The sequence below is a fragment of the Poecilia mexicana genome, unplaced genomic scaffold, assembly GCF_051168715.1.
Source record: "Poecilia mexicana isolate PSO_F unplaced genomic scaffold, ASM5116871v1 scaffold_12, whole genome shotgun sequence".
NCBI lineage: Eukaryota > Metazoa > Chordata > Actinopteri > Cyprinodontiformes > Poeciliidae > Poecilia > Poecilia mexicana.
Window position 1 is genome coordinate 7,309,914 of NW_028263381.1, and position 288,358 is coordinate 7,598,271.

General features: G+C 38.4%; 1 protein-coding gene and 1 pseudogene across 3 annotated transcripts; both read right to left on the reverse strand.

Annotated features, from left to right (window-relative positions):
• Positions 1-34,909: 34,909 nt before the first annotated feature.
• Positions 34,910-36,100, reverse strand: LOC148155966 (uncharacterized; annotated as a pseudogene).
• A 17,715-nt stretch (positions 36,101-53,815) lies between these two features.
• Positions 53,816-201,054, reverse strand: fibcd1b (fibrinogen C domain containing 1b). 3 transcript variants are annotated; one of them, XM_014972847.2, is made up of 10 exons: positions 200,668-201,054; positions 200,143-200,319; positions 199,925-200,012; positions 154,179-154,262; positions 146,284-146,763; positions 132,272-132,431; positions 120,622-120,758; positions 99,199-99,295; positions 61,884-62,063; positions 53,816-58,630 (listed from the first exon to the last, which is right to left on the reverse strand). In XM_014972847.2, exons 3-10 carry the CDS (start codon positions 199,952-199,954, stop codon positions 58,365-58,367), a joined length of 1,434 nt encoding a protein of 477 aa, XP_014828333.1. In that variant the 5' UTR covers positions 199,955-200,012; positions 200,143-200,319; positions 200,668-201,054; the 3' UTR covers positions 53,816-58,364. The 3 variants fall into 3 exon arrangements, with proteins under 3 accessions (XP_014828333.1, XP_014828347.1, XP_014828342.1); XM_014972861.2 differs by lacking the exon at positions 154,179-154,262; XM_014972856.2 differs by lacking the exons at positions 154,179-154,262; positions 199,925-200,012; positions 200,143-200,319; positions 200,668-201,054 and adding an exon at positions 198,153-199,381.
• Between the last annotated feature and the right edge of the window lie 87,304 nt (positions 201,055-288,358).

The window sequence follows — 288,358 nt, forward strand, 5'->3', positions numbered from 1 at the left end:
TGGTAATTGGGAAGTTTGACTGCTGCAAACACCTCAGACAACTTTGTGACCAGTCTGCAAAAAAATGTTTGAAACCTTACAATTTGATCACATTCGTCCTGCCAGTAGTGATAATTGCATCGTGCTACACACTTCACACACTGAGCCGACGTAATTTGAGTAATGAGAGCTCATGCCCCCCATTCACACTTTCTGTTCTGAATTACCTCGGCAGCCAGTCGTAATTATCGTGACGTTAGCTTGCAACAACAGTTTAAATGCTATCGGAAAAAAAAAAAAAAAAAAAAAACCCAGCAGATCATGTTCAGTAATTAAAAGAAAATAACAGAGCTTTCAGAAAAGTCGTGATTTGTACACTTCTGCTCCAATTTGGCAATAAATGCACTCAAATTAAAGCCAGCGCTCATTATGTAACTAAAACTTCAACATGTTTTTGTAGGAGCTTAATAAAGCAAACATTTAATAATGCCTGCAAGCTTGTACAGAAAAATCACATGAAATTGTGCTTCTGCTTCTTCCTACACAAAACGCTTCACACTCCACCTCATGTTTCAACCATAATTTATAAATCTGAGGTCTCTATTTGTGCTGAAAGAAAAAAAAAATCTTCCCTGTTTTTTGTTTTTTTGTTTTTTTGCCTCTCCCTCCTCCTGGTATCCACCTGCAGCCGCCCAAGGGCTGAAATACTTTCATTACACTGTGCCATGTTGAGAAATATGTGCAAGAAGTGATAGAAAGAGCTTTGACACCATAACCAACCTATATTCTGCAAAACAATGTGCTCAGACAGCTGAGCATGAGATTTCTCCAACTCAAAACAGACGTGGGTCTGTCAAAGGAAAAGGATATTCCACTTTTTTTCTTCCGAAATCATTGCTTGAGAAACAGTGCGTGCAAGATCAAAAGGCTTTAGCAAAATATTCCCTGGAACTAAAAAAAAAAAAAAAAAAAAAAATATATATATATATATATATATATATATATATATAGTCCTTTTACTGTTTTGAAGTGAGTCAAGGAAAGCAAAAGCAATACTTAAAGCAAATATTGTGTGCTTCCATGATGTGGAAAGAAATTCCATCATCAAAATAGTGACAAAGCAGACGCAGTTTATATGCAAGATCACAAAATATACTGTTAAATAATTGCCAGATAAAAAAAAAAGAATATAATTGGGCTTTTTTTAAATAGCAAATTAAATATTGCTACAAAAACATATATTGGACAATGCCCCCCCCCCCAAGAAAACAACTATGAATTCCAAGATTTATATTTATGCTTTAGCTTATTTTTTCTGTTATTCAGCAATTTAAAAAAAATAGCCATCCCCATTTTTTTCAGAATCTGAAAAGAAGCTGGAACTAAAAATATTTGTGAAACGTCATATAGAGCTTACAGGACGTTATCTAAGCCTGTGTCTTACTTTGGTAACATCTGTATCTCATGTGTGTCATTTTATTCAGCTCAGTTCGGCATATTTACGTTCCATTTAAATCAATTTAGTTCATTTCCATTCAATAAAATTATGTTTAATAGCGACGATAATACATCACAAGCACATTCGGTTGCTCATACACAATGTTGAAAGGTTCCACAAGAAAGCCAAGGAGAAATGACACATTTCCTTTGAATTGATCACAAAATTCATAGTCGTATCAAAAAATATGTATGCATGCAAACTCTCAATGATGACAAATTAAGAAAATAAAACATTTAAGATTACTTCTAAAAATGCCACCTGACAGGGGGCCGAATTAGAGAATTCACACAAGTCCCTCGTAGCAAATCATCATCTCTCCACTCGCTGCTAATGTTTTGGTTCCATGGCAAGCAATTTCACCGTTTTTGGACCACACTCCTCAACCAATCTGATGAAGCTCTTCTCCCAGAGACAGTGCAGCAGATGTGTGTATTGACACAGCTTTGATAACATGCTGGCTGCGAGCTTGAGGACATAATGGAGCAGCTTAGACAGACCAAAACCAGAGATAGGAAAAGGTTGCCAGGAGTTGTGTCCTCTCCAAATGACGAACGATCATATGGCACATCTTCCTGACGTGTTTACCAACACCATGAGGCGAAGGTGAAGCACAGTGACGCTTTTTCTGTGATGTGTTTGTGCAGCTCGACTGGAACGTGACTCCAAACCAAATGTGTCTCAAGACCCGACGATAAAGGTGACGCTTTTAAATCTTTCTGTCTGAATTGTCATAATTCGCCAATATTTCTCTCGGAGCTACACATGTTGTATAGTCCTATATTTAAACGTATACACAGATTTAACCATCATATTGACTTTGTACCTCAAATAGAAACAAGCTTAACTTCTGACTTGTTCTGCCTTCATTACATGAGCAATCAGCCATCGGAACAATGGTATTGAAAATGTACATACCTCTGATAAAACGACACGTCTTAGTGTGATAAATATTTTCTGAACTTTTTCCTTACACGTTTTTCATGTTTTTAATAAACGTTCCAAGGAGGCTCATCTGTCACATCAAAAGAAACTTTTGATAATAGCAGGAATTAAGCGGGCCTTTCATTACGCTCACATTTCTGTATTAAACTGGTTTCTTTTTATTGGTTTGATTAAATATTCTGTTAAATGTCTTGTTTCATCAGGTATAAGAAGAAAATCTTCACAATGAGCAGAAACGAGGCCTTGAAAACATGAATCTGTGTGCAATTAATATGCATTATGAGTCACAAAAATAAAAGTTTTCAATAATATTCTATGCCATTTCTAATACGGACTGCTGGAATAGCTTTCCTTTTTCTACAATAACTCTTTGAGGAGTTTTGAATTAATATGTTACAACAGTTACAACATTTAATTTCCCTTTTTTTTAATCAAATTTTATTGAATATGACTTTATCTTATGTCGTACTCGGTTTACATGGAGCATTTTTAAGCTTCTGACCTGCACAGCTAACATCCTGATCTCACCCACAAAGACGTCTAAAAGATCCAAGTCAATTCAGCCCAGTTGGGTTTAACTATGCAAATCGCAAAATGTCTGCAATGCCAAACTACAACAACTGTCATTTAAAGGCACTTGACAAGACAATCAGGTTGAATGCATCCCTTCATCCTCAACCACTAACTGTGGAAAGCCCCGTATTGTTACAGAAACCCCCTGAACAAGGCTGAGAGGTCGCGGTGGGTTCATTACGAATTCAAGGCTCAGTCTCAGAGAGACTTCTGCAATAGTTCTGCAACCAGGTAAAAGATAAAATGACTGAAGGATGTTTGCCATTTTAATGGTTTGGCTGATGGAATTGATGTTTACGGCGTTAAGCATGGTAATCCATTCCAGCGTTCTTGGCATTTTTGTGGTTCTTAGAGATTTTGGATCTTTTGCTGTGTTGCTCATTTTCTAATGATGACCTGAAGTGTTTGACATATTTCACAGTAACATCGCTGCTTCCCCTAATGTGCTCTGCCGAGGTTGCACTGTTATAGCATGAAACACTTAACGAGTCGCAATCCTTCACAGGTAGAAATTAACACATGCTGGAGACTGAGATCCTCTGAAGGTATGTTTCTCCACCATTGCTTATTTTATCACCGTCCTAGTTGGGTTACTAAGTTTCTCCAGAGTTTGAATTTTGGATAACTTTCTTATTTGTGCTCAGCCTTTGTTATTCTTTGTTTATTGCTTTTATTTTGAACAGTTTTTTTCTTGGCTGTTTATTTACTTATGTTAGATTTGTCAGAAGACTGGGTGTGTTCGGCCTGTTGACCGCTGGAGATAACATATTTTTGTGAGTTGGTTCAGGCTTCAGTTTATTCTCTTCTTCTACATGCATGTTCTGCCTGTTGGTGTTTTGTGTCCTCTGCTCATCTTATGCCATTAGTTTCTCTCCCTCAGTCTGCCTGCCTGGTCTCTCCTCACAGCTGCACCCTGTTTCCAGTCAGCTATCTGTTCTTTGTCCAGTAACCAGGCTCTCCAGGATTTTAGTCACGATCCTATTCTTTACTTGCTCAGAGCTTCCTTGTGACGGTTTTGTGTATTTTTGTAAGCCTCCATTTACTTTTTCTTTAAACACTTAAACAGTTTAAAAGATCCCTGAACCTTGGTTTTTTGACAACCAAAACTGAACAAACTGAAATCAGGGCGTTGTGATGGCCACTCCAGGACATAAACTATACTGTCCACTTGGCACTATGCCATTCTCCATTTCTAAGAGGCATTTGTACCCGAGATTTAACTTCCTGGCTGATGTCTTGATAATCTTCTTTTTCTCGTGATGCCACCTATTTTGTAAAGTAAACCAGTCAGTCCTGCAGCAAAACACTCACACTACTTCATAGTTAGGATGATATTCTCAGGCTTGCAAGCGTTCCCTGTTTTTATTGCCAAATCTAGCAATTGTCATTATGGCCAAATGCTTAAATTTTGGATTCCTCAGATAAGAAAACATACTAACAGAATCCTCATCTAAAGAGTTTTGACTACAGTATACAATATTTGATAATCTTAGTTCTTCTATGATATTGCTGAAGGAAGAAATATGCTTGAGATGTTGCCTTAAAATACATAGAAGTCAAACTCAGACTGTTTGAATTAACCTGTCAGAAACTTGCAATGTGATAGCATTATCATTTGGGGGGGAAAAAAAACAATTAAAAAAATATATACATTAAGCAAACAAATAGTAATCATAACTGACAGAAATCTTAAAATTTTCGAAAGTTTAGTTTGATTTATTCAGAATGAGAACAAAATGTACATCTTTTCATCCAGTGAATGTAAATATCTGGTGGAAAATGTAAAATGGATCAACTTCTGGCGCGTATTGTTTATCTCCTATTCCTCCTCCTGACATCTGACACACAGTGCATCCAAATAGAACCTCTATTCACAGGAAAACATTTTCTTTATCAACAGAAAATAGACACCGTTCTGTTCTAAAAACATGATACACCCTGCAGCGTTGGAACTATTACTGTTGGACCAAAAATCATGCAGCGCCTGATAAATAATTCCTGGGGGGCTGGGGGGGGCGGGGGGGGGGTTCTGAGCGGGTTCTTCTGGAGCTGCTGACTTTCTCAGATGAAGCGCTGGCTTTGTGTTTGCGAGGACAGAAGCAAGCTGCCAAACACCAGCTGCCAATGTCCCAACTCTGTTGTGACACTGTGGGGGAATTAGAGAGTGCCAAAACGAGCTCTGCTAAAAATTAACTCTGCGTCTAATTTCATGGGGTAGCATCATATAAGACATGCAAAAAAAAAAAGAAAAAAAGAAAAAAGAAGGGCGCCGCTCGCCTGCTTGTTGTTAGACCGACTGGAGCTCCTCAGAAGACGTGAACTATGGCAGAAACACGAGAGAGGAAATGAGACTGTAGAGCCTCCAATGGCTTTCAGAAGTGTTTGGCCTCGGGGGTCGAGCCAATGCACGATATAATGAAGACGCGTTGCAAGGTTGCCTACGTAGTCACAATCCATTTTAGCTCTATTCTCTCCAGGTCACTAAAAAAAAAAATATTTCGTAGGGCGGCCAATGTAGTAAAAAGCAAAACATTTTTATACACAAGTGGATAGTTTGTTTTCCTCTAGATGCTTTTTTTTTGTGTGTGGATACATGATGGAGTTCCTCTTTAACGGATAACTCTTTTTCTTTTCTTTTTGTAGATTAATTTAGAAATCTGGAAAATTCTGGAATAATTCAGATTATTTCTAATTGTAAATGTGGGTTCTTCATTATGCCGCACCCTCAAATGTGAATGTTGCGTGTTATTTAGTGAAGCGATTAAAAAGTGTGCTTTACATCACAGGCCAATTGCTGCATTTATAAGTTATTGTTTATGGTGCTGCGTTGTTTTTGTTCCAAATGACGCGCCAACAGTTTAAACTTTGGCTTCATCAGACCATAAGTCATTTTTCAGAAGACGTTTTCATCATGTCATCTTCCAATGTTGGTCTTTATTCGAGAATTATGGAGAATTATTGTCACAAAACAATTGTTTTGCTTCTGTGTAATCTGTTATGCAAAGTATGGCTTTAGCTTAAGGATGCAAATGAATGCAAATGTCTAGGAAATCTTAATCCTGAATTTCATCTTTGATTAATCCCTGTACTGTAACAGCTGGCAGCTGTACTCTGAAGGCTGAAACTGAATTAAAAGAGCATTAGTTTGAAGAGTGTTAGGTTTACGTAGCTTTTTACATTTATTTGAAAAAGTTTTGATTGAATTTTACAGGACCTGTTACATACACAAATACACAGTAATTTACCAGTAGCTCATGTTTTTCCCCATAAAAACTAGCATTTAGACACTTTTCTTTCTCTTGGCCATTGTTTAACCAGACTATGCCGAAATTTGATCGGTAAAAAAATGAAACCCGATTGTAGTGCTCTTAGCAACGCCAAGAGTCCTAGCGGCTCTCACACTGAACGGGCTTAAGTGTGAGAACCCATTCTGTCATGTGTATATATATATATATATATATATATATTTAAAAAAAAATCCCATGACAGTTCCTTTAGTGACTTTGATGGCATGACATCTCTTCACAGGAATGACTTTCTGGCATCAAAGGATCATCCCAGGATCATGTCTCTTCATTTGGGTTGCTGTCTATCAAGGGCAGAGTGCACACACTCAGAGGAATGGGAGAAAAAAACAGAGAGGAGAGACAAAGTCCTTAATGTCTTTGCGGCTGTTAGAGGAGATTTATATTGCAGCTGGAGAAGATGGATGTTACGCAGGACTCAAAGACATGTTGTACATGAGAGAACAGGAGACCGACTTCAAAGGCACAAAGGATGTGCACCGATTCGACAATCGACAACTTACGTCTGTGTTCATATTTACGGTTTCTCTCAGGATATATTCAGATATATAAAACCATTCTAGCTATATGCATAATGCGAATTTTGCCCTTGAAAAATCTGCAAGCAACGAGAAAGGGACTCTTGAAGGTCTGGCTTGCAGATATTTTTCTATCAGTTCTAAGTTTCCTCAAAGGGATTTTTTATTTTTATTTTACAGCAGCTTCCAAAATAAAAACTGAAGTAGCACTGGTTAAAAAAAAAAGATGTAAAATATATTAATTATTTTTAATTACATGTCTAAAGTTTCAAAACACCCAAATATAAAGTCTAAAGAAAGAGAGTGCAAAGCAATTGAGCTCACAACCAAAAGTTGCACTCGAGTAATTAATCAGTGAATGACAAGTGGCAGGAAAGTCCGAGCCATCAATTAACAACATAAAAATATTTGGAGGTCTGACAGACTGGCACAACGAAGTTCAAAATGTGGTCGGAGTGATGTACTTTTAATTGAATAAGATATGCTTTTAATAAGACATCGTTTTATTATTTTCAGATTCCCTACATAGACACCCTGTCAAACCCAAAATTAGTCATTCTCCTTACAGATTGTTGTAGATGAATGTAAATAATTTTCCTTCCACCAAGAAATGTGTTTTGGGTAGGATACGAGGATTAAATTGTCAAAATGATTTACACCCTTCTCGACAATCAGTGGAGAAAAAAAAAAAAAGGTTTATTACTTTACAATGATTAAACCAGTAATTCTAACATTTTCTTGTAACAGTTGACCATCAATTTGCAGGTTTCTGCTGGCATGAGCTCCAAACCTTTGAAGTGGGGAGGACTGCTGCCATCACCCTAATCTTTAATTCTCTAGACGGATTTGAATAACTCCGACTAGGCCAACCTAAAATGCTAATATCACTTCTAGTCAAATCCCTCCACCCCCACCATGTTGTTAAAATTAAAACATCATTTTAACCTTAAATCTGCCAGGATGATTTTGGGCTTTACCGCAGCTGCCAAAATGTTATTTCGAGGACACCATCTGTCACATCATTCAAAATCTGAGTCAGTTTCCAGTTTTTTTCCTTTTATTTATTTATTTATTTTTTTTGCACAGTAACATGTTTGGGCCTAACAAATCAGTTGGAGCAGAAAAATAAAAGCATCCAGGAGGAATGTTTGAAGATAGGAAGTAATTTACCGAAGCAACGTGTGGATGTGAGCAGACACTGGCAACTCGCATGCAAAAAAAATATATAAAAAAAATAAAACGTAAGTAAAATATCATTTCTTACCTGAGAAACACTCTGCTCACAAACACATGAAACTGCCCCAAATGTCTGTGGCTTAATTTGTCATCACTTGTCAACCTTGTATTGTTACTTCCTGGGGTTGCAAGTACATTTGATAGTGGCTATAATTAGATAAGTTAAATCAAATGAAGTAGTTACTAAATGGAGGCCGACCTTGTTGTTTTGCTGACTTTGTGCTGACGATTCAAAAAGGAGTGGCTAACTTGTGCAGACTTTAATGTCTGATAAACACATCCCCTGATTCCACTTTTCACAAAATGCCTTCAGAAACGTCACGATTAAATATTAAAACGTTCAATGATTAACTTTCCTCTAGTTCATTAAAACATGCGATTCACAGGATTAATGCAATTCCTTGAAACCTTTGTAATATTCTATTTCGCCTCTAAGGGCTGAACACATAGACATGCCATCACATTTTTGCTTGGGTAAGGAAAGGCATGTTTCCTTCTCCAGGCTTGTAAAACCTTCACATGTTAGAAGCAAATAAAGGTTATTTATGGGGGCCATTTGTGAAAAGTGACATTTTTACCTTGCCAGATATGATTTAACCAGGCAAGATGTATTTGAATTGTGTATAAATTGCCAGAGGAACATGAAATGCCGCTTTATTGGCACATAGTACGAAAACTCGGACGCACATTTCAGACAACGCTTGACATGCTGTCAATCTCGGGCGAGTGGGAAATGATATGGGGCGCGTTGGTTTTCTCCATCGCCTTCATGTGCAGGGGAGAGTGAAGGTATGAAAAAGAATAACTCAAATTAGCTTGAGTGCTCTCACTTCAAAACTGATGAAACCAGCATGGTGTCACGAAGGATCCTGGAGCAGCGCAACAGTAAAGAAACAGTGACAGACTGTTGAAATTTGAGACGTTAGTCAGACAGAAGCCTGGCTCTGACATACTGCGCCATTACTTTTACTGGAAAAGGCAGTTTGCTAGTTACTTGTTTGCTTTATGTACAGAATATGAAACTAAGTCAGTTTATGTTGGCCATGAAAGATACCATTAAAATCACATTTTATAAAATGACACATAATGACATAAAATCATTATTTCAGGATTACTGAAATTATTTCTATTTGTAGAATGCCATAATAATAATTATATATATATATATATATATATATATATATATATATATATATATATATATATATATATATATATATATGTATAAAAGATGGAAATGGGCGAGAGATGAAAACATGGATCTGTTGGAATGCTACTACTCAAGTAACCCTAGTCAGAGGGGCTACATGCAAAGACTGTGGGTGGAATGGTTACTTCGACATCCCCAGTCGACACTAACTGCCAAACAACTAGTAGCTCAGTGTTCCAACATCCGCAGACAGCAACTGCTATCACAACTTGAGATTGACGAGGTACAACACAAAGGGGAGGAGCCAGGACGCCAGGTCAGAAGGGAGTTAACTACAACTACCCCAGAGACTGGGTATGTAGCCCCAGTAATGAACGAACCATCTGAGCTGAACGAGGCAGCAACTGACCTGAGAGAGAGAATCATGGCCCAAATGAACACCAGACAACCCCGATGCCAATTACAACGGCTGAGTGCAGAATATGGACTGGAAGCCCCGAGGTCAAAGTGGGGGACACCCCCAAAGGTGGTGGAGAATGACCGAGCTAAGATCCTGTGGGACTTCCAGATCCAGACAGACAAGATGGTAATGGCGAACCAACCGGACATTGTGGTGGTGGATAAAGAACAGAGGAAAGCCGTTGTGGTGGATGTAGCAATACCAAGTGACCACAACATCAGGAAAAAGGAGCATGAGAAACTGGAGAAATACCAGGGCCTCAGAGAGGAACTGGAGAAGGCCTGGAAGGTGAAGACCACAGTGGTGCCTGTGGTCATAGGGGCCCTCGGGGCAGTCACCCCCAAACTGGAGCAGTGGCTCAAACAGATCCCAGGAACAACATCAGACATCTCAGTCCAGAAATGTGCAGTTCTAGGCACAGCCAAGATACTGCGCAGAACCCTCAAGCTCCCAGGCCTCTGGTAGAGGACCCGAGCTCAGAGGATGAAAGAGACCACCCGCGGAGGGTGAGAAGGGAATTTTTTATATATATATATATAGGCCACTCCTTCTATTGCTGTTAAACGTCATGAGCAGAAGATGTGTTGGATCCACTGGAATTTCATTCATCGTTTTTGAAATCAGCTCATTGTACGGCTGGGCTGCAGATACCTGATCGATTCCAGCCAATTTAATTTAATTGCATTTAATTTTAATTTAACGCAGTGCAAATCTCTGCATGCATATGTCGAGCAAATAAGCCAAGATGCTGAGATTCTCAAGAGCTCAAGGTGCACAAGCGCTTTGTAAAACAATCAGGTAATGCTGCTTTCTGCTCTAAAAAGTCAGTTTCTTGTCAAGGATCATTTTCTGCTACAGGTTTCTGCATTTATTTTGTGCACAACGATTAAAACACAGTTTATCAACTTTTTCAACTTCTAAATTATTTGTAAGCCGAGACTCGCAAAATTAAGACATAGCATTAAAATGTTCAACATTTACAATTATGGTTAATTAAGAATTATCTCAAAACTTTCTGAATATCCAAAACAACAGAGTTATCAGTCCCAGTGAGTGTTAAAGACTCACTTAGGTACTATAAGGTCATCCGGAATGGCCTGCAAAAAGAGCAATTTGACAAACATAATCCTTTGACAAATAAAAAAACATTTATTTTCATTTATTTACACACCTGCCAAGAGTATTTGAATAGCTTTGCTACTTGGCTTTCTCATTCCTTTAACATGATCCAAAACCTAAATTTGTTAACTTGTCTTTCGGTTCCCTAAGGGCATAATCAAAGTTCCTTTCTTAGACTCGACACTCTCCCTCTAGCAGCACAGCGTGCTTTTAAGAACCCCTTAAACTAATTTCACTTTTTCCACTCCTTCGGCCAAACTGTTGCTGAGGAATTAAACATCTTTGCAGTTGCTTGACATAAACCCAGACTTTTTGAGTTTTATACATGCTACCGCTCCCTGAATCCCAAGAGTTTTATCTGCCAATCAGCCCTGATATTTGGATTAATACCAGGGAGCAATTTAGCTGTGAGAGCTGGACAGATTAGATCGTGTTCACAATCTTTTTTCGGAGTCCGTGAGCAAAACACTATTGATTTCTCCACTGCAGGTGGATTAAGAAACACATTTGCCTTCCTCTGGAGAGCAGTCTCGGGATCGCTTCGGTGTAAATATGAAATACCCGTGTGTGTGTGTGTGTGTGTGTGTGTGTGTGTGTGTGTGTGCGGTATGTGTATATATATATAACCATACATACATGGGTGTGTGCATGAGGACAGACCGATTGAGTGAAAGATTTCTGGATAGAGGTCTGACATTTGGCAGTGATTTTTTATTTTATTTTTTTGTGACATTTCAGACGTCAAACAAACAAGGTCCAATCTGTCAGGAGCAACAGTGCAGCCGACTGAAGTGTCCGACTAGATGAAACCAACAAAAACAAGTATAAGGTTTAAAAGGTAATACTTACTCTGATTAAGTAATGGATGATAATTTGCTGCTTCTTGAGTCCTTGTATTATTAGAAACGACACCAAGAGTGACTAAACAAGTGCTGATGGTAATAAACACTTAAATTATTGTGATTTCTATTTAAAGTTACTAATCTGGCAACTTTAGCACAACCAATATTCCCATACACATTTGAAATTACTGAAACTTTCTGAATACAAAGAAAGCATTACACTTTTTTTTTCTCAAGACCTAATGCTGCTGTTATGTAAAATCAACGTTTTATTTATTTATTTATTATGATTTATGTTATGTTATGTTATGATTTGATGTTTTCCCTCATCAAAACATACCTGGAGAGCGTTTTATTCTTACGTGCATGTTTGAGGAATTCTTTACTATAACAACTGAAGGTAATATTATTAAGTTATTGTGCTAGAAAATGGCTATATGTGTCTGGAAAAAGCATAATATCGAACCCTTAAAATGAGGTAAAAGAAAAACTAAATGATTGGTCAACCATAGCAAATTAATTTCTTATTACTCATAAAAAAAAGCCATGTGTCCTAAGAAACCATTAATCAATAGGTTATGTCAAAAACAGATTATGTTCTAATATAGCACGTAAAAGGGTTAATTTTTTTCAAATTGCCATCTTAGAAAATGTTTTTATCTAGAACTTTTACTGAAAAGTCCTGGAAATATTGTATTAATTTTTAAAAACATGGTTTAAGTTCGAATAACAGTGAATATAAATGCTATTTTGACAATTTCAAAGTGACAATAAATTAAATGCAGTCTAATGCATTTCAGATCAGCAGTGAATATGATGACGCTGGTGTTGCTGTTTGTTTGGTGCACATTTAAATTTGCTCTCAGTAAGACACTGCAGCACATCTAAATGACTGGTAAATCCTCAATGTTATGTGATAAAACTGCCTCAAACTGGCGTTTGATTGGAACGAAAATGATTCTCTGGCATTCTTAGTTCAACTAATATATTTAAGGAAATAAGGCTTACACTAGTCGGCTTTGAAAATAGAACGGTTCAATGAAGTCAGACAAATTGGTTTTGCCTTTGTTGCAAACAAAGTAAAGTCAAGTGACTCTTGCAGCATTGCTAAGAGAGCTTTCACATGGCTTTGACTGTTTTGTTTCTGGTTTTTTTCATCATAAGTAGCACCAATTTAAGGCAATTCAACTGTGGATGTATGTAGAGCACGTGCTTCATCAGATGCCTGAATTCTGAATAAACAGACATTGAATGAACAAATCTTTTTTTCAGTAATCATTGAAGTTCAGCTACCTGGAGCTCAGTTTTAAAAAAAATTATTTTAAAGATGAAAGATGTTTATTCAGTGTATTACTTACGTTGTAAACAATATGCTTTAATGTTCTTTTTTTGTTTTCCGTTGTGAGTAGCATGCTGACATACTGCAAATAGCCATGAAGATGCACAGAACGTGGAGCGTTTGGACATGAAGGTTTAGCAGCAGAGCCATTAGCCAAGCAGGGCTTGGAGTTCTGCAGAAAACAGCTGCAATTCATCTTTTTTTTTTACATATTTTTCATTTAATCTTTGTGGGAATCCACATGGTTCAATTGCCTGTCAGTTTGCTGAATTTCCTCACTGAGGGACAATAAAGGTATTTTTATTCTTTTCTTATGTTCATCCACTGGATAACTGGGATGGTCTATTTGCAGCCACAAGAGGCTACGTTATTTTAAAATTTTGACCGTCCTCATAGCAGTGCGCAATCTGCACTGACAGCAACATCCTCGTGTCAAGAGGACGGCGACGGTTTTGCTGTGAAATACATACCCTGACGTTGTTCTGACTATCGGAGTCAAAATATTAAGTCGCAACGAACAGCAGGGAGAGACAACCTGTTGATGAACGTAGGGGTTGGTTACCGTGGAGAACGAATGTTGCTACTGAACAGATGGTGCTGACAGAAGCATCCATACTTCCTGTAAGATACTCCCAATGCTGCCTGGGTGTCATGGTGCTGTTTGGTCTCCCAACATCCAGCAGAACACTCCACTTCACTGATATCCTCTGGAGAGGAAGAATAGTTGGTGTAAATGAAACTTCCATGCATACCTTAGGACATTTTTGCTGAGCATGACATTTTGAGTTACAATTAGGGGACAATGACACATGCAACTAACTGAACGTAAATTATTTTGCTATTAGATTATGCAAGCGTATACCTCACCAGACACTCTATTGGGAACACCTGGTTACTGTTGGGTTGGCGCTCCTTTTGCCTTCAGAATTGCTTTAATTCTTTGTGCCAGAAATATTCCTCATGGACCTTTGCTTGTATTATGATATAATCATTCAGTAGCTGCAGGTTTGATTTGGTGGTATATTCATGATACGAATCTGGATTCAGATCTGGTGAATGGGGAGGCCACTGAATGCATCGTTAAGGAATGCGCATCATGGTCACTGATACTTTACAACATTAAGGGGCCCAAAGTGCATCAGGAAATACACAATATTATTATGTCTCCACCACCTGGCAGAGTCATCGGTACGAACTCTGACCTCGCCGTCCGTACGTTAAACTGGGACTCGATGAATTAGGCCCCATTTTCAATTTTGGCTCAGGCAACTAACTGCAGGGAGATGGTCGTGCTTGAAAATCCTAGCTGATTAATAGTTTCTCAGAACCATCCGCCCGGCACCAAAAAAAATCATTTTTCCCATTTGTTATCATCTGTGCTTGGTTAGCACCTCAGCAAGTCATGTTCCCCACATCCAGCCTGCCTAAATACACCGAGTCGCTGCCAATTATTTTTTTCAAGCTGTCCTTCGCCATCTGATCTTGTATGTTTTACTTCTCAGCTTTTTCCTTTTCTTTCCACTTAAACTGCCTACAGGCGGTGTTTGTGGGCACAGAAATTACATTCATACTTTTTAAATCTGTTGTAATGGTGGCACTAGATCTATGCTCACAGGGAAGTTTTTTGACAGCATAAGAACAATGGGTTATGAGTGCAAGTTATGTAAAGTGACACAGTTAGGGTGGATAAGTAGGTTAGATTTTTATTTTTTTTTATTTTTCCTACTTATAACTGGCAATAGAAATGTACTTTTGCTATAAAACATCCCTCTTTTATGGGAGCTACTGACAGCAAAGATACGTTGTAGTCTGCCAGGATCTTCCTGCCTCTCTAACTGTCTTATTACCTGTTCCCACCCCAGAGGAAAAGACCCTTTCTACCTGTGATCCTCCAAGCCCTGACACTATCTGCGCACCGTTTCTGCTGATACCATGCAAAATGACAGCCCAGGGTCCTCTGTTCTGCCTCAAGATAACAGAGCAAAGGGCCCCGTAAAGCAGAAAATACCAAATCAAATTCAGCTTCCACCACCGCGGGTGACAGCGTCTCCGTCTTAGTTCGCTTGAAATTCGCTCCAGCAGAATTACCGAGAGCCGTTTTTCTCCCGTCGTGCTGAAAGTTGGTTAGCGCTGAGCCGATAAAAAAAAGTGCCAAAACGTGCACAGGTGTAGACGGAAAGGATGGTGTAAAAATTGACGAAATGTTTTTGTTTTTTAAAGACCCCGAATGAGATTCTTTGATCCCATTCGAAAGTGACATATTGTGGACAAAAATGAGAGATCGAGTCTTTCAGCAGATTCAAAACATTAGAAATGGGTTTTATGTATTCATTTGTCATCAAAGTGGTTGCTGAAAGCAGTGGACGTTCTTGCTTTGGCTCACCACTGGTTGCAACCACACAAATGACTAATTATTATAACCCAAATTATTAATTTGGGTAATAATCTGCACATGGAATCATGCTGATATCCTTGCACCTGTCATTCTAAAATCTACCGATGGCTTTATTGCTTCATATTGTTGCTAATATATTTACATATATTTTTTGCATGCCAACATGCTTGGAGCAAAGGGAAGATTACCATGACTCTCATGTGACTGGTTGAAACGACAGGATGTGGAAGGGGAGCCACCACCTGGAGCTAAACCGTTATCAAAGCTGCATCAGCTGGATGCTGCAGAGTGGCCTGGTCATTTTTTTTACTCATGTACAAACAGCTTGATTGCTCTTGTGCATAGGATGGATGCAAAAGCAAATTCATTTATTAACACTAACAGCCTTTGATATGTTTTTTTTTTTTTTTTTGCCAGCAAAAATTTCAAATTACAGTAAAAGTGTCCCTGCTGTCTTTGTAGTAGCATGTTAAACATGTTGTGGCTGGGAGGCATCAGCAAGACGATCAGCAGGACACTGGGAGGTGGGATTGTGTGTAAAAGGGATTATACTTTCCATTCTTGGACTTTGGTCAGTGTCTCCATTGTCTGCTCTGCTGGTGGCAGAGAAAAATATATTCCTGACTAACTTCAGCTGTGTCCAATTGTCCATTCCGGTTCAAGCTTTGAAGGCACTTAAGAGACAACTCAGCATGACGCATTTGATGTACCGTATTTTCCGCACTATAAGGCGCACCTAAAAACCTTCAATTTCCTCAAAAGCCGACAGTGCGCCTTATAATCCGGTGCACCTTATATATGGACCAATATTGAGCCACAACAGGTCTAGCAACTACGGTAAGCAACCGCCGGCTTCATTTTCGCCCGTAAAAGAAGAAGCGCGCGGTGCATGCTGGGACCAGGGACCAAGGGACCAGCCCCTATACATTTAAAGCCGGAGGGTTCGGTTGGTTTGTTACCCAGAAAGCAGTTGGGCACAACATCGCAACACCAACACCGTGACCATTTTATTATTACACATCCACATTTGTAGAGTACGGAACAATTCGCGTCCCTAACTCTAGTGTCTTTTCTGTGCGCCTTATATATGAAAAAAGTTTTAAAATAGGCCATAATCTATATATAAGCATTATAGTGCGGAAAATACGGTATATGAAAAATCTACTTGCTGTGTGCTTTACAATCTTCATGCCTCTCATTTGATGTCTCTCCTTTTAAAATTAGAAATACTTTGATTGAAATAATGTTATTTTGCTCCCATTACATCTTGTGTGTCGACCAAAGACGATGCAGCGCAGCATTATCCGCTTCCTCACAAAACATGACGGCTTGGACGAGCAGAGAGCAATGCATTTAGAGATCTCAATGAAAAATTCACAAGCTTCCAACTTTTGTAGATTATTTGTTGGTTCTTATAATCACCGCTGCCTTCATGTACGTGCAGTGAATATGGATTGCTGCTGTTGAAGTCATGCTTTCTGAATTCAACTACGAGCCACAGAGACTGCTGAAGCGGCATATCAGCCTTGGTTGTGGAAAAACAAATCAATGAGTGATTGACTAACTTTCATTACGTCAATACGTGTGACTAATTGAGATACCCCATACCAGGGGTCTCGGTGCTCTAGAGCTGGTGTCCGGGAACTTTTGGACGTGTCCCTGGTTCAACACACCTGAATCAAATGGTTGAATTACCTCCTCAGGCTGCAGTCAAGATTTCCAGAGACCTGCTAATGACCTCATTATTTGACTCTGGTGTGCTGAAGCAGAAACAAAAAGGTTGCAGGACTCCGGCCATCCAGAACTGGAGTTGAAGACTCCTGGCTTATACCTTCTGAATACACAGTAATTGGTCTTTACTTTGTATTTGAATGTTACCATTCCCAGCCAACCAGCCAAGATTTCGGTGTAGCCCTTTTTGTTTTGCTGTAAATTCCCATGGCTAGTTTAGAAACATTTAAATAATAAGCAGATTAGCTCTAGTCTGACATCGATCCAAGATAAAAGAAAGAAGAAAAACATAAATTGTGATTTTTAAATTAACCACTTGTACCTTTCACATATCTCAGTATTGACTTTGTCTGGGTCAAGATCTCTTATCATGTGAAATAAAATAAATAAATATTCTTGTTTCTGGGTCCATGCAGGGCTGAATACATTACCGATGATATGGAAAATAAATGATTGACAGATAAATATGGTTTAGTTTGTAAATGCAATACTTCAAACTCAACTATCCCACCTCTGTGCTGCAGATCACTCCCTGAACATTGCTGCATCAGCAGAAAAAATAAGATAAAAATCATATCCCTCACACTCCCAGGCGTTGCCTTGTTTCTGCCCAGGCTTAAGTGGAAAAACAGAATCCTGAATGCACCAACATCCACACAAGAAACAGGGTAAAGGAATCAGATTGTCCAACTCAAGAAGTGGGTCAAGCTAATAAACATTAAGGCAGACATGGAGAGATTTGCAAAGAACAATTCATAAACTGGATAACTAAGCAGGTAATTGCTCAGTTTATATCTGTAATAAAATATAATGAAAAATACAACTTTCATAATGTTTAAAAATGGTTTTACTTACTATTGAATTCAGAGTAACATTAATATTTCAATCTAACGTACTTCCTGTCTGTATTTACTTTATGACCAGGCATTTGGTCAAACTGTGGATGTAGAACAAAGCTAGCTCATGCTAACTACTTAAGAAACAAGGCTAAAAGTCACATAAATGAAAGAAGGTCACCAACACAGTTCACTGACATTACCTATATTATAAAGAATGAATTTTTGATTTCTTATTTGATCTCGTGGGAAAGGTTTAGTAAATGCTGATCGGGTCATTATTCGGGTCAAAAATTGAGTCCTTTGAAGAATGACGAAAGATTTGTTCAGCAAGCTGCTGCTCAACTTTAGAGCAGTGCAGACATGTTCTCTGGAGTGATGAATCATCCCTCCCTCTCTCTCTGAAAATCTAATGGACATGTCTGGGTTTAGCTACCAGGAGAGTAGCTCTTTCCTGACTGCACTGTGTGACAAGCATAAGGTTTGGTGCTGAGGGGATTAGTTCCTTGGTTCCAGCAACAGGAATCCTTTATAATTCGGCACACTAAGACATTTTGGTCAAATTTAGGCTTCTATTTTTGTGTGTGAATAAGTTTGGTGTGGAAATATTTATCTAACTTGGACATAGTCTTGACACGAACCCGAAGAGAAAAAAACCAAAACAAAACAACACTTCTGGGATAAATTAGAGCGAGTCTGTGACCTTAGCTCAGCCTGTTTGTCCAACATCAGGGTCTGACTTCACAAATATGCCTTTGGAAGAGCTTTGAAGATATAGTTGAAGTTATTCAAGAAATCAATATTTTTCTCTTCTTTGAAAATATGGCCATTTTAAACAAAAGCATATATTTTCCATTTTCTCCATGCTGTAGAAAGCAAGTACAGATACAGGAAATCCATATGAAAAAAAAAAAAAAAGTTTATTCTGGGTCACCATGACCACTCTACCAGTCTTATCTATTTTACTTCACTTCATTCCATTTAGTTCTCAGACTCTGCAGTAAATGTTTGGATTTAATAAGTGACCTTCAAGCTTTTCATGGATTTTTTTTTCTCCCCCCCCCCCTACTTTTGTTTTCATGTCTGGTTTTACCGATGACAAATAATTGAAAACGTATGAAAAGCTGCTTGGAACAGAATGACTCAGTTAAATGAGGCATTGTAGGCACGCTCTTAACTGAATACGTGCAATCTGGATGTCAAAACACACAAAGGCACCAACAAAACAATAATCGCATGACAAAACCAAAAGTATATGCACAGATAGAAAAACAAACACCCCAGTAATTTCTTTCATCTCGTGCAGCAACAGATTCCTCCGGCTGCTCGGTATTTCTGGGGCATACCTCTCAACACTTGAATTAGTAAAACGTTAACTCGTGTTGGAATGCGCCGCAGTAGGAATACTCTGCCAGTTAAAATTTCACACATCAAAGAAACACACACACACACACATATGTATGCAGAAATAACAGATTTAGCAAACACTTGACTTGTGGAAAGTTGCATTTTTGCTGCTCTGTATTCAGTGACTGGCTATCGTTTGGATATAACTCATTCCTGAGAGCAAAGGCCTGACACCCCACTGTGTCTCCCATTGGTTTACTTTTGTTTTTGTTTTTCCTGTGCTGTAAAATTGAATTCCCCGGCTTGCTCACTTGGGAGCTATCTGCCTGAATTTACTGCAGCTATAATACCATTTTCCTCGGAAAGGTGACCTCCACTCCAGGTGTGGAAGATCCATCATAGATTCTCTGTCACCTCCATTTCTGCCGATAATGATGACATTCCATCGCAGCGTACTGTCATGCTTGTTGATGGCTTTGTGCCGAAAACAATCCGAGGGTTAGGCACTTAAGTAAGTGTATCAGGGTGAATTGAAGCATGTTTAAAATGTCAAAACTGATACCTGTGTTAGAAAACGCACACTTTAATAAAAAGAAAGAAGTCATAGAAAGAGTTGGATGAACGTTCATCTATTGCCTTCTGCATCAGAACTCAGGTGTCCATTTCCCCGCATTCTGGGATGTCCTGAGGCCACATGAGATTTAAATTAAGTGTGCTTTGACCAGGTCTTTCCTCTCAATCAGCCTCCTCTGTTAAACAGCTCCTAAATTTATACCTAAAGTAGGTATGCGAAAATGTATTTCAGTAATCTATATTAACTCATGCTTTTAACAGCAATAGTCTTACAAGTTACAGTTTTGTTTTTAAACTAAAGCAATCAGATCCGGTTCAGCATTTTTACATTTTGTTTTCGTAATAGTCAGTATCATCATACCATTAAAATCTCCCACTGTCAAATGTCTAAAATGTTTTGGTCACCACATGCTGGAAAGCGTACATTGACCGTAAGAGTGAAGTTTTTATTTAATTTGCAAGACAATCACAAATACCAAGTTGCTTTATGTACAAAAGGTTAGAAAATTAGTTAAAAAAAAACAAGTTCAGTAAACAGGGTTCTGAGCAGATGAAACTAAAGTTTAACCTGAATCAGAAAATGTCAGAGAAGAACCTTCACACATGATCCGAAACATACGACGTGATCTAAAACAAATCAAAACAATGAGATTGCATGGATAGACATGGCTACCAGTGGATTTCTGCCCTCATACTGATCATAAGATTATATGAATGTATTTCATACATAGAGATTTACAGCCGTCTCCAGTTCAGGCAGATGTAGCTGAACAGTCAGTGGATCGCAATATGATGCCAAGACAGAGCAAAGCTCCTGAAAGGAAAGTGGCAAATTATTTGGCAATGGCTGAATCAAAACATTTCATAAGCTAAATTGTACTTGATTAAAACAAATCTGGATGTAGATAAAGCGAAGTGCAAAAATGATTGAAAACAGGTGCAGTAAGAGTTTGGAGAATCTTGTTGGGGGGGAAAAAATATGGCTTTAGCACAATTGCTGACAAAGAAAGTCTTTACTTCTCCTTCAATGAACTTCTGAAACATGAAAGCATTTCGTGATGCCAAACGTAAAGTCTCCAAGTTTTGGCTTTCCACATGTTTTTTCAAACTTCAAACTTTTTTTCACATTTTGTCACAACCATAAAATTGTTATTCTCTTAAATTTTGTGAGAGACCAACACATAGAGATACGCAATTGTGAACTGGAAGGAAAATGACGCACGATGTGAATACATATGGCATCCATATGTATACACCTCCTCTAAGTTAATATTAAATCTATTAGGGCACATTTTCACAAACCCAAAAAGACAAAGAACCCAAAAATGCAGGCAGACACAGAGCATGTTTAGAAAGGTTTATTCTCAACATGCAACTGGTGGGAGTCGGAAAATCTCTGTAGAGAAAGAGTACAGTTTAGGAGTCGTAGAGAAGTCAGAATTTGCAAACATTAAAGAGAAAGCCACTAACCTTTTGCTGGACCAGGATACAGGCTTTGATCGGAGATGGATGTCCCTACATGCTTTTTATCCTTTGTGAGCATCCAAAAGAAGGTGACCGTCTCTGTATCCAAACACTTCCTTTCCTGCCTGCAAGCTGTGTTGTTGCTTACACCTCTCTTGAGAGGAACTAGGAAGCAGAGAGCGTACAGGATGATGTCACAACAGGTAATGGGAATAAAAAACAACAACAAAAAAAAAACAGAGCAGGCTTGGTTCAGCACACAGAAGTCAGAAGACACAGCAGTGACAAATTCAGGATCCAGAGGGATAACAGTGAGATGGGCAAGAGTCACGGACAAAGACGGAGGGATAAGACTGTTTATCCTAGGGCTTGGTAAGGCTTGGTGGTCAGGGCACAGAAACAGAGTCGATGCCCAGAGATCAGATGCTTGGCAGAAGTCGGATGAAGGCAAAAGAGAAGAATCCAGGGCACAAAGTTCTAATGAGGAGGTCAGACAAGGGCATGGAAGAAATGCTGGACATCTAGTAGGGGGAGGTTTCAACAATCAGGCACCGGCAAGGAGGCAGGAGAGCGCTTAAACAGAACAGATCACATGTAGGTGAAATCATGCTGATTGCAGCAGAGGAGGTGTGTGTGTGACCAGGAAGGAGAAAAGGGTGACATGTACGCATCGATGGCGATTTTTAAGCTTTACCACAAATTTGTAGCATACATGTTAAACATATGCAGTGATGTGGCCTATCGGAAGCCAAGGTTTTGGCTTGAAAAAGGAAAGGTAAATAACAGTCACATAATTCATATTTAATGTTGGTACCATATATTAAAGTGACTTGAAAAAAAACTAAATAAATAAAAACAATACTCCCCATATTTACAATCTGCAGACAAGTTTGGCTAATCTATGATAAAGTGCACTTAGGATGTTCAGCTGGTTTAGTCGATCGCGATACAAAAAGGAATAGAACCCAAAAAATGGAAAACATTTGTAGAGGAACTAGATTGAAGGACGGTTCACATCATACACACAAGTATCATTTTTGTCCATATAATAATGCAAGCCTTGCCAGAAAAAAAAAAAAAAGTTCAAATACTTTGATAAACATCTCACATTGACCATCTCAGAGAATATTGGCTGCACTCAAAGACTGACGATTTGAAGTCATCAGTACTACACCCTTAGGTCTGACCCCCATTAGAGACTACACTCACCATCCAACTGAGTTGAAATTGGCACTATAGGAGTAAGAGTAGACTTTCATGAGTGTACAGTTTCCACAGCTTTGAGGAAGCAGGGCCTAAAGTTTTCAGGCTTGAATAGGTCTGGTAATCCATTCCTAATGGAGCCATTTTTCTCAAGATCACATTTAGTTGCACTAATCCTGACTGGAGAGGAATAGTGGCAGTGTCTTCTCGAGACTACGGCGCTGACATTTCAAAGTTATGATGTGAATTGTGTCACCAATGGCACAAAAACAAAAACAGTTAATGAGATTTTAATTTCAAACCTAATAGATTTTTATTTCCTGGAGCTGGCGGTGAAACACATTTCCATGTTCATTTACAGAGGCTTGGGATTCCTCTGGACTCCGAGACATTCGCCGATGTCTTGAGAAGTAACATGTAGAAGAGTATGTGGATTTTAGGAGGATGGAAAATAACAAATTAAGTTTTGACTTTCGACTGGCCTCGGTCAGATACTATAAACGATTTAGTCGTGAAATGTGCAACTGCATTAATCTGAATAAGCATAAACAAACAGCGTCAAAGGCTTTGAGATTCCAGCGAATCCTAATGACAGTTCTCATCCACAAATGGACAAAACATATGACAGTGATGAATCTTTCCAGAATATGCTGGTATACCAAAATTTCTTCTTTTATTTTTTTGATTTTAAGCTTCTCCATTTCTCATTTTTGCAAGGTACGTTTTCGAAATAATATTAAGGAGACACAAAATTAACACAAACAGTCAAACATGGCAGTGTGAAGGTCTTGGACTGCTTTGCTTCCTCGGGACATAAAATACTTGTCATAATTGATAAAATTGCTCTCTACCAGAACCTCTAGATGCAGAACGTCCAGCCAATGTTCACTTTGTGACCTTAAGCTCAAAATCATTTGGACAAAGCAGCAGCACAATGATCCGGCGCACACCACCAATCCACCTATAAATGTCTGAGTGGCATTAAGTCTGAACCTAAATCTTACTGAGATTCTGTGGTATAACCTCAGACCGATTACGATTACAATTCCTGATTGAAAACCCTCCATTGTGGCTGATTTAAAACTATTCTGCTAATAGAAATGGTAAAAAAAAAAAAAAAAAAATCTGATTGCCAACACTTATTATTGCAAACACTTAAAATACCTTCTCACCTCGGGTCAGGTTGGTTTGGATTGCTTTTTTGCTTAACGAATGAAATAATTATTTGAAAGCTGCTTTCAATTACTATTCAACATATTTTTAAATCCAGGGTAATGATCGGAATCATCCAAGTGAGATAAAAATGAAAAACAGAATTAATTTGGGTAAAATATGTTGCTCTTAGAAGAAAGTAAACACCACTGTTAGACCTGTTCAGTTCTTGTTACAGAGCAACATTGTTGGAATGAGCTTTGATGAATATTTAAATAATCACCAAAATATATGAATTCGACTACTGCAGGATTATCATTTGTAGGAGAAGCCATTTTATCACCAATAATTGCTGGTGATGCAAAAACTGCTGATTCATTGACTTTATTTATTTACCGGTATGTTAATTTTTAGTGATTTCTCCAATTTATTAATTTATGTTTTAGCAAATGTCATTTTGAAAAGCAAGAGTGGGATTCTGCTTTATTTTTTAAATTACCATCTGCCAGTTGACTTTCAGATTATCTGTTTTATAATCTGAGAATTTCACACAACATGCAGAGCTCCGTCTAAACAGGGCAACACAAAGTCCTTAAAGAAATTAAAGACATGTTTATCTCAAAAGGTTATAAAACAATAAAAACACATTTTAGATTTAGAAAAAAAAAATGCACCCCTTTTCAATTAAGACTTCTTTTTTGAATGTTTCTTCTGGCAATGATTTAAGGTCCAACTCATCGAAGCAGAAAAAGGTCCACATTTGTGATGTTCACTGATGAAACTTAGCTATAATTTGCATTTGGATGCACCAGGTCAGCATTATCATACAGTGAGTTTAGAGCAGAAATTCTGAAGAGCGACTCCTGGACCTTTCTGACCCTCACTAATGCCCTGCCTGAGGTAACATATAGCAATGAAAATATGCAAAACCTGCAACCTGGAGGTGTGTAATGACCACTGGTTATCATATGTCTCATGTAAAAAGGGCTACAGGCCACTCAGTATAAAATGATCCAGTTCATTAATATCACAATAGCTGTAAAGCTGCCAGTGCCACTCTGTCCTTATCCCACATAAAACTGATTTGTGGTAGCTTCAATCTGCCAGCCCTTGGTCTTCTTAATGATCATGAGATCCATCACACTCATTTAATCAGAGCTGTAAGGAAAGCAGAGAAGATCTATGAGGCTATTGTTTGGTTCAATGGGTTCTTTTGTGAAGGTACTCTCACAGTTTTTCTCCTCTCCTTAAATCTAGATTATACAGTCTAATTTGTAATTTAGAGCATGCAAAGTGTCAATTGTTCCAGGAATGTTGACGGTGGTGGTGAACGGAGTACCTTTTATCTCTCAGTACGGGTTAGGGGAAGAATAAATGCAATAGTCTGTGTTCTTAAAGTTAGTGCTGATGTAAAAAAAAAAAGTTTTCAGGTTTATAATACTTAATAAAACAGTTCATACCCAATTAACTTTTCCGTTTAGTCACATTAGCACCACAAACATCAATCATTTTTACTGGGTTTTTATGTGACGGGCCAACACATGGAATAGGTGATTGCAAGATTGATGGAACAACGTGTGGGTTTGAAAATATTTGAAGATCTAAAAAACAAAGTAATCTGAAAACCCAAATTAAGACACACATTTTTTCTTCACTTTGTTCCTTTGTGAAAAAACTCAAGCCTATATGGAAAACAACAGTCATCAATTTTTTAAATTTGCAACAGATTTTCAACACAATGGACTTTGACTGGTTCATTGTGAAGCTCTCTGGCAATATGTTAAATGACTGTCGTACCATTGGAAGTTAAATCTATCCTCCATTGAAGTCTTTTCCAGTCTTAACATAACATATTCCTCCAGATTTGTCCTGCAGCTCCAATCAGCTCTCCAGAATCATCTCCACAGCATGTTAGTGCCACGGCAAAATGTCGAAGCGGAGGGAGATTGTGCGTTTAGGTAGAGGTACACCCTTCCATGTTGGCCAAAAAGTATTTTCATCTCATCTGACCAGAGAACCCTCCTCCACCTGCAGGTAGCCACTACATGGCTTTTTTTTTGGGAAAATGCAAATTGAGACTTTTTGTGGCTTTCTTTTAACAATGCCAGATTTCTCACAGTGAATGTTCTTGAATGTTGTAAATTGAATGGCAAACAGTGCACAGCGCACTGATGTATTGTTGCGTTTAAATTCATGTAGGACAAACATCGGCTAGTGAGTGGATCCTCTCCAAAGACAAAGACAGCTGGCAAGATCAGGACTCATGAGTTTGATTGGTTGACGATGTGTGGAAATTCAAGTAATGACAGGTGGTGCAAAATGACTTAGAAATTGTGTATGTGACATGTTCGCTTTATATTTTACCACTGATCATTGACGTAGTTGTGATTATGCGAAACCTAACTCGTTTTTTATTTTTCTTTACTTTTTTCCTCTCTGGTGATTTGACCACGTGAGAAGGCAGTATCTAAACCAGGTAGAGTGCTGAATATGGCAGAGACAGATGGATGCATTGCCATTTTTGAAGCTGCTGCTTTGTGTAATGACTTGAAGAAAATAAACAGACTTTATGTGCTGTGCTGTTCAGTCAAGTCGGAGAGATGTCTCCAATTTTCCACACTACACCTCTCTGTGTAACAACCTAAGAAGAAGACAAAAATGCTTCATTTGTATTCCTGTGCCTCACACATGTATTTTTTTTTTTTTGATACGTTTGCAAGCAAATTGGCAGGAACGACTGAATTCATTGTCGATGTTGTCGTAGGTATGTCCAGCCTGTGTGCTGCGCACCTGGGTGTAGAAGGGGCATTTGCAGCATTGGTGGACTCAAGTCCCAAGGGAAACGTGGAGTTCATCGTGCAGTCAGCTGTGCATAATGAAGAAGCAAGTGGAGAGAGTGGGAGTGGCATGAAGAAAAATGGAAATGTCCATAATTCCTCCATTTGCATGCCACGAAAGTCTGTCTCATGAGAACATGTGAATATTCTGCAGGAAGATTCCTTCTGTTCAGAGAAGCTGGAGTGGAAAAAAAACAACAAACAAAAAAACCCAGGAATATCACAAGATATTTTGGCAGATATGAAACAAAATACAGATCTTAAAACCAAAGGCAAATGACATGACAGTAGAAACTATTTTCAAACCAAAGACAGGTGGGCACGTGGTTTGTTTGCTGCTTTTATTTCTCAGTGAAATACATGAAAATGTCACTTTATCTCCTGCATTGTGTTATAATAGAAAACTGCAATTAATTTCAAAATATCAGGTTCGATTCAGCTCAGCAGAGTGTCGCCCACAGGATGCTCGGATTTCACTGCTACCAAACAAAGGAGATTATTTATTTATTTAAAAATATTTATTATTACTATTACTGTTGTTTTTTTCTCATGTGGACCTAGTTGTGTCTTTAATAAAGCTATGATTGATTGATTGAATTATCAGAGCGAGACAGTAACGGGAATTTTCTGAACTACCAGAACCAGCAGATTTGAATGATAATGAACGATTATTGCCTCATGAACACATGAAGCTGATCACAGGAAGGTAAAGGCGAATCTTCATCATAACCAAGGACTAAATTATTCTTGAATTCTTTCTTGGCTGGAGGACAGAACAAATGCTTCTTTTTTTTTTTTTTTTTAAGTTTTATCTAATTAGTTGCAAAAGAAAAACTCATTACCATTTTGTTGTGCTCGATCACGCTAATGCGAAATTGTAATGTTTAATTAAACTGACTCAAAAGATTCTACAATACTTTACATTGATAATGGAGTGCATGCATATCTATGCTGATCACAATGCACAAAAGGATTTTTAATCGAATTTTGGTGAAGAAATATCAACTTTTGAATGTTACTTTTAACAGCTCACATGCATATATGTCTGTAGAGTATTAAGTCAGTAGTTGACCTGTCTGATGAAGCTAACCATTGTTAAACAAAAACTGTAGCATTTCTACTACACATTGTTTTATACAGCCAAAGCCACACAGTTTGTAGTTAGGACAATAACTTAAAGCAGGCATTAATTAAACATTCATTTCATTAAGCCTGCGTTTCTGTATTTGAAATGTGGGTGTAATGTTTTCTAAAATAAACATTTTGTTATGTTACGTTATGTTTTCATTAGCTGCAAGTGGAAAATCTGCCATGATGCCCAAACACAGAGCCAGGTAATGCAGGAGAACAGACAAAGGGATCATTTCAATAAACTGAGTGGACAGGAGAGCAGCATACAGGAGGATCTGACACTGAGACACTGAAACTGGCGGAGTGTTTACACCGGGGGACTGGATTGCTGGATGCAACACAGAGTGGATGGAAAACACAAGTGTACAAAACAAGAAAATACGAGACTCTGAGTTAGAATAACGATTGATGTTGACATAATTAGGGCTTTTGACACATTTTAATTTCCATTGGCTTATGTGACCACAGAGCAAGTTGTGAGAAAACAACTCGAATGGAAAATTTGTTAAAAACAAAACATTTGACAATCCTGGTAAACCAGGAATATCACAAGACAAAAGCGTTGATGTTGTTTACCTCAAGGCAAAATGAGGTTAGTTTTTCAGCAACACTGCCCAGTAAAAGTCTGCAACAAGGTTATGGTTACCATCCATACTCAGCTAATCACCTTACGTAGGTGTTATGATGTCTCTGTGCAGGCATGCGCTTGATAAAATGGAGAAGTAAAAGACAGAAGCAAAAGGTGAGAGTGGCGAGAATATGGAAGACGAAATGAAAAAAAAAAAAAAAAAGACTTCCCACTCCAAGTTAAACGCCTACCTTTGCCGTTTGAAACGCTTGGTCCGTTGGGACAGCTCCTGCCACCATATTAGATTTTCAGGCTTATTGCCTGAGCCAAACTCTCTCGCCTCGGGTCACTTTTCCTGCCTGAGGAAGCCGTGGATTTCTCCCATCTCCCGGAAGCCTCCCAGATATGTTGATCTAAGGCCAAAGCTTTAATATCACCCAGCTCACCTCTTAAGCTTTCATCCGAGTTAATTCAATTCAGACAACTTGAACAGCCAACGTGTCAATATTGGAGATATTAACTTTGAGAATACATTTGGGCACGACTCATTTGAACAGTCTCCCCCTTCTCCACCTTGTCTGAGCCCCCCTGTCTCACACCACAACTTATCTTAATCGAGGATGGCATGCTCGTCCGCATCCGGACTAATTTAGTTCATACGAAACGGAGCACGATGCGGCCAGACTGGTCTCTGTCGCTGTTTTCCTGGGTCAGGAAATGGGCAGAGGTTGCGCAAAGGATGGAGAGAGGATGTTGGAATACAGATTAGCTGGGACTAGTATACAAAGCAGGATGAAAGAAGAAAGCGCAGATATAAATATTAATTTACATCGCTCTATTTCTGTTCTGTCATTTTGCAGTTCATATGTTATTCATCAGCACACATGCGTTCACAAATATAAACTTGGTGGAGTTTATATTTGTGAAGAAATAAGTTCTTCTGGTGTTCTACTGTTTGGTAAATGGTAGAATTTTTTTTTTCTAGAATGGTGAACAGAAACAAGCGTGGGATTAGGGTCAAACAGTCGAGTCATCGATAATCAGCATTTGGATTGAATAAATGTGTGCAGGAAGGTCCATATGTTGTGCTATTTGAATCAAAAACAAAAGAAAAGCATTGGTTCTATTGATTTGACTGTTTTCTGAAATAATAATTTTAAAATACACACAAAAAGTCATTTGGAACCACATCTCTCTAAAAAAACGAAGGCACTACAATGTAAAGATAACAGAACAGCCCATGAGTGTGAAAAATATTTTGCTAGCACAAAAGACAAATCAATTGGGAATACAACAGAGATGTTTTGCTGGTTACTGGCAACACATAATTGAGTGAGCACTCTTTATTTTCCCAAAAGATCCTCTTATGCAAAAAGTATGCAAAAAGTTTGACATTTGTAAAAGTAAAAAAAAAAAAAAAAAAGGGTCATGAGGGCAAATTTCTACCAAACCACCAAAAATCTTGTTATTTTTCTGTTTGAAACACTTTTTGCTTCTGGGTAATAAAACAACAGGCTAAAACTGAAGGACAGTGAAAATACACAGTTTTCAAATAGATGGCAGGAAACCATGTGTTTTTTCAAAAATGCACAATTTTCCCTGAGCTTGTATGTTATGTGTCAGGAGAAAGCTGTTGCTTTTTCAGGGAGCCTGTTTTTAAGATGATTAAGGAGTGACAGACATTCACCATTGAGGTGAATTAGAACTAGATGAGGCTCAACATTGAGCTCCTGTAAATCCCTAAGTGGGATTCTAGTTTGCTAAGTTTCCAAGCTGCTAACCCCAGTATTACACCTGGTTTTCTCTTTCTCGCTGTCATAAAAATCATCACCTTACTCTAAACTCACATTTGAGACAAAGACTCAGTGTTCTATGTGTGACACCATTACAACTTTTATTTGACATTTTTGTGCTTGATTTCTTTGTTTCACACAGTTTTCTGTATTTCTTGCAGACATACTATTATTGTTTGATTTATTTGGTGAATTGTGAATGGTCTGTACTTGTATGCTGCACACCTGAACACAATTGAAAGGGAAAATTTGTGAAACTTGTGATGGAAGTTTTAACCGTAAAGAAAATGAAAGAGACATATTTCGGCTGGTCACAGCAAACTGTAAATAAAAAAGTGTAGAATGTATAAGGAAACTGTCCCTTTCTGTCCTGTAAATCAAACTATGATTTGAGATGAGCAGGGACGGAAACAGAAAAATACTTATGGGGTGGAAAGAGGGGGGCAGGGATTTTTTTCAAGGGTGGCAGTATATATATATATATATATATATATATATATATATATATATATATATATATATATATATATAAATAAACATCTCATTCACGTTTAGCTTACATAGACCTAACATTAGACTTAATTTACTTGATTTACTTGTTGCAAAATACTGTTTTTAACTTGCATTGTTTCAAAATGAGCTTCATGTAGCACTGAGGCTTAAATATAATTTCTTAATGTAGTATAGTTAATTATTTTTAAGTCTTTCATACTGCTGCTAATTGATATGGACTGGACAGCGCCTATTAGTCGCTATGTGATTCGTTGTATCCAGAAAACCTTTCTATTCCAATACAGGACGAGCAGAAATCTGTCACGAGAATATTAGTAGTGCCATCATTTGTTATCAGATATACTATTAAATACGTCTTAAAATAAAGATTAGAAATTAGATTCTCCATGATACAAATCTATAAACAGTTTAGTTTCTGTTAGTTCTGTCAAGATGCAAGAATGGGTGAATTTATATTCATATTGGTCAATCGTTTTATTTTAACCCTTGTGTTTAGAAATAGGGGCCAACCGCACCACACCCATAAAACTTGTATCATTTGCCTCAGTCCTCACATGCACAAGGGTTAAATATGCAGTAGGAGCCGTTTGATGACTGTTATAAATATCTCCACGTTTTACGAACAGAGGGGACTAGCTCGGTTTTTGTCACTTGTTTAACTTTTAGGAATTGCAGCGGCTGCAGTGCGCCGCAATAAAGCTACAATAAAGCTGATAAACAGGGGAAAGACCAAACTAGACAAAACCACTTCTGATTGTTTGCCAAGCCAAACATCCAATAAAAGTTCCATCAAGTCACTACTAAGGGTGCGTTCACACTGCAGCCTGAAGTGACCCAATTCCGATTTTTTTGCCGGGGCCGTTCACACTGCCAGTAAATGCGACCTGTATGCGTTCTGCAGTGTGAACGGGCAAACGACCTGAAAGTGGCCCGCATGCGCAGTAGAGGGCGCAATAGCGTCAGCGTTCTCAGTGTTCTGCCAACCGCCATAAAAAGAAGTGCTCAGTGTTGGCAGAAGTAAACATGGAGGCTAACGGAGGAGCTTAGCTTACATATTTGAAGTTGTTGTCAACTTAATCCTCATATAGTCCGTCATGGTTGTTGTTTTTCTTCCTGCTTGCATGTATCAGGATGCAGAATAGTGAGATTTGTTGAGAAACAGTGACGTTCAGTTCGGATGAATGTGACCTGGACGTTAGGTCGCATTTGAATCGGATATGTATCAGATATGGGTCACATTCGAAAAAGAATCCGACCTGGGCTGTTCACACTGCCATGAAAAGATCGGATACAGGTCGCATTACGTCAAAAAAAATCGGAATTGGGTCACTTCAGGGTGCAGTGTGAACGCACCCTAAGGCACTGGGGTCAAGTTTCTCGACACTGGCAAAAGAAGGTTCAATGTCCAAACTTATTGATTGTTCTTGATGATGTATTTTCCTCTTTCACCAAACAATTACAGAGTTCAAACTTTCCTTTGTTCTCATGCTACCTCTCTTACTCTGGTAAAAACCATCGGCCCCAAACCCAAATGCCTGCTGGTCCTTCACCAGGCCCCTACACTTATAGAAAGTGGACTGACCCACATTACTTCCTGTCTAAATTTAGAAAATGCATAAGAAAAGTAATAAAACAAAAAAAAAGAAATCAACAATTATCAACCTACAAATAATCTGTAAATAATACAAAAAATAGGCATTTAAGAGTAACAAAATTCAAATGGATAAAGAAATAAAGAAAAAAATTGCTCCAACCACTTCTATTCCACCTTCTCTCGCTCTGCATGTCGGCATTACACAAGGACCCGTTGCCATGGCAACCGACAAACAACCGCTCAACGAGCAGATATAGCAGAGATTACCGATCAGGGGAATCAACATCAAAAACAAACATTTCCCACACAAAAAAGTAGTAAAAACACTAAAACAGAACATCCAGTCTGTTACATTATGCTGTCAGGCTTGATGTCTATATTGTGATTATTAATAAGTTTTCGCCTGACCACCGCGGTGGTTGATTGGCTGATTTAAACAGCTTCTAAACTGATGACTTGGTGGGCGGGTTGTTTAGTGCTAACGGAACCAAAACACACCGAACTGCGCAGCACATGTTAAGGCTATCAAAGTCAATAGCAAGCCAGCAACAGTTAGGCTAGTATAACTGACCCAAATATTTTCTTTAAATTAAAACTTTTTCCTCACCTGTGAAATCTGAAGCCCTTTTTATCTATGGTTGTCATAGGGTTGAATTAACTACTAAACATTGCGTCCTTTTTTCTGATTCTTTGCGTGGTTGTAGTACTTTCCTGACCACCGATATTCCTGACTCAATGGACAGCAATGGCGCGTGTGTGGCACACAAGTCATGTAATGTCCAGTCCAATAATATACTGTATATCCATCAATGCTGCTGTCTCGCGCTCTGTCTCTAACACTTCCCGCTACTCAGCAGTAGGTGTCAGGTTACATTGTGTTGCATCCAATGTTGTCGGAAAAAAGAGTTTCATGCGCTTGATGTCCGATTTGCCATAACTATTTATTGAATTCGTTGTCGCTAGCTGGGGTGGCAACAGGGGTGGCAAGGCTCTCGTTTGAGGTGGCAACTGCCACCCCAGTAGATCCGCCCCTGGCAGTGAAGCTATTCAGTTGAGTGTAACGGTTTGTTAGAGGCGCGAGCTGCAGCCTCAGGAATAGCAGCTCGCTCTTATTTCTAGTAAACGCTATTTGCGGTACAACGTCTGCGGTGTGTTTGCGTCATTACAGTGTTTACTTACAGTAAACCACTTTAAAAGGTAATTACAGGATGGATAAGGTACATTTCCAGTAAAATACTGGTATCTACACACGCCAGCTTTCCCGCCCCCCTCGCCCCCTTTTTTTAACCGTTTTTCTGAAGAAAAAAAAAAAACCGAAAAAAAAACTGGCGTCTGTAGCTACTAGTATTTTTTTTTTAACCGTTCTTTCACAGTATCTATACCATACTTGCATTGACGGTAATCTACTGTCAGGATTAATTACGGTAATTAATTAATTAATTACAGTAAATGTAAATTTACTGTGCATTTACATTAAACTTCTGGCGTCTATAGCTGCCAGTATTTGACTGTAAATTTACAGGATTATTTCGAAAGCCGTTTTCGCACTGCAAGGAACGGAACGGCACGCTTCGGTCCGGTTCCACCCGTACTGCAGCCCTGTTGGGTTTGCATATAACTGAGGGCGGCATCGAAGCTGTACCTGACGTCATTATTTTTGAAAGTAAACAATGGTTTCGATGTAGCGGCCGAAGCCTTTTCCTCAGAGATGCGGCGGAAAACTTTCTCATTCCTCGTTGACCGATCGAGCTCATTCTGTACTCGTTCAATCAGCGAGTAAGCAGAGGAAAAAAAATTACCTCATCATGGGACCAGGTAACAGCAGAATATTGAGAGGAATTCATCGCAAATTAATAACAATAACAAAAATATTAAAAAGAGCACTCTTTACAAAATACAGTAAGAACAGTTTAGTGAGAGCCAGCGAGACCCGATCAACGGCTGACTGCAAAACCACCAACGGCTGACGCTAAACCAATCAGCTGCTGAATTCTAAGCAGCCCCGCTTAGACGGTCCGATTGGAACCACACAGCTCTTGTGGTTCTTAGGAGCCGGGTCGGAAGTTCTAATGCAAACACGGTCGGCCTTACTTTGAAACCCGTTCCGTTCCGTTCCTTGCAGTGCGAAAACGGCTTTAGAGTGTGGTAGTATTCATCATAAAGGATCTTTGGGCTGCACTCACCTAGGACTCGTCTGCATCGGCTGGCCATACCAGAGGCATGAAGCCCCTACAGCATAACTCCTAGGATCAGTGGGACACTGGTTTAGAAAAATAACTGAATTATCTCAGTTATTTTTTTTCCTCTCTTTTTTTTTTTTTTACAAGCAGACAGCACAAAAGCTCAACAACACAAAATATTCATCTAAGAATCGATTTCTTCCTGTAATGGAAATGATTTCTGATTAAGTTCTCTGTTTTCGTATGGATTGTTCTTCTTTTTTCCCTTTTCTACACGGTTTTAATGTTAAATTGCTCCCTGGACCTTCTGGTCACAAGACGACCACTCTACCCTCAGAGCCACAGCCGCCCTAAAAAACACACTGCTTGATCCTTTCTGCTAAAGTTTTTTAAAATGCAGATTTAAACAGTATAACAAGCTACAATTCAGTGCAATTTAATATGAAAAGTGAGTAGAAAAGGTAAACTAAAGGGCAAACCATAAAAGCACAAGTATAGTGAAAACAAACAGAAATCATTACTATTAAAAGAAACTCTAATTCTTAAATCAATACGTTGCTATAAACATTGAGCCGCGTGTTGTGCCGTCTTCCACTGAAACAACGAAGGGAAAAGGGCGAACAAACAGCGAATTCAACTAATTTTACAAGTTTAACAATAATATGTGTGGAGTTTCTTAAACTCTTTTGGGGCAATTTACAGTGACCAACTAACGTGACTGACATCTTTTGGGAGATGTGGCGGGGAAACCGGAGCACCCGGAGAAAACCCACGCAAACACAGGGAGAACATGCAAACTCCACACAGACCGCCTCTGTGAAGGCACAGCGCTAACCGCTGCGACACCGTGCTGCGCATGTTTTTTCCAATTGGATTGGGTAGGGATCTTTTTTCTAGTTTGTCAGTGGGGGGGAAGGAAACATTTTAAATTTCCTCTTGACGGAGGGTCGCGGGGCGCCCTTGTACACAGGCAACAACCTCCATGCGTTTGATTGCAGTCCTCCGTTCCTCTCTCGCATTTTTATCCTCTCCTTAACTATATGTCAAATTAAATCAAGAACATTATACCTGTTCTTGATTCTCTTCACCCTTTTGTTTCTTTTTTTACTTCTTGAACCCCAGAGTGTTACGTATTTTTTTCCAAATTGAAATTTTTGATTTTTTCTTTTTACCGTCCTCTGTAGTTTTGCTGTCTGCATTGTCTAAATCTTCCGGTACGGTTTCTCCTGCAGTCTCTGTCTCCTCTGTGGGTTCTAGATCCATTGAACGACCTGGTAAAGAGTCTGCTAAGAGTTCCTTCTCTGAAGAAACCTCTTTACTTGATCCTTTAACTAGGTCGACTGGGCTCTGTGAAACTTCCTCCTTCTGGAAAACGGTGGTCTGTTTTTGATCTGTCTGAGCTCTCAGAGTGTTTTGTAGATCCTCTTTTGTTTTTTCCAACTCCTCTTTCACACAGCTTATTTCCAGCTGGTATTTTTCGGCTTGATGTTTGAGCGCAGTCACATCGGTTTCGTGCCGACGGTTTAGCTCCTGGTACAAACCTAGAACTTTCTCAAACTCAGCCTGGGCACGACTTCCCTTCTCCTGCAGGAATTTGATTTGTGCTTTCTTGAAGGAGGGCATTCGTTGCTCTCAGATTATCCAGAATCGCCATGTCTTCCTCTGATTTCTGCAGATGAGCGTTTCTTTCTTGAATCATCTGCTGCTGGAGTTTTTCAGTTTGTTCCAGTGCAGACTGCTGTCTTTCCTGGACAAGTTTATCTTCCTTTTCTCTTTTTGAAAGAGCAGTTTCCCCCTGCTTCATCTTCTGCTCATACATTTCCACCTGCTGCTGCAATTCTATAATATCAGTTTCGTACCTACTCCTTAGCTACTCATATGAAAAGTGGACCTGATCAAGTTCATTTAGTATGTATTTCTCCCTCTTTTTCAGAATTACAATCTCTCCTGACATTTTCTGGAAGAGCTCCTCCTTCTCAGCTCTCAGGTCATTGATGAGCTGCTGACTCTCCTTCACTCTCTCTAAATTGGCATCTTTCTCCTGTCTCACCTCCTGCTTATATCGTTCTACATCTCGATTTAGACCACTAGTATCGCTTTCATACTTCCCGATGAATTCATGGAATGAATGTTTCATTTGATAAAATTTTTTCTGCCAACGTCTCTTATCGCGTTGCAGGAATTTTATTTCTTTGGTTGCGTTGTCAATAAGCGCCATGTCCTCCTCTGATTTCTTAAGATGAACTTGTCTCTCTTGAATAATCTGCTGTTGAAGCTTTTCAATTTCTTGTTGCAGTTCACAATGGTTTCTGTCATGGCCACATGTCGCTTTCTTTTCTCTTTTTATCTTTTGCTGGTATGTTTCACCCTGCTGCTGTAACACCATAATATCTATTTCATACCTACTCATTATCCCCTCTGTTTTACGAACAGAGGGGATTAGCTCAGTTTTTGTCATTTGTTTAACTTGACAAAGCTTTATTGCAGTGCGCCGCAATAAAGCTACTGTAGAAGCCTAAATTCAATTTTAGTTCATTCAGACCTTTAGGATAAATTATGTCTATATTTCTTATGGTAATTTGTTTATTTAGATAAAAATGATTAAAAGTTAAATCTCTATTGCATACTAATTTGTTATACTGGACTATACTAAGGTCTTCTTGTAAATTTGCATATGTAATTGCAGTTAAGGATTTTAGGGTGTGGCCAGGCAGAATCAGTTGGGCAGTTGGAGTGGAGCCACACAGTTTTTTGATCTCTCTCTTTCTTTCTCTCGCTTAAGACTCTCTATTATTTTTGTGGAAAAGTAACATTTGCACCGTTTTTATTTTTGAAGTAAACTGTTAACCTTTATCAAGAGGACCCAGTCTGTTTTTTTGGGGGGGTTTTTTTGACGTTTTTCGTCATCAAGTGGACGGAGAGCGTCAAGCTTATGGCTTCATTATTTAGGAATTTTAAGATTTAAACAGCTTCTCAACTGATGACTTGGTGGGCGGGTTGTTTAGTGCTAACGGAACCAAAACACACTGAACTGCGCAGCACATGTTAAGGCTATCAAAGTCAATAGCAAGCCAGCAACAGTTAGGCTAGTATAACTGACCCAAATTTTTTCTTTAAATTAAAACTTTTTCCTCACCTGTGAAATCTGAAGCCCTTTTTATCTATGGCTGTCATAGGGTTGAATTAACTACTAAACATTGTGTCCTTTTTTCTGATTCTTTGCGTGGTTGTAGTACTTTCCTGACCACCGATATTCCTGACTCAAGGGACAGCAATGGCGCGTGTGTGGCGCACAAGTCACGTAATGTCCAGTCCAATAATATACTGTATATCCATCAATGCTGCTGTCTCGCGCTCTGTCTCTCGCACTTCCCGCTACTCAGCAGTAGGTGTCAGGTTACATTGTGTTGCATCCAATGTTGTCGGAAAAAAGAGTTTCATGCGCTTAGGTATTTTAAGCTTAATGATACACTGTTAGCTTGATTTTCCTTTTGTACTGTCAGGCCACTTAGTTGTTGACTTGCTCATTTGTCCTTTTGAGCAGTAAAGAAGTGTAAAACCAAAATTAGTCAGTATAAAACATATTTAAACACAGCTTCTGATTTTTAGTTACATGGTATTTTTCAACCTCTGTTTAAATTCTTTTCTCCACACTAAAAGCAAAGATAAATAAATAAAATCATCTCTTGTGTCTCTTAGCTAATCTAGGTTTTGCTTTGGTGAAAGTGAGGCATTTTTATTCTGGTTGGAATAAATAATCTACACTAGGTCTTCTGGGCTTATTCCCAGCCAGACATGCCCAGAATACCCCTAGAGGGGAGGCTTCAGGGAGACATAATAATCAGATACCCTCACCTCCGCTGCTGTTGCAAGAAGATATTAGGAGCTTAGAGAGGGTAGCCGAAAATCTTTGTTCCCAAGCCTATCCTTGCAAAGAAAGAAAAGAAAACTTATTTCAATGTCTCGTATCTGCAGTTTCATCATTTCGGTCACGAACCAAAGCTGCGTGAGTAAAAAAAAAAGGTGTAGATCGGCTGGTAAATCCTGAGCTTCAACTTCAGGCCCAAGCAAGGTCTGAATGTGGAAACAGGCAAGAATCTAAACAGAATAAAGCAAGAAAGACGACGTGAAAATAGGCAAAGTAATTTAAAGCATGTGGCGCAAGGAGAAAACAAAACCTTACAAAATAAATTTTAAAAAAAAATCTCAAATTCTTTATTTTTTTTGAAGAAGTGAAAGTTTTACAACCGTGAGCAATAATAATAATAATAATAATAATGAAAAGTTACAAATTAGAAAAAAAACATGACCTTATAATTACAAAATGAATCTGTGGAGGAACAATATTAAACTTCTAAATCTGTCTCCAGCTTTGGTAAATGCCAAGAAAAAGGAGGATTTATTCATAACGGGGGTAAAAAAAAATAATAATTGAGTCACTCAGATATCAACATACATATTTATTTTTACATTTTCATTTTGAGCTTTTTCAGAAACTGAAAAAAATGATTCAGCTACAGGTCAAGAGTAGTTTTCAAGAATTCATAAAAGAGCAAATAATAGAGGCTTTTGAGGACTATTGTTGAAACTGTAAAAGATCGATTTATCAAAATACAGCATATTTCTATCCATTTAAGAGCAGAATTAGAGGTGTAAAAAATATGTGATGAAATAGCTGGAAAGTACAAAGATAACAAAAACCGGCTTTGGCAGAGAGCCTTGAGAGAACCGAACAAGTGCAGTCGTTCGGTTCTGCATTTGTTTTGATTTTAAATCTGTTTGGTTTTAAACAGATTTAAAACCAAGACTGGTTTTAAATCCGTTTCCTTTTTTTTTTTCTTTTTTTTTTTAATTGTCACTAGATTTTTATTTTTGGGCTTAAAAATTTCCCTTCAGATGAAAAGTTTTTTTCCCCTTTTTTCAAAGAATGTTAGGGTTGGGGTTATGTCGGTATAGTCTGACTTTATTTCACTGTCATCCTCACTGATGAATACGAGTACATTTTGTTTTTAGTATTGTTCATTTTTTAAAATCACAGCTGTACTTTCATCTTTCTTTTTTTTCTGCTTATCTTGAGTAAGGTAAAGACATGTGTTGCACATCTGCTGGAATGAAGTCAGGGAAGAATAACACTGGGAATGAATGTTTTGCAAGAAACTGTGATCGTCCAACAAATTAAAAACACGGACCGGTAACCAATTTTTTTTTTAACAAAACTTGAAGCTTAAGATCAGAATGACAGACACATTTTTGATGATTGCGTTTCTATGTGCTGGAGCCAAGTGTGCACTTTTGCGACATTCTAACAGTGCAAATCAAAGACAATAGCAGTGCCAGAAAGAAGGAAAGAAGTGATCACCAATATCAATCCAATAAGTAACATCATGTTCCCTTCTGATGTACCTCAGAGAATAAATCAAGTGAGCCATATGGATCAGCGGTACTTCAAAACTCAGCTGCTGCTTTTCTACGCCGAACTGATTTGCAGCTGAAATAGAAAAGAAAACTGAAACTGCATTTTCCACTCATTTCCATACTCTAATGACTTACATTTACTTGCACACACAGAACCAGTGACACTCAATCATCTATAAAAACATCTGTTTAAGAGCAAGAGCTGTGCTGTGAGCCAATTAGCTCATCAGCTCTGTGATGTTTTTTTTTCTCTTTCCTTTTAATGTTAAATATAGAAACTGCCATTTGCTTTTTATAACAGCAGGAAACATCAAATGCAGGCAAAATCCCTCCGTATTAGTTAGGAAAAACAAACTTATTCTTCCTTCAAATGTAAATCTTTTCGGTTTTTGGACACAGTGTAATATTTTTATAGCAATTGCCAGTTAAACAGTTAATCATGGTCAGGAACAAGAGTAAGATGTGAAGTGGTGTTTATTTGTGTCCATGTTTTCTTCAAAAACACATGGAGACGGTTAACGATGAAATTCCCAGCTGGATCAATAACTTCTGGTAGCACATTATTCATCCTCATGTCATCATGTACAGTGTGTGCATGAGGACAGTAGACTGATTTCCTTCCTTAACATTTTCCTTCAACAAACACAAAAAACTTTTATGTTTTTGCCACAGATTTCGGGCAGTTCACTGTTATTCTCATGTCGGGTCCTACGTCAATTTGTGCCCATCTTTGCATGTGTTGTCACTGCAGGTTTTTGTTTGCCTTTCCGTACAGAATGAGGTCGTGTCTTAAATAAAAATGGAAAGTGAGAGCCCTTTGTGCAATTTGAATAAAAGCCTGTTGACTGAAACCTCGCGTTCTTCCCACCAGCATCCTTCCGTCAGAGGCTCTCATGAGGTCTGTTTGGCTATTAGCCGGTGCTCCATATTTGTGAGATGTCACCAGTAATAAGCAAGTCACTAGCTTTTCTTTCCTGTGTCTGTCAGACAGAAAATTGGATCCTCAGCTCCCACTAGTCCCCCAACGGGACCTTCCACCTGCCAGCACCATCAATTAGTCCGATGCACAATAACGTCACATGCCACAGAGTGGAAGGGGGCTTGGAGGAAACCTAGAGACACTATCATGTGTCCTGTGATGCTTTCACATCTACTGTACCCTAAGTCAAGACACGGAGACGCATCTCTTCATGAACATGCAGTGTATGGATGGAGCATGGTTCCCTGTTACAGAACGGACAGAAATATGGAGCATACTCAACTACTGTGGACCAAATTACTCTCTGCAAATGAGTCAGGAACATAAGTCATGTAATGGAATGCAAAACCTTTATAGGAGCTGTGCAAATTGTGAAACAATTAGCAGCGCTGCATCTCGAGTAATGATTTTAATTAGATCTAAAATCTGATTAGCCGCTAATGCAGTCCTTAAGCAGTGGAAGGAGTTCACCACCGGCGTTAGAGGCTCACAAGGTTTATTATCAACTCTTAACAGTGTTTAAATTCTACTGAAACATCAGGTGAAGAACGAATTCAGAACCAATGTGAGAAACCGTGGGAACTTGTTCTGATGTGATTAAAAGTGGTAGAATATATTTAAAAAATATTTTAATGTACCTTTTGGTGGTGCAGTGTTGTGTCATGTTGCTTATTAGTAATGTTTCCAAGCCTGGTCTGACATGTTCATATGAGTTTACATACAACACCCATATTGGCGAGTAGTTTTACGTCAATGTAGTGATCAGTGTAGCTGTTTTTATTTGGTTCCATGTGCAGCAGTGAAATTAAATTCCAGGACAGCAAGTGACATGGAGATTTTATAAAATAATTAGAAGGGGTATGGGAACTCAGCCCTGAGGAACCCCTGAGTTGGGATTTGAGTTGTTTTATCAGCACATACGAATGATGTAGGCAGTCAAAAATAATTCAATTGCCAACATGGAATAATGCACACAAACCAAGCATGGTAAGAAGAAAAGCGTCCAGAGGTCATTTGTTGAACTTCACCAGCAGAGTTTCTGTGCTGTGATCTATTTGAATTTGTTACCATGACAGAGTTTGAAGCAAGCTAATTTCACAAAATATAAGTAGTAGGAGAGATTATTTTAGTTGCACCAATTTAAATAAACGTCAGGGATTGTTTAGCTTGGCGTTTGGTTACCATCTTTAAGTTTACAACGATGGCGTTGGTCTTAAGAAGTGATTGCACTTTAACTGTTTTCAGTCCTTTTTTTTTTTTTTGCTACAGATTTCTGTTGGAAATCCCAGTATCCATTTTCACTGATATGCTGTGACATCGTTTTTTTTTTTTTTTTTTTTATTATTTATTTTTTGCCTGCAGTAAACCGAACTCTGCTCAAGATTGCGCCCTCCTTTAAAAATGCTCAGCTCTTTCTTCCTGCGTCCGTCTGCTCTCCTCAGTCACTTTTCAAGTCTGAACTCTCCTTTTAAATGAACGACTATGATTCCCCCCCTCTGTCTCGCAGTGTTACCCTTGGTGCGAGCGCGAGGGATCGTCACGGCGGCTGCCAAAGCTGGACCGTCACAAAAGGTTTCCAGCTCCGGCTGCATGCCTGATTGTCAGGGACACGCTGTCTCAACCTCTTCTATTGAAAAGGTTCAGCTGGATGTTCAGCAACTGGGTCAGGGATGGTTTGCTCCTTTCAGCTGCAAGGACACACAAGGCAAACATTTTTGCAAAAAAAAAGAAAAAAAAAGAGAGAAGAAAAAAAAACACTTAAAATGAAAACATACTTTTGAAATTAAAGGTGGAGGTTATGCTTTAGTGTGCAGTGACTAATGGAAAAGTATAGATAGTTTTTTTTTTACTTTGTAAAGTTCAATAATACCATTTGCATTATGGCAAAGAGATTGTCCACTGGTGTAAAAGAAACCCTACAATTATATTTTTAGTTGGAATACACATTTTTAATGAATAAAATTAAATACATTTTTACTTCACCTGTAAGTAAATTTATTTCTTTTCAAGAAAATAAAACTAAAGACTACACATCAGCATGTGACCTTTCTTGTTGTTGTAAGAATTGAATATTTAATGGATTGTCTTTTTTAGAGCTAGTTTAGTTCTACAATTACAGATTGGGAAACTTTTCTCATCTCTCTGGACTTTGAACTAAACTGGTTCTTAAAATTTGAAAAGCATAAAAGTCAGCTACCTTAATCTGTTTTCTAAAATAATAAAAAAAAAACTGATTAAATCTTCTGAAATAAGTCGACATGTGAGATAATTAACCCGAAACATGCTTTTTACAATGCACTGCTGTTTTACCCTTTGTGATAAAATATGCTGGTGAGTCAGTATAGAACCACAACGATGTTTTTTTTTTAAATTAACAGGGGCTCCAATCCCTTCTCTTCAAAACTGACGGTGCTGCTAAAAAGCTGTCAAAAATTGAAAAATAGCCAGTCAGATCGAAAACGGGACGGTCATGCTTTTCTGATTCTGAATTTTAAAGAAAGACTTTTTGTCAGGTAACACCGCTCTAAACCAGCCAGACACACTGTTGCTTCACTATTTCGTCAACTTACTCATGTTTTCTCATCGTATTATCATTCTAATTATGGTCTTGACATGTCGGGCGGGCTTCGCCAAACTACTGCAGAGAATAAAGAAACTTCTGATCTCGAGTACATTTACAAACGTGAGCACTTGAAAGCTGATCACAACCGACTGCAGAATATCAAGGGTGTGAAGAGAGGCAGGGAGCGTCTGCTGCTGCTGAGCCACTGCTTGGTCACGCACGTTGAAATAATTCCTCTCACTCTGAAAGGTTGTGGCACGAAGAAGATCATGTATTGCTAGTTCATCAGATAAGGAAATGTGCCTAAAATACGTGGCTCATGCAAGATAAAAAGTGACCGACCATTTTTGTTTTGACATTATCAGGAATCTTCACAAATGTGCCTGCAACTTTCAGATTAAAACAAAGTTTTGCCTGATTAAAAAAAAAGATTAAAGCCGTTATGTGAGGAACCTTTTTTTTTTTTTTTTTAGAGTGGCAATAATGAACTGTGTTGTTTCTACAAGTTGTCAAGACATAATAGCATTAGCCTAGGACAAGCTTACAAAAAGAAAAACAGAGTGCATAGCGCTAATGGAAGCTGCAGCTCCATTTATGACTTTTCCTGAGATTCAGACATAGTTAAAAAAACAGAATGACTACAGGAAGAGAGACAGAAAAAAAAACTGAAGACAAAGTTAAGTTGATTATTGCTCTTATAGTTAGAGACATCTTGCATATATTGACAGACTTTTTTCAAAATTGGCTTATTTCTTTGTGGCATACATCCAACAAGTTGTCAAAAACAGTCCTCAGATGTATTAGTCCAGACATTATCACACAAAAATGCTGATTTGTCAGTTACTCCTCTTTTTTTTTTTAGCTGTGCTTTGAATCTCCTTTTTGTTTTTCTGAAAATCCAAACAAAGAGAAAAATCTGAACATTTACCACCTCTAACTTACGAATGCAACAACTAACCACTAACAATTTTCTGGCAAGTGCACAGATTGGTGGAGGGAGCACGGTTTACTGCTCGTCATGCTGCGTTCAAGGGACAGCAAATAAATGAAAATGCAGCCGGATTCAGAGCGACGTCCTCTCTTAGTTAATAAATGCACTCTTCAGGGTTTTTGGCTAAAGCTTTTGGGTTTCATGTACAAATATTTGAAACTGTTTTTAGACTCTAGAGAAAACATACACACACACGCACACACACACACACACACACACACACACACACACACAAAAGGACACACAGTGCCCCTTCTGAAATTTTTATTTGCTTCATGGCTAAAAAGTGAATTTTGTTTTTCAGAAAATACAGACCCAGCATGTTCTGTTTAAAAGGCACAGCAGCTACTGAACGGTCATTATAAACTGTGTTGGCAATCAGTTACAGATCACACATGAAGAAAATGAGAAGAACTACAATTATCTTTCAGCGGTTATTCAAGGCTAAAAGTGCTCTGCAGTAAACGGATGCACCCTGCTGCTAGGAAAATAAAACTTTTACCCTCACAACAGCGGTAATAGCGTTTGAGAAAGCTGAAGGAGTCGTTCTTTAAAGACAATCACGGAAAACATCCAGAAGGAAATATGAGAACTAAGATGCGTTTAGACGTAACGAGTTTTTTCAAGTTTTCTTCGCCATGTTTCTCTTTTGTATACATTGTCGGAGGTCAAGACTATTCAGAGGATTTTGTAACAAACAAAAAATAAACAAGCAGCACTAGAGATACGTAGTGTTTTGACTATTGTACTCAAATTAAAAATATCAGTTTCTGAAGAAAAATTCTGACTTGATTTTAGTATAGACTACCTCTACATTTTGAAAACAAAACTATTCAGTTTGCTTTGATATGTTTTAACCTCCAAAACGCCTTAAAAAAGGGGAAGAAGTAGTTGCAGAGCTAAACGTTCTCCATTTATATGCATTACATGATTGGTTTAAGAATGTATTTTGAATTTTATTTAAATAGTAAGAACTTCCAAGAGTTGGAAGAATGAAGGGAAATGTCCATAGAGGTCAGAAACTTGATAGAGAAAAATCAGAGGCTTCTCATCAAATCCAATCTCAAAATCCAAAATGGCTACAATGGTGTATAAAAGTTAGTGCTTGCAAAAGCATAAACAACAATGTATTTAAATCACTCAGGCTTTTACACATAAATTACTACAGCAGGGAGTTTGCTGATTGTGTTTGTGTCAAATCTAGGTTAAACATTGTTCTTTGCTTGCATTGCTAAAAGTAGTTAGCCTGATTATTTTGCATCATACTTAGCAAAATACACTGGACTCTGAACTGAAACACAGTTAAAGTGCTTTATGTCTTCTCTACTTCAAAGTTTAAATTTCAGATGGAGACAAAATTTATCTGAAGCAACCGCCTTTTCTGTCATCCACTCCTTCACACTTAAAAGAAAATGTATTTACCCAGCAAATTATTACAATCAAAACTTAGCACTTGTGTCAAAGTAATCAACTAAAAAAAATAAAATAAGTTGTTATAAATTGTAATCAAGTATGAATTTCTATGCAAATTGTTTCCATTATTTGGCTCTGTAGAAAATTATGCAAAGCTCAGTTATCAAAAAAATGTATAACATTTTTGAAAAGAATGGAGGAATGAGGAGTGGCAAACCTTGTGAAGATGCATAAAAGGCCCCACAATAAATTAGCATTTTTTCATTAACTGGGCAGGACAAATAACCTTAAGAAATAATTGCTTTCTACTGCCACAACTATCTCGCACCTTTAAATAATTCCTGTAAAATAAATGTGACAGAAACTTTTCTTTTAAATGAATACATTTTTAATTTGATCAGTGTCTTGCAAAGTTTCTACTACCGAAACACAAACATCCTGTTTGTGTTTCCTGAGGTATAAATTGAGTGTGAATTACACAGCGATGTGTTTGTGTCATTTTTCAGCTGGGAAAAGGTGGGAACACGTGCTAATCATATTATGCAAATATATGTTGATCTTTAGGAAATGGCAGGAAGGAAGACAACTCAAATAAACAAAAATTAAAACAACTGAAACTGTGACAAACTGGATGAGGCCCCACACTTATCTCACATTTATCATGCAAAGATGAATTTATTTTTAGACTTTTTACAGGTGCTCACCAGGGCTGACAGTAAACATGTAGAGCGGCATATTTCACATTCAATATTGCCGTGTGATCAACAGAATGATTAGTTTTGGTTGTGAACATTTACAGTGTGGGTTTCATGCCACTGACTAAAGACCGCACACGACATTATGTATTAAATTCACCCGGAAACAAATTAAAGATAACGCCCATCACAGCAACAGATCCTCATAGTTTTCCATTAGACATTCATGGCTTTGCAGTAAGAGACGTGAAGATGTAAGCAGGCCGTAACATAAATCCCCCCCATGGGCGTTCATCAAGTGAAGCCAGGGCAGCAGTAGCGCTGCATTATCTACGTCACAGCCAGTGGATGGTCCTTATCAGATTAAAGGTCGGAGGTGTGAAGGTAAAGCTTTGCCTTGCATCAGAATAAGTGCAGCGGGAACCGCCAGAGCACAGACGACCGTTAGCCGTGTCTCCTTTTAATAACGAGAGATGGAGACGGGTTTCTGTTGTCATTAGCACTCAGATGAGCAAAAAACCATAACGTGTGTGCTCTACCGGAGCTAATACAATTTTAGTCAGGTGAGCAGGTATTTATTTGGTTTTCATGGTTCTGCAGTAATCTGGCCGGTTACTCGGCTGACGTGTTAAAAAGGGCGTGCATGGTAGGAATGCTAATGCCTCTTAAACAATGTAGCAAATAGGAAAACCAGCAACAGACAAATAAGCAACAATGTGAAGCAACCTACGTACAGATACCTCTATATGCAGTCACCTTTATTATCTTGATGTTGATATGTAGAAATGTACATGTTTTAATCAATTTAACCCAATAACACTGTTCATAGCAATACAATTTAGACTACAGTAAATATTCTATGTGCAGCTATGGTAAAAAAAAAATAACACCACTGCTACTCAGATGTTGCAGCAATGAGCCTTTAAATATTCCTAAATATGGCACAATGCTATCCATATGCTTTACTCACCTCGACTTGCTGGAAGCTTGAAACCGAAAGCAAAACTTCAAAGAAAAACTAAATTTATAGGATTATTTGATCATTCTGAGGCACTCCTGGAGCAAAAAATTGCCTTTCCCAGAAATTCAGTTGAAAATACCACAAAAAAAAAAAAAAAAAGATAAATACAAGACAGCGATGCAAAAGTAATTATCATAAGCAACGCAAACGTCAAAGATGTGAGGAAACTACTTCCATTCCTAATGCAACCAAAGTGGCATTTGCATCCTGCTAATGGTGGTCGCCGTGTAGCCCAGTAAAACGCTTAAGTATCCCAGTGTCATACAAATGTGACCTTTTGAGTCAAGTGAGTCAGAGATCAGACTAATCACTAGAGGGGCTACAGCAATCTCCACTTAGCATTAGTTGGATTTATAATGGAGCTTCATGAAATAATAAGACCATTTTTCTCCAAAGGTGGACAGAAGGAAAATTTTGCACAAAACTAATTTAATGTTACACACATGGAACACGTATTTTATTTAAAGTGTACATCAACATCTAGTGTTTCTCTTTTAGATCTTCACAGATGTGCTTATGCTCCAGCGCACTGGCAATACTTGAGTTTGTAAGCTTTCCATGATATTGCAAGAGAAACTGATTTGTAATGATCATTGGTTGCTTGGGGATTTCTGGGGGTTTCTTCCAAATAACATCCTAAGTATGTATCTATTTATTTATTTTTGATTCTGCTTAGAGTTTCCTTTAGTTTATTCATTGTGTTTAACTCTTAGTTTATTCTTGTATTTCCTATGCACATTTCTTTTAGATTGTGTTAAACATTCATCCCTTTGGTTTATTCATCTCCTCTTCCTCAGCCTGTTTACCATCATCTTGTCAGAAATCTACTCCCCACTACTTAAGCCTCTTATTTCCAGTCATCCCTCACTGGATTCTACTCTTGTTGACCCTTTTTGTTTATATATATAAAATCATTCACTTTCCAAGAACAGCTCTGTCTCTTCAGCCATCACAGATGAAGTGCTGCTAGTCTCGTTCTTCATTTCTTTTGCCTAAATAATGTGAAAAGCATTGGTGTTACCAGCAGATGACTACTGCATTGGAATAAAATGCTACTCACACCACTTCGCACCTACTCTCCAGGACGGCTCTGTGACTACGCTGCGGTGTTATTGTCTCGTTGACACTAACAAGGATATTTGGCAAAGGAAAGTTATTTCTGTTGTATTTGGACACACACACTTATATTTAAAAAAAGAAAAAAGAAAAAACCTTTTCCAAAATAGAGATAAAGCAAAAACAGTGCACATGTTCATGTAGAATTTATTAGAAATGATGATGCAAAGATCTGGTTCCCACAGTACATATTCGCTGTTTTTTTTTTTTTTTTTGTGTGCTATAAACATTATAGGGGGCCTTGATTTATGTTCTTTTTGCACATCATTTCTGTTTTTTTTCTGTCTCGGTTTAGTAAAAATTAGAAGTTACAGTACTGAGCACAAAAAGATATAAAAACATTTTATTTCAAATGATCTGGGGTAGCGCAAATCTGGACGGAAAGTGACTAAACATTTTCACGTCTGTAAATCTGGGGCAGGTGAAAATTTAATTATATATTCCATAGAGCATTAACTAGAACAAGGCATTCATTTTCCGAAGCCACTGAAGTTCGAGGCAGATTTACAATACAAGCGTTTCGGGGCTAGAAGTCTGAATTTTAACGATGTGAGGTCAGCTTCAACTCCCCGTGGAGCCCTAGTGGATAAAAAAAAAAAAAAAAAGATTTGTTATCTTCCTATCATTTTAACAGAAACAATATTCTTCCAATGCTTTGTTGTACATATTCAGTGTGTCAGTGCACGTATGTGTGTGTTTGTATTGACGTTTGATGCTTTCAAGTGTAAAAAATTTATGGGATCTTTCACAGCAGTAAAAATCGTACTTCAGCTCATTTCACTGTTGCAAACCAGCTGGCACGTTGCAAGATTTATCACCTGTCTTGACCTCTTCCTGGGTGACTTTTGGATGCACCATATTTCGTGCATTCAAAAAAAAAAAAAAAAAAAAAAAAAAAATTATATATATATATATATATATATATATATATATATATATATATATATATATATATATATATATATATATATTTGACAAAATAGTGTTGTAGTTGCACCTAGAATATTTCAGCATCCACCCATAGGACATCTCAAACTCTGAAGTGGGTAGCAGATTTACTTCACTAACTTCTTGGACAAAATTTACCTTAAGGGTAGTTTTTCCCTGAGTCTTTTTTTGTTTTTCTTTACTTTTATTTGAGTAATAATACAATGATGCATTGCTACTTGGACCCAAGTGCTGAGATGAGGAACCTGGGGCGATGATGAAAAGTATGATTTAATAACAGAAGAAATGAGTTAAATCAGATTCAGGACAAAAGGAGGAAATGCATTCAAGTGACTGAATCTTATAGTGTTTATAGTGGGGATTTGATTACAGGATGTTGCACAGGTGAGTAAATGAGCCGATGGAAAACAGGTGTGCAAGAGCAGGAAGTAGAGGAAATGAGGTAAAAGTGACATGAGTAGCCGATAAATAAATAAATAAAATAAAATCCAACATAATCAAACTAAACCCAAGTTCAACAGATTGTGAAAGCTATTCTCTCCTGAATACAATGTTTGTCTACTCTTATCCACCTCTCCTTGAACTCCTGCACTGTTAACAGCATCTTTTCATATTAGAAATAAGGTGAAGCGGTAAGTATAGAGATGAGATCAAAGCTTGTTCAATAAGAAAAATGACATCAAGATGTTTACTAGGTACAGAAGTGTCCACACTGTCTGGCAATGGCAGGGAGACAAAATCAACAACTGGGGCTTTGCATTTTTTCCTGCCAACCCACTTTGCAGTGGGGGATTTTACCTGCCATTTTCTTTTGGGGTTTGAGGTTTTACTTCAATAAGAGTACATTTTAACATGAGGAATACCTATAAGGAAAACTGGGGTAAGTTGAGCCATTCCTTGTTGCTAAGAAAAGGTAAAAATCATTGATCGTGTGTCCAAACGGTTACAAGGGAGAGGCATCGTTTTGAAGTCTATGAATGTAGGAACCGCATTGGTGAAGTTGTTAGAATTTTATTTCTAACACAAAACAAAAAACAAAACAAATAAAACAAAACAAAACAAAACATGTTTTTGTACTCCTGAAAGTGAGTTTAGTCTAATGTAAGTTCCATAAGGATTGAGTGTTTCAAATAAATACCTAAAACTGTGTTTCATGTATCGGTGGTGTAAGTTGTTAGAACATGAGGCCATGAAACAAAGAAAAAAGTGTCAAATTGTAGCTGTGGGCACAAATAAAGTTGAAATGGAAGCTTTGGGGTAAGTTGAGCCGCTGGCATGATGTGGAATCTCAACTTGCCAAGGATTCGGTTTTAGCACTTTCTTTCCAAACGTTAATGTTTGCTTTCCAAGCCCACTAAAAAGCATTCTTTCCATTTTTTTTAACTAAACACCTGTTTATCAGTAATTTGAAACAACAATAACAATTTTATTGTATCCGATGAATAGTGTATAACCAATAAAATGAGCTGGATGGGGGGAAAAAAGTGACGTTTGTTTCAGGCATAGGAGGAGATGAGTTGAGTTGGATGGATTGGGTATGTTAAGGGAGAAAGGGAAGATTTAGGAATATATATATGGCTCAACTTACCCCATACAAGTTGAATAAGTTGATACATTAGACAACTTTTTCTGGACATGCTAAAAAAACCCAGTTACACTTGTTCTGATTGCACAACATCCTGAAATACATGCAGATATGTGAGTTAGTGACCAAACTAAAGCGTAGCTATCTTAAATACGAAAAATGGCTCATCATCTTACTCCTCTCTCCCCAATGTACGTTTGGGAGTGAGGAGTTTAATACAATTTCAAACAACTTAGCATAGCTCTGAAAATAACTAAACGCAGTTTTGGCTGCCAATTCTGAACACTTGGAAAGAATGAATAGACGGCACTGGCAGAAAGCAGAGTGTCAAGGTTTGACTGGAACGCCTTGAGCGTCTAGTGGCTCTCAAGAGATACGGATTCAGTCATTACCATCATTTGCCATCTTTTGAACTCTGAATTAAGAGCTAGATCACATGGCTGGCGTGACTCCTGCGACACACTCGCACTCCTTCAAGACAATTAGTGGATGCAGCTTAGCAGGTTTGCTTTCAACCCCCAGCAGACTTCAAAATGTTACCCATGACGGGTCACATTGTGGCGGAGGATTTTCAAGACAGCAGGGGCTATCGGCTGAGGGGATGCCAAACATTGGTGGCGGTGATCTGATGTTCACCGCCACATTAATCATATTTCTCGTATTTTACTTTTAGAGAGATAATTACAGGAACGCTTGAAGTTTTACTCCGAATAGCCCTCCGAAGCCGCTATATAATGCATCAGTGAAGAAAGGGTGAAGGATTGAAAAACAAAACACACAAAAAGCAATAAATAGAGTTAACTGAGGCAGTAAAAGTAATAAAATCAGTCAAGCTGGAACTGAAAACTAAACAGCTGTGGAATTATGGCATTTCGTTTATGTCATTCATTGCCAACGCCGTAGCCACAGGTGCAAAAGAGAAAAAGGGGAGGAAAAAAACATACATATAAAAATTCCTTCTTGAACAGAAAACTAATGCATATTTATTACACATGTGCCTATACTTTCACAGCAAAAATATATTGATTTAGGACACAAACATATGTTTATGTAGGACACGCTTCAAAGTATGTCTATGTGGAAGCTAATTTGGTTTGGAAAATATTCTGCTTGTTTCAGTGAGAAATGAGTTAAATTTGTATAAATGAGGTTCTACGTGTCACTAGATGCATTTTCTTATATTTCTATGTGTGATGCATTTAATAAAAGCTGTTTTATTTGACCTAACACAATACCAACTGAGTCACACAGTTAAGTTTGCCTCCAAGACTGCGAGCGTATGTTTTCTACGTTGACGTTCCTTCCTTCGGGGGGTGGGGGGCGGGGGGGGGGGGGGCGATTTATGTCTTCGCATCCACCTGAATAATGTGCAGTTGCGCCACTGGTACCAATAACTTCATCAGTCCGTCCGTCTCACATGCTGAGCACACTGTCATGCATAAAAATAGTAAAATAGAGAATCTGTATTTTACTCTTATGCATATGACCAGAAGTCTTGTGGTTCTGATAGTCGATGTCCAGACCGTTTCCTTCCACTACTCCAAACTTTTTTTTACTGTGACTAACAAGATGCCCATATCCTTTGTCTATGAACCCAACACATGCAATATCATCAGCCTCTCAGCACCATTCTAGACAGCTGGTATGCTGTGTTTAATCCTCAACGATCCATAATTTACGCATTTTGTTTTCCAATTGTCCGACTTGATGTTAAAGATACTAAATCGGGTCTATAGGATAAGAGCCAGAACTCTTTGTTTGCAGTTTTGATGCTTTGCAACGGGTGATTTTATGGTTTTCACTGTTATAAAGATAAAAGCTTCCATTAAATGTTTTCATCTGGTTAATCTTCCTCATGGCAGTATGACAAACTCAAAATTATTTGTAAGCTTTATGCTTTAAAGTCCTAACGCCGATGGACGACCATATTCTTTAAAAATGCTATGAATTAGATATTGTGCATATTGTGTTAAAAACAAAACTTTTTTTTCTCTAGTCCAGCATTTTGCCGTAGCTCCTGACTAAATGGAGATCCTCAAGGTTGAAAATAATCAAATTATCAGCAGAATTTGGTTTGGTTAGGAGGACCCGACTATCTACTTTATCAGCAAGTAGCAAAAGTGAACTTTGTTTTGTCAAACACAGCTTCTCCATTTCTGCTGTGATCTATTTAAATAAACATGGACATTTTGGCCTCAGTTATGCATTTTTGTACACTTAAAGTAAGATTTACATAACTTTAGAACCCACAGATCACATAATTTGTTATTTTGTGCTATACTCATACATCGTAGAAATGAAAAAGGATTACCTTTTTTTAAATTACAATGACTTTATGATAAAATCCTTAGATCTTGCTTAGAAAAAAGTAGAAAAACGCTGCTACACACCAGCTGGGAGAAATTAGATTTATAGAGCTATTACGGTGGCACATGATTTAAGAGATAACTAAATGGAAGTTAATCATTTCTCCTGAATAACTACAGATTAATCTTGATAACGGTCTCACACAGGTAGATCAACAAAACAAAAACACGTTCTAAGCACATTATTGGAAAGTTTTAATGGTTCAGATGAACAATTAAGGGTTACAGAGATATTCTTCTTAAGTTTTGACAAGGTTAATTAACCCCAGTTGAAGTTAATTATGTCAAAATTTCCCATCAAGATTTTTTTATTTGAAAAATATTTTTATTTAGATGTGCTAGCTAGCTTAGTTTAAAAAAACAAACAAAATAAACCCCAAATGCATTCAAATAGGCACAGACATGAAGAGAGACTGAAAAGAAAACACATGCTGTTCCCCAATTATAAAATGTGAATGTTTATTAAATGTCGACAAGAACATTAAAACACAGTATCAAGATTCAGCAAAAACAATCTGTTTTACGTCACCAAAAAGATAACAGAAAGAGAAAACATAGTTAGTTCTGCGCTGGGAATGAAGGAAACGGAGGATGGAGGGAAAGGGGCCTGGACAACGGAACGGGGAGAAAAACACAGCAGTGGAGGGTGGGAGGAAAAAACCCCAGAAAATTTAGGAGGGTGGGGCTGGCAGCAGAGGCTAAGGCAATTAAGTAGGAACACACTAAGAAATATAGAAGATTTGGGCACCAGTGGGAGGGCATTGATGCTCTGCACTGAGCAGGATAACTTGGATTGATTGGAGCTTCTGATTTCACCCTTTCATCTCCTCTTCCATTGGAGACTCAGCAAGCTGCAGCAGCAGCAGCAGCTGCAGCAGCAGCAGCAGCAGCAGCAGCAGCAGCAGCTGCAGCAGCTGCAGCAGCAGCAGCAGCCAGCGGAGAGGGAAAGTGACTGTGTGAAGGCATTCGCACAACAAAAACAGATCAGGGCGTGGCAAATAATAGCTGTCTGCACATGTAAATAAGGGGGAACATAGTAACATATACACAACGTGTCGGGGGCGCGGGTTCACGGGGTGGGGGGCGGGTCAGAGGTACAGGCGCAGTTCAGCACAGCAACCAGTAGGTGGTGTTCACAATCACAATAACTAATAGGTCAATATAATAATGTAAATCTCTCTGTTATCGACACAAACAGCAGAGGGAGGCTAGTCGGACAGAAGCGTCACGTTGCTCCACGCCGGGACGCACACTCCGCCTCCCGTTCTCCTCTCTGGTCCGGCTCACGCGCGTCGGCATGTGTAAACCACAGCATGTGCCTTACAGGTGCAACGCGGTGAATTGGAATGATAATTGAAAAGTTGATTTGTTTCAGAGATTCAATTTGGAAAGCGAAACTCTCGTATAGATTCATTACACAGAGGGACACATTTCAATGATTCGATGAAATGTCAGACATTTCTGTTAATTTTGGCAATTGGAATGGAATATTACACAGGACTAATAACTTTTTAATTTCTTTTGTTTAAATGATGTATAATGTTATTGCCTACCCAATAACGGTAAAGGCTGTTGAGCAGACATGGACATCCTCCACAGGGAGCATAAGACATAAAAGGTCATTTTTTATTTTTATTTTTAAACAGGCCGTTATTAGAGTTGTATTCAGTCGTGTTAACAGAAAGTTGTGAGGAAGGAAAAAGTGCACCAATTTGTTCTGAGCATACCACTAATAATCTTCAAATAGAGAAGAAAGAAGTAAACAAACCCTCTCCTTTCTTTAAATTGGCTGCTGGCCTTTGGTTGGTAATAATTTCACATAATCATTTTCTAATCCTTTTCGCGTTCGGTTACCAACACCCGATTAACCCGCCTGCTAAAACTGTCAAACGGACCGACAGCTCCTTTAATTACAATGGCATCACTGTGCAAACTCATCTGAATTCATGGAGTGTCGCCAAGAGGAAGATAAGACGCACTAAGCCAACAATGCAGACAAGTTAAAGGCTGAGATCAAAGGAAGCTTGGCTTGCTTAAAACCTCAACAGGATGATCAGTAGCATGACCTGCTGCACTGACGCAGTAATTCATGCAAAAAGAGGCCTGAGTGGAGATGCAATCATATTTAGTAATAATATGCATTCTGATAAGATTTGTCAAATTAAAAGTTAAGAACCTTTTGAAAAATATTTTTTAAGGATGCATTTATTGATCTAATGTAATATTGTGGTCTCAAATGTGTTTTCATTGCCTGTCAAATAAAAAAGGAAAAAAAAATGCATAACTGACTGAAACAGACATGAAAACATTTAAGTGTTAATTAATCTATATAATGTCTTCGAATTAGTGGGTCGAGTTACAGAAATATACTTTTCCAATAATATTTTGACTTATTGACTAGGCATACTTTTAAGTAGGGCCAAATTTTTTTCAAAAATGAATATTCTTATTAGTCTTATGTAATATTGTAGTTTTCATTTGCCTTCAGCCATTTTTATCAAAATTTACACAAACACCATTTTCTCACTCTGTGGCTATTAAATCTATGAAATAAGAGTTTTTTTTTCTTTCAAAATTGTACAACTGAAAGAAAATTTACTTTCCAAGGATATTCAAATTCATTTAGATGCTCTTGTTCATGTGTACACAGACACACACAACAGATGCACACAAACACACATGCTGTCAAGCAGAGAAACAAACATCCACACACACACACACACACACACGCAAATATTTGTATACATTCACACTCGCAGTCCAGTTCCCTCTCTTTATATGCCTTATTTTACAAACTTAAAGTCAGTCCTCAAACTCTGTGCCATAATAACAGTTTTTTTTTCTTTTCAGTATATTTCTTTTTTTTTTTATAACATGAGTGTCTGTGCTTTTGATGAAGAAGAAATGGGCCAGCTGTCCACTGAGTCGTGACTGGGCAGCATTTTACGTGCCGATGTTGCCACAGAAAGCACGGGGGCGCGGCGTGACGGCGACGTCCGGAGACACTCACAGCTGGTCCAGCGTCAGAGGTATTCAAACGCAACATTGCTTGGTGCTACACATGAAACTCGGCGCACATTCAAAGACGCAATCCAGTCTTGCTGTCCAAAGGAAGAGAATCCAGAAAAGTAGAAGGTCGCAGGTGTCCTGCGAGGCCGCTAATGTTCCCAAATATTGAAACGTGCCTTTGCATTGTTCTTTCACAAAAGAAGAAGAAGAAGAAGAAGAAGGAGGGAAAAAAATAGCATGTGCTTGAGGGATAATCACAACCCTCATCTTTCCTTGTGCTCAACCTTCAGATCAGTAGTCCCCACCGCCGACCACAGGGACGAGTAGGAAAAGTTTTTTCTTCGTTACAGGTGGATTTTCTTAAGTCCGTGTGCTCTCTCGTGTTTTCGCATAGTAAGAAATGTTTCACATGCTCTGAAAGTCATACACGCTGTACAGTAGAATCTACAGATATCTTAAAGCTTTTCTTACATCATCCAAAAAAAAAAAAAAAAAGGATCGACAGTGCTTAAAATAATAAAAAAAAAAAATACAGGGCAGCGATTGCACAATTTTTTCACCAATGTGATGGCTTTGTAATTTTTTTTTCCCCATCTCTTGTTTTTCATTCTAGCTTGAGGCAATTTTGAGTTTTGCCACTAGAAACTGCAGAACTTGAACTCAGGAAAAAAACAACAAAAAAGCAAAAAATAAACAGACAATATTAAGAGATTTTTCTCCCCTTTGATAATCTATTTCTTTTCTACATTTGCATGACGGCAGAAAACGAGCTACGTGCGCAAAATACATTTGGAAAAAAAAAATCTCATACTGAACACCTGAAAACGAGAGGGCAGTCTGATGAGTTGGGAAAGTGGGAATCGTTCCATTTCTTTATAAACCCGATCTGACGCGACCTTTCCTCTCTTAATTCGGACACGTATGTGGACGGAGCGAAGGTGCGCCAGCCATGCATGTGCTTTACAATGTGCTCAGTCAAGTCACTCTTCTGACTTCCTGACAGGAAACGGAGTCTTAGAGAGAGCTTTGTCTGTTTGTCTTTCAGCCAGAGATGTGCACACACACACACGATCACCCGCGCAAACACACGTACGCACACAAAAAGTGCTGTGTTTCCATCTGCGATGTTGCCTCGGTTGGCCGGTACTCAGCTGGCAGGCAGATCAGACAAAGTGCCCAATATGCTCCCTAATGGCCCACGTCAGACGAACGAGATCCTCCGTCGTCTCTTTTCTTTGTCTGTGCTCGTTTTTCATTCCTTTTGCGCCTCCTCGTGCTCCTCTCGCTTGCCTTTCGTCCCCTTTGATGCACTCCGTCCCCCTTTTCCTTCAGCCAATTTAACTCCTGTGAGCTCGTTTCCTCCTCTTCTCTGTCTTTTCCCCCCCTCTCCTCATTATTTGAGGAAGCGCTCTCATTGCCACCACCCTGCTGGGCCTCATTCACACAGATAAGGGATGTAAATGTATCAAAGTGCACCGGTGAGCTTTCCCTTCACGCAGATGAAACCCAAGAATGTGCATCTTCCGCCTCGCCTGGCGTTTTGGGAAGGGGCTGGTCTTGTTCCGCTCTATGTGATTGAACTCTCTCCAACCGTAGCTCCTAAAGTTTTGGGCTGGGGGTCAAAGTCAAGAGAGTATGATGATGCTGCAGAGGGGTTGGACCACATCTCTAGACTGAGGAAAGAGCAAAGTAGATTGTGGGCTCAGGGCTCGGTTTTGCCGTTTTATAAGGTAAAGTATCAAAACTACGGGCATCATGGTTAGAATCTTCCGTAAAGAAAACTTCATGGCAGTAACAGACATGAGGAGGAAGCTATGGAGCCAACTGCAGTCAACTAAACTTAAATAATAATGTGAAGACACGTAATTCAATCTGTCAAAAACCATGTTTTTTTTATTTTATTTTATTTTTTTTTAATATATATATTTCTTCTGAATGATCCAGAAAGCATCTCGTCTTCTCCTCTTCCTCTTGTATGAGTTTTATTTATTGTCGGGGTCACGGGTGGGACGGATCTTCATCTCCGAGAACTTGAGGGAGTACTGCCAGCCGGTCCAGGAGGACCACTCGATGCCGTCGGCGTAGGAGGTGTGCTGGCCGCGCAGGTACTGGCCGTTGAGGTTGGAGGTATGGCAGTTTCGGTACCACCAGGCGCCGTGGTAGAACGAGGCGCAGTTGTTCTCAGAGTGGTCGTTGTCCTTGTCTTTGGTGGTGAACTTCATGCCGTTGTGCTTCAGAAGAGAGTCGCCTGAAAACAAGCAGAAGGTTTTGATTGTTGGTGTTTTGTCACGTTAGTTAGAGCCACAAACGTCAAGTTGTTCAGATGTTGTTTGGTGTGCAAATGCAAAGTGGCCTTATTAAGGAAAGTGGAAGGAATAGGATGAAGGTTTTTACGCAAAAAAAAAAAAAAAAAAAGTAGCTTGGTCAAGCTATAAAAAGCAACTTGTAAGTGTTTCCAGAGATTGCTGTTAAAATTCAGGTCTGGGCTTTGACTGGGCCGTTTTAAACTGGCCTAAACTCTTCCATTTTTGAAGTGGCTGTATGCAGTGCTGGAAGAGTGACCTCCATCCCAGTTTCAAATCCATAGGATGCCTCAAAAACACTCTTATTTTTATTTGCGTCATCCTGTATATAACAGATATCCACTACCTACCACCTCTGACTGGCTTTCCAAAGCAAAGAAGCATTTTGCATGTAGGGTAAAATGCTACATTTTGGTCTCATTAACTGATTTTACTTTTGTCAATTTCAATAATACAAGGTGTTGTCACACCTGCTTATTCCGGAGGACTTGGTTCCAATTTTTGGGCAATTTGGGGATTTGTTTTGTAAATGAGACCAAAGTAAGAGGCCAGTTTCCTTTCTTTGGTTCCCTAAATAACCCATTTGACTTGAACTGTATAGTGATTTAACAAAAACCCACCCCAACCCTAACCTTAACTCTTTTTCACTTTACAATCATACATAGCTTTGAGTTGGTGCATCACATAAAGTTTAGGGCTGTGATGTGACTAAATGTGGGGAAGTTAGCGAGGAGCTGCGCTCATGCCTACTTAGGAAACACGATGTGTATTTTCTTTGATCTTATTCTGATTGCATATATTCACAGTTATTTTAAAGAGGCAAAAATAATAAATTGCCCATTAGGGTAAACAGAATGAAAGAAATAAAAATAGAGCTCCACTGTTCTGAAGAATATTTTCTTCTCATTATCTGAAGCGGGAGGTCAGGCCACTTGGCAGCCAATTCATCAAACTTTCTTATGTGACCTTTATGGCTTTTAATAACACACGCTTGATGGATTCGTCTGGATATGTGGCACTCGGAGAGGCTTTAATGTTTATTTTTCGATGTAAATGTTTTAACAGAGGCATAATGTCATATCTTGATTTCATTCTTCAGGGCATCTTTCATTTTTCCCCCCCTTCTGCTGGTACAAAAAGCTTTAAAAGCATAATCAATGAGAGGGCCCGCTTTTCTCCAGCCCACGATTGTGAATATGACAGTGATGTAAGACCACTGCAGGGATGCGGCACAGCCAAGTGCCCTTAATCATGGTCTGGATGCTAAGTCTGATCCCCACAATCAAATTGCTGAGCTGGAAACATCGTCCCACCACATAAAGATTTCTCGCTGGCAATTTCTCAACGCCGATAACCGCCTCCGAAAAGCCCCTGCTTTTAAAGACTTACAAGTAAAATGAGAGGAACGTCCTCAGAGATGCAGCAGTAAGCCCGAATTTTCTTGATTTCTTTTCGCAAATGGATGTTCAAAGAGCTCATAATGTGCAATGAACTCCCCCCACGCTGCTCCGTTCATCTCTTTTCTTCCCTTTATTTCCAAAGCTGACTTCACATCGGGGGCCAGAGAGTGAAAAGAAGGACAAAGCTGTGAGCCGAAGGAAAGGCTGCTCTTACCAGCCGTCGGGTGATCACTAACAGCAGCCAGAGAGGGCATCAAACGGCACTTAATTGCTCGGATTGGGGCTGTGAAGCTCCTCCACCCTCTCTCTTGCTCTGCCCCGCTCACACTCCCCATTTGGCATTACTATGGTAACCCTCTCAGACGGAAAAATAACCTCACGGCACGCCTCGTATTCGCGTCTTCCCATCCGATTTGCCGTTAGCAGGAAAATATTTAGTGAACGGAGCAAAGGGGAGATGGGAAGGCCCCCAGTGGTGTCAACAACAGGTTGATGTCCAGAGGGCGTAGGGAGGAGGAGGAAAAAAAACAACAGTGGCACTTAAAGGCTCATTTACAAGGCACCGGGTGTCACCTTGGTGGTTTGAGGGGGCCGGCAGCCTCCTCTGATGCCCATTACGATCCAGCTGCTCACGGTGCAAATGAACACCTGTCGGCTGATCGGAGAGAAGGACAGCAGCAGCAAATGGTGCTAATAAGAATAGCAGCAAAACCTGGAGGGAAGCCAACATGGTGTCTGGGGAGCTTGAAATCGCATAGATGGACTGCATTCACACGGGACTTTTTGCGAATACTGAAGCAAGCAAGCAAACGTTTATGTCGTAACGGCTCAGGTTTAGCGAAAAGTCTTATTTTAGAAGTGAGAATGTCTCTAGTTGCTATTTGAAAGTCTGAACTCTGCAGGAAGGATTGGGCATTGCATTCCACGGTCGCGAGTTTGGAAGACCACTGAAATGTTTTGATTTGATGATCTCAGACGGAGAGGTATATATATATTTGAATCAAATCCGAGATATTGGATGAATCATACAGGTAATCAGTAAAGTTTATGAATGTTATGCTAAGTTCAGCATGAAGTTGGACGGAACAAAAATGCTGGTCAAACTTTTCAGAGTTTTATTTGGAAAGAATAAAAAAAAAACAAAAAAAAACAAGGCATCGTTTTCTTCCACTTCACAGCTATCCATTAGATAAAATCCCAATAAAACGTGTTCTGTTAACAGTCTTGCAAGGCACTGTCGACAGAACTATCCGGGTTTTTATTTAGCCCAGCTCATCTCTCGGTACACCTGCTTCCTCTGGCTTTTCCTTCCAACCCGACTCCTCCCTTCTGCGTCTCTCATATTTGTCCCCGTTCTCTCAGTGTTCTCGAAGCGGTGCTCCCCACAGGACCCTTAAATTGCTTCTTCATTTCAGTGGCAGGTTTTTGTTTACGCTGCAGGTCAAGCTGTGCAATTAATTGCCAGTAATTTAATCAAGGTGACAGGTAGCTGGCTTGGATCTGATGGTTAGGGAGCAGAGACAACACCACTTTCTGTACCTCTCCCTCCCTCTCTTTCTGTGTGTGTGTGTGTGTGTGTGTGTGGAACAAACTGCACTCCTTAAGCAGTGGACACGCCTCCTGCGCTGTAAAAATACTGCACTGCTATCACAGTTGAAGGGAGAATGGAGGAGGAGCCGGTTGTAGGTGTCCCCTGCTTCTGTTTTTAGCAGTAGCTAGATTTCAGTCTGAAGAGTCTTGTCATAGCAAAAGCACGGCACATCTCGCAAGAAAACGAGAGCCTACGTAAGACGCATACCTGCGTTGCCAGAATAGTCTCCAACCGTCAAAGGGTATCCATCATCATCAGGGTCCACAGAGAAGAGACCCACACCGAAGGTGCCGTAATGGGCGTACGCTGTGCTATTTTCAAAGTCCTCCAAGTCGATGCGCAGCTCATAGTTCCCCTGGATGGACAGGGCATGGATCTGCTTCAGCCCTGCAGGGGAGACAAGAAAAAAATAAATAAATAACAAAAAAAGGAGCGACACCCAGACAAAAACAATCCATTACAAAGTATCCTGCTTGTGCTCAACAGACAATCTGAAGCTATTTCAGTCCCCCTGTCTCACCGCCATACATTTTCTGGAAATAAGATAAATATATATTTTTGCCCATTTAGAGCCTTCCTCTGCATGTGTTGGGTTTCTTTCGGAAATGAGATTAGGGAGTTCTTTTAAAAGTGATGCACTCACACGGCTGTTTGGAGTGAAGCTGGAGACTTTTTTTTTTTTTAAGCAAAATCCATCATTTAGTGGGATGCATGGGCTCTGAGTTTAAAGTTTAACTCCTTCAGTACATGTTCTGTCAGAGAAATCTGTAGTTTATACAAATGTCTTCAAGGTTCAACCATTTCAATTGCAATTTTAACCCATTTTGGTGTTTGCTTGTTTTAGTATGTACAAATAATAATAATAAAAAAGCCCCCCATTATACTCAGTTGCTAATTTCTGTATACCTTTTAATTTTTTTCCCCCAACATAAGCACTGATCTCACCTCACAGAGTTGAAATAAATATTCTATCTGTTTAAGAATAGCCGGTGTGTTCACGTTCGTGCAACTTTGCGATCCAACACAATGCAGCAAGATGATCGATCTTCCTGACTTCAGTATTTTATTAGCGGCCATGTATCTTCAGTAGCGATCCTCCCAATGTGAAAGTAGAATTATTCTCACTAAAATATTCATCCATTCATCCACTTGTCTGCGCAGGTCAGAAGGGAAGCTGGTGGCTATCTCCAGCGGTCACTGGGTCTTAGGGAGGTCACACAGACACACAGGTAAAGGTAATTTTATTTCTATAGCACAAGGCAACAAGGCAATACAAAGTGCTCCTGTGCACGGTTGTCATGGGAGAAAATGGTGCACGCACACCAAAGGGCAATTTAGAGAGACAAATTGACCTAACAATCAAGTTTGTGGACTGTGGGAGGAAGCTGGAGTACCCAGAGAGACCCGACACACACAGAGAGAGAATATGTGAAGTCCATTCAGCAAGGAGGCCAGGAGTCAAACTCACGATCTACTTGCAACAAGGCAACAGTGCTGCCATCTCTTCAAAAACAAGCTCAGTCAATCCAGAATGCGATACTTAAATAATATATTAATTTAACAGAAAAAAAAGGCAATCAAAGGCTTGTGCTATTTGTCATAACTTTGCAGGATTATTTGACTTCAGTCACTTTTAAGGCTATTTTAGGATGAACTGAAGTCCAGACTTTGACTTGGCAATACCAAAATCATCATAGTATCATTTTTCTTCTTTTTTTGCTTTCAGAGGAGAACTTGCTAACATGCTTCAGATTATTGTCCTTGTTCATAACCCGAGAGCTCTCGAGCATAAGATCATAGAAACTGATTGCCGGACATTCAGTGTTTTCTAGTAATTTATATAAAAATCTGGAAATCTCTCAGTTCTTGAAACAACATTTCGACCCCAGACCATCACTCTATCACCACTGTGTTTTGCTTTCAGCATGATGATCTGATATTGAAATGCTGTGTTAACTTTAAACCAAGTGTAACAAAACACAAGACTTCACTTTTGTCCCATCAGCCCTGAGAAGTTATGTTTTTCAAAAATCTTTGGGATCAAGATGTTTAGAAACATTTACTGGTACCAGAGTCGAACGTTGCAAAGGCCAAACATCTTTTCGCAGCACCTGTACACCGATACTTTACCCATGGTAAAATAGTTGTTTACACCCATCACTTTCACGTGAATTATTTTGAGTCCAGAATTACTCTTTCAATTACTCTTGCAAGACAGACTGTGCCAGAGGGGAAGAAAACAGGAATTTCCATCCCTTCTTCCGCGCTCCCTCCTGCTCAAGGTGTCCCCCTGCTGTGCTGGAGTGATGGTGCTTCTCAAGGCAACTTTTCCCCTCCTGGGTTGATCAAAGGTATCAAAGAGGAAGAGCATGTCAAGCAGAGAGAGGCAGGAAGAACTCCTGGGTGTCTCGAAGACAAAAATTCAAAGCAGGAAGACTAACAATGAATCAGGTTTCCAGGATGTGCTAAAGAGTCTGGCTGTACTGTACTTTTGAAATGCTCAATATAAGCGTTTGATCAGGAGAAAATGACTTGACAGCACACACGTAATCTTGGAAAGCTTCAACTTTAGACATAGATCGCTGTAGAGCAGCTGGAACGCGGGACGGAAAGTGCTGCAATGAACCCGAACGCTGTGATTTTTTTTTTACCTCCTACTGCGTACATCACCTCTGCAAATTAAACTCATTCTCTCTCTCTCTCTTTTTTTGTTTCAAGCTTAAAACGCTCAAACGGACTCGGCCTAATTTGAATTCCATCACTGTCGAGAACTGCTCTCTGAGAGCACCTTGTCTGAAGTGGAGGGCTAATTTGATGACAAACACATCTGAAAGAGCCCATTATTATTCCGAGGCAGAAGCCTGCAGTCTGGGCCGAGGCACTTAGTTTGGATTTTATCCAGCCCAATGGGAGGCGAATCTCATGCTCTTGGTTTTCAAAGCAAATCAGACAATTGGAGTAGGAGGATCAGGCGTTAAACACATCCACGGGCAGGTGAGTTTATGCGTGACGCTTCTGAGTTCCTTTATTTGTAAAAGTATATCGACGCGCGAGAAAGCAGAGACGCAGGGGTGCAAACAAATTTTTTTTTTTTACACATTTTCACACAGCTTTAGAGAAACAAAACAAAACAAAAAAAAACAAAAATAAAAGTCTCATTTACAGAAATAGCTTTTTGTGTCGCAGACGACGTTGGAGAGAAAAATAACGGTATCAATCTGCGGGATCACCTCGGGGAGAAGAAGCCCGCAGCGATTTGACAAACTTCAAAAGACTCTGAATGTTTTCTCTTCCAGAAAAAAAGGGAAGCTGAAATTGCAGATGCAACACGGCTCTATTTAAAGACTCTCCAGCGTTCCAACTGTATTTACACAACTTTAATTCAGTTCCTAATTAAAGCCCCAGAGAATCGCAGCAAGACGCCAATTCAGAATAATTAAAAAGGAAGACGAGAGAAATAACAACAGAGACTTTGCTGCTTAAAGTCTTAATGCTCAGGTGTAAGTGTGCGCTAATTAAATGCTATTGTTAGCGTATCTGAAATGAGCTCCAATGCAAGGGAGGATTTTAAGGTGTTTTGCTGCAGTATTAACATGCTGATTGCTCCATAGGGGACGCCCTGTTGCTCTCTTTCTGCACTGATTTAACATTAACTAAAAGCGCAGTAAAATTAATATACATTTTTTTTTAGCTGAGTAGTCATGTTTCACTTATATATATATATTTTTCCTGACAAGTTTCATGTTGTTTATGTTGATTTATTGTTCGCAGCCTACAGTGCATTATTAATGGTAAACAAAAATCTGACAGCAATAATTAATTTCCAGAAACTTGACTCTAATTTAAATTATACATAGCAATGATTCCTGCAGTTTGAAAATAAACAAACCAAAGAGGTAAATAATTGGTCGTCGTCTTCCCGAAGGAGGGAAAAACTGTTTAAAATGTTTATTTTTACTTTAATGATTCTTATTTATACTTGGAGGGAATAAAATAAAGGACTTAATGATGATGATAGTAATAATAATAATAAAAAAAGATTTTCAGCTATTATGCAGTTCCATGAATCATATCACATTTGGGATGACAGCACTGTACAATAAACAGAAACAAAATTGTGCAGGCAATTTCAGTTTTATATGTTTTTTTTAAAAATCTTTATAATTCATGAAAGTGCTGAACCACCAAGAGAAAATGTACATAAAAATCTTTTGTACATGCGAATATAAAAGCTTGTGTATGGAGTTTGGTGGGGATAATATATATAAAAAGCATCTGTCAGTAGTAAAATGTGAGTATAAATTGAGAAAGATCCAAACTGACCCAGTCAAAAGTTAAACACTGGAAAAAATGTGTTGTTTCAAATACTAAAATCAAAACATCCCATGAGATATAAAACATCTTTTAGAAAACTAAATTTGATGGCATATTTAATGAAGAAATAAAGCAGGGACAATACTTTGATTACTTTGGCACGACTTTGCAAATCTATTGAGTCATTCTTACATTTTTTGGACTTTAATTCAGGCTTATTTAATCAGTTTAACTCAGTATTTCAATGGTCACTAAGGCTGGGATCTTCAACACATCTGAGGTCACAAATGAACACCTATATGATCTTGACCATTTTGACAAAAAAAAAAGTCAAAATGAATTTACAAAATCAGAATTGTTACATTTCTCAAAGTGTGTATTTTTAAAAAAAATCTGTTTAGTTTGCTCCTTTTGTTATTTTATGTTTTATTAAAGATCAAACCAATGCATAAAATGAACACCATTAAAATGGAATATGACGAGTTAATTTGGTATTTCAATACTTCACTGCTTTTAAATTATGATAAGACAGAAGTTTGAACAAGAGTCTTTGAAAAAATAAACTCCTTTGTTAATCACTTGACCTGGATGGTATTAAAGTGGTAATAAAGAACCTCTGTTATTTTTGACTTTGCATGGTAGCTCTGTCTGTACAGAAAAAAAGCCATTACCTAAACAAAAAAAAAAAAAAAAAAAGCCTTCAGGAAGTCAGAAGAAACGTTGACCACCATCATTTCCTGAAAAGTGTGAAGAAGTTGCTAATGTGAGGATGCGTACTGTAGTACTTATTCACATTATTCATTGTTGCCTTGATGTGTACTGAAACAGTAATCAAGCACCATCTACATTTTTCAGCTTTTCTGAGTGCTTGGCAGCATAATGGGTCCGACTATGTACATCATTAAGGTCCCGACCTTTGTGTTGTAAAGATGAATGTCTGCCTTTTGCCAACATACAATGCAGGCGTAATTAACGTCGTCTGAAAGGAAGATAAACAACACAACCAGCAGTCGTTTTAAAGAATCAATGCATTTACAGATAAGGAATCTCATTAACCTGGTTGCAACGTGATGAGCAAAAATGTTGTTGTATTCCTTCTTATAGCTACCTTCTTTTATAGTTCTTTATGAGTTTCATCAGCCTTACATTTTTCAGATCTAACCGACAAAGAAAAGATCAGTGAATACAAAATACAGTTCTCAAAGAAATTTAAATGTTAATTAAGAGAAAAAGTCATCCAAACAAACCTGGCCCAATGCGCAAAAATAGATTCCCAACTGGTTTTGCCACCTTGGTGGTGATGGTGGCCATCTTCCTATGGAAGAATGTCTGCTCACTCCTCTTTGCAGAATAATTTTAATCCAGTTTTCAGGATTAAACGGAGGGAAGGTTCAAGTCTGCACCCATTTCAAGCCAATGAGAGGTGAGCCTTGGATAATCGTCCAGCTGCGATGTCCGAGTGTTTCTGAACCATGCATGAAAACTTGAAGGTTTTCTGCACAATTTGTGATTTCAGGTCCTAAAGAAACAATGCAGCCCACATCATCACACTGCCACCACCATGTCTGGCTGCTAATATGTTCCTGGATCCGGTTGGTCACGACAGATGTAAATGGAAGAACGACATTAAAAAAAAAGCTCAGTTTTTGCCTCGTTAGCCCACAGAATTGTTTGTCCAAAAGCAACGGGGATCATCAAAATGTTTGGGTTTTTGTTTGGCAAATGTGGATCTTAGAAAACCTCAGTTTCTTTTGTGTCACAGGTAAACATCCCCCCAGAAGTTTCACATGGTGAAGTAAGGCCTGTATCACTTTAGATGTTGTTCAGAGATGAGTCACTGATGCACTGTTGATGTAATTTTAGAGGCCGCTCCTAAGAAGGTTCACCTCTCTTCCACATTTTCTCCATTTGGGAATAATGGCCCTTACTGCGCATATTATGATTTAAAAGCTTTTTTTTTCTTTTTCTTTCTACTTTACTAAATTTATCTTTAATAAGATCGATCTGATGAACAGGAACACTCAATGGAAACAGAGGAGATCTTTCAGGAGGTGAATGCCTTTTCTTAGCACTTTGAAGGATCTCATTTTTATAATTTCATTTGTACTTGCAACAGCGAGTAGCTAAAGGCTACTGTGTCTTCACTGCTGTTAAAAATAGCACTTCATCTGAAATCCTACAATTATCCTCATCATAATCATTATTATGAATATCGGATGGACAGAGGACGCAGTGCGTCCTCTCTGCTGCGTGTGAAAAGCAGACCGACACCAAAACCAGAGCACCGTTACACACGGGAGCCGAGATATTGGTCTCTTCGGATATAGATTTAGAAAAAAAAAAAATTAAAAATTGCAAAACAAATGATATATATACGCAATTAGCTCCTTAAACTAGGTCACAGCAATCCATAACTCATTTTCGCAGCTCTGAGGTTGAGAGGAAAGAGGACAAACTTGGCCTGTTTAGAACTTGAAGAGAGTAATTTGTTATTTTGATCTTTTATTCGTTCCGAGGGGGCACGCTTGCTTCGAGACGGAGAGGGGAAACACAGTGCAAGCCTTCCTGACATTGATTAAACCATTACCAACAGGGATTCCTGCACTTTAAATGCAGTTTTCCAGCTAATGAGACTGGCATCAATGACTTCATAAAGAAAAAGAAAGAAAGGAAAAAAAAAAAAACACATCTTCGTGGGATGCCTATGCTTTAGTGCTAAAAGGTCCAAATATTAATGTTTTATTTGCTTTTATTTAAAAAGTGTGTGAGTGGGGGGTGACGTATCGGATGCTTTTACTGGACGGTTCCGAGGTCTGAGCTCACAGCCTCGACAAAACTCCAGGGCATGAAGAGAAAGAATGAGAGAGAAAAAAAGGAAAAACAGATCTCTAAACCCAACAGAGGAAATATTACACTCCTCTTTGCCATTTGTGACATTTCTCAAAGTTAATTATTCATCATGCTTTTCTCCCTCTGTTGCTGGGGGGCAGCTCCAGAGACTGTTCCAGCATTAGAGGAGAAAAGGAGCAGAGCTCTTCCATCTCCTCCTCCTCGCCATCCCTTACTACTGTAACCCAACCCCTCCCTCGTTTGTCATGCCCCCCCCCACTCCTGCTTAATCTTCCTGTCAAGCTGTTTTTACTCCACAGAGATTGTCGATAAAGGGGGAGTTAGGAGACGAGGGGGCTGCTCCCATGCAGCCACAAGGACAGCTGCAGTGGCCCTCACCAACTGGGGGGGAGAGGACGGAGGGTGTCCTCCACGTCCTGATTGAGGGGGTCTGCTGAAGAGCTTCCTCTTGGGGAATACAAAAGACTTGCAATCGCCGGCTCTCCTCACCGAAAGATAAGAATGCGGGGAGAAAAACACAGGCAGGTGTGTGCTGAACTCTGAGCCAAATGTGACATTTGGTTGGGACAAAGGCGAAAAGGCATCTGTTGTGATCGACAGTCACACACCCGACACAGGCACGTCTGTTTGCAACTGTGACACGTTTCACTTCGAGTTCACATGAGGTTTTAATGATAAATCTGGGTAAAATGTTCCAGTATCCTGAACTTTTTCGTAATCCTGTCACTTTAAAACCATTATTTTCAGTATTTTTGCAAGAACTGTGATCGATATATCAACAAAAGTGCATAATTGTGAAGTGGAAGAGAAAGGAGACATTGTTTTTCAACTGGAAAATGTCTGAAAATTGTCAACGTGGAACTTCAGTTTGATTATATTTTCTGCAGTGTGTCGATCCATCACATATGCACGTCTTGAGCCTTGGTTCGCGCAGCTGCGCCGCTCTCTTTCCATTTTTAGATCATGAATAATGCTCTGTGAGATATTTAAGCTTGGGATAATATTTTATAACCATACTCTGCTTTAAATCTGGCCAAACTTTATTACTACTCAGTTTGTTCTTTTCATTTTTTTTATTTTTTTAGTTTGTTTTATAGTGTTGCATTTTTGTCCTGCGGTTATAGTTTCCTGATAAAACTATGAATACAGATGTGAACATATTTGTAACTTTGATCACCTTTAAAAACACTAGGAGCTTGAAGTTATAATCCATCAAGCCCTGGTTTATTAACGCATTTCTCTTCATTTTGCTTTATTCTCAATGTTTCAGACCATCAAACAAAGATAACCTGAGTTCATATATTTGTAAAAAAAATATATACAGTTGGTGAAAAATGAGGAAAGTTTGCATCTTGTAATATTTGCTGTAAAACTAGCAGGATTAAAGACAAAGGAACAATATGCTGACAAGTAAATCCTGCTGATAGTAATGTGATGGTGTGAAGCTACTATATAGCAGAAAACTTAGAAGAAAGTTTAGCTTTTGAGCTTGTTGACCTAAAGCTCAAAAGCACTTGGGGTACTCGGTAAGATATTGAACCAACACATCCTGCTAAGGCCTTATCGAAGCTAGCACACACATTTTGCTCAACTGTGATTTTATGCTCTCCTTACAACTCTTATCCACGGAAAAAAAATAAATTGGCACAAAGAAGTATTTTTAAGGTATTTTTTATTAAAGTGGGGATATATATATATATATATATATATATATATATATATATATATATATATATATATATATAATGTTTCTCATATGTTGGATATCTATTGATCATTTAAAACGTTGACAGAAACCGATGATTTGCACATTTGCTTGGAATTGAGCATTTCGTGTGGTTTTTAATTGCTTTCCACATCTCCGTGTGAAATAAAATCAGAATGTAAGCTGAAGTTAACGATGCAGAGGAAATCCTAAACTTTGTTAAAGAAGAAACAAGTTACAATTGTTCTGGGAGTGTATTTAGCTTATACGTTGTCGCCGTGCTCAGGATCTCCCTTTAAAATGTCAACATCACCACTTGCTGGCCCATCAAAGGCATATAGGAAAATGTCTTTTCATGCAAAACATGCTGAACACAAAAGGAAGAACTGAGCAGATTTTGTGTATTCATTGTGATATTTTGACACATTCTGTTTAAGGTTACCGAGACAGAATGACAGATGTGTTTGAATAACACGTTCCTCCCACCTCACAGTCTCCAGTGGCCAACATTGGTATTTACAACACACAGTTTACAGCACATTGCCACTGCTGCCTTCTTATCCAAAAGGGGGTTGCCACTATGCGAGGGAAGGATAATATGTGACCATTTCTTGTTATAAAAGCTTGATGCAGCTTTTAATATATGGAAAAAAATATTTATATACATTTGTGTGTGTGCTTTTTCTCCCTCAGCAGGGATAAGGTTGGGAACTGGTCTAGGACTATAAGAGTTTTAATTTTTAAACATAAAATTACCTTGTTTGTAATTTAGGACCATGTCGTCTAAATTCAAAACGTGTTGCAGCAATTACAGACGCCCCCAATTGTAATGCTTTCACAGACCACATTTCTATAAAAGCATTATGTTTTTTTTATGAAACTCCACGACTGATCAGAAGCACTTGAAAGTTGAATGGGTAAAATAGCACTTTCCACCAGTTTGATGGTTCAATAACCTAAACAGCAGATTAAAAACAAATGTTTGTTGTTGAGTTCATATATCTACTTACTCAATAACTCTGCGGCAAAAAGGGTTTTTGAATTGAAAAAGATGCTTTGTTTGTTGATACTTGGTTTTTGATTAAAACATGATTAACTCTATACAGACTCTGCAATTAACGTGATTAAAACATTTTAATTGATTTCCGCCACCATTGTAATTTCCATCACACAGATTGTGCAGATGAGGTAGAAAAAAAAAATGTTTAAAATTATATACTGTTGCTGGGCTGTGAGAACAAGGTACATTCAGAAAAAAACCAAAAAGAACAATAAAAAAAGATTGTGTGCATACACACTTCCTGTTTGCAAACTTTACTCCTGCAGGTCTAATTTCAGTTTCGAGAGAATTTTCCTAGAAATACGCTTCATTTAGACAGACAGGTAGAGAAACCCCTGAGCGGGACTTTGCTTTGGTCTGATTTTTAGAAACGGAAAGAAAGAAACAGACTGGTTAACACATTTCACTGAAAGGCTTCGAGGAGGAGGGCTCACGAGGATCCTTTTGCAAACACACAGAGCTGGGAAAAGTGCAAATCCTGGATCCCTTCTTCCTTTTTTGCCCCCGAACGGCAAATCCTAAGACTGTAGATAAAATAATACGTGGCCTCTAATAGGGCCTGCTACGGTCCCAGTCCTGTTGTGCGTTTCAAGAAGCACAAAAGGGATGACAGGCCTGCGCGCGCTCTCTCTCCTTTAGTTGCACTCATGCACATTATCCTCCTTCCAACAGATAGAAGACATGCACAACTGGCTGATTTCACAATATTCAAAAGTACTTCAAGTCTGAATACTCTCAGCGCTGTAAGTTTAGCTGTGAACACAGGGCGCCGTCCCCCAGGCCGACTCCAGCTTTTGGTGAGATGACCTCCTGGATGTTCATGTTGCCAGCGCCCTCACTATTGCTTCCAGGAATCACTTGCCTCATCTTTGAAGGCAGACACTTTTTTTTTTTTTTTTGCAATATATTATTAATACATATTGTTGCCTCCGAATCTTTCGGGTTTATGGATAGCTCGCCGAGCTGCATATTTTAGACCTCCAGCATTTTTTTTTCTTTTTTTCCCCCCTAAATTAAATCTAGTGGCTTTAATGATCGCCGCCTCACACTGAGACAGGCGGTGGAGGTTTGACACGAGTTCTGCAGAGGTAGGGATGCAGCCCTGTAGATCTGATGAATGGTGTTTAGGCCGACAGTGTGAAAAGAGAAAGATAATTATTCTCTTTGACTCCTAACAGAGAAATGACAGCACTAAAACCCCGGGAGAAACGGGACGCAGCTCAGCAGAGTTTGGGCATTCTTTCAAAATTATTTCAGTGTCATGGGTCGTATTTAATTGGAGCCCGCAAACGTACAAAGCTATGGTAAAAAGGACCACAAAAGCACTCAGCAGTTGAAAGCATTGCTGCTTTTGTGGCAGCCCAATGGAGCTATTAAGTGATAGAGTGAGATGGAAGAGAGAAAGTTATTATGGTAGAGCTCTCATGCAAGGTATAATTAAATGTTAATCCACCACAAAATACATGTATTTTGTGCCCTGAATTTTTTATTATTTTTTTCCCTTCCTGAATTAGGGGCAGTTCAAGCCGCGCTAAAATAGTTTTAAGTGGAAAGAAATAATCTGTTGCGTTTTTTTAATTTTTTATCTGGATTGTTGTCGGCATTATTTAATAAAAATGGCTGCCATATTAGTTCATTTTCATTAATAGTCAAAATAAGATCACAAATTCTGATTCCCAGCAGTGTTTTTTTAAAAACTTTGTCATGATGTATTGTGTTTCAAATATTTTTTTAGGATTCACACACAGATTTTAATGTCCACTCCTGATCCCCGTTGTTGGTGCACTAAGCGTGTTTTTGCCTCCCAACACCATTTAGGTACCAAGCGAAGCCCCAAATCATACACAGCGTTGGCTGCTCCTTGATTTCCTTGAGTTAAACATTTCTCCACAACTTCCTGACCCATGCTGTATTAAATGTGACAAACCACGACCTTGTCCGTAGCTACCAGAAACTGTGAATTTAACGACGTGAAAGCGTTCACTTTTACGTGTTTACAAATGCATCCACTGCGAGACCGCGGGAATGCGCCTGTGACTGCCCCACATGTCTTCTTTTTTTTTTTTTTTTTTTTCCCCCCGCCGTCAGCCGAGTTGCTGCAATCTCTACACCAGCTGTCACTTCCTTCTCCGTAGCAGCAGATACATCCCAGCACTCATTTCAAATGAATGAGTACCGGTCGCTTTTGTCTCTTGCTGCCTCTCCGGCAGCGCTCGAGCTCACAGCGCGCCGTGAGAGAGAGGCGACACGTTTGCTCGTGTTGCTTCTAATGTAGCTCGAAGATTTTTAATTAAATGTTTGTTTATCTCAACGAGTGCAACTGAGCTTGATTTAAAGCTCTCTTCAAAGGCTGTTTTGAGGTCCTCCTTGCCCGCCCCGTTGCTTATTTCCATCATGACTATTATTAATGAGCGGATGTATAATTTTAATGGATGAGGACAGGCAGGGGCTGGTGGAACATGGAAGACGTAAAGCTAATTGTCAGGTCACAATGACGCATGGAGATGTAGCGGCAATTAAAACAAATGCCATTTTCTCTTAAACAGTTTTCCAGCTCAGATCAAACAAGTAGTGGCAACCACCCGAGCATCAACACGGAACAGAAAGACATTATGTATTACAGATATGCCTTATGCTTTCTCTATTTTAGTCAGTAACATACACAAATAAACTGTTTCCATCAAATTATGTCACTAAAGTGATTCATTTGCAGTGCCTTAAAAGGATCCATACCCCTCAAACTTGTTCACATCTCATGTTACAAAGCTCAGGCCGCAATGTTTTTGATTCAGATTACATAGACCGATCAAGGAACTGCATCATTTTTGAACATGATTTAAGTAATGCATTGAAAAGTGTGCTGTGCATTGGCATTTGTCTGTACTCTACTGATGTCTCGGTAGTGGTCGTAAGCTAACTTGCATACCTACGTATTTTGTGTTGTTCATGTATTTCTGCATTACTCATTTTCCTTATTCATTTCGGTATTAAATCTTGTTCAAGTAAAACACTCGTCTGTTCTTTGGAGGACGCAACTCAAGAGAAAGTTGTGAAGCTCAACGTAGAATAGGAGCCACAATGGGTGCAACAGTGAAAATACAGTTTGAATTCACTTTACAATTTCATAAGCAGCTATATGTTGTACATTCAACATTGCGCTTGCTTCAGAAATGATTCTGGCAGACATAACTGCAGACCGAAGATTGTCAAAATGTGTGCTATGACTCACATTTGACTGTTGCTGACTCTAATCGTGTTGCACGCAGAGTTTGGATCATCTGTTCAGCAAATACATGGCTGAATGAATGGTGTCGTTCATGCCGCGAGTGTACAGCCACAGGAAGTAGCTGCACAGTGTCTTGTTTCCTTTTGTTACTGTGCTTCTTTGGTTTTTGCCTCAGTTTGTCTGTTTAATCACCGTGTTCAGCTTTGATTTCCTAAGCCGCTCCAGTTGCACATCTCACCATTAGTATTCTTTCAAGAGCATTTCAAGGGCAGAGCGTGTCTAAGTAGGCTGAATTTGATCATGCTGGCACATTTTAAATGTTCAAAAAACAGCAAACAGAAATCCTGCTGTTCGGGTCCCTGCCTCGGCTGCGTCAGCAGGCTTGTTTATCCCACTCAGACTAGATCCATTCCAGCGATAAGAAGGGGAGAGTCGTGGGGAAATTTAAAACTCCAAAGTCATGCTGATTTCAGGCTGTCGCGAAAGAGCCATTTATCTGATGGCAGATAGCTCAGTTAGATGTCAATGCTACATTTCAGCTCTGCTTTTAACCCCATCGCCTTTGTGAAAGCTAAACGTTCCCCGACGCCTTGCGCTGGGCAAAAGAAAAAGAGGGGGATTTTGCTCAAGAGGCGGGATTTGGCTTGTGAAATCTTGAGAGAGAAGAATGAGATCCACGTCTGATATAATCAGAAATTAACCTTCGGGATGGAGACTGAGCCTGGAGTGGCAAAGTGAGAGGTGGCAGGGAGGAGGAACAGAGGCGGGGGCAGGTAGACAAATGCTGCCAGACCTGCCAGGCCTTCAAGGCTGTAATTCAGAGAGAGGACCACATTAATATTTAGAGGCGCTCTCAGGTAAAAACAAAATGAGCTGGGGAGCCTCGGCTAGCAGGCAGAGCTGCGACGTGCCGGAATAAAGATCCGTTTGAGCGCGCAGCATTTACATGGATACTACGCTTCCAGGTGTGCGCACCAAAAACACAATCATCTTAGAAGGCAGCAATAAATTAAACATATTTGTCAAGTCGCTTCTATAGACGCAGTACTACACGGGGTAATAATCCATCAAAAATGAGGTTTGTGAGCCGAGACGGACCTGTAGGAAAATCCTCCAAAAACTTAACCTGTGAGAATAATTGTCAGAAACAACAAAAAAAACAGAACAACACGTACTGAGAATGCGACGTGATCAAAACTGTCATCTAAAGCAGCTAAAATGGAAAACAAAATTCATGGTTCAATTAGCAAACCAGTGATTAGATGGTTTAACCATGACAGGATATATTTGGATGGATTATCATATAATTACAGACATTAATGCTTCCTAAAGGAAGAACCTTCTGGCTTTGTCAAGCGTTTGAAACAACTTTATAGGCTGAAGGGCAGCATATGGCAATCTCTAAATGTGCATATGGCTCATATGTTTTATAAAGAAAAAAAAAACAAAACAAAGAAAGTTAACTGAAAGCCAAGAAAGTGATGAATCAGATATAGAAATAGACTTCTGATGCAAAAACACAAAGTAGACGTCTAATGATCAAAGTTCTCTTTGTCTTTTTATTCAAATCTCTTAAATAAAACTTAGTCAAAGTGACCTTTAGTTTGTGTTCACTTTACCTTTAAGACTACTGTAAAATGTCAAGGCTATACATTAAATGCATTTCAAAATGCACATGTTGGGAGCAAAAAAAAAAAAAAAGAAAGAAAGAAAAAGCACAAGGAAATGGTTCATAAAGATCACTGAAGTAGAATAAAAAGGGTAGATCATAATAGCTCTGCCATGATCACTTAGAGACAGGAACATGGCCCTTTGAAAGATTATTTTCAAGTTCCAACAATATTACAATATACTACTGAAAATGTTTAACATGGATCTTTTTTTTTTTTAGCTCAGTCTTTTCAGAAAGCCCCAAAACAAATACGCTCATAATTAAAAGGTACTCACTTTCTTACAACTCACAAAGGGATTATGTCCATTTTTATACAACTTTTCAACCCGGTTGTTGCCTTCCTACACAGTTCCGCTAGATTATCATCTCCCTTCACGGCTCTGCATGTTTTTCTCCCATTGACCTCAATTTCACTAGTTAATTTCCAGCCAACAGGAGGAGGAGTTGGGAATGATTATACAGAAGTAATCTAAGAAGAAAATTGCACTGAATGTCAAACACACAAAGCAAAAATGGAAATATAAAGATTATTTAAGTTGTGAAGATCATTAGTTGTTATCATGGTTAGTTAACATGTTACAGGGTCTAAACATGAGGAAATGAAAGGACGTTCCTGAGATCTTTCATAGCACCGTTGTTGCCCTCCTGTTTTGACAGTCCAGGTGAAGTCACTGTCCTGATTTAGATATACATATTTTTTCATATTTTGTTCATCTTAACTACTAATTTTAATGCTCTGAGTGCCAAAAAGTGGTCTGATAATTAATGGCCAATGTGAGGCTCCTCACATTGGAGCCTCACAATGTGAGGCTCCAATGTGCATCCAGATGTCAAATTTTGTAAGTTTCAGCATTTAACTTATGTAGAAATGAGATGTGGGAGTGACATTTTTCTATGGCATGTCTTTCATTTCAAACTTGTTGAGATGAAAGACTAATCTCCAATAAAGGGCATGAGATTCAAACTTTGACTCAGAGAAGCAAGGCCGTGTCCCCCTGCAACTCAAACTCTTTGCTCTGATCATCGTTGTTTTCTTCTTCAACTGTGCTGTATTCCTCAGAAAAAAAAAGTTTGGTTGTATGAAAGTTCTTCATTATTTTTTCTTGTAATTTTATCAAAATTTCCCCTGCTTGTACTCTTGCATGTCATCGACCCAAATGCGGGGAGGAAGTGAAATTTATGCAGTGAGGAACAGACAGAAAACAGAAACGTTAATAATGCCATTGCTAGCACACAAAAGAGTCATTTAACTGAACTCTGCTGACATTATATAATGTATTTTTTAACCCTATTAAGCTGTCGGACTAATACCAGTATAGCTCAGTAACATGTTAGCACAAAGCACAACATTGTTAGCATGCTAGATTTTATTAATAAGGCACTAAAACAACAGATTTCTTTTTGCCTTTGCAATAAAAATAAATCATATTTGTTTTCAGAAATACACAGAAAACAAATCGGTTGCAGAAAAAATGGAGCTATAGGAGCAAACGCAACACCATTAATCTTTCTGTGTAAAATATTTGGTGGAAATAGAAGGTAATATGTGATCTTCTTTGAGCAACATCGAGTGGAGAGGAAATACAGTGTTAAAATCACCAGCTAGGCTACAACTACACAAGACCTCTCCCTTGAATCCACCTTTTTTGTTTTTTCTTACTGGAATTGCTTGTTCTGCTTTCAGCACATTTAACATAAAAGTATTATTAATGGTGGACTTGTCCTTGTCGGTTTTTTCTGTGTAAATTATCTTTGGTTCTGTACAAAGAGCCGTGCAAACAAGAGGGGAGCTCAGTTTCATAAGATAGCGTACACTTTAACAGCTGCAATGCATATATGACTAAAACTGGTTAAAAAATATGAAAGAAGTCAACTGCAGCTTCAGGCATCAGGCCCAACTGGATTTATATTAAATGAACATTATAGGATTTAACATACAGAACCTTAGAGAAAAAAAGTTTCTTTAAAAAATTGCGACCAATTCTATTATTATTATTCCCTTTTGTAACAAAACAGGATTATATGTGAATTGTTTTGTTCTTAAAATAAACCAACTTCTGGGTGTCCCATGAGATTGTGTGAATGATGGAAGAAGATTCAGTCAAAGTAACAAATCCCCCAAAACGCTGCCATTGAGTCATAAAGAGGAATGCATTAAATATCTGACACTTCTTCAGTTGATCTTATGGAGTAAGGCATTAGGCAGGGAAAAGTATGAAATGTACTAAAACAGTTGGAGAGAAGTAAAACTATTACAGCGAAAGCACATTAGGGGAATATAAAAGACGCTGGCAATGCAGGAAGTGGGAGTTGACACGGGGGCAAAGCATAATGAGCATGGAGTTGGACACCGAAATGCCACGAAGTCTTTGATTATAAAAGCAAAGCACCATTATGAGTTGGCCTGAGCCGAGTGGTGGCCCTGCTGGGGCCCCGTCTCATTCCTGGGTCAAACTAATACAGGGTCCAAGAGGGAGGGTGTCCAACAAGGCCGCACATCTTCAGCCTTTTTTTTTTTGCTCTTAATGAGGTTACTAAACCTCCACTGCTAATTATACACGCAGTGCATGATTCAAATTCTCTGTTGTTTTTTTTTTTTTTGTAAAAAAAAGCTGCAACAGTTTCCTTCAAATACTGACGCAAAGGTTTTAGCGAAGAGAAATCATAATGGCGTAACTAATTAGAAAAGCTGAAAATGTCATCCTTTAGAAAGATGAGAAAACTGTTCTTTAATAGCTTTAAATGACTCATGTATGTGCATGCCATTGCCAAGTCTGAACTCATGAGTTAATAATGAGATAAAGTCAATGACAACTTTTTCAAAGGGTTGTAAACATCTAGCGAAAAGTTGCACTTAGATGTCAGGCGTAAGAAGACATGCTTCTCACAACTATTGTAGCCTCGGTCCTTATACAAGATGGAGAAATCAACGCTTAGCCCTATAAGGCTAAACTTGAGCTTTATGCTCATGTTTGACGTCTGGCCAGGCATGAAGGAAAAAAATAAATAAAAACATATATATATATGTGTGCTGAAAAGGTGTCTTTACGGGCTCTTAAGAAAAACAGGACAAACTTTGAAATAAATTATTACATGAAACAAAATAGGAGAGTTTAAAGCAGAGGCAGGGTGCCTGGCGCCCGGGTGTAATGACTTTTCTGCCACTGTTACATGTAGATCTATTCCATCATTCCTCAATGAAATTTTCAATCATCCCATCTGTGCTCATTCAACATTCCTTTATGAGCAGATTCCGCTCATAAAGTTTTTACATCTCCTGGAAGATGAAATCCCTTCTCCCTTTTAAAGAGCCTCGTGTGCAGCAGACAAGGCTCTGCAGCCGGCACGAGAAGACGGGTGGAGAAACAGACCTGCAGGGCAGCCAAGTAACTCGGAGCACGTGTCGCACGCATCGTCACACGTCGAAATTACAGAGAGAATCGTTACAAATCACAACTATATTCACCTCATGCAGAAACTCGGTGCAGATTCAGTGAACATTAGGGTACGTCTGCATATGTTGGAGGACAACACGGCCTCCTAAAGGACAAGAAGAGTGATTGGTTTTCCCAAAAGTGGGATGGATAAGTGTATCCCAGGAGAGTCAACAGGTCGTGGTCTTAAATAAAGAGTCACACGACTCACCACTCGGGGTGCCAGGTTTCTAAGAGGCGGTGAAACGGATTAGCAAATATCTCCCTGCTTTTGTTTTGAGCACAGTTTGCATGCGGTTAGCGTTACTAAACTTCTGGTTTGCAAATGACGAAAGTGGTTTTGAGCCGTTTACTGTATGTAAACGGCTCAAAAATGAAAATCTAGGACATCTAGTCTGCTCCAAAACCACAGATATAGATTCTTTTAAATTTTATTTTCTTTGTGAAGACTCGTAGAGGGTTGTTTTTCTACCACAGAGAGGCCGTAGAACCTTAAAACTATACTTCATGACTGGATCAAAACTGGACTGATTTATTTATTTTTTGTCAAACATGATTTATTTATTTTTTTTGTCATTCTTTAAAACACAGGAGGGCTGGAGAAGAGGATATTTGCGGCTTGACCAGCGCACTATTTATATCAGAACCGTCCCTGTAACCAACGTCAGTGTGTCAGACACACCGAGAAGGAATCACACTCATGAATAATTGAATGAATACGAATGGAGTATTGGAAAAGCTTAAACTGAAAACACTTGCACACGCTTTCAATAATAGATTACAGGGGATTGTAGTTTAAATCTCTCTTTGTCATGTGGGATATGGTATTAGATAGTATATTCCTGTGTTCTAAGACAGCTTGGGACACCGCTAATAAAAGCTGGTTCCTCTTGCACAATGTGCAATTAATTAACCTATAATGAGCAACTAATGCAAATGTGCAACGTCACACCTGAAATACCAGGTCCTAAAGTGGATCAAATCTCCTAATCCAGTAAGGAAAATTTTAAATTGAATTATGGTAAAGGGGGGGGGGGTGGGTAGAGCATAGTGGCTTGCAAATTAAATGTGAATCATCAAATATTCATATTCAGTAAATTTGTGTTTGTCACATGGAATCTCAATAAAATACATTAAAGTTTGTTGCTTCCAATGTATAAAAAAATTGAATAAAGTTCAATGGGTGTGCATCCCAGGGTGGCAAATGTATCCTTTATAAGTGTCTTTATGTAAAGAGTGTGAATGTCGTATTATCAGTAAAGGACGAAGTTTCTTAGAGAGTGAGAGCAACAAAACAGATTTGTAAAGGGACATCTTGTCTGAAAGATACAAATGCGAGTCCATTCAGAGGTAACACAGAAGGCTACATAGGGAACAATATGTAGCACCCACACACCCCCATTAGTCAGTGACCTCAAACAGACATCATTTATCTAATGCAGAAAATGCATATCGAATGCACAGTGGCTCCCGTTTTTTTACAAATGTTACCTTTTTTACCTCCTAATGTTTTTCAGAAAACAGAGGAGGACCCGTGTAATGCTGGCTCAGTGTAGCCCCTTTCATCTGCAGCTTAATATTAGGGAAGCTTTTGTGTGAAGGATAGTCGCTAAACATTCTTAAAATTGTGCCACGTGTCGTGGAAAGGAATTAAATACGGCGTTTGAGAATGGCCTGAATTGTACTGACTCATGAAGAAATTCTCCTGGATTGTAATTATGTTTGGGGTGTGTAGGCTAGAAAGGAAGGAGGAGGAGAGGGTGAGGGTGTGTGTGTGTGTGTGATGAGCACCCAAGGAGTGCATGCATTACTAAGAAAGGCCTAATAAAAGTAAGGTACTCGACGTCCTGAAGAAAAAGTAATGAAAGGACTTTGCCCGTCTTTGGTTTTACAGCTTACATCTAAAACTCACTATATTAGAACAAATACAGTCTAGCAGTTTTATCTGTCTATTAATCATTCTGTTAACATGTTCAATGTGAACCATTTTCTTTCTGGACTTTACTACACAAAATCTATATATCCAGATATGCTGTAAGCATAAAACAAGCAGTGGCAACGTCACAGGAAGTACGGCACACATTTCATTTGCTACTTCGCATCAGGGGTGAGGGGCTGCTGAGACATTTGGTGTCCCTCTGGGATGAATTAAATATCTCTAAATTTGAAGTAAATTGATGTCCTGGCTGTTTTAATGTTTTTGTTTTTTTTTCGCCCCCATTTTAGCACTTGGGATTTTGAATTAAGCATAAATGATAGCGTAAGATATAAAAGCAAAGGTAACAGAATATATAAGATTAACCTTCCATATTATTGTGGGTTATTACACATCATGCTATGCAAGCTCCATTATGCTCTATAAAGCTTTAAGCCACTCACAATTTGCCTAACGCAGAGTTTTTATGCATAATTTCCAAAAATAAATAACCCTTAGCAGAGCAATGGGTTCTGTGAATACACTCGGGGATTGGGGTGTATTCATCCCAATTGGGGGAGACGGATCAAAATAGGCAAATGTGGATAATTATAATAATTGTGAGCTAAGCATAAAATGCTTTTGTGGAGACAGTGGACAAAGAATCCCTGAGGGTGTGTAAAGTTATGAAGTTTTGGTCGTGATGCTAGATAATTGTTATACTTGCAAGATGTTATATATAATAAATTTGACTTTGTAATTTGATGCCTTGAAAGTGGCTTCCGTCTCTTTGGGAAGTTTCTACTCTTTCCGACATTTTGCCGTCAGCACGTTGACACCGCTTCTCATTATGACATTTATAATAAATCTTAGGAGTGTTGGACTGAGAAGTAGTTCGTAGGAGAAGCTCAGGTAACTCACAGTTCTGCCAGGTGTTTGTATTTTGCTGCTACCGCTAGTCTGGAGGAGCTCTGTGGGGAAAGGGCGGGGGGTGCTTCGTGAGGTTAAGGCTTCACTGGAGACTGAAGAGTGTGATGCCGATGCTGGGACGGGACTTTGTTTTTTGGAAATTTTGAGGGAAAATGCAAGTCTGACTTAGGATAGGAAGGTGACTCAGGTGTGGATTAGAGTTGGAAAGAAAACCAAAACATCTGCAGTACATGAAGAAAAACAATGGAAAAAAGAATGAAATAATACATAAGGTCCAAGGCCTAACCCTAAGAGATTGAAAACAAATACACAAAGCATGAAAGCAACTCAGAAACAACATAATGCATCAAATCTTAAGACAATGCCAAGAACAGAAAGAAACAAAAACAGTGAAGATATTGACAACCTTAAGATTCAAACAAGTAGGAAGAGGTTACTACCTGAACACCTAACACCTGCCTTATTGGATCACATTGAACACAGTATATATATATATATAAAAACAAAAAAACTAATGATTTGTCTCTCACAGGTAGCAGGAGAACTGAATAACAATTTCTATATGAGTTTGAGTTTAATATTTGCCTCTGCAGGCAGAAAAGATGATCTGTCTAAATGGACAAATGGCAGTTTATATAAGACAGGAAAAATAAATATATGTCGAGTCGTTTTCACAGGAGTGAACTGCAGAGGAAGTCTTTTCACAGCAATGTGATAGGCGTTTTTTTCTTTTTTTGTTTTTTTTAGAAACAATGCAGGCGACACATGTGGATGGATGGTGAAAGCCCGCCTGGTGGAATAATGAGGCTATTTATTACCTCTAACAGGGTTCAGAGGTAGACTGAGCAGATCGTTCTGTAAATATTCCACTGTCCTGCAGGGTAGCAACCTGCACAGACTTGACACCGTTATGCATGCATATTATGCGTCTTTATTTCTGTGAGATTGGGAGACAGGACATAAACAGAGTTTGGGCTTTCAAGAGAAATGAAGGGTTTTTCTTTACAGAATGCATCCATGATGTTTAACCTCAGGATTTTATTTTCATTCTTTCATCATGAATAAAGGGATAGTATTCCTTAAACTCAAATGAATTGCTATTCATTTCAGATTTCCACTTGTAGAGATGGACATTGGACCAGTCCAGGGTGTACAATGCGTCTCTACGCTGCACATCACCCTAAGCAGACCATTCTATAGGGAAGACGAATGGAGCTAAATTCAAGGTCACTGGGAAAGAAACCCTGTGAGGAGGCTCCATAGGACTTCCAGCAGACAACGGCCTAAATAAAACCAGCCAGTGCCACGATGTTTGTATCAAGGAATATTTGTGTTAGATCTTAAGCTACTTCGCAACAAAATGGGAGCAAAACTTCATTCCTCACAAGTGCTGAGCTGCAGAGGAAAAACCTCAAAGACGGCTCCAATTCCCACAAACTGACTGGACACAAACACGCCACACTTTTCAGTTTGCTGAAAAAAAAAAAAAAAAAAAAAAAAAAGAACAAACATCTTCCTTGTGAAAAATATGTTAAAGTGAATTGTTTTTACACTTTACAACATATTATACAAATCCCAATAAAATACACACACATTTAAAAATACAGAAGCACGTAGGGGTATGAGTGCATCTGTTTCTCACTCGCAGCTTCTAACATTTTCCTCTGTGAACACAAGCCCTCACCATATCAGTCAGCTTTTTCTTTTTCCATGCAACTCATCAATTTTCCTGTCCTCATTAGCGCTTCCTTCCTTTAAACATTTTTTGTTCCTCGACTAACACTCCTAATGTTTCAGTCTATAATATCCCTTCACAAACTGTACGAGTGTGGAAATTGGCAAGCTCTGCAGTCGAACGCCTCGCCTCTAAATGAGGCAGAGGCCTCACCTATCTATTGAATAGGGGAGTAATGAATCTCCCAGAGTGCAGTCGATCAGCAATCCATCCTCTTCTGTCCGCTAACCTGTGAGTGATAAGAGGCAGCGACCTTTAACCTCGCCGCTATCAGAAATACTCACTCTCCCTACAGCGGAGAGGAGACGCTGCGGCGGGAGATGTAGGGTCAAGTCACATCTGCTGCAATTATTTTACATGCATTTTTCACTCCTCTTTTCAAAGCAAACTTACACACAGAGGCGAGAAAAGGGCTGCAGCTTGTGGCTTTCCTTTTCCATTTTGGTCTTTTGCTTCCCACGAAGTAGAGGTGGAGAAAAGGTTTAGCCTTGTGAATAGTTTCAATGTGTTTGATCAAATGTTTATTTAAACTCTGGGCCTTTTCATTCCCTGCTGTGTGGCAGCTTCGCTTTGGCTTTCTTCACTCGTATGAAAATGAAATGCACGTAGACAAACAAAATGGGGGAAAAAAACATCAAGAAAGACAGGCAAAATGAGCCATCATCCTCGTAGAAATTGTGATGTTCTTTGGTTTGTGCTCGCTTTGTAGACATAGGCCTCTTTAGATTGCCCGGTGGGTGACAGGAATATAAATACGGGATTCAGAATGCCGCTCCGTGATGGAGCCAGGCTGTGGAGGATAAATGTGTGCAAGGATGTCTTTATGTATGGATGTGTGAGGGAAAGAAAGGAGTAAAAAAAAAAGGGTGGAATAATGCATACGGTAAAGATGTGGACAGGGCTGCATTTTATGGCTGCATTGCACATTTTTTTATTTTTCAAAAAACCTTCCAACCAAAAAACATCCTCTCGTGTAATATGTTGATGCAGCGAATATAAATGGTTTCATCTCAGGAATATGCAGCCTCTAGTAATGATTAGATGAACTCCATGTGACTTGTGATTATGGCGAACATTAATGAAATCCCAATGTTGGCCATAGAAGTGATGCGTTTAGATGTGATTTCTGAAGATAATGAGCTCTCTTATTTTGATCTTGTGTGTTGAACAAGTCGCGCCGCTACCATGGGATGGATCCACGGATTTCAAAGTCTTGCGACAGATTCTCAGCTGGGAGTCTGGAAATTGATTCGGCCTTTCTAACAAATATGAATACTCTCAAAGCTATTCTATTATAGTACTTCCTGTATGGTGTGCTGTCTGTTGGATGGGTGAACCAGCCTCAATCAGTTTTTTTTTTCTTCTCCTTTTCCCAAGGACTGCCCTATATTTAGCTCCATCCATCTGTCCATGAACTCTGACTGGCTTCCCCTGTCTCTGCTGAAAAATGGCAGTCACACAATATGATGCTGGCACCACTCCATGGTAATGAGGTAGCCTCTTTTTTTCTGATAGAAGAAAAAGGCAATAAGGTTACTAAAAAACAAAAACAAAAAATAAAAACAATCATCACTATTCTAAATAAACAGATATTTTACTTAGTAGTTTCATTGCCTAAGATAAATCAGAAAGCAATAATCTTTTGTTCAAGACTTGCAACGAGCGATAGAAAATGCTGCTGGATTTGTGGCCGAAGTTGGAGCTTGGAGATGGTGTCATAACACAAAAGAGACAAATCTTTCATAGTGCTGTGTGTACCAGTGGTTTCATGGGTTTTCAACCATCAGACGGCCAAATTAGTAGTTTGTGTTGGCCTTCTTCTGCCGTATTGGATGATATGATAAGTTCAGGGTGGCTTTGTGAGCTACAATTTCCCCATTCAGTGGGCGTACATGTTGTATTTCAACATCGGAACTGAAAAAGTCAAACTTCTGAGCGTCAGAGGGATGCTCTACTGCTATCCTTTGCAAGCGTGAGGTGACTGGGATCATAAGAGGGGTTTTGCATTAGTTTGTCTTTACTTTCAACCCTTAAAACTACCGTCGCATTTGAGGCGTTGCTGTTGCGAAACGTTTACACAGAAACTGGAGCAAAATGGGGTGGAGTTGGCTGTGTCATGATGACCATGCTTCTTAGGAGATCACCATCTCATTTTATTACTTTTCATATAATTCAAGGCCCAACTCATCACCTAGGAACCGAGATAACCATTAGCTGAATTAGTGAGACAGCAAGGGTCACAGATGTGCTATTGGAGTCGTCATAGTTGAAGTGTTTCAGTAGAAGTGGTAAGCAGTTGTTTGAAGGATGTTGCACTACTTTTTATTAACTTTTTCAACATGTCCAAAAGTAAAAAAAAAAATTAAAAAAAATCTAAAGCAGGCTAGTTTAACTGGTGATCACGTTAAATTTACAGGATGTCAATGTGGGAAGCATTATTTTTCTACGGCATCAGTATTTAAAAAAAAAAGCCTTACATCATAGACATTTCTGAATCAGTCCAGCATAGCAGAGAAGCAGCTGTTATCAATGCTGGTTACTAAAAGTGCTGCACAGCGAACAAGGGCAAGCACTCTCTTTAAAGCCTTTCTGGATCCATTGCATCTATAGCCTCAGTCCCATGGTATAGCTGTTTTTGGTGTGTGTTTGTGGGCAACCTGTTCTCGCCAAACTGAAGATGAATGGGCTCCCCTGCTGTGTGTGGCGCCTCTGCTTCCCTGAGCGCCGAGCAGCTCCACCGCCTGGGAGCTAATTGCCACAGACCCTGTGCTTTTTCACAGAACCAGGAAAGAAAAAAAATCTGACCTCAGAAAAAAAAGAAAAAGGTTTAAGAGGAAAATTACAAAGAGAAAAACATAAGGGGGAGGAAAAAAAAAACTGTAGGCTAATAGCGTTCTTGGTAATTGCATAGTGTTTGCTAATCACCAAGTGAATGTGTGAGTCAGATTGTTGGTCTGGTTTTCAGTTGCTTTGTGCAGTTCCAGTATCTTTTAGTAAACACGTCTACCTGCTTCACGTCCTCATTCTTTCCAGTCTGACCTCTTGAAGCGAGGCGGCCGTCACTTCTTTAGCGCTGACGCAAACAACCGAGCGTCTAAATTATAAGCATCCAACTGGCTGTTTTCCGTCTTCCCTCGCTAACTCTCTCATCCACGCACATCTCTATACAATCACTGAAAATGGCCTGTTCTTTTGTGGCTCATCTCCCTGTAATCACACAAGCTTAGAAATCTCAGGGTGAGCTGAGAGTTCAATTACAGCACTCGCGTTGCTAAAGGTGAGAGGATGCAAAGTGGTTAATGCTGTAATGCCGAGCAAAATTCGGTGCAATTTTGGTGACAGACAGGCGATAAGAAGAAGAAAAGGTCGCATATTTCTGTGTTCTCTCTAAGTGACGGCTGTGTTTCTTTTATGAGACGCTTGGCTGAGGAATATTAGAACGCAATAAGGTACTTGACGGATACACAAGCACTTCCAGGCGGCGCGGTGAAGCCTTGCTGCACTACTCTCTCATGTGCACTGCAGGGAATCATCCCAGAAGAATATTAATCATAAGGGAACAGTTAAGGCGTGATTTTTATTTTTGCGGTGCTGAAAGGTCAGACAGGATGCCAGCTGTTTACAACTAGACAAGATGTTGGATGTTTCAAAATTATTGAGAGTATATTGTCATCTCTTCGGTCGTTTTGCAGGTGGATTTTATGCATTTCAGTCTGAGACGGAGCTACTGAAAAAAAATCTGTTCAAAAAGTCAAGTTACCTAGGATTATTTATTTTTCTTTTACAATAGTATACCTTACATTGCAAGTCTTTAATTTGAGTAATTATATTTAGAGCTAATTATTTTTTAAAATCCCCAGATGGCCCAAATGTTCTCATCCCTGATAATTCCCTTAAAATAAACATATTTTATATGTATTTGCTTTTTTTTTAAACTTGTATCTATGCACTTCTAAGGACTACATTAGCATCCTTGGCAGATTTAGATTTAAAATATGGTTCATGCCAGCAAGAGATGCATACATTTCTCAAAATCTTAAAACTGAATAAAATACTTTTCATTTCAATAACCGCATTCAAAAAATGATGTGCAATTCTCAAGAATTATTGGGAAAAAAATGTTTGTGGGAATCAATTAACCCTTCTTATTTTGAAGATGTATTTATGGTGATGAGCTCCAGGACTTTGAGGTTGAAAAGTCTCCTTGCCGTCATCCTAATCTGTAGATTCATCCATAGATTCTGTCTCGAATTCAAGTTAAACCATTTCAAAATGTTACTTCTAGTTAAAATAAACATGTTAAACTATATATTACTTTATACTTAAACCTGCACTTGGAAATGATTTATTTTTGCCTTATGACAGAACAAAAAAGGTCAGTAAGGCAGATGAGGCCCTCTGTTTATCTCTATCGCCATGTATGAGCATAAAAAATGGAAATGAAAAAAGGTCAGTAGATCAGAGCAGGAGAGCTAAAGCCAAGAGTGGCATCTTGGTGTCATCAGGCCTCCAGTCATCTGCAGTCCATCAGGTTCTTCAGGTGACATCATTGAAGAGCCTTTTCTGTCCTACCACAACAAATGTAAACATGGGATTCACTATGCCGTAAGTGAATCACAAATCTACCAGGAATATCCCACATGCACGTGAGTTTTCAAAGATCACAACAAGGCTGCAGAACCAAAGGAGTTGAGGCTCATGAGTGAAACCAACTCTACACTGAAAAAAATTCAAATAAAAACAGATATGTAAAGCTGCAATTTCTAAGTTTCTGGCATGTCAGTGTAACACTCAACAATCACTTCTGCTCTGGGGAAAATCTTTTCTGTGTCTGATTTGGAACTCTTGCTATAGAAAATGACAAAAACTGGGGAAAAAAAGAAAAAAAAAGAAAGGGGGATGAAGCCCACAGCAGTTTACTTCACTTTTTGCTCCAGCCGCCTCAGGCTGCACCTGTTTTTTTTTTTTTGTTTTATTTCTTTTAAAGTGAATTTAATGCTCATTTTCAGCTCATGTCTCCTACAGCTGGCCTATTAAACAGCTGAGTAACTATATTAGCAGCGTTTTCTCAGATTAAAACACTCCATATGGCCACGTGTCGTCGTTTTGCCCTGTGAGATCTTGCAGTGAGCTTTCCAGGGAAAGCATTACTGAGATGTGGGAAAAGGGATTAGATTATTCTCAGAAAAAAAGGGAACCACTATGTGGCGTATATTTCACCAGTGGAGATAAGATCTTGCAAAAAGGACAGAGTGGGAGTGTTATATCGGTCCCCTTCCGTCAGTTAATCTGAATTATTTGCCAGAAGGTATCATTTAGGACACGTCTTACTAAGATGAAATATGTGTTTCCTGTAACAGCTCACTGGTGTGAATGAACAGCTGTTTTATTCATCTATTGGAAAATTTGCAATGGAAACAAACTTTATTCCTCACAGTCCAAGTTAAATGTATCTTTTCCATTTACTTCTGGCACAGGTTTATGTTTTCCCTCAAGTTCTAGATAATTATATTTAGTTAATAATGGACTCTCATTTATTTCTCATCCCTGACAGCAGTGTTAGGTGTCCGAGTTTGACTTTGTTGTAGATTTGCTCTCGCCCTCGTGTCAAATTAAAAGTACAGGCAGGAATGATGTCATGCACTCAACCCACGCTACTTTTTGAGAAAATGTCCTTAGACAAGTTGTGCCTAAAAAATCCAGGCTTATTCCTGGATTTTTTTATTAATCACTCTTCTTGACAGAATTAGTAGAGTGGAGTTAGCTCGATTCTGACACAAACATTTTCAACACAGTCCTTCCATTATAAATAGCTTAATATTTAGGTCATTCCAGAAACTTAATGTTAACCTGTTTAACATTAAGTTTATTGCAAAATGTGTCCATGTTACAATAATCCAGCTGTGGATTTGAGTAAGTTGAAGAATTTGGAGGTATTCCTCCTCCTCTATCGTCCCATCCACAAACTGAATATTAGAGAAAGCAATATAGAAAAATACAACGAAGTGAAACGGCTCCTCACTACAGTGCTGGCAAAGTTGGTACAATGTTCTCAGCATTTACATTCTGGGGAAATCAGGAGAACCTGGACACTTACAATTGTCTTAAAACCGCTTGAGAAAAATGCCAGCGCAGTCAACTGGAAGAGAAGGTCACTGAGGAAAGGCTATACGTCTGAGCAAGTGAAGAGCAAGTCCTGCTGTCCTACTTAAGCACACAGGAATCACCACAGCCTGAAAAAGTGAAAATCTACACTGATAATTAAGGATGACCTTCCAGAAGCGGCACAAAAAAAAAAAAAGCACCCTCTGCTCGTCCTCTTTCCAAAGCTTTAAGTGATTACACTTTATTTTTATTCTGTGCTGTGCATAGACCTGTGTCCCCATATCTGGGATCATTTAGAAAAAAGGTAGAAGAGTTCATGGAAGTTCCTGATCCAAAGCAGAAGTCTTACGTGTGAGCTGAGGAAGATGATGGATTCTCTGTATGCAGCCTCGCTGTTGATGTCGATCATTTCTAAAACACCGAATTATAAATACCGCAGCTTCCAATTTGTGCATTGTAGATCTCCATTATGCATAAGGAACAAGAAACTGACATGACAAGGAAATACTTGGCTCACTTTAAAATGAAGCAAAACAAAACATACAAATTCACCTGCTGAGATGAAACCGTAATCTGCAATTCTCCTTTTTATCGTCAAGCCGAAGACATGACAGGCTCTGCAGGTTCCATCTTCAGCTCTCTTCTCTGTGTTGTCTGGTTTTGCTTTGATTCTGTATTTAATGACCGTAAGTGTTTCTAACAACATCAGTGCGTGACTCATTGTTATCAGAGGGGGCCGGTGTGCAAATCTAAAAGCTGCATTTGAACCGGTTCACAAATCACAATGGATGCAGGTCCAGGCTCCTTTATTCATTCTTCTTGGATTTTTTCCACATATTCAGATCCTTTGATTTTTGTTTTTTTTTTAATGTTAAATTACAACCACAAACCTTAATGTATCTCATTGGGAATCTGTATCTGATTGACCACTACAAAGTAGTGCACTCTTGTAAAGTGGAAATTAAATTATGTTTGGCTTTAAACACATTTGTAGTCGCCTCCCCTCAGGCAACAGTTTGCAGAACCACATTTCTACCAGATTTGGCAGCAGTAGAGTAAGTGTTATTTATTTATTTATTTTTTGTTTACAAAGCAGCTAAAGCAAGTCAGATTGGATATAAAACACAAACGGCAATTTTCAAGCCTCGTGACTGATTCTGAACTTAATTTTCTTCTACACTTTTACTTGACTAATTGTAATACAGGGATAGGCTGGTTGCAGTCTTTGGGTGTATTTTGCTAGAAGTTGATCCTCCGCCCCAGTTTGACCAGATTCTCTGTCTCTGTTGAAGGAAATTCCCCGTACCATGATGCTACCACCACCATGTTTCACTTTAAGGAGAGCATGTCGCACATCTTGCATACAAACCAAAAACACAGAACTGCAATGACACCTCTAGCGTTTTTGTCTCCCTCTTGATCAAATCCAAACTCTCCACATGAATCCACTACATTAAATCATCACAGAATTTAAATCAGTATCCCAAAAAAATTTAAAAAAAAAAAAAGGCTCCTCGCCACTTCTTTTTCTCCTCAGACTTTCATTTCAGGGCTATCAAGGACAATTTGAAGCAAAACAGAATTTCACTCAACTGAAGATCTGTGTGAAGTCAGCAGCCACTTTGTCACTGCAGGCCTCGGGCTTTTTGTGCTGAAGAGTCAGGGGAAGGCAGCTGAAATTGGAGGCTGCACAGGGAGTGGCTGGGGGCCAGCGATAGGTATGATTTCTGTTTTTCTTTTTGAGCTATTTCCCTTCCAGTGTGGCTGGATTTATTGTTATTCATCTCCATCTTTGGATATTAAGGATACGCCTGATGAAGTTCTCTCTCTTTTTTGACTATAAAGCAACCTTATTCCTCAAATAGTCTTGGGGCTGAAAGAGTAGGGCTGATGAGGAGCTGAATGGAAGACAAAGCGCCAAGCACCCTTCAATACTTTGACAAAGCAGTGCATTGTGGGATACTTAGAATACAGTGAGGATTGGTGCAGACACTGGCAGAGGTTTATTCTGCTGAGCAAATAATGAGAGCATGGTTTGTGTTTTCTGATTCCATCCTCTGTGTCTGGGCAGCCAAGCACCCCAAAGCTGCCCAGGCATATAAACACAACCAGATTAAAGGTGAACATCTCCTTCAGTAAACACAAAGGCTAAAGGAAACAGCTTGAAACTGAGAGCAACAGCTTTTATATCGTATCATAACATCAACACGCTCCTGCTTTCGGTGTCAGAAAGGCGCATCCGTCTCCTATAATGTAAAATATATTAAAATATAAAGCCGAGGAGGCATAATAGAGTAAACACACTTTGGGAGATAAGTGTATCTACCGAGTAGAGTCAACCTTAATCAGGTGTGTTCGTTCGCTGATGGAGCTTTAGATGTAAAAGCATATCTGCTCTGTTTGTTGTAATAACTAACTCTGTTGGGCCTGAGCAGCAAAAATCAATGCACTTATGACACGTATGACTAGAAATGTCCACAGTTCACTCCACAACCCAAACATCTGCAAACATTTCAGTTTTAGCGCACGTAGGATTAGTTTAGGTGTTCTCTTTCAGGAATCAGAGATTGTTCTCGTAACAGTGGAAATGAAACCATCAGAAATCAGGAACGCAAAATGGAAATTTAAAGGAATTAAAGTGGTAGATAAAATTTACAATTTGCATGAAAGTAAATTGCAGGACTTTGAAAAGAATTAGTGGGCAGACAGCTTCATGGAGACAAAGAAACAGCAGACAGGTCAGGGAAAAAGTTGTGGACAAGACTAAAGTGGGGTTACGTTCTGAAACAATATGTTAAATTTTGAACATCTCACAGACCACTGTTCAGCTTAAATAATTGAGCACGACTGCAAATTTACCAAGACATGGCTCACTACCTAAGGTACTTGGCAAGGACAGCATTACACACACACACGCACACACACACACACAGACATGGATAGAGTTAAATACAAGACAAAACAAGAATCAGATGTGACCCTGAACACATCGCTGGGCTACACTGGAAACCTTTAGGTCAAATGTTGGCCACTCAAAGAACATTTAGAATCAGCATCAAGGATTAAAAAATAAACACTGTTCAGAGACTAAAGAAGCGCAGAAGAAAATGCTAACATTTTAGGTTTATTGTGTGAAAATTTGATAGAGACTTCCCCAAAGAATTTCAGCTGCAGCAGTGACAGAGTTGTCCTCCACCTCACAATTATATGCTAATGTATATTGATTTATTAAATAACATCCCAGTTTTTCACTGTATAATGCCAAAATACTTTTACAATGGGCTTTTTCTGGGAGATACAAAAAATAAAAAATAAAAATAGAAGCACAGTACAAGAACAAAGAAAAACAGTGAGGGATAATGAATCTGATTCTTGAGCTCATAAAACTGAATATGGTTCAAAGAAGTTAAAAAATAGTAATTTATGGCAGAATTCCTCAAACAATTAGGTAAAAATGCAATTAACCTCAGTTAAGTAGGGATGTAATATAAAGTTTTACCCTTTAAATTTAGTAGAAATACAAAGTTTGATTCACCTTTAGCACAATTAATGAGTCTCGACAAAAAGCAAGACTTTGTTTTTCTTTTTGTTCAAAAAGTGGTGAACAAGACATCTGATAAAGAATGTTCATGCAAAGGATGCAACACCAGTAAAAAAAAAAAATGAATGCATGCATGCACATAGAAAGAGAAAGATTTGAAGAAAAGAAAAACGTACAACTCGCAAAGAAAATGTCTGTTTACGGCAATAGGTGCAGCTCCCACCACAAACCAATTCTGCTGCTCTAGCAGGACACCTGGAAATCTAGGTTACCCTCCCTGGGATTAAATCAGACTAATTTAAACCCATATTACACATCGTGAAGCCAACGGCAGCCTTGGAAAAATGGCTGTTTAACAGCTTTTAAAGTGACAATAGAAATGCTGTGTCCCACTTCAGAGTGTCAGGTGTTTTCTGCAGACAGGAGCATGCATTCAGTTTTTGTATTCATCTATGCAGCATGCATACATCATATTCTTCCTTCTGTTTTAGCTTCAACAGTATTGCAACACTAATTATTTTGAAAAAAATTTTAAGGTGGAAAAAATGCATTTAAACAAACGTGTTTTTGCATGAATACAAACATAAAAGTAAAATGTAAAAAATTCAAAACAAAATTATTACACATTTGCAGCAGGAAAATGGCAAGTTCCTGATGAAGCTATAGGAAAACTCAGACGATGATGTGATCAGTATGTACTTTCCTTCTAGGGGTTTCGGTTTATATTCTTTTCCGAGGTTTAGGAACAGATTTTTAGCTGAGTTTCAAAACACACTACGTCTTTCGATTCCTCCAGCGTGTTCGAGTTTGACAGTTTTTCCACCGCTCATGTGGGAGGCAGAAAAAAGAAAAGCGTCACCCGTGGCTCTCTTCAGCATTCTTTGAGAGGGCAGGGGTCTCGACCAGAAAAGCAGAGTATGACACCGTCTGAGTAACAACCATGCTGTAATAAGAATTGATTTCCATTTAATGGACTAATAACAGTTTAATCCAGTGCTTCTTTGGCCTCCTCGCCTCTACCTTGGAACTGCTGCGAAAACAGAAATGACTTTCACATTTGAGCAAAAAACTAGGGAATCTTTTCTGATCTTGGAGGAGGGGAAATTCTTCCTTTTCAATTAAACACTACATGCATAAAGTAGTTGACCGCTCTGACGTTATCAGCTGAAGAGGACAGGCGTATTGTTGTTTCTCTTTTTTCTTTTGCGTTTTGGTTTTAATGTTTCTCCCATCACGAATGGTAATACGTATCTGCATGTTAGTAATTCACTAGATCCAATGAGAATCGGAGTAAACAGGATAATAAGGTCATGAGAAATGTGCTGTCCTTCAGAAACGGGTGATGACAAAAGTGGCCAATCTTGGTCAGGAGGAAGTTAACCAGCAATGAATTTCTGCCTGGGCTACAGGCAAGCATAAATCCATTTTTCATTTTTGCCCAAAGGGTAATCGATGATGGGGGTGACGAGACAACAGCACAACCTGAATGAGCAAGGGTACTCTCACAGGTTCAAAGTGGCCTGCTGGCTCATTTAAATTCAGTCCGCTAAACCCAGAGCCTTCCGCATTGCTACCGAGTTTCTACAGCGTACCACAGGGACAACTAGCTGGCACTTTAAACATGTTTTTTTATTATGGACTGCATAGTGTAATAGTCCTCAGGTCAGCAAAGAGTCCTAGATCTCCATTAATTCATATAAACTCTGCAAACGCTATAAGCTATACAAGCAGTCCACCAAGGACGCGATTTGCAGGTGCTGTGGGTATCGCTTTGCAGAATGAGATTACAGTAAGAATCTGGAGTTTGTTTTAGTTACATAGCAAGAACAAAACCATTTCTGAGAATCAGGTCGAAATTTCACCGAGGTCTACAGGTGTGACACGAATGAAGCATGTTTTTTTTTTTAAAGGCACGAATATTATTTAAATTGTTGATTACTAAATGTGAAAACCAGTATTCGCTGATTGCTTTCTTAAGAGTGTCATTTATAGAGGATTTCACTACATCTAAAGACTTCTACACCAAAGAGTGTTGTACTAACTCACTGAGAAGAACAGAAATCGGATTTTATTTCCGTACGGCTGATCCCACCCTGGTCCAGTGCAAAATAGGCTGATTAGGTCACAAGAAAATATCAGTGCATGTCTGGTTTTGTAATTTGTGACCTTTTGAATCACCCATTGGGTTGATTTGCTGACGAGGAGTGATTAAGGTAGCACTTTAATTGGTCAGCTACTTTGGCAGAAAAGCAGTCACTGTACTTTGGAGGCCCGTCCAAACGAAAAAAGAAAACTGAATGCCCTTTGTTATATAAAAGTGTGTTTAAAACAAACAGGAGTATATTAGGGGTTTAGTTGTCTTTGCTGATTTAGTTTTTATTATTGTATTATCACCCATCTATTAACATGTCAAAATTAGGCTCTTAGAGTTCATTGATGTCATATTTACCAATTTATCTCTAAAAGTAACATTTCAATTTCAAACCCATCCGCATTTTATGAATTCCAATTTTTCTTCTTTTCTCAAGTGACAAGCAAATGATACATACGTTACAAAAAAAAAACATGACAGCCTGCCAAAGCTGCCAATTGACACTTATTAAGATCCATGGATTTATGCTAAAATTATATTTTGCATGTATGAAGGAGGGCTTTAATCTACAGAGCTAATGGGAGAGAACCATAGCGATGCTGTGGTACGTCCGTGACCTTGACCATGACCAGCTGTGTGTTCGTCCTGAAATAGGCTTTTTCAAGCTCTAATTATTCTGCCAGTGTGAACTTGAGCGAACTACAAAGATGAAGACGGAAGGAAGTTGGTGATAAAGTAGCTCATTACTGCTCCACTGAAGCATCAACGCTGATCTGTGGCTACTTTTTAGATTGGCAGTTACGTGTCAAAAGATATGAAATTGTCTCTGAATGGAGCTGCGGATTACTGACACTTTTATTTTTTTCTTCTTTTCCTGTGAATGCTCCTTGAATATTTATCTTGTATAGTAGGAAGCTTTCTATATCCCATGAGATAAATTGCTTTTCTGGAAGTTTGTTTAAAGTGAGTCATGACAGGAAGGCACTTCATCAGCTTCAACTTGCTATCGCCATATAGCAGCTTCACTGTGTCAGCTAGCCATGAATTACACAGCAGTCACAGTATGTGTGGCATGTGGTGAGTGGGCAGCCCACAGATTCTGGGATCAGGACCGCAAGAGTTGGTGCTTGACTATCTATCGTCGTGTGATTAACATCCAAGAGATTCTCGTCTGAAATCAGTAAGATTGTTTCAGTACTTTTTGTTAACTGCATGGGACAGTTAACCAATGCATTAGTAAAGTGATAATTAGTTGTGATGAGATGCAGCGAGTTTGATTGGTCTCTGACATGGGAACTTCTGATGTTTACTAATATTGCACAATAAATACTATATTTTTATGTAACTACTATATATTTTTTTATATTAAAATAGAAACAACCCCAATCCAAATTTTAAAATGCATCAGAAGATCTAACTACTCTCACTGCAAAATAAACATTACAACAAGAAATGTTACATTTCCTACAAATAAGTCATTGTTTCAATGATTTGTACGTATACTTGGACTCACTGTGATGCTGAAGAACGAAATCCCTCTTCATTTTCTGTTTTCTTGCAGACAAGTAAAGGCATTCCTAATTATTTATAACTTCATCCACTTTGACAGACGCTTCAGCAAGATCTTACAAGAGCAACCCCAAAGCACGGTGCTGCAACCACCTTATTTATCTAAAATAAGGTGGTTCATTTTAAAAATGTTCATTTTACCAGGGATGTGCATTTCTGAATGCCGCTGTGTCTGCATTGATGACGCAATCTAACTGAAGTATTTTGAGTGAATCCATAAATCCATAAAAACTTCCAAAAAATGTTTAAAATGTCCAGTAGTGCATTAAAGGTATCTTCATTTGTTTGTATGTATTGTTGCTTTTGTTGAGTATGGCAAAAAAAAGGTAGTTATAGATTTTGAAAACAAAAACTGGTGCAAGCCTAGTTAGCTTTTCCTTTCATTTCCATCCCCATAATCATTTAAATGACATTTAAATTAAATTCTGATCTTTATAATTTCATCTCAGACTGCAGTCTTGAGCTACATGAATTGTTTTAAAGACATTCCATGTCTTTAAAGATATTATACCTCTTATGCCCTTCTCAGATATTGTGCATATGTTTGATGATGAGAATAAGCACAGCGCATGTAATTTGTAATATGAAAATCTGATTCAATTCACATGTCCAGAAGATGCAGCTAACGTTGAACTGTCTTGAACTAAGGTCCAGTAGCTACTCTTATGAAACATCTACAAGTGCTGCGTTACATAACGCCTCTGAGTACAAACCTGAATCTGATCCAAAAAATAAGGACAATGATGGACACAAGTCCCGTCTATGGAAAAACAAATAAATACACCATTTAATGAGAAGTGAGAAGCTGAAGAATTTGGCTTTGGAAAAGCCAAATTCTTCATCTGAAGGCATTCGTCTGTTGGCAGTTTCTCCTTGTCAAATTTCAGGACAAATGTAATGTGGTGCCAGCAAAATTATTAATCACTGACATGTTTGTAACTCTAAAATAGGAAATCATTCTGAGGTGCTTTTGGCTTATGGAAAAAAAACAAAGAAAAAAAAAAAGGCATGAATTTGTTGTTGTACAGACATCTTGTATTTAATAGGCGTCATGTTTATTAAAGCTGTTTCTAAAGTGGTTTTCTTTATTGATACTGCCTTAAAGGCACAATGAAATTATTTAAGAGATATTCTATATCAACTATTTGTTTTATGTTGGCTATTATTCTGTCTTGTTCCACTAACTTACTTTCTTCTCTCTCTCAGGCAGACTGCTGCACTTCTGCTGCCCGTCACTATAACGTCGTAGCTAAAGGTGCAGTGCATCCAACCTAATCCGACTTTTGGTGATTTCGCTTCACTTGAATTTGCAAGCCCCATTGCACATATGCGTTTACTCGCACGGTGCCAAAAACCACTAAATGATTCACTTACCTAGCCAGTGTTCTCCGGTGATTTTGCCAAATCCTTCACGGTATGACTCCCATCCCCTGAAGAAGTTAACCGAGCCGTCCTCCCTGCGCTGAATCACCTAAACGATCGAGACAGCAAGACGAGAGACAAAGAGGTCAGATGGTTTTTCATCTCACACAGAGCGCTTCATCATCCTTTATGATGAGTCATTCTCTGTCCCACTGATCGTCGCTAAGCTCAAGTAGAACTAAACTAAATGAACTCATAAATGCTTGCTCTTTCGCTAATGAATAATGCAAACGCTCTCTCCGCTAAAAAGGCAATTTGTTGGAAGCTAATAAAGAGAATCCATTAAATCTTGACTGACTTTGAAACAAATTGCCATAGAATCTGCATACTTTGTTGAGATCCCAGAACAGAGATTATATTCATAAAAACAATGATTCTGAACACGCAGACACAAATACTTCAGTAGGAGGAAAGAAAGAATGCAATTATAAGCAAATAGCAGATTTTGCACATGCATCACACGCATTGGCGTCTCCTGTTAAAATATCAACCAAACCCGCTGATGTGACAAGCCGATGAAAGGAAATTAGAAACGTGTTCCTCAAGAGGAAAATGTGTGAATATAACTGGGGAGCTACGATTAGAGGGGTGTGCAAATGTTTTAAAAGCAAACGAAATTTCTTGAGACGGCGCATCTTCGCCATGCATAATCCCCCAACATTCCCAAAGACTACCAGATGGCACAGACGGCCATTTTTCCTTTCAACATCTGCACCGACAAAGAAATCCAGCTGAGCAACAGCAATTATCCCCATTACCCCCTTATCCCACGTAACAGTCTTTTTCTCAAATATGTTAATCATCATTTATCCACATCATCTTCATACGTGCAGCTTTCTTTTTTGTTGTCAACATAAAGGGAACGTGAATTTTGTATTCTTTTTATCACATCAAAAACTATCGTCTTCTAACCTTTATTTTTACAATGTCATTACAAATCGTGGAATTGGAACAAATGGGGACATACAGGCGACGTCCCAGCATGTCGCCTTACTTCAATTTGCTGGGCTTCTGAGGGAGACGTGTCCTGTGTTTCTGGAAGTAGTGTGGTTAACTAAAAAAAATAATAAAAAAAAATACTGTGATTGAAGTGACGAAATATCTGAGTTCAACTATTTTGGATGGGTGTTTAAATACATTTGGTAATATAGTCGACACACAATAAAATGGTCTAGCAGTAACTTAAGAAAGTTTTGAGGAAGTGCATTCACCTCGTTCACAGAACTAATGGTAGCAAAACCGAACTGTGTTGTGCTTTCTAACCATTCTTCTTGTGATTGAGACAAAATAATTTACTCCTCCCCTCATCCTGAGTCTGTATTTTTAATTTTATCAAGTTCTGCTGGAAAAAGATTTGCAGTAAATCTGCTCATGTGCACTCAGTCTTGTTTCTGTGGTTCCATCTTGTAGGAGGCCACCCAGAGAAGAGAACAGCTCATATGTATAATTGAAAGCCCGAAATTAATATTACATTTGTGCTTATGATACGTTTGTCTAAATCTCTGATGGAAACTGCAAGCAGGCTCTGGCTTAATCTTGTCCAACATAAAAAAAAGAAATTAAAAGGACGTGAAAAACAGAGCTATCTGGCAGCGGACTTCAAATAACGTGGTGAATTTAAAGTGCAATAATGTTACCGTCCAGTCCAACTGTCAGGATTCTTTTTTTCCAGTTTGGTCTTGGTGTGTTATATTGCTGCAGTAGAAGCTTAAGATTATAGACAACAAAGGAAACCTTGTGCAACCCTCAAAGATGCCACAGGGCTTTGTTAAAATAGCAGTGGTTCATGCATGGGGGGTAAAACAGAGTTTTATTGACCTGTAAAGAACAGTCACTTGGCTTACAAAATTCATGTACCACCAATAAAACAACAAACAAAACCTTCTTCACATGCGCCTCACTGTAGCACACCGACTGCCCAGTCGCATTTCTCATTACGGCGAGAGTATAACCTGAAGGACATTGCTCTTCCTGTCCGATTGAATTTTATTGAGCATTTACCGTTTGCTGCAAAACAGTAAAGGCTCATTTTAGCATAGTTATCCTCACTTAAATAAGGTGCAACAGAGATTTTAATCTGAAAGAGGAGGTGAAGTCAAAAGTTAAAAGGCTTACAAAACAGGCTGTTTACATCCACTGGCGTTTTGTTCTTGAAATTGCAATCAAATGCCATTATTCAGCCCCCACTAATGAGGTTTGCAGTGGAATACCTGCAGTGATGTCAATCCGCCGTTTCCTTTGTTGTGGAAATCTCATGAGGGTGCTGAAGGTTAGCAAGCAGACATGAGGTCTAGCCCACCTGTTCCTTTTCACTGATTTATTGTGTCAAGTTTTTTTTATTATTCTACACATAATTATCTAAGCAGAAAGCAGGACTTTCCCAAAGAAGATGAGGCAACTTTTCTGCCTTCAAGCAACAGCCCTTCCTATCACCTGCCTCCATTTCACCCTCCTGCAGTCGAATGAGCTGACAGAGAAGAAAACTATTTTATAGCTAAAATGACATTTTCTTTCAACACATCTGTAACTGTTAATGTCTCCACCTCTGGTTCTCAAAGTATCAAGTTTAAGAGGCAAAAATCATATAATGTGTCAGTGAACACATAAAAGGAAATAATGTCACACAACGCTTTCGGAAGATGATCCTGGATTATATTGTAAGAGGAAAATACCCAGATACAACAGTGTGCATTGCACAAAAATGAGAACCTGCAGATGAGGAGTCAAATCTGCAAATCAGACTTAAAATAAAAGTCCTTACATTGGACTTAGACTGGATGCTCAGCCTAGAAATGAGCTCTGGGATTTGAGCGTCATAAATAATCTTTATCTCAGCAAGCAAGTGAGGATCATTTGAGAAAATGATTAACATTTTTCCCTCTGAATTACCCAAGTGTGTACAAATGACTGGTTGTCATGGTAATGTTAGGCACAGTACATATGAATGCCTTGAAATGATTTCAACAGTATATGCCAGAAAATGGAGTAAAATTAGCTTTCAAGTTCAATTTTATTTTTTTTTTTAGTTATTGATGCCATCAAGAGACTGCATGAAACAGAATTCTGCTATTTTGTCCTGCTTCTAGTGTAAGTATCTTAATTAGTGTTGATTATAGATCAAGTATTTGTTCCACTGGCAGATTTATTCTCCCTCCAAATATAAAAATAAAATCCTTGTAAGTTAAAAAAAAAAATCAAATCTCTAAGAATTATTGACTAAAAACAAGCTCTTGCATCTAGCTCAAAAGTAACTTTTTAGTTTTGCCTTATTTCAGATGTACTAAAATATTTGAAACCTTTTTTTTGTAAAAAGATGCATATGATTTAATACTCATGGACGTTTATGGAACATGTTCTATTAAAGTTTATAAACACTGTTCATGTTAGCTCTAGCTTGATAATGACCATATGGATGTCTCTCAAACTGAGCTCCATATGACTTGAGCACATTTCAGAACTAAACATCAACATCTTATCTGTCTTGCTTTTAAGCTAACGTTGCTAAAAACAAACTTTTGGTTTGTGAAAAGAAGCAGCAATCCTAGTTAAATTCATTAAAGACTTGATTTTAATTGGTGTCGACCCATTTCTACTCTTCATCTTGGGTTATAAATGCATATTTATGTTTCTGGCGGGGTAAATATAATACCTTATTAATTTTAATAATCCGTGGTGGTTACAAACAGATTTTTTATGTTGAACATTCTGTACAAGATAAAGATATTTAATATCCAGGCCGTCGGGCGGTGCGAGCGTAGCACAGACAAACCCGTATACATGACCATCACTGGTTTAAGTCCCGGCCCAGTGACCTTTGCCGCATGTCTTCCCTCGCTCGCACAACCCACTTTCCTGTCTGACCACTCTCAAGGCCACTAGAGCCAATAAAACCTAAAAAAAAAAAAAAAAAAAAGAAAGAAAGATATTTAATATCCATCCATCTCTATGCCTGCTTATACTTGCAGGATTACAGAGAGGACCGGTACACATCTCCAGAAATCAATCCGTGAGAGGTGGGGTACACCCTCTACCCATTCATCACAGGGCAATGGAGAGAGAACAAACCACGCTGCTTGCAAAGATTTACTACTAAAGTCAATTTTCAGTAACAAATTAACCTCGCATGAACATTTTGGACAATGCGAATACCCACAGCTGAATTACTCATGCATTTACAGGGTTGGGGAACTTTCTGCAAATTCATATTGGAGACTTCAAACTGGACTTAGAAAAATGACTTTTTTAGCGCATCTGTTCGATAGGCACGCCTGTAATCAAAGGTGAATCATTTACAATAACCTTAGTTTGTAATGCTCCAACATGCACAATTAATAACATAAATTAACTCCTGGATAAAGATGCCATACCGATCAGCACCTGCCCATGTTCGGAGAAACCCCCCCCCAAAAAAATCGTCAAACTGAACTGTGTGCAGCTTTTTGGACCACAGTGACAGAAGTTCACAGCAATGTTCCACTGCCACCAAAGTACAGGGCATTATGTTTTTTTGTTGTTGTTCTTTTTGTTCAGCAAGTTAGACTTCTGTCCAGCTGTCTTTAGTGTGCATTTTTAGGATGATGGAGGTAATAAAGCTACTATACGTTTCCTCCCATGTTTCTATGAAGTCACAGTGACTAGTTGACATAGATTATGAAGTCATGCAACCCCTGATACAATCTCAAGGTCTGTAGATATCTTTGAATGCCATAGGTGTGCTTTAGCAAACATTTCTGACCAGCACTTTCACTTGAAGATTGTCTGCTGCAGCAACAACTCTTGTATGAACCAGACACTGCTGGTGCACACCAGTTCTAAACATCTTCATCCATCCACAAGAGTGGCTACATGGAACCATGGTTCCCAGTAGCAGTGAGAAACTGCCTGTAATTATACAAAGCTGGACTCAACCTCAGTAGTTCAGTTCATATTAGGGTCAGCACTCTTGCCTTGCTGGCGAAGCTCCCCATACGTCAAGACTTTCTGCAAGATGCGAGAGAAAATCTAAGGTTTAATTGCATGTTGACCCTTAAGGTTGGATTCTGTGAGGTCTTGACACACCAAGCAATGTCTCTCAGGTTTTAAGAGTTAAACTGGAACAGGGGAGACGGGGGACATGTTGAAGTGTCAGATTGAGCAACTCAGTAATATGCATAGTGAGACCAATATACGGGGAAGTAGTGTTGTGTGGGCTTGTATCAGATTATCAAAAAATGTGACAGTATTACAGCTTGTGCACATAGTTAAAATTGTCTAGTCACTTTTATGTGTACAGAGGTTGTTCACTGTAGAAACAGTCTTACTATTTATTTTTTTCCAACTGACTGAGAGGGACTGAAAGCACCACAGCTGACTTAAGGTACATAGAGAAATCGGCCATGTTAATAAAAAAACAACGACTCTATATCATACATCAGAAACAGAATACAAACATATGAAGAACAGCATTAGTACATCAGATATGGTATTAGTTCTTCTGATGATAATTTCAAAAATAGCCTGATCAGGTACTTTATCTGGTAATGTATTTCTTCAGCTTGCAGAAACATTGACAAAAATAAACTATTTCTTTGGTTTTCAAAATGTCTACTTCTGTGTGTTGTGATTCCAGAAATCTGCTCGAGGTCAAAAAGTGTGTGTGTGTGTGTATATATATATATATATATATATATATATATATATATATATATATATATATATATATATATATATATATATATATATTTATTTTTTTTCTGCAACTCAACAATAAAGCAGGCAGCACTGAGCCGTATGGAGCAAAGCGTATATTCAAGACAATATACAACTGTGACCAACTACTCACTCTGTGGAGATATTGCTAGTATATAGAGGATATTGCATTGTGTGCAGCTTCTCTTCTGTTTACCTCATTTTTCTTTATAACGTATTTGTTTAGAATGACTCCCTGGCTGTGTACAGTCTTTGTGCATGACTTAAGCAATTACAGTTTCATGTTGTTTTTTGGGGGACTGGGGGGTGGGGTGGGGCTTCAAATGATCCTTTAAAGGCATTCAATATATTTTATGTCTTTTAAAAGAATGAACCTGGCTTCATGCTGTTTTGATCCACTTGTAGGGACTCGTACCCCCTAAATCAAACTAAAATCAGACTTTGGAGAACCTCCCAAACTAAAAACCTGTTTCACTAAAAGACATTTGGACATTACTGCTGAAGTCTCTTTTACTTTACATTGTGTATGGGTAGGTGTGTGATAAAGCATTCGTGCTCCATGCAGTGGTTTGTGTTTTTAAGTTAGAGTTGATAAGTACTGCACAGAGGGTAGACATAAGCAGTTAGGGTGCATATAGATAGTTAAGGGGGTTGTTTTTCTTGTGCACACAGCTATGCTTTTTCTTTCTGCTGAATGCAGTGTAGGCAGAAATGTTAGTTGGGGAATGCCAGGTTCTGTGCTATAAATCCCTATACATCCAAATGTCTTATCACGTACAGTCCATCTCTCCTATTCATCTTCCTTTTGATTTATGCTATCCAACATCATATGCAGCACCTCACAGTTCACCCAGCGCAGAAACTTTAACCTCTGGCCGAAACTGACTCCTCTACCCATCACTCGTTTATATTGCTTTGCATTTTCCTTTTTATTGTCAGCCTTCAGAGATGCATTTGAACACCGGCTATGCTCTCTTTTGGGTCACAATTGTTTGTTGAGAACTTGCTTCAAAATCTGATCCACACAGTTGCGCAGAGAGTTGTCAGCACCACCAGATTGTCAAGTTTCACCATTAAGGGAACACAAAGTCTGTCATGCAGTTCAAGTGTTTGTCTGAAAATTTGCATGCTTGCACTTTTACGGCTGCTGTGCTTGCAGTGGCTAAGATTGCCTTTGTTTTATTGAGCCTTGGCTGCCGTGGCATCTCACCAGACCTCTTATACATGGATACAGGAATGTCGTTGCCACGGAGAAGCGACTTAACATCCCGACTGACAATTCCTTACACACAATGTCTGGCTAGGGAGCGGGGGGCTCTACTTCACATCAAAGGAGTTTTAGAGAAGGTCACAAGCTATTTCTGCAGGGCAGGCGTCGTTTCAGGCATGCACATATAGCCCAGTCAGATCTGCTGCTGTGACAGAGTGGCCGTTTTAGTTAAGCGCCGAGCAAGGACTTGCATACACTGCCTACTGGAACCACGACTAAATATATATTTGTTCTCCTGGGACAGATAAACATGTGACGCTTAAAGAATACTCATTCCAGTTCATTTATCTGTTTTTATTGTGATGTTTCTCCTTGTGTTTGACTTTAGTACAGTCAATATTAGGAAGAACTCAGGGATGGCGGTTATTTGCTCTCATTTTGAAGCTCTTAAACCCTTCATCTGTTACCCACATATTACACTTTTGACTTAATCCCTTTCTTTCCCACAGTTCCTCGGGTACCCAAATCGTTTTACAAGCAGCTCCAACTTAATCCAAAAGTACAAATAGCCCATCTTGCCACGGCAACCTTTTCAGAAATTAGCTTGGCACAGCCTTACATGTTTCCAGTGACGACACGTCAGTGTGAGGAAAATTAAATTTCTGAAGCCCACAATATTGTGAGATTTCATTGTTATTGCATAAATGCACCCTTTTGTATCAACAGCAGAGCCTTCTTTATGTTGTAGCAATATAATAATGTGTGTAGCCAAGTCCTCTGCATCACTTTTAAACTGTTCACAAATGGTTTCTGTTGATTAGGAGAAACGCTGCAGTGGAATATCTTATGAAGTTGCTAACATGTTTACTTGTTATGCAAGTTGAAAATTGTTCCTCTAATGCCCGTCCTTTTTGTAGATTTTCTGAGTACTGAAGATGTTTAGAATTTCAGCTTTGCTCTTTTGTGCTGAACAAAACAAAATCACAGTCATTTGAAACTTGTTAAGAGATGCTTTGTGCATAATATGATAAAACCTGTGCACAGAAGTTCAGCAAATGTAGCAGAAAAGAGAGAAGGATTCTGAAGAAAATGTTTATGAAAGAGCTGCAAATTGCGATCGAACGGTGACTAGAATAGACTGGACTGAGTTTGACTGAATATCTAAGAGTTGATAACTAAAAGTCCAATCTTTGTCTTATGAATATACTTTATTATATTTATGCTGAATGCACCATACACTGGCACCAACAGATGACAGTGACAGCACACTATTCAATGTGAAGTTGTTACTGTGGGAAGAAGAGGAGGTTGAGTAAGATTTAAGACACCTCTAAAAATAAAACTATTTTCTACAGAGGCCTGCAAACTCTTTATTCAAGGCCCAACTCAAACAGAATGTGAAACTTTAAGAGATAAGAAAAATGTGAAGACATTACATAAGTTGTGTCCTGGTTTATCCTTTAAATGTGTCTAATCTCTGTCAAAGAACATGTTGGGCTAGGAAATCCTGACAGTCCTTTAGAAAGTCGGTCTGTACTCACCGAGCAAGGCACGCGCACACACACACGCACACACACACGCACACGCACACACAATCTGCTGTCAGTGATTTTTCCCATGCTAGTTATGATCACCAATATAAGATGTTAAGCATAAATAGAGAGCTATCAGGTTCCCGACAGATTGTGCTTGTGGGTCTCATAATGAACTAATTTTGCCATGAAATAAACCTGAATCTGCACAAATTCCTATTTTCACTTGACTTCATTATGAAAGTAAAATATATCAAAGCCAACATGGTCTTGCGTGAAAAGGTCCCGAAGCAGCAAACCAACCTCAAACCAACATACTTCCACCAGTTTGGACTATAGGTGAAATGTTTCTTTTTTTCTTAATGCCATATTAGTTTTATACCAGATGCAACAGGTCAAACACTCTTCAAAGAGTTTCATTTTCTGTCTCGTCATTCCACATAATACTTCGGTGAAGGTTTTGGTGAGTCTACATGCCTTAGAAAAGGATTTGAAAACTTTTCAAATCCTTTGACAATATATGTCATATATATTTCAATATGACAATAATTGAAATAGAGTTCAATTATTTCTTTCATCTTTTTTTTATTTGTACAGATTTGGGTATGGAGTGTTTCTGTTTTAAATATTTTAGCCTTCTTTATGTTAAGAAAAAGATTCTGTTATACTGATTTACTGAATGTGCAGGTTAGGCAGCAATGAGTGGAATTAAACTCAGCTTTCCAAAAAAAAAAAGGTGAATCACAGTTATTTCATGGTTAGAAAAGGGAAGCAATTACCTTATCAGATAAGACCAGTTTGGTTTGGATGCCCCCTTTTTCGCTCTACAAATGAAATGGTTTTTAAAAGCAGCATTTTACCATATTACAATTTGACAATTTGCTTGATGATCTGAAAACAAGAAGAAAAAAACTGAAAATCTGGGGAAATGCTGAACCACAGCGCTGAGTGCTCAGAAAGGCAAAGAGAGGAAGGTCTTTCTTCTATTAACATGCTAAAATGACTCAAATTTCAAATGATCCCAAAAGTAGAAAAAACAAAAAAACATTTTGTTTACACAAAACCAGTACTGACTAGTATAGAACATGTTAGAAAGTCAGATATTGAAAATCAGACAAAATCTGAGAACCAGTTTTCCATCTCTTGAGTTTCGAGCACATCTGCAGCAGCACCATCCAGATGACTTTAAGTAATTATATTTCCGAGGCACAGCAGTTGCCTCACAAGTATAAAGTAATGGACAGTAAAAAAAAAAATCTCTTGTATGATTCCTCCTCAGTCAAGTAAACTCTGATTGTTGAGCCCCCATTTGAATCACTACCACCTCTCAATTCTCGACACGTATGAACAAAGGTAAAAGCTTTACAGAAAGAAGTCTGTAGAACGATTTAAACGTTCTACAGACTTATGCGCGCAGAAATAATTACAACACACATGCGGAGCATTGTGTTTTGCTACATGGTCAGACTGAGTTTCAAGCAGAAACGGTAATGACCAGCAGGCGTTAACAAGCCAATCCGCAATCCTTAACGACCATCTCGCCCAACGCTTTCTCAAGGGGCGCTTGCACTGGCATGATCACATTAAGCTGCCTGTAATCTCTGCAGTAGATGAAGGCTACTTAACAAGCAGCTTTAAGCTCTTCAGCAGGCTTTCTGTCAACTACGGGGAGCCTGCAGCCTGCACAGACGGACACCCGAACCGACAGAGAAGTACACAGGAAAGAATCAACACCGGCACTCCAAAGCTGATTCTGGGAGATTTACAATCTGGCACGTCACCGCGTGGAAAACAGGAAGCGTGCCAATAGCTTGTTAGCTCCTGGCATTTATGCACAGTGAGCACACTATGTTCGTATGTTTGGCGCATTGGCAACAGATGTCACTTGATGATAGTCTGTGGCGGCTACAATAAAATCTTCATATGAGTACAAACCTCCACCCATAAAGAAATGAGGAAAATGTAAGTACCAGGGGACTTGCTTTAACGCAGCAAGTCCCGTGAAATATTCATACAAATGTGACAAAACTAAATAAAAAAATGATGTGATGAACATTTTCCATGCAACACATATTTGAAATAAATCAATATTCTATTTTATTCACCATGATTAACAAAATAGGCTAGCAGATATGAAAAACTGTAGTAAATAGGCAAATGGCCTTGATTTTTCTTGCATTCATTACTCCGCTTTTCATTCCACTGCTAGCTAATTACTTGTGAGTTTTAGGTTGTGTTATGCCTCCTAAAACTGTTTACACCCTCGCAACAATTTTACATCACAACTCAAAAGTCTACATGGATTTGAAATGATAGACAAACGTATCAAGTTGATGATTGTTGAAGAAAAACGATTAAAAAAAAGGTACATGGTTTTTACAATGTTTTTATTTTCATCCTTCTTTGCTCTGATACACTTTAGTGAGTCATAACCAAGTTTGCCTCTAAAAATCACATTATTTGATTATATTAAGTAGAAAATGGGTCCAAAATTGCTAAATTTAAACTCATCATGACCACAGCTGTTCTGTGAAGACCTAAGATGTTTGTTAGAGAACAGACAGGTCTGGGATAAATGTGGGAGAGGTTTAGTGCAGGGGCAGGTTATAAAACTTTCAAACTTTCACTCTTTGTATGCAAAACGATTTGTGAAGTGGAAAAGGAATACTGTAGATTGCCTCGAACAATCCAAGGCCAATAATTCTTGTTCTTGGCCGCATCACTGTCTCTAGATGCAGGAAACTATATCAAGGGCAATCCTGAAAAAAAACATGTAAAAGGCAAAGATTCACCTGAAAATTTATTGGAATGTCTCAGTCAAAATCCAACAGATTAAACGGATCCAAAAGAGAATCTGTGGCAAGATTCAAAAAATGTCACTAACATAACTAAGCTGAGATTTAGCTACGCTACAAAGAATGGGGAAAAACTTCAACTACTAAATGTGGCAACAACTAGTAACACCGTCAGTTTTGGGCTTTAAAATGACCAATTTAACTTTTTTAAACACTGGATCGAACATTTCTGAACGACTGAGATTCTTAAGGAAAATTTAGATATTCTGCATACAAAAACCATTAAATATGATCCACACAGATGGAAGGAAAAAAATAATTCAGTACAATAAAAACAGCTTAAAAATGAAGCATGCTTTTTGGCAGCTAAAACTGGACTGAACAAGAAGATGGATCAATCAGGACGGCAGAGCAACTGCGAGCAATTTGATAATGTTGTTGAAGGTATTGATGATATGGTAACAAATGCCGCAGCAGGTGATGAAGGCACTCATAAATTCAGAGCACCAGGCACAAACACTATCTTCAAACAAGACTGTGAACATCTGTCAGGGAGCACTTTAATAATCCAATCACCAAAACAGATGTGGTCCAAACACAGCAGCAGCAGCAGCGAACGAGAACAGAGAGAGAAACGCAATACAAAACTATTTTTCTCTTTAGTGTCTCGCACACACGTACACCGCAACGTGCGTTCTGCATTTATTTACCTTTTTCATTTTCACTGGCTTTCAGCAACGGATCTGATTACTAAAATAAAAACCAAACTGGTTGCCTCGTAAGGTTCGTGGAATAAAAGACAATTGGATTAGCTCACGTAGATTTCAGCTGAGGCACAGAAACGGTAAGTAAAAGATGTGCCCAGCACACCAACGGCCAATGAGTGGACACGTCCTCATGCCGATTTCCTGTTCAATTTAAATTAAACGATGTGTAGCATCCTGCATATTTACTAACATTCTTGCAACACAGACTTAGAATTAGATATTGAAGAAGACACACTGAGTAGGTTTATTCAGTGGGGAAGAAGAAAAAAATAAATAAATGTTGCGACATGCAGCGGCACCCCACAGTGATCCAAATAAAGTTAATTAATTTAAAGTGTTTTGAGCAACTTGTTCCAAGCTGTTCAACTTGTTCACCTTAAGTTGATAAGTAATATATAAAAAAGGGATGGATGGTGTAGCCTTGGATGTGTGGAGGTTTGGCATATGGAGAGATGCACACTGTGCATTCCCAGAAATAGTTAAAAGAGCAACAACAACAACACACAAAAAAAAAAAAACATATCCACTGATCCACTGGACTGTGGTAAATGTGTCTTTTTAAGGGTTCTCCAATCTATGTTCCATCTGCTTTTGGCACCAAGCAGAATCCCTGAAACTTGCAGGTCTATTTGTGAGTCTGGTCATACAACAGATGGGAAAAAACCATAAAATAGCCGCATGTTGCCGCAGCAGGCCTTTTACAGATCTCTAACCTTTTCTCACATAACCTGCACACGGCTCTAATGGCACTAATACCCAAAAGGACACGCCTGACACTAGGAGTGATAATGCAGCAGAAAGCTCCTGCTCTCCTCCCACCCCTCTATCCTCTCTCTTTACGCCAGTTCTGGAGTGTAAAACAAAACAAAAAATAAAATAAAAAATGTGTGCATCCTTAGAAAAAAAAAATGTATGGATATAATAAGCACCTGAATATCAGAGTAAACGCCTGTGATGAATGTGATCATGGTGAATGGTAATATGCTTTGAACTGAGCCGATATTCTACTCTGAAATTAACCACTTTATCTTTGAAAAATAACACGCAGACATAGGACTAGTCTGCACAAACATGTACCCTGGATTTGCTTTATTTTCAATCGAATAAACTAGCAGATAAAATATTGAAAACCTATGAAGCGTAAGAGATGGAGGAAAGCCTATGAAACACTCAAAGGCACTCCGAGCCTCCACAGGAGGAACAGAACATGCACACAATCGTACATTCAATCTAAAACTTTTACATTTCAGTTCTTAGCTGAATGGGATTTTTTTTTTTTTTTTGTGAGTGATTGCTGTGCTTCTGATAAAAGCACCATTTGATAATGCAGACCCGCGCTGCACTCCGACATATCTGCACTCATTTATTATTAATAACGCCACGGTCATTTTTAGTCCCTTCCTTTTAACAAATAAAATAGTAATAATAGAAGATACTGCTCTGACCCAAGAGGCTTTATTCAAATGGCTTCTGAGAATCTCTTCACTAAAACATGACAGGACAGTCACCCCAAAGCACTAGATGGTAAGAGGTTGAATGTGTACAGCTTTTAGGATTAACTGTCCGACTGGATTAACTGTAAACACAAACGAACACATTTTATTGTCTGTGTGTACACATGACGGTTTCATTTGTATTCAAGTGCTCTGCTGAAATATGCTTTTAAACTTTGACTAATGCCAACGCCTGCGGGCGGATTGCGCGGCGTGTGCTCTCGTGAGCCGAGGGGTGTGAGGCGCAGTAATGACATCTCTTTTCCTTTATGTCCCATCTGCCATCCTTGATTCTACCTCGATGGACCGACCGGGTCTCCAGAGCCTGAGTTACTGCGTCGGAGAAATATCGAGCAATTTCCTCCGACAACCATTCCCACCAATCCATAATGACGGTTTTTTTCTTTCCCTTTTTTTTTTTTTCCTTCTTTCTCACTTGCTTAAAAATTGTTGTCTTCTAATAAGTGGATTGGTGCTAGGATTCTTCTAGTGAGGAATTTGCTCCTGGAAAACTGTTTCAGTTATCATAGCTCACTTTTTTATAGGACCTGATGAAGTATTTATAAGGTACTGAGTACCACAATGGTTCAAAACTGTACTTAGAATAAGTGATATTGTCTTCTAGTAGTGTGACAGAACATCCAGCTAGAAAAACTAGCTGGATGTTCAATTTAACTTATTTGCATTGTGTTTTGTAATAATAATAATAATAATAATAATAATAATAATAATATTTTTTTTAAAATCTTGCCACTGCAGATTTGGTAGAGGGATGTGACCTATTTGTTGAAAAAAAAAAATCTAACCACAAAAAAAAAAGAAATGAAGTTTACTACTGCATGTGGGAATCAATTTCTTACTGACTGAAACAACTTCAAATTTAATATAAACACTTTGTTTACATACTTGTATTTGATGACTAAACAAAAACAGCTAAAACACACTTTACATCTAAAATGTAACATAATAATTTGTTGCATTACTGTGAAAACATTATGTTATTGGCTAACACAGGAGCTGCTTGCTCACTGACACCAGCACCTCTGTGACCCATGGATGGACGGCTACAGAAAAACTTATTACAATATTGGTTTTAAAATGGCCAAATTTCAATGACTTTATATGGTCGGTTGCTCTAAAGGTTGCTATAGTTCCAAGATTTAGGTTATAACATCAAAGGTAAATGGAGCACATCATCAGTAGCCACTGGCACCTTTTTACTGGTTCGCTGCTCGTTCTTTTGCTTAAACTGGGGATTCTTGAAAATCCTTTAGTGCACTTCTCTTATCAGCAGTACTTCTTCAAGGCAAAGCCTAATCTGCTGAATTAGCATCAAAGCTAATTAGCTTCATACTTAACAGTTTAGATAAGAAAAAAAAAATACATATATATTTCTCAGAACCACAAAAGGCAAGCCAAGCACCACTAACGGGACCTGCACTATGAGTTAAGAAGTTTTGTTATAATTTATTGTTCTAATTATTTCTTTTTGACTAAATACAGTGGATTTCAAAATATGAGAATTTTACATTTCTTAACTTCAATTCAGGTATGAAAAAAAAAAGGTTTTACTTATGGGTGAAGAAAATAGAAAGAACTGCAAAAACCTCAACATTTCTTGATACCCTTAAACATTGAATTGATTCAGCTAAACCTACTTTGACATTATTTATTTATATTAGCTTGTCACTAAGGCAACAAAAGATCAAAATACAGTGATGGCAAAGGCAAAGCAGAACCATCGCAATACCACGGTCTTACGTTCAGATAAAAATGAGAGAAATACTTGCAGAAATAAAACATTTTATTTTTATTTTTTTAGCAATTCTTTGCTCAAAAGTAAAATCAGAAACAATTTGCACTTTGATTTTTTTTTTTGATTTTTTTTTTTTTTTTGAGACACACCGATGGTACTGGGATTTGAAGTTGAGGGACCTGGATGAAGACAAGGAGGCTGTGTGTCTTCTAGTCTGAGCTGCAAAAGTGACATTATATCCTTTGAAAATCTGTATCACTTACTGGATTTTTTTTTTCTTTTTTTTTTGTTTTAACCATGGGAGCCTGGGTATAAAGTAACAATGTGCTGTTCTTGTTAAAAGATCTGAAGTTTCCATTGAAATTAGTTACTCAAAGATTTACTGCAAGCATAGAAAATGTTAGAAAAATGTCACTGTATGTTCCATTTTGCTGGATAATGAAGAGTGAACTATAAGGTCACATGAACTGGATTACTTGCTATTGTGATGGTGTGCTTTGGAGCATTGTAATGCTAAAATATTCTTCTCCTGCTAAGCTTCTGGAGACAAGTCACTTTGTCCGTCTATATTTTTTATTATTCACAGGCATTCAGAATCCCATTGAATGTGCAAAAAGTTGTGAGTCACCCAGTATTTCTTTATATTCCCTTCCAAGGGCCCAAACTCTGTAATTTTCAGAGGAACGATTCAGATTTTCTCCTCTATGACTCGGACATGAAGGCTCTCTGGCAAAACTGGTAATTTGTTGTTAACGTATACAAGGCAACAGCAGCAGGAGAGCCGTTTGAAAATGAAATGCATCCACGAGTACGATACATACAGGTGCAGCACCAAGCCCAGCAGGGAATGAAAACCCAAAATTCAGCATCCTGGAAGATTTGAATAATGCGAAAGAGGTCGTTACTGTAAAAATGACACAATCACGGGAAAGACTACATTATTATACGTCCAGAAAACTTGAATCGACATCCTTCACTAGAGGTCAGAAATTTACATACTTTTTGGAAGCCTAGCCTGTCCTTCCATTTTTGACTCATCTCATGTGATATTCTGATTTTCTGAGAAACAAAATCTGGGCCTGTAAGCCACAATCTTTAAAATACAAATAAAAAATATGCGAAAATATTTTTGCTCTATGTGTAATAAATCTCTATATAATAACCATTTCAGTTTCTTGCCAGTCATTTCAAGAAACTGAAATGACTGGCAATATTTCTTGGAAGAAATATTACTTTTCCGCACAATATGCAAATGTTTTGATATGTACCTCTGATTTTTATACATATTTTGACTCAACAGTTTTTACTTTTTAACATAATATAGCTTTTAGGACAAACAAACTGAAACTTGCATCACGTAGAGCGTGGCTAACCCGATTTAAACAGGCGATGTTTTACCTCGTCTGAACAGAGACTATGCTCCGAATGTTTTTTTTTTTTTAAACAAACACAAAACTTACTTTTGACTCTCACCATATAAAGTATAACACAAACTCCAGAGAGACACCAGCAAGTTCAGCAAAGAGCATCCAAATCCAAAAGTACAGCAAGAAGCATCACTTAATGGATATGGCCTCTGGCTGGTTCAGTTCCCTGCTCCGTCTCTTCAGATTACTGCTTCAGATGTGTTTTGAGTGATTTCCCTTCTGCGTTAATACTCACAATCAGTGGGTTTTTTTTCTCTCGAGGTCCCTTTTTGACCCGGAGAGATTCAGCCCACATGTTCAGCTCAAGTATTCCTCAGTTGTTCTTTAGATCTGCTCAAGCCCAAAAATACTACGTTCGTTTACGATGTCTTTTTTCTTCCTCTCTTCTTCTCTTAATCTTTGAATAAATCAGATAAGTGCAGCGAACAGTTATCTGCTCTTTTCTGATCCCTGTGGGAAGCGCTTCACTTTTTTTTTTCAATTATTTGAAGCATTTTATTAAAAACTGATGAGGCAACTCTGTAAAGAAATCTGGTAATGAGTAATTTATCGTACGAATGGCTGGGGCGACAAATATACCCCCAAGGCTTCATTATTCACTGAATAGTTTTATGCTTACATGAATCCGGAGGATAATCCTTCACTCCGGAAGTTTGAAGCAGTGACTGTCTGTGGGTGGCTGTCCTAGGCTAGTTTTACCAGCTTGATTTTGAATCTAACGTGGCATTATGGAAAACAGCGCCTTTGATCATTTTGCCTTTTTTTTTTCATGACTGCTTTCGGTACAACTTTTTTTGGGGGATTTTAATTTTTTTTTTCCACTGAGCCTCTCACAACGAAGGATACATCTTTCATGTGAAAAAGAAACCAGACCTGCTTGGCGCGATGCATTCGGGTGCCGTCAGAGCTGCCACGCATTAAAAAAAAAAAAAAAAAAAGAAGAAACCTATTTTGAAAGGTCATAATTGACTGATGGTGTAATTGTACTGATTGGTATCAAAATCTAGTGCCACTTGAGATAACTCCATTATCTTCAAGGCTCCCCGAGAGGCCCCCGTCTTTACTGCCAATACAGCAGAAAAGAAAGATTTTATTACAGGCCATTTTTGAAGTATGCCTTTACGGGGAGTAAGAAAAATGACATTCATGCTCCTCCGTTGTGTCTTTTATGTCCTGCTCGCACTTCCTCCCTCCTCAAACGGCTCATCTGTCCCCTCCCCCTTTTTCTTCTGAGTAACCTGCTCATCTTTCAGTCTGTCTGCAACAGTATGTCAAACCATGCTAATGAGGTGGCAGCATATGGCTCATTCCTTATTTAAGCTCAGCAGACAGTAAGCCACTCAGCTCCCTGAGAATCCTGCTACCTGCTCCTGTTGGACTACACAATGCTGATCTCCTAATGAGGCTCAGAGATTATCACAAGCAGCTCAACACTGCAGGCAGGATCAGTAGCTGCTTGTTATCGCCTCAATCTGAGCGGCTGTGAATATCCCTTTTTTTTTTTTTTTTTCTTTTTTATTGGACAGCACCTCGCTAACCGAGAACAGCTCGGGGTTTTTTGGCGTGCGGGGCCGCCTTCGCTTTGATGCAAGCGGTAATTCACGCATAGATGGACGCGCGCAAACACGTCCAGCCCCTGACGGGCCCGTACGTCGCTCCGCTCCATCATGCGCCGCTTAGAACTCCGTCACTCTGACAGATTTACTTCATTTGATGAGGAAAGGGGGGAGCGGAGGGAAGGGGTTTGACCTTGCCTCGCACACAAACTCGGTGACAGATTCACAAGCATGCACGGGTATCAGCACGCAGCTCGCCGTCATCAGGATTAGGAAGAGAAGCGCGCGGTGAATTACTTTTAGAAGAAATTGTGTTATTTTTTTTTCACGTCTCAGCCTTGACTTGGCAAATACTGTGAAAATTATAACGGTTTAACTCCTAATGCTTATAATAAATTGAGATTTTTCCAATTAAAAGGTAAACATCACTTCTTAAAGGTTTGGAAACGTCCTTGGATAAAATAAGCAGGAATTATAGACTTGAATACCTTAAAATAACCTTACTGGGGAAATCTTTTACTTTAGTTCCAAAGTCTTGCTTTGGAAAATTTTGAAAAGTCCAGCCATTGAAATCAGGAAATTAATGCAGGTCATGTTATGGAGGAGATGTTTTCGGTGAAACAATTAGCAGTACCTTAGCTGTCAGTACTTTTTAACATCAACTTCAGCCAATAGGACAGTTCTTCTACTATAACAATTCAAATGTTTGGAGTGTGCAGAGAGAGGGATCTCTACCCAATAATAATTTGGGTAGATCATTTTTTGACTTGTTGAACTCTAATCCATTCTGGTGCTACACCATCACATGTCCTCTGTTGTACTTGCTTTCTTTATTTTTTTATTGTTTATTTTCACGGGGACAAGTGTTAAGTACTAACAAAACAGAACACCATTGCATTTTTTAGCCTTAGCTTATTTGCGGTGCTAACCTCCAGCTGGGGCTTTAAAAACATAAAACAGTTTCAAAGTCAACAAAACGACATAGCAAGATAAAATGTCACACATTGATAAATCCTTTACGGTGTGCATCCGATATATCTCAATCTGGATCATCTAAACTCAGTTAAAGTTCCAGTACAATCTATTCTTACTCACTTTTGTGATGGTAAGAAATAAGTTGCTTCATCTTTGCTGATGCTTTCTGACATTAATGTCCGTACTGCTCAAGAGTTATGGAGACAGGGTGTCTTTAAGGTCACACTCTTTCCAACAGGTTTGAGATAAACATTCAATCTTGTCTAGTGGATAATGGCTAAAATAAATAGTCATCATGTTCTGTCTACATCCCAGGAAAAGAAGAACATAATAAATTGCTAATTAGAAGTTAAAAGAAACTTGAATTAGTGTAAAGAGTAAAGTACAATTTTTTTCCTATACTGAATAAATGCTCTCAAATTAAAGGTTGGTTTTTTCCCCCTAAAAGGTTCAGTGTGAGTTGAAGCTACTGGAATAAAAATGTGAACTTATTTGTAGTTTTCTTCTTTAAAAAAAAAAAAGCTTACCGAGATTGTGAAAATATGTACCTGGTACTGTATTATGCAGAAGCAAAAAACAAAAATAAATAAATAAAAATGGACCACAGAAACAGCTGTCAAAATGTCACCCCATTGAGTTTAAAGCTAAATTCTGAAAAGTGTTTATTCCCCTGGAGCATGTGAAACACCTTTCAAAAAACTTGCATCACTTTGCTCAGCACATACAGAAATGAAAATTACATTGTAAAAAAAGTTTGGAATGGATTTCAAAGTTCGCCTCTTTATGCATTTTTAAAAGTTGCATCACAGCCTGTGAAAGGGTAAAATGAAAGGTTGTGATGGATTTACGTCGCTGAAATAAAAAAAAAGATATATATATATATATATATATATATATATATATATATATATATATATATATATATATATATAAATTCCCCCTTCTCCAATAGGAACATCTGCGCTTCCTAAAGGCAGCTTTGGTACACCTCAGAACCAAAAAAAGAAATAAACGTCTCTAACTGGAAAGAGCTCGTGTGTACTGAGAAAAATACATCTGAACTACAATTCCCAATATAGCTTCAAGCAGCTGGGTGTCAGTGTTTGTTCACATCGCTGTCTCTCTCTTCCTCTCGCTCTCTCCCAGAAGATGCAGCACTTCCAGGAGACGGTCCAAATCAAACGGGATTGTTAACTTGAGAAGGTCCAGTCAACTGAGAGACGTTGGAGTGAGGAAAATAACTACTTATGCTTGGAAGCGCTCTAAATTTCTATGTCTACCTTTAAGGATTACAAAGCTTTATCAGACATACTTGGGAAAGAAAGGTGCAGAAAGCAGGAGCAAGTCGGAAATCTGTCACCCATAATGGAAACAGTTTATTTTTGTGCCTTTGAAGCAGAATGATAAATTGTTTTACACAGAAGCTTTATTCAAATGTGCCGGCTGTGCATGTCGTTCCTAAACTGCACTACGTTTGTATCTGAAGAGGCATCTCGGCGTCAGCAGGCAATTTAGATTAAAGCTGATCTTTAAATCTCCCCTTCCGCTATGACGGCACCTTTTTCATTTTTTATTTACCTCCGATGGCTGAACATGTCATGTCCATCTGTGCTTTTCTAATAGCTTTCTTCGTCCAGCAACTCCTGTTTCAGATTTCTTTTGGAAATAAAAAAAAAGTAAAAAATCTACCTTCTATATGACAAAAACATACAAAAAAAAAATCTCCTATAAATATTTTAAAAAGGTGCACTTGAAGCTTGGTGCTGATATCTCCTTGTTATTCTGTTACATGAACTTTGATGAAATGTTTAATACATGAGAATCCCGAGGCAGTACATCTGTAATTACAGTAGGTGCTCAAAATAAAAAAAAATGTATACAACATTAAGTGCTGGATGAGTGAATGGAGTTGATGTGTGCAGGTGGGTTCAGCTTTGGTGAATCCATGTTTTTCCTACTTTGGATGCTTAATACATTCTGTATATCTTATGAGAGTAGATGGGTTCAAAAGGCCTGCGGGGCATATTCCATTTTTCTGTTTTCATCTTGATTATTACCATAGAGGAAACTTATCGACTGAGCAGAAATGCACGCACAAAAAAAAAAAAAAAAAAAGCTTAAGAGCTTTGTGTTTTTTTTTGTTTTTTTTTTTTTCTCCGGATCAGGTCTGACTCACCGTCCAGCCTCCTCCGTCCGTGGTCATGTCGCAGTAGACCTGGAAGCCCGTAGGGTGGTGAACGGGAAACACGGAGTAGATGCCGTCCTCTCTCTGACCACTGGCGTACAGATCGCCGCAGTCGCGGGGGCGAGAGCCTTGGAAGGGGTGAGAGGAAGGACGCATTAAATAAATCAAACCATGTATGGATTTTTAAGGAGAAAGGAGGACACTTGTCTCACTCCGACTTCTATTTAAAGACAGACATTGTGCCATTTTCAGTTCATGTTGGATTAATCGAAAAGCAACAATTGCACAGGAATCTGCATTGCACCAAAACATTATAATGCCCGAGTTGTTCCCACGTTTTTTCCACATCAAAATCATAAAACTTAACATATTTCAAGGGGAGTTTCTGTCAGAGACCAAAACAAAACATGGCATCATTGTAAAGATAATAAATGGAAAGACAAGTGTGGTATTCGTTTCGATTCAGATCCATGGGACAAGTTTTCATAAAACCATCTCTTTAATGTCATATTGCCAAATATTCTCTAGTTTCTAGAGAATAGGTCTGAATTGTGGGTCATTTTAACACGTCATCATGCTTTGATCAAAACCATTACACTGTAGTTCCTGTTGTATGTTTAGGTTGTTTATTCTGGTCAGGTTTCAAGTCTTTTGCAGCATTTATTGTTTTCTCTTCACCCCCCCCGCCCCCCGCAAGTTGCTCTGATTTAACTCCATCACAGTTATAACCAACTCTCACCAGCCACCTTTTTCCTTCTGAATAAAAGAGTCCCCACAGTGGGATGCTGCAGCTAAAATGATTCCCTGTTAGCATAATCTATTAATTATGCTATTCAGTATTTGTTTCTTCCATTGTGTCCCGCTTGGAGTAGCTTTATTTGTACTGATAATACGATACACACAGTTGGACATACTTAGAAGACATCCGAAGGCAGCAGATTTGATTTATTTGGAGATAGTTTAAAGGGGGTTAAATAGAAAATGCACACCACAGGTTTTTAGATTTTTTTGTTTAAGAAAAACTACTTTTTTTACTTCATTTTTAGCTGCTCTGTTACACAGAATCCTAATAAAATTCATCAAAGTTTTTCACTGCAATGCATCAAGTAAAAAAAGGCGAACTAATGCTTTTAACAAGCACTGCATAAGCTAATTTTCAGCCCATCACACATTGTTTTGATTTCTAAAAGCTTTAAAAGCTTATGAACATCCATCCAGATATTGTTCAGTTAAAATTATCTGTTTGCAAGAGACGCTGTCCACAACAACTACTGGTACCACAGCAAGGAGCTAAGAAATACGCAAACGTGTTGGTTCAATGGCACAAAAGTGGAACAGGTATGCAGAAAGCAGCAGAATAGGTGAAACTGGAGATAATATAGGTTGTAAGAAACAGAAAAAAAAAGTAGAAAAAAAAAGAAAATCCATACATTTGAGTGACAGAAGAGAGTCTGAAGGTTTGAAGAAACTTTATAAGCTGCAGAATTTAAGACGAGAATCCTGGAGAGAAGATGTGACAGAGACAGACGGAGCTCCTATGCCGGAGATGAGAGAAACAGAGGCATCCTTGTTTGTGGCTAAAAAACCCCTGTAACCCGGGGAATACTGAGTCTATTCCCAAGGAAGCAAAAAAAAAAAAAAAAAGGAACCCTGTGATGGGAGCAGTGGTATAGATTATGCATGCAGACTTCACAGGGTCAAAATCTTGAATTTAAAACAGCTAGGAGAGTTCTTAAAAAGGCCGTACAAGCTCCCTCTTACATGGTATGAAATGTTTGTCTCCCATGAAGCTTTTCTGCTTCTCAGTGTCAGCCTTTGCTAATAAGTTCCAGCTTTCATCATCGTCACACATAAATGGTAACATCTCCCACTCCTCGTTTTTCATCCCAGGAAGCTGAAACCAGATACCACAGGGCATTAAAAAAAAAAAAAAAAAAAAAAAAAATCACTCTTACTTGAGGATGTGAAAATTCAAACATGGACTTTTAACTTTAATTATCCTCAGAGCAGAAAGAACATTCTTATCAGTACAACCATGATCAGATTAATACCACAGGTTGAATGTGGGTTGGAAAATTTAACCTTGACTATAAAGCGAGTGCTATTTGAAGGAAGAAGGCTGGAATCAAACGGGTTGGAGTGTGAATGCACAAACATGCCCGGACTTGTCATTGCAGTTTCTAATTAACTGAATTAACATAAGTAAATGTAATCTAAAGGGTTCAGAGAGCACAAGAGCTCAGTGACAATGGTGAATATCCACTCCTTCACAGATGCAGCCAATTAAGATAATTAACACACCGCCACCCTTGCATCACAATCAGCAGGATACTGTAGCACAATCAGAAGGATTAAAATGGGCAAAATACTTTTACCTTCTAACTTAGAGGATTGAAAAAAAAAAGTCAATGAATTAATTGTTGAACACATTTGGTTTCATTTACTACGTTTGTGTAGTCAAAAATAATAAAAAGGTGTTTCTTCGCCGGTTTTTTTGGATTTAGCACACAACGCCACTTGGTTGTTTAGGCTGAATGCTGAACAATTTTGAAAACTTGCTTTCGGTTTATCCACACAGACTTGCAGTGCTATGAAGATTTCCTCTTTTACTCACTTAAATGCTTCATTACCCACATTTCTTTCTGTTCAATTTATGCAGCCATGCCCGTGCCTGATTACTGCCAGACCTGCAGAATTGAGAAACCAACCGACTGTGACGTGTGACGGCGTGGAGTTAAAAATCTCAGAAATCAACACATTCTGCCCCAATTAAAAAAGATAATACAATAACAGATGTGAAGAAAAGTAATTGACATTTATTATATTCAACCCCTTCGATGGGTTTCCGACTTCAGTGGACCTCAGAGAGAGCCGTTGTCCACAAGTAGAGAAAACACAGACCGGTGGTGAACCTGCTGACGTGTGGCCTGGCCTCCCAAAATTTTTCTAAAAGTACAACAACTCATCCAGGACGTCATAAAAGAACCTAGAACAAAAAGCCGAAGCACTGCATGCCTCACTTGCTTCGTTTAAGGTCAGTGTTCACGATTCAACAATAAAAGAAAGAGACTGGGGGGGAAAAAATGACATCCGTGGGAGAGATTCAAGGTACAACCTCTGCTTGTTAAAAAGAACACAGAGGCCCCTTTTCACATTTGCCAGAAAACATCTTGACCTCCATCTACTAATAAGAAAAAAAAAAAGGGTATTTCAGGGTTTTCCTTTGAAGGTTCGCTTCTTATCTGGACTGAAATATGTTTCCAAAGTGAAAATGATTAACACACTAATGAGGCATATTCTTATAACCTCATGGCCAAATGGACAGTATGTTAGCCCTGAATGTGTTGCCAAAACATCCACAAGACATCAGAAGGTGCGCATGGCAAACAAGAAGGTTGGTTCAACGCTGGAGCTGGGAAGTAAAGCCTCACTTGTTTGGACTCTTTGCAATCGAGTACATTCTTCAGACGCTTGATTGATTTGAGAAGCAAAGATCTACGACTCATTGATTTGATGCAAAAACTATTCCCATGCTGATTTTTGCTTTTTGGCACATATCACTACAAAGAGATGTTTCCTATGGTGCACCCTGGTGCCACGTGTTACTCAGGTGTGCACTTTCTTCCACAACTCGCATGCCAAATGTTGGTCTACAGTATAAATTAATCTGGGCCAAAGCAGCAAATACAACAAACTGTGATTAACCATCAGGACCAGTATTTACTTCTACAGCAATCAGAGTTGTAGTTACGTGCCAGTTTGATCTCAGGACTGAGGGGCAGGGTTGGCCCCCACAGGCAACAGTGAGCTATAGTCTTCTTGCAGGTTAAGCAGTGTTCCTTCCTTGAACCCCAGCAGATGAGGAACCCCCTCATGAGCTCCCGTTTTGATACGACTCTGACCCAGTGGTCTAGCCATCTCAATTTGGCTCTGGTGAAACTCACTCAAATCTCTACTGCTCCCCATTTCTCCTGCTTGTAACACATCAACTCTGGGGACAAAACGTTATTTTGCCACCTCATCAACCCCAACCTCTAACAATTGTCGTTAAGAAGAGGCTATTAGTATTATTTAACACACTTGTCAGGGGTCAAATGCTATGACTGACAAGTGTGTTTTTAGAAAGGTACTTTGGGCTTCAGGCTTGTGATAGTCCTTGTTCTCCAACATAAACAAATAATACAAATGACTGAAAATCCAATCTGTGATATTTAGAACATTCACTTTACTGAAATCTATTTTCTAAAGAGGCTGGAAAGCCTCTTAAGTCAACTGGACCTTGCTTTCAACATGAACATCAATTCAATAGATTTTAGGACTATTTTCAGCCGTAAATCTGTACGCAGTGCTGGCTTTCGCTGCAATATGTCCTGCATTTCATGATACTTGCTTTGGTTAATGTAGGGGGTATTGAGAAAAAAAACAGCTTTTCTGAGCTTTTTTTCTTGCTATAAGGTTATTCTCCCATCAAAAACATGGCTGGAGTGTTGCTTTGATTATTTCACGCATGTTTGAGAAATCCTTGAATCTCCCCTGGCAGCCATTCAGCAGGACTGGGCGTATTGATCTAGATATCAATACTGTCCATACTGAGGTGAGTAATGGTTTTGGATCAATACCATGATGAGATCAATGCTTTTGTTTGCAGTTTTTCCTCTACATGTCCAGGAAGTTGCTGGAATTTGCTCACAGATTTAATGGCAGTGTATATGCAGGAATCAAAATCCCAAATATTAAGAGCTTACACTTAAATAGATGAGTCTGATTTCTTACCTTTTTTAATGTTTGCACTCAACATGTCTGCTTTCTTTTCAAAATACATTCTGTTTAATTCCCCCATAAGCACTTCAACTTAATATTAATAGCAGAAAGTAAAAGGGGATTATTTTTATTTTCCGCAACATTGTGTATATTATTGTTTGATAATTGAACACAAATTTTACAAATAACTTTGTCCTGTAATTTATCGTAACATTGGGTTACAAAAAAATATCTTTTGGAAGTCGTCTGCTTTTTCATCTGAATTAGGACGACTTTGCAATGCTGAAGAATGACATCCATTTTTCTCAATCAGGTCAGGTTTTTGATTTAGAGAAAGCCGATCTTCCGACTAAATTGATTACATTTTTGTGACATTATCAGCTCATTTCTGTTAACATTTCTCATCCGAAAAAGGTTTTGGGGAGAAAAAAAAGGTTTTCTAATAGACTGTATTAAACAAATGTTACAAACTTGGATTTCTCTGAGTTGAATAATAAACACTGATAAGGGTAAGTACATGTAAATAGAACATTACGTCCTCATTGTGCAAAATTCTCCATAGCGTCTCTGCTTCTGCTGATCACTCATAAACCCCAGATTCTCAGGAAACCGTTTCATATGTGAGAACAAGTGGTTGCATCCATAGTTCAAAAGGTTGACCTGATTGAGCAAAACCAATGTGATTTTTTGGATTCAGCACATCAAAAAGACCCTAAAACACTTGAAGCAACTTTTTGGCTGTTGACCTGTGTAATCAACTAACTGATGTCAAATCACCAACTTATTCAATGACAAAGACATTTCATGAAAAAAATAAAATAAAATATTGGTATCAGAATTGGTATTGCCTGTATTTACTTGCGATCGATTGGATCAATATCAAATGTCCCAGTTCCCAATGCACTGTTGTGATTACTTGCAGAAGGTGGAGTGTCAGAAAGAGTAAGACCTGAAAAAATGAGGTGAATTTCAAGGCATCAAATTGCAAAGTTACATTTCTTTTAGGTTGTTTTTGAGATATACAACATGTTTTGGAACAATTGAAGGTAACAGTTGATTGTGCTATAAAATGTATCTGGAAATTATGCAATCCCTCTTTTCCCTCCTAATCTAATAATAATACTTAACATAATCTAACACAGTCATAGTCCCTCTGCAGCAGCACTCCATCATCAACCTATACAACAGCTGGGAAGCAGGACTCCTGTTGCAGGTTTATCCTGCAGCACGGCCGGGTCTCACTGCCGCCAGGTCTGAATTCACACAGCTTTGAAAAACCGATATGCTCTGAAGAGAATCTAACAGAAACAGTGACAAGAGGGACACGCTGAAAAGGCTCAGATGAAGATGAAGATAGACAAAAATATTTGTTGGTGTGTCCACCGAGGGCAAGTAAGTTCCTCAAATTTGTTGCACGCACACAGTACGCTCGCAGTCAGAAATAAAAATGTGCTGTCTGGTGAGCGTTATCTTCAACAGAGAAAAATAAAAAACAGGAATATGCTGCTTATCTAATAAGCATTGAAAGTCAGAGGGGAAATAAATGCTGTTCGTCATTCACGATGGGTTTGTGAGCAGAACAATGTTTTGTAGTTTTCTTACAGCTTAGAATATTTTGTTTTTAGCCTAGTGTTGAAATCTGTTAAATGTCAGGGATATGCTCCAGAACAACTACTTTGTTTCTGGTGGCTGCTTAGCTTTAGATTGTCTCATCAGAAGCTCTGAGGAGCAAAAGATAAGAAAACTTGCACAGTGCTCAGGATCAACGCATACACAGCCCTGCAAAAAAAAAAAAAAGTTCCCTTACTCCTTGAATTGTGTGACACTTTTTAAGGTAGAACATTGCATTAGTGTATCTCATTGGGACTTATTTTGTAGTGCATTATTTTGATTTGGTGGGAACTTAAAGCCCTTTATGAAACCCTAGATAAAATTCAGGATAACAAAATTCTTTCAGAAGTAACCTAGTTGAAATGTGGCAGAATCGTGGAATGGGGATGCTTCTTTTCGGCAGAGACAGGAAAGCAGATCAGATTTGCAAGGGACAAAAATATACTGTGTTGACAGGAGACTAAATTTGTAATTTTAGGCCTCTGTGAAAGTAAAAACCTGCACATCATGCCTTCAGTGAAACAAAGGCGTGGCAGCGTGATGTTGCAAATATACATCTGAAAAAAAATCTTTCCAGCTAAATACTTTAAGATACAACCACAATGAAACTTAGCAGTGGCAAGACAACTGTTTGGAGAGGCTTTTCTTCAGAAGGGCTAAGGAAGCTAGTCAGAATATCTATGTGGACCTAGATACCACAAAACAATATTTTAAGAAACTTGTTATTTGAGAATAGGATGAAGGTTCAGCTTCTGTGAGGACAAAAACTCCTAAATCTACAACCAGTTACAGTTTAATTGTTTACATCAAAGTATATCAACAATAGGAACGTTGAAGGTCAATTGAGAATCTATCGAGTTATGAGAGTTGCTATTCACAAACGCTCTCCATCCAGTCTCAATGAACCTGAAACATTTTGGAAAAAACAAACTTTTTTGTCTCCAGATGTGCAAAGTTGGAAAACGCATAGCAGAAATCTGCAGCTGTAATTGCAGCAAAATTGGGTTAAAACACATTCTTAAAAACCTTGAAAGCCATCATTTTCTTCCCACGTTACAATTATGCAATACTCTGTGTTGGCCTTTGTAGAAATTTGGAAGAAAGGCCGTGCTATAAATTTTTTTTTTTGCAAGCCACTGTAAATATATTTCAACCTAATTCTAAGCTGCTTTGTGTCAACAGTTACAACATTTGCAGCTTGACAGAGGTTGAATAAATTATTAGCACGAAGACGACAGAACAGCAGATGGAGTCAGGGAACGCTTCACTAATGATGAATCGCACGCGTGTCCCAACTCCCCTTCAACTCCAGTAGGAGGTCAAATCAGTTTAAGCAGTCAGAGTTCCACAATGAGCATAAACATCTGCAAAATTACAGCCTTAATTTTTCCTACCAGAGAGTGGACAGTAGTGAAACCACAAGGGTTACCACCTGTGTATATATTACTGGGAATATAAAAATACCCCGATATTGTAGCTCTTTTCCTTCCCTCTGTTATCAAAGTGGGTCAGTTCGTAGCTTACGTCTGCAATTTGGGTCTGGAGTTTATTTGGAAACAGCTGGCTACAGGTTTTCCCACATCTGTTCAAAAGGAAGTGAAACAGCATTAAATGAGATGTTTTTGACACAGTAAGGCTTTAACCTAGTCCTGATTTTACCATGCTGAGATCAAGAAACGTATTTGGGTTAAGAGTGGCTTCGGGTCTTGGTGGAAACAGATTCTGAACAAACCATGGTGATAGCAATATTCCAGAAGAAAACTATTTTGCCTTTAGAGATTTGATAGAAAATTTCTACAATGCCATCATATTGAGGTGTCCACGAATAAATGGTGGAATTTAAATTAAAGAAAAGAGAACAAATGTGACATATACGAGGCCTTTCTCGCATCTTTTTAAGAGTCATATGAATAGGAAGATAAATTAGCAATAATAAATGGTTGTGTCATAAAATAAGATCAGACTGGTGTTAAAGAAAGTTGACATTTGTTGTCAAACTGCAAAATTGTAGTTTCTCTACATGTTTCTGGCCTCAGATGCTCTGTCCATGGTGCTGAAATCTTGAGGAAAGTTTATACTGGCTGTCAGAGTTTTACTGTTTAGTTTTTTACTCCCAGAATGAAATAAGTTTGTTTATTCCCAACACAAACAGCAAAAATATCTCTAGATATTTAGCAAAATAGATAGTTATACCAAACTCCCATTTCTTTAGACATCATAGTGTTTGTATTGTTACTTTTTTTTAAGTTTCTCTATTGCTACACCAACGGTAATTAGAAAAAACAGATATGCTTGTATTTTGAGCCTGTAAAGTGTAGGTCTAACATCTGTTACCCGAATGCTGTTATGTATGAAAGAAAATGTTTCATGGGCAAAGGAAAAAATGAGAATATTTACTGTTCTAAAACATTTTTGATGCAATGCGTAATGGATCCATTTTAGAGTCCCTTTACATTTTAAGGTAGATGCAAATAAAAATGGATATATTCATTTGGATTTGCAAAACTAATAACAGGAGTAAAAAAAACAAAACAAAAAAAACACACTAATTCAGCTCTGAGTGCTATCTGTATTTTCTGAAGAATCCAGAACACCAGAATTAGATAAAATTATAATAAAAAAGTTGCTTTCAGTTTCGTCTGTAGCACTTTTCAGGAAATTAATAATAAGCCCGACTGTCATTTGGCTGAACTCTAAGAATCTCTGTGGGAAATAATTAGAAGTGGAGCAGCCTTTGAGCCACTCTGCAGCAGCCACAGCAGGACTGATGTAATAGTCACCACACTCTTACACTATGGACTGACTTGATGTTATGTAACAATCCTACACTATGTCCAGATATAAACATTTTAGTGGCAACATGTGTTCAGTTCAATGCCAGTGAATCATTTTTTTCCCTCATATTCCTGATGATGCAACTTTACAGTCAGAGCAGAAAACCTACAAATAGATTAATTGTTTTATTGGTGTTTGGAGAGAAAAAAAAAAAAATTATATATATATCTATATATATATAGATATATATATCTATATATATATATGTATTTATTGGATCTGTGTTGCTGATATTTTTCATTTACAGCCACAAGACAATGCACTAATAAGGCAGCTTGAATAAATTATTCCACTGTAAAGAACTCTGGTTAGTTCAGATGAATAATTTCTTCAACTGGTTTATAATTCATAGCTAGTTTAAATTATGCTTTGTTTCAACTAATTGTTTACCGATTGCCTCAGAAAATGGTGTTAGGAGATCAGAAGTTCTCACTGAGATCAAAAAACAAGAACTATGCAACAAATGTTGCCCTGAGTGTACCAAATTTCAGTACCAGAGTTTCAAATGGTGTTGAACATCAACTCTGTGTTAGGTTTTGATATAAAGATTTGCGCCTGATCAAAAATTAAGCATTTAAACTTATGAATGGTATTTTTCTTTCAATTCAGGATCAAACATATCTCTGCTACTAGATTTATTTCTTTTTATCGTTTGACTTAAATTTATTTGACTTTTTGTTGCCAAGTTTTTTCGTCTTCCAAAAGGTTTTATAAGAATAGGTGTTGTTAATTAAGATTCAGCCGATGCTTGAACTGCAAAGGTATCTTTCATCTTTTCAAGGATTAATTCATTCAAAATGCAAAACTGTTTGTGATGTACTTTTATTTTGCTTGCTTTTGTGTGTGTGCAGCTCTTCTATTTAAATGTCTAGCTGTTTGCACCAATACGCAGAGTATTTGCACAATTTTGTTTCATCTGTGTCATTCTGTCAGGCGTGTTGCCACTAAACTTCAAAAAATGAAGAAAAAGCTAAGACTTAGGGCAAACTGTAATATAATTAGAAATTAATTGCTATTATAAAATGGACTGAAATCAATAAAATCATAGTAAGCATGTTACTAGGATTTCATAACTGTATAAAATACAAGGGAAAACTTTATTTTTTTCTGACAGTACATGTTTTGTCTTCTGCACCAGTTCAGGTTTTTGTGACCTTGGATTTCTGCTAATTGTGCATACTGTGAATAAATGCAGCTCTGAGTAACAGGGTGGCACCGAAAGCAGCATATGAAGAAATGTCAGATAACGACCAGAAAAAAAAAAGAATGATTGTAAGCAGAAAAACAAATTATGTTCTGGGAAGAAGTTACTTTTCTTTCCATTCAATTCTGTCATTTCAATAGAAATCTGCATTTCAACCAAAAATGCTGTGAATATGGGTGCTTGTGTTGCTACAAGGCCCAAGGAGGGCGTGTTCACATCCACAAAGTAAAGCCAGGGAAGGCAACTTTATCTATGTAGCCAAAAAAAAAAAAAGCCAATTACAAGCAAATTAAAAGGTTTTTAATCTTGTTTTACAGTGAACAGGCAGCTTAATCCAGAATATCGGTGCACAGAAACTTAAAGGTGCTTTGGCATGTTTCGTTCAAACTTTTGGAACGATGAGCAGGTTTGACTCAGATGATCTTAAAGGTGGTTTATAGCTTTGGAGAAAATCAGAAATGTACACAGGGCTTTTATTACAAAGTGCTTAATGAATCAATAACATTTTAAATTCTATTCTTTGAGCAACAAGTAGCACTGATATGCTGATCTCTTTATTTAATTACAGTAACATGTAAGGTGCTTAGGGAAACATCAGATAACAGACTGAGAAGTATTATAGCACACAGAAAGCAAGCCTTTGCGTTCCATGTTTATTAAATGTCTACTTCATCCTTAAATCCTCCCTCTGATAAGAAAACCAGTTGAAAAGTGTCGCCTGTGATTGTATGTTGTACTCTCTGCAGGAGCTCAGCTGTGCTACTTGGCTATCAGTGACAGACAAATTCAGCAGGGGGATGCCACCGGGTATGCCTGGTTAAAAGGCTTCCGATGGGACGGTGCCTCGGGGCGTTCTCTGCGGACACATAAGTCATCTCTCATGTAAAGTGAAAAATTCCACAGTCTTACCGCCACTGAATAATGTGCAAGAGATACGGCCCACAGAAAGGAGCCCACACCTTGCCCGGAGAGGCTCCACTGAATGAATATGCCGCATGATGGATAACAAACAGATCGCACTGGAAAAGAACTCCAAAGAATAACGGGTCAAGGGAAAATCGTGACGAGGAGCAGGAAACGAAGGTGAAATGTCAATTTCTAGGTTGCCTGTGATGCATAATTTACGGAAATATGGAAGGACAATGGAACAGCATACAAATCTGCACAGCATGAACTCCGATCCTGCAAGAAAGATATGCATAAAGGTAAACACCGACTGGTTTTTCTTACCATTGGAACAGCCCTTGAGTCGAGCCCCTCGAACCGGCGCTCTTTGTAGATCCGCCTTGACCCGAGCCTTCAGTCCCACGTTTTCCTTCTGCATGGCATTGAGCGCATCGCTGACGGAGTTCACCACCTTCACCATGTTGATCTGGCTGTCCGACAGCAGCTGCAGCACAATGAAAGTGGGACGGGAGAGAACACACTTACTAATGATGAAATAACACCAAGTTCCCTTCGCAGCAGATGGGACAACAGTTTCATTACCTTCAAGATGGATAACATTTGCTGCTTATTTTATTATGCAGCACACAAACAGCTAGATTTGAACAGCTGAGTCCAATGAAATGGTATCTTGTTGCATTTTCACTTTTGGCAATGCTTGCGACAAGCATTTATTTTCCTCTTAAGATAGAGGAGCTGTTCAATAAGAGCATTGTTATAAGCTAAAAATCACTGCTTTCTTTAAACAAAAAATGTAGCAAAATAGCTTTCATCTGGTTGTTTTGGAAATTATGCAGTCTCCCCGGCAGTTTTCAATGTCAATGCTTCCCGAGCAAGATTCCTAGCTCTGTTCCACAGTAAACAAAAAGCAATTAAGAAAAAAAAGCAAATACAGACTGAATTTAGCCTAACCTATTCATCTGTTGCCAAAATGAAATGAAATTGTTCCAACCAGTTGTCGTCAGCTCTTTGAAGAGAGAGAGGATAAGAAAGAGCAAAGGGACAGAAATGCAAAGACATTAAGTTACTAAATATCCCAAATGGGTGTTGAAATATGGCACAATATAAATTATTTTCAATATGACAAAAACAAGCCCTTCTTGAACATGAACAAATTAATTCGAAATGACACAGAATCTTTTAGAGTGCAGACTGATACTGCTGTTTAAAATTATTCAGTTTAATTTTATGCAAAGTGTAACACAATCAACCTAAACACACGTACTGTACTAAAGACAGTTTTTAAATTGGCTTAATATAGATTAAGCCAATGTATATTGGCTTAATCTATATTAAGCCAATATACATTAAGATTAATATACACTGAGATTCATCTCAAAGATTAAAAAAATAATTATGACTGAAAGATACTGGAATGGATCTTCTAGTATCAGCTAAGAGCATCATATCTTTTTAATATGCAGAGATGCTAGCAGAAATGTTAGCTGTGGCATTATTGTAGAGGGGTTCATAAAATAAACCCCTCTGGGAAATAAAATTGTACTTGCTCCCATTCCATAGCATTAGGTAGTTGTTGGAGATGGTAACACAGAACAACTATATTTTTCTTCTTTTCTTGTGGCAATCATTAAGGCAGAAAGTATTATAGCGAATGTCTTAACTTACAGAATTACGCCTGATTTATATTCAGCCATTATAATAAAAAGTCATTCAGTAATGAACTATATGCTGTTAGTAGGAGTGGGGGTGAAGGTAGGGGGGTGACCTGTACAATAAACGCAGGCAAATGCTGCCATAATTCCAGTTATGTGGACAAAACTGTTTTACATGCGTTACATCCACACACCTAATTTAAACCGATAGGTGATTAACAGGTTTCCCACTGACCTTGGAGGCATCCTGACAGGATAATTAGGTGATTTGAATCAGGTGTGTTAAAGCCAAGGGTTTGAAGTCAGCCGTTAATTTTAAAGCCCCCTCTACACTAACAGCGGTATATTGAAAAACATAAATCTCCTGTCATGTTTGCACATCCTCAGTTTAATGAGGGATATTTCCACATACGTCTGCTTTTGACTCTATCAAGCTTAAACTTTAAGCCCAAATAGCTTAAATAGCCTTGCTTAGCTTAGCCTTGCTCAGGGTCTTCTTCTTTTGTATGTTTTGATGGCATTTATGACATTATTGCCTCCTAGTGGAGCGGCATATTTACTGCAGAATGTTGCAGCTGAGAGGGTTCCCCCCCCCACCCCCTTTCTTTTCAAAAACAGAGGAAAACGTATTCAAAGCTGGGATTCTAAATTTACCTCAGTCCCGCTGGAAAAGTTGTCATCCTGTGCACCTGACTATACCAATGTGTTAGGACAAGCAACATAATTCTTTCAGGACTTTCACAGGCACACAGACGCGATGGCTGCGGTGTGTGGCAACGACACGTGGAACCTTATCCCATAACACAATCTGGTGACTATAGTGAAGCACTAAAAGCCCTGTGGGAAGGTTGTTGATGAATGTGTGTGCTAAGGCTAGCAAAGAGCACGGTAACCTCTCTAATGTACCCTGGTCACTGCTTTTCTCTCAGCTAGTCATTAAAGTTAAGGTTATTTTTTATTTTTTTTTACATTTCATTCCTGTTAGAGTCTACGGACAGCCAGGTTCTCTCTAAAACTCTGTATATATCAGAGTAGAGAAATATTTTTTTTGCCATTCATCTCACTCACAGACTCAGTACAAACAACCCCCTTCAAAAAAAATAAAAAACTTTCGTCATCCTTCTTTTTCTCTGTCTCATGCAAACATACCCCCCTTCAAAAACACACAAACAAAAACCTGCGCTGTTCAAAGTCATACGCCCCATTGGCGCAGCTATACTCAGGTGTTAAAACTGCATTAGATGTAAACCCCTGTGGCCATTCCTTGGCCTCAATATCTATGCAACACAAAGCCGAGGCACAGCGAACTACGCCGAGAGAATATCACACTGGAATAGTGCGAGTTAAACCCACACACAGCTTCAAACAAGGCACGTTTGTGTACATGCCCCGATGCAGGTGCAAAGAAAGCTACAGGCACATGCGTGCATATATTACAGAACCGAAACTGTTCTGCTCGGCAACAAGGCGGGATTCATGGGCGAGACGCTTTTGAATGTGCCTTTCTCACACTATTTCTCCAGTTGTTATTTGTTAAGCATGTATCGACGTTCTGCTTGCGTGTCTCCTTTCAAAGCAGGAGACGTGTCTCCAGCCTCGATTGCTTAGCCTTGACAGACACATCAATTAGGATCATTATGTAATTAGATCTCATTAGACAGCCTTTGCACTGGCTTAGAAAATCAGTTACGCCACAGTACTTAACACATGGAGCCTTGTTTTGTGTCAGGGTTTAAATGGGGGCCAATTTAGGTGCCTTTCTGCGCAGCTGTTGCATAAAAGGATGATTTGAAAATCTTGAACATGATCTGATCGCATGCTCAGCTTGAAGACGACAAAATTACAATCTTTTCATGTTGAATGGTGTATATTTATGTTTTATTTAGCCAGGAACGACTTAGAACTTTAAGAGGGTGTTGCTGCTGAGACAACAGCAGCTGAAAACCCCACGGAAATACTTATAAGGCGCATATAATAAAAAAATCATAGATCAAAGGGGTCCATAGCCCCCAACCAGCCTTCTACCCTGCACCAAAAAAATAAACTGTCTCTCTAAATGTACCACAGTTGGTCATAAACGCAGTGTGAAACACGTTCCATCTTTGAACCTTCTTTGAACAATCAACATAATTTGGCACCCGAAGAGCCGCGTGAAAAATGTGTTTTTATGCTCCCACACACAAATACATACATCTTCCCTCATGACCACTACTTGTTTTTTTCTATTATTCTTATTTGCAAATGAAATGGAATGATTTTTTTTTCTTTTTCCCTGCAAAGCACTGAAAAGATTTTGCTGATGTTTCCATTTACTTTCGGTTTCTCACTGACAAATCGCAGAACAGTAGAGGCCATAAATTACCTAGTTTGTGTGACATTCATCCAGTCCATAACAGTTACAAGAACAATACAAGTTGAGCCAAGGTTATCTGAAACCAAACTGCAAACAGACGGCAATAAATTGCAACTAAATCTCGTTTCACTGCAGCAGGTGTAGCAGACGATTACTATGTGTGTGCGTGCGTGTGCGTGTGTGTGTGTGTGTGTGTGTGTGTGTGTTATGTCCATAAATGCCTTAATCAGAATTTGCAGTGTATTTCACTATTCTAAGTATGTCATATACATACCTATAGGTAAGACTTGCAAGTTCGAATAATGTCCGGTACATTTGCACTCGCAAAAAGCTGTGTTGTCAGATTATCAGCCTTTTCGTCAGCGTAAGAATGTTGTTTTAATTCTTTAAAAAAATATACAAATAAAAAGTCTGTACTGACTGCCGGCCACAAAGAGAGGAGCTCAAACACTTTTCATTACATTTCATGATGTTTCTTTAAGGTTCTAAGTTTATAAGGCAGGTTTTCTCTGCATATAACTGGGACATACTGAAAAGTCATGAGAAGTCAGAGAACGAACATGCTAAGCTAACATTTCATGCTATGTTAGCTTAGCGTGAAAACATTAGCAGTAACAAGACTTTCAAGATAAACAATAGATCCATGTTATTGCGGGTGAGTGACTTTCTGAAATTAAGAGCAGCAAAGTCCTTGATAAACATAATTTGAATGAAATTTAATGAAAGCGTAATTTTACTGAACACGGCATTGAGTTGATTCACTTTCTGAGTTTTTATCAGGCACAGAAAATTCCCGACAAGGATAAGCCAGGCAAATAAATAAATAAATGCTTGAGAATATTATACAAATGTCTCTCTGATTTAATCTAATCTTCAGAATAATCAGACTGAGTAAGGGAAGCTCCAGACATATGGTAATTTTTCAGTGCGCCCAAACACCAAGTATGCACAATGCCCCCAGTAGATAAAGGGCAGGTTAATAAATCAAACTAATGAGTGATTTGCTGATAAACATGTTTTTTTTTTTGTTCGTTTGTTTTTTTAATGGAGTCATCAGGAGAAAGTAAAAAAAAAAAACTAAACAAAAAGCAGGGCATTTTAGATATACAGGGTCATCTGGAGAGCAGGGCAGAGAGTCTCAGTAGGTTTGTTCTTTTATCAGTCTAATGGACTATGGAGCCCTTTTCACATTTAGAGTTTAAAAAAAAACATAAAAGACATTAGTTGTGCTGTTATGCCGAGCAGTCTGTCATTGCGAGACTAGAAAATGCTTTAATGCCTGATAAAATCAAAGTCAGAGATATATCCTGGGACAGTAAATAGGAGAAACGGGGACTCTGCGGTTAAGGATAACTCAGCTGACATTCAGCTCACAACATGCATGACACGACCCAAGACCATCAAGCAATGGAAAAAAAAAAAAGAACAGAAAGAAATCCCTTGGGAACAAAACTCATCCCTGGAGCAGCAGCAGACTGCATTTGGAGGTGCATCCAAGAGTCACAAAATATTCACATTATGTGCTATTATTACATACAATGCATTTTATATGAGGCCAAATCCGACCGGAGCCTTGTTGAACCAGTGGAAAACCACAAGGCAAGAATCCTGGAATAGTGCAATTTGTGAAACAATTATTGTCCAAGAAATATTGTAATATCCAGCAAACACAGGAGTAAGCTAACTCTAGAGCCACATGTTCTTCTAGTGGGTGTCTGTTAATTATGGTACTACTTAATAACAAACCCTCTCCAACATATTCGAAATGTCTTTATCAGGCATTTTGAATTGCCATGGAGAGTACTTTCAGTGATTAATTTTGTTATTCCGTTGGCTCAATGAGAAGAGAAACCAACAGAACTGGCAAAAACACAAATAAATAAATAAATAAATAAAAAAGAACCCTTAAAATGTTGTAAATATTAATCTCAGCAAGTCACCCAGGTCCTGAAGCAGCAAAATCAGCCTCAGGCAATCACACCACCATGTATGATGTTCTATTTATGACGTGCTATGTTAGATTTATGGGAGATGCACATCTTCCTGAAAGTTTCACTTTTGTTTTGTCAATCCACAGAATATTTTCCCCAAAAACCTTAAGAATCAAAGTGCTTTTTTTTTTCTGGAAAATGTGAAGCAGAACATTGTGTTAAGTTTTGGCCAGTGCTTATTTTCATCTTAAAACTCTCAGTATGCCATTTCTGCTTTGTTGTTTTCTTTCAGTCCCTTATTACTGAATTATGAACATTGTCATAACTGAGGCAAGTGATCTCTGCAATGTGTTAGAAGTTTTTATTGGTTCCTTTGTGACCCCTTGTTGAGTTGTTAATGTCTTTTCCAGCCACTCTCTGGAAGGTTCCATGTCTGTTCCAGTTTTTCCTCAACATATTAATTTATTAGTAAAACAGCTATTGCTATTAAAATTCAGTTCATGATCTAAAACATTAAAGTGCAAGACATATTTAAGGTGGCACTATTTGTTGAATGAACAATGTATCCTGAGATTTCTTTTTCTCACATTTGACCCATTATCTGTTTGATTTATGCTCTTTGTGAGATAACGCTGAGAAATCTGCATCACAAAAGTTCTCCGCAGTCAGGCAGCCTGTTGCTTTGAGATAGGAGTCAAAACCCTGCCTCACCATGCTGCTTTGTAAAACCTCCATTATTCGCTGATGTTGGGTTAGCAGAACAAAGAGCGTGCTTGTTCTCAATCGGCGTAACTGCATGCTAAGTAACAGCAATTCAGCCATCAATAAGCACCTGGCGAATTAAAGTGGCCCACAAATGTTAGGTCAAACTCTACTGAGTTTGCTCTGGCCATTAGATTCAACAGTCTTGTACTGTACATGAAGGTCTCTGAAGCAAAGAAACAATGAATAAAAGATGACCCTTGATGATGAACATAAGCTTCATACATAATGTGAATGTTTTTAATCGTGAATTGGATTCATATCACACTGAGTGCCTGATCTTTGAACAGACATTTGATTAGTCTGTCCGTGCGTAGATTTGAGTTTGGCAGAATTGCAGAGTCCAGGAGTTGTAGTAAAGCAATAATAATGAAATAAAGCTGACTTGAGTTGATCCGTCTCGCATAAATCAGACAGAGCCAATGTTCTGCACTCCTATTTAGGACAGTACAGCTGTCAGAAAGGTTTCAATACAACGGAAAAATAAACTTTTTTTTTATGGAAATCCACCAATACAAATGTTTTATTTGTGACAAAATGTAGACAAGTTGAAGGTGTGTTTATACTTTTTCAAGAACATCTATTTATAATAGTTATGTTATGTAACCTTGATTCTGATATTTTGAAATGTGGATATTGCAGAAGCTCCTTGAGCGTAGAGCATCTTTAGATGTTTTAAGAAAGGACCAAAGAGCTTTTTTCATTGTAGCTGTATGACTTTGTAATATAGGTCTTAGAAAACATTGTGCAATATGGTAAACACAATGACAAGCATTACAGATATTCTCTACACTGTCAGGATTCAGTGTGCTTTGATGTTTTCAGGCCGGTCCATATAACATATGAAGCTAAAATGTAAGCTAAACTCAGACATTTTTGTTTTGCTCCCCATCACAGAAAAGCAGCACCTGACATGACTCTGATGATTTTCCTTCAGTGGACCAAATTTCTAAAGCTGCCTGAAGGTAAATTTACTGGAACACCATATCTAGTTTCTCTGCTAATCTTGTATCTTTTATGTTTTTCTTTGACAAGCTCAGAAATTATTTTGAAGAACTTCCAAACATTTCTCTTAGAGTTTTGTCTGTATTACTGAAGTTGCCTTTGTAAAAATCAATTTGGCAATTAGTCTGATGAGCGTTTGAGCAGCGACTTAACAGTGTTAGGTCTCTAGATCTCTAGATGTCTTCACTAAGGCGATTGTCGTAGCTACTGGGTGATGCAGTCTGTCACTTTGGTTTGAAATATCCGACAACCAGTCGGATATTTCAAACCAACCAGTTAAACAATACCAGTAAAATGTTGCACTCACATTGGGCATGAGTTTAGTATTGATTTTGGGCTCATAATTACTTATTTGAACAATTCTTCACCAATCCATCCATCTTCTTCCGCTTATCTGGAGTCAGGTCACGGGGGTAGCAGCCTAAGTAAGGAGGCCCAGACTTCCCTCTCCCCAGCCTCTTGTTCCAGCTCCTCCAGGAAAGTCCCAAGGCGTTCCCCAGCCAGCCGAGAAACATAGTCCCTCCAGCTTGTCCTGGGTCTCCGCCTGGCGGGTCATACCAGGGAGGCGTCCAGGAGGCATCCTGACCAGATGCCTGAGCCACCTCAATTGGCTCCTCTCGACGTGGAGGAGCAGCGGCTCTACTCTGAGTCCCTCCCAGCTGACTGAGCTTCTCACCCCATCTCTAAGGGAGAGCCTAGCCACCCTGCGGAGAAAATCCATTTTGGCTGCTTGTATCCATGATCTCGTTCTTTCGGTCATGACCCAAAGCTCATGACCATAGATGAGGGTAGGAACTTAGCTCGACCGGTAAGTCGAGAGCTTGGCTGTTCGACTCAGCTCTCTCTTCACCACGACGGACCGGTACACCGCCCGCTTCACGGCAGACGCTGCCCCAATCCATCTGTTGACCTCCTGCTCCATTTTTCCCTGATTCGATCCCGAGATACTTAAACTCCTCCACTTGGAGAAGGCACTCTACTCTTTTCTGACTCAAGACTATGGCCTCTGATTTGGAGGCAATGATCCTCATCCCGGCCACTTCACACTTTACTTCATTGTAAAATGCAGCAAAGCATGGCTTCCTTTCAGAGTACGTGGAACAATGAATATATTTAGGTATTTAGCAATAAAGGATTTATGAGAAACTCAGAATTGTAAGGCATGCTTTTACCAGAGAGGCCAAGGAAGACATCTGCCCATAAAAGCGTAAACTGTGCTTCCATGTTGTTGTGGATAAAGTCACATAGATTTTAGCAAAAACCATTAACAAAAGGACAGTAGCAAAACAAATGGAGAACAGTTTAAAGATACGAGTCGCAAAACAATTTACATCAAATTCTTTCTTGAATATAGAATTAATATACACCTTATTAAGATAGTTGTTACGAAATATTTTATACAATACTTTAATCTTCCTGCATCACTGAACCACTATTACTCCTTTTCCACTCAAATGGACCTGGCTCCACTGTACTCAACTTGCATTATGAGCGTTTCCAGTTTTCCTTTTTTTTTTTTCTAGCCGCTTCCTGCTTTTTCGGTCCTGTAGTAGGACCAGCAGGGCCAGCTAAACCTGCATGGGTGATGCAAGCTTAGTTCCTGTTCTCTGATTGGCTGTGGGCGTGGTCAGACGTAAGAGCAAAGATAGTAGAAAAACACAGCGCTAAATTTCAAACACGTGACAGCATGGAAGCAGATTAAAAAGGGCTTTAGAGAGAAAGAAGAGAAAGAAATTACTCTATACATTAATCCCCTTCATTAGAATGCTCCACGCATGCTGCCTTCAATTTTGACATTTAAATTCGACTCTGAAATTTTTACACTGCAATTTGCACTTTTAATTTGCTCCTCCCATAATTGGACATAGTTGCTTTGTGTTCGACTCGGTTTGTATGTGGACCCTCACATAAGCACACAGCTGGACTATCCGACAGTACATGTCGGGTCTGAGATCAGACCTTGAATGATTGAAATTGTTCTGCCATCACTTTAAGATGCTGATCAAGAAATCTTAAAGTATGTTCTTTAATTCAGTGGAAAACAAATGTCCCAGCCTCTGCCTGTACGCACAAGACTCCATTTTTTTCCCAAGACTCACACAAAACTTTGCCTGCAGCTTATTACCCAGAGCTGTGGTTCCCATTAACAGTGATACATCCTCTGCACTTTTACACCCATCTTTCAGGCTGTGAGCTGAACACCATCTGAAGGAAAGGATATATTTTCAGTCTGGGGATTTACAATCCTACTAATCTGATTTGTAAGTGTCCACGTCATGTGTAAGGCTTCTTGCTTTGATTAAAAAGGTCACAGTGTAATATTGGGCATATTCAAAAGCACATAATATCTATTCATCCATCCAACAAACAGCCACGCATGGACACTTTCACTGATGAGGACAACTTAGAGGGGCCAGTTATTTATGTTTTTGGACTGTGGAAGAAAGTCAGAGTACCCAGAGGACCTTGGGGACAAAATGCATAGATCCCAAGCAGATGAAACAAGCAATGCATTGGCTATCAAGAAACCTATAAGTCATCATATTTCATACTGGGAAATAAAGGCAATGCCTGATCTGAACTGTAAATAAAAAGAAAAAAGTAAAACAGAACAAAATGAAATAAATTTGACAATACAATTAGAAACAATAAAAAAAAAAGAAAAGAAAATAACCTAAAATTTAAACTGAGCAAAGAATAGTGGTGAGAATATTAAGATTTGTAGTTCCTGTTATATTATTTCGTAATAGATTGTTACTCTATATATGTACACTTTCACTATGTCTTGATATATATATATTTTTTCCTTCGGACCAGAGCTACTGAATCTTTGAAGTCACCCATTCATGTTTACAAATTTGAGCTTTCTTATTACCCCTTTTTTTTTTCCACTGAGCTTTTGAAGTTGTTTGTATCATATCCTTGGCCGAGACCTTGCAACATTCACAATTTTACTTTCGCAAGCGCACAGAGGACTTGTGCCTGGAAGAATGAGTGTCTTGAGGCAATATGGTTTTCTCGCATACCAGCAGTTTGCCCCCAGATCCTTAGCAGGGGTTGCAAGTGCCACTTGTTTAAAACATTAATAATCCTCAGGCACATTATTCAGTTTAAACTGTGACCTGCAGTTCAAGGAAATCAGTAAGTCATGCTCCTCCTTGCAGCCTTTGCCTCTGTGGAGTGATTTTGCAGTCAGACTGTGTGCATCGCTTCACATCATGAAAGAATGAAGAAAGAAGTTGGTTCTCGGCGAGTTTAGACCTCAGTTTCCTCCCCTTTTTAAAATGAATTTAGTGTTGCTTGGGCACAGGACATGATTGCTTATTGGCAGAGCCATCAGAAAAGAAAACTTACCTTAGAAAACTAAGTGGTACTTTGACGGATACCAAAACTCTTTCCACAATGTTTCCTATTTTGCCTGTTTGTGTCAAAAATGCGTTTTACACTTTTGGAACAAATCCCATCATGACTTTCAAGTATGGATTTTGATGCATCCCAATTTTGATGCATCCCAATTTTGCAGAGTGTGTGTATGTGTACTGGAAAGAAGGATGTACGATTCAATGCTAGGCACCATTAGGAGGGTTATTTTTAATGAGCAGATTTTGTGTTAACTTCGGCATCCGGAGAGGAAAAATCTTTATCAGTGCATACAGAGTGCTGCAAAATATATGGGCTGAAATTGAGTAACAATATTATTTGGTCATCATTGCAGCAAAAGTTGAGAAGCAAAGAACTGAGATTAGAGCACAGATAACTGGTCAGTTTCACATGTATGCCTGTTTAGATGATAAAATTTGAGTGAATAAATGGATAATGTTGCTCTATTAAGGTGCGTTTAGCTCAATAGCTTAACTTGCAAGTTTACAGTATCATTACTCTAATTTTAGATGTTACATGAGTCCTAACAATAGTGAACCACACATTCACTTGGGTATTGTTTTTACTCTTCACAAAAAAATAAACCAAATTTGTAACATGAATGACAATACTTACTAAGGTAAACTGCTGCCTATGGCTATTTTAAATTAATAAAAATATTTCTGAGCTAACATTATAAGTCAGTCTGATCATAACTAGTTACTAGCAATGATTTTGCTGCCAAGTTTTAAAATGTAATTGGATTAGCCAAGATATATGTTTGTATCAGACTGAAAAGGAGCTTTTAAGTGAGTTTATAAATGACACAAAGAAATAACCATATTTAAAGAAAAATGTATGGATTTATTTATTCGCTATTTGAAGAGATTTAGGTCATGTCTCTTGCAATCTACTGTTTAGCAAAGCTTTCAATGGATGTAAATGTCATTAGAGTTCAATTCAGAATAATCAACAAAGAGTTTCTGTCTAACAGACACACATACCACCTTAAGTGCTGCATTCACAGTCAAGGCTGTTAGTTCTTTATCTGTATTCAACACAATGGCACACGTTTGGGTGACGAACTTAACACACACCACAAATAGAACAATTAACAGCTTGAACTTTGATTTTATAGTAACTCATTTAAAAAATAAGTTCAAACAGTCTTCACCAAGAAAAGCTCAAATTTATGGATCGAAATTTCGCAATTGCAATTTGGTAGGTTAAGGTGTAAAGCAGCAATGGAGTATTAAAAAAATGTAAACACAAAACAAAAGGAAGAGGTATTTTACATGTTTCAGTCAATTAGCACCGTTATGGTTTAACTTTATGAAGTAAACAAAATTACCAACTGGTCTTAAAAAAAACATGGCTGTCCTTGTGTATCACTCTGAGATCCAAGCCTCAGCTGGAATATTTTTTTTATCAGAGTGATTTATCCATTCGCAAATATGTCAGCACACTTCTCTTGCTATGAAAGATGAATATGTCTGTTTATAAATAATAAAAACACATTTTCCTCCAAACCTACTGCAATCAGATTCTCCTACACACCTCAGGGGAATGTGGACGGGCTTATCCCTACAAGGCAGGGTGAGGGTTTTTTTTTTTTTGTTTTGTTTTTCGTTTTTGTAAGAAAGAGGGCTGCAGTGCGTAGCACATTCAGCAGTGTGTCATCCTATAAATCAGAACTCTTGGCCACAGGTATCCCATAGATCACACAGTCACACCATGGTGTCAAGCTGAAACAGCGGATGTGCGCACCACATGCCTCGCTTCCGCAGAGCAAATCAATCACCTGGAGCATCTAAGCTGCTGCCGGTGCCACCTCAACACACCCTGCCCACTGCCCCGTGCCACCTGCACCATTCCACAAATTAAAAGTCGCTCACTGCTTTTACCGCTCGGTCTACAAACACTCGTTTGCCAACAAACCAGGCTTTAAGCTTTTCTACATGAATTGATTAAAAAGCTCTGGCTTTAAGAAACGACTGGCAAATGAATTCAATTGCTTCAGATGCACGGCTGGCAGCAAGGTGCCACCTACACCATTCTATCTATTTATGACAGAGCGCAGGCCTTAGCTGACATGACAGGATTAAAGGAGCATGTAGCATGAAAAAAATCACCACAGACATTCAGGATATGTGTCATCAATAAATCAGTCTGGACAGTGCAAAACTAAAGGGGCTTTAATTACGACTGCATCCATCTCGGGAAGCATTATGTTATCTTACCTAATTAGTGCGCGAGTTGTAGGGTTTTCTTCAAACATGATGGACATTTCTTCCCCAGTGACTTTCCCCCTTCGACTGCAAGGCCGGGAGAGTTACATTAAGAGGAACACGAGCCCGGAGAAACATGAGCTCTATTTGTGCTTTAATTTCGTTGCAGCCGGTCAATCACGGTGTGAAACGGAACGGACAGGCTCGACTTGGCATTGACTCAGGGAACGATCACGTTTTGAGTTTGCAGGGAGGAGAAAGGAAGGCAAATAAACCCACAGAAAATGCTCCAGAGCAATAGGCTGTCACACATCTTAAGGTGGCCTCACAATCAATATGCATCAATAAGCATTTCACATCCCGCAAGTCAGAGCACCTCTGTATAGTACTTAAAGAATTGAATTGAGCTGAGAATGGTTAGTGGTAACTTCAGTTTTTTTTTTTTTTATCAGCAGTCACTACAAAGGACAAGGGCAGCAGCAGCAAAATAAATATAAAAATAACTCTTATTTCTAAAAAAAAAAAAACCCAAAAAAAACATTTTTCTCAAATAATCTATGAAGTGTCCGTCTGTGACTTATCCTCAAAAATAAAATGTAAGTATCCATGAAGTAAATAGGCACTATTTTTCCTGCAGCGTGTAGGAAGATAAAGCAAAAAATAAATATGGATTGAAGGACTTAACATTTTCCGTCCAATCTCACACATCCTAGCAGGGTCAGTGGGGGAGCTGGTGCCCATCTCCAGTGGTCACTGGTCAGATCACAGAGACACACCAGACCAGCAACAATGCACACACACACTTATACTGAAGGGAAACTTAGAAAGATCAATTTACCTAACAAGTCATGTTTTTGGACTGTGGGAGGAACCCAGAGTTCCCACAGCAGGGGAATCATGCAAACTCTATTCAAGCTGGGATTTGAACCAGGACCTTCTTGCTGCAAGGCAACATGAATACACTTATTTTTATTTTTTTTCTTTAGTGCATAGATCTAAGTTGAATCTACAGAGTGTTTCCTTCTCTGGTGTACAGGTGTCCTACCTGTATGAGGCGTCCTTGTTCTGTCTGTAGCGTATTCAGGTCCTGACCAAGGCTGCTCTGCCCCCGGCGCAGAGACTCGTAGTCCATCTTCAGCTGTCCCGCATGGGCTGACAGCTTGGCCACCTCCTCGGCCAGACTGACCAGCAGGGCCCTGTCCTGACCTTTGACCGACTTCAGGTCAGAGTCGTGGTCAGTCAGCGAGTGGAGCAGTGAGGTCTGCACACCCTCCAGCCGCATGAAGTTGCTGTTATAGTCGGGACAGTTGGGGTCGATGAAGATGTTGATACGAGAGCCGTCACCCCTCTCCACGGTGACCAGGGCGTTTGCTTCATCCTGATTGGTGGAAATGTGGGGTAGGCCGTCAGACATGGGCGGGGCCTGGTAGTGGTTCATGAAAAGGATGGTGCCGGTTACGGTGACGGCCAACAGCACGGCCACGAAGAGCAGGATGGTGCAGAGCAGGTAGCTGCAGCTCATCCTCTGGAAGAAGGAGAGACAAGAAAAGAATGTTAGGGCAACGCAAAAATATTAAATCATAAGAAGTGCTTTTTTAAAAAACAAAAAAAAAGAGATGACTTTCATCCACCGTTGCAAAGATGCCCACTCAGAATAATCAAATTCCAAACCTCTATGAAGTGAGTTTCACAAAGGCTAAAAAATTTTTACATTTGTCTGGTGAAATAATGTCGAGTCCTTCAGCTACTGCTTTTGTTGTAGTCTCAATCAGAGTTTAACATCTCTAAAAAGAAGCTTTTCAGATATGTTTTTTTTGTCTAGATGCATCACATGCCACCAAATTTGCTCTTGCGAAGTGCAAATTGAAAAATCGATGATGGTTTAAGACGTGGGAAAAACTCTTCTAGTCAGCATCCATGTTTTCAGATGCGAGACAAAATGCCAAAACTGACAATTTTCTGTTTTTGTCGCATTAAAACCACAACCCTCGATTTATTCATTTTTTCGATGATCCAACGAACACGGACCTCAACTAGACTGAAACTTGAGTTCAGGTGGGAGATAATTGAGGAGAGGAAGACAATTTTTCCAAACACACACATACAACCGCAAAAAATACATAAAAAAACTCTGAACACTTTTGCAGGCTACTATAAAACGGAAACCCTTTATTAAGGTGAAAATGAGGCTCAGGAAGGTTGTAGCTGAACAACCAAATCGCAGAATCCTCGTCTGACAAAAGCCAAACTGTAAACAAAGCCGGCATTAAATAAATTATAGGGAGCAGAATAAAGTCACAGTTAAATTTTTCACCCACATCAGGAGAAATAGGAACAGATAGACTAGCACAAGAGCCCATTATGCATGATAAACAATGCGCAACTCCCCCACATCTTCCTCATAATGAATCAGGAATTGGTCTTTTTGCCGTTTCTTTTTCCACACCAGAGGATGTCCCATATGAAAATATGTGGGCTGATGCATGCAAGCATGTTTGTTTTCTATTTTTACGAGAGCATGAGAGCGACTACATTAATATGGAAATTGGCTGCGGAAGCACACTGGACCCCGGCTAATAGAGGACTAACGGTCTGCTTTACGAAAGAGCTTTATGATTCCTTTAAAGTTAAGAGAATCAATTATCCTCAGCAGGGGAAGCTCCTGCTGAACTTTGTTTACACACAGTCTGTGGGCACGGATCATAAAAAGATGTAAAAACCCATGACATGTGGGGGTGTTTTCCTAACAAATCAAGCCCATTTTAAAGCTCTCCTTAGACCAACCATGTAGCCTATATGTTGCACCAAAAGGAGGTCATGTGGCCTGAACAAGCATAATGCTCCATCAGTAGGCATAGGGGTTTATTCAATACCCAAACTGGTGGTAAAAGATTAGGTTTGGAGAAACTTAATCATGTGTGATACCCTTCTGAGTGTGATGTGTTAAAATAACTCATAAAACGCATGAAAAACTAATTAGGACTATTTTACGTAATTATTTTAAACAAGATATTTTAATATTTATTCATTTTATCACAGTGCAACAGGCCAGAATCAATTGGAAGAATTAAAGATGAGAAAGTCTTTTCGACATTTGAGCAAAAAACATTTTCTGATAGAGGCTTTTTTTCAGGTCACAATTTAATAAAGATTAATTAAATTAAATAAAGAGCAGGTAGCAGGATTAGTGCAGGCCATGCAATGTGGAGAGAAAACAAATACATTAAGAGAAAGATGCTTCCAGACATTCAGAAAAATTAAACAGAAATCTTTAGAAAAATCTGCTAAGTTATATGACCCTTCAGTTCTCAAAAAAATAAAAAAATAAAAATAAATTATTGCATTTCAGAAAATGTATTTTTTAAGACCACTGTTAAAACAGCTATGGTTGCAGACATGACTTGAGACGCAGACTTGAATAAAAAACAGCCGTGTCCTACTTTAAAGCCCAAAGGAGTTTACACTAGATCATGCTAGTTTTACAGCCAGTGGCACAGGCAAGATTTCATTGCCAAAAGGAAGAAACTAAATACGAGAACACTATGGGGAAAAAAGGAAAAACAAGACTGTAGAGTTGAAAGGATGAGAGGAAAGTGCAAGAATGTGGATTCTAGCCCACTTTGCAAAATAAACAAAAAGCTGAAGAGTAGCAGATTAAATGACCCAAACATACTTTTTCCACAAAAGTCTAAATCCATAAAAACAAAAGTTGCAAGACATCATGGTGGAGGCAAAAAGTATTTATTCTTTTTTGATAAACACCAGTATTGGCATTTTTGTTCTTTAGATCTTTCCCATTTAATAACCATAAAAGCTCAAATTAATGTAGAAAAAATGCATTCTTTACTCTTCATGTGGCAACATTTCCTTTGGGTTTACCAAAAACGTTACCAAAGCATTACAGTCAAACCAAAAGTCATCGGTTATGGCGGTGAGTACAGACGCGTCGGCTTGTGGGCACCTTGGTGTATTTTTATGTTTGTTTTGTCTTTTCCTGGCGCATCTAATCCACGACAAACTCATCGACATCGGATTGGATAGACATCAGATCTGAGGCAAAAACATAAGTTACAAGTGGCTTTTCACAGACTCCACATCCCTCCATAGATAGCTACACCACCATTTTCCAATGAACCAGATTCTTGTGAATTGCTAAAAACTTATTTTTTTCCTGGAACTTGCTAAGAAGCATTTATTATCTAAACATTGGTGGACATGTATGTATATAATCCCAGCCTGTATACACAGCTTTGGATCTGAACAAGAAAAAAAAAATCCAATAAACTTATGCACATAAATCTTGTTTAAAATATCACAGATTGGTGAAAAATATTTTCAACCTGAATGTAGAACATTTGAAACATGTCATTAAAAGTTGAATTATATTAGAAAACTCATGCTCATTCATGGTATATAAATTTCTAACCAGAATGGCAAATCATATTTCATCTTTCTGAAAGTCATGTTACTCTTGACTAATGATATTCAGTACATGCAAATAAAACAAACCCTGCACTGCGTCGATGCACCTGTGTTGCCCACTCAATTTAAATGTCTGGTGTTTTATGTACGAGCACAATCAGAACATGCACTCCCTGCCAAACACGTGTATCAGAACCAGTCAGCAGACACACACACTGAACAAAAAGAAACAGAAAAAAATAAACCAACGCTTTTTCAAACCCCAACAAATCATCAGACGGCAGGAATTAGTTGAACATAGCACCCTTTGGTTCCCAGATCTCACTTTACATGTGAACCGCGACATCATGAAGAAATCTCAGCATGCATTTTAAACCCGTAGCAGCTCCGAGATTTTAAATATTTGTACGTGTATCAGCATAGCCACGGTATATATTATGCGCAGTCTGCAGAACGACAGCAATATAACATTAAAACAGTTTCCCAGAGCTCTGTTGCCAGCAGGCCAAGACATTAGTGGAACCCATCACTGAATATTCATTACCAGTATACCGACTGTTAACATGAAAAAAGATAAACGTCTTAGGTGTCCTAACAGTAAGAGGCTTGCATTGCTGACATCTCCATTTTTAGAATATTGAATCATGAGAGCTACTGCTCAACAATGCCTTATTATTTATACAGCATTTTTTTTTTTTTTTCCCACAGTGAATCGAATTTATCACTGAGAGTACCACTGCAATTTTGTTCTGGTTGAGAAACATAATGACAAATAAAAAAAAAAATCTTATGTCTTATGCCTTAATTTAGAATTTGTGGTGAGCTCGGTAGGTAGTCCATCCGACCCCCACATTGTGGAAGTGGCTCCAAAATATATCATTTTAATTGCAATATTTTCTGTCAGAAATCTTTTTTTTACACTTCTAGCAAGATGTGAATCCAAGACTTCACCCTTTGACCTTTGGAGTCGATGAAATGACACCATTTTTGTATCGGCTCCAAGTTTACTTCGTCTCCTTTTCAGTTGCGTTGTCACTTTTTGTCCTCCTTATTTCACCTTTTTTTTTTTCCCCATGTCAGTTCCCATTTAGTTTATCACCCTGCATTTTCAGTGCTTTTGCTTTCAGCTAAAACATAGCCTTATTTTTACACTAAGCAACTTTTCTCTGTTATCTCCTCCTCTCTCTTTTTCCCCATCTTCTGTGCTACACTGCATCTTCGTTCACACGCTGCACCACACACTCCTAATTAGCCCAAACAGTGCACCCATGTCTTCAAACCCAGTGTTTTGTTGACCCAGGCATCCACCCAATACTGAGTCTCTGACTCCAACTTCATCTCACATTCTCTCTTTGCAGAGGAACCCTGCTTGAAAATACTTTGGTTATTTTATGAGGTATTTACCGAGATGGATTATGTCAGGGTGCTGCAATGCTGCTGGAGGTCACACATCAGTAAAATGTAATTAAAACGCATAATAGGAAGCTTTCAAATATGACTTCAGGGATGACTTTTATGGGTGAAAAATCTTTGAAAAGAAACTAAGCTCATTAATTATTCATTCATAGTAAATTTACATGATATCCAAAATTGTAACAAATGAAATGGTTGGAAACTGGTCTGAGCGTAAAAGTGACATGATGCAAGAGTTTGAAGAGATTGACTATTGTGTTTTTTTTTTGCGAACGCAGATTGACATGAAGTCAAACAACGAAATGGAAAAGCGCAAGAAGCACACAATTTTTCTGCTGCCTTATCAGTTTGATGGTCAATGGAAAAATAACATGCAGCAGCAGGAAGCTTCATGTCCCCACAGAATACATGGTGTCTAAACTCTTCTTCAGAGCTGCTCAGTAATGACAGAGACTGTGATACAGGAAAGCTCTTACAGATTTTTCTTTGTTACTTTTTAAAAATGTCTCCTGCTGCATTAGGCCAGTCTGTAATTAGTAGTTGACTTTCAGATTTCCTCTGGTCTCAGAGGGATTTGTGGGGATAGCTGGGGGATTCTGATGGACAGTTCTTGAAAAAGGAGAATCAGAGAAAATTAATCTCTATGGAAATGACTCATCCCGTCACACATGAGAACTGGCAGACCTTTGTTAGATAAAAGACTTTAAAGTGGCACAAAAGAAGCTTTCACCAGTTAGTTTTTCTAATGTACCTTAAGGAAGTTTTGACCCATTTGTTTTTATGTTTTAGCCACAAACTGAATTATTTTCTTTTATCTGGATTTTATGTAATTTCAGTATAATTGTGAACTGAAAGGAACATAATACAAGCTGTCTAAATTATCTCTGTCACGTCATTGTGCACTTGTCCTTTAAACATCAGTGGCACAGGAAGACGTCATTTGACAGAAAAATAACATAACCGTCACTTAAGATTTGACAATGTGAAAAAAACCTATTCAATCACAATATATATCAGATTGCTGGCTTTGGTTTATTTGGGATGTTAAAAATGGCAGCATCACAGTTCTCACACACTTATGTATATCAAACATGTCCACCAGTAATACAGAAACAATACAACTCTGACTCAACTACAGTAGGAATGACTCGGTAATAACTCAGGCCATCCACATACTTCACTCACCTCTGCATGGAGAATGCTCGAAACATTAAGTGAAACTGGCAGCATGAATTGTTTTTGTGACCAATACAGCTAATAATTTAATTTACATTCAGTCAGCATATTCTAACACATATTAGAAAAAAATAAATACATTAGAAAAAGATGGTGATACGATAAAGTAGCAAGTAGCTAAATAATGAATTTCACATCCTTACTTTTTTCAGCAGTGACAACAACTGGTCACATTTAAGCAGACTGCGAATTGCATTAAATAAGGTTGATTATACAATGATGTAACTGGGAAAACTGGGAAAAGATTCTAGGTGTGAAAACTTTGGCAAGACACTAAATTTTGCCCAAATACACAAAACCAAAAAACAAACCACTCAGAAAAATGTGGAGATTTCCTTCAAACTGTGAAGGAAGTTAAACATATTCAAACATTAAACTCGTAAAAGGGAGTTTTTCCTTCAGTTTTCATGTGCCTGCATTTTAATATACACTTTTACATTTGCATTCAACACACACTTGTCACCAAATCTCTCATATAATCAAATCCCCTTTTCTTCCTCCCATCCCATCACAGAGTTCAGGAAATCTGCAGGGCCTTATCCATCTAATGCCTGTATGTATCTGAGTACTCAACCTGAGGTCACGTCACCGCCGCTGCTCACTGACAAAATGTAAAGTGTAATATGAAATAATCCTTCACACTGCCGGCATGCAGCCAGGAAAGCGTATTGTGATGAGAACCAATTGTCAGTGATAGCTAATCTCCCCTGCACCTGAGCCAGTCACTTTTCATTGAGTGCCTCCTTTTTTACTGGAAGGAAAGGGGAGGAATATACACCAACAATAAAAGAAGAATACATGGAACAATGAAGGGATTCATTCCACATCATGCTGCATTTTATCCATTTGAATGCAAGCATAAACACAACATTGCAGGGTTGAGAACAAGTTTACTTGATGTTTTTTTTTCTACCTTAATCTTTCCCTTTTAAGATATATCAAACATTTTCTCATTCCAGCTTCTCAAAGGGTATGCTTATTTTTTTTAAATTCATGTTTGGTTTTCTTTGAGAACTTACAGAACATAATAGCTTATGTTCCGTAAGATCCTTAATAAAAACATTCACTAAAAGTCGCTCACCAAGGGCAAGAATGTCACAATACCATGAGCCTTTAAAGCTAGTTTTATAGTCAACCAAGACACTGAAGTGGACAAAAAGGTGTGTGCGCCAATTGTGCCGTCCTCACCCCTGCAAATCATACACCTTTTGTATGTTATGTATGTTGTAATATTAAAATGGCTGATTTAAAAGTTATTCTTGCAGAGCAGGTTCATCTGTACGAGTATTGATAAAAATCCCTGTATGAGTTTTCATTTTTGGAGAGTACTGCACCAACATGTGCGTCCAGAATAAATGTTCAACTATAACTCAGCCGAAATGATAGATTTGAATAATTGTAGAGGTATATTTTTAAATGTTGAATAGTACCTTTAATCACACAATTGTCATCAATCGATAGCCATAATTAACTTAAATTAATAATCTAATCCAATTTTGTTTCAGTTTGCTGGTATAGACTAGGCTTTTAAGCATAGTCTGCCATTTTTTAACAAAGAGTAATTTCAGAAACTTGATTTGTTTAGTCCAAACTGAACTGATATCATCAATGGCTACAAAAACTATAGTCAATGTGTAGGTTTCAAAACGGGCATCCAAATTAAATCACACATACACACACGCACATATATTTATAAATTGTGGTAAGTTCAAACCTGTGCAAGCATGTTGAAGCCATTTCGTGTGCAATCATGCCACAATTAAAGAGATACATGATTCTAAGCCCGAACTGTGTTCAATATTCATGTCCATAATAAATATATGTAGCTTTCCAACCAGAACTATGTGGGACGTGGAGACTGGGCCTTACCTTGGCCGGAGTCTCCCTGGCGGTTTCTGAGTCTGACCAGCGATGTTTGAGTTGAGAGGAGCTGGGCACACATTCACAGAACGTCTGCGTGAAACAAACAGACAGGGCCACCAGTGTTGGCGTTTGTTCAAGTTACATGTGCAGTCAGGCATGCAAGCACATGCACACAAACATGCAAGCGTGCATGTGCACGCACGCACACACAGATACTGAAAGTGACATATGCGTGCCTGTGCAAATACCCACACTGGGCCGCTGGTTTTGGATCAGCATTGAAATAGCTGAGAAATGAAAGTGTTGCATGTGTTATGTGAACCAAGCAATCACATCTAATCTAAAATTGTTGTTCGGCGATAAAAGCTGCTCGGTCTGATAAAATACAGTCGCCTACACACGAATATGTGCAGACAGAAAGACCCAACAGGCATTCTCATCATGCATGACTGAATTCAATTGTTCATGAAAGAGGTTTCAAAAACGCCTCATCTATAAAATTAAAGGACTTTAAATTGTTGGGGAAGTGTTAGTGTGCAAGCAATTGTTCACGCATGCAGCTGAACGTGGGCGTTAGTTTGCAATATCTAAATATTTCACTCTTCAGTATTCGAGCTTGTTTGTGCTTTCTGTGTGCATTTGTCTAGAAGTCATTTTAGCTGCGCTACAGATAAAAGCAGAGTAATTATGAAAGCAGCATCTTTCTGACAGAGCCATGGGAGCACGCTGCTCCATGACCTTAAACACTACTGCTCCCACGATCGAATTGCTCAATTAGCCTGGGACAACAACACCAACACTAAAGAGCATACACACACACACGCACGCAAGTTGACAAATTTAGTGCATTAAAAAAATAAAAGAAATGTTTGCAATGAAATTTGTTCGTTCGCTTTGTACAATAAACTTGCATATATGCTAATATTTGACATATTAACTTAGACCTCTTGAACTTTCTTTGGTATTTTATTATATTAAAAGCAGGCATTTCAGTGTCTGTTTTCAGTGGCAAGTGACTGAATTCAGGTGTCATTTTATCCATCTCAGTGTAAATACAGTAATTTTTTCAACATCTTTAACGTTTGTCAGGGAATGTTGGTAAAATAAATTATCAGAAAATTATTGCTACTAACTCTGTAGGAGCTACAAAGATTGACAACTCAGGTAGGAGGAGCTACTGACAGCTGCTGTCGCCGTTCTAGGAAGAACGGCAAGAAAAAAACGAATTATGAAAAAAAAAAAGCCATTAAAAATTAAAATGTCTGTTTCTAATTTTCCACGACATGTAAGTGGATCAGCAAACGTATTGAAGATGATAAAATGGTCAGATGAAATCAAAATATGTGGCAGAAAAAAAAAACAAAAAAAAAAAACTGAGACCCCATATCACACTGAACCCACCATATGAATAGTAAAAGAGGGAGTGGCAGCATCAGCTGTGAGTATCATCAGCAAAGAAGAACATTGCCTTAGGAGCTCACCACATATTGCAACCACACATTTTTCTTTGCAAGTAAACATGGAAAAAGAAATGTCCCTTTCCATGTCCATCTATCACATAAAAATTGCAAAAAAACACAAAAGGATCTGTGATTGTAACATGCAAAAATGTAAGCAATATGAATACAATGGCAAAGAATTGTATGTATATTAGATGACAGTGTGAGCAAATAACACCAAGAACAGAATAAGCAGCCAAAATAGATAACTTTTTTCTGCATTGAAAGCCGGGCATGTTCCATTTGAAGAGGATAAAAGCTGTCCATGATGGTAGCAGATAGCTACGGTCTGCATAATAGTCTAGGTTGGAGGAAACAAATGAAATGATCCACTATGAAATATGACAGGCATCATTGCTCCAGCCAATACAGTGTGCTAATGAGAAGTCAAAGCATTTCAAGCATACTGTTATCAGGGGCTCCTCTTCATTTTGTCCAAAAACAAAAAGAACAGATTGTCTAAGTGACTAACACTGCTATGTAACTTTTTTTTTTTTCCTCTTTTGAAACACATGAGGTGAAGGTTGATGAAACTGGGCCAACTGCTAGACTACACCAAATTGCATTGTGAGGAGCCTTCCTGATGCCTCAGGTGTTGGGTTTGAATCTTGAGTTTGCATGTTCTCTTTGAGCATGTGTGGATTTTCTCCAGGTACTCTGATCCAGTACAACAGAAATGTTAAATTAGTGGCGGATCCTACACGGACAGTGTGCACAAGCATGAATGGACATGGTCGTTAGTCTTGTGTTTCTCTGTGCTGGCTTGATAATGGACTGGCAACCTGTCGAGGGTATGCAGCACGCCTCTCATCCTGACCCTCATGAGCAGAACAAAGCAGATGTACAACACAAATCAATGAGAGAAAAGCCTCGATGCTTTCAGTCTGGCCATCTCCTCAGCAGGTATCTGTCCTGTTACATCAATGCCGCCATTCAACTAACAAGGCAGAATTTCTCTTGGTGGGATGTCTCTTATTATTACTTTGTAGGCAAATAGAACGAGGATCACAGAACAACGCATGGTAGTGATTATTACATCGGCAGTGAATTTCTTTACAGCACACCTGAATCAGCAACTCTTAACTCATGTAGTTAAGGTCCAAAACACTTAACAAGACAAAACTCTCACTTTCTGAAGTCATGTAATGAATTAGGATCAAGTAGTGCCCTGGTCTTCCCATTATGTACTTTATACTTTTAAGATAAATGAATAAGCCATCAAAGTTGTTATAAAGTGCTTTACAAAAGGTTTTACACTACTTGAATTTTCCCCATTTTGTCAGGCACAAAAGTTAATTCTTTTTTAATAGGATTTGATCAAATAAGGCAACATATGGGCTGCACAGTGACAGTTGGTGGCGATGTTGCCATGCATTTAGAAGGTTCAAATCCCAGCCTGGGGTCTTTCTGCATGGACTTTGCATGTAATCCCTATGCATGCATAGATTATCCTTGGGTACACAAAAAACGTGACCGTTACATTAATCTGTCTTGCTGAATTTCCCTTAGGTATGAGTGCGTGTATGTGCATGGTTGCGTAATTCTATGTTGCTCAAAGGTAGACTGGCAACCTCTCCAGCTTCACTGTTGCATCTGTTTCAGTCTGTTGGTAACGCCGGGGTACTCGTACTCCTCAACCACATTCATTTCTTCTCAAAACATCTACTAATTCTGTACGCGACACATGGCCTAGTGGATGACTAATGTTAAGGAAGAATTTTTCTAAAATAGGTTAACTTCAGAAAAAAGTTTGGCTCTCTCTCTTCCTTTAGATCCCAGGTCCTCTCGGCGAGCCACGTGTGGCCACAAGGAAAACAACAATGCGTGTTGACGTCACAGAATTACAAAGTTTAATCCAATAAGAAACAACTTATGAATTAACAACAAAACTGCAGAACAACAGAAACATACATTCATTACCTGAGACAAAAAGATAGAAAAGAAAAAGGAGAGAGAGCTGGTGCAAAAAAGGCAAAATAGTGGCAGCTATCTGAATCCTTACTCCTGGGCATGAGCTTTTATAATGTAGGTGTGTCTTTCCTTTTTAATATATTCAATTAAGGCGTACCTCCGCTTGACCAACTGGAAGCTACCTTGGACACTCAGAAAAGCTTAGAACTTCCCCTAATTTACTGCTGTGAACAAAGGCCATTTGCTCTTTTGTCTAACAAACGAAGAGGAGAGCCTCATCCTGAACTCCTGCGGTTTTAAAACCATCTAAATAAAAGATATACAGAGAAAAGGATTTCACAGATATGTGTGAAAACTGGTGTCTCTCCCACTCTTTTCCTTACATAGATTCTCAGGAACAGACTTAAATTCTGTAATTAGTTTAAGGAAAGTTTATGTTAACAAACCCAGTTTTGCTCCTCTGCACTCAGCACCCCAAAAGATTGAGTCCTGCCTTAAACCAAAAATAACACATAAAATCAACAGAACAGAATGAGGTACAATTCCTTTTTCTAACCTATGAAACATAATATTCAATCCTAAGTATACAGGTTAACACAATCATTCTTCAAAACCCCATTTAGCATAAATCCTGAGCAATTTTCTAATACTAAACAAAACATTTTCATTTAATTCTGACAGTCAGAAATAATACAACTTTCAAATCCATTCACCATCGTCTAAATTAATTCTAAAACTAAATAATACAATTTTCAGTCAGAGCATACCATCAATAACTAAAATAAATATCTTGTAAATTAACCGTTAGTGGTTCAAAATCTTCACATAACCCAGATGTCCACAGAAGGATTCTGATCTCCCGTGAACTCGGTACGTTCCTGTTTCCCAAGATAATGTAAATGATACTGGCCTCTACCTTCCTGCATATGTTAATCCATGGCCTCCTGTCCTATGTGTTACGACCACAGGGGTCCAAGGAGAAGCTCTACAGATCACCCCATTTTCCTTGGTATTTTTGAATACTTACCCAGCCATAGTTTAATTTTAAATCACCAACAGAAACCTGTTCAAAGTTTAAAAATTTGTTCAAAAAGATTAATCTGTATTAAACACTAAAAATAATCATTTTTCTCAACACTAACAAGGAGACAGTTAACCATAAACAGTCTGATTTTAAATTTGCCACAAACTATATGAGAGATACTGCAAAAATAGAGGAATGTGCTCTGGTCAGAAGAGATCAAAAGTGAACTTTTTGGCCTACAAGGATCTACATAGCAGAAAAACAAACTGCACATCACCCTGAACTCACCAGACAAAGTGGTGGCAGTTTTATGTTGTACAGTTCCGATTAAAAGATGAAACGGTCAGACTTAATGGAAAGATCCATCAAATTAATAGATGGAAAAACAAAAATCCATTACAGGCTCTGTGCATGATGGGATGGCCAAGCTGAAGTCCAGACCTAAATCCAATGAAGGAAGATTTAAACGTATTGATTGATGGAGGTTCAATAAACACATGAACCACACGATTCATATTCTTATTCACAAAAAAAGAAAAAAAAAAAAAAGAAGAAAATGTATGATTTTCCTTTGACTTCACAATAATTGGCTTTTCGTGCACGCCCGTTTGGGATGAGACCCCCGAGGCGGAACCAGAACTTGCTAGAGGGGCTATACATATTTGAAATCTCGCAATAAAAAATGAAGAGTTGGAGGTCTGGATTTCTTGAACGTGCCTAATCCCAAATAAGCTTAGATGGACGGACAGACGGATAGACAGACATTTTGTTCACTTTAAAAGCTAATTTTTAAACGGATCGTAACTCAGCCTAATTTACAGGAGTGCTGTAACTTTTCCAGTGCACATTTCTAAGTTTAGACTTCATTTATACAATATAGTCTGGTATAACTTTCTTGGAACAATTATTTATTGTGCAAATAGCTGTTAATATCATGGTCGAATTAAAAAAAATAAATCTGTTCATGTAAATCTGCACATTTACATGCACTCACGTTGACCCAAAATGTAAGATTTTTTTTTCTGTAAATCCATATTTGTTTTTGACTGATTTTAGTAAGTGCGAGTTTGCATGTAGTTAACAATTAATTTGCTCTAAGCATTTCCGTCCAATGTTTAATACATTGAGCAAGTGCAAATAAGTATAATAAGACGGAAAAGAAAAAAAAAAAAAACTAAAGTGATCGTGGTTGTTAGTGGGGGAGGTGCACTGCATTCTAAGAAGCAGCCTTAGGGGTCAGCAATAGAAATCTATGTGTGCTCTGCCAAAAACGTTGCAGCTGTCTGTGTTTGCAATACACAGAGGAGCTATAGTGCAGCAGTGCAAACAGAGACGCCACAGTGATTTGGCTACACTGACTAGATTAGATTGCAGACCTTCTTAGTCAAAGCAGAAGCATGTTCAGTATTTCATGCAAAGACGTCGACACAAAGTTTGCTCTCAATATGCGCTTTACTCCGGATTGAGAGCGCACGCACACACACACACACACACACACACACACACACACACACACACACACACACACACACACACACACACGCACACACACACACACACACACACACAGGCAGTGGAAGTTAAACACCAAGAACAAAGGTTTTGCGCTGCAGCTGAAACACACTGAGGTTCTTGACACTTTCTCTGCCCATAACACAGAGCAGCATGTATCACAGCTTTAGTTTCTTATCCCCGTGTCTGCTGATGCTCACACCGGGGCTCCTTTGCAGCTTGTACACTGATACATACACACAGGCACCACAAGTGAAAGACCCATATCTGTACGGTGTCTTACAGAGCGGTCTTGGTGCTGGGATGACTGCTCGGTCACATTTTGTCTAGTCCTAATCTGACTCCGGAAACCCCACCAGCAAAGAGGATTTGAAACTCAATAGGAGACTTTGATTAGCTGAACCTTCAGAAATAATATTATCTGATCCAGTCACCTGGAAGGATGGGAATGTGTTCTTGGACAAAAGAAAAAATCTAAAGTTTCAACTGTTTCAGACAAGAATCCCAACATCACCTCAGAGTTTGGTGGTTGGACGGCTAAAAATGCTGTACTTGCCATATTAGCTCACTTTACAGAGCACTTTTACAGGAATGTGTGTGACAGGGATTTAGCAAGGTGTGTTTAAGCTCTCTCCTCACTAAGCCACTGATGGAGTGGAAGAGGCTTTGCATATATTCACTTGTGGGCTTACTAATCATTTAACGGGACTCGCAGGATGCTAAATGGGAGGACTCAAACTGACAGAATGGTGAAAAGAGAGAGAAGACAGGAGACGAAAAAAAGGGGATCACAAAGCAGATTAGGACACACCACGATGTTTGGTCTTTATTTTGTTTATCTCAAAGGGGGAGACGGGATGTTGACTAGACCCTCTACAAGCAACCTAAAACCAGAACGTATAACACAGGTGAAATTAATTTCTAACTGAACAACAGTGAGATATTCCTCGAAAATATTCTGTTCAAATAAAAGGAAAAACTAAATAAAAAAAATAAATCATTACTGTTTAAACTTTACCTTTAATTACATAAAGTTACCTAATTTTTAAAGTGCAATCAATAATACTTTTGTAACAAATTTATATCAGTAATTTCTTGGTTAATGTCAAGTTGTCATAAAGACATTTTGAATAATGTCAACTTTGTATTAAAAGTGTCATAATTTACGGAATGACGCTTTATGACAACAGTCATAAATATTCATGAAGGCTTATTGATGTTCATGACAGGTGTTATGTCATGTTTATGACAGTGTCATGTCAGTCTTATTCACCCCCCTTCAAATAAAGTGTTTCTGTTCAATCAATCTTGAGTTGAAGTTAACTTCCAGGTATTGACTGATAGTCAAAATATATTCAAAATCCTTACCCTAACTTATAAGATATAAAAGTATAAATGAATGAATCAATATGCATAAAAAGTTCTTGTATTGCGTAGTTCCTTATTTCTTTAGGCAGAAACTATAGTTTTAGGCAGACTTTTTCAAAATCTCAAAAAGTGGCTGCGATCTGTTTTGCTTCAAGAGTTCTTTGGACGAAAATCTGCTGTTGTGTTGATCTTGATTCTGGTATCTAAACACTTTCAGAGGAACATAAACAATCAAAATACAAAATACAGGATGAAATAATATAACTAACTCTTATCTTGTCCTGAGGATGAAATGGATTCCTGTTCCCCTTTCAACAATGCTTGTCCACCTGACTGTGTCGAGTCTCCATGGAAACAAACTGATGCACATGAAATATATTGGCGTTATTCTTTTTACATGACTGCGTTTTAGTTGAATATTTGCCACAGAATCAATAAATAGCTCTTGTAGCAGATCCACCACTGCTACTGACTGACCAGATCCGCTGCTGTCATCTGGAATGTTAGTCTGCTACTACACCCGAGTAGATTCAGATGCTACCATAGCCCTCTCTCATGTGTATACTAAAAGTGGCAGCTAATATAGCAATAGGCACATTTACAAGAATCCAACATCAAACTAGATATTTAAATACAATTTTAGTATTACTTTGGTTGCCTAGAAAATATTCAAGAGAATACATCCTGACAGACGGTACAAACATTGCAAACAAGAGCCGATGCATTTGTCTGGATTTTCAGGTCAGGCACTTTTGCTTTTGTCCACCATGTGTAATGTTGTTTTGTTAACTATTAATGTCACACCGCACAGTTTGTTCAGGCAAAATAACTGAATTTCAAATATGGGAAAATTCCACCAAAATCCATAGGAAAACTTTTGTAAGGTCATCAGAAATCTTTATAACTTATTGACCATAATCACTGATGGCATGGGAAGCAGCATGTCATTCTGGAAATACAATATAAAGATTTAATGGACACAACACAACACTTCTTAATATTACCTGCAAAGAAACTCCTGTTTAAATAGGTACAGCCACATAACCCTGCAAAATCTTGGACAAATTGTTGTGTAGCCAGCTATGAAAATACAAAATGATGTTTCCAAAGCACTAAGCATCATATACTGAAGGAAAACAAAATACCCAACTAAATTTGGCCTTGGGTGAAAAAGTAATTGTCCCCTGATTGTGCCATCCTTGGCAGCAGCAACTAGATTTGTGCGTGTGCAGGTAATTGACAATGACACTGCTGTGGAGGAGTTTTGGTCCAATTTTCTTTGCAGAATTGCTTTAATTTAGCTACATTGGAGGGGGTTTTGAGCATCCGCGGTTTACACAGCATTTGTATGTGACTAGGACACTACAATTTTATTTATTTATTTTTTTTAACAGTTCAGAGGTGGACTTCTTGCTGTGCTTTGGATAATTGTTCTGCCTCATTACCCATATGTGCTTAAGCTTAAAATCATGAGCTGATGGCTGGATAATCTCCCTCTCCTTCCTTTCTGGTAGAGAGCACAATTTATAGTTCCATTAATTATGTTGAGTCATCCAGGTCCTAGAGGAGCTACGTATGCCCAGACAATCACAATGCCGCCACCGCCATCATATTTGACTCCCACTATGAGGATCTTTTTTGAAATGCTGTTTTAGTTTTACACCAGATCAGATGGGACACACAGCTTGTTCTAGTTTTGTCTCATCAGTCAGAAACATTTCCCAACACACTCTGCAATCATAGAAAATGTTTTATAGCAAATTGGAGATGGAGGACATTTTGTTCTTTTCGGTCAGCAGTTGTTTTTTCATGGAATAATTTTGGTAGGCCAGGCACTCCTCAGGTTTTCTACCATTCCATGTTTTCTCCTTGTGTGAATTAATGGCTCTCACTGTAGTTTGCAGGAGTCCCAAAGCCTTAGAGATGGATTTGTAACCTCTTGAAGACCAATGCATGTTAATGACATCTATTATATAGAGTCTTTAGAGCTGAAGCAAGAAAAAACTTTTCTTGTAGCTTACTTTTTTTTTGACTCTACAAGTCTTAAAGTAAAGGGTGGCACACTAAATTGACCTCAGCTTTACCATCAACTGTTAATCACATTTAATGCATAATTTAACATGGTGGGGCAAATTGGAATTTAAAACAACTGCGATTTATATTCACTTTGACATAATTAGTTTGATGATCAAGTTTTAATCTTATAATAATGTTCCTATTGCCCATTAAACTGTATAATAGGCTTCATTACAGTAACTTAATACTTTCAGCAGCTCCCAAAGTGAAACCTCTGTTTGCATAAACTCATTCAACAACAGAATCAGTAGGAGTTGTAAACGGCTCAAAGTTTTTTTGTCGTTTCAGCTCTAATTTGGAAACTTGGCAATAACCAAACTCTCCTACGCATGTATACAATGAAGGTCACTTAGTGTACCCAAGTCAATTCTCTTTTGGATATAGTATTGCTTTTGTCTGGATCTTTTAAAAGACTAAAACAATATGAAGGGTCACATAATAGCTATGAGACTATTGCTTGCATGACAAATGTGAAAGCTTGACACTATTGTTGTACTACATGGCCACTAGCATAATAATAATAATGATAATAATAAAAAACACCACAAGGAATATAAGGGTTGGGTAACAATGCACAGGAGAACCACGGAGCGGGAGATAGAGGTTATAATCATTTTCTAGACTCTTGACAAATAAAACATCTAGATACACAACTAAAGCAGCCATCCAGTTCAGAAAAGTAGATTTTAATGAAATGCATTCATTGGCTTCACACAGTTTTAGTTTTAATCCAAGAGCTAACAGTTTTGAGAGTATGAGATTTTATGTTTATTTGAAGACTCATGCCAGTAAACAGCAAAAATAAAGAGTTCAGGCATTTGTTTAAATGGCTGCAAAAGTATACAAGAACAAATTGATTTGTGCTCACTCTGTTTAGAATAAAGTACCTCTGCGACTTTCCGAGTGGAAGCTCAAGCAACCCGCACCAAACCGAGTCTGTAAATTCCTTAAAATGCTATTGGCTGGACAAAACCTATGCAAGCCAGCACCGAGAACTGCCCCTCACCTTCAAACTAAGACAAAAATAAGATAAGAGAGCGGAAAGGGCTGTGAGCGACCAGGGGGAGGGGGAAGTTCAATCCTGAGACAAATCACCCGTTCTACCCTTCACTGCTTGTCCTTGGAGCTCTCCCAGGGCTCGAGTCTGTAACCCTCTGTCCCCGAGATGTACATACACACCAGAATGCAAAAACATCTTATTGCAGCTCCTACTATAAAGTTAATCATTTGGAAGCCAGAATGGCTTTTTGGAATACAACTCATGCTTTAAATGATGGGTTTTATTTTGCATGAGGGGTTTTATTTTGCATGACTTTAGAGTGCTTTTTGTCTTTTCCCAGAACACAGATGATGTCAGGCTGTTTTTGGGAGAAAAAAAAAACAAAAAGTAAAATGACCAAGTAGCAATTTTCTTCTTTAGCCACACATCATTGATAGACATATTGCTGACACCTCTTTTCTAATTCCACTTTTGTCAATCAAAATTGCATAATTTATCTAACCAATTCAACATCTATTCAACAAAAACCACAAAATCTACATACCCAGCAGAGGTGGGGATCTGTATTTACTACCTCATTATTTGATTTGATTGTAATATTTGGAGCCACAATTCTATCCAAAATTGATTTTCAGTTCATTAAAATTGTTTCCCCATAACGACTTCTGTTTCAATCTGTAGGTGTACACAAGGATCCTTGGAATCTATTCCAGTCTGCTTTGCAGCACACAATGACAAATGGAGACATTAAAGTGTCTTTTTTCACAATCAAGTTTAAAATAATAATCCATTCTTAGACGGTATTGTCGCAGGTTGCATCACACGCTAGTGCCACTCTGGTTGTTTTCAATGGTGGGGTTAAGAGATTGGCGACCTTTCCTTTAGTCTCTGCAAAACACGGCTATCAGAGAAAACCTTAAGGTTCTCCAATACTTCATCAGAAGCTGAACAGTCGATGTGTGGTCACAAGATGTTCGTATTCGCAGACACCTTTCACACGTGACGCAGACCACCTGGGGACACCCCTCCCACTTCAGCATACGTCATGCCCTTAGCTGCCGTTCTCACTCCCTTCCTCTATCCTCCATTTTCCTTTTACAAAGCAATCACAGAGAGAGAGCACCACATCTTTCTACGAACAGCCTCATTTGTGGACAAATGGGTTGGATGGAAATTGCAGCTACTTGATAAACTGGTAAATAAATGTAGGCATTTCATGCTACCATTATCTTTTCCCCACATTTGTCCAACATGATGTGGAAAATGATAAAAGCAAAAGACTTTAGGACTTCCAGTCTCTCTTGGAACTGTGAGCTTTTCTTACTCATTTTTTTATGGAGTTGTTTTTCCTGCCTTCTTGAATGTCTCCCAGCTGTGATATTTGGTTATACAAATAAACTTGACTTGTCCTGACTTGAAATCAAAAATTTATCCACAAGATGCAGGTTTGCTATAGAAGATTTTCATATGGCTGCGTAAAATGTCAGAAACATTAGACTCAAGAGCATCAGAGCACCCAAGCTGGATAGTTATCCAACAGGGCTGGAGACTAATGGAGATTAAAAATGCAGAAACGACTCCTTCAGTGAGAGGGAAAACATCCTTATTGCACTGCGAGGGTCCTAGAAGAGCCAAAATGGCCACCTTGCTGATTCGTTTTCAAAACACACAACTGAGGAGTGGGAGGCATGTATCTGTTTTGAAGCAAAATTCATACTTCCATAAAACAGCGAGTAGGTAATTATAATGCTATTCGCTCCTGTCAGGAATAATCAGAATGGCTCTCATCAAGGACTCCTTGCATTTTCAACTTTGCACCGCTACATGTCTGTCTGTCTCCATTCCAGTCCCACTTCAATTTCTCTCGTCTTTTTTTTTTTTTTTTAAATTGCAGGCCACTTACAGCTGTGATTGCAAGTACGAGCGTTGGGGCTCGCACAAACCTTGGCATGAAATGACACGTACACACACTCAAAAAGACAAACCATTAAAAGGCGAGATGGATCTCCGCCCCACAGCTTTGCTATTTTAGCAAAACTGCAGCAATGTAATAAGAAGTCAGACACTTCCTCTAACAGGCAGAACTAAGGAGCCTCCTCCCCTTAATGTATACCTTTGCACACAGCTCTGTGTGCAGCACCACACCGCCACTCATAAATAATACATGCGTGTTATAGATACTGGTGTCTTCGCTTCACGCTACAGCTACCCTGCAGCATGAATCACGACTGCAGGCTCAAGTAGCACTTCAGGGAGTTCTTTCATACGTGCGTGCATGTGAAGATGTCTCTTTTTATCACTCTTTCTCCATCGATCTCATTTCGTGGGTCTGTGACTGCACTTGCATGCAGGTGAACCCTAAATCTTGACAAGAGCTTGAGCAAAGGGATCCGATTTTTGTTGCAGATGGTGCAAGACAAACATGCCATTTGCTCCTTTACTCCACTCACTCTTTGCGCCTGTAAGTTGAGATCTGGAAGCGTCAGTGTTGAGTGCAAGGGTTCAATTAAGGGGGAAAAAAAAAAAAAACTACAAATTTCAGTGTGTGTGAGTTCATGTGAGGAAAGCAAGTCATGGTTGAGTGCTATTGGGTGACAAGTGCTGCATGTTCACTCGCCAAATGGAAGTTGTACTTTGGAAGATATCGGTCGTCAGAGGTCATCGGTTTAATTGAACTCAACTTTCATATTGCAAAGTTCCCTTAATTGGATCAGAGTCATGTGCATCCCTCATTTCTATAACATGCATGGGCGACTGTGGATCAATGGGAAGAATAGTTACCCTGCAATCAAGGGTTGGGGGTTGTGAGACTGATCCTATCATCCTCTTCCGTCTCATGTCAGTGTGTCTCTGTGCAAGGCGCTTAACCCTAAATTGCCTGCTGATCTGTGTATTGGTGTGTGAATGTTTGCGTGTTTGTGAGTGCGACTAAGTGAATGTGGCTGTAGAGTAAAGTGCTTTGAGTGGTCAGCAAAGAGTACAAAAGCACTATATAAATTAAGTCCATTTACTGCTTAGACAGAGCATGAGAAAAATTGAGAAAAGTGGGATTCAGAGTCATACAAGTTGTGGCAAAAGTATTCAAACCCCCATTAACTTTTCTAGGTTTTGTCTGGTTGCAACTTCAAACGTCAATGAATGTTGTTGGAATTGTGTGGATGAACAACACAAAGTATTGTGCCATTGTTATACTCAGTCAGCTTTACGTAAATAACCCTTAACAGAACGAAGTGGAATCAATTGCCTTCAGAAGTTACACTTGTAAATAGATTCCAACTATCTGTAACCAAGTTGAATCACACTTTGAGTCCCATTAATCCGAAAATGGGAAAAAGGAAGTCGGTAAGACAGAGCTCGCCACCGAAACTAGATTGACATGCTGGGCAAATACAGCATTAATCAGAGAAGCAGCCAAGAAGCCAATGTAGCCTCTGGAGGAGCTACAATGTGAGAGATCCACGAGTTCTCTCACACAAATCTGGCTTTTAACAAATCTATTGTTGAAAGAGATTAATGAAGGCAGCATGTTTCAAGTATGGCATTAGCCAAGCAGAGGAAGGAAAATATGTGGAACATGCTGCTCTGATGTGATGAAACCCAGGCTTCATTTTTATTGACTACCTGCAAAATTCTGTGTGCTGTGAAAACCATGTGAACCACCTGAGTGGCATAAGCATGCTCTGAGGTTTCTTTTTTTTCATTACAGGGCCTGAAAAGCTAATAAGACTTCAGGCTAAATGCATGGAAATCTTTTCCAGTTTCCAGTTGTAAAATATTTTAAAACGAGTTATTTTCCATGCATTTGACAATAATACACTAGTTTTGGTTGGCCTAACATGTTAAATCCTAGTAAAATATATTGAAGTCTATTGTTGTAACGTGATGAAATGTGAATACGTTCAAGCACCAACGATAAAGATGAAGCATGCCTTCTATAAAGGGACATAATGTTATATTCAAAAATCACAAAAGCAGTTATTTTCTGAATTGGACCTTCACTATAATAAAAGTAAGGCAAATAAAACAAAAAAGCTGTTTGACACTCTTTTCGACACTGACCAGTGAGGATGGCACTCAGTGCAGAACTGAGATATGCATGCATTATGAAGGGGCCTCTTGAAATTTTGTGTGGGGGTTAGATTGCTGCTATGTCAAGTGCAAGTATCAGTCACACTAACATGTTAATGTAATTGCATAACATGGTGAGAGAATCAGTTTCAGTCGCAAAGATAGATATTTATTGATAAATTTGTTCAAGAAAAAAATTTGGTTTAGCAATTTTTTTTAACAACTTCGCATATTCCTGCTACAGCTGAATCAGACAAGCCTGTACCAAATTCTTTATTGCCTCTGTCATACTACGATATATAGCGTGCAAGAACACTCAGATAAATTTCAAGAGACTGAGTGTCTTGCAAACGAGCATTTTTTCTGCAGATGTCATGATACTTGCATTGGATTGTTTTTTTATATTTACAATGCATTATATCTGTCCGTTTTGAATAAACCTGAATGAATGAATGTTTTTGAGATTGCAATTCGCTTTGCTTCAAAGTTTAACACACAAAGTTCATAAGTTTCTTACTTCTTCCTACTCCTTTTTGAGCATTTTAAGATTATTGTGGTACAAAAATATGGCATTCCTTGTTCATGTGTGAGATTATATACTTCCACCATGTTTGAAATACATAAATAAAAAAAGAAATTAAATTACAAGCTGATGTTTTAACCATCAAAACTGAAAGATTCTATTAGACTGTGGTCTTCAGGAAGAGTTCAGATTTTGACTTGCAAGAACATCAAAAAGAGAAACTGTATTGAAGGATGTAATTTATGTACCTTCTAAATTTAGCATTATTCTGTAGCCGTCTTTGTCCTTGATTGTGAATTTAATCACTTGTGATTGCAAAAAAAAAACTTTAATAAGACACATACAACCGTCACATTTCCTCACCATATGTAAAGCTTAAAAAAAAAATAAATAAATAAAAAAAAAAGAGTCCTGCATCCTTTAGAGTACCATTATGAGATGCTTTCAAACTTCAAACAGACCAAAATCTCTTTTCCCTTCCCAACTAACAGAGATAAATACAGTGGGACATTTTGAAAAAGCTACATCAAAGTAACTACTTTTCAACGCTATTGTCCGAGTGAGAAAAGGACTTTAAAAGCTTTAACTGAGGCGAGTGCTCATGTAAAATAGGCCTACACTTCTTTCTGACAGCGAAGACATCTTGGCACTCACAAGCTGGAGAAATAAGCAGCTTGCTTTCTAAGAGTTCTTTGAATAAATGCCACAACTGGCAATTACTGGCAAAAATTACTTAAAAGAAAAACTAACGCTGCCACTAAAAGTTAACCAAATCAACATTAGAAGAATGAAATCCAGGCAAAATCACCACGGAGATAAACCAGACATGGTTAGCTTGAGTTAAAAAAAAAAAAAAAAAAAAAAATCACACACACTGAGAGAACATAAACGTAAAATACAAGGCGTAATTAGAAAAAAACTGCTGACTGGCCAAAACTAAGGCATGTTGTTTTAAAGTTAAGTAGAATTGCTAATGTTAAGAAAAGGAAATCTGAAAAATCTGGCCTTTGTAAAAATATATTACTGTTTTAGTATCTTTTTGATGAACTGCATCAACACATTGTCCCAGAAAACCCAGTCAAAGAGCGACAATGGCAAACATGTTTAAATGTTCGGTCGTCTGTCAAAATGGGAAAACTTCAAAACGACAACACATAAGAGCTTAATTAATGCACTCCTCTGCTGACAAATCCTCTGGAGTTACGAGATTAAACCACTTCATTAGTGTCTGGGGAGACAACAGAGGAGATGAGAACGGCGGAGCTTCAGGGCGAGCGGAATGGGGAGACGGAGGAGTGAGTGCCTGCTTTGTTAGTGTTTGAAAGAGCCACTTTCAAAGTGGTAATTATGACGCAGGGAGAATGTAATTATTTTTCCAAAATGCCGGAGGGCTTCAAGTGCCAGCTAATAGTGATGGGTGACAATCTAATAGACTGCAGATATAACCGGAGCACAAGGCTTAATTGGTGTTTAAACCAAAGTGGCTTGTCTGCACGCATGCAGGCTCTTTCCTAAATGTGTCGGCCGCGACTGCACCTTGTGATCCTGCCTCGCACGATGTGACAAATTTGATTAGAGAAAAGCTTTGTCACTGTGCATCATCAGGCAGTCTGACAGCCTGCAGTGATGAATCAGAGCTTTTGGGAGTACTGCAAAAGTTACTAGCGACAGCCATGTTTCACATTCCTACAGAAATCTTCAAACCTTCTGATATGAAATTTACAAAGAAATGAGAACAAACTCAAATTGGTTTCAGTCTATTAAGGCTAATCCGATCTTTTTATTTTATTTTTTTTGACTATGTATGGACCCCCTACTGGTATACCTTTATACCTTAATTGTGCTTAGTTTTGTTATGAGGAAAAAAATGTAGAAGGCTTTAGGCCAGCAGATCAGCAGTTTGTGAAATAAAAGGGGAACGGACCACACTGCTTTAGTTTTAGCTGGGAACAGTAAGATCACACAAATAATTTTTCATGGCACTTTCATGCCAGAATGTTTTTGCAGTTTTGAAACCATAAGTTATTAAAATCCACTTAAATGTCATGATTACACAAGTATCCTCATGAACTGATTGACTTGGATGTGAGCATTTTGATGGTGACAGTTAATGAAATTGTAGCTTCCATCACAACATCAGTGTGTGCAATACTGCAAATGCATCATTTGATTGCGAATAATATTTTAGGAGCAATATTAATTAAAATTCTGCAGTAAACTATTTTTTGCAACTCACACAGACTTTCACCATCCTTCATGCCTATACTTGATATAGGCCTTTTAAACTAAGATTCACAAAACTGAGGGTCAAGAGTAAGGCCATTGTGATAGTTGAAAAAGAGAAAATAAGGAAGATCAGGGGCTATTCGCTATTCATATCTTTGCCATAATGTTTAGGAATATTGCATAATCCTGTTTCCCTAATATTGTGTTGTCCTAACAGAAAAAACTGGCAGGATTTTTCTTTTCCTGTAGTAAAAATCAAATGCAAAATATATGTAGATGGTTTTGAAAATAAACGACCCCCAGTCAGTAAATAATACCTTTTCTATTCTACAACCGGCACGCTACATTTGTGGTGCAGCCAGCTTCAAGGTGCCTACAGCAGCAGATAGCTGGATGAAATAACCGTTTTCTTTAGTGTTACTTGTGCAGCCAGATGAAGATTAAAAAAAAGACATAAAATTTTGTGCAACAAACATAAAAATGTGGTTTATTAATATCAAAGTAATAAATGTTATAGATAGGGTTTTTATTCCAACAACAACTTTTCGTGAATTATTTAAATTCAAGTAAGTGGATGAGGTGCATACAGATTTGTGAAATGTCTAGACATCAAAAGCAAAAGTAAGTTCATCAATGCTATTAGAAGTAAATGTAATTGCTTATTGTTACCACAGAAGTCTGGTATGTAAAAAGCATTGATTAGTCATGTGGAATGACACATTCTGACAGGGTGAGACTGGAGTCTGAAGTGCGATATTCAGTGCTTGTCAAGACTGACACAAAGAGAAGATTTTTGTTTAAAGAAGTAAATGACAAAACCTTGTTCTGTAAAATATAGAGGTAATTAACTTTTTCATTTAACAAATTAGTTGCGATAGATAGATAGCTAGATAGATAATCATTAATCATGTCGTGACTATGTTGTCTTTGGTTTGAGTGAACAAACTCCTGCCGAAGATCAGAATGCTGTTAGCGATCAGTATAACACTGCTGGTGGATGATTATTGTGCCATGGAGCAGAAAGCTGTCGTCGTTTCTCCCTACATCCAGTGGGTGGCGCCGGTTGCTACAATCGATAGTAGCCACACCCGCTAGAAGGAAACAAATGCACCCAGTACAACACTTTCATTCTATTGGCTGAGAGGTTGCTAGGTGACTGTGCCAAAAGGCAGTTCCAAATTTCGTAAGCGAGCAGGGAGTCTGAGCAGAGACTAAGTCGGAGCGTGAGGAGAAGCTTTGAGTACAAGCATTACAGATTTTAAGAAACACATGAAGTCCTGCTTTCAAAATGAAAATGTAAGCAAAAGTGTTACAAGATGTGAGAACAAGTCATGAAATCCTGCTTTCAGACTGAAAATGTGTGCTCTTGGATTATGGCAGAAAAATTCCTCCATATATAAATTGTAATGCTGTTGGTTTATAACAAGAAAACACCTTGAATGAGTGTCTCTCAATACAAAGGAAGCAATGAATGAAAGCAAAGCCAAGACATTCCAGTGTTCTCTACATAACCCATCATCATAATTAAAATTTTATTTCTAATCACTGATTCAGTCAAACATTTGTATTAAAAATGTGATTTATTTTGTTTATTCTCAACACCCAGTGGTGACTTCGTAAAAGATGAGCAGCTAGGAAGAAACACTTTACTTCACGGTATTAAGACAGTATTTAAGCCTTTCTACAGTAATAAGCATTGATGTTTGCATTTTTGCCTCACAGGTAAACAACACAGAAGAATCTCACTCCAAATGACTTCTCTCCCATGCGCTAAAGTGACAAACTAGACGGCTGACTATAATGGATAAACCACTTTGCACCTTGTTGTTGCTATTCCCCACACACACGTGTGAATGTGGCTTATGGGAAATGAATCATTCTCCATATGAGTCGTAAAGGGAGGACTGTAGTGAGGAGTTAAAGTGTCTGAACTCCTAATGGAAGCACTAGGCTTGGAAACAAACCACAAAAGTTTTCTCTCTCTCTCTCTCTCTCTCTCTCTCTCTCTCTCTCCCTGAGGCTCCCTCAACCCCAACATCCCTCAGCTCACATTTGCAAACTCTCCTCATCTAGTCATTTCCTTTTCTCTGTATTCTGCTAAAAGGGTGATTCAAGAGGCTTATCAGTCTGATTGAAATCATAAATCCATTTTATTCGCTTCCAGATTTTCATTTTGTAGATCTATTATTGGGGAAGGGAAGGAGGGGGTAAAGAGGGCTATCGAAAGCTCAATGTGCTCAGTGTGCAATGACATTTAGAGCAAGCTACTTGCAATAAACATGATGGGATCAGATCTTGAAGAAATTCTGCATATGGAGCTGAGAGCCAGCTGTTCCTGTGACTCTCTGCTGCAACAGATGTGACAAGCAAGGTGAACGATTCTCCAAGAAAAACAACGGATGATGCTGGAGGTGCGGGGAACTCTCTCGTTTGCACCCACTTTCAGTCCTCTGATCACAGTTTGACCTGTGGCCTTGCTTACAGCCAACTTCTAATTATGAACCGGGCACATATGGTCGGGATGATTAGTCGAAATAATCAGTTGCCATGGCAATGACTGATCTCCGTGGCATCCGGTCCAGTGGATGAAAGAAGTTTTTGACACGTTGCCCTCTTAAAGTGCTCGGGATTACAGATGTACATTATCACTCTAATCTCCACTTCAACCCCTTCCACCGGCTTTGCAGCCCCCGCAGAGAGACACCCACAGCCACTCAGCGTATCTGCATATGGCCACAAGCAAACATACGCCTTCCCCTCGTGTGTGTCTTTCATGAAAGCGGCACGGCGTAAAGTACGGGCGATTTCATTCTTCCAACATTGCTGCTGTCCTGTGTCAGTAATCCACTTCAATCCTCGTCTACATCAACTCCCTCTGGTGTCTCCAAGTGTGTGTCCAAGCTGCTGCTGAGCTCTTAATCTGCTTGCCCCTCTGTTTTAGTCTTCTTTTACAGAACGGATAAATAAGTATTAAGCCCCAAAAGTACTTGGAATAGCAAACAAAATGGGATCATGAAGTATCCCTTCCAGGTACGCTCTCAGACAGAGTGCCTTGCAAAAAATATTTATACCTCTTGTTCTCATTTTGTGTTGCATTACAACCACAAGTCTCAGAGTATTTTATTACAAAAATTTATCTTTGTTGGAAAATAACTGCATGTCCCCTCCAACACACCACCAGTGAAACTTGGAGGTGGAACAAGTATCACTAGAGGTTCTTGGACTGCCCTTTTGTTCGTCTTAAGAAATGTTGCTGTCAAGTATTTACAAGATAGTTAGCAATTTAGCTGTAAGAAAACTGATCAGTCCACTATCTTTGCTTCAAAAATTGACGTTTAGATGAACTGTTACTGTACAGCTGGTACTTTGCTATTGCCACATTTTTAAACACAGGAGCCATATTGGGTTTTGAGATAAGCATGATGAGAAAACTCTGTTCCTGCTTGACATTTTGACTCCACTGAACCTTCCTATTGATTCTTCCAGCTTGGAAGTTAGAAATTTATATTTCAAGCATGAGGTGCAAAAAGATAAAATAGTCATTTTTGTCTCTCTTTTTTCCTGCTATTGTTTTAAATGTCTTGACTCTATGGCAGCACTAAAAGCATCACTTTAGTCTCGAGATATGCAAAGCTAGTAGAAAGATACACCCAAAGACTTCCAAGTATGATTGGATAACACTTAAGGGCAAGACACTTTATGTGAGCATGAAATATTAAGTATAACAAAAAGTATAGCAAAATTAGCCTTAATCTATTTCAATCAAATACAGTTTTAAGTGAACCCGGTGCAAGTTAAAGCCAGCACTACATATTTGTGCAGTTCATAACCCATCCCATTACAGCCAGGCAATCGCTGTCATATATGCCAAACACATCACATTCAAACAAACAAACAAAAAATACTATATCATCATTTCCTTGCTGGTGGCTGACTGACAGGCTACTGACCTGAGAGTGGACAATGTCAGCAGAGGTTGGCACATGAAAATCCAAGACCCCCTGTCCAAATCCCGTCATCATCGCCTCATCCTGTTCCCATACATCCTCTCCCGTTTGACCAAGCCATCAAACTACCATAAAGACTTTCTTCATCTTTACCGCATTTGTAATAAATCAATGTCAGCAGTGGGCGCTATTGAAAGACTGCGAGTCTGATTGGGGCCTGCCTATGCATTGCTATGGGCAGGAACCTATGTTCTACACCACAGGTGTCAAACTCCAGTCCACGAGGGCCGCTGCCCTGCAACTTTTAGATGTGCCTCTGCTGCACCACACCTGAATAGAATAATTAGGTCATTAGCAGGATTCTGGTGAACTGATCTACACAAGGAGGAGGTAATTAAGCCATTTCATTCCAGTGTTTTGTACCTGTGGTACATCTAAAAACTGCAGGACACCGGCCCTCGAGGACTGGAGTTTGACACCCCTGTTCTACACCCAATAGAATGTCTATTATTTATTCTTCTTATGTCACCCTTAATTGCAGCCCTAAACGCTGCATCCACCCTGACAAAGGTGGTATCAAAACGTACAGCTTACTCCCATGAAGTGTGCTATTGTTTTTAGTGGCATTCTGAGTTAAAATGATGACATAAATTGTGAAAAACAACAAAATCCCGTACAAGTCAATGGAGGCTCCGCTGTCTCCATCTCTCCCACACACACACTTGAAGCTGCAGTCGTTGATTACGATGGTAACGGGGCCGAAAAGGGGCCCAGACAGAGGCAGAGAGAAGGAGAGGAGAAGCCTTTCACAACAGAGCTGTGACACAGGTCTCGCAATGCATTGTGGGAAATATGAATATTTCCTGAAACTATTTGCATTTTGCTTACATAAATTTATTATTTCTCATAATTTTTCAGTGTGAATTAAAATCCTTAGTATGAAGGTTGAACATTTTCTAGAAAAAAATAACTATCCACTGTATTTTTTTTTTTATTTCGCACCGTGAGTAAGAACCACATGTGCGAAGTTTATAGTCGTCAGTCTCTGACTGAATTTTGTTGTACATGAGGCTTAACCATTGCTCTCTTTTGGTGAACCAGATCAGCCATAGCATATTAATTTTTCAGAAAAACATAACTGCACAATTCATATTGAGTAGTACTTATTGTAAGTTAAGTAGTATTTCAATAGAGCAGAAGAAATCTTATGTTTTTTGATCAACAATTAGGATCTTGGCTAATTTTAGCTTATACACTAATTTTAAGATATTGAATTGATTAAGTCCATGTTACTCAACATACTTGTGACTCTCCACATGCTATTGAGTACATTGTAGCTTACTTTAGCACTGATGCTAATTTTTAGCATCAAAATGCTCGGTTCAACCGACGGGCACACTTTAGCAGGCCCCGATTAATTTTCTAGTTGATTTCTTATGTTAGCATGTTACAGAAGCCTGCCACATTCAATTCCCTAAGCGAGGGAGGCGGCAGGGAAATTAAAATAACTTTAAAATGAGGAGAAGATTAAAGACCCGTGCTGCATGAATGAGATTGCTGCTGATCATTTTTCCAGGTTTATCTACCATTGACACAATTTCTGATTCTGCCCCTGCTTCTGTTGCAAATCCTCCAAATCCTGAACAATATTTGGCAAATGAAATCTCTCATATTCTTTTTTTAATGTCTTCATAACTGATCAGTAGGATTTACAAAAAAAGTGGCAGTCAAATGGTTAAGACATCGTGCTGACCAGAATACCACTCATCGATTCACTGATCTGATTATTTTGACCTTCTGAGATTTTAACAAATTGCCATTCTTCTCCCAGAACTATACTTAATGTTAAAAATATATTTTTTTTCCAGACTTCCCACTGTGAACTCTCATTATCATTATTACTGGGAGCAGAGGCGACGTCATAATTTCCAGCTGGTTAACTCAGCTAGAAAAGTAAGACACCCCACTTAACAACAGAACTCTCTGCAATTTTTCCAGCTGAAGTTAATATTGTAGATTGAATTCTCAGCTCTGTCTAAAAGAACATTAGAAATAAATCATGGGTTTAACCTGCTCTATGAACACAACATCATGTCAGTCTAACAGAACATACAGGATTAAGGCTCTAATTTAAAAACCATAGAACAAAAATATCCAGTTTTTTTTACACAGCAGGACAACCATTCATGTGACCTTATCTTCATGGGAAGACCTGTTGGTGTCCTAATGATGCACACATACACAATGAATGGTAGATTTTTTTTAATTATTATTTTTTATGGTTCACTTTGGGTACATGAAAACATTCCTAAATTCATTTTATTCTTAGTCTATCCTTGTTTTGGCCAGAAAATATTTATAAGGCTTCTAAAAGTTTAAATTATTTTGTATTTGCGCTTTCCCCATTCTTATTTCATGCTCTGTGGGTTCTGGTTTTCACTTTCTTAAAAAAAACAAACATTTTCAGTTCAAGTTAAGTCATACGTGATGGTTCGGCCTATTTCACCTACTTTTGTTTAAAAGCCGATTCCAGAGTTAAGCGAGCTTGCTTCTTGACGCCAGTGATTCCGAGGACCAATGTGAACTCATTGTTAAAACATCCATGTGCCAAGCTGGTCACTGAGAGCGGTGTGTACCCGAAAGATGGATGAAATATAACAACTTTCTTCCACTGCAAACAAGTGGAGTAGAAAGAACCAATCTTGGTGCCAACTCACAGACTTTGAGTTATGTTGCTGCAAACTAAGTGAGGATTTGTCAGGACTGTCAAATCATTAAGGCAAAAAGAACTCAAGCAAATGTTGCAAAATGACAAACATTTTATCCACATTTAAAGGTAAAACAGACTGTCAGATAAAATTACTCAGTGCGCATGGTGTTAAATCAATGAAAAATAAACATTGTAACTAGAAACAGAGGAATGCTCAAACTGACACTCATAAGTATGTGTCACTTTACAGATTTGCAGTTTTTGCCTTATGGTTACACTGAAATGTTTCAAATACCTGCCAAATGTCATTTTGCATTGCTGTGGTGCAATTCTGACCATAAGTCATACTTATTGCTGAACAATCTACTTTAGGATTTGGTCCTTTCATTTATGCTTTAAAAGAAGCTTAATGGGTTATACATGTCAATGTAACATCCACATGACAGGCAGGACTCAAGGATTCCCACCAGACGGTTGCCCAAAGTATCACACCGACTTAGTCTGCTTACTTTCTTTTCGCAGCGCACTCTGGTGTCATGTATTCTTCAAGCAAGCAGCACACATCCACCAGACTGTTTAATAGTACTGTGATGTATACATGTATTTTTTATCATGACCACCATTAACGTCTTCAGCAAAATGACCTATAGTAGGTTGGATCTGTTGGATCAATGAACCTTGACAGCCTACATCATCAGTTTACCACTGTTGCTTCCCTAGACCACTTTTGATAGATATGGACCAGGGATGGACTTTAACAAAAATATCTCCAGATAAATATGATCTTTACATTGATGTACATTGATATAACAATGGCAAACTATTATAAAAATAAAATCTGAGACATCTTGTATAATTCCTTATACGCTACTCATCTGAAATAAAAATGTTATTTGATCAAACTGGAATGTAAAGAGAAAGCTTTTCATTCATTTTCCACAGACACTGACTGCCAAAGACATGAAAAATGTACTATTTATGTTTTACTTTGATATTCCTTACTTTTATTCATGCTACTAACTATATGGGCATAAATACTGATACAAATTACTGTGCAGACATTCAGCTGCAATCATGCATACATTTTATTTCAATGCTAATAAAATAGTATAGGACATGCCTAATTGAAGCCATCGTTTGTGCACCAGGTCCATTTCAAAACATTTTCAATCACAGGCTATAATACAGATGTGCACAAATTTTACATCTGCTTTCAGACTCCGCTTCCCTTCCTGTTTGACGAGCGTCACTCGTGCTGCGTTTGAACCGTTACAAAAATGGGGATGTTTCAGAACTGATCAAAGCTACTGTCCTCACCCTCCCAAAAAAGGCTCGCACGGATGCACTTCTTCCATGAGTCGCCATTCATAAAGATAGAAGCGGTGAGTATAAACCATGTGTGAAGTGACAACCTGAGAGGAATTCAGAGATGAGATAGAGGGGGAAATCGTGCTACAGAGAGGAATTTATTGGTTGGTTAACATTAAAGCATAGTAACATCCCTCTGAGCAAATATTCAATCTGTCCAATTAACAGACTAGCCCCGATACTGGATACTGCAGACCTGGAACACCCTATATTAGAGATGGTTTAGATGATGCTCTGCCCCTTTTGTCTAACCAGCACAATCTGGCCCTTTGCTAAGATCACTGAAAACAACTTATGTGTTACAATTTATCCCACTTATAACATACTGAATTTGAAGAAAGAAAAAAAAAAATAGTTCAATCACGGCATTACACATTCTACTTACAAATATTGATAAAGAGATAATCAATGATATCTCTGATCAATAATGAACATCTGTCTGTCACATTACTTTGCCAGCCCTCAAAGAAGTCAGAGAACAGAGAAAGGCCACAATGGAAACTCTGTGGAAAGGAGAAACCGACTGCTGAAGGTAAGATGTTCCCTGGAGCAGTTTTTTTCACTTTACAGCTCTGTTTTTGTGACTGCTAGAATAGAAATGTTCATACGCCTTTCAGCTAGGCCTAACTTGTACGTTTTTAAAAATTGCACAAAAGCACACAATCCTTCACCTTGCAGGCAGTGAGACTGATGCATGAATAATTTGGTGTAATCATGTCCCAGATTTTTGCATCTCTAGAAAGGTACACAGTTTCTGTTAAAGGGAAGAAGACGAATCAAATGCATTACAAAAATAAGCTACCTTTCTGCAGAAATGGCAAAAGTTTAGAGACATCCTCTGAAACGAGGCTCAAGACTATACGTTTTTTTCTTTACTTCCACTTTAAATCCTACTTGAAGCACCTCTGAGTGTGATGCTTTTTTAAAAAAGAAAATGACCTAGAAATGTTAAATTGTCTCTTCTCTTAGATATAGTAACTCCTGCTGTGAGAGCCAGCCAATGGGGGTTCCTTCTTTTGCCTGCAACAATCATTTTTTTCTACATTTTCAGACCAATTCGGAGCTTGAATCATTTAAGGAGAAGGGTTCTGGAATAACAAGATGCTGTGGGAGTGAGGCCTAAAACCCTCATTTATTCAAATGTGCCACTTCCCCTCAGCGCATCTGAATAATGGCACACAATCTGCCAGATTGAATTTTTGATGATGAATAAATAATAGATGTCAGTAGATATGTCTGTTAATATATTAGCCATGAGTTTGTCATGACTGTTTAATAGGTTGGCAGCAATAAATACATCTCAGCATCTCATGCCGCCTCCATATCCGTCTATCTAGTTTGGAATCTATTTTATGCATCGAGTCTTTTTTTCCCCCTTTTTTACAATTTCCCATTAAAACTAATGTTGCATTTTATGCTTTTCATCTGACATCTTTTAAGTCATTTTTTCCTCGTTCTGCTGATCAATCAGTCACATCAGTCAAGTGAAAACATCAGATGGAACCATGTCATAAAGCAGAAATGGTGCTTTGTTGTTAGGTACTACTTCTCAGTTGACTGCTTTTTTTTGGTTGTTTTTGGGGCATCAGGTTAGGATGTTAAGATGGATGAACAATCTATGACAAATCTGTCGAGATTTGATTAGGGAAATCAAACATCCCTGTGGAAATCATTCGATTTATTTATTACACTCATAGTTACAATAAATATTTCTTGATGTTCTTAACTTAATGTTCCAGACAGTTTTCAGAAAGCGAGCGTTACACTCAAATGTGGAACTGACTAAGCTATGAGCGCTTATGCTCGACTCTCTGAAGTAGCCAGAAGAAGTGAACTCTGTTCAATGCATGCATTCAAGTCACAATCATTTAAGTGACTTGAGTCACTTTAGTTGCTCTCCCCGCAAAAAAAAAAAAAAAAAGAAAAGAAAGTGTGGTCGCTATGGATTAGGAGAGTGATAATGTGCTGGTTTGTAAACTCTACACAAAAGAGAAAAAGAAAACTGCAAAAAGAGAATAAATTGATTTCACACAAGCAAATCAATATTGTTTTTATTTTCTTGTGGTCTCAGAGATGAAGTATCCAGATGGGAAAACGACACGTCTACCAAAACTTTCTATCCTGAAAACAGAAAAATATGTGCTCTGCATATGGCACCTCACTTTGACTTACGGTTGGATTGTTGCTGCAGCATGTATCATCAGTGTAAGTGAGGTCAGTGAACGGAATCATCTGAGTCAGCACTGTTTCAGAGGACAAAGCTACCCGAGTGAAGTCGCCAGATTGCATCTGAAGACGCAATGTCAAATCTTTATCTACAGCCTGTGAGTGCATCTATGTGGCCAAACAGTTGAATTAAATGTAACTAAAAAATACTTCCCAGATATTCAAAAGGGAACCTGAAGATACTTGGGTCAGTTGCTAAAATACTTAGCTTCGTGGATGGAGATGTTCTCTAGAATCAGCCAGGATTGCCAACGAATTGGAAGAGGTCTCTGACTGAAGACTGTTGCCGTCTAAGTGTCATGACTGTCATGACATGCTGACCGTTCAACATCTGATAAGCAGAGACAATATTACACAGTACGATGTACAGATGACACCACCAATAGTTGACAAGCAATGCTTATCCACCTCATGTGCTTTTGCCGCTCCTCTTAAAAGCTCTGACCGGATGGTTAGAAAGCTGGGCAGAGAGATGTTGGAGTTGGGGATGTGATCTTTGCCCATTGTGATCGATAGTTTGAACTTCCTCTTTAAGAAGCATTATTAGCTGAATTAATCAATATGAGGGTCACACTGCTTTTCTGATGTAGCCACTTCAAGCATTTAACATGCTGAAGGGAGCGAATCTTCATCAGTGCAGACAGAGTGTCTTCACAGGTTAGCAATAGATAAAGCAACATTATGATTTTAACATCAAGTCCAACTTTTGAGTGTGGGATTTTCATGGAGGAAGCAGAAAACAGAGTTGCAACTCTCATGCCACTGAATTTGACTGGTAATATAAAACAAACAAAAACAAAGAAACTAAAGTGGCTGTTAGGATTAGCTGGAGACCAAATTTTGTACACAAAATTGAGATTGTATTCTTACAATTTGGTGGGAGAGTCAGTGTGATAACATTTAGAAAAGATGTACTCCACCATATGGGCATAACCTACTCAATCTATTAAGGTATGAAATGGGGTGTGGTCCCTAATGATGTCACTAAGTTGGGTCAAAAACGTCCTCAGTAGGAGTACATTGCAATTCACTTTCCTTTAGGAAAGGGTCATTTTGGCTCAGATTGGAACCAATGCTTTGACTTTGCATAAACTAAAAGAAAGACAGTTGGGAAGCAGAGCAGCTCAATCACACGGGGTTTGGCAGTTAAACACAAAGAGCCCCTCTGCAGTAGAGGAACATATGCCACACATTAGCATCACTTTTTTAAAGTCAGCTGAGGCTTGCTGCCAGGCATTCTCCATATTCCAGCAGTTTTCACTGGGATAGTATTTTTAATTGGTTTATGTTGAGCTCAGACTTCATCATCATCTTTCTCCCTCATGTCACATTATATTTTATGGCTCTAAGAACTGATGGTCAGAGGACAGTGAATGCTTGATTAATCTTCTTCGTTTGTCATAAATTATGGACTAGGCTTTAGAGATGCAATCGATTCCCACTATTCATATTTCAATCTGCATTTTCTTTTAGATGCAAAGTGCCTTACAAAAGGAAACTGCATGATGTATGGGTCACTTATTATTATTATTTTTTTTACATTCGTTTCCCAAGCGTTTATAAATCAAAGTGCCAATGGAACAAACAGAAAATGTCACCCTGTTTCATCCTGTGGAAAGTACTGTCTCTTAACAGCAATTTCACCAAAGCCACGTCTCTATTTGACAAAGGCTGTGGCTTTACATGAACAGAGGTCTTTAACTGTTGATTGAAATCAGCAGAAGGAAATTGGACACTTCTCACTGCAGATGTGCAGATAGAGTTCCATCTGTAAGTGGAATGGGCTTGGCTAGTTGTCCATCAAGACGACAAAGTGCTGCGTGCGCACACGCGTGCACACGCAATCTCGCTCTCCTATCCCTCCTTCCAACATTCCACCTCCTCTCCGGATCGCTTTTTTGCTTCGATCTGCACACTTCTTGTCTGTGTCTAACAGCTGATGTATAATACATTTCTGTACCCTTTTAAACTGGATAACAGCAAATCGGAAAACTGGGATTTTAAAATGTTCTATATATATAGACTTTTTGGCACTAGGGGCATTTATTCAACAATAGGCTCATAGGAAAGGGACAGAGAGAAGGGGGAAAGACATGCAGCAAAGGAGCCGAGGACGGGAGTCGAGCTGGTGATGGCGGCTTTGAGGCCTGTAGCCTCAGTAACTCCAACCACTGCACCACGTGACGCCCCATGGCGACATGGGTTTGAGCGATTATTTTGAAGAGCTGTGTTTTATCATTTTTGTGCTCTCTAACGCTGTCAAAACACTCAAATATTTGCAATTTAAATGACTGTAGTTGCCTCCTACTCTAAAATATTATTCAGAATTAAACATTTCCACATGAGATGCTTAATTTTCTTACTGTTGTATCCATTGAATGTTTTAATGGTTTGTATAAAGAATGCTTGCAAATAACGTTAGTCAGAATAAAATTAGTTCCAGTTTATGAATTAATAACGACCACTCATTTAGTGTTGCAATGTGGCTTCCATCCAGAAGAGGGTGCCGCTCGTCATCATTAAGCAGAGCCAGTTGTAAGAAAAATAAACATGGCAGAGGGATCTTGGAAAGTGAAACAGTCTGAACAGAGTCCGGTGTGGGAAGGAAAAAGGATTTTCTGTGATTCAATTTTGAAGTATAAACACCTGACGAGCTCCCCGAGTTTCAAATAGCGCTCATTCAGTCATGTTACTTGGCAGAGCAGAGCCAACTTCTCAACCAAACATGACTGATCTGCAACAAAGATATTACTTGTTACATAGAAAAACTGTACTATGACTGAAAAAGACTTCATGAAGCCAAGTTTTAGCATTCCTTGAATAGCAACAATAATAAACATTTTTGAATCAAATTCTAAAATCTTAAAATCCTTGCATGAGTACCGGGCGCACCTTTAACCAAGAGACTGTAAACTAATTAATAATTAACGTAAATTTCTTCTTCAACATGTATTTTTGTGAATAATTAGGAGCCTGAAACCTTGAGAGATTAACATTGTATGAAACATTCTGTGAAATGGGATCATCCTTCCTGAAATGAAGAGGTGGTTTAAGCCCTACAAGCTGCAAAACAGACTTGCTACTACATCATCTTTATGTATATCTTCTGGGAGAAATAAATGGGAAATAATTTCATCTTTTTTTTTTTCCTTAGACATGACTGTCATTTCTATAATCCAATTGTTTAAGGATTTCTGGGTTACAAATGCACTAAATTTGTGGAGAAAATGGCAGCATCCTGAGGACTGAAAACATAAGTGGCTCAACAGAAGAAGGAGCAATGTCTGACCTCGTCATGTCAAACCTTCCCTTTCTTTGTTTTCACTTAACCAGTAAAAAGGAAACAAGAACAGCAGTGGTCCTAATGAAGTCTGAGAGGCCTGGAGGGTATTACTTGATAACTCCTTGTGCTGTTCCTCAAAAGCCAGGTGAAGAAAGTAAAAATCTTAACTCTCTGTTCCATTTATCTTTTAGTCTTACTTAGAATTAAAATACTTGGAGAAATATTTTGCTTGCCAGCTGCCATTTCTTGGGAAATAATGGAACATGGTCTATTGAGTCTACTGATCTTGAGTAAAAATGTCCCAGAACTGCTTATATAGCACCACCATCAACGTCTCCATCTGATACGGCACAGGCTCCACTTACTATTCAGGGGGAAAAAATGATCAATTTAAAGACTACATTCTGATAGGATATCTGTACTTAACTACAAGAACAGAGGAAATGAAATGGGTTCTCTTTCAGCATAAAGATCTAGCTTGCAGCTCAATATGAATGACAGCAAAAAGCTGCAAGCTTACAGGTGTTGCAAAGACTTGCATTGTGATAAAGCAGAACGATATGTTCGGCTCAAATGGAAATATGTAATACAGGTTTCACAAGAACAAAACTGGATAAGATTTAAGAAACAATTTGGGATGAAGATTTTGCAACACATTTCTACATTTTAAACATCCTTTGAATCAAAAATAACCCAGCCCAGGTTCTAATTGGCTAACCAGTTCTTAGCCAATCAGAACTGGCTAAGAACTAATTGCCAGTTAGAATTCTTAGAATTAGAGCTGAGATGGAATTAGAATTTGGGAAAAGGTGATCCTTTGGGAACGTCAGTTTTCATAAATATTTATTTTTAATTGAAAACTATGTTTTATAATGTCTCTGTATCCAGGTTAGGTCTGAGAATTTTCTCAGTTTCATAATTTAGCACGACTGCATGTTGATAAAAAGGTGACAACTTTCAGGTCATAAGGCGTTAGCTAGCTGAACAAAGCTGCCAGTGTTAAAAACTAACTTGTTCATCACTCTGTCAGTGTAATTTGTCTTCAAGGGTACTCAAAATGTAGCAAACTAAACAATTTAGAAGTGTTTGGTCTTCATCGTTGATAAAAGAAAAGTGTACTGTAAGCCAGCCTGAAGGGCAGCCTTTTTTTGCTACTGTGAGAAGAAGATCTAGCTGCCGGCATTGTTCTCTTATATTCTCTCTTCTGATTCATAAATTCCTCTCTCTCCTGCTTTACAGCCTAAAATAAGCCCTTTACAACCAACTAGCCTCAACCCTAGCTCATTACACAATCCATAATTACAAATTGCTTTGATAAGTCACTTGATTTTATGTTGCACAGTATACTATGCACATATATGAGCTGAAAGAGAATTAGGGCAGGTATTCCTTTCGCACATGCACAAGCTAGAAATAACATTTTCCATGAACCCCCAAAGGTTTCAGACTGGCTTACAGCTATATACATGTGGTCTCAGTCAACAAAACAGGTCAACTCAAGAACTACATACTTTCTTATATTAAAAAGAAATCATGGCCACTGTACAGCCTTTTGCAAGACAGACTTTGATGTCTTATATAGTGGCGGGACTCGATTAGCATTTTTAATCAAGTTAATTGCAGGGTGCGTAATTAATTACTTGCGAGTTATTATATTTAATAGAAAACTACATATAGACAAAATAAGCAACATTTTCAATTCAAAAACCATTTTTCTCTGCCAACTAGTTGAATAAATAGACATATAACCTCATCAACAAATATATTTTTTGGTTTGTAATCTATTATTTATGTTATTCACCCATCAGATTGCTGCATATTGCTATGATACCCATTCAACATCAAGCATTTCAGGAATCCTTGGTCATTCTTCTTTCAAACTGTGAATGCTGACATTAGCACTGGGGGGGCAAATGTGCTTGCAGCAACATATTTTGGATTCAGATGTTATTTTAGGGTCGAGTAGCTTCAGTGAGAGGCTAACGCCTTTTTGCACAACGTGCACACGACAAGAGTCAACAGCAAAATTGAAACCCTAGTGAGCGAAGACAAGTAGTTTTGTCATCCATCTCAGTTTGCAGATGTTGCTTGTGACTTACAGACGTATCAAAATCAGAGTTTTCACCAGAAACTTTGTAAGAAAAAGCGATAAACTGTTAAAAATTTAAATGCCCTAAAGTCTACGTAATGAATCAATCAAAATGAGCACATCAGTAGAGCTCCATTAAAAGGTGATACCAAGACGCTAAAGGTGGGAATCTGATAAATCCCAAAAACAGCAAGGATTGGAAGAGCAAGCAATACACAAAGTCAACTGGTGTGATGAAATGCAACAACAGGGAAAGGATAATAAACAAGGGAAGCATATAAGTATACACAGAGGACAACTGAGATGCACAAAGTATAAAGGTAACAAGACAAGCCACAAGCACTAAGATATGCACAACCACAATCTACCAACTGAATGAATGAAATAACCAAAATCATAATGAGACTCGTTGCAGATGTTGCTTTTCTGAATGCTGGTAAGCAATAATGTGGTGAGTACAGAAAACTGGAGGGCATTTAAGTTCACCCTTTCCTTTTGGATCTGAGACCTTCAGTGATTCATGCCCTCATCCTCCAGTCTTCTCAGCTTTGCCTTGGTTGTTTCCTTTATTTCCCCAAACTGGTTCAAATCTGTATTTTCAAAACCGTTCGGCTTTCACCGAGCCCTCTCCCTTTCTTGTCGTCGTCCTTCGTTGCCTCTGCTGCTTCTTTCAAGGCCTTCCAGCCACCTTGCAGTGTAAGACATCTGATATTGAAATGTTCAGTTCCTTCATGTCAGCGACAGACACAGAAAGGGAGAAAATGAGAAAAAGACATTGAAAGAGTGCGTGGGTCAGATAACAAAGGCAGATAGAGGATGAGCGAGGCCACAAGCGCAGTGGACAGCTGCTGTCATGTATAACCTTCAGACTGGAGCCTTGTAAAGTCACAGGACCGCAGCATAGTCATGTTACACAAAATGGATCTCTCTGCATAACAGTCCTACACAAAAGAGCATGCTGCTCCATTAAGGTGCTAAATGACTTTCTATGAAAAAGCTTACTTATGTAACAACTTGACAGTAATGGCTCATTACTGCTATGCTCCACCAACACACAGACTCCTCTCACATGTTCATACCTTCATTTCTAACAACAGGCCCACTCTTCTGTTAACCATCACACTATTCACTAAAGATAAAACAACAGATCTCACCTATGACTGTGGTTCTGTGCTGTGTGTGTGAAGGAAGCTGGCAATGAAAAGATAAACTGAATAAAAACAAGATGCAATTAAAACTGTTTTTGAGAAGGCATTCCCGAAAGAGAATAGGCAACACAGGGTAATGTAAAGGCTTTGAAATTGATTATAGTGCACGCTAATTGCAATGCCAATTAAAGTCAGTTTTGATATGCAACAAAAGCCCCAAAGAAAAATCAGTAACATGACCAGAATGGGTTTTTTTTCTTCCATCCTTGATAAGCATAAAAGAAGCACTAACTACCAACATCATGAACTGGCTCAGTTAAATGTTAAAAAAAAAAAAAAAAAACAGGGAGATGAAACTGCAGGAAAAAATTACTTGCAAATTCGTTGGCACACCTCTGTTAATTATAGAAAAACCCATAATGGTCACTGAAACAACCTGAACCTGAGAGAAATAAGTGAAACTTTACTGGAAAAAATAACCAATTGAAATTAGATGATCATTTTAAAAATGTAAACCAGTAAAACAAACCTGGACAAAAATAATAGTACCCTTAGAAAAAAATGAAAGTAATTTGACAATTGGGACATGTTAAACTAAGGTTCATCTTCTAAATAGCAAGATATTTGTCCTCAAAATTCAGTTTTTTAAAAGGGTGACAAGGAGTCAATGTGCTGTTTGGTAACATGGTGACAATGAGCATGGAACACAGGAAGTGAAGGAGAATTGTCCCGGGACATCGGAAAAAAATAGATTACAGACAAGCATGTTAAAGGTAATGCCTATAAGACCATCTCCAAGCAACTTAATGCTTGAAGACTATACTTGTACATATTATTTTGAAGTTTAATATCCACTGGACTTTAGTCAAAATCCCTGGCTGTGGCTGCAGGGAGGATATTTGACATCAAATTGAAGAAAAATATAATACAAATGGTAAACAAAGAGCCCAGGACAACCTCCAATCAAATATAGTCCCAGAAGTAGAAATAATGTAAAGCTTCATGATTTATTCCAAATATAATAATAATAATAATATACACTGTGTGATAAGCTACATAACTTAGAATCCTTTATTTTGTGGTCTGAGCAGTCTGTCCTGCTGGTTTTACAAAAAAAATTAATTTGTAGACAAGATGTAATGCAATATGATGCAATAAAATCATATTGTATCTGCTGGGAATGTATACAGCCGAACTGCATAATGCTTACACATATGCGAGGGCATCATTAATGAGATTTTGCACCAATCCAAGCTGCTGATAAAATGATGTCTTTAGCCTCGGCAAGGCCTTCATTCTGCTCTCACTGCAGCAGGACAGCAGCAGGAAAAACACAAAAAATGATTTAAGGGACTAAACAGCTGAAGTGCTGCAGAAAACATCTGGCATATTATTAAAAGAAAAAAATAAATAAAGTGGAACCTTGGAGTGATTTAAATCCTACATCAAGTGAGAATGACAACTATTTTACTTTGAAGGAAAGCTCTCTTGAAACTCTATAAAATGTTTTCTGGAAACTAAATTTGAACAGTTTTTTCATAGCTTATGGAATGCCACTTAGACCACATAAAATATTTACTTTGAAGCTTGAAGGATTTACACAATTGTAGTCGTCAGACCTTGAACATGAGACTTTTAAAAGCATAGAACTATTTCAAGGATATGAACCATAATACTTTAGTCAGTGATTTTTATAACAATTTACATTGAAATAAAAGATAACTATGTTATTGATAAAGCAGCATCAGGCTACCATGTCCCCCCAAAATAGTTAAGGATTCATCTTTTATCCTTGTTTTTTTTAATCATCTCTACCAAGTAAACAGTTTTTTCTTTGGGTTGTTGCTCATGGTTTCTCTCCTCCACTATCTCTGTCTCAGTGTCATCCTGCTTCTTCCTGCACACTCAGATGGTTCTGGTTCAATAACTTCTTTCTCTAAATGCTTTGTTGTTTTCCTCTCAAGGGATTAGTCACCTTTCACAGCTGTGTTGATCACCTTAGTTTTTCTCTTAGTATTTTCTCTCTTTACAGGTAATTTTCTCACTGTAGTAATATCGTTAGCCACTTTTTAGTCAGAGCAATTATCATAGGCATGAAATTAGTGTCGTCTCTTACATTATTTCCTTGCTGTTCATTTGATGTAGAGGGTCAATAAATTACGAAATGTGGTTATAAGACACATTGATAAGTGCAATGAAGAGTCATAATGATGGAGTGGTGTTTCAAATGTGCATTGCTGCAAAAGTGCTAGGTTCAGCTTAAATGTGTTAATGACAAGATTGTATTAATAAAGATTAGTATGATGAAAAAATTGCTCAGCTTGTTTGTCAAAGGAAAATGTGATGACCAATATCTTCTGTCTAAAAGCTTGATTTTATAAGAAAAACTAAGCGTTTCCTGACCAATTATTAACCCTCGTGTTGTCTTGCGGGTCAAAAGTGGCCCACTACCATGTTTAGCTGTAGAAAAATAGCTTAAACTTTTTTTTATAAACTTTTTGAATACATTTACTCCTTGGTGATAATCAGATATTTTGACCCACCTGTACTCGTCAACGTACACTATAACTGAAGCGTTAAGTTTAGTTGTGCCAATCGAAAACACACAGCCCACGAGTATACATAAATATATACACATGCAGAAAATACAAACACTAACGCTTATAACGCTGTGTGCTCTTCTTTTTTTTCCAGAACATTTGCCAGTTTCTTGTCGTAGGCTTTGACTGGGCATGAAAGTCTACACACACACACAAATGAAAAGTGAGAAGGACAAAAGAACGAAGCCCTCGTAAAGGTTGAAAATGTCCTATCATACGTTTTCTTGGTGCCACCCGGCACCGGGCAGGGAAGACTGATGCTGAGGTTGTTAAAGGCTGCACTGCTGCCATGGCATGACCCCTCCCCCCCAAAGGGAAATCACAGACTCAGTGAACCAGTCTCTTTGCTCTGTTTTTGCTACAGTCCACATCCTCTTTCACCTCTGGCCGGATCACCAAGTGCATTAGTTTGACAAGGGCACCCTAAAAAAACAAAACAAAAAAAAAACAGATTGCAGACATCTAATACACACACCGCGCCGTGACAACCTTCCAGTGTTAAAAACCCTTCCTCGCAAACAGAAGCGTATGAAATGTGCTTGTACAAATCTAAATGTCATATCATTACTCTACAAGTCAGAGGAGTGTTCTAATTATGATTATTATAGTTGTACAATTAATCAAAATCATAACATAAAGGTAGCAATTTTCACTTTGCACGCGTCATCTTATTAACTGTAATTTTCGGAAGGCTTTTTAACAAGCTGTGGCAAGTGACGGCTTAAGCTGGCATCTTTTGATTCCATAAACTGGAAGGGTAGTTAAAAAAAAAAAAAAAGGTACTTATGTACAATTAATGTCCATCTTTTCTGATCTCGGCTGTCGTTTGCTGACTCTGCATGCATGTTCTTAATTAACTCATCCATTAAGAGCAATAAAATCACTTTCTTTTCCCAAAATTGACCTTGTTTTGATAGCCATTAATTCTTGAAGGAGCTTTAAAAGCATTGGTGCCCTGCAAAAGAATTCATACCTCTAATTTTTTCGGATTTTGTCATGATAAAGTAACACATTTAAATGTCTTCCAATAGGATTACATTACATCAACACAAAGTAGTACATAATTATGAATTTCTGTTTTTGCATTAGTTCAACATTTTTTAACAAGAACAAATCAGAAAAGGGAGGAGTGCATTCATACCTCCTAAACCACCCACCCAAAATGATTGTGACCCCTTCATGGCTTGTGGCAAACTTGGGCTTTCAACAATGGATTTTTGGGCGATATGACAGTAAAAAGGTTCATCTCAAACGCCTGCAACACATTTTACATTTACAGTTGTTGTAAAGTCATTTAACTTCCACTGCAAAATTATTCCTCATTGTGGTCAACATGTGGCAAGATTTTAGGATATGGACACATTTTCAAGGCATCATACAAGCTTCCATAATAAGGAATAGGAAGATAAACAGGTGGAGACACAGAGATAGAGAGACAGATGGATAGATGGCAGATATAGTGAGCAGTTTTTTGGTCGGCCATGCCAGCCTCTGATACGTTTGTCAAATGTGACTAAGTGACAGCTGCTGAGCAGAACTGTCAGGGTTTTTCTTTTTTCTGTCTTACACAAAAGCTTTAAATCGGAACAGTCAAAGGATTCGGGGCTCTCAAGCGATTTGTTATTTCACTCTTGAGCTCTGTTGTCTTAAGCAGATTTTACATTCATTTGCCACAATATGTCAAACTCTTCAGTCAAACCTAAAAATCAGCCGACATTTACTCATAGCTTGGTTCTGTTAGTCTGTAGTCTTATCAATAAACCTTAAGGCTCTTGTGAACCTTCTCATATTTAAATTGTGCTGGAGATTATAAAGCTCAATACTATTGGTGCATGTCACCCACCAATAGTATTTGTTTGGTGTTGCAATTACTTGCATTTGCTTCCAAGAAAACACGACCAGTGGTTTAAAGGACACTGCATTAATTGGTTTAAAGTCAAAGAAATCTGGCTGCGTTATGATGTTTTTGGTTAAAAATGTGCTTCAACCCTTAAGAGGTTTTTCAAATCCAGATTCTAGGGAGTAGAAGGCATTTTGACTTGTGTGATGACAGCATGTCTTGAGTACTCTGCATTTGAAGGCTCAAGAGTTGATGATGGAGCGCTACTGCAATTAATTCGTCTTTGTTTCCCTTTTCCTCCACTGCCAGCCTTTAGACACCGTTAAAATGCATTTAGCCCATAGAACTCGTTGACTAATGTGTTAAAAGGATTGAGTTTTGGCTTAAAATACACAGCTTTACAGCAGTAATCCATCATGTTGACAGTTGACACTAAAGACCTCCCTCTGTGATGATTTGTGATGGCAAAGGTCCCAACAAAACGGCACTTTATGACATTGTCGAAGTGCGAATGGTCTGTGCCACCACATGTGGGTGTGTGTTTAACTGAGTTACTGCAGACAGATAAATCCTGGCAGGGACATCCGACCCTGATATCATTTCTAATTGGGTCGCTGCAGAGTCTCGTTCTGATACACTTGCGATAGCAAAGGGTTGTGTGCTTATAATAGCTTTGTTTCCCATCTTCCGGAGGTAAATCTTTCATTTTACGGAGCCAGACGTTTTTTTTTTTTGTTTTTTTTGTTTTTTTTTCTATTCTCAGCCCTGCAAAGAAGTGTAAAGAGAATCCTCTTTTGTCACTACTGTGAAAAATGTAGAAATGGCCATTTAAAATTTGAGAAAAAATTGTTTTTTTTAGCAAAAATCACCAGTCTTTAAATTAAGGTCTCTAGGAATCCCTATAATGTAACATTTTTATGTAAGGATTTTTTTGTTTGTTTGTTTTTTTATTTACATTTTTTAAAAATCTACTCTGTTGTACAGAAATGAAAACACATGATTAGGTCAGATGAGACTAAAGGTCCACCTCATCTGTCCTCTCATTTGAGAAAATATACTCACATTTGAACTTTAGTAAAAGAATAGTCAGAATAAAGTGACACATGTTAAGGGAAAATTTTAACTACCCCAAAATTTGCATATTATTGCAGAACTATGATCCTAAATGGTCAATCAGTAAACCACTGATACAGATCAGTTCGTCCTGTCACATCATACCAGATGATCGGGTGAGATCACAAGTCTTGTGTGCTTTCAGATCAGGCAGCAGGGGTTGCAGAACAAATGGGGCATGTCTTACACCTTGGAGCATTGCAGATTTCCCCTCACGAACGGTTCTGATGCAGCCAGCCTGTTCAAATATACTTCATGCTTTTAAACACAAGCAAACCTGTTACACGTCATTCACAGCATGCTATCAGATTCTGCTGATCAACATCGTTCCAGTATACAGACAGACACTGAAGGATGGTATGATACTCCCCTCTGTGTGCACCCACACTCTGTGCAGCAGCAGCATCAGCAGCCGTCTTTGCATTGTGCGTCACACTTGCTCTACAATCGTCTTGTAGCCTATTAGCCTGTATTCTCAAGAACCAGGGTATTTTTTTTTTCTTAGGAAAAGATAGCATAAATTACTGAGGGATCAAACTACTTTGCTGTTAATGTTATTGTATAATGTTGGTGTTTGCATGTAGCCGTTTTATCATGCAAATGCCTGATCACCAGTCTGCAGACCGATTTTCCTCTGGGGACAAATGAAACGATCCCCCTCTCCATCCATCCATCTACTACTTACATCCATCAGTGGTGGGTGGACTTCAGCCTCTTAGTTCATGTCAGGACTTTTCAAATGATTGTGCGTGCATGGTAATGATGTGTAGTGCAAACACAAAGTCATAGTGCAAATAGACAATCGTGACTTCTCTAGCAATGGTTCGATTTGACTCGCCTCGACCTTCTAGAACGTTTTCAGAGAAGACCAGGTTCTGTTTCATTGCCAAAGACAGTTGCAGAAATATTGACAGAAGGGGCAAAAAAAAATTATGCCACAGGTGATTTTTTATTTTTTCCACTCAATGTATTGAAATTAAACAGTTATTTTTCTCTTTTGAAAATCTAACTGAGATTATATCACCACCATCCCAGGGGAATATGAAAACTTTTCAAATGTCTTCAACAGGGGTGCCAATAAATGTGGTCGGCTAAGCATTTGGTGGTTTTCCAACATATTGATCTATTGATTACTTTGATCTGTTCGTGTTGGTTCAGGCTTCTACCAGGGAAGCTTGGACAGCATAAACCCACAAATTTTGTGTTTTCTGAGTTTTCTGAGTGGCCAAGGCACAGCTGCCATCTGTGTTTTGCTTTTTTTCCTCTCTCTCCAACTCTCTCTACAGAGTCCTTTCACTGCTCTGGAAACTTTGGTGATCTCAGAGAGATATTGATTGCCTCCAGTCCGAGAGGGGCAACCCCACTGGGCCTCACTGCCTTCTCAGTTATACTGGCTGTGTGTCTGAAAGCACAGGCCATGTTCAGTAAATAGGAGAAATCACACAGATAAACATGGTGTAGAGCCATATACACTGCGTGTGAAACAAATTAAACTGTTCAAGCCATCAATTCCCATGCTGGTGTCTTTATAGAGGAGCCCTAGTAAATAAATACAAAACAGCAACCCATCATCCAGCGTTGTAGTATAATCGCACAGTTCATCTTTTAGTGGTGCAATGGAAGCAAACGCAAACCTCGTTTCTTTTTCCATCAATAATGCTTAATATGGATGTTTTGCCCTGGAGTTCACTTATAATACATTAAGGTAAGAGCATATCGGAAAATCCATGTTAGGTTTCATACAGTAAATTAGATTTCAAGGCTGATTGTATTTAAATCTCAATACTACTACATCTGCTGTCCTCCGCTTACAAAACTGAGGCCTTGCACATTCATGATGTGCAGCCTGACATGGCAAAAAGATCTTGCCACATTCAGTCATCTCACCTCTAAGAGATCTCCACTGCCTGACCACTCCCCACTCCTTCTGAAATGACTTGTCAGAAGCACGAGCGTAGAGATAAAGAGTTGGTGTAAGCACTCAAGATTACAGAGACGGCGAGGGGATCATACATGTTTGCAGTGAGAAAGAGTTTTGCGTGCGGCTGTGTGTGATGGCAAAATAACGGCAGGGGAAGAAAGACAGATTGATGTGGGGAGGAGGAGAGGAATGGAGGGGAGCATTGTGAGCTTCTCATCTCATCCTACGTCCCTCCTGATGCCGTCTGCCGCAGCGAGCATTAAGCTTATGGAAGGTATTTGTTGTCTTGTCATTCTCTAACCTTCCCCGCAAGCATCAATGAGTTATTCAGATCCCCCCCCCCATCCCCCCAGCTCCCACAACTAAACACAGAAAGCAAAATGGCACATTACTCATCACATATTATTTTCCATTCATTATGTCTTCAGCCCAGGTTTGTATTCACGTTTCTTTTGTTTTTAGATGGGCTGTTTGTAGGAAATAAAAAGGGGTTGCATGAACGTCTGACAACTGTGAGGTTTGACAAACGAAGCCTAACTGATTTTAATAATCACGACTCCTCTACTTGGCTATGATCCATATGCTCCCACCACAGCACCAATGCATAACCAGTTCATCATGACTTAACCCCTCAACAGTCAAAAATTGGACTCCCAGCCATCAGGAAACCCACCATTACAAGATCATAACATTCTTCGCTCTGGAAGTTGATACAGAGTGAAGACTGAAAGTTAGCTATTTTTGGTAAATTTCTATCATTTAACACCTTTAGAGTTAGGATAAGGGTTTGTATTTGTTAAGGAACATCTACAGAAATTGTGGTGTAGCACTGCTCGCTGAGCAAATCATAAATTTGCTAAAACAGATGCTACAAACATCCTAAAATGTAAAATTCATAATTTTCTCACTTTTAAAGTAGCAATATCCTGTTTTACTACAACTCCCATCTCTTTTCCCCCAATATAAATACTAACCACTCTGACTAAGTGGTCCAGAATACTATCTTTTTGTAGTTCCTAAAAAAGAAGTCACAAATATTAAAAATTGTAGTCTGCTAATCAGAGCTTTCCAAGAAAGGTGCATCTCTACTGCAAACATTTTGAGATCTACGGGTGCCAGTATGTTAAAAACAACATCATGGAAGAGTTATTTTAGAAATTCGATTCAAAAACTGATTCTCATACATGTTCAGGACACACACAGTGATGTAACCCATTATTTGTCCATTTGTTCTCTACCATACCATTTACTTCCACTCAACTTTCCATTAAAGTCCTTAAGCGCTAGCTTCTTTAGCCATAGCCTTTCAGTAGCTAATCCTCCTAGTGTGTCAAAACAGCAGTCCCACTGTTTGTGTGTAGAGGTTAGCAGGCTATCAAATTTCTGTATTAAAATATTTTAAATTGATCTTGAGTAAATTTCATGCATTCTATGTAATAACATTTTAGGTTGTCATTCAAGTTAACGGCAATATTTCACAGGATCTACTTGAATAGTTAACAGTGTGACAGTTCAACACACCTTGGGGCCCCCCTGCTGGTCTATGCGCTGAAAGCAGCAGCATAGTTTGCTTGTGCCTCAGGCTGGCTCAGCCTAGAGGATATGTGCCATTGGCAGGTTTCCCCTCACGGGATAGGAGCTTTACTTGTTTTGAGATCTGATTTAGCTTTGGCACCGAAAATGGTCCCAAAACCTTGAAAATGTCTTATTCCCTTCTTTCTCCATATCATGCAATAACAATTAAAAGTTCATTTTGAAACTCGGAAGGGTGTAGCAAATGCTCTCCTCCTTTTAATGCATTCATCAAGCATAACAACCTGTCCTCATTCTAATTAGGGGAGGACAAATAGGCTCACGGTGTTTTTGCTGCCCTGGGTTGGCAGAGGCGGCGAGCTCTAATAGTGCCCCGAAATCCGATTCCGCGCTCCAAGGGAGCTCCTCTCCCTTATGGGCTGTCAATAACCCTCCACTGACCTTGTGAAAACACATTGACTATTCCCCAAAGTGAGCTTGCCTGACTGTAACACAACGCACGTCCGCTTCTGTCTCAATTCATCCGAGCGGGGAGACAGCCTAAACGGCTCAGGAGGGGTGTTCAAATCAAGAAGGCGTCCGTATGCCAAGTTTCGGAGGATTTCCAGACATCAACGTACATGCGTACAGCCCTGAGCGCTACATGAAGATGAAGTATGCCGAAGACGCAGCCAAGATGCGCAAACAGTTATCGCCCACAGTGATGATGATTTTTTTTTACTACTTCCAAAATGTACCAGTTTCTATGTAAACGTTAACATTCCCGCTAAACGGGATTTATTGGTTGCATGACAATGCGGGAGGCTTTAGACAGTGTGACAAGAGCAGAAGCTCATCTGCAGCTATGTCCTGTAACAACGTCTCCACGGTGCAGAGATTCGCCCGTGAGGCAAATCCACCACCGAATCCAGCGTGGTAACATTGCACCAAGCAGATGCACCACTCCTCGGAAACAGGGCACAGGGAGGCGCAAACACAGATACATTCATACATACCTGGTTTTTATGCCGAGTTCCATCTTCGAGTTCAGAAGAGCTATTCATGATTCCCCATCGGTCATTTACCATCCCACGGAGAAGGTGCGCATCAGATCCGTCTTTCCTCTTTCCGGGCGTCAGAGAATAAACCCACTTTATTTTATTATTATTTTTCTTTCACATTAATATGTACCTGTCAAAGTCAATACCTGGTATTCAAGCCTACTCCATGGGAAAAAGGGGAGAAAAAAATGAAGAAAATACTAATAAGGATTGTAAGTTCTTCAGCCGCACAAATTGCGCACCAAAATGAGATTTAAATTCCTCCCCGGAGTTTCCTCAGCGTCCGTTCATAACTCCATCTCAATAGGGTAACACACGTGTTTTATTTGAAGGCTGCAATCATTTTTTTTTTCTTTTACCTGCTTCCCATATGCATCAAGATTGCGATGAAAATAAACGAAGAAACATACAAATGATCCCAAGAGTAGGAGCACAGTATCTTTTTTTTTCTCTACTCCAATATATATATATATATATGTTTTGTCCGTCCACTTCGTAAGAGGAGAGTTGAGAAGGTTGACCAAGTTGGAGTGCGTTTATTTTAAGTGAATTTGGATGAAGTCGTAAAGCAGCCGTGTCCTCTTTCCCCCCCCTTCTCCTACTTGTTTACGCGTCGGAAAAGGTTTTATGCCAAACCCGCTGGTGGATAGAGCCTCCCGTAGCCCATTTGCGCCAGTTGGATCACAGAGAAGCCTTTGACAAGACGGGTGTGAGGAGGGGAGATTAGAGTGCTCCTCTCCGCCAGTGAGCCGAGCGGGGCGCTCCGTTCCTCTCCGGCTGTCAGTTAGCGGCTCCCTTCCGTATGCGCGGCGCGCTCCAAGGCTGCGTCTTCTTCCCTTGTACCGCCCTGCCCTCGATTGCTGTACCACTGACTCACCGCCTTCTCTTCCACTCCACACCGCACCGTGGACCCTCCTATTCCACCGCAGCAGCAAGATCATGAGAAATCTATGCGTAAAGTGTAAACTGACCACCACGGACAGCGATTAAAAAAAAAAAAAAAAAGTTGCTTGTTTGGATTTCTGTCGAGATTCGGACTTTGTTAGGTGGGTGAGCTGTCACCGTAGCCCACAATTTGAAACCTCTGCCTCTAAAAGCGGGAGGGTTTAATGGAGCCCTCATGGGGGGGGGGGATACTAAAACACAAGTCTGCCTAAATTATCTCACACTACCACTTTAAACCATTCCCATTTCCCTATGCAAGTGCATCTCAGTACTTTTAAACATAATCAAAAAGTTAATTTATTTCAGGAAATGCACCTTATACACATTATACTGTTACAAATGTTAGAATTCAAGCATTTATCTCTGATCATGTTTAAGGGAAATATATATATATATATATATATATATATATATATATATATATATATATATATATATATATATATATATATATTTGTTTTGTTTTTTCAGAAAATCAAACATTACATAAGACTAATAAAGAGATAGAGAGTTCTAGTCATGTTAGCCTGAAAAATTAATGGATACATGCAAGTTGTGAGCCATAGAAAGGCTGCAGACTGCTGTATGCATGCAGGCGTATTGGTAGAAAGCAGAGCAGAAAATAAAGTGTGGTAGAAATAAGGGGGGACAACAAGCCTTAGAAGTATTGTGAAGCAAATCCTATACAACACATGAAAGGTGGACTACATCCAGAAGACGGGCCAGAACAATTCCTCAGTTAAGCCACTTCAAAACCAGAAACAATGTCACAAACGTCTTACCTGGTCCAGTGAGAAAAAGGAATGGGCCATCGATTTGTCTTTTCAGGTGAATGCTTTGCATTTCAATTACGAATCAAGGTCCCAGAGCCTGGAAGAAGAGTGGACAGGCACATAATTCAAGTTGCTTGAGGTTCAGTGTGAACTTTCTGCAATGGTGATTTGGGGTGCCATAGCATTTACCACTGTATTTAATAAAATTCAAAGTAAGAGCAGCTTACATTAGATCACTTCTTGCTTCCCTCTGCTGACAAGCTATGGGAGTGCTTATTTTATTTTCTAGCACTTGGGTGTCTTCCCACACTGTCAAAACCACTAGGTTATTTCAGGGGTGCTCACGTCCAGTCCTTGAGAGCTGCCATCCTGCAACTTTCAGATGAATCCCTGCTTCAACACACCTGAATCAAATGAATGGCTCGTTAGCAGGTCTGTTCAGAGCTTTTTTTCTTTAAATATGGTTTCAGAGTGACCATTAGTAAGCACTAATACTACACATGCAACTTTGTAAAAGCATTGACTTGGAGTTTATTCTGCCTTGGAGCCTGTACCTTAAATCCACTTTGATTTAAGGTACACATCGATATCTGGCATATCCATGTGTGCACTTTACCAATAATAATGCACATGATGGAACATACTTTATTCTTCTGGAAATTCACCGTTTTTCATTTTGGTTTTGGAAGACCCAACACCAACAGGATGTAGACAGGATGTTGACTGCATTAGAATGAAAAAGACGAACTTACACAAACGGGTCACGATAGAACTGATGTCTGCTGACAGAGGACTTACAGAAGAACCTAACAGGTGGATCCAGCAATACAGAGAACAGGCTAGATTCAACTGAGGGAGACTACTACTTCTTCTTCTTCTTCTTTTCTATTATGGCGGATCGCAAGCAGCTTTAAGGTGCATACCGCCACCTACTGAGGGAGACTAGGGAGAAATTACATTTTAAATACTAACGAGAAAATACTGGAAATTGGAAACATGCTATTAACCAACTTGCTCTGAAAAAAATCGGGATAACAATGACAGAACACAACAACACAATAAAATCCACTAAACTAAAAAAAAGGCAAAACAAAAACAAAAGAGGAGCACAGAGATCAATATTCAGTATTGCCCTTTAATAAATGAATAACTTTAGAGGGAAAATAAAGGTGATCATGCATAATGTGGCCTACTTCATTTTGAATAATTTGTACTTAGCTTTGTTGTTTAGGTGATTGTACCGAATAGAAAGACAGAGGATAAAATCAGCTACCCTGCTCCTAAAATGTTAACTGTGCTTCACAACAAAATATTTTACTGCGAAAAAATATTTAGCACCACACGCATCTGAAAATATCAAACGTCAAATAGCTTAACATTAACATTAATTCAAACAAACTCATAACGACAAAGGAAATATAATCCGGTTCCATGTTACTTAAACATAGAGGAGGAGTTTTTCCAAGCAAGCAGATACACAACTTTCCAGTAATTTCATTGTAAATAATTAAAGTGACAGTAGTGCAAGATTAAATAACAGCCTCTCAGTGTGAATTAAAAAGGCTGATTATTATGGGGTACTATAATGGAAGGGGATTTGAACCATACAGCTGGGTTAATATTTGCTTGAACTCCAGACACATGTTAGCAAACAAGATCCAGCTAAATAACCCAGAAGAGGAGTCAGACATATTCACTTGCTTTAGGAAGTGTGATTCACCGGCGATTAGTGGTCTAATCCTTGGTGCAGAAAAAGGGAAAGCTGCTTCTCATTGTGATGAACATGGTGTCATAAAAGGAAGGGGAGGGCAGGGTCATTTCTACACAAAATGCATTGTCAGCAGGTTTGGAAATGCATCCATTAATTATATTTAAAGTTAAATATTTTTACTGTAAAGATTTAGTTTAAAGGACAGTCAAAATAGGTCCGTAAGGGGGTTAAAGACTTTGAAATTTGATGGCTGTTGATGCTACGCAGGCCATTTTTTTTTTTTTTTTCAGAAATAGCTGACCTACTGGTATCTTCATACACAACAATCCCCAAGTTTTAGAGAGATAAATTAAAATAAAAAAGCTAAAATATATGTTGCAGTTTCTGTAGAAGAGCATTGTTGATGTCAGAAGTCAGACCAGAATGGCAAGCAGCAGTTTTTGTCTCGAGGGTCTTGATTTCAGCCGATACATTATATGGTCGAGTTGGATTTTTGAATCGATGTGAAAAGTTGGATCCATCTTGTACACAATCAACAGTTGAGGCTGCATGTGGTGTAATATTGTGGGGGATTGTTTTCTTGAAATGAGCCAACATCTCAGAGGAACGGTTTCAGTATTTTATCGAAACTATGCCACAAAGTATGGCATAGGAGGTCCAACTCGTTACAGGCAAGGTTCATGTAATAAAAGTACTCAGTGAATATCAGTGGTATAAATTTGCTATCAGAAAAGTAGCGGATGGTACATTTTTCAAATTGCTCAGTCATACGAAAAGTATCTGAAAAGTTGCCCTTTTTCCCATTAGGAAGGAAGAGGCCTCCGAGACTTTCAAGAATGTACACATTTAGTTTTCATAATCTGAAAAAGTTTTCTCTGAACTGCAACAAAGTAGGAATTGAAACTTTAATAAAAAATAAAAAAATTACTTCATAAACTATCATCCAAAACAAGGCCTCCCATGAACCTGAATAGGTAAGTTTCCACAAAGTTTTATTGATACTACTTCTCATCTTTGACGTGTTAAGAATAGAACAGTCCAATAGGCTTCAGTCATTACAAGTTTCTTCAGAAGTGACCTTGACTAGTCAGTGATCACTGACTTTTAATGAAAGATAACAGAGTTTTATATTTTACTTTCATTGTAGTTGTCACTTTGGGTTCTCCCCATATTCAACAAACCTTTAACTTGGTTAATTTCACTACTCACTCCATGGTGAGTTACTGAAACCACTGTGTGTTGTACAGGTTGCTTTATATATGCCACATAAAAGTGTAGAACATAAACTTTTTCTTTTACTTTTCCAAAGTTAGCCTTAAAATAATAAATTAAGTGAAGAGAAAAGAGACATCACAATGTATTGCTCTCAAAAGTTTCCCACCTGTGACAAATGCCAGCTGGAATATCTATTAAAAATGTAAATTTTACAGCCACAACTAAATTCTGGATTGTAATTATGTTCCTTAGTGAGGAACGGAACAATTAGCTATGCAAAAGGAGGTCAGACGAAATGAGCTGAAACGGTTTTTCCTTGGCATACGGAAAATGTAGACGGTGTTCTGTGGCTCCCTAAAGGCACAGTGTGATAACTTATTTCGCAAAAAGAAGAAAATAGCATAAAAAAAACCCTTATAAACTATTTCAGCAGCTAACCTTTAGAAATGTGCAAAAGTCACAACTTCTGGCCTTTAAAGTTGATGCCATTTTGGAATTTTTGAATCCTTGATGTAAAATTGTATTTTTTCTTCTTTTTTTTTCTAGATTCAGTAAAGCCGTATTACACTCTCTGAAGTTAGACAGCCTCGTTTGAGTATGTGCATGATTGTTAATGAGTAACCGGAGCTTCCACGCCATTACTCTATAAGCTTTCAGTAAATGTATTTTTCTCCTGGATCCACGCTTCACACGTTCCCTTACTTCAGTCACTTATAGCTTTGCTTTCCTTTTCTGTGCACATTCAGTATTGTAATGGGGCTATAATGGAAAGCTCGTATTATGCATCTTGTGACACAAGATGTGTGAATTTGATAAGTTTTCTGCTGTGGGTTCCAAACTTTTTAAAACAGTATGGTGACACACCATTTCCTCTGTTGCTATTCATGAGCAGTTTTGAATAGTTGCGTTGTACATCATATGTACTAGCAGGCAAACAGTATTGACTTGTACTCCTGAGGACAAGAGGCAGTTAAAAGCAAATGCGCTTTCGTTTTGACCCTAGGGTTAGTATTCCAGGACGATGACAAACGAAATGTGCAAACGACGCACTTTTACTGACAAACTGGGGAGACATTGAATCCGCCCTGAATCCTTCAGGGCTTTTGACAAAACATCAAGATAATATACTGATTTCTAATGATGAATGGGCCATGACTTTAATATCAAGGGTACTAGCTCAACGGAGTGACTGCCATACACACAGAGCTAGTTGTTGTGACCTTGGTCACACCAGCTGGTGGCCATGTCTTTGTCCGATAAGGTGTGTGCTTGCAAATGTGTGCATGCATTAATGCATTTGTGTGCGTGTGCGTGTGTGTGTGTGTGTGTGTGTGTGTGTGTGTGTCTGCTCGTGTTTGTGCTCAGTTCTTGTCTCTGTGAATGTCACTGAAACCTGACCAACCAGAGACAGTGAGAGAAAAAGGAGAAGTCTCCCAGGAAGAGCTGTTTATCTCTTTGGTAAGTGCACACAATACCGCCTTTCTCCTGGCTTTAATTGGTCTAAGTATCAAAAGATTGTTCTGTATGTATGATATTTATTTATTTGTTTGTTTGTTGTTTTTTTAGGCATACTCCATTTTTTGTTCTGTAACAGCCAAAGCAAGAACAATGCATTTATTTTTATTCATGAAGCTACACACGTGACTGGTTTACATGACATGGGTAAATCAGATGTTTTGCACTCGATTTAGTTTTATGTAATTTACATAAATAGGTAGTTTTAGTAAAAAGCTAATTTTCTTAAAGTTGTAGTCATTTGAGCCAGGCCTTTGCATACAGCAGTGGTGTCTAAAGTTTGTCCTGGAGGGCCGAGGCATCATGTATGTTTTAGTTCTCTCCCTGGTGGTATAACAATCTTTTCAGCATGTCAATGTTCTTCTTAGGCCTTATAAAGAACCATTATAGGATCCAGGTGCGTTAAACCAGGGAAAGAACTAAAACATGTAGGATGCTGGCCCTTGAAGACCAACTTTGGGCACCATACAGTAATGCCACTTTGCACTTGCAGATAACTTGTTCAAACACCAATACTAGCAAACACCAATGCTTTTGCAGGCTGGCCACTAAGAGATGGCCTGCAGGGAAGTTGCTGCTCACATCTGCTTCATCAGCCAGAGCATAAGAGGGGCCAGTTGCCAGTCCACCGGCGCCTAAGTGTTAGACTTACCTAGTACTCTGTGCCTCCCCGTCTTTATTCCTTAACTTTATTATTATCTCCTAGATTCTGCTCCTTGTGTTGCCTTGGTTTCTCTTCAAGTTCTCAAAACTTTCTGCAAAGTTCTCTGGTTCAAACACATTATGCAGCAGACTTCCTCAAACTCTGTGCAAATCAATAAAAAAGACTGATTAATCAATAAATTCTATTAATTCTTTCAGTCGCCTCCTGAGATTGTTCTGTATGAGGGCCAAAAATATACCAAAAAAACGTGACTGTCATGGAAAGTAGCATTATCGTAGCCAATGTCTTCCAGCAGAAAAACATTCCATCTATGAAAAGACCAAAAAACAGAAATGCCAAGCAACACTGAAACAGTGAAATATTCGGGGAGTAACCAAAGAATGTCTGAGTGGTGAAAAGTGATCATTATGTGCTCCACCTTTTGTATAAAGCATCATTAATAATAATTTTGAGATCCAGGCAAGGTTACACAGCTGTGCGTGTACAAATGCTGCAGTGGCTGATGTAGTAAGAAGATACAGCTGATGGAATAACTTAGGGGGCGCAGTGAAGTCCAACTACAATTGAATGCTAAAAAAATACATACATTTTTCACAGTCTTGATGCGTCCGCCAAGTTTGGTGAGTTTTTGAATATGATAAAGCTTCCCAAAAGCCAAATGATTTGTGCCTAGAAAAAGAAATAAAATAAAGAAACGCTTTGCTGCTCGGGCCTAAATACAAGCTAATATGGGGCTGTCAAAATCTCCAAGCAATTTGTTTCTAAAAATATTGAAACCACATTTCGGGAACACTTTATTTGAAGGGGGTTGATTAAGACTGTCATGACACTGTCATAAACATGACATAACACCTGTCATGAACATCAATAAGTCTTCATGAATAGTTATGACAGCTGTCATAAAGCGTCATTCGGTAAATAATGACACTTTTAATACAAAGTTGACATTATTCGAAATGTCTTCGTTATGACAGCTTGACATTATTCTAGACAAAAATGTCTTTGTTATGACAATTTGTCATTAACCAAGAAATCATGATCTAACATAAATTTGTCATAATAGTAGTCATAATGATTTAATTATTACACTAGCAAAAGCTTTAACAAAACAATGATTAATATTTCCACTCCCTGAAATAAAGCAAAACAAGTAGGACAAGCAATAAAGATTTCACTAAGTTTTATTACACGGTCAAATGATTTAATAACAGACTCATTAACAATTTCTTTTACATCAACTAAAGTGGAACAAGTAGCACCAGTTATGAATATGTCATTAAGTGTTATTACAGTGCCATTAATATTAACTGTTACCTCAAGTAAAGTGAAACAAGTTATAACAGTTATGACAAAGTCATTAAGTGTCATTACAGTGTCCTTAATATTAACTTTTACCTCAAGTAAATTGAAACTAGTAGCAACAATTATAAAGATGTAATTTAGTATTACAGTGTCAAATGCAATGCTAACAGAGTTATTGATATTAAGTCTTACCTCAAATGAAGTGAAACACACTGGACTACTTATAACTACCATCATAACTGTAGAACAAACCCTTTGTACATTGGAATAAAACAAAAGATAATTTGTTCTAAGATAACAGAGGGTTTAACGTCTGGTCAGTATATTGTTACTCTGAAATGCTGATTGAAAAACTAAAACAGAATTACTTATTCTTTAACTTAAGAAAATAGGTTCTTTCAACAGTAACATTTTTTGCTTTGATTATGTCAGCCATCTCCTTCGTAATAGTCTTCCTGTAATGCTCTGAAAACAGGAGATCTTCTTCTTGTCTTCATTTCCTGGAAGCAGCTCTTTGAAGGTGTCCAGAAATGCTCAGAAATTACAGCTGTTCTTGCAATAGTTAATCATGGCGAAAGCCTTTTCATGAATTCAAACTTGGTGAATCTCTTCTGGACATTCTCATAGTCGGTGATGACTCAATTCATTGTGGTCACTTAAAAAAAGAACAAAAACAAAAAACAATGTCATCATAATTCAGCATTTATTTAAATACCATTTCAAAAATGTCCCTTGCTGCACACTGTCAGAATGGGGTTAGGGTTAGACAGCTAATATGTCTGCCATGTTAGCTGGCAGACAAATGCCTAGCTAACATGACTGGTTGTTATAAAGTGCAATACAAATATTTTAATACAAGTGGAATAATAACTGGAGCTGAACAAAATTATTCTGATCAAATATTTGTCTGGCAGAAGTTCAGACAGACTGCCACTGTTATTCGAATGCATCATTTAACATATAGTTTTAGCCACATGAATGCGTCTTTTTACTTAATGAGCATTCTAAATATTTCTAACCAGATACTCTAACTTAGGGTTGTTTGCAAGAAGCTTATTAATAAATAAATAGATTTAACATCAGTTTTAGTTGTCTAAAACGTAACTTAACTCAGCTGGTGAATGTTGATTCCTGCTCCCCATTCCCCACTTACCTGGCTGTCCCACCCCACTTCACATGGTGAAAATATTAACACAAAAACGACTTACCTAATTTTCTTGGGGAGTACTTCATCTGCTTCTTTCTCTTTGGTCAAACAGGAACTTCTTTCTCTGGTGGCTGGTCCTTATTATCATCCTCCACACTCGTAGCATGTCTTCATTAGCCAACTTTGTCCTCCACACCATGTGTCCTTAGGCTAGCCTGGGTCTTCATGTGGCTAAACTTGCCAACGCAAAGAACACAAGCACTGTGTCACATCAGCCAAGTCGCTAAATAATGCACATGAAGGATAACTTTGACCAATATATTAGCTTTTAATTTGCTAGAAAAAACAATTTGCCTGTCTTTAAAATATATTTAATATTAAGGGCTAACGTTACAGTAATTGTGTTTAATAACTTTAGCTAACATTAACTTACAGCAAGGTAGGATTGGCTTGAATTGCTTATAGCTAACATTACAGAGAAAGAGAACATAGTCAATGTTATTTTCTCAAAGAAAATGTAAAGTTAATAAGACACATACCTCATATGTATTAGGTATCAAACTTCGGCTTCTTTTTAAACAGGAGGTCTGGCCATTATAACCATAGACATAATATAAGGATAGACGCCTCATGGACCGCTCTCGCCTATTGTCGCTGACGAGATTTAGGGCGGCCATCTTGGAGCGGTACGCCACTCCTCTCAGCGTTATGTGTTTAGCAGGCACGATGACGTATCAGCGGATTTAATCGATCATAACACGCTTTTTTGTTACTGGAAACCATATTCAAACATCTATCAAAGCAACATTTATAAACAATTGTATTTTTTAAGTATGTTTTTAATACATAGTTCAGCATATTTAAATATACTTAGTGGCTATAACAATAGAATAGGAATGGAATATTCTCATAATGATGTATGAAAAGCATATTACAAAGCACACAGCCGTTCATAATTTATTTAATAAATTATTTAGTAATATCAATACATATTTATATAACTATACAAACACAAATAAATAAATAATGATTAATACTGAATAATATATATTGGATACATGTTTATATATATATATTATATATATGTGTGTGTGTGTGTGTGTGTGTGTGTGTGTGTGTGTGTGTGTGTGTGTGTGTGTGTTTTTCACCCGACGAGTTCTAGCTTCAGAGTGATTCAGCAGCTGACGAAGCTGAAGTTGGTTTCCATTTCTATCTTCCAATAGCTAAAGGGCGATTCCACTTAATTTTTCACTACCTTCCGTATCTTTAATCGACTCTAGTTTAAAAACTACTACACCTAGAGACTTGAAACTTGGATTGGATTATTCTCCGCTTCAAGTTGAATTAATACCATGTTTGGGATTTGTGAAACTTCAATAAAGTTTGATTATCACCATTTTTTGCATCTCTTTCATACTAGAACTGCTCTAATTAAAAAACACCTAGACACTTGAAACTTGTACTAAATTATTCTGCTCTAACAGCAGAATATTTACAACCACGATTGTGATTTGTGAAACCTTTTTCTGATTTGTGAAAACTTAATAAAGTTCGATTATTACCATTTTTGTTGAACGCTTTCATACTAGAACTTCTCTGCTTAAAAAACTACAACATCTAGACACTTCAAACTTGGACTAGATTACTCTCTTCAAGAAGAATCTCTATAACCATGTTTGGGATTTGTGAAACATTTTTCTGATTTGTGAAAACTCAAAAAATTTCAATTTTCACAATTTTTTTGCATCTGGATCACCATAGATCTGCTCTAATTAAAAAAACAACAACTCCTAGACACTTCAAACCTGCACTTGATTGTTCTGCTCTAATAGCAGAATAATTGAAACCATGTTTGTGATTTGTGAAGCTTTTTTCTGATTTGTGAAACTTCAAAAAAGGGCGACATCACCCCTTTTATTTATCTTTTATCACACGAGAACGGCTCTAATTCCAACGCTACAACACCTAGACACTTCAAACCTGAATCAGATTATTATCAATTAATAGCAGAATATTTAAAACCATTTTTGGGATTCGTGAAACCTTTTTCTGATTTGTGAAACTTCAATAAATGTTGATTTCAGATGTTTTCTGAATCTTGGTCACATGAGAGCTACTCTTGCTCTAAAACTACAACACCTAGAGTCTTCAAACCTGGACTATATTATTCTGCTCCAATAGTAGAATATTTTAATCCAGGTTTGGGATTTGTGAAACCTTTATGTGATTTGTGAAACTTCACTAAAAATCAGATTACTATTCATACATGTTCCATGCGGTTTTTTTCAAATTCAACTATAATTCAAAACCACTTTAATGAACCACTTTAACCAATGGGAAATTAAATGTTGTTGTAACTCATTAATTCTTCAACGAGTTATTGTCGATCACGCTGGCTATTGGAAGGAAAGAACCTTTGCAGGGGTCTAAGTGAAGTGAAGTTTCACAAATCAGAAAAGAGCTTCACAAATCCCAAACATGGTTCTAAATATTCTGCTGTTCGAGCACAATAATCTAGTCCAAGTTTTAAGAGTCTATGAGTTGTATTTTAGGAACTGGAGCAGTTCTAGTGTGATCCAGATGCAAAAAATGGTGAAAATCTACCTTTATTGAAGTTTCACAAATCAGAAAAAGGTTTCACAAATCACAGTCATGGTTTCAAATATTCTTCTATTAGAGCAGAAAAATCCAGTGCAGGTTTGAAGTGTCTAGGAGTTTTCGTTTTTTTAATTAGAGCAGATCTATGGTGATCCAGATGCCAAAAAATTGTGAAAATTGAACTTCATTGAGTTTTCACAAATCAGATAAAAGTTTCACAACTCCCAAACATGGTTCTAAATATTCTGTTCTTAGTTGAGAATAATCCAGTTGAAGTTTGGAGAGTCTAGCTGTCGTAGATTTGGAAATAGAGCAGTTCTCGTGTGACCAAGATAAAAAAAGTGGTGAAATCACCATTTTTTAAAGTTTCACAAATCAGAAAAAAGTTTCACAAATACTAAACATAGTTTTAAATATCCAGCTTGAAGAGGAGAATAATCTGGTACAGGTTTGAAGAGTCTAGGAGTTGTATTTTTTTTATTAGAGTAGATCTAGTGTGGTCCAGATGCCAAAAAATGGAGAAAATCGAACTTTATTGAGTTTTCAAAAATCAGAAAAAGGTTTCACAAATCCCAAACATGGTTATAAATATTCTGCTATTAGAAGAGAATAATGTGGTACAGGTTTGAAGTGTCTAGAAGTTGTATTTTTTAAATCAGAGCAGTTCTAGTTTGAAAGAGATGCCAAACAATTGTGATAATTGAACTTTATTGAGTTTTCACAAATCAGAAAAAGGTTTCACAAATCCCAAACACGGTTTTAAATATTCTGCTATTAGAGCAGAATAATCTAGTCAGGTTTGAAGTATCTAGGTATAGTAGATTTTAAACTACAGTCAATTATTGATGCGGAAGGTAGTGAAAAATTAAGTGGAATCGCCCTTTAGCTATTGGAAGCTAGAAATGGAAACCAACTTCAGCGAGCGACGTAAACGTCATACGCTGTGACGTCAGCTCCAAAGCTCTATTGAGATCCTAGCTGGTAACTTATTTACATATTGTAAATAAATCATATGTGGGTATTTATTGACCACAGCTTTATTTTTATAATACTATCATGAAAGATAAGAGTACCGTCTTTGTGCTGACAAGAAAACAACCTGCTGAATACTATTAATCAATCATTAATCATTTTTGTCTAGATTAATGTCAAGTTGTCAAAACAAAGACATTTTCAATAATGTCAACTTTGTATTAAAAGTGTCATGATTTACCGAATGACGCTTTATGACAACATTCATAAATATTCATGAAGACTTATTCATGTTCATGACAGGTGTTTATGACGGTGTCATGTCAGTCTTATTCACCCGCCTTCAAATAAAGTGTTATCGGCTGGGTTTATGTAGCATTTGATTTTTAACAAAATATTTATACCTGTATTTCATAAAAATAATCGTTGACTTTCGGCATTTATTTTGAAGTATGTTGGTCCTGTTTACAACTATGATTTTTATGTTCAAAAGCAATTTTTTATGTTCCATCTTATAGTATAATAACTGAACAAAATTGTTTATTTGACTTCAAAGATTAGAGTCAAGACTGCTTTACATTTAATTTATATGTTGAAAATTTGTATAGTAAAATGCAATAAATTAGTTGTGATGTACAGAAGATAAACATTAGCAAACTCAAGAATATGTTGAGTTCTTAATATGTAATAGTAAAGGTTAGTTATAAAAACTAGATGACATGTCAATTTATGGTCTTAAATTGCAAAATAAAGTCTGCAAATTGATTGTAGAATGGTTTCATTTTTACATCACTTTGCATGAGCTACTTTCTAACTAAGTGTTTTGTGTTCTACAACTGCATTTCCTGTGAACTTAGAATTAAATTTTGTTGAAAAATTATGTTAAGAATATATTAAATACATTCACTTTAATATATTTTACACTATAATTAACATATGGTGTAGAATACAGACTTCAATGGTTTCGAGGACAAAAGTATTTGGAAAAGTCCAAGGTTTTTTTTTTTTTTAAGTTTGTGAATAAATCACAAAAGACAGAGTAAATAGAGAGAGAATTTCAGTTTTGGGTTAACAAAATATTGGTAAATTTGACATAAAAACTGTTAAATTATGGAAAATATTTTGATGGGAATTCTGAAAAAAAAAGTATATAAAAATACATTAAATGTCCTGGTAATTCTCTGCCAGGATATTTTCAGTGTTTTTTACAGAATTTCCGTCAGAAGTTTCCCGTAATTTAACAGTATTTTATTTCAATTTTTTCCATTAAAAAAAACAAGGAAATGTCCTGGTAATTTTCTGCCAATACATTTTCACGTTTTTTACGGAATTTCAACTGAATTATTCCACAATTTAACAATTTTTTTCCCCATAATTTAAAATATACAAACTGTTAAATTATGGCCCACCACCACCACCACCACCACCACCACTTCAGGCGACATTTCCCATATTCTCAAACTCAAAGCTTGATATGTATGGGGCAACGTGACAGTTCATCTGACTGACTACATAGACTAAAAGCTGGATCATAGACATTTTTAATAAGCATATTTGTGAGCCTGCCTCTTTTTATTAAATTGAAATTAATTTTAGATTTTTGTATAACTTTTTTCAGGTTAACTTAGAAAGCGAGTTGTTATTATTACAGGTTAGTTTTCTAAACTACAAAAAAGTAGCTGTTATGGAAGCTCAAAAATGAAAAATTGGACTGATATTGATATCCGATAGTAACACTGCTGTTATGCCAGATTTACCAGTACTTTATTTTGTCAATTTTTTTATATGATTACTCGATTAATTGTAAGAATAATCGATAGATTACGCTATTACTAAAATATTTGTTTACAATAGCCCTAATTATATAAATAAAATAGCATTTATAGGGGGATCGGGATCGCCCTCACCCTCTTCGACCCCTCACATCTACTTCTACATTGAGGGGGGGCTAGTGTACCATGAGAGGTACACTAGCCCCCCCTCAATGTCTCTCCTTCGCCCCCCCTCCTTCTACAGCCAGACCTCCTCCCCCTTCTTGCAATACGCCGTCCGTCTGCCCCCCCACCACTCAACGGTACGCTAGATCGCCCCCACCCTCTTCGACCCCTCACATCTACCTCTACATTGAGGGGGGCTAGTGTACCTCTCATGGTTCACTAGCCCCCCTCAATGTCTCTCCTTTGCCCCCCTCCTTCTACAGCCAGACCTCCTCCCCCTTCTTGCAATACGCTGTCCGTCCACCCCCCCAGCACTCAACGGTACGCTAGATCGCCCCCCAACCTCTTTGACCCCTCACATCTACCTCTACATTGAGGGGGGCTAGTGTACCTCTCATGGTTCACTAGCCCCCCCTCAATGTCTCTCCTTCGTTCCCTCCTTCTTCGCTTCCCCCACCCCCCACCTCTCTAAGGATTCGTCAGTCCCGCTCCTTCTCTCCTTCTTCGAACCTCTTCTAGCCTTCCAGTCCGCCACCGTTCCCTCGGCCTCCCATTCTGACTCTTCGGTACACCCTACCCACCTTGCTCTGACTGTAACAATGGATGACTAAAGGTTTCCGGTATTCTCAGATTGAAAACTTGTACGCACTCTTAAGGCCATAATCATCCGTTCGGGTAGGTTGCGAAATTCTGCTGAGGAAACGCATCCAGTTTTGACACTTCTGACACGGTGTCACTCTGTTGGTGAGAAAAAATCCTGAAAACACCATTAGACATGAGGACTCAGAGGTCTGTCGTGAGTCGGAGACAGGTCCTGCTCAGACATCTGTCCAGACTTGTAGACTGGTCCTGACTCAGAGATCTGTCCAGACTCGAGGCAGGTCCTGACTCTGGGACAGGTCCTAACTCAGACATCTGTCCAGACTCGAGGCAGGTCCTAAACTCTGAGACAGGTCCTGACTCTGAGACGGGTCCTGACTCGGAGGCGGGTCCTGACTCTGAGACTGGTCCTGACTCGGAGGCGGGTCCTGACTCGGAGACGGGTCCTGACTCTGACACGGGACCTGACTCTGAGACGGGTCCTGACTCTGAGACGGGTCCTGACTCTGAGACGGGACCTGACTTGGAGGCGGGTCCTGACTCGGAGGCGGGTCCTGATCCTGAGACGGGTCCTGACTCGGAGGCGGGTCCTGACTCTGAGACGGGTCCTGACTCGGAGACGGGTCCTGACTCGGAGGCGGGTCCTGACTCGGAGACGGGTCCTGACTCGGAGACGGGTCCTGACTCGGAGACGGGTCCTGACTCTGAGACGGGTCCTGACTCTGAGACGGGACCTGACTCTGAGACGGGTCCTGACTCTGAGACGGGTCCTGACTCTGAGACGGGTCCTGGCTCTGAGACGGGACCTGACTCTGAGACGGGTCCTGACTCTGAGACGGGTCCTGATCCTGAGACGGGTCCTGACTCGGAGGCGGGTCCTGACTCGGAGGCGGGTCCTGACTCTGTGACGGGTCCTGACTCTGTGACGGGTCCTGACTCTGTGACGGGTCCTGACTCTGAGACGGGTCCTGACTCGGAGGCGGGTCCTGACTCTGTGACAGGTCCTGACTCTGAGACGGGATCTGACTCTGAGACGGGTCCTGACTCTGAGACGGGTCCTGACTCTGAGACGGGACCTGACTCTGAGACGGGACCTGACTCTGAGACGGGTCCTGACTCTGAGACGGGTCCTGACTCTGAGACGGGTCCTGACTCTGAGACGGGTCCTGACTCGGAGGCGGGTCCTGACTCTGTGACAGGTCCTGACTCTGAGACGGGATCTGACTCTGAGACGGGTCCTGACTCTGAGACGGGTCCTGATTCTGAGACGGGTCCTGACTCGGAGGCGGGTCCTGACTCTGAGATGGGACCTGACTCTGAGACGGGTCCTGACTCTGAGACGGGACCTGACTCTGAGACGGGTCCTGACTCTGAGACGGGTCCTGACTCTAAGGTAGGTCCTGACTCTGAGGCAGGTCCTGACTCGGAGGCAGGTCCTGTCTCTGAGGTGTGTCCTGAATCGGAGACCGGCCCTGACTCCTCCGAGTCAGTACCGATCTCTGGGTTGACCAAATTTACAGGCCCAGCTAAGCGTGGACTAAACTCAACGTTTGGTTCACTCTTGGCGGGTTCTTGCCTCTCTTCTTCGTCAGAATCGTCTCCACCACACGCAGCCTTTTTGATGAGCCCCCATGCCTTTTGTAGAAAGGTGTCTCGGAGATTGATTATCCGCGGTCGTGCCAGGGTTCTTTTGAAGCACTCTACAACCTTGTAAATCACAATTGGGTTGTCGCTTTTGATCATTTTGAAGAGCAGTTCTCTAACTGCATCTTCATTGCCACAGAGAAGCTGTAAGATGTCTCTGCAGACTTTTTTTTGCATTTTCTCAAAAAACACAAAATCAATGTCTTTGACTTCTTTCCAGATTTCTGGAGCAAGCTTTCTCTGGACCGGTTCGGTGTGCTTCTGTTTGTAAGCCCCATAGCTAGATCTGTTACTGGACTTGTAAATCAATCTCCATAGGATCTTTTGCACCATAACTCTCCTTTCATCTTCTGTTCCTCGCCTGAAGCCCATCCTGTTTGCGTCCCTCAAAAATTGTTCAGGGTCCATGGTTGCCTGAGTATAATCTTCACTCAGGCACTTTTCATCTGCGTACAAGTCCTCGGTAGGAAAGAACGTCTTTCGGATCTTTCTTTTTGTGGACGTTAACATCTTCTTTGGACGAACGGGATTCTCCAGGTGCTTTTTGAATTTTTCCACAATAACCTCGTGTCCCTCTGGGTAATCGAGCAGTGCGATTAAATGCAGTCCACTGGCAAAGTGGAATGCATCTCTCGCAACACTTTGAAAAATCCTTTCAGCGAGCTCTTCTGACAACTCAGAGAGCACGTCCACATTTATATCTCCAGTTTTTCTCAATAGCAAAATCAAAATTTTGCTGTGTTGTTCGTTAAATGTGTGTCGGACAAGATGCAGAGTTGGTTCATCTGCAGCTTTCTCAATTACCTCCCACAGAAGTTCGCTGAGAAACTTTCTCTTCTTATAATCCGGACTTCTTTGGCCAGGATGGACTTTGTTGGACAATGTCTTTTTGACTTTTGTCCAAAAAGAGACCTTAGGCCTCACATCCATTTGCGTCTGTTGGCTTTCGTCAGTCATTTTTATTGTGGTGAGCTAAAATGTTCAAATGAATCTTGTGTTGGCTGATTTGTGGTAACTGATCAGAGAATTAACTGATCAGTTGGTTATGTCATGGACTCTATGACATCATAAAGTCGTCCTCAGAAGGGCCTCATGACACAGACATCATTTGAAGTCATGCTGATGACATCATTGTCAGAAGCATGGCAACTGTTGCTAAGGGTAAAAATAGCACGCAGTGAGCATGGGCTATGAAAAAAAAATTAACCTGTGTGAACTAAATGCATTATTCCCGCAAGTCTGAACTGGCAGTGATGTGTGCAGCTTAACAGGAGGGGTCAGGGAACCATTGGACCCTCCATTTTACCGCCCTACCCATTTTTAATTGTTATTTGGGTTCCATCTCCTAACAGGCATAGAGCAAAGTGTCAATGGAACCACAACACGACCTGGTGGGCCGGTCTATCAGTCTTGTGATGCCCACTGGTGTGTGCCCACAAAAGTGAAAAAAGAGCATGCATGTCTTTAAATGTTTATGGGGTTATGATAAGAAGATATTTTATTTGTTAACAGGGGTTAAACATGATGGGTGCAGTAACGGTGTTTCTGTACTGCAGAACTGCAGTACAGAAACACCGTTCTGCAACTGCCTGTTGTTCTGCAGTTTCTCATAAACTGAGAGAAATTGGAGTAACACAAACTGCGTCTCCCGTGTGCTCATTTACTTGAGGTGAGAATAACCCTCAAGTTTATTTTAACTAAGTACTTTTATTATTTGGTACTGTTCGAGGATTGTTTAAGGAAATGTAATGTGTTAAAAGATATTATACGAGTTTTGTTGTGTTTCGGAGCCAGCAGCGGCTAGAGGAAGTAGCCGACAGGCCATGATGCTAGTTGGTTAGCACACACTGTAGCGGTGGGAAAGAGCGGGCTACTAGGTGCAACCATAGACATTAATACAGGGGTCCCCAAACTTTTCCCTGTGAGGGCCACATAACTTTTCCTTTCTCTGCTGGGGGGCTGGAGTCAGTTTGTAACAGAAAAGGTGTGACGATTGCAGGAGTGCCTAAATGTAAAAATGTATTGTTTTCCAGAAAGCACAATCAAATAACCCTCTCTGGGTTCTTCACAGAAAAAATCCAGGAAATAAATAATAACACTATTAATGAAATAAATACCGTATTTTCCAGGCTATAAGCCGCAGATATCTCTGCCGCTCCAGGTTTTCCACAACGATGCAGCAGCAGCAGAGGGGGGCGGACACCCAAAGTTTGAGTCATAACAGGTCAATTGAATATCACATTTGTTACGGTTGAAAAAGAAAAAGTTGCCAAGTTTAGATTTAACTGAACTGACTGCGGTAGTTTACGAACGGTAACTGTAACAGTGAAAGTGCTGATCCTTCGTGTCTGCTACTAGCATGGGCTAAATGAAAATAGGCGCTTCCTTCTTCATCTTACAACCGTAAGCATACCAACCAACCCCACACACGTAAAACTTTTATCATTTGCCACAGTTCTCTACGTTTGCCTCAGTCCTCGCACGCATAAGGGTTAAAACAGCCTTAAATAATGTTTCAAATGCTAAGTTCATAAGTGCTTTGTAGACATCTTGCTGTAAAACTTTAGGATAGATTAAATTAAGAAAATTAAGACTAAACAACATGGCATACATAAAGCTAATTTTTAAAGTTTAATCGGTAATACTTTTATAACAAATTTATGTCAGATCATGATTTCTTGGTTAATGACAAGTTGTCATAACGAATAAATTTTTGGCGAGGTTAATGACAAGTTGTCATAATGAAGACATTTCAAATAATGTCAACTTTGTATTAAAAGTGTCATTATTTACCAAATGACACTTTATGACAACAGTCATAACTATTCATGAAGACTTATTGATGTTCATGACAGGTGTTATGTCATGTTTATGACAGTGTCATGACAGTCTTATTCAACCCCCTTCAAATAAAGTGTTACCCACATTTCTTTTCCAGATTATATCTTTGACATGATGTCTTCCGTCTGGAACTGGAAATCAAGGAGCACTTAGCAGGGGAGCAGAACCATGTCACATCTCGAAGCCCAAGCACATCAGGAGGGTCTGGCCATAAATCAGTGCAACTATTTGGCTGGCAATGTTTGCCCACCAGCCTGCAATCACTCTCCACGGTAACCAACTGAGGTACTGGACAACTGGTGGCAGTCGTGCTGACCATTTCCACTAGGAAATGCTTTAGGCTTTAGGTTTCATCTCAAATATCAACCCCAGCATTGGGGTTTGCAGTTAAAGCCAGTTATTTATAGCTGGATGACACTGAATCAGAGGAAACATTTGCTACTTTAGGTCAGATGGATTTACCAAAAATATGTCTATTTGCTAAATGCCTAAATAAGATGAACATTTTCCAGAGAAAACTGATTTGCTTGAGATTCAGAAATGTGCATACACTAATACTATGTTTGGAAAAGGACAGGTGTTTATATTGTTGCCTTCAACGCTACTAGATGGTTAATTTGCACATCGTTTGAAGTCAGTTTAGACACCCTGCTTCCTTCCAGGAAATTGTGAAAAAATGTAAACGAATCATCCAGTATATGAAGCAAAATGTGGATCTCAACAATTCTGCTTCATCCTTAAGGGCAATTTCCAGATATGCAAACATAAACTGCAGTGAAATGTCCAGTCAACATAAAGTACAGGACGGAAATGGGTTCAGTGTCAGAAAGATTAACAAATGTGTTGTTAAATTTGCTTGTCCATCTCATAAGAAAAGCAAACGAACAAACAAACAAACAAAAAAATCATATTACGATTCCAGCTAAAACTGATAGGAGTCTCGTTACCTAAGGTAAAATGAGTTCTGTGCTGAAATGGGCTGAAAGGATGAAGCCAATAATAAAAAATCAACAACAAAAAATGCCAGATTCTAGTCTACAAAAGCAGAGACAAGGGTCTTCAGGACAAATGTGTCATTTAGTGACAATAACTTTTTTAATATTTGGCCATGATGACCATTTTTACATTCACAGGGAAAAAGAGCAAGCTTTCAAACCTGACAACTCCATCTCAGCTGTGAAGTAAAAGGATGCTTCATAAATTAAAAAGCCGCATATAAGAAAAATGAAGCAATCATCAGAAACAATAAGAAATAATTCTGGTAATTCCTAAATTACATTGCCTAGCAAAAGAAAAAAAAAATCATTGTGCTTTTTTTAATGTATGGTAGGTCATGGAAATATAATTTTATCTGTAGTCTTCAAAGCAGACCTATTGCTTTGTTGTTTGGTTGGACGTATACTTGCGGCTATAAATAATTCATCTAAGGGTCAAAAAGTTGCAGGAAAAGGCAGTGTCTGGATTTTCTTTTAGGTCATCTCTAAGCCTTGTACTTTTTTTTGTCCATCTAATCCTTCATCCCATGCATTTCTTGAATTATCCCCTGGTCAGTTATATGTCTCCTTAACTGCACTTTATTCATAATAACAAGTATAATTGAAAACCAGAAGAAAACTGCATTGCAGCGCATGAACCCTAACACAAACCTACCTCTCCTTGAGCGAGAGAGAGAGGCTGCTGCAGATCCATCCAGCAAAACTACTTCTTTAATGTATTGGAGGCTTTTGCGCTTGTTATATTTTTCTCAAATACAGGAAATAAATCCCTTCTGAATGGCTTTGTATTTGGATCTGGTAAAAAACAAAACAAAAAAAAAAACTACCAAATATGTATTCACTGATGTACAACGTACAAGTAACTCCACAGTAGAGGACCCAGCCTAGAAGGCCCATACAACAAAATGTACGTCCACACGTACGAGAGTTTACCTAAATACACACCAAGTTGGAGTAAATGGAGTGCAGTCCATGCACTCTCATCAAAAGAATTCTGCAACAACAAAAAAATAAATCAATAAGGGATACAAACAAAGGTGCTGGGGGGCGATTGAGGATTCTCCTGCACTATTAATGTATAATGATGGTCTTTCTCGAGGATCTCCAAAGGAGGAGTGAAAGCTCTCACACCTCTGAAGTGCAAAGTCAGAGACAGGGCTGCAAGTCTTCCCATCTGCTTTGTTCATCCCTTAATTTAGCCCAGGGTTAGCTAAAGGTGTGGGACACGATTCAGGTTCCTGATGCATCGGCTCCTCTGCCAGGCTCTTTGCTGTACTCTGCCCCTTTAGGAGGGAAAAATAAAAAATAAAAAATCAACCCCGTGGGGTAAAGCTGTCTTATCACATGTAGCACACAGACTCACACTTGCGAGCACACATTCTGGAGTACTTAAGGTCCACTGAGTCACTGACTCTAGTTGCAGATTGCAGTGACATTTACTAATGAGGGTAATTAGGCTCGAATCTGGGAATAAAATTACACAAGTGCTGGTGCTGATGATGATCACAAAAGAGATTATAATGATTATGAGCTTGAAAATATGGGGCATTTATGGCCAGAAAATGTCTCCTTTACCCGTCTTAATTACGATATCCAAGATGCATTTTAACTGCGGTGCTTCACGGGATTCAGAGGACGGTTATTCTCAGCTGTGATTTGGCTTCTTGTTGCTTCATGGCTCCCATCCTCTTCAGTGAGCAAAGTGTTCCTATTTCTTTCAATCCATGTTTCCAGTCGGATGTTTAATGTTGTGTAACTCATGTCTCCGTGTTTTGCAGCCTCCGTCTCATTCGCGCTCTGTTTACCCATTGGCTTACCATCAGAATCTCTCGGTGAGCCGCCAGCCTGTGTTTGTCAAATCGTTTGTAATTATCCTCAGGCCTCCCTTGGGCTGCACTCCCAGGCACCTCTGCAAGTATGTGCCGCTCCGATTAACCCTCGCTCTCAGAAGCACCTCTCTTTGGAGGAGGCTTGGGAAGACACGCTTCATAAAAGCAAGGTCCAAGTAGGTGTGAGACGGTTAGCGTGTGTACGTTTAAAAAAAAAAAAATCTGATGCTGTAACAGCACCTCAATCTTTGCCAGTTTATGGATTTTCTTATGGCTCCTTAGTGTTCTCTTACATAAAACCTTAACACATGGAACATGTAAAGAGTGTGTCAGGGACTACACTGCAAAGATGAATGTGTAGTAATAATAATCTATACAGCATGAGAATTATCTATCTCTGTGATTTAGGTCCAATGTATACTTCAAAGTCTAAAATAAGTAGATAACAGAGGTTTATATTTGGGCTCATCAGATACTGAGGTGATGGACTTCAATGCAGTTGTCCTCAGATCAATTCCCCGCCCAAGCTCATTTACTGCAAATCGTTTCCTTCCTCCTGTTGATCTACTGTTGAATAAAGGCCATTGATACAATAATAATAATAAAAAAGATATACAGAAGCTGGTCAGAGTTAAAGGAAAGAGAGATTGAAACATGGATGGAGCTAAATACAGGTACAGTAAGGAAACTGTCAGCTGTTGCCAGAAATCTTCCAGTAAGTCAAATAGCCCAATCTACAGTGGAATGGTTTCATTTAAAGAATACGACCATATTCAGTCGATTAGAATATGATTAAAACGTGAATTTATTGCAGTAACTCACTTCACCATATTTTTTAACACACATTTTTTTTTATAATTTATGTTAATTATGATGATTTCAAGCATATAGCAAATGAAAACACGACAAATAAGATTAGAATATACATCAACAATAATAACATAAACATTTAATACAGAGATGCATAATCTTATATATCTATCCACTATATACACTTCAATACAATTGCCTTATTGTACTGAGCAGTGTAAGCTGCTGTCTGCACATGCATTTGTCTACAGGCACATTTTTGTCTAAGCTCAGATTTATCCAAAAAGACAAAGATGACGAAGCAGCCAGAGGGTTCAAGACAATTCAGGGAGGCTGAATCCAAATGCAGGCCCAACATAAATGGCTTTATTGGCAAAAAGAAAGAAACACAAACTTCCATCGTTTTCTTAAAGCGGCACGTTTACCGATGTTTTATTATTTTTGCAAATTCCCCAAATTCCCAATGAAATATAATCTTGCATGTGGTTGCCAAAAATGATAAAATGTGAAAACGTTTAATAGTCATACATACTTTTACAAGTCGCTGCATTGTTGAGCCGACTATCCCTTCTTCTGCCCAGGACGCTTAATCTGACAATTCGAGTCAGTCCATTTGATTCCCATTTAATCTTATTATATTGCTGGTCATAAAAATCACTGTAAACACGTCTCACACTTTTCTATTACACATGCAGTCGTAGCGTTTCTCTCGGCTTGGGTTTCAGCTGCACTTCGAAATCGAATTAAAGCATGTAAAGGTGGAAGGAAGCCTAGGCTAATACTTCAAACGAGGCATGTCAATAACTTTGAGCCGAAGGTTGGTCTTCAGTAAAAAAAAAGAGAGCACCTCTATGTTTTAAGCCTCCGATTTCTCTTGAGATTGCCATCCGTCTGAAGGGGAAGTTGGAGTCTGTTAAATCTGATTTTTCTAATGGTGAACGTTTAAATGCACACCACCCACTCAAACCTTACATCATACCATGTAGATACAGTAGACTGTTTGTGGAAAGGGGGATTGTGATATACAGATGAAGATTTATCTGTAATAATAACAAAAATGGTATATTAAGTTTACAAGTACAACAGTGAGTTTTTCATTTTGCTCTGCTGCTCTGACTCTCTCTAACTTTTGAGGCAGAGTAACGCGCTGCCCTTCTGAAGTTTGTTTTGCTCTGTGGTTTCTCGGAGTTAAAGCAAAGTTGTTGTTTTTTTTTCCTTTTTTTTCCTCCACTGTTGTCACATGCTTGATTAAACCTAACTAATTGCCTTTTTGTTTTGTTTTTTCCCCCTCAAATCTTTTCTTTAATATAGATACTAATGACTTACCCAGAACAAGGTGAAGGCAGGTTTACTCAGTCACACGATGGTTCTCATAATCAAAAAGCTGAGAATCCTGTTCAATTCAATCAAGTTTTTTTTCATATGTTTTAATGAATCTAATTCTGTTCAAACCTCAAGGTCAAGTCGCTGTACTTCACTTGAAAACAAATATTCAAATGTAATTACAACTTAAATTTAATAGAATGCAGCTAAACCAGATGCACCAACACTGAAGTACTTCCTAAAGGAACAAAAACATAATGTACTGTTATTGCTAAGCCATTGGCATCAATAGATTCATCAGTGATTCCATCTTTTGGAGAGACAGATAAACCCATTGGTCAACAAATTGGGATGTATGGATTGTAGAGACGGACGTAATTGCCATAAAATGACATAAACAGTCATGAACTATTGCCTTTTCGTTCCCTGACTTTTTTCGTCCCTTTATGTGTATTCTGGTTGAAAACATCTTCAAGGAACGACACAGTTGATCTCTGCATTCACTGCGTCGCCCGTGTAAACATATACAAACTATTCTGCACGGCAGACCTGCTCCCCCTTCTAGATCAAAGAAAAAAAGCTAATGTGCACAGAATTTGCATCAGCAGCTTGTCATCTACATTTAAAAGTTTAGGAATAATTACGGGAAGTTTAAGAGACTGCACAGTGTGACCCCATGGCTTTGGAAATGGATCTGTTGGAGCGTGAGACAGAGTCTCTCCTGTGGCAATATGTACTAATGTGTGTGAAAATACCAAAGAAAAGGTGATGAAATTCTTCCACTTTACCCAAGCTGTATCAGGGCACTTTCAAGTGAAACTAAAGACCCTGAACCAAAAAGAAGAATGGAAAAAGATATGTAATAATCCTAATACCTCTGTCTTGCAGCTTGAAATGTTGCAGCTATTGGAGAAGATGGGAGACAGAGCAGGGCAGAATGTCAACCCACTGAAGCCAATCCTGGCAAGAAAAGGAAGGTAAAACAGAACCTTGATGGAAGAGGGTTGTGTGGGTTGAGTGGCTGTGGATGAAAGAAGCTCCAGCACTTTCATCTCCGGCTTGTGAAAAAGAAATCAATCCCTGTACAAATTCTGTAAATTACTCAGTTGGGGAGTAGGCCAGAAGGTGAAAGGATCTGCTCTCTGAAAAGCTTTGGCTCTTCTTAATTTGCCAGGGCTGGCATCTATCTTGAATTCCCACCGCACACTGCAAATGTCAACAAAGAAGATCAGCTGTCTGAATAATTTAGACTTGGCTAAACTGACAGGATTCTGTAAATGTTTGCTCTTTGTCCAACCGTGTCGCTGAGCAGAGATAACATGCTAAATGTGTGTGTGGGGGGGGAGGTTAGACTCGGTTAATTTTATTATCTCACATGATATTACAGAAAAGCAGAGCAAGTTGTTAGCATGATGCTGTTTTTAACTGCAATGTGGTTAATTGATTGTAATTGAATTAGGCGGAAATTGAGGTAAAGGGCTTAGAAGATGATACTGAGAAAGAGGCAAAGCATCTAAAAACAGAAAATAAATCACACTGTAATGCACAATTACACTTACAGTATCTTGGAAATGCATTAGCTGTCATTGCAACTTGCAATTTTTCCCATTTTTATTAAAGGGACAGTATTATGCATTTTCAACCTTCAGTTGTTACAAATATCCTATATATCTGATATGACTTAAAAGAAATGTGATTTTGTAATGTAACAACTTGAAATTAGGTCTCTGTCTCTTTAAAAAACTCTTTAAAATACTCTTTCTGAAACTCCGCCTTCAGGAAGTCATCACCACAGCGCTCCTCTATTAACTCTTCAATAAAGTTTTTACCAGCATTAAACTGAGAAGTATAACGAGCTCAGCGATGTGCAGCTTCACCAGGTGTTTGCTAATTCCTGCTGGCTAGTCTGAAGGAGCTGAGTGGAGTAGGGGAGGGAAACTTTGCGAGGCGGAAGCTTGGAAACTGCAGTTTTTGCACAGCTGAAGGGTTGCCACATGAGGCCAAAGGATTTCTCAAGCATGCATGAAAGAATCAAAGTAACTCTCCGTGAATGTTTTTGATGAGGAAACAACGTAAAACTCAAAAAGTGGATTTTAAATAATACTGCCCCTTTAAGTACAAACTGCAAAACATTTCTCTTTGTCAGTGGTGAAAACAAGAGAACCCTAAAAGGTAAAATTTTTAATTTGTCACATAGAAAGCACAATCTATGTCCATTTTAGAGCTTTACCTTAAAATGTCCATTATCAGTCCCTCTGCTGTCCGCAGTCGGACTTAAAAATACCAGACCTTAAAAATGGTCTGATATTGACCAGTTTCTAAAATTGTTTAAATCCCTCAGTACTATTCTATTTTAGTTGTTTGTGTAATCTAGGGCAAAGACATAGTAAAAAGTCAATGCACTGGTTTTGAAGAAAAATGGGGAGAAAAAGTGCATGACAGGGAAAACAAAAGTAGTTAGAAACTCAGATAAGGTTCACCACCATGAGCAGCACAACAGAAGGAAGGGAGCTCAGTTATGTCTACAGCAGGATAATGGCTTTCCCATGAAAAAGTAAGCAACGAGGCACCTACAGCCAGCGTGCCACAAGGATATATATATTTTTTGGAGACAGAGGGGGAGTATTTAAGAGGATGTTAATGCTGTTGTCTGGAGACATGAGTGGGTGAACGAGCCACAAAACCTAGAAGATTGAGCTGACTGAGCGGTTGAATGAGTAGCTGTAAAAGCGTCAGTCTCCTTGCAGCCCAGATTGTTATTTGTGGTAATTTTGGTTATTATGTGAGTTTAAATGAGTGTTTTGCAGGTGCTTAGCAGAGAAATTCCTTTTCATTTGTGTTTAGAAATGCATAAGGGTTTTAATTGATTCTTTTTTTTTTTTTTTACTGAAGTAACATGATGTGAAACAAAATAGCTGAGTGTCCTAGAGCGGCGAAAGTATTTACAGAATGATCCGTAATGGTGTCCTTTATGACTGCAAATTAAGAAATAGCTGAGAACAATTGCTGTCTTTCGTTGTTTCTTGTACAATGACTGAGTGGAGTGATCGTAAACAAATTTACTTGATGACACAGATGTTTAAGTTAAGAGCTAAACGCTGCTACTGTTGCTGCTAACGTGGCTGTGCCATACGCCATGCTTAATATTCATGTCAAGAAAACAAACATCGCAGATTATCTATGCCTGTTAGAGGAGCCTGGATATATTTTTCTGCTTGACATGGATTTAAAGCTTTCACTGCTCTATTAGTAACAATGGAAGATACTGATCAAATTCACAATAGCCTTTAACGTTCAGCATCAGAACCTTTTGCCACATTTACAACAAAAGGAAACAGTGAACTAAAAATATGTTGTTGTTGTTGTTGTTGTTTTTTTGGTGGATCGTTATGGGAAAAAACAAAACAAAATAAACACAACCACTCCTAAACTTTCACTGTGCTACCAACAGAGGTTTTGTCCTCTCCCAACCTCATTTTCCAAGTGTGGTAAGAAGGAGCATTTTTAACATATCATTTAAAATTGTGGCTTGAAATTTGATTTTTTTAAAAGTACTTATCTCTAGTTGTTAGTGTTAATTTATATATTACTATGTTGATATGACATAGGGGTTGAAATGCCATTCTTTGCTTATTCTGAATTTGGACAGGGACTATGTTCATTCCCAAGACTTTTATCAGAGCTAAATTATTACCAGGAGTGGCCATCCCATACTAACCATACAAAGATGGTCAAATATCTTTTCAATATCATCCCCATACAGATTTTTTTTTTCATGATGGATGGAATGAGGTTGAACTCACAGTTGGCACAAGGGACATGCTCGGATCATTTAAACACAACCCATACTGTCAAGGAAAAGCATTGGATTATTTTCAGATGGGGGATGAAGAAAATCAGTTCAAACTGAGCAACTTATTTCAGAGTGGCATAGAGACCCTGTTTAATACATAATTTTCCTTCATCATATAAAGGCAATTACGGAGAACGCTAGAAGATATGCAAGACCCAATAATGTTCCTTATTTTACCATTACGGTAAATAGATGGTGTAAAGAACTGCAGAGGATGAAACTAATATAATTTTAACAGTTGAACGCAAATCACAAATATTGCAGCTAAATTAGAATTGGCTAGCCACTGTATTCTAGGTGTTAAAAGAGAATAAAGGGAATTTCAGAAACATCGTCCATCTGCATTACACCCTGCACAGCTTATTTCCTTGAGATTTCCTTCTCCAAAATCTGTTCATTCATTTTCCTTTATTTTATTTTATTTTATTTTTTATTTTTTTGAGTGGATTTACTCAATCAACCAACATTCATGTGTCCTTGGCTGGAATTTTCAGTCAGAATTATTTTCATAACACTAGAATCAGACCAATTTTCATAATTGGAATATAGCTGTTGAAAATCTGTGCTCGTTTAGCTTTCAGCTCCATTTAATGGAAATGTTTGAACCACAATTACGTTTGGCTTTGCTTCCGCGAGGTACTGATTTACCACTAAGCCCATCGTTTATGTTGTTTTCTTTTTCAAATGTGTTGCTGTTGCAACTTTCCCCCCTTAGATTCGTTCATTCCTCCCCCCACCCCAAATGGAAACACAAATCACTGCTGAGCTGGAGTGGGCTTTGCTGTGAATCACATAACGATGATAGATGATAAACCAAAAAAATCTGGCCAGCCAAGTGTTTTTATCTGAGATTGCATAAAACACCCACATCCTAAAACTCACAAATGAAAGCATCACAAACCACTGATCGTTCAGACAAAGGAATCAACTTTTTAGCTGATCGGTTGCCTCATGTTTGACCTCTGTTCCCTCTCTTTCTCTCACACTGTGCACCAGATGGCTTTGTACAACAAGCTGCGCACTGTATCTTTGCAGTCATACTCCTGCTCGTTTATGATAGTACTGCAGATTCATCAGAGGCATTCTAACAGACACGATGACTCCTGTTTGTACTCGACGGTGTGCGACGTGAACACGAGAGGAAACGTAGCTTTGCGAGTCTGCAAAGCTACGTATCAATTTTCCGTCCAACCGACCCGCAGCTTGACTAAGACGCCTTTCAGGTAGAGAAATGATTCTTATTGTGTATCAATGACCAGTTGCAGGTAATCAATACTTCATTAATTTCACAGTGGACAGTGCTTATTCCCCCAAAGTGTGCAGGAAGTCTAGTCAAACTTTTGATCGGCATTGCATGCTTTTCCTCTTTTTCCTTCTCAGCCACCTCATTCGGCTGACAGGGCTCCTCTACTGCCAAATTATTATAATATCCTGTCATTCTGACACGCGGGGAGGGGAAATTAGAGAACCTGGAAAACAATTTCCAGGAAACAAATCTTCAAGTGCAGACTAGCAGCAATGGCAAGTACGTTCACTGCAGAGTAATGAAGGAACAATTATCTAAATTATACACTCACTCGCCTGAAGTTAAATTAGCCAAATGGGCCACTAAAGACCTCTGAACATTTGGAAAAGGCATTGAGTTGATTTCGTAGTGGCTCTGATGGCTAACAGGGAGCTATTTGTGCATAGAGCTACAGGTAATTATTGTCTAAGGATGAAGAAAATATATGCGGGAATTTGTGAGGAATAAGACGACAGCCAATGAAATTACTAATCAGCTTGAAGAGCAGGAGCTAGCTTGAGCTGACCTGACGTATTAGAGCAAAGATGCTCCACAAACTGCTGACATCATGACTTTTATGTGCAAGTCCAATTATTTAATAGAGTATTCAGGGATAATATGGTGATTTTTAAGAGTTGCACATTAATAACCTGTAATTTCAGGAAGTGCTGTAGGCTTCGATTGCATTGTCATCTATATCAAGTAAACATCTTCCCTGTCCAACACCTGTTGGTAAATAGTCACGACCAGAACCAGACATTGTTGTTTTTTTATTACTGTTTCTGCTTTTCTTCATAGAAATTTTAAGCTCGTAATCCAGCAATCTGACTATTTCAAGGATGAGAAGAAGTCACTGTGTTGTTTGGTGACATGATGCGTACCAGTCTGAAGATGGACCACAAGAGGCGAAAGAGAGGAGGAAAACTGATGGCAAATTAAAGAGAGAAACATGATACAAACTATAACCAAAGAGACCAGAACAACCTCTGAAGAAATTAAATGTGAACTCCAAGGTCAAGGCACAACAGTGTCAGATTGCATAAACATTGTTTGTCCCAAAGTGGACTTTATGCGAGATGACCAAAGGGAAAATAAAACATAAAACAACAAGAATGTCCCCTGATGTGCAGTGAAAAAGCAAGAAGCATCTGGAAGCATGTCCTTTGGACAGATGAGATAAAACTGAAGCTTTTTTATACTCACAGTGACTATATTGAGACTTCCGACTTCAACATTAACAGATTTAAATGTTTAAAAGTAGAAATTATTGAAAGTCACTAAACCTGGGAAAACTTAATAAACACATACAAGTGTTAGGCTTTGAACGAGGTCAGTGCATTTGTGTTTTTAAATGCCTATTCCAAAATTAGAATCATAGTTTCATAATATATTTTCTTTTAATTTTGCATCGAAGCTATTATAAAATCTATGTGCCACAGTTTACAAATGCTCTGTTGAGGTTTCAAATCTTGAGTTCTCCATTCAAACTGTTAAAGCCTTTTTTGTTTTTTCTTTTTTTATATACCAAAACTCAAAGTGGTGTCCAAGCGGCCTTATTGCTTCACACTACTTTGTCAGAATAAGGAAAGGCAGCAACAGTCTGTCCCCTGCTGCCGTGTTAACTGTTTTTATTAGTACAGTCAAAGCATGAAACAAAGTGAGGCATCACAGAAAGCGACTTTGACAGCTCACAATTAAAACTCTATCAGACTAGAAGAACTCATATGAACTATCACATAAGAATAGACTCAAAAGTGTGGGAGCAAGACAAGTGCTAGGGAATACATAACATAATCAATAATGCCTACATCAAGACACATCTGATGTAGCAATAGAGAGAATAATATATTTTAAAAAAGCCATCTGATGTGAGCCCAACACTCTGTGGCACGGACACCCAAACAAACGGCGCACAAAGGGAGTTATTTTTCAGAGTGGACAAGACATTTTCAATGGACAAGTGTTATTAAACGGTGGCTCTGTTGATGCAGCTTTATGTGATGGTGCATTTTACTTGAGGAAAATCCAAACTTTAGACTATAATACAGTAGAGGATGAGTAAAAAAATATCTGCCACTGTTGTAAAAGACTGGGTCAGTGTGTGTCATAACTGGAAGCACTCAAGATGAAATTAATGGAAGTAAATAAGTCCTTGCTAATTGAGTACAAAAGCCTTTGTATGGGGAAAGAAGTCAGTACTCACAAATATTTTATTAACCATTCATTAAATCCTTAAATAATGTTTTTATCTGCTGTCTAAAAGCTTTTCTTTTTCAGTCAGAAACTCCGACTCTGACTGTTCAACATCTGCGTAATGAATCGAATCATCAGTTTATTATAACCGGATTGCTAACTAGACGTTATCCCCTCGTCCGTTCTCCATTGACCATGTGTTACCAGGTGATATTCGTGTTGCATCCTCCCAACCCGCCATCTTTAATGCAATAAAACGTTTTTAAGTGCACCCAACATCACAAAAGAATCGCTTCTGTGCATCTGGCAGATAGACGGTCATTACTGCTCTCGTCGTCAGGAGTGAGGCAATTTCCTGTAGCAGCGCTGTTTGGTGGAGAGCAGTGTGCAGAATGATGTTCGAAGGTAAAGGTTAACAGCAGAACTGCAGTTCTTTGTCAGCATCCTGTCGTACCGAGGAGGGAACTGGCTGCAGAGACAGAGCTTCAGGAGCAGTGAGCAGGTGGCCACTTCATTTTTCTCTGTCTAAGACAAATGAGACCGGCTTAACCAGAGGCTGCGCCGGAGAGCTCGTGTTACATGGCTACACTGGCTGACTCTTGCCAGTTGTATCTTTTTGCAATAGGATGTTCATTTTTTTTTTTTTTTTGGCGTTATTTATTCTATATGCACACTTGGTTTGTGCTACTCCAACAGGAAAAAATAAAATAATAAAAAAAATCAACAACTATGTATTTGAGAAAACTGGTGTACATTAAACACATTCCTGAAAAACTGTAGCAATAACTCAAAGAATGTGTAAATAAATTGGATTTTCTTCCTGGATTATGCGTACATTTGTCTTACAAACAGTTCCATTAATAAAATGGTGGAAAAAACATATATAGCAGGAAACTTCAATGAGTTATTATAAACAAGATGTGAATGCACAGGTTTGAATCAACTTTAAATGTTCTCTAGTTTTCTAGTCTCTAGCAAGTTGCAACTCAACCACTTGCTACAAGTGCAATATGAGCCTGTTTTGTCCATTCTGAAGCAGCGTTTATGTATTTTTTGGAGATTTATTTGTGGTTGAAACACCCAAATGCTTAAAAGTTTCAGTCCCAAAACGTCTGAAACCTTTCTTGTACATGAAAGAAAAGGTGAGAAGCTCTGAACAGAGAGAGTGCCAGCCTGCTCTAAAATCCTAAAATTCAAACTAAAATTTGCAGAAAATTCTTATGATCAAATGGGCAAGATTTTCTCACAAGGATAAAAAAAAGTACGTTTGGGGGAGTCAAGGTGACGCTTTTGCAACTGAGAAAGCTGTACCAACATTTAAGTATGGTGGTGGCAGCAGCATCCTAAGTGTCTCTTTTGCTGTCAGCTGTATTGCGAAAAGTGAAAAGAAAAGTTTCTCTCAAAATCTGTAATTTCACTGAGCTGGTGGAAACATGGCCACGGCCGAGTATTCTACTGGGATAATGATCCCAAACACAACTGGCTATGAAATAAACATAGTGGGCAGACCAGAACCTCAACGTAGTTGGACATGCACATTAAACATGCCTGTGAAAAACAACAATTTATTTTAATGAACCATTTCCTCCAGGAGAAGAAGTCAAATGTCTAGCTACAGTGATGCCACTAGCTTGTTCGTGGCTATAAAAACATATTTAATCAAAACATAATGTGTCTATATTTAAGCCTGAAGGTTAAAATCTGCCAATATTTTGATTACAGAAAATCCACATTACATTGCACCAATTCATACTTTGTCCCAACTACACCCTTTCCAGGAACATTCCTCATTTCTAAATTGATAAGACAGTCTTACTAATTATGCTGTCTTGACCAGCTAAGTCAAAATATCCATTATAAAGATTACAATATTTCATTATTTATTTATTTTCTATGACTAAATACTTATGAAAATCCTTTAATTCTCCTAAAAAGATTGAAATCCAAAGCTGCCTAATTAGAATCCCTATGTAGATTACTGTGGGAGCGTTATAAAGCCCCTGTCAGTTTAATCAACATGTAATCAAACAAACAAAAAAAAAAACTTTCAGTGACTGCAACAAAAATCAGCTATGTAAATGATATCTGCAGGGGCCTAAATCGCGTCAACAAATCAAACGGACGAGGAGGCAAGTCGGAAGAGGAGCTCGCATCCAAACGGGCAGTCCAGTAAATAAAATAGTCTGACGCACGAGAGGAGCTGCCTTGGGACGGTGAAAATCAATTAAGTCGGGGGTCCGTTTGCTGTTTAGGAGGGGATGTGTGCTGTTCTTTCCTGATAAGAAAATTTCTATGCTTGATTTGGTTATGCCAAGAGAAGATTATCGCCTGGCAGGAGCCGTGGTAGGCCTTACTCATTAAGTGGTGGGTTACTGCCAATCCTCGAGACCACAGCCAAGGTTCTAAAACGTTGTAATGGGTGAGTGAGCGAACACCCCAGAAGTCTGGGACTTTTGGCCAGATTTAGTTTTGCATAACTAAACCCTGAATAAAAAGGTTGACAAACGCAACCAAGTTAAAGGGCTTAACACCTTTGCATGGTGGAGTATGTAAAATGTGATCATAATGATTATTTTTTCCTGATTCCACCTTCACTTGTTTGAGTGCAAAATGTCCAAACCTCTGGATTTTGTCAGTGAGCTGCCGTAAGACGGCGTTAGGACCTCATCTGTATGGTGGCGGCGTCTCCCGTCGTCAGGTTTGGTGGCGAGATTTCAATATCAATACGACCGAATTAAGCAATTCACAGAAATGAAAAAGGCTGTCATGTGTAATTGGTGTGTGTGGCATTGCGCAGAACCACTGGGACGCCGAGTAAATATGACCTGACAGAATGAGAGGAGGGAGAAAAGGCCCTTTTGATCCCTTATTCATCTTTCTCCTGTCACTGATAAGGTTGGTGGGGTTATACAATGAGGGGATGATTTTCCCTGTGGAGAGCTGGAGGCAACGCCACGTTGTCACGCGCAAAATGTGAAAAAGGATAGCGAGATGCAGAGACACAAGAGAGCGTAGAAGGTTACAGTCAATGAATAACGTTAAGTAAGAGCTATAAAAACATATATTAGCAGAGGTTGAAGCAGAACAAAAAAAAATGGAGCGCGTTACACAAGAATGTGGATGTACGTAAGTAGCCACTACCTCTTCGCCAAGCTCATAAGACAAATACTCTAAATTAGAAAATTTGACAGTAACGCCTTCATCCCCCTCCCCCCCCCCTGTACTCTAATAATGTCGAATTCTTTCAGTAATTGAAAACTGGAACAATACAAGTGTGCGTGTTGATGTGTTTGTGTGAGGAGGGGTGTTTAAAGATGGGTGGGGGGGAACAGAAAGGGAGAGAAAAGGAGAGACTCTGCTGTTCATTGAAGCATAATTCCATTACAGTAGGTGGCTGCTGTGAAGAGGAGCCATTAGAGGTGTAATCAGGATGGATGGATGGGGATAAGGAGAGACACTTTGAGCAAGGGGAGATGAATGAACCACAGGCTGTGACCCATAACATCCCACTGTAGGAAAGACTTCAAGGGAGGAAAATGACACCTGTCACTAAGGGTAGTAATGATGATGTCACCGATGCTTTCTCGTGGCTGCTTTCGTTTCTGTGTTTCAATCTCTCCTTTGTGGCTTCATGCATAAAATGACCATATGTACCTAAATACCATTGTCAAAATGTCTTGATACAGGAAAAGAAACTGTTCATTGTGTAAACGAAGCAGTAATAAAATCTGCTGCATTTTAATTGATCCATGAAAAGAAGTAAAAAGTGGTTATCAGTAATATACGCATTGTCAAAAGCCATAAAGAGTAATTTAGTATTGTTTAGTAAATGTCAACAAAGAAAATCTGCCACCGAGTTTCTCTTTCAGCCGGAGGAAATTGATGATATTATTTGCTTCAGGTGGAGATCAAAGGGCACTTGGAAGTGGAGTAGCACCTGTCACGACTCCCTCTGCACAAGGTGCCGTGAATGCACTGCAGAGAGCACACAACAATGCACACACAGCTGCACACACATAGCTTTGCTCCATTTAGGAACAAAACACGAGCCTTCAGTCAGTCAGAGAATCAGAATGAGATTTATTGGTCAGATTTGTTCTCACAAACAAATCATAGTTCACTTATGTTCCACTGAATGGCATTTTAAGCAAAAAATAGATATATTTAAGTGGGAATAAGGGAAACTACTCGAAAACTGTCTTTTGTAGGTTTCACAAAAATACTCGATACTTGAATTAGTTTTTGGTTTTTAGAGTATAGACCTTAGATTCATTTAGTCCAGAGTCCAAATATACATTGAAATGTCCCATTTTGTCTTTGAATTAGTTTTAATTCAATCGGTCAGTCAAAAACTAAAACACTGATGGGTAAAACATTACAATCAGGATGTGATATGGCAAATTAGGCATACAGCATGGTGTTTGAATCCAAATCAAAGTAAAAAAATCATGACATTTATTAAGTACTGTTAGGTTTTTAATAATTGAAAAATGTAAGAAATAAAAAGTGTGGAAAAGCAAACAGTTTCCAAAACTAATCCACATTTTTTATAATACATGTTTATCCAAAATCTGGAAGAAAATACATGAAAAAAAAATGTTCACAGATTTCGCAAGGTTGTATACGGGTCATGGGAACCAAAGGAAAGACATTTATGCAACTGTAATGTTTATTTACTGTCTCAAACCAATTAAACAGGTAGCTATTTTAGAGTATGGGTGAAAACTAGAAACACAAGTATGAGGAGAAAATGCAAACCTCACAGACACCTGGACCTTATTCTACTTTTTCCTGTCTCATCATTATGATGTTCACGCATTATATACACAATTCATATTCTTACTTTGGGTTTTTGTTGTAGTTTTATAAAACATAAAACTTAAAACAAAATGTCCTTTAACCTATAACATACCTTTACTGCAGAATTTCACAAATGCATTTGAATTGTTTCTTTCCATGAACACATGATGGATTTTCCCCTCTTAGAGAGAGTGTAGGACCTGTTGGTAATTTTTATTGAACTCTGAGAAGATGGTATAAGTTTTAACAAAACTAATGCAACAAGAAAGCGACCATTTCCGACTTTGTAGATTGCTTGGATTTCAAGGTTTGAATTTTCCCCATCCCTAAGAAGCCAGTGCAGTGGCTGGAGTTCAACTTTGCATCTTAAACAACCTGCCTTTTACATACACACAGTCAGACATTATGGTCTTGATTAAAATTGCATGTTATTTTTAGGTGATTGCACCCAACTGGAATCACATACATACATTTAGCCATATGAAAGCCGAACACTTTCATAGCCACAATCACGACTGTTTCCACGGGTGAATTTCAGGAACCGAATTTAGAATGTCTTTAAGGAGAAATGTGAAAGAGTCCGTCATATTAACAAAAAAAGTTTTAAAACAACATAGAAACAAAGTTTTACTACAACAGAACGAGTTGTGGTGAAAATTTAAAGAAAGTGAAATAAAATCCACCACAAGCACGAAACATTTAGACAAGATTAAAATGATCTTGTATTTCCACACAGAGCATTAGAAAGGCTAACCAGTGAGATCTTTTTAGTGGTCTGGATGTTTTTTTTGTTTTTTTTGTCTGAATATCACTAAAAAGTTAATAAACCAAACAATTTTGTAAAAAATCTCGATGAAGCTTATTGTTGGTCATAGGCAGAGCTTGTTACCAGCTGAATTTAATGTAACGGCTTCGACGCTTTACTGTACGCTGAACTGAATTCAGGTTTCAAATCTGAGATCACAGAGGACACAGCTTTTGAAATAAAGTAAAAGAAAAAAAGCTATAATAATGTTTGAGTTAACCAGCTATATGGAATTACACTCTATGGAAACAAACTAAAAAGAACTCACTGTGAATCCAGTGCACTATTTGATGTAAAATAATAATTTTATTTATTTATTTATTTATTTAGAACAGACAGAAAAGACAATCAAGAAAAAAGAAAACAAAATAAAATAGATTGAAACAAACTTAAGAAATAAAAATGTAAAACAAGTTATTCTGCCCATGTGACATGCAATTTTTATATTTTCTGTTCTAAAAGGAGCAGGTAGAAGATATGATATCTTATAATGTCCTGCCCTTTTTCTACTTGTCAATTTATAATCAATTAACTTTCAGAACATCCAAAGAGACTACTTGTTTCAATTTTACATGATGTTTAACTATGTACAATTATTTAAATACTATTTATATAATCAATTACATTATAGACTATTAAACAGTCATCTTATATATCATATTTTGAAATAAACTCTGTTTTAATGAGTTTTTTTTTATATTATTTACATTTGTACTTTCTTTTAACTCATCGTTCAATCCATTCCAGACATTAACTCCACACACATTTTGAAAAAAATGGAAACCGTGTGTGCAGAAAAACATAGCGTTACTCAGCCCTGCTCCTTTTATCTCCTGCCACTGAAGGACGTTGAAGGGACAAAGAAAACAGGAGAACGCTGAAGCGTTTCAGAGTAAAATACACTATGTCCTATTAGTAATCAAGGTTCGGAGAGAAGCGTCTTTAGTCACAGTCAGAAGAAAACATCTGGCATCACAAATACCACTAACACAAATGTTTGAGGACATAAAAATGAGATTCTTACTTAGCGGCTCTAAGACATGTAGGGATAATTCTTGAAGAAGCACAACATGAAGCAAGGAACAGAAATAGAAATCGCATTGTTTTACGATTCCAATTATCACTTCACTGATGAGTTTTACAGGCAGAGTTGTTTTGTTTTGTGTTTTGAGAGATCGAACTTCTTCACCAGCAGGGACCGCGCCACAAAGATATGAGTTTAAAGGTTTTTAGGGGAATGGGATAAGAGGATGGGAGGATTAGGTGTAAGGATGGGTCATCTGGGAAAACTTGCTGACAAAGGCTTGGCAGGAGAAACGGCTTCAGACAAAACGTCTCGGAAAGAAACGACGCAACTAAAGTGAGGAAAACTCAACAAAATCCGAACAGTGAGTCACTCCAAGAAGATAACGAGATTGTAGACTGGTAGGTGCGAAGCTAGTGAGTACAAATACGACGGCCTGCAGCTAATAAAATCTGCATTATTAAGCAGGGTCGTAATAAGCCGTGGCGTCAGCAATAGTTGCGTCCTATAAAGTGCAGAGCAGGAGGACACTGCGGAGGTGAAATGCTACCTGTGGACAGAACTGCATCGTTTTCGTAGAAATCTAATTGCTTTTAATCTTTTTTTTTTACTTAAAGAATACATCACTGAACACATTATATTGAATCATAGCAGTCAAACTCAAGTGTTTACCAGTGTTCAATAGTCACTGTGGAAGTTACAACCCAAAGTATTGACATTACTGTTTAATGAGTTAATGAGTTGTCCAACTCGTTCTTATCCAGCCATGCATGTTGACACATCTGAAGATGTTTCCAAAGTTAATCTTTTGAGTACAGTGTGTTTGTAATAGAATAAATTATTAAATTATGACTATTGTAACAGAAAACTTTTTTTTTTTTTTTTTTTTTAAACCCATGTCATTAACCCCTTTCAGTTTTTCCTTTCATTCTGTAATCAGCTGAAAGGTTCTGGTACGTTACTTGATTTTAAAGTACCAAATCTGTTTGCATGTTGTGCTTTTCCTGGTCGCCTGATCATTGTAAAACAATAATGTAAAAGGGGATTGTGTTTTATTTTTGTCTTCATCTCATAGTTAATGATTACACAATAGCTTGGGGCCGGGGGTTGCTGTAGACTATGTCCTATAAGTGTCCCCGTGTGACTAGGTGATTATTATTTTTTATTATTGATGAATTCATTAATTGTAATTTTAACTTTGTAGATTTAATAGGGTTGTCTTTGCGGAAAATGATTTTTAAAAAATGCCATCACCATATATGATGATGATGATGATGATGATAAGCATTGCAAAAAAAGTATTGCTATTGTGTGTTTTCACATAGTTTGGCTCAGGGAAACTCTGAAATAAGAACAAAGCAGAAACCAGAATAATAAAATATTTAAAACCGCACCAACCATACAGGCAATAAAACAAATCCAGGTGAACGGCGGTCCACTTCCTTTTCATGAACATTTCTGACTCTCTCTCATTTGCATTGGCGCTATATGGCCTTGGATTTAAATGGATGAGTGCGAAATGGTCTAATATGCATTCGTTTCGTTGGGGGTGATTTACCGAGTGATAAATATGGAGCGGGGCAAAGGTGTTCCATATATAGTTGATCAAGACGCCACTGAATTATGTGACCATCTCAGTCCGGTGGCTGTCCACAGCATTCAGCTGGGGGCGATGGGGGGGGTACGCAAGCATCAATATCAAATGACTCATTCCAGCTGGCAGCAGAGACACGGTCGAAGCCGTAGTTGGGTAGTGGGCAGACTTACTCTGCGCTGTTTTGTTCCCCCCCCCCAACAGACTGATTCATTTGGCTGTAATCCACACAGCTCCAAGGCAGCTGTCTTATCTCTGTGGATTGATGAGTTCTACTTGCATCTAATCACACTCCCAAAGAGCTACTGTCTAAGACCAAATGGAGTAAAGAAGGCACACACACACACGCACACACATGCACACACACACACACATTCACAAAACGTGCATGTTACATGCTCCGAACAGACGAATGCCAGCAGGTTGATACTGTTTGAACTCTTACGCTGTACTGTACGTTGAGTCAACACGGTGCCTCGTTGGCCTCTTGTTTGATTGTGAGATAAAAGGAAAATGCTGTCTGACGGCATCAAAGATTTATGATACACAAATGTAGATTTCATCAGGCTACAATAAGCATGCAGCCACAGAAAGCAAAAAAATGCTTTGATGTCAAAGAATGTAAATATTTATGACTGAACAAGTAAGTTAATGGACACATAGTCAACCTCAGAGCCCACATGAAAGGGAAGAATGATGAACGCTGCTACATGTAAAGATGGCTGAGGACTTATTTGACCTTGACCGTAGGAAATTTAGACAAAAACAAAAATAAATAAATAAATAAATAAATAAATAACTGAAATTTATATAAGACACTGCAGGAGGAATTCTTGCATTTCCTGTATTTCAACCGTTTTTACTTTTTTTTCTAAACTGGCCTGTGTTCTGTTTATATTAATTGTGTCTGTGCACTGTCAGCCTGAATATTGGTAACTATGGTTATTTGTGAAAATACAGACATCTGAAAACACTCTGGGCTCTGTGATGAGAGAAACAATTTGAGAGTCTCACTGCGGCTTTGATTTTGAATATTATTCTCCCTTTGAATGACTCATTTCTCTTTATGAACATTCTCAACTGAGCAAAAAAAAATATTGTTTCACAGAGTACAAGTGCCTCTCAATAATCTAGAATATTGTTGTAAAGTAAATCTATTTCAATAATCATTTCAGAATGTTGTGTAGCATTATGCAAATTTCCAGTATTAATTTCTAATTTCTCTTTTTTATTTCATTACGGATTATAGACAACGATAAAATGCAAACCTTAAGACGACCTCAAAGCACTAAGCAACAGTCCACTTAGTTTCTTTCTTTGAAACTCCCCCAAATTCTTAAATGGGTTTTATTTGACCACCCTCTCAAGGCTGTGGCTATCTCTGTTTGCTGATATACTTTTCCTGCTACACTTTTTCCTTCCATTCACCTTGCCATTAGTGTGCTTAGCCCCCATGTGGAGGACGCCAGTGACTGTCTTTTGGGCATCTCTCCAGTCAGCAGTCTCCTCCATGATTGTGTAAGATACTAATTCAGACTTATAGACCATTTTAAGACTCAGGAATCATTTGCTGGCGTTTTAAACTTAATTTTCTGAGTTTCAACTAGCTAACCTTTTCACAACATTGTCATTTTCTGACCTACAGACTGTTGGGTCATCACAATTACAAGAAATGAAGGCTTGAAATATTTTTCTTGTATCTACATAATATATAAGGTTCTCTTTCTGTTATAAGTGACCAAAATGACCACATTTTTCATGCTTCTCAATTTTTTGAGCCACGTCTCAAGCATATTGTTTGTCAAGTAGTAGTAGTATTAGTAGTTAAAGAGCGGACTTGTTGCTAAGTAATCACAAGGTATTTCACTTAAAAGCTTAGAGCTCCTCTGAAAAAGGTCAAAGTTATTAACATGGTGGGACTCGGAGGAGTGCAGTGGTCCTTGAGACGAACGTGAGGGTTGACTTATCTAAGCCACCTGCCTCCCTCTCCCGTGGTATAATGATAATACCGCGGCGTCTCCAGCTGTGACATGGTGGGACTCCGGAGCTCCAGCTTTTAAGTGTCCTGCACATCGCAGTTTTGTTATCATTGTCCTTGTCAGACTAAAGTCGGATACATCCGGGACAAACTTCTTAATGCAAGTTTCATGTGATGACTGATTATAAATTAATGCAAATTGCGCAAGTTAAATGTTGTAGCGACACATACATTTGTTTAGTAATTGGATTCTGAAGGTGATCTGATGGGATTAGAAAAGGATTAAAAAAAAAAAAAAACACTGGCAAGCCAAAGAAAGTTTTTTTTATTTTTATTTTGTTGTTTGTTTTTTTTTACCTCGGAGAAAAAACACATTGCAATGTTTCAGTAGATTTGCTATTCTACTTATTTTTCCTCTTGGATTTTTTTTAATTTTTTTATCAGACTGGCATCTCTGCCCAGATCATCTTTAGTAAACCTACCACAGCTTCCAATGTAAATATCCATGATAAATTTATGCTTATGACTAAACAGCAATTTGAATGATTAAATTAGATATTGCCACAGATTCCAAACAAGTTTAAGGTTTGGCTGCACGTTTAGCGTTGTTGCTCTGATGGAAGGTGAACCTCCACTCCACCACTTTGACTGGAATGGATTAACTGTGTGACCAGTTAGAAATAAAACAATCCTTTATTACAAATATCTATTATTATATTATTATTATTTACTTTCCACTTTACAATTATGCACTTTTTTGTCACATGAAATTTCAACGAAACACTTTGAAATTTGTGGCTGAAAAAGTAAAAAAAAAAATTCCATGGCGCTGCAAACTCACTCTTATTCTACAGCTCATTTGTACCGTTTTGCCAATCAGAAAGATTGTTATAGGAGATATATAATATCTCCTATAACAATCAACTCACCTCACATTGCACACTTCAATCCCAAACATCTTTAAAAAAAAAAAGCTCCCAATAAAGAAATGGCTACAGGGATCATCAGCAGTTGTGAAGCAACCGACAAGACTCACATAATCAACTAAGGGGAGTGATCTTTGATTATTAGAAATGCTTTTTTTACGTTGTTAAATTACAACCAATGTGTTATTTTGAGCTCGTGACACTACCCGTGGAGTCACTTGTAACATATCGCAGAATTGTAATTTTTATTAGTAATGTAGGATTTACTAAAAAATACAATTGGATTTTTCCAATTGTATTTTTTATTTTCTCAGCAGAGTTCTTTTTTTTTAATGAAAACTATAAGGTAAGAGCTGCACATGCCAAAAAGAGCAGATTGCCATTACAACAAAATAGTAATATCTCACACTCACTTATACAGCATTATATACTGTAATAATGCTCTGAATTGGCATTTGTGAAATAAATACTATACAAAATAAACACTTGTTTAGTTAGTAAAATTTGAAAAATGCCAGTATTTTTTTTTTTATTATTGTTCCTGCACATTCAGTAGCGTAACAGAAAGGAAACACTGTAAAATTTGAATTATTTCTGTCCCTGCATAAATAGCTGCTCTTCTGTAAAACAACACCTGCACCCGTGGAAAACAAAATAATAATCACACATAGGTAAAAAAGAAAAAAAAAGCAAGGTTGCCACTGAATTACCCTCCTTCAACGCAAAAATACAGTGCAACATGCATTATGCATTTTAAAAGTGGAAAACTTTTGGTGTTTTCCACCATGCGTCGGTGTTGGTGTGCGTGTGCTCGTTGTGTGTGTGCCCCCAGCCTGAGACGCGCTCCTGAATGGTAACACGGCCATACATCTGCTGATGCCCTCAGGCGGAGACCTAATTAGTTTCCCAGCCCATGTCACTTTGGAAACTTTGCCGTAATTTACGCAGGGCAACAGCTCCTGGAGCCGGGGCTTTGAGGGAGACCGTGGAGGTATGTTGGTTTTCTGTTTTTTTTTGTTTTTTTTGTGGCTCGTGGTATTTGTCTTTGATTTAGTTGCCAACCTCCTGACCTCTTATTTCCTCAAGGTACGTTTTGATCAATATCTAAGACAAATGTTGATGACCCCAGTCTGACCTGCTGTGCTCCCGGCCACGCAGACATGAACATGCATTTAGGGTAAAGTTTGCATTAGGTGGGATGGAGAAGTGTTTCGGAGTTAATCCCTTTTAATGCTGCCTTGGCTGTATTTCTTGTTGCAAAGATGTGACTTGTCCTCTAATGAAGCAATCACATATAGCTCACGGTGACCACTAAAATCAATAATAAATCTAAATTTGCCTGCTTGGAGAGCAGGATGTTAACCAGTTTATTGTGCAGTTTTTAGTCTCCTTTAAAGTTGAACACCAGCCGTAGCATTAAAATCAATAGCACATGAAGTGGATGTCATTAATCATCTCATTACAATGGATCATTTTGCTCAGATAGTTTTGCCTCTGGCATTCATTTGACAATTACTTTGATCACCCATGTAAGATTTATTACATACCGCATCAAACCTATTACAGAAAACAGCACCCCAATGATGGCAAAGCATGGCGGTCATGGGATTTTGTTGCTCAAAACAAAAAAAAAGTATTCCCTTCCAGTGAAACTCACTTCACTCCTCGCCCGTACCAGTTAGAAACACGCCTAAATTTTGCATGTTCACTCCAGAGGGAAAGGGTTTCTAAATTCCTTTTTGAGATTTAGATGGCAGGCAGAATGGTGGAGCCCTGCTAATGGACATGTTGGGAGGAATACTGCAAATAAAGGGTTATGAGCTGCTGAAGCAAATCATTTCAGATTATTTTCCATCCATGTTCCCACAGCTTAAAGTGTAAAGCATTTGAGAAAGTTTCAAATAAAACATTAAAATGGTGGTATTGTGTTTCTCACTGGGATAACACTGGCTGCTTTGGGGTTACTTTCTCAAGATAAGAAAAAGCACAATAAGAAGCGATCGCCAGATCGCTGGTCACCAAAGGGAAACACTGGTTCCCTGTTTCATTTAAGAAACTAGCATCATATGTCTATTATTTTATTATGATGTCCTTTAAGGCTGCAGTAGGCGGAAATATGCTTTTTACATATTTGGGAAAAGTGTCACCATGGTGATGGTGTAACATGAGGCAGAAAATATGTTTAAAAAAGAACCGAGCTTCTCGGCCTTCTCCCTGTGGTCCTGCCGCCATCTGCAGAAACACACTACTGAGCCGGAAGCAATCAATCAGAGCCAGGAGGAAGTCCGAGCACTGTCAGTCATGCTGGTGACTTTGAAGGGATGTCCCATTTCATATTGCAATTTTTATTCACAACCTCAGATAGAAGCTGAATAAACATCTTAGACTGAAAGGCAGAGCTAACATGAGAGTAAAGCAAGGATTTAAGTTAACAGAGGATGCTAACATTGTAGCTTTGCTATTTTATTTATTTATTTTTTTTTTACAGTTCATATTTGAGTATCTTCTGACTTCAGTTTATTAAGTTTTGTTAAAATAATCTCAATGTTGTGATTCATATTAGTGTCTCATCTGAAAAATTGTATGGTCATTTTGAGATTTGTTGAGTTAGGTTTGAGTTTATAATTACTGGTAGCTATATTTAAATTTTAATTATTATTTTCATTTGAACATAACAGGCTGTTTTAGGAAAAAATAAAAATAAAACAAATCTTGATGAGGGCTACAAATCTAAGGATAAAGCTTTTATTTAGGTTGATAAACACCAGCTTTTAAATGCTGGGATTCATAGATGACCTATTTTATGTTTATTTTAACAATGCACAACTCTTTTAGTTGTACCATGTCAAAGCAATAGTATCTGTCCCCATTTTATATTTCTTAATCAAAAGGCAGAAGAAAAACTGCCTCATCATGACGCCTTCAGGGCTCTGTGATGCAGCAGGTCGAAATACACTCCGACAGTGACAATATGCATCTGAAATTTAGGAGGCATTTTCAATTCTAAACAGCATCTGTCTTCAGCTCAGATTTCAGAGGTAATTATTTTACTGATGATGCACAGCTGTGAGAGATTATTATCCCACCAAAGCAGCAAAAAAAATTCCACAAAGCCACGAGAGACCGACTGAAAGTCAAAGAGAATCATGGTAGGCATCCAAAGAGTGAAGACATTTAGGATTCATTTCATCATGAGATCACAAGCCGTCGTATAAACATCCTCCATGGCAAAGTAAGTGGGGGGTAACATCTGAACGAGCTGCAGGCTGACAGAGCTGACTGAGAGAGAGAGAGAGAGGATGAGGAGTCACTTTAGAGAGCCAAGAATAAAAGGAGGACAGTGAAAGGTGAGAGGAATAGAAAGAGGTTGCAGCCACCCACTGGGTGGACAGTGGGGAGATGGTTAGCGTAATCAGTTATTGACCTTTTCATTAAATCACTTCTGAGTCCCTGTTCAGCGGTCCAAAATAGCCTCTTCTATTGTTTATGGAAAAAAAAGGTAACTGCAGCCTGCTCTTTAAGTGGAAGAGCTTTTCTTAGAATCAATTATTACAAGTGACACAGCTAAAGTTGAATAGACTTTTGATCTTGTATAACACCAATAAAGGTAAAATAAATAAATAACAATAACAATAGTAATAAAAAAGATTGCAATTGTTGCTTTGGATTGGTAATGTTATATTGGTAATGTAGAGAGCTGGAAGGTGCTGTCAATTAAGCCTACGTCACGCCGTTTTTCATTTCTCGCAGTGTATGGCATATTGAAAAATGTGTGCTAGCCAGGTATGAGTGTGAGGAAATGAAGCTGTGTTTCTGTTAATGATCCCCCATTTTGAACAGTGCATGTCTAATGGGATCCAGGGCAGGGATTAAGCAGTGTTTAATCAGGATGTGTTGCATTATTTTCTGCCATGACATTTCCTAACTTTTAAGAGATCAACTGGCTTTCTGGGAATTAAAGCTCATCGCTGTGCTTTTGCCCCCAACTGTTGCTACGATATTTAAACATTTGCATGCATGTCGCAGTAGTGGCACACATGTGTGACATGCATCGTGTGTAAGAGCTGCCTGCTAAACAAATCTGTGACAGTCCGCCTTGGCTGGAGATCAAAGACAACATGTCAAATTATAAAAGAGAAATCAATTTTCAAAATCATAGAAGCTTAGCGAATTTTATGTTACCACTGTCTTACATTTTGTGTCTTTTACTGGCAAGCTCACTTCTTTTGTTTTTTTTTTTGTTTTAATGCTTTTGAACTTCATTATCTGCATAACCAAGACATGAACAGCTGTCAGTCAAGCAGCTTTCAAAGCGTTGTAGACAAGCTGACCAATACATACCAACATTCTGTGTTGTGGATAATCTTTGTATTCACTGTATCAAAATTCCCTTCATGAATCACTTCTTGTCCACTATTTCTTTATTATAAATAACCCCCTAAATTATTACAAATGCATCATGTTTGTTCTTATGATGACCGGCATCATCACTCTGAAGCATAAGAAGCTTAACTTTCAACGTATATTGCAGCAAATTAAATTCATTTACATCAGCCAAAAAGCATTTCCACGCATCACGTGGCAACTTTCCAACAGACGTGCTTTTTACTTCCCTCACACTGAAATACAAACTGGGTGAAGAAGCCTGTTTGTTGACAAGGTTTTCCAGCCGTGGAGTTTAACATGGTCCACAAAGCTGCTCACAACCAGGGTTTTACACAAGCGTGGCTGTTCTCAGCTTTGAAGGATGTTCGGGCTTTTCTCCTTCGGTGAGATTGGCGGCCTGTTTTAGGCTTTCGAGATAAACTTGCTGACTGGATGAGGCGCAAAAAATGTACGTATCCTTTGGTAGTAACTTTTTATGTTCAGCTTAACAAGATGAATTCTTGTGGAGGAATGTTGCATCGCGGTGGGATAAGAGTGGTAAAGCTGTGAGAACTACAACATGACAAAACTTCATTCTTTACACCACATGATCCCTGTGTGTATCCTATTATACACACAGGATAATTGGTGGCAGCGTTCTAAAACTGCAAAATATTGAATGAGTTTCTGACTCCTGCATAGCGTGCACTGGATTTTGAACTGCGTGTCATACCTCTGTCACACTATTGTGTAAACTTTACATTTCTCTTTCATACAAAGACAGGCTACTATGAGGTTCCTGTCCTACTTTTCAATCAGATTTTTACCATATCTAATGTGATCCAACAACTAAACCAGGCAGAAGCATATTTCTGGAGGAAAAAACAACAACAACAACAAAAAAAAAAAAAACATGCCAGGATTGGTGTAAATTAGTGGTGCCACATATCCAACACTGTCTGTCTCACTGATAGGAAATGTACTATTGTTATGCAAATGTTGAAGCAATGAGCCAATGACATTACTCTCCACATCACACAGAAGCTGTGTTTTTCTCACCTTAGCAAACACAAGCTTGGTACTGCCTCACATGGCATGAGAACATACCTTTTTTTTTATTATGGATTTCAGGAAATAATATTTTGACCAATAGGTGGCGATCATAACCTCAGGATAACGCTTTGAATTTTCAGCCTAAGATGTTTATTCAATTAAAATGACATCTTGAATTTTCAAACTTTCAGTCCAACACACATGCAAAACATTTATCAAAGTACAACATATGCTTCATGCAAGTGATCTTTCTTTACAAAGAGCTATTTTTTATTTGTTTGCAAATTTGTTGCTGAGTGACACATTTATGTTTTTGTTTGTTTTAGTTTTGTAAATTTCCGTAAGTAAATAGTGGCAGTGCTGTTAACACTCGTGTTCTCCGGCAGAAGGGTCCTGGATTTTGCTGATGTGTTTCTGAATAAATAAATGCATGTTCTCTTAAAGCACCAAGTAATCTGGCATTCTCCCAAAGTCCAAAAATATGCATGTTATCCTAAATGGTCATTTAGGATAACCTGCTAAATTGACATTAGGAGTGAGAATTTGCATCGATCATTGTTTGTCCTGTGTGTATTTGTGTTGCCCTTTTGTGTGTCCTGGTAACCAATCCAGCACACAACTAAAGACAGATTTCAGTCCCCTATCGGAGACGAGAGTTGATAAATGGACAGGACAGGATTAATCCGTGAAGTTCGGGTTCTTCAGCTCATAGAATGAAATCCACAAACTGAGGAAATTAGCAAAAATACAAAAGTCACATAAAAGTGATGTGAATATTTTTGCATGAACTTATGAATAAAATGTTTGATTTACACTAAGGGTTGACAAAAACGAAAAAAATAAGTGCTAGCAAACAACAGTTACCTTAACACATGTGGTAATTATATACCAACAATGTGCTGACAGCTTGTTCTCTGCTTTTTAAAATGACCCCCCTACCACCCCCCCCAAAAGAGCTGCTTGCTAAAGAACAACAAAAATAGTGAAGGGCTTACAGACAGGTTTATTCTTGTCCCAACAATGATTCAAGTGAGCGAGATTACTGACAAGAAACATCAGCATCTGAGAAAGCATGCTTATTTTTTCATAGGGAGTTTTATTTTTATTATTAAGGCATGATGGGGGGGAAAAAAAGTCCTCCCAGAGCCTTCCTTTGATGATGGGAAGACATAAATGCAACACTACACAATTCAGCTGCATCTCTGCTGGCCCGCTGGAAAAATGGAAAGACAATTATAGAGGAAGAACATGACAAGCTTGTCAGCGTGATGGCTCACACTGAATTCCATTTGTCCTCCAAGCCCATTCACCATGCGTCACACCTGATTGAACCTCCAAAGGGGAATGAAGAGCCGGCTTACGCTGCCTACATCGATCTGTCTTTTAGGAAAGACTCTTGCATGAAATACATACAATTTACAATGAGATAAAACGGATGCAGACGGAAAAGCAAATGGACACTCGGAGGTAAAGAAGCGATAGTTACCAGTGTCAAATGGGAGATGAGTAACAGTGCAAACAGACGTCGTACCGGGGGGACTTCACAGTATCGGCACCGAGATATGTCTCGTGCAAGTGAAGTCGTTCTCTTGAAGGGTATTTAGTCGACTTCATCTGGTTAGGAAAGTGAAAGCTACTATGAGCCTCAGACACAAATGTGTTTTCAGCTTGCTATCTGTCTTAGATATAAGTATTTTTGATTAAATAGTAAGTAGTTCTTGAGCTGCCTTGTTGATTAAAGCAGCAGACAAATGTTTCCTAGCAAGCTGGCCAACTCCTACAAAGACACCGAAGGAGCCTTCACCACTTTGAATGATTTGTCCGGCCGCATATATGAGATTCAGAGGGAAAAAGGAGAAGTGATTGACAGAGTGAAAAAAAAAAACGGTTAAGACTGTGTGCACAAACAAGGAAATTGGCTTTGGTTTTTAGGCACTAACAGCACACAGACAAAGAATAAATACATTTTAGATTAAATGCTATAGAGATGAAGAAAAAAAAAATTTTGTCGTTAAAAATAAAGGGAAAAAATGAAGGAGGGTTTTGACACTGCAAAAATGGCTACTTTGTTTCACAGTAGAGTGGCTGACTACTCTGGCTGAGAGTCAATGTGGCCAATGTGTTCATCAGAGAGACAGCCTGTGGGGCAAGACTGTCTCAGCGGCGGCGGATTTTTGCAAACAGAGCTCTGTCGCATTAACTTGAAGGTAGAGTTTAAACAGTTTGTGTCCAGATTGTGTGAGATCTACTGAGATGTTTTGACCTTGCATCCCAGATGACTTATAAATAATGGCAGTGTAGAAGATGGCCGACAGCTCATTTGTAAGGTTGTACTCCTTCGAATTGCCGCAGGAAGTACAGTCACTGCTGGACCTTCTTCCAAACAGCGTCCAGAACCATGTAAGGTATCCGGGTTGGAACGGTTCCTGAAACCCGGAAGTAACCCACAGTAAGCACAGTGTTGTTGAGTGGAGGGTTCTCTGGAAGTCCAACTGTGAGCTCCACTGGCTTGATTGGGTTAAGTTCCAGGTGCAATGTCCTGGATCAGAGCAAAAGACGGTGGTGTCATCTCCAAACTGGTGGTATGATCAGGGACAAAGAAGAGAAAAAGGCAATTTATCATTTACTGGTCACAATCACAAATGGGGTGAGCTAGACAGGCCTATAGGCTTGAACGACTTGCTACACTCCTATTTTTCTAATAATCAATTTCATCACTTTTATATTAGCTGGGTAAATATTGAATTTAAGTTGTTCTACTGTGTTGTATAACAACTGAGTTGTAGTTTTCCAAATTAAAAGTTCATGGCCAGTAATACTGACCAACATTCATTTATTTACTTTGTCTTGTGTCAGACACTGAAACGTCTGTGTGCTTTTACTTTTAATATCAAGTAGTTCTCCATGTTGATGTGTGACGTTTTCAGTAGCCAACACACACATCAACTGGTGGTGTGTTTGCTCATTTGAACAGAACGCGTCAGTATCGTTCCACTGGTTGCTGGTCCTCCAGTTTGTCCTGTTAGCCTGCCGTATGGCTGCACACATCAGCAGCATCAGCAACTCGAGGACTAAGTGTGAACCAAAAACAGAAAATCCTCCTCCACGTGTTAGTGAATTTCATACAGTAGCACTGTGTTTAGTTAATTACATTTGCAGTAAGTGAAGCTGCTGCATGCAAGCAGGAGATTAATAGTTCTTAAATCAGACAATTAAACATGACGGGCTGACAAAGGAAATCAATGATGTGCGCTTATGGTTTTAGGGAGTAAGATAGTGAGCAAGTGGTGGGAGACGCATTCAATGTTTTACTGTAGAAAGTGGTGGGGGAGGAGGGTTAAACATCAATAGTAATTTAACGTGGGGAAGCCATGGGTCAGCGTCACAAAACCCACTCTCAAAAAAAGAGAGAAAATGTCTCATTACCAAGCTACAGAAAAAAATAAACAACTTTCACTCCACATCATCCACCTGCTTCAAGTGGGTTGGAGTTCATGAAATGTCTCTCCTGAAATCATTCTTCCAGTGAATTAGCAATAGCATCAGCCTTTCATTGTCCCGTAGCCCACTGAAGGATGACTCATCCTTCAGAGAGAGGGCACACAGCTGCATCTTTGATGGTACAACTTTAATACAATCGGTATTTTTGGGCAACTGGCTTTCAAGAAACCGTATCGTGATAAAAACCAGACAAGGCATGACATTGCAAATAAAGCTGGGAATCATTACACATTTTGGTCATGCTTGTTTTTTGTCCCTTTGACACACATCTTCACTGAATACGTCATATGTCCAGCAAAAAAACTCCTTCCAAAATAGTGAAAGCAAACAGACTGAGAATGAGACTGAAACAGTTGTTCAAGCAAATCTACGAGGAGTTGCTATATTTCAATGAAAACTTGTCCGTTTTTTCTTACTTCCCTGTTTTTCTTGCCTTGTTTGTACTGCATCGACCACATCTTTGTTTTTTTATTCCTCGCATGCAATAATTTGACTCAATGCAACAGCATCGATTCAACAGAATATCAACAAACAGCCACGGTTAACGTTTTACTGGGTGAAACATACAATCTTTTAATCCATCTACTGTTTGTTTTGGGGTTGCTGAATTGTCTGACCAGCAAAATGAATCACTGCAACACGATGTTGTTCTTCATCAATTATGAATCACATCTGACTTGACTTTCAATATAAGTTTAATGAGGAAAGAGTAACCGATAATGCATGTGCATTAATACATTAACATATGAAATGTCAGACAACTGGTAGACTAGCAATAATCCATGGACTTTCTATGGGGTTTAGTCTAGGCTAGTACTGGCCAGTCAAGCGCATTAATACCTTGGTCATTAAAGCATATATTGGTACTGCTGGCAGTGTGGGCAGGGGTTGAATCCAACTGGAAAATTAAATCAACATCTTCATTTATCCTGTCAGCAGAAAAAGAAGCATACAGTGCTAGACGATGTCCTGATATGCGGCTGCTCTGACATTGGAGTTGAAAAACAACCAGCACCAAGAGGATTAAAGGATTCACCAAAAAATAATTAATCATCTGTGTAAAAATCAAAGTTTGCATTGAGCAATTTGGACTGTTTGCTTCTCACACAGATTCACGCTTAACATGTAATTAAGCAACTTCTGTGTCTTCGTTTTTGATAACCTCCAATAGCAATATTTATTAATAGAGCTTGATGTACTAGATGTTTTGTTAGCTGGCGTCCTTCTGACCAGGATGCTACAAAGAGCACGCAGGAGTGGATATCTGATTTTAAACTCAATGTTAATGAACGTAGTAGAGATTAACACGATCCACAGCAAAGCACACCTGGTCACCATGGCGATTAAACTCAGACTGGTGTTTGGACATAGCTGTTGATCACAAAGTTACAGTGACTTCTTAGGCAACCTCGTCCTCCACTTGCTCCCCTCCCAAGTATTTTTTGATGTCCAAAAATTATTATCTTTCAGATAAGAAAAACCCATAGGTTATTGGATATTTCTGCTTTATGTCAGGGTTAATTTTATTATAAAACGCACAAAAACCACAGTGGACTTATCACATCACAAATTACGTTTTACCTGTTTTAACAAGTAACAATTTTCAAATATTTAATACCAACTTTTCTCAATTTTGTTAGAGTTAATATGCTTTCATTCTTATTTATTAGCATGTCGGTTGTCATTTTTGCTGTTTGTAACATTATCGAAAGGAAATCTCTGGTCCCTATGCGCATAAAACTGGACAGCCTGCAATCATGTCTCCACTTCCATCCTCCTGGCCAAATATGGTCATTTCTGGCTCCAACAAGAAACAGGATCCTTGAAGCCAAATTTAGCCCAGGCCATTTACAGGTTGCATGCTGGACATGATTACATGTTGGAAATGTACTTGCACTGCGGGGAGTTGAAACTACACATATGCACCATTACATTCTATCCTCACCCGACCGTGACACCTCAACATCTAAATTACTGCCAAGCTAAACAACTTTCTGTTCCAATTAATTTCATGTACTGGAGACACAGACACGTAACATAAATTCAAGTCTATACACAAGTGTCACAGCTTCGAGCGGCACTTTAGTTTCCTTGTATCTGCTTCTGCATTGTATTTTTGCCACTCTCATTCCTTCCGTCTGGAATTACACCCAGCCATCTGTTGCAAATGACTTCCCCCAAACAATGGTATATTGTAGACCAGCCACACAAACAGCATCTTGTGTGCACAGACTCGTGACTTATGCAATGGTCTCCAAGTTAATTGTTTTGAGACTTGGAGAGTATAGGGAAAAAAAAAAAAAAAAACATTATATATATATTAATTTTAGATTGTAAAACATGGATATTTTTCTAGTTAAATTATGTGTATTACACCAAAGAATCCTACAGTAATCCTCTTCCAAACAGCCCTCTCTCTATTTTGAATGACATATTTTACTGCATCTAGAAGCTTTAATTTATTTGTTATGCTAATGTCTAACATCATAGAGCAAGTGTCAGTCAGGCTTTCTGTGCACTTGAAAGGCCACATACTAAAATACGATCACGAGACACAAACAAGAGATAATATGACTTCTCTTTTACAATGATCATCTACACTTTGTATAACAACATGATCGCTGAGCGATGACTGCCTTTTCTCACCTTCTAATGCGGGGATATATTAGCCAGAGAGTGAACATTTCACCCTCACAGTTAATGCATTTGAGACAAAAAAAAATAAATAAAGGATAAGCTTGAAACAGTTTAATAGAGGCCAAATTGTGATGGCTAGAGCATCTCCAAAACTGCAGCTCCTATAGACTTATAGAGTATTCCCAGTTTGCAGTGGCCAGTAATTATCAAAAGTGGTTGAAGGGAGTAACAAAAAGGCACAAAGGCAAAAAAAAAAAAAAAAAAAAAAAAAAAAAAAGGGAAACAGCAGCTAAGGCTCGACGATGCATGTGAAAAAGTTTCCGCAGACCTTACTGATTTAGAGATTGCTCTTGGAGAGGATTACACAAACTCTATGAGTATCCAGTATCTACATCAAAGCATATATTTCCTGAACAGTGTCATGAACATAGTCTGAACACACAGAAGTTGTTTAAAACTTTTTGGCTCTGTAAATGCTGTTGAGTATGTGCGCTCATGTGGATTTGTATTCTGCTTCATTTGGCAGAGAATGTAGAAACAGAAGAAGCATCTGTTAGATCATGTAATCCATCCAGATTTTAGCCACATGAGCATCTGCTGCAGCACACACCCCAAGAGGGAGTCTGTGATGGGGAAACACAAAAAGAGAATCTTGTCGTATTTTATCCCGTGCTTGTCGCACAGATTTAGAAAGAATCTCTAAGTAAATATTGTTAGCAAAACTGTGGCTTTCAACGCGAGAAAAGCAGAACGAGCATAAGGAGAGATTTAACTAAAACTTCGCCACCCAGAGTGGTGCTACAAAATGGCAGCGCCAGTCTTCAACCCTGTCATGCAAGTCCGTGCCACGCCAGCTGTCATGGTCATTACAGCACAATGCGGGTGCCAACCTCTTGGTTGGACAGCAGCTGCCTTAGCAATTTGGACTTCTCAGATTAAGGCTGAGTCCAATCTGCACAGATCTGTAAGAGGAAACAGATAACGAAGGGTCGGACAGCTAGCGACTGAAATCGCAGAGAGAACTAATCCAGAAAGCAATCAAATCAAGCACTAAAAGTCATCCCAGATGAATTACTGCAAATGCCACGAGTGCAGGGATGAAGCGATGAGCAATGTGCTTTTTGGTAATTTCGTGTGTTTAAGACCCGCTTGTGGTTAAACAGCAACTGTTGTGCCTCTTGCCAGACAGATGAAAAGATGCTTTCTTTTCATCTCTAGCACATCCTTTTTGCAAGCCATAGCTTCCCTTTGCAACTCTTCCAAAATGACGCGTCTAAATGAAATGGATGGATGTATGGTTGGATAGATGGATGAATATCTGAGACAGATGCCTCTTTCTCTCTTCAAAATTGGAAAGACAAGAGAAAATGACATGCAATAAAGAAAAATATGTTAACATAAGTTTTTTTCTTTTTTACTATAATTTCCAGTTTTGTCTTGCCAAAAAAATAAGGAAAACGTTGTTTAATTTTTTCTTTTTAAGCGATGTTAGAAAATTGCCCAAATCCTGAAGCAGAAGTCACATTTCTCCAGCTTTTATCTTAGTGCAGATACACTAAAGTGAACGCGCCTGAAGAAACAGGACCTGATGTTCCAATAAATAGCTCCACATTTCTTCGGGATTTGGACCGCATGTTTTCAAAATGCCAACATTTAAGGCAAGTTGAGCTGCACAGTATATCAAGTCGAAGTCGTCATTTCAATTTCAGTGTCGGCAATATCACAAACACAAACAACAGCTGGGGTGCGATATTGGTTATGTCTGAATGTTTAAGGTGCCGGGCTTTAAAGCTTTGCATTCCAGTAATATGTTATGAATTTTCTCTATGCTTTGTGCTTATAAGTGGTATAGATTTTAATCTCCAAGTTCAGAAGATTTTGAGACTTTACCGATATTTTTGAAAATTCTCATATCAATAGCATGATTCCCCAAAAACGAACAGAACTAATGAAAAGATAAGAAAAGCAATGTTAAAGCGACTTAAGAAGTAGTTTATGGTGACTATTCCTTAGTTGAATATTTTAGATCCTTGAGATAATATAAAGTTTTTAATGAACCTCATACATTTTATTTCAAATCTTTTCTATGTTTCTCCTTTGAATTTCTTCAATGTTGTTTCTTGCTCGGACCAACAGTCCTGACTCGGTCCTGAGTATTTTTTTTTTCTTTTCTTCTTTTAATACAAATACAAAGTGCTGTTTTAATGTACAGCACTTTGTATCAGCTGTGGTTGTTTTAAAGTGCTTTATAAATAAAGTTGGTATGGTATGGTAATAAAACACTGGTAAAAATCCCAATCACGACAGTTTTATGTGAATAAAAAAGTCGTTTTTCAAAAAGGCTAACATGCCTCTGTTGTAGAGGCTTGGCAGGCTTTTGCGTGCATGTCTTGAAAAGGTGATGTCGACGCTTATGGGCACCAGCTTTCTGGAGCTGGGTTGCCTATCTTGAGATCCTGATACTAGATTCACTTGCATTAATCGGGGCGAGGATAATCCTTGGATTTTACTTAATCCTTTGAATAGAGATTAAATGTAGCTTCTGTAAAATTCTTTAAAAGAAAAACATGTTCTCCCCTTTGAGTTGTTCTAGACTGAACAACCCATGGTGTTTGCTCACTCTTCCTAATTAGACGATAGCAAAAACAATGAGATTGTAAGACAATCCCTTCACACGGGGTAAGAGAACAGAAGGAAGCAGCTCTGCTGGATCTATTCCATCTGGGGTTTTTTTATAAACACTATATATATTATCAGCTCCTATTCCAAAAGGTGAAATGAGACTTCCTGGCTTACCCAGTTCATATCCCTGTTTTATCAGAGAGCGCCACTATATCAACTTTTCTTGCAGTCTTATCACAAATCATTGCCTGAATAATGGCTTTTGCAGCAGGAACAGCAGAATTAGAGCTTCACCAGCAGGGTGTGGATTTTGTGCGCTGGCAATCTGATATAGCTTTATCTTTTTTTTTTGTTTTTTTTTTTTTGCTCCCTGTCATTTGTTGCAGTTGAGGCTCAATCCATTGTGCTTTCCTGTCATCGGGTGTTGTTCTTAGAAGCTTTGATTTAGGTTTGCATGATCAACATGAGGGAGTTGCTCCAAATAACAAGCCGGGGTGACTGGCATCGGTGAAGGTGATAAAGCAATGATGTGAGAAGAAAAAAATCCTGCTGCAGGCATGAGGGGGATCTTTAAAATGGCTTCTCCTGAAACAAATATATATATTTGTTTTTATTTTTTATTTTATTTTTTCTTTTAAACCTGTTTGAAATAAATAATGCCTAATGCTTCAAAGGTGCCCTGGTCTGTTTGGACTGGGCCGATAAGATAATTTTTTACTTTTCACAATTTTTTATTTTTTTTATTTTTTCTTGTGTAGAATGCGAAACAGAAACCGGTCAGGAAGACTGACCTTTAGTAGCACCGAATGAACTGCTGCAATACCCAATAAAAATAAGAAAATCAAAAGTAAAGATGTAAGCAGTGCCATTCTTTGCAGTTATTTTTCTCCAAATGGGACTGATGTTTTGTCAAGGTGCATAAAATATAAACCAATTGCAGTTTTGCATCAGCTAGAGTTTGAAGATTAATCTGGCAGATAGCTAAGGGATAGCTTAGCTATTTGTGACCCCTTAGCACAAATTGCTAGGTGACAAGATATCTCCAAAAATGGAAAAGATGTCGTCTAAAGTGATTTATTTTGCTTTACAGTGTGCATAAACACAGTCAGGTTTATGTTAACTGTGCTCACAGACTCCTATGAAACGAAAGAAGACTGATTTCTCGAACTGAATCAAAGAGTGCTTCCTGAAAGTATTAGTCATTCACAACAGCCCTCTTTACACTGCTTTAATCTAAATTAAGCTCATCTGTCTAGAAAATCTGGCTTGTTTGGGGAGGTGTGAAAGTGCATCCACATGAAAACTTTGAATTCTGATCTGCCTAAAAGCCACACCACTTAGTGTACTTATGCCTCAAACAGGAGAAACGGCTGGTGATCTTTTGCCAAAAACAAAAGTTTTTGTTTACATTTTGTGAAGAAGGAAGTTCTTCATCGTCTTTTTTAGGGGTTTGGAGATCACACTCTTACATTAAGGATGCTCAGTTACACTTTTGTAACCAGCTTATTGTGGCCAGTTTTTTGTTTTTTTTTAGCATTTCTATTGCATCCCAACTCTGCTAGGATTCAGCGAGGGTAAAATTAAAACATTAAAAATTGTAAGAAATTAAAAGGTTTATTAAAACAATAATAATTTAAAAAAAAAACCTTCACAGAAACCAGGAATTGATGACAGAAATTGCAAGTGAAATCAATAAACAATAGAAACCAGACAAAGCTTTCTCTGCAAAGTGGGCCAAATACAACCACTACTACAGAGTAATGAGCAAAACACAAGGGAGAAGCGCCACCCAAACTATCACTCACTACTGGCTCAGACAATAGAAATGTCTGACAATGCCACAGGTTGTTCATGCTGCAGCACAACTAACATACAAAACTTCAAAGCAAAGACAGGTGCAACAAAGGCCCAGCTGCACAATCAGGCTTCTTCTTCTTCTTCTTCTTTTTCTTCTTCTGTGGCGTTTTCTGGCAGTTTTGCAAACGCTGTGCATTATCGCCATCAACTGGATGGAGATGTAATTCAGAAATCTATTTACTAGATCCTTTCAGCTAATCTTGTAATTTTCAAATATTTAACAAGTGCTCGAATTATATCCTGTGACTGATGTTTCTTTAATAAATTAACCATTGTTACTGAACTCATCAGGCTAAAGCTGTCCCTTAGCATCTTTTTAAGGTATAGGTGTGTCTCATCAGCTGCTGATTGGTCTGGTGTTAAACTGCTGGTCAAATAAGCCACACTCAAATCTGCATGACGAGAAACTGCCCCACTCCTTCCAGGACCAGGGCCCTAACAAATTATACATTTGTGTGGTGGATGCTCCTACCACCACCACATAGTGTTAGTATTGATTTCTTTATTAGTATAGTTTATTTCATTTAGACATATATTTTCTAATGGGTGCACACTTTAGTTAATGTCTGTCTGAATGGTTAATTTATACTTGTTTTTGTTTGAGGTGCCACTTATAGGAACCAGCTGGTGGAGGAACCTGGAGTAAACCATCTACAAATTTCTGAAAGACTGAAGAGGGAGACTTCAAGATTTTATTTAATTTTGTCACTTAAATATTCACTTATTGTTTGTGCTAAGTTAAAGTTATTTTGCTTTATTTGTTTATAGAATGCTTTAGTTAATTTTGTAGTTATTTGTTCTTTTGTTTGGTCAGACATCCCTCCTGTGGTAGATTTGGGTTACTCCACCCCTATTTAAGCAGCCTTTGTTCTTTGTTTGGTAGGTCAGTTTTGTTTGTGTTTAGTTAGAGTTCAGTTGACCTCAGTTAATTTGGATCCAAATTTGTTATTTATCTTTTGATTTATTCTTGCTTTAAATTTTTATGCTTTGTTGATGATTTTTTGAAGAATTAAATTGAAGCCTTTTTCTACTTTGAACATTTTTTGTCCTTGTTTGAGTCTGGTCCCTCACAATTTGTTTGGTTTTAATTTGAACTGAGCAGGTTGCAGGTAAATATGTATCGGTTTTTTTTTTTTTAATTGTCCCAAGTGATTCGGAGATTAAGGTATGTGTGTTCAGTACAAACAATTGGAGCAAATTTAGTTTTACAAAGAATATTAAGCAATTGTCAGCTGTTACAACCACAATGTCGCGTGTTACAGATAAGAAACAGGCGTTTGTTTAAACTCTGCTTGCTTTTATTGAGTCACAATTGGGGTACCATGTGGACACACGAACAACCCCAGCCTTGGAGCCCACGGCGTGAGCAGAACAACGCCACAAATCAGCTTTCGTTCCCTGATCAAATACATTCACAGAAGAAGCGGGTGACAGGCTCGACGTAAAAAAGTAGCTATTTGATGAAGACGGTGTCGCACGACTCTGTCACAACAGAAGGCAGGTATCGAGCCGATGCTTTCTTCATCCGGATGCCGAGAGCAGCAAAACAAAGAAAAGTGTTGTTAAAGATTTAAAAGAAGCTGCGTAAACTTTGCAGGTGCCGACATCTAATTATCATGATGCCTGAGTGTCGTGGTTCCTCAAAAATAGACACGGTGTTCGACCAAAACTAAAAGTTTAAGGTTTATGTTAACTCGCATGTGAATTTGCAGAGCGTTTAAAAGAAAAGAGATAAATTTAAAGTGAACTCAACATAGCTGGAAAAACGATAATAAAGCTATGACCCTGAACAGAATAAATGGATACACAGAAAAATTGCATAATTCATGTGCATTTCAAATATTCCACTAATTCAATTGAAAGGTTTAGTGTCAACAAAGCATTCTGGGTGATCTGAAGAAAACATGAAAGCCCGACTATAAATACACTACAAGTCGAGATGAAATAATATTTTTGAAGGGCATCACATTTTTTAACTTGGAATTATTTTAGAAATCCAGATTACCTAAATACGTTTATGTAATAATGTAGCTCTGGTTTAAGGTGTGCTTCGTCCTCCTGGAAGAACAACCTCTGCACCCCGGTTTCAAGTTTCACTACAGGATCTAAAGCTTCCAGGTTTGCTCTGTATTTACTGCCATCCCTTTTCATCTCCTCTGTGTGGTGTGTGACAAAGTTTAAGTTGGACTTCTTATGGCTTTCTTTCAATCTTTACTTTCCTTCCTCTCCCATAAAGGCCAGGGCTGACCAGTACCTAACTAATAGGAGTTGTGTCCACAGACTTTTCTAACTGGACTCCTATAGAGGTTTTATGGTTTCCTTGGCTGTTTCTCTGATTAATTCTCTCCCTGCAAAGTGCCGTGGCCAGTTTCTGTGGACCACCACGTCTCGATCACATAGATTCGTTATATTACACGCCATAGACTATGATGACTGTAAGTTTCAAGGATATAAATACTGTTTACTTCTAATTTTGAGAATAAAGTGATGCTTATGTTTTACCATTCTGAAGAAGCTGAAAGAGCCGATTTCTTTCTCTGTGACAAAAGATTGTAAGCTTTGCAAAACATGCGACTGCTGCTTTAAAATCTGCCACACAATGTTATTTGAAGAGCGCAAATAAGAACAAGACTAATATAAAATAATTGAATTCATTTCTTCACATTGTTAAACCCTTCTTAATTTGAAATTAATAATAAAAATAAGAAAAATCCACTTCATATCCCTTCAAATGTTCCTAGGGAATCCCCATCTGTCAAGCCTTTTGTTCAAGGCGCATCTGTGCCGTTTAGGGGACGGATGAAGTGATGGGAGCCGGTCCTGCTGAGAGTCCTTCTGTACCCGACAGGAACAGGTAGGAGAACGTTTGTGGAGTTGATCTACAGTGTCTTTGTCAGATTCCTTACTGAAAAGCTACAACTCACAGGGCCGATAAGTATTCATCCCCATTGGATGTTTTACCCTTTTCTTGATGTTTTACAAATTATACATGAGCAACATCATTTGCAGAAAGGTGATTGCTCTAAATATTCACTCCCTTTAATTGAGCATTCACCCCCATTTTGGCCTCATAGGTCCAAAGAGTATTCCTCCATTTGTACATGGAGTCTTCTTTAATGTTATTTTACTAACAAAGCAAATGCAATTTGGCATGAGGATGAAAAGTGTGTACATTGCTGAAGTTCCAATAAGTTTGGATGGGTGTTGGTATTTTAAAGGTAGGGTAGCTTTGCATCCTGTTGCTTCCTTTGACTGGGATTTCGAATCACTCACTCTTACTGTAATGGCAAAGACTTGTTAAGCATGACTGCCAAATGTTTCTTCATATGTCTAAGTGAGGTGATTAGGGTTATTTATTTTTTCTTCTTGGCTTCTACCAAAATGATCATGAAGCAGAGCCCTAGTTTTTATCACATCCAGCCTAATTCATAATTTGGAGAGAGCATTGAGGATATCAAATAAAAAATAATCTGTTAATTCACACATGAATTAACAGAGAAATCATAAAACTTGTGCCTGTTTAGGCATCTACTGAATGCAAAAGCTAAACGATATTTAATAAGGTCAAAGTAGGAACAATTGTAAATACACTATAATGTATTTAAGAATTGATTGGCTTCATGCTTTCTGTTTAACAACTGCTGTAATAATTAATAAGTTAAAACATTTATATGGATTCATCGCCTTTATCGGTTTATCTTGTGTGTGCGTGCGAGTATGTATGTCTGACTCATTTTGTCAGACAGAAATGACTATTTATATCCACGAGATTAAATTTGCCTACTCTGTAAAAGAGTATGAGAGAGAGAAAATTGAATTTGAGACAGCTAGTGAATGCCAAGTGGGTTAATTCATGGATTTAACCCATTTAGAACTACACGCAGTCCTTGAATTATGCCAGCAGGTAAGTTTCCGACGTGGCTGTGCGGCGGCGATGAGAGATTTTCACAGAGGAATGATTTTGTTTAAACAAAATAAACTGTGTCTGGCTGGTAATTAAAAAAATTTCTCTTTCTACATATTTAATTTGAGATCATTATGTTTGTGTCTTACGTGAGAAGTAGCCCAAAAGTCTCGATTCGATCAGAAAACATCCTACTCTCTGGATGCCTTGACTGAACAAATTTAAATTAAATATAGTGTGCGTATGATCTATTTCAGTGCATGTAACTAAGCCCAGCACCTGATTTAGTTCTGCACTAGTCACAAAATGGCGTCCTCTGCTCGGTTTTGCATTTTCCAGAGTGTTTGATGAATATGACATTGGATTTGCATGCCAGCTTTATATCCGATCTGCTGATGTCTCTGATAATTGAGGTGATAACAGCCAAATATGGTGTGTACAAGTGGCAAATATGAGTAGGAATCAATCAAATCAACAACATCAATTAGGAATATAAATAGATTCGTAATCGTTTAAATCCTGCGGATGAATATTACTCTCGTCAGTGCTCGTTTCAGCATCTGTGCACATGTCCTTAATGGTTCCTGGATAATCAGTCATATTCTGACTCAAATTTATAACATTGAACTAGTCACAGCAGGAATGCTTTCACCATCAAACTGGTTTTCTTGTAAAAAATAAAATAAAAAAAGATGTTGCACTGGAGGAAATTGCTTTAAAATGCACAATGGACTGTATTAAAAGCCGTTCTCCCTGCATAGTGTTTGCTAAAGCCAGGAAACCAATCTGGAACAGCCTGCACTTTGCCATCTAGCAGGCCATCTACCACCAGCCCCTCTATGCCCCTCTGACCCTACAGAGAGACATTTTTCTGCACAAGCTTTTTGAAAACTTCATATTTTGAGGAAGTACTGCACTGAAAAGTCAGATTTTATTTTGGCTTGTCATTTTTTTTTTTTTTTTTTGTTATAACTGTACGGTCATTGGAAGGACATGCACCTCAGGCCATTTACTTTAAAATTGGTCCTAGACAAACAATATTTTGCAAAAAATAAAATAAATAAAATCTGGCTCTGCCATACCAGAATAATGCAGCTCCCTTTAATCCCACCTCCATCAATCCCACAGCAGGGATCCTGGAGACAGGCGGGCTCAGCGTTATACTCTTGTGTCAATCAGCCGCCACAGGCAGAGCGCCCAGCCTCCTCTGGCAGACCACAAAACATCTGCCACCTCGTTGCTTTGCTACAAATGTTCAGCCCCCACCTGGCTGCATGAGTCACGTCCGCCTGTTGTATGACTAAGGATTTCTTAACTGGAGAATATCTCTCTTGGATCATCTGCCATTATGAACACACCGCTAATCACTTGTTTGCTAAAAGCTACATGTTGGAAGTATTGACGATGGGGGAATCAGCAAGGGGATGGTGGATTAGTGAACTCTCTTTCTTCCAGTTTGTCATTATTAATAACCAGAAAGAACTGAGCAGTGTTGCGTTGGTAAGTCGAACTTAGCAGACGGTTATCGAAGAGAAATCTCTTCACGTGGCATCAGAAACAAGCTACTTGAGACGCATAGTGTATCAGCTTTGCTTGGAAACATTTCCCCCCTTCATTTTGGAAGACGCAGGGATCATATTCTAGTGCATAGTAAACAGCTGAATTGCTTTACTGGGCCTCATCAACAGGGCACCTCAGACACACACATTTGCACTATTTGCACTCCTACTTTGGTTCCTATTTCCCATTAAAATAGCAACAGAGGTATCTACTTTTGAAATAAGCACACATTTTAAAGACAGTCCAAAGATTGTTTTTTTTTTTCTTTTTTTTGTGGAATACTGTTGGGCTTTCTGAAAACACTTTCTACAATAAAAGGGACACGGGGATGGGGGGGATTTTTTGTTTTGCGTTCCCTTGCATTAAGTTTTGTATTCCCTTTCAATATGCTTACTGAGATATTTGCTGGGTTATTTGTATACAGTCACAAATGTCAATTTCAAATGTATACACATTTAAAGAGCCTTAGTGAAACTTGCATATTATAAACTCTTTGGTGCAAAAAGCTGATTGAAAATCGATTTCTTCTCTGCATGTTTGTTTGCGTGAGGCTGAGATGGAACTGCACATCAAAATGGAGACCATTCAAACGATCAACACAAAAGAGACGCAATCCAAACTGTCAGATGACTTTATTACCCCGTGATAATAACTCAAACAGTTCAAATATTTTGGATGTATCTTTTCTTTCTTTCCTATTTACAGAAAGTTTCTGTTTAGGTTTGTGGTGCATTTCTATCCTAAAGAAAAAGATGTAAAGCTTCACATATTTCACAACAAGATATTAACACGCATGGAAAAACCTTAGGAAAACATTATATAATAGCATAAATGCGATGGCCAACGTAAGAAATGCTTACAGTATTCAATTATGCCGCATGAACTGATCAGTACATTATTGCAAGAAAACGTAGAAGAGAAAAAAAAAGTCCTCCATGTCCCCCTAAGGGGCTCCGTACTTTTCCACAAGTGGAAAATTTTGAACTAATCAGTATTTATGAATATCGTTCAAAAAATGCTCATGTTTCTTCAATGCATCAAATATTTATTTCACAGAGATGACATTCCCTAGATAAGCTTCAACCAGTTACTAACTATGGCAATTTTCTGGTAATTAAATAAAAAAAAAGCACAATAATTAGTTCTTGCAGTCTTAGCCAACTCCACTGGGCTAAAAATTGTAGTGATAAAGATTTAACAGCAATAGTTCACAAAAAAAAAAAAAACATATTTAGTCTCCGGTTTTTGAGGACGTCAGAGTGGTTGAAACACAATCAAAGCTAGAGTTTGAAAAGACATAAAACTCCTGATTGGAAATATGGTTGGCTTCTGTGAAATACCTGTAGTTCATATCCAATCACTTCTGTCTGAGGATTGATTGGACGAGCTCTTGTTCCTCTGTGGACAACTGTTTGATCTACCGAGAACACTTTTCTTTAAGATGGCAACACAAACCGAAGGAAACAAAATCTACTAAAAATATATTCTTTACAGTCTCTGAAATTGTTCCAAACCTCTCTGAGGGCTTGTGATTGTCAGGGGACTTTGAGCCTGCCTGATGACTCCAGCTGCTCCCCACCTAAGGATTTCACATCTACGTAGCCTGTCAGCTGCATGCCCAAACATTTTTTTCTTCTTTCTTTTCTTTCTTTTAGCAATAAGACTGCATGACCAGCACAACAAGACAGGAGAGGGTGGCATTTCAGCTCACCTCCCTTCACAAGGAGGCACTTTTTAGTCATATTCAGAGAGGAGGGGAGTTGATAGTTAAAGTCCATTAAAATAATTAAATATGGCATTCTAGGTTCCCATTAAGAAAACCACAGAAATCATTTTGTTCCAGGTTATAAATTTGTTTATGGATCGGAGATTTAAAAGCTCCACGGCAAAGCAAACCTCATTTTGTCTGAGTGGAGAAACCCACAGGACTTTGTTACATTGTTTGCAATGTTTTTTTTTTTTTTTTTTTCCTGCTGCCAACAATCCAGCAAAATCAAAGCCTTTTTTTTTTGTCAACCATCTACTCAAAGCGAGCTGACAGCCCGCACTATTTATCTATAAAAATGAATTTTTCCTCCCCCCCTTTCAGCAAGCGATCATCAAACCGTTTGAGCATTCTTGATTTTTCTCCGAATGCATCATACCTAGAGAAGAGGGTATTTTGGTGATGCCTGTAGATTTTACCGTTTCATTTTTCTGTTGCCATTTTAGTGGAGATTTTTTTATGTTCCAACATTTTTTTATTCTCCTTTTGTACAAAAGCAAATACATGGACACAAACCAAGGAAAAATTTGGAGACTAGAAACTTTTCTCAGATTTTTTTCCCCATGAAAATAACATCAAAATAAAAAAACTGCTGTGTTTTGTGGTAGATCTTTGTCTTGTAATAAAATGGCAGGTGAGATGTTTGTGACGGTGCGGTTTCGTCTGCACTGTTACATGGTGACAGGGCCTCTGACAGGTGTAAATAGGCGTCTAAGAGTAAAGTAGCCTGAAACCGCGCTTCACAAGTCAGTCAGCAACAACATACCTGCTGTGACACTAAAGAGTTTTTCTTAAATTGTATCTGCAAAATGTATCTTAGATCATCTGAAAGGAAAGTTAGCTCATATTTTCTGTCAAACTCTATGCTGCGACTGCAACTCACCATCATAAACGAGAGGGAATCAAATGCGAGTTATACGAATACCTCTAATTAAGTTGTTTATTTTTGTTTATCTATTTTGAAAATTTAAATCGCTGAAGCGTCTCACGTCTGACTGGTCAGCACACACTTTGCCTGCAGTGTTGTTGTCCCACCGAGTGACTTATTTGTGAGGTAGAAGGATAAAAGTAAAGTTATGATGATCAAATTAGGCCAGTTTGTAAAATGAAATACCTGTTTCATATTTAGGTTATTAAACATGTTTTGTAGTTTTCACTTCCTCGTCATTTTGACAGTTAATAAGACGCATGAAACTTTTCGAATCTCTTTCTTGACCACAGGCATCTAGAAGCACTGATGTTTGCAGGCCACTTCCAAAAGTTATTCTGCATCCACCGAGTTTTATAACCTGAATTCACCCTGCTATGCTCTTTGTTAGTTTCCCGTTTCAAATGCTTGCTTTTCTGCTCTACACTAAAAGGTTCTCCAAACTGCTTTGCAAAGCAGCACGGGCCACTTTTTGTCAATGTGGAATCTTTCCAGCATGCAGCAAAATTAAATTGTCATTGGGTAACAACACGAGCCCCTCATATCAGATACCACACATTCGGGTAGCAAGGTGCTGGAAATGCAGCGTCAAAAGAGGAAAACGTATATTCTCCACTGCAGCGACGGAATAAATTCAGCCACAGATTCTGTAATCTATAACTCTATTGGTTTATTGCAGTCTCTTGAAAATGTATCTCCTCTCTTTAGAGCGTTGCTTCGCCTTAATCACTTTCAGAGAAAAGTGTACAATTTTGTACTTTCTACATATTTTAGATGTTCAATAGAAAATATGTAATTTAAAACATCTTACCTCTTTTACATGATTTTTTTTTTCTTTTTTGCATTGTAAGATGAAGTTACCTACTTAGTCAGATTCAGGTCATTTGTATTTATTAGTCTAAAATACAGATTATTCATTAGAAAGATTTGTTTTTTTTTGGACAGTTGCTGGTTTGCCTAATCCAGTCCTGATCAAAGAAATTTTACTTTGTTACTATCTTTCAAAATATGTCAGGTCTAAACAAATTTATTGCTGATTAAAAAGGATGGGTTTTAATGAAACAACATGTTACATCCTCAATTAACTCCATGAAAGCCATTTTTCCTCTGTTGCAATTACATATCTGCTTCAACATTACGCTTAAAATATCAAGCCAGACGAAATATTTATTAATTGGAAAAGATGTACTGGTGAGGGAATACAATAATGTTATTTATGGAAATGCACTGCTTGAAAGTGGATGGTTGTTGATCCTTGTGTGTTTACTGCTTCCTGCAGACATGAAGTAATTAATGTCTGGGAATAGAAAATCAATAGAAATGCAGGCTGGATAAGCCTGTCAATCAACAACGCTTCAACTTGTAAAGGGGTTTATATTAGTAATATGTGGTGTTTTTGTCAAACCTGCAAGCACAGCAGCTGGGTGAAACGGCAGCAACTGGATAATTCAGTGTATTTCCTTTGGCTAAGGGTTCAGAAATAATTTCCCTGTCAAAATGTCACTTTCCACACGGGTATATCCAGAGTTATGGATAGGAAAAAAAACCAGACATGGATGAAGGAGTTGTTGACGTCCGAAGGCCAAGAAAATGAACCACTAACATCTCTGCAGACTCCACACATTCTGGACATAAATTGATAGTCAAATTTCTTGTTTACACATTAGAGAAGCTGATTTTGATTCTGATGTTTGGTAAAACTGAGGAATGGACGAGCAGACGGACGCATAGATCAATGTTTAGATGTAAAGAATTAAATCTGAAAATACAAGCATGTTTTTGGAAAACGTAAAAAGTACTTGGATGAAATTCCAGACTTTTTCTTGGAAATTTTTGATAATGTATGAGCAAAATAGATGAATTTGCAAACCACAAATTGAAACTAATCTTTTTTGAAGAAACAAATAAATAAATAAAAACGTTGCAGTAGTTCTACAATTGCTCAGTGGGGATAATATAATGTTCTCTTCTGGGAGACCAAACTGCTGCCAAGCATGCACAAGGATTAACTTTTTCATCAATGAAACTGGGAGATTTCATTAATTGATTGGCTCGGTCAGCCACATTTGGAAAGCATCACATCCACTTATTGTTCAGAGCATTGATAAAATCTGAGGAAATGTGCTAAAAATTAATTATTTAGTCACAAGTGACTTTTCATAATGACTCCCCTGATCTATTGCACAAAAATGATTCGACGAGGGGGGGAATGGAGCACACTGCACAGATCATTTTATGATGAGAACCACTTAGCAGCTTTTTGTGTCGTTTTTCCTGGTTAGCAAAATAAGACCAAAGTCTGACAAGTAATTGATTAGAAAAGATTAATTTGTTGCAGGTGGCTAGGCAAATGAGGTCCCTTCTCATTGCTTTTAGAGCACTTTTTAAAAAAAAACAAGTTTTGAAAAGAACAACACGACTTCATCAGAAACCGCAGCACCACGAACCGAGCCAACACAAAGAAAAGCTTAATAGGACTTGGACTTGCCGCTCTCTGGACTAATGCTGGGGAAACTCTTTGGAACACAAAGGTAGGATGTTGGATGGTGAACAGCCCGAGGAAGTGTTACACCCAAATACATCCCAGTTGGAAAATAAATTATTCCAGCTCTACGGTTTCAACACAGTTTCTAAAACAACAAAAGTCCTTTAAAGTGGGGTTGAAAAGTGAGTAGATGTGTACTTATATAAGAGGGAGTAGGAGGGAAAATGTACAATAAAAATCCTTTGGGTTGCAAAGTCAAGGGAATGAACGACAGATGAAAAGGAGGAAAATGCTGTCCCAGTGTCCCAAGTTATTTATTTTTTCATTGGCATGTGACTTTAGCAACAGACAGAATAGGAAAACACTGAACAAGCACCTGGGCTACAAATCCTCCGTGGGATTCAAAATTGTGACGATGGAAAAACAAATCCTACAAAAAACAACAAAAAACAAAAACAAAAACAAAAAAACAAAGATAAAGCTGCACTAGATATCCTCCTCCTTCCTCTCAAAAGTCTGTTTTCTTTGCATGTGCACAAAAAAACAATCTAGAAGAAGGTGGAGCCTTTCTTTTGCTATACGGTTTTTCCTAGGTAAAGTTTAAAAGAATTGCTCAGGTCTGTTTAGATCCAGATTTTTACAACATTTTCAGATTACGCTTTGACTTAAGGTTTTTTACCAAACGACATAATCGATCAGAAAATGTAACAAGTTAAAGGCAACTTAATAATCTGTTTTTGTGCTAGTCGTGTGTGTCACAATTTTAGTGTGTTTAGATAGTTTCCTATTTCATTGATCCAAGCTTAGTTCTTGCCTATTCAGTTAATTCCTTTATAAAGGGTATTCATATTTGTTTGTTCTTGCATCTTTATTCTTTGTGCCTTTGAGTTTATTGTCATATTTCATTTGTGCACTTCCTTGGATTAGTTGAAGCCTTCTCCCTTTGTGTGTTGTCCATTTCCTCCTCAGCTCCTCGTGTTCATTAGTCTTCTCAACTCCCCCTACTCGGTCAGCCTCCTCTCACAGCTGCAACCTGTTTCCAATCAGCCGCATGTCTATTATCAAGTAACCAAGCTCCTCGGTATTTAAGCCTCCGATTCTCAGTCATCCCTTACTGGATTCTCCTGTTCTCTACGCTGCGGTTCCTTGTAGCTCAGCTTGTACGCCAAGTTCCCTCCAAGTTTTCTTTCACTTTATTGAACTTCTCAACTCACAGCAAGTGGCTGTCTGTGCTTGGGTCCTTGATGAAACCCCCGAAGATGGCAGAGTGCCACCTAAAAATGTGCTTTCGACTACAGTATACACATAGACATGGATAAATTTTGATGCATCATTAGTCATAAGGGTGCTGATGGATGTGATTAAAGCCTCATATGGTGTGGTTGTGTGTGTGTGTCGCTCCTTTTTCTTCTCTTCTCGTCACATCCCAGACAGACTGATGTTCTACATTAATAAGAATTGTTCTACTAAGGCATCACCACAACACACTGTATCACTTTTAAAGGCTTTCAGCTTGGAGGTTTCATTAAGATAAAAAAGGAATGCTTTAAAAAAAACCTGTCAAAGGTGTTCATAACAAGATTAAACATTGCTTTCCCGTCTTTTCGGTTGAAAAGTTCGAATGATCAAAAGCCCTAAATGAAAGGGAGCTCATCATCGTCTTGTAAATAAATCACAGGCACCAACAACTGAGTCATTTTTTATTTTTATTTATTTTTTTTTTTTTTTTGCAAGTGATCCATGCAGAAAGTTCTTTAATTTAATTTCAGACATTCATCTAATCCAGGAGTAAAAAGATGATATTGCACCCATTTCATCTTCTGTTCGTAGACGGCCTTTGAGCTTGCAAGATTTCTTTCATTATTATGATTATTTCTTCTTCTTATTGTTAAGTATAGGTACATTTCAAAAATTGCTGGTTCCAACATATTTGGTAAAACCATCACTATTTTTTGACATATTAAGAGACAGATAAGAGAGAGACTTAAAGCTACAGTAGGGAGACAAAAAAACAGTCGATACTTTTCATGGGCTTGATCTGAATACGCTCTACTGTCACAACATTCTCTACAGAGACCCAGGAGTTTGTCTTTCTTTCTTACTTACTTTCCTTCTTTTCTTTTTTTTTCTTTACAAGAGGCTACATAAATTGCAATCACAGCAGAAATCTTTTCTCAGTTTTGGCAGAGTAAATGACAAGGCGACTGAAGCACAGTTGTCTATCTGCTCTCTGAGGGAGGTTAACTCTCTCACACTTTGAAAAGCCCTGGTCTAGGTTTTCTGATGACTATTGCCAGCTTGAAAGATTTACGGACCCACCAGCATTGTCTGCGGTTCTCCTGAACTTGGCAGGACAGTGCAGATAATAACCCAAGTGCTTATGCCTCGGCTTTTCAGTGTCACTTGACAATAGGATGCTTAAGCGTGTATAAAGTGCTCTGTACTTTGAATACCATCATTTAAAGATAATTAACAGAGCCTGCTGTATTCTGTGCCCATTAAAAAACTGTGTTTGGATTGCAGGCTACATTTTGGCCCATACAAATTTCATGTAACATTATATACATTACTCATTTCGGTGGTAGTGACGAAATAAGAGAGATTGGAAACAGTGAGGGAGACTCCACGTGAAACACAGAATGCTCATGCTATACTGATCACATTTACCCCGAGGTTCAACAGAGCTGCAATGCAATTGCATTAAATAATAATCATACAAAGTTGTCATACTGTTCTATAATATGTAGCCAGAGCACATCTTACCAAGGACGTATCAGTTATTTTAACTGTGAAATACAGATTTTGAGTAAGGCAAAGACGTTTTGAGACACGGGGTGGTTTCAAGTCTTAAATGAGCTCATGTAGGTATTTAAATGTCAACCGTGCTTCAGACACAAGTTGGTAAAATGGTATAAAATGATTCCAAGTGTCTAGAAATGAATTTTGTCTGTGGATTTTGGTTTAGATCCATTGTCTTACTGTTTTTGTCATAAAACGAACCTCCTGTTAGCATTGGGCTCCAAATCATTGGTAGTGTACGTAACTACATGGACAAACAGGTGACACATTGACTCTCCTGCACAAGTTTTGTTGTTTGTTTTTACTTTCTATGTGTACTGGATAGTTGACAGACCTGCTATGATATCAGCAAAAGTGGCCATAATGGCCATTTCATACCAGAAAATCCAAGTAATGAAATGTTTATTTAGGCTATCAAATGTACTATAAAGACGTAGATTTGATGCAAAAAAAAAAAAATCATCTCAAGCAAGTATTTCATATTGTAAACATGGGACTGGGAGTTTTATTTTTATTTTTTTTTTAATGTATACTTTATTGCTTTGAATAACATTTATAGCCCAAATATGAAACTTGATAGACACCCATGGAAACTCAAAACCCACCAAATAAAGGAAACATAGACAATAAGGGTGGCAGATATAGTTACTGATCAACATACAAATCATAACCAAAGAAATCAAGGAGGAGCTTTGACTGCAGCAAATGTAAACGCAAACACTGGAGAAAACGACGAATCCTACCCACTGACATGCACTAATTAGCATAATTAAGCTAAGGTGTTAAGTATGAGCGACTGAAAAACCCCCGAAGTGTCAGAAACTTGGCTGATGCTCATCTCTAAATGTGTCACTTTCTCTGCACTGCAGAGGAGAAGGTAGGGGCTTCAACACCAAGGGCGTCACAAGGTCACTTCGTCATGTGTTGTGAGGTTGAAGTTGGACCAAACTGCTGGCAGCAGTGTGGGAGTTGACACTAGTGGAGGAGCCACGTAGTGCAATAAAACAGATTCCACAGCAGATCTAAATAGGAGAAAATACAGACTTGGAATTCGAAGAAAGGGGACATGAAGCATGGGCAGCGTAACGCAAGCAACCTGTAATGAGTAATGAAAACCAGAAAACCATGTGCACCGAGGATCTGGGTGAGCTTAATCAGGGGAATGTGGAACAGCCACAGGGAGAGAAAAAAAGGACAGGGAGAAGGTGGATAAATAACACAGAGGGAGCTGAACTAGACAAAAAGACAGCTGCACACTAACATGAGCTGGTGAAATGAGGGTAAAACCAGACACAAAATATGCTTTCTTTCTTTTTTTTAATTACTACTGTAAAGACAAAAACAAGATGGTCAAATACAGGTGAGACTTCTTAAATTCTAGTCAAATCACAACTCAGATGAAATGTCCAAACATTCCTTAGAATCAGACAAAGCCAGTTTGGAGAAATCACCGCAAATGAAAGGGGAAGCAAAAGGCTGAGGTTATTTCTTTGAGTTAATGTTGTGTTTTAAAAACGCTAAAATATTTGTGGAGGCCAGTTAAAGAAGGCAGGAAGCATAAAGGAGGAGAGAAGCAAAGAAGCTGAACAAAGTGCTTGACGGTGGCCTCGGCCCCTCCGGGGTACGTCCTTCCACACAGCAGAGTTGTCACCAAACAGCAGAGAATCAAGGACTGCTATGCGGGCACCTCATTAGATTTTAATTATTTTAAGATTCCTTGTTTAATTCATATTTTATTCATGCAATCAAGAATGTCCTTAATATAAAAAAAAAAAAAAACACACTGGCGGAAATGAAGCCGTTCAATAATGTAGCAACACGGAGAGCTGAGAGATTTGCCTTATTGGGTGGTGCTGAGCAGATAGTTTTAAAATTTTTAGCAGAGAGGAGAGTTGTGGCAGCTGTAATATTATGGCTCTGTGCAGTGGTCTGTGGCAGTCGCTGGGGAGGTTTTCACAGTCTGTGGAGAAGCTGAGACATCAAAGAACCAGGAAGCGGTAAAGCAATTAAGTTTCCATATGCACTTTGATTTTCTATTTAAAATCATGTCCCTTTTTTTTTTTCCTTTTTTTTGTAAGTCACCACTGGGCCGGCCCAAATATATCAGACGCTGCTGTTCACAGATAAATATGAATAGATCCAAAGGATGATTGACTGCGCAACATAATTCAATCTTCGGCATGGCCTCTGCAAAGTATTATTTGGCTCATTATCAGATCAATAAAATGTAATTGCATCGACCTATATTTGTGCTTTGTCATTCATCATTTAGGCAGCTGTAATCTCGGTGATAATGCTCCCTTGTTGCGTTGAGGTTCATTAGCCAGGCAAGCCAATAACGATCTGGCAATGTCACCGGCGCCGTGGAAACCGTACCACTACATAAACAAACGTTAGCTGTCAAAATTTGGATCGTCGCGCAGAGAGGTTGTTGAGGGTTGTTTTCTGCACACGAAGTTAACAGTAGGTTTAATCCTCTGCTTTCCGGAACGCTGTGCCAGATCAGGATAAGATGACATAGCTGTCTGGCTTGAAGACAGCTTGCAGACGCCTCGTGTGTCAGTTTGTCACAGCAGGTCCTGATGGCGCTTGAGGTGACAGGGAAGCAGTCAGGGAGGAGTGAGAACTGATGTTTTTTCTTTTTTTTTTTTTTTTTTTTTTTAAGTGGCTTTGCAGCAGTTGTGGCACGGTGTTAATCTACCGTGTAGCTTTAGTTCAGCTTTACACACCTGTATCTTCTCACCTGTGACTCAAACTATTGGGTCTTCAGAGTATAACGTGTGTAAAATTATTAGGGAAGTAGCATTTTTGAGGACTGAGGTTTATTTTTGGATAACCATAGCGCTCTCGGCTAATTCAGAGCGTAATAAAACTTGAATATTTAAGAAAGTAAAAGTGAGGTTTGGAATTTTTTTTTTTTTTCTCATGAAAATATTTGTTGGTGTTTAAATTATTGGGTAACTATTTGTGTGGAGTCAAGCAACTCAATCAAATGTTGCTTCTATATTTTCCTGTTTGTGGAAGTGAAAAAGAAAAACTCCCCCTAGACCCCCCAAAAAGTAATAATGAAAAAAACATTGCGAATAAAATTTTAGAGATCAAAAAAGTGGTAACCAACACAGTCGCCCCTTCTTTTTAATGAAAATCACAGGCCTCACATTAACTGAGTCCACCAGTTTCTTGATCTGAGGATCAACATTTTGTGCAGCAGCAGCCACCGCCTACCAGAACCTGTCCAAACAAGTGTACTGTTTTGTTTTGTTTTGTTTTTTTCCCCATACTTTAATCTCTCATTTTAAATGGTCCCACAAGCTTTCAATAAAGTTTATGTCAGAGGAGGAAGGGAGATATGCCATTATTTCCTGCCAGGTTCTAACTTGCATATCTTCTCGTTCAGAGGTCATGTTACAGTCTTCCCTTAACGTTGCCTTTCCTCGAAAATGACAGCGCTGGTGGATAATGGGTTCCTGGGAGCTTCGTGAGGGCTTGTTCTGAAATATGTGGTAGTTACTTTGAGTCTTTTTCTCACTTGATTTCATGCAACATTTTTCTTTTTGCAACAAACCATTTTATGTAACAGGGATTTCTTGGAACTCCTGCGGAGTGCTACATCATTTTGTAAGACTTTTTTTGTTTGTTTCAGAGTAACTTTAATCTTTTTCTGGCTAATTTCCCAGAAGAATGGAAGCTGTCTAAGAATTACGCAGACATCCATGTGGTACGCGGATCTCCTCAGGCCACACCTTCCCTGTCTGCATGTATGTACGTCACATGATATGAATATCCAATAAGCATAAAGGTTTGGAGTTAGAACAATGCTAGCTTGCCTGATTTCACACACACTGTTCTTAAGAGCGATTGCACCGCTGTTATTCTTTTTCTTTTTTTCCAACACAATTTCAAATACATCCACAGCACAAAATAAACTGTTGGCCACAGAGCGTTGCACAGGAAAAGGTTTTTGGTTTATCACCTTCATTCAAGGGAACCTCACTGGAGGCGAGGAGGCAAATGTACTTCTTTGCCTCCCAGATCTATTCTGCCAGTACTAGATAGTAACTAGTACATCATCTGGTTAAGGGCAAAATCAATAAATAAAAACTAATGTGCCCTGCAAAACTATTCACAGCACTTGAACTTTTCCAAAACTTTTGCTGTTTTTAGATGTTGTGTTTGTTGAATTTCTGAATGCAAAAAAAAAAAAAAAAAAAAAAATATATATATATATATATATATATATATCGTTTTTTTCTGCATGTTACTGTGTTAATGTACTTAAGAAGTGAGGAAACAGTTTTGACACATTGAGCTATTTTTATGAAATATCCAGGGAATCTTTTCTAAATTCATGTACGATTATTAGATGAAATCCAGCACATTTGGCAGCTTTCCTGTCTGGGCTGGATTGATTTTTCACAAGTGAGGAATCATTAAAGTTCTCTCTGGAAAATATAGGGTTGTTTGACTAAGCTGATTATTCTTTGTCTGAGAGACTCCAAGATGGAATAAATCAACCCCATCTCACAGAAAACTCTGATTTATGTGCATTATGTGGTTGTTGCACATAAAATGTTGAAATTATGTTCTGGCACTGCTGACATAACAGCCACTAATGTCACCTAGCCTCTTTGGGATGATGCACTACACTCTGTTCTAGTAACAGTAAAGAAACCTGGCAGAAAAAATAAAATAAAAATAAATGAACTGAATTCACTAAAACATTGTAATGTACTTTTTATGCATTTATACAGCAAATGGTTTAAAATACAGTTGGTATTGTATACAGTAGAGATCTTGCTCACCTAAAATCAGACTAAATGTGTCCCCCTTTTTAAAGTTATGAATATTAAATTAATTTTTACTATTTTTATTTGCCAAATACTTTTTTCCCCTCACTTTTGAATGATGTTTTTTTGTTTGTTTCTTTTTTGTTTGGTTGGTTTTGTGTTTAAATTTGCCATAAAACTTAATTCCTTTGCTCAGTGTCGTTGTTTATGTCTTTTCATTTTAGTTTCTTACTCATTTCTGATATTCTGTCCATGCGTCCATGCTGTTTTGTTGTCTTTTTTTAAATCTTTAAATTCCTTTGTGTTTAGATTCGGCTGAATTTTTCTCCCTCCTGAAAGACGGGATGACTGAACGTTTATATTTGCATCTGAAATTTACACTCAAACATGAGGAGGTTCACAATTCTCCATCATATCTTGGCTGATTTATGTGATCTGTCCATTTTTTTTTTTTTTTTGTATTGGTTCATCATTACCTTAAAATGCAATTATTCGTAAAGGCTTCCTCGAATTGTGTAAAGATGAAATCCGAAACAGAAAGAGCTCCTGTCTGAGGTAAAATGACTCGACGTGAAGTAAAGGTTGATCGTCTTTTTATACGGAAGTCTTTACGTACAAACAGAGAATCAAAATGCTGCATTTGCTCCCATGTGTTTGTGTCCACTCTGTGTCACAGCTCCAATATCAATGCTCATATACATTCGAGTACGGATGGCAGCTCCAGTATTTACTGCACCGCCATGAGATTACTCTCATTAAAGGCAAAATGCTGACCTTGGTAAGACACAAATGGACCTTTAAGAGACAGCCTCTTCCATCACAGTGAAATGGAGCGCTCCCAATCTCACAATACTGCTATTAAGTTTCATCAAGGCTCATTACATTCTGACTCCATGTCATCTCATGTGCTCCATACAGTCCAGTCCTGCAAACAAGCAGCACCTCAATAGGTATTTATCTTCCCATAGAGCCTAAAATTGTTTTTATTGTTGGCAAGTGCTATATCCAATAAAAGTTAGATCTTTTTGAGGCTTCCCACATATAAGAATACAATCCAATAGCCTCTGTCAGGGAATATCACCCACTCTTTGTAAATGTCACTGTGCGTGCTTTTCAAAGTGCCATCGTGGACGCGCCATGTAAAGGCATCGCTAATGTCACAGTGCAATTATCACAAAGCAATAGTGGCTTCAATTGTTTCAACGTTCGCAGAGGTAGAAACGCCTCCTGCTCAACCTCCGATTGATGCCAAAGCCGAATTATAAGCCTCCGTCGGTCCGCTGGAGCCATGACAGCGCAGCGGCAGACCGGAGAAACCTGAAACGGAGAGGAAGGGGCAAGTGGGAGGCAGGACGGAGGGCAGACACAGCAGCACGCTTATATGATCTTGACCCAGCAGTCGATGGGGAAGGGTGGTGAAACCTGATTACAGACAGCCCACATCCCAGCCTGCTGATTTCATTTCCCTGGCTCAGTTCAGTTGGGTAAAAGACGGAGGTGTGATGTTCTGCACCAGCACACCGTGCTGCCTTGTTAAAGCCTTGAGCGCCGTCTGTTCGAGTGTGAGGATACCTACACGTACTGTATGCCACAGCGTTTCAAAGAGCAAGCGCAATATTTGTCGTGGCCTTAGTTGAATACATTAAAAATGATTATTATTTTTTTCTTTTTTCAATCCAAGCTGTCTGAGCACTCCATTCAGTCTACCTCCAGAAAGGCACCATGAAAGGAGTGGAGGTCACAGTCTGAAGGTGTTTAGATGGACATCTAGCTGTGTGATATGATGTGAATTTGGGCCCATGACACCTCATCAAGCACACTTCCCACACCTAAGCTTTCTCAAACGTCAGCTGAGGTTCTTTTTTTTTTTTTTTTTTCTCCCTTCCCTCTTGAACACACGACTCACACTCGTCAAGGTGGCCTGTCACGGGTTGTCTTCTTTACTTCTACCCCTTCTGCCCCTACTAGTTTTCTCGGTGCACAGGAATGGAGAAAGAGGTGATTTGTGCAGGTTTTTTTTAAATAAAGTCTATAAATATTTGAATACTTATTGTAGAAATTTAGACTGCAGTTGCAGCAGGTTATTAGCTTTTCTTCCCCACACTGGAACTCTAATGTGTAGCTGTTCCACATTCCCCATGATTAATCTCACCTGGTTTCAACGTCATTCTCCACAGTTACCTCAATATTTGAGCTCCTTGTTTGCTTTTAATTCCTGGTTTCTTTTGTTCCACTTTCTCCAGTGTGATGTCCTGTTCCCTTTGTGCCAAAAACTATAAGTTCCTGGGTTTTTTTTAAACAAATATATTCAATTCTTCCTAAAGCACTCACTACTCCAAGTTTTGACTCTATAATCGGTACGTCGTTTTTTATTTTTTTTTATTGGAATTTCAGTGACTGCAGTTTTTGGTTTGCATTGTAATAAGACGTCTCAAATTATTAGTAGCAGTTCTCTCATGGGCCTTGAATAATTTCTTATCTGGAAAGCAGAACAAAATAAATGCGGTATTTGACGCAACGTCGTTCTTTGCACTGAACCCACTTTCTCCGTCGGGTTTTCTGATTTTCAAACAATTATTTATCTCAGACATGATATGAACAATCAGCTGCTGTTACTGAACAATAAATCTGACTAAAAACTTTTTGACACAAAAGACCTGACAGACTTGAGTTCTGTTTCACACACCGCAGTAGGAAGTCAAAGAAATATCATCCAAAGGGAAGCCATATTGGTCAAACTAATCATCCCCCCAAAAATGTTATGTTGGTGTAATTTTCTCAGTGCAATTTCAAGAGAAAACTGATCATTTCAGTGACAGTTGGGATGATGACAACCGGTAAGTAGCAGCCTCATGGAGAACCTTTGTAAAAAAAAAAAAAAAAAAAGCAAGGCTTATAAGAAGGGGAGCAACACTTTTTTTTTTTTACCCAGGAACTTTAAGACTTTCAATACTTATTGTGCCCTGTAGTTGGCTGCTTTTCAGCACCTTTCTTTCTCTCTCTCTCTCTCTCTCTCCTGAACTCATTCTGTCGAAGAACTTTAGAGCGTTATTTATTTACTTTCTTGGAGGCACCACCCAAGGCCCTCACAGGATGCTGTCAGCAGTAATTCTGTGAACTTGATGCTTCTCCATGATCGTGTTGTTTATCCCATTAGCAGAATGTAACTAAAGTAACCTAATGTGGGTGTTCTGCCAGTGAGCCACTTTATTGCTTGCCTCTGTGTAAGGGCTCACGATGGATCCCAGTGTATCAGAAAATCCTGGACATAAACAAACAGGACAGGGCTTACTGTAAATGGAAACTAAATGTTTTTATACTGGCTGGGAGAAAAACTAATGTTTATTTTTTTTAGGCTTTTTTTGGACTCGTGGTTCAACGTTATTTCCGTGGTGAAACACATTTCTACAAACCGAATAAATACAATTAAACCAGGGGAAAATAGCAAAATATGTTTATTTTCTCAACAATGGGCATATCTCTGTGTCAACGTGTGTTGGATATTAAAGCACCTGATGGAATTTGTACATAATACAGCAGATTTTTTTATTTTTTATTTGTTATTCTTGCTTAAAGCATTAAAAGGCTATTTGGAAACATTTGTGTTAACACTAGGCAACATATTCAATTGTAAATATTAATTGGAGATTGTTACACCCCCAAGGTCTAGGGGTCCAGGGGCGGCAACATAAAATGTGTCCAGAGTAAAAAAGTGGAATGTAAAATTATTTATTACAAAAGAAAGTTTCACAATATACAATTTAACCCAATTAATGCAAAACAAAAGGGATTAACAAGCTCAAGAATGTCAGGTGCAAATTAAAGTTACAAAATGTCCAAACAAGTCAGTTCAAAGTAAACTCAAAATAACCCAAAAGGGGAAATCAGGGAACACACAAAGGGAATGTTAAGGGGAGCACCAAGCCTCCCAAACACAAGCTTCTAGCTTGTGAAGTTAAACTAAAACAGTCAAGCTACTTAGCAGAACAAGCAGAAACAAAACAGTTCAAAATTGCCACAGCAGTTGTACAAAATGGTTAAAAACAAACTGCCTAAAGCAGTTGCTAACACCAAACAAGGGGGACAGCTTTACAAAACCTCTTCAAACTACCTGCCCCTCTAGAGGAGCCTTTTATAGGGTGCAGGTGGGCCTCATCAACGTCTGATTGGCTTGATAATCCTCTGCTGGTCCAATAGTGTAACTGCTCTCCAACAGCCTTCAGACAGCCAATCAGGAAAGTGTGCTCCCACAGCTGATCCTGCATAACAAAAACGAACCTGCACAGCCTCAAGAGGCCAGGGGCCGTAACAGATTTACACAATTAATAATTGTAACTGTATCAATTCATTTGTGTATTTTGTGGTGGACAATAACTGACATAATGACTAAAAACATACATAAAGTGAAATTAGTTTAGGTGAAAAAAAAATGCTTAAATCAATTAATCACAACAATTTGTTGGAATGATGATACAATGTTGCCAGTGGTACATTGTGCATTGTATAGAAAAATTCATACTGTTCACATGGGGCCTCAGTGACGTAAAATGTGAGAATGACAACTGTTACACATACTTACAGGTTTAGCTAAAGGCGAAGGAAAGAGGCAAAGAAGACCAGGTGTGGTAAGAAGGCCACAATAAAGGTGACAAGACGTTCAGTCAGGAAGTGTTGAAAAGTGATTGTTAGAGTGCTGCAGGAATGACGGAGGAACAGGTGGGTAAAAACCGCGTTTGGAGAAAGGTAGAGAACAAGACCTCGGAGATATGAAACACACACGTTGAAGGAGTTACATAGAAATGTGTTGCTTCTGCAGTTGTCAGAGATAACAAACTTTGGGTTAGATTTGTCCAATTTAAGATACCATGATACCAAAGGAGGAACTCCTAATTATTGTCTGATCTTTCTTCTTATCTTGAAGAGGAGATCTAAGACTTAGATCATAAATTGCATTATGATGGACGAACATAGGGTTTCCTTTCAAAAATAAGACGTAACTTAAGACCTAACAAACATTATGACCAATCTTTTCTGACTAAATATATTTAGAGAAAAAAAGAAAAGAAAAAAGTTTTCTTTGTGAATGCATGAAGGCAATAACTTCTATTTGCTTCACGCTTATTAACTTTGACAAGCTGAACGGTGACACGTCAGCCTATAAAGATGCTGGGTATTGAACCGCAACCCTGAAACTAGGGGATGCCTTGAAGCTAAATGAACCGAATTAAATTACTAATTACTAAGCCGAACAAATTCAGTCTTTTCCATTCTTAGAGTGTTACTTAAGCTAGAATTAATCCAGAGAAAAATGATGAATCAACAGGAAGAACCAATCGAAGACATTTTGGTAAAATTGATGGAGAGGCCAGCAGTCATGCAGTAGCATTCTGCAATACAGTAACGGGAAAGAGTCAGTACACTGTCTAAATTATTTCATTAGCTGGGACATGTCAAAGATTTAGTCTTTAGCAGTTAAAGAAATTGTTCAGATCTAACTACAAGTGTCCAAATTACCAATGGGATTCCGCTTCTTTTACAATTTGCTGAACCAAAAACATTAACTTATTCTTATTTTTGATTATTGGTGGTTGATAAGCAACGTTGTGGAGCATTATCGCCACCATCTGGTAAGGAGTGTGGACCAAATGCCACAGAAACCTCCCTCAAATCCTATTATACAAATTATACTGTCTTTGCTGCAAATAGAATTGGCCCTGGTAAATTTTACTCCTAGAAACTTTCTGAAATAAATCAGCGAGGTCCAGTTTTGATAATGACTGGTTGATACGCAAAACAAAACAGGAAACAAAACAACAAATGCATCATCCGTTATTAGCTGACAGTTATTAGCCAACCATGCTTTTGGTACAGCTTTATCTGTTTTATGGAAAGTATCTCTCCTTTTTGTCGCTCTTTCCACTGTCTAAACTCGTGACTCATGTTGAAGAAGATTTTAGGTTATAATATTTCTTAAGAAAACTCTTTGGCTCGATCTTCTTCGATCCCAGGTTCTCCCGGCGGACCGCGTGTAACCAGACAAAAAAACAACAAGTGCAGACGTCACAGAATTACAGAGTTTAATCCAATAGAAGACAACGCATAAAATTACAATAGAAACTGCAGAACAACAGAGACATACATTAATTTACCTGAGACAAATGGAAAAGAAGAAGGAAGAAATAAATAAAAGCAAAGACGTCTTTGGAGAATTGCAAGAGCAAATCTGATTTGTTACTCCTGTGTAGAAAGTTTTATAGTAAAGGCGTATTCTTGTCTTTAATTTATTCAAATAAGGCGCATCTTTCCTCATCCATCCAGAAGCTATCTCTGACCCTTTTTAAAACTTTCTGCAAGTCACAGTCGAAGACCATTTGTCTCCATTGTTTAAACGAGGTGGAAGCAGAGACTCTCCTGAACTCCTGCTGTTTCATGGCTTTTCATGGATCTTTGTGAAAAGCTGGATAAAGGGCAGTTCAAAAGATCTTAGCAAACCATCTGCTGTAACTACAGGCAGCATAAAGGTCAATAGTCCAGAAGAAGTTACTGATTTTAAAACTATAATTAGGCTATTTCAATCAAGACATGTTAAGTTTCAAAACTAGCATATTTTAAATTTATTTTCTTAACACTCACTAAAAATCCTCCTCATTATTCCTAGACGTTTGTCACGTTAGGAGCTCTTTTGTTTTTGCATTCTTTAGAGTTATAGTTCAACGTTGTTTGCAAGGTGAAACATACCTAAACAGCATGTGCCACAGGCGTGCATGTGTGTGTTTTTTTGTAGAACACACTCACAGGCCTACGATGCTTTGTGAATAACTTTTATCTCACCGAGGTAAAAGTGAGATAAAATGTTTTTTGTTGTTTTTTTTGTCCGTGACACTCTCACAAATTAGAGCTTAAATCTCGATAGGTACCTCCTGGCTAAATAAAGTCATTATGAAAGAAATGTTGTAACTACTCAATACATGACATGAATTAGTCTAAAGGACATAATTAACTAACACAATTTCACTCTTGCCTGTGTTAAATAACTTTATTTAAATAAATAAAAAATAATAATAATTAAAAAAAAACAGGAGAAAGTGTATTTTCCTAAAGAAGTAAAAACCATCCACAGTGTAGTTTATTACACCGAGGTAATGATTTTTTTCATCTGTATGCTAGAGCACTCTCCAAGAGGCAAGCTTTCCAAATTATGGACACATTACAGCCTGAGCCTCTCTGCAGGCTCAGACTTATTTCAAATTCAAACTCATGGCAGATCCAACAAAGGTGTTGGAAGGTATGTGAGCATGACGGATGGGAGCATAGGTGGCTGTAAGGGGGTGTAAGTGAAGAAGAAGAAGAAGAAAAAAAACACTTCTCTCCCACCATCATCCTTCAGAAAAACAATACCAAGGACAGGAAGATCCTGAAATCTGACACAGTTGAGTTGTCTTTCTCTGGCGAGAGAACGAAAGCAAGTGGAAGTGGTTACCTGAGGCACAACAGTTTTGTGGAGTGGTTTTTTTTTAAGCGTATGTCAGAGCAAGTAAAGGAAACGCATTGGTACTAATGGTGCCGTTTCGGAGCGCGCAAGGGAAGCAACAGAATTGAAAATGGAGTTAGAAGAAGACTAGAATGAAAATGGCATACACAACAACGTTATGCCACATGTCATCATAAATCTCAACTTGTAAAGGTCACAAGCCTCTTGAGTTGAACCTCTATAGTCCACCTGGCTCGATTACATCGTCTCTTATTGTACAAAAACTGACACATGAGGTTATATTTATGGGTCACCACATGAGAACTGAGGGTGGGGCAGTTGGGTTATATGTTTTCCAGGAATATAGCACAATCAAGTAACTTTGCTACCTTCAGCTTTAAAAATTATATATAAAAAGTAACTTGAGGTTCAATGCTTTAAAATTCGCCTCTGTCTCTTTAAGAAGCTTCTATCCTTTCCAACACTCCCTCTTCAGCTCGTCATGATGGCAGCGCTCCTTCATTATGCAGTTAAGCTTAGCAGACGTGCAGTTCCACCAGGTGTTTGCTAATTGTTGCTGCCACTAGTCTGGAGGAGCCGTGCAGGGGAAGCGCATGGCAGGGGCAGGAGTTCGGCTGGGGGACTGCAGCTCCGAGGCGGAGCTTTAAGTGAACAGGTGGCGCTATTGAAAGGCTGTCATGGGAGATTCAAGAATTTCTCAAGCATTCATTTAGCAATAGGTTATGCCGTCACATTGCTAAATGTGCAGATTAATATTGATAAACGGTAGCATTTTCTTGTTTGGAAGGAAAGAAACTTTCAGATGAATTCAGGTGTGTCCAGGAGAAAGTTGTGGGTGTTGCCAAAGCTGTAAACTCTTCTACTTGAATGAATTATTCTCTTCAGAAAAAGAAATACTAAACCTTGGCAGAAAATATAATAACTCCTGATATTTCAGCATGAGTTTTGATGCCTAACTCCATTTGTATAATAGGTTAGTACTTAGTTTGGTATTTTTCTTTGCCATTTAATTTCTCATATGGACACTGGGTTCTACAAGACTCATTCTGCTGCACACATTTCAGGCGCATCCTGCTGAATGATTTCATCTGTGCCTGTATTATAAATAATTGCTCAATCTTGAGAGGAGGATCAAATACAAAAGACTAAAATCAAGTTAAGCTTTAAAAATCTTTCTGTCTCGCCAAATAATTTTGCGTGGAAATCATTCAATAAAAGTTGATTGTGCAACATTTATCCAGCAAGCAACAGTAATGTGCATTTTATTTTATTTTTCTCTTTGTTTTGAAACTTAAAGCTCTGTTTCCACAAAGGTCAGACCTGCAGAGAAGAATTGTTGTCTGTGAGCTATTGTACTCGTTAATAATCAAATTTATCAAAGTGGAATCTCGCTGTAGAGAAACCTGGACGTCCAGTTTTGTGTGAGCAAACTCAAATTCAATAGATCCTTCTGTGCAGGTGTAAAAGCTGACCATGCTTGTAATTAGAATCTCCAGACAGAAAAAAAACCCTCATATTATTATAACCTCGAGCTAAAGCTCAATTTTGGTCCAGAAGGTCATGTTGTTGTACAAAAAAAAAAAAAAAAAAAAAAGAGAGAATTAGTATTCTTTTTGTTCCTGCCAAAAGCTAAATAATGTCCACAAACACGTGTCGTCAAAAAGTGAACTTTATCTCACTGATTAACTTTTTGACATGTGCACTTCAACAATGAATACGCTGCATTATGGTATGAACTTAATACATAACAGTCTTCTTTAAATGATCGGGCAATATAAATTTGGTTCATCCACATATATTCCGAAATAGCTTTTAACTTTGCTAGGTTTTATTTCACTTCTCTATCAGTCACTCCATTGACTTTATTTCTACAGCACAGTTCAAAAATTGCATTTGTTCAAACGTTTTAAAAAAAATGTTTCTCAGTCTCATAAACCATAAAAAGCATCTAATTACATGACAGATTAATAGTGTAACATAAGAAACATGTAATTAAATAATTGATTAAGTCTGCCATTAATTAAAAGTAAATACCGTAAAAAAAATTGTTAAATAATTATAGCTGCCCCTAATTAAAACTTAACATCTGTGATCATGAAAGGTATGCATGTATTTGATTAGTTAATTATTTTTTCTTTTTTTTCTTTTTTTTTGTCAGCCATGCATAATGAAATAAATGAATAATTTTTTTCTGCAAGCCTTGTCCATCAAAGTGAAACGTTTGTTTCATCATGAATTATGCTCTCGACAGCAGGTATGCATGCAAAGGCATTTGCTCATCAGGTAGGAACCATGACCCCTGGGGTCATATTAGAGGTAACACTGTGTTGACCACATTGTTACTCTACTCTAAAGAGGAGTACTTTTGTACTAAAGGAGCAACTGTTCCTTTAAAGTCCATACCGGAACCTGTTGTGACAGGTTATCAAAATCAAATCAAATTTCATTAATAAGTTAACTTCATCTAAAGCTGGACTTAAATCTTCAGAGTGAGACTGACGTATTTTAAGGATAGAAAATGTAACAGGGACATTTAAGGTTTCTAATGCGACAAACATTCACATCAGCAGCCGCTCAGCACAGGAGAGGAGAGAGCGAACTTCAGCATCACTTGTTCATGGGACCGACGGCGTCCTAATGGATACACGGCTCCCTTCTCAACCTGCTCTCTACCCGAGAGCAACATCTTGACACGGAGGACAGCACAGCTCCTCTCAGCCCATGAGGGTCACTTTTAAACATAACAGCGGCGGAGATCTGTTTTGCCCAAGATGTGGTTGCCTGGTGGGTCTTTGCTTTTGAAAGAGCGAAAAAGCGCAGCACACTTCAAAGATTGGAAATAAACAACTTAACATAACTTGCTATGCAAAACAAATATGCATCCATCAGCGTGATCAGTCCCAGCTGAAGCTGTCTGACCGACTTCTTCTTCTTTAGGCTGAAATATTTCTGAGATTTGGGTTCTGAGAATCAGTCTTGCGGCAGAGCTTGCACGCCCGTCCAAACTGGGTCAACCAGATTCAATGCAACCATCAAAAAAAGTGGACGGTTGTTTCGATGTGGGAGTTGCGTCATGCGATCCTGCTTTTTTTTTTTTTTTCATTTTATGAAAACCAACCTTTCTGCTATTTTTATCATCTGACCAAATAATAACACTAACATAATAGTTCAATTCAGTTTGGCTTATTTGTAGAGTTTAGTGCCATTTCACACCAAATATAATTTCAAAGCACTTTACGAAAAAAAAAAAAAAAAAAAAGGCAATTCATCATGTGGACAGATTCCAAGTCAATTACATATATATTCCAAATTGGTCCTAGTTAAATGAATAATCCATTCGATTGTCCAAATGGGTTAAAATGTTTTCCAGGTACTTGGAATAAAAAGACTGCTGATTAAAATAACATAAAGGGTTACATTTCAAAATAATATCTCATTTGAAGTGAGGAGGAGAGGAGACAGTCTGTGCATTTTAAGAGATACAAGTCCAAGGTTGTCTCATATCACATTTTTTTTTAGTTTCGTTTTTGTACACTGAAATCCAAACAGAAGCATAACGAACCGCAGTGTGTCTGCATGTTATGGGGTCAGTTTGTCCTTAGCTGCAGGTTACGTTGCACTTTACCCTGTCAGATATCAGGTCGTGTTAATGAGCAGCAGCACTCACACCCTTGTATTACTTTGTCATGCAGCACATTTGATAGAGAAGACTAATGAAATACTTATTATTAAAGATTTTCTTAACTCAAATCAAAATAAATTTAATCAAAAAAAGCTCTTCAGTGTCACAATGCTTTTGAGGAAATTGAAGGTATTTAGGTGCCCCTTATAGTGCTGAAAATACGGTAAGTCGTTATTATAATGACTATTTATAGACGTTATTTCTATCAAATCACGTTTTCTCACCTCGGCTTCCATGTTCGGTTTTAAATTCCTCTGTAATGCTTGCATTGCCTCACCTCCCCCTCCTTTCAGCATTTCCACCCCACCCTATTTGTCCTGCCTGCCCATCTGTCTGTCATTTTGTCAGCTTATTAGTCTGGTTCCCTCAGCAGCCTTTCAGACGGCAATCTGCCTTCCTGTTTTGAATTGAACATTTCTTCGTCCTTTCATTTCAAATAATCAATGCTGCGCTAAATCCACAGAAGCTTATTTTATTATTATTATTATTATTATTACTGAGATTGTTTTTTGCATTTTTGTCGCTTTCGCTTCATTCAAAATGGACAATAAAACACACTAGAAGCCCCCAAAAACATATTAATAAATAGCCAGTTCAAGCAGCCCCCTTTGTAGTTTCAATTTGTGCAAAATTTATGTCAGGTGCATCATCTGGAGCATATGCTGAATATCAACTCTGAAATACTCACCTCTTTGGTGACTTTGAAGTTGAAATCATCATGTCCAAAAAAATTCCTGAAAAGTATTGCAACAGACACGTATCAAGCATCATACAGATAAAATAAATGTCCTCAGTAAGTCTAGGGGTTTTTCAGCTGTTCGAACAGCCTTGTCAAACACTGACAACATGACATTCTATACTTTTGTTATTACTGGATGTCTATAACTCATGGGCTTCGCTACTATAGGTGAACTCCTACTTTTCTAACTCGGTGTAGCAACTAGCTGTGCTGCAGTGCAAAAGCTGTCTTGTAAATCCTGCAGCAAAACCCACAATCATTTATTTCAACCAGTCAAAATGTTCTACCATTTTATAACATGCTACACATATGTTAGCCGAAGAAAACATCAGTGTATTAATTTGACAAAAGGAGCATTTTAATTAGGAAGTCTTTTCTCCTTTTTGTGTTTTCACAAGCGTTCACTTATGTTGTGACATGTAATTAAAAGTCAAAGCTTGCAATAAATAAAATAAAAAAAAAACGTTTCAGATGTTTATGTGAAAACATCTGCTAATATAATATAACCAGCTGCTAATGAAGTTATTAAGTATCATGTTAAACATACAATGAAAACATCTGTGTAGGAAACCCATGTGAGCAAATAAGACCAAGTCACTTCGTAGTTCATGTGTTATGATGTTTTTCATTAAAATGTATTCATATAATTCAAAACCGTTTCATTGATGAAAATGGTATTTCATTACCCAGATGCATACTTTCTTTC

Coding starts and splice junctions, on each gene's coding strand:
- fibcd1b (XM_014972847.2), bottom strand. CDS start 199,954: ATGGCCCATTCCTTTTTCTCACTGGACCAG. Junction 132,432..146,283: donor AACAAGGACGCCTCATACAG/GTAGGACACCTG, acceptor ATTGTGCTGCAG/CTGCTGTCGGACAGCCAGAT. Junction 99,296..120,621: donor CGGACGGAGGAGGCTGGACG/GTGAGTCAGACC, acceptor TCGATCGTTTAG/GTGATTCAGCGCAGGGAGGA.